A 286,303-nucleotide genomic window follows, 5' to 3' on the forward strand; every position below is an offset into this window, starting at 1 on the left:
TTGGAAGCAGTTAATCAAATACCTCAGCCAGTTTTAATTATCAATGGTCAGAAAATACCTTTCTAATGTAACCGTGAACAACACAAGACCATATTAGTAACACAGGAATACACAGCTCTTTGTCACATAGTAATTTTAAGTGTCTAAGCAGCTTAATTTGCGTTGTTTTGCATGTTGAGTCAAGCTTCATTGCTGACATTTTAACTGCAATGTTAGGCATGGAAACATAGGGGCCCTACATTGCTAAATTTGGTTCTTTGTATCAGCAAGATATGCAAACCAGCACAATTACGTTTGAGAGTTTTAGATAGAGATGTTTAAATTACACAATAGTAATGTTGTGTCTCCTTTGAAGTATTTACGTTGATGCCTTGCCTCCATATGACCAATGAACTTCGACACAAAAAGTAAATTCTGGAATACACCACATTTATCATAGTCAATAACCAAAAAGTTCACAATGGGAAGACAAGCCTTTAATAAAGTAGTCAATTTGTATGACATTATTCAACACTTCAAACACAGTTGCCTTAGTTGTGAGGGCAATCTGGCTGCATCTGTCACCCCACTGATGCCAGGGTTGATTCAGTTGGCTGGGCGGCTGTCCCCTTCCTCCCTCACCCCTCCACGTGCTTCCCTCCCGAAGCGTCATGCTCTGTGGAAGAGGACGACCTTCCCCTCTTCCTCCTCCTCCTCCGCCCAGGAGAGGGCCAGTCTTCGGTCAAGGGCTCCCCTGCTAGAACCTCCAAACAACCTCTCAAGGCCCCTTTGTAGGAGAACGGAGGGTAGTCAAGCTTCTAAGACTCCAGACACATCCACAGGAGAGGCTGCATGTGGAAGTCTGCATTTCTAAAAATAAAGAAACAAAACAACAAACACAGTTGCCTTTTTATGCAAACACACTACTTGTACACGTGTTGGCGATGATTTTTATGTGAATGGGTTTCTACCTCTGCTGTCACTCATCATACAGACATTACTACATTTTATACATAACTTTTTTTGGATAATGTGTCATTTATGTACGTCCTAAGCAGTTAAGATTTTCTTCTGATATGTCTGTGGTGATTTTTTATAAAATGATTAATATTTTTATTTGCCTACACTAACATATACAAAACCATCAAAATGGAGAAATTAACATCCATATACTTGCCTATTTAAAATGTAGAGGTTTTACAAATCTCAGTCTTTAAGACAATTATTTCAGAATCTTGGATATGTACTACTTAGATTCTATTTTATACTCTGCTGTTGGACAATGGGAATCGTTGTGTTGTACAAACCTTCTATCAGCCTATATTTTTAGTAACACTAGCAGCACAAGATTTAGTAAGATCTTCCAAATGTTCAGTACTGTGAAGGGTTTGAGGTTTTACCTGACTTGTGAGCTAAAAACTTAGCTTGCCATAGTTTCAGGAATTCTGGCAGAAGACATGCGATTCCCGGGTCAGAGACGAAGGTGTTCACACTCCCAGGCAGCCTGAGCTTCATTCTGCTTTGGTCCCGTTTCCTCCCAGGCTCACGGCGGGCAACACGGAGACGCTGCACAGGCAGTGGGTGTGCATCAGTGCTGAGAACCCTGCACATCATCTTTATTTTACTGGACAGTAAACAGACCTGCCACTGGCCTGCTGGGAGACACAAACTCTATTTTCCAAGGCTCTTTGCTATGTAGCATCTTCGAAAGGACAGTCTGGAGTAAAGGTTTTTACTGTCCTGTTCACAACATGAGCAGAAACATAGGAGACCCACGGAGAATTGTCTCCTAATATCTAACAGTGCACTCTTCCCCTTCCCTGGCAATTCTGTAATTTAATTTGAATGATTCTATGAGTACCATTTCCTTTCCAGTTCTTACTTTTGTCTGGGGTATCGTTAAAGTACTCCAGAGGAATCCCACACTCTCATAACCACTGCTCCAGTCCACATGTGTGTCCGGCAATAAGGAAGCTGAGGTAGGAAGAGGTTAAGTGGTTTGTCCGGGTCACAGCTATTTAAGTGTCAATTCCAGGTAATGGAATTACAAATCAACGCAGCACTTGACGCAGCCAATATATCCTTTTCTGTAATCTAGAAATAGATTGTTCAAAGTGTGTCAGGGCAAAGACCTTGCCAGGGTACCTTAACTGGGGTTCCCCATAAGCAATCTCTGAGACAAGGATTGGGGTGCAAGAAGCTTATTTGGGAAGGGCCCCCGGAAACATCATTAAGGGGTAGGGGAGTGGGACAAGAGAAGGAAAGATCTGTTCTGAAGCAGGTTACTCCAGTGAACACCTGAAGCTCAATCGCACAGGAAGCTCCGGGGCCAGTGCAGAACCAGTTACCCCACAAGAGGGGTAAGGGAGTTGGGGTGTCACCCAAGCCCCGTCAGTCACGGGTGGAAGGGACTCTGCGAGGTGTAATGTCGCAGCACCTGTGCCCTGCCCAGCACCTGGTAGAACCCGCACTATGGCTGCGGGTGCCGATGTGGCGGACGGGCGGGGGCAGGGAAATGACGCGTTCCAAGGGGACAACCCTGGCACCAGCCGCGTCTGCTCGCGGGGCGTCGCCCACCTTTGGGATGAATATGTACTTGAGTGAAGCCTCTCTGCCTTTGGGGAACGGTCTTCGAACCCAATGGGGATACTTGTGGTGAGGGCTCCGGAGGCCGCAGTGAAATGGTGATTAGGAGAAGGGATGAGAGAACACAGAGGTACTGGCTGGTGAGGAGGGAAGCCTGCCTGAATAGGATTTAAAATATTGGCAAAGACGATAGCAAGACAGAGAAGAAGAGAAGCCAGCATAGCAAGGACTCCGGAACTGCAGGCGGGCAGTTCTGATTAAGGAAACTGGTCAAGGACAGGGGGCTGTGAACTGGGGGCGGGGGCGGGGGGGGGCGGGGGGGGCGGGGTAGAGGTTACAGACGCTCTCCTTGGCCCGTCCATGGAGTGTCAGCTGATCTAGAAATGTCTCTTTCTCTTTCTCACAGCTTAGCACAGTGCCTCCCACATTTTGAGTAAGGGGATGCCTTTTTACATAAACATAGTTTCTTTCAAATATCTTCACATTGGTGTAGCAGTTTAACTGTCTTCTGATTAGAAAACCACATGACTAAAAGCACCGAGGAATTCAGTAACACTGCAGAATGGATCTGTACTTTGATCACTGTGAGAAATCATAGCTTATGCACGTGTGCGGTGGAAAGGGTGCATGGTTTGCTCAGACACAGGCTGGGAGCATGCCCTGCTTCGGGGACCCGCCACCCCGCCACAATGACTCCGGCTGGAGATGAGCCATGGTCTGAAAAATGATTGACCGGGGGAACCTAACAGGTCTGCCATGACACGGCTTTAGACATGGGCCCAGCAAACACACCACACGAGGCCTCATGAGGTGAACCTCCTGGGAAGTCTGGCTCCTGAATTCCTTCCCATCAGTCACGATTAGTTGTGCCCCAACCTGCCTTCGTGTAGAGCAAGCATGTCAAACTCAAAGGCTAACACGGGCCAAGTAAACAAGGTGTAAGTGTATGTGGGCCACAAAAAACCAAAAGCTTCAATTTTCATAGAAACGTAGGTTTATTTCAATAGAGACATGCTGAATACAAAGGGTTGAGATAAATGCGTAATCAGTAATATAAAATAATAGAACATTTTAATAAAAATTAATATATTCTTTGAACATTAACTTACCAGACTGAATAAATGCACAAATTAATAAGCATAATGCAAATAAATCTATTTTTTTGTTCTCTGAAAGTGAAATATTTCCTGTTGTGCACACCAAACATGTCAGTACAAGACTAATTACGTGGCCATCTGCTGCTAAAATATTCGCTGCGAGTATTAGTGGAGAGAAATGGTGTGCCTGTGTGTGAGGTGCATAAGGGAAATGAATGCAACAGGATTATAGTAATCAGTCATTAGCGAACGTTGTAGTTCATTATTAATAATTAGAGGCCTGGTGCACAAAATTCATGCAAGGGGTATGTGTGTGTGTATGTGTGTCCCTCAGCCCAGCCTGCACCATCTCCAATCCAGGATTGGGCCTAAACGGGAAGTCGGACATCCCTTTCACAATCCAGGACTGCTGGCTTCCAACCGCTTGCCTGCCTGTCTGATTGCCCCTAACTGCTTCTGCCTGCCAGCCTGATCACCCTCTAACCCAGTGATGGCGAACCTATGACACCCATGTCAGAGGTGACACGCGAACTCATTTTTTTGGTTGATTTTTCTTTGTTAAATGGCATTTAAATATATAAAATAAATATCAAAAATATAAGTCTTTGTTTTACCATGGTTGCAAATATCAAAAAATTTCTATATGTGACATGGCACCAGAGTTAAGTTAGGGTTTTTCAAAATGCTGACACGCCGAGCTCAAAAGGTTCGCCATCACTGCCCTAACCACTCCCCTGCCAGCCCAATTGCCCCTAACTGCTCCCCTGCTGGCCTGATTGCCCCAAACTGCCCTCTCCTGCCAACCTGGTAACCCCCAACTGCCCACCCTGCAGGCCTGATTGCCCCTACTGCTCTCCCCTGCAGGCCTGATTGCCCCTAACTGCCCTCCCTGCAGGCCTGGGTCCCCCAAACTGTCCTCCCCTGCAGGCCTGATCACCCCCAATTGTCCACCCCTGCAGGCCTGGGTCCCCCCCCAACTGCCCTCCCCTGCAGGCCTGATCGCCCCCAACTGCCCTCCCCTGCAGGCCTGATTGCCCCCAACTGCCCTCCCCAGCAGGCCTGGGTCCCCCTAAACTGTCCTCCCCTGCAGGCCTGGGTCCCCCCCAACTGTCCTCCCCTGCAGGCCTGGGTCCCCCCAATTGTCCTCCCCTGCAGGCCTGATCACCCACAACTGTCCTCCCCTGCAGGTCTGACGGCCATCTTGTGTCCACATGGAGGCGGCCATCTTGTGTGTTGGAGTGATGGTCAATTTGCATATCACTCTTTTATTAGATAGGATTGTGTATAATAGGGTATTATAAAAATTAAGTTACGAAATTTTTATTAAAATGTTTCTTACATACTGTTATATTGGCTGGGCCACAAAAATATTCATTGTGGGCTGCATGCGGCCCATGGGCCACGAGTTTGACATGCTTGGTGTAGAACAATAGTGAACAGCTTGATAGAAAGGAACTGGGTGCAAAAAAAGCAAAGTCCTTTGTATCCAAAGGTGCATTCTTTTCAGGAAAACACCCCTCCCCCTTACTCCACCAACCCCGTAACTTTTATTTTCAAGTATGCAATCCAAGCCTGCCAGGAGTGCACCTGGGATGCTCAGTGGTTTCTCTGATGTCAAAAATCCTTGCTTTGCCCTGGCCAGTGTGGCTCAGTGGTTGAGCATTGACCTATGAACCAGGGGGTCCCCAGCAGGGCACATGCCAGGTTGCAGACTTGATCCCCAGTAAGAGGCATGCAGGAGGCAGCTGATCAATGATTCTCTCTCATCACTGATGTTTCTCTCTCCCTTCCTCTCCAAAATCAATAAAATATATATATATATATTTTAAAAATCCTTGCTTTGTCAAACCAGGTGTGTGTGTGTGTGTGTGTGTGTGTGCACGCGTGCGCGCTTTTTTTTTAAAATCCTCACCCAAGGATATGTTTTTATTGCTTTTTAGAGAGAAAGGAAGAAGGGAGAGATAAAAAGAAACATTGATGTGAGAAACATCGATCAGTTACCTCCTGTATGTGCCCAGACTGAGGATAGAATCCACAACTTGGGTACATGCCCTGACCGGGAATCCAACCCCAGATTTGGTATATGGGGCGATCCTCCAATCCACTGAGCAACTTGGGCAGGGTTGTGTTTGCATTCTTTTTAATAACTGATTGGTACATGACTATCTTAATTTGGGTTCATAGATAAGGATTTGAGTGCAAGTAATTTACTTGGTATGTGTTATGGATCAAATGGCCCACCCCGAGTTCACAAAGTCCTACCCCCAGTATGGCTGTATTTGGAGATAGGGCCTTTAAAGGGGATAATTAAGGTTAAATGAAGTCCTAGGGTGGGGCCCTAACTCAACACGACTGGTGTCCTCATAAGAAGAGGAAGAGAGAGCAGGGGTGTGCACATGGGGGAAAGGCCATTGAGGACACAGCCGGAGGGTGGCCATCTGCGAGGGGAGAGGCCTCAAGAGAAGCCGTCCCTGTGGGCACCTTGATCTTGGACTTCTAGTCTCCAAAACGGAGAGGAAATTGGTTCTGTTGTTTGAGCCCCATCTGTGGTGTGTTGCTATGGCAGCCCTAACATGCTCAGGCAGCCGGTGTTCCCAGAAGCACCAGGGAAGAACAGGATGTGAGGTGGGAAGGGAAGGAAAGTGACCAGGGGGTCACTGCCGTGTGGACCTGGGGCTCAAGCCTGCAGAGACCTCCGTGCAGGGCCTGCTCAGACTGTCCCAGCCAGAGTTGGGAGCTGGGGCTCTATCCACAGATGCACCTCCCTGTTGGTTGGGTTGTTGGGGGGTGTTAATGCCCTACCTTCTGCTCTCCCCCCACATGACAGCCAGGCCCACTCCATGGCCTGGGAGGAAGAAGGGGACCACCCAGAGCAGCTGCAGGCGGCCCTGAGGGAGGACATGGATGGGGCAATGACTGCATCTGCCACAATAATTTGGATTAAACAATAATATCTACTTTTAGGTTACTTTGGCGCTTATTAAACTAGTAGAGGGTTCCAGTGGTTCTCAACCTTCCTAATGCCACGACCCTTTAATACAGCTCCTCATGTGGCGGTGACCCCCAACCATAAAATTATTTTCGTTGCTACTTCATAACTGTAATTTTGTTACTGTTATGAGTCGTCATGTAATTATCTGATATGCAGGATGTATTCTCATTGTTACAAATCGAACATAATTAAAGCATAGTGATTAATCACAAAAACAATATGTAATTATATATGTGTTTTCTGATGGTCTTCGGCGACCCCTGTGAAAGGGTCGTTCGACCCCCAAAGGGGTCGCGACCCACAGGTTGAGAACCGCTGGTCTAAGGCAAGTCCCACCGGGAGCATGCGTGTGCCGCTCACATCAGGTTTAAATGGTGCTTCAGGACAGCTTGGGAGGAAGTGACGAAGGCCAGCCTCGCCTTAGGTGAGGTCTGATGCAGAGGGGAGGGCTTGGAGGGGACCTGAGGGCCTGCTGGGGGCCAGCATCACCTGGGCTTTCCCTGGTGGAGCTCCAGCTGGTGCCATCAGCTCATGTAAACATCTCCCACGGCCTCCTGCTAAAGTCTCAGAAAACCACCCTCACTGCCAGTTCCATGTGCCCTTCCTCAGGAAATTCGAGGAGTGATAGGAGCTTAGCCTGTACGTTTGATAGCCAACAGGACTGCTGCTTCCCATGGTTGAGGGAGAGGCAATGCCTCTTCATTTCAGTTGAGGCCCAGGTTGCTTCTGGACCAACTGGGACGAGAAAAAGGTCAGGAAAACGTGGGCACTTTTGTCTGTGGCACCGAGAGCGGTGGCGTCGGGGAGGCGTTGTGGGGCCGACACCCAGGAGGCCTCTTCTTACGTGTCTATATTTCCATCCTTCCATGTTTCACCCTTCCAGGTCTTCCACTCCAACACTGGCACCATTTCCCAAGTAATTTATCTTTTGAAATCCACATCAGGACATCCGAGAGAGCTGCTGATGGGTCGTGTGGAGGCAGAGCGGGGAGCCAAGACTCACACTGGGCCAGGGGTGAGAGAACACAGCGTGCCCTCCCGCTCTGTCACCTCCAATTCCCGGCAGTCACTGCAGCGGTCAGTGTTCCTCCGCTGACAACACCGATCCCTCTCTCCCTGCAGGTCCTACTGTGGCCATCACCCATCACACCCACCTCAACACTGTGGCCTCCAGAGCTGCAGGCTGCCCCGTCCGCTGGATGCCACTGCCTGACCAGTCTTCCAAAAACACATGGTCAACATTCATGTTTTCACTGGTAAATATAACACAATACAAAAAACCACATGAAGCAAATGAATGTTTAATGCACGATTATAAAGCAAACACTATTGTAATCACAGTCCTCACTGGCACCCTAAAACCTACCACGTGCCCCCTCCCAAAGGCCATCTCCTCCCCTGGCGTTCTCTCTTTTCTTTCTTTTTTTAGCATACAAGCATGCGTCCCTAGCACTTCTTGTTTTTAATGTATTTGGGGTCTTTTAACTCACAGGCTGACAGCCCACCTGCCTGTTTTCCTCAACAATGTGGATGAAAGGAGGAGACCTTTGCCTGCAGAGCCCCACAGTATGGATTTCGCTGATTGCATTCCTGATATGGTGGGACGCGTCCTCTGCCTGCTCTATTCCTGGAATCTGGTGGTTGGATGTAACATATCTTTTTACTCATGTCATGTCCTTGCTCAGGTGCCGGAGGCCGGTCCATCCTTGCTGCTTGACGCAGTCGCTGCAGGAAAGAGGCATCTGCACAGCATGTGTTTCAGTGGACCTGGCGTATGTAGCATACTGTTTTTAATATGTTTGCTCCCTTTAGCGCCATGTGTTTTAACCAAGGTCACCTCTCCGAGAAAGGTTGTTTCCCCAGGTGGGGATCTTTCCCTGAGGTTAGGGAGGGGATACAACCCCTTAATTAAGTGCCAGGCGGGTAATTAAGCTACATAATCTTTACTCCCTGGAATGGAGATGAGAAACACCTTAACCCTTGTAATAGAAATTGACAGGATTAAAATCGGCTGGTATAAATACGGATGTAATAAGACAATAAATGTCAGATCCTCATCAGTTCCTGACCAGAACTCCGACCAGAACTTTGGCTGGAGATCCTGGCTATAGGTCCTGACTAGGCTGCTGACCAACTGAAGGCTGTCTTCGTGTCATTCCTTCTTCGCCGACTCTGTCCACACCTCTGGGGACCCCTGGACCTGCTGGGATTGGACCCCAGCACTCAGGAAACCATGGGTTTCCCTAAACTCCTTCACCTGGCTCTCGGGTGGAGCGTGGACTCCTGAATGTGGGTGGCTTTGCCTAAGCTGGTGGCTACCAGGTGGTGCTTGTTGGGGAAAGGGACCCAGGAAATTCAGGCAGGAAGGAGTCTTCACTCCCATGTGTATGGAGTGCTTGTCCCTCCCCGTGTTCTCTTTTCCAGCGGCTCCTGAGGGGAGAATCGCCTCCCTCCCCTCTTGCTTCAGCAGGTGGCATCCCCATCCTGCCCCAAGCGCCATGAACCCGCCCCAGGCTCACTCCTCTCTGAACTCCTACAGGATGTAAAGTCACCTCCAAAGTAACGTTCCAGAATGATGCCCCTGCCCCCCAGACCCTGTGATCAGATTACTTTACCAGCTAAGAGACTTTGCAGAGGTGATTAAGGGTACGGACCCGGAGATGGGGAGTGATCCTGGATGCTCCCTGTGGACCCACTGTAATCACACGAGTTCTTGAGAGAGGATCGCTTTCCTGGCCAGAGGGAGAGAGACTCTACAGTGCAAGGAGGGTCAGAAAGATGCATGATTGCTGCCTGGAAGATGGAGGCAGGGACCCTGAGCCACGGAATGTGGGCAGCCTGGAGGAGCGGGGAAAGCAAGTGGATTGTCCCCTGTCAAAGCCTTGCTTTTTAGCCCAATGCGCCTATGTTGGACTTTGGGCTCACAGAACTGTAGGTAATAAGTCTGTGTTGTTCAAGCCCCTGATTTTTAGTAATTTGTTGTGCCAGCTATAGGAAACTAAGACTGCATCCAGCTTGGCTCTGAGGCTCCCCTCAGCCTGAGTCCATGTGGGTAAAGGTGTGAGTCATGTCTTCCTCACCTAATGCTCCATGGCCCCGGTCCATGCAGATGCCAGAAGTGCCTAATAAAAACAGAGTGAAGTGGGGGACGACCAGGAACTCTGTTAAGAAATCGACAGGAAAGTGATTTAATGACAAATTAAAACATATGCAATGTATTCATCACAGGCACCTGTGAACCAATACTTGTATGCGAGATCCCAACCACCTGTTAGCTTCGTGACCTTAGGCAAGTTTGTGAAGCTTGTTAAGCCTCTTCTGTTTTCTTACCTATAAAATGGGGTCATCATGCCTCCCTCATCGGGTTGTGAGGTCAGATAATGAGCTTGCCAAGTGGTAAGAACACAATGAATGAGTAACTATAGCATTAGTAATAACTTACAACATTATTAGCTAACTGTACAGGACTTGCATTTTAAAAAAAAAAACATTTTTAAATAGTTTTTTTTAAATCCCATACAATGCAATCTGAAAAACCTTTAGTAACTGCCCACTTTTTCTGAGGTACTCTGGGGAATCCAAATCAATCATTCTTCCTCATAATCAATCTGTCATCTTTAAATTTCATATGGACATAAATGACTACAAACCAAGGCATGTGGGCTGAGCGCCCCGGCAGAGGCGTGGGAAGTGAGAGGAACTCAAGGAAGCGAGCTTAGGAGCCCTGGGTGGAGGTGCTGTTGGCAAGGGAGGGCGCCCACTCTCCCAGGCAGTGAGCTGCACAGGTTACTTCTCAAACACAGCCACGTCCAGTGTAAAAGTTCCACCCAATTCACAGGCTGCAGCGCTGCTCCCAGCAGCCACCAGGAACAGCAAGTGAAAAAGGCAGCACCTCACAGCACAGCATTTCTGAAACATACTGCCTCATTAACTTCTTCCTGCCGAGTGAGGAGTGTTCACAGGGAAGCATTCTGCTTTCACCTCTGGCTGACAACTGCTCACACTTCAGAAGGCTTCCCTGTGAAACACTGGAGAACGTGGACTTTAAGCAATTAGAACACCATTAACTGGAAGCTCCTGACTCAGTACTCTACTTTTTGGGGGGAAAAAAGAAAAGAAAAAACAGGAGCAAATGCAGGAAAACACATGCTTTAATTAACGTAAAAAATACTTGTAGCGCGTGGCTCTGACGTAGTGCAGATTCTATCCAATCTTCTCCAGGGCACGTGTTCAGAAGGATGACCCAGGCATTATGGGTGCATTTTGTATGGTGGAATATCAGCTGGCAATATACATATATATTTTTAAATGTGAACTTATGCTCTTGCTAAAAGGGTTTTCTGGTTAATCTTTAACCAAAATGAAAATTTAATTTAGTAGGACAGCTCCTCCCCAAGGCATCCTGATTAACTGAGGGTTTATTGTATGTAACAGAAATGTGATTTCCAGTTAAAGGCAGACTTCAAAATAAAAGCTTGAGTAAAATCCTCTTCGTTTGTCTAAAGTTATGAAGCTGCCTTAGAATTTTCCCATCTAAAATCAATTCTGCCCTGCTACCAATAATCAAAACCAATGTAAAGTGTGATCATTTTTGTATTTTTTCAAGTTTTGATTACGATGTATACGATCGCTGCAGTAAGTGATCCTGACCAAGCCCAGGTGAAGACGGGCAGTGTCTGAGCACACCTGCTTTCCTCTTCACCCTTTATTGCATCCGGCTTTATGGTGTTGGCGTATGTTTAAACTTTACCTCTGTGTTTGTGGTTTAAAACAACTGAACCCTGTCAGCCATGGAGAGATGGATTTCATGGGTTCTAGCCTGTTCTTTTCGAATCTCAAGAGGTAATGAGATGGTCTTTGGGTAAGAACTCATTATGCCGCCATAAGACTCATGTTTCTGTCCTTATCCACATTATGCTGCTGTAGGTAAAATGCCATACTGACACCTGCAAGTCCACCACTATTTGGTGTGGAATCCTCATCGTGTGCTCACAAAGACCTCTTTTGGGGCCTCTCCATGGATGCTCGCAGCCCTACGCTCCCCTTGGCAGCTCAGAAAGGTGTGGAGTTTGGGGCCATCATTAGATTTATGAAGTGCCTGGTCTGGGCTGGGTCTGCAGGCAAAGGAACTGGAGCTGCAGAGAAATGTCAGGCTTGGACCCTGCCCCCAGGGCGTGTCTGTCATGCACAGGTGGATGGCTCAGTTAAGGAGCAATAGGCTCCTTACTCTGATGAAATCTGTAGAGCACCAATAGCTACCTTGCACGGTGTCACCTGCGGGCAGGAGCTGTGCTTGCTCGGTTCTATACTCCTGGAGAGCATTCTCCCTGGGTTGGGGGAGAATGCAAGTTGGCAATAAATATTCCTTAAATTTAACTGCACGTACAAAACCAGACCCTTCTAAAACCATGAACCCCACTTCTACATTTCTGATATTGGCACCGTTGTCTTTGCAGCTACCCACATCCAAACCATGAGGTTATAGTTGATGCCCATTCTCCTTTGCCCTCCACATCCAATCAGTTGTCAATTCCTTGTGAGCCTTTTATCTCAATTTCTCCTAAACCAGTGGTTCCCAACCTGTGGGTCGTGACCCCTTTGGGGGTCGAACGACCCTTTCACAGGGGTCGCCTAACACCATCGGAAAACATATATAATTACATATTGTTTTTGTGATTAATCACTATGCTTTAATTATGTTCAATTTGTAACAATGAAAATACATCCTGCATATCAGATATTTACATTATGATTCATAACAGTAGCAAAATTACAGTTATGAAGTAGCAACGAAAATAATTTTATGGTTGGGGGTCACCACAACATGAGGAACTGTATTAAAGGGTTGTGGCATTAGGAAGGTTGAGAACCACTGTTTCCACTCTAGTTTGGGTTACTACCTAAGTCAGTGGTTCTCAACCTTGGCTGCACATTAGAATCACCTGGGAATCTTTTTAAAATCCTGATTTCTGGGCCTCATCATTAGTAAGAAAGAAACAGAATTTCCAGAGGATGAGGCCCAGAAATCAGGATTTTAAAAAGATTCCCAGGTGATTCTAATGTGCAGCCAACGTTGAGAACCACTGACCTAAGTGATGCAAGCTTCCAATGGCTCTTTCTCCCCCCTGGCTTTCTTTGGTGCGTGCACACAGTAAGCTCTCCTGCTGCCAAGCCCAGAAGTATCTCCTCAGGATCCTCTCCCAGCATCCTCTGCTCCATTTAGGCAAGTGGAGCATTCCCTATGTCCATGGAGTCCTCTCACATCCCCCTCTCTGTCCTCCTTAGGGTTCTAAGATCTCTCCACTGGGAACTTCCTCCTGTCTGTCTCCACATTTTAAAACCCCATAGTCTGTAGTATTCAGAGTTTGGGTGGCAAGAAGAGAAAAGTGTGTCTGGCTGCCTTAAGCAGAAAGAACAGAAATGTACTGGCAGGATATCAAGCAGCCTGCTGGGGTCTGGAAAAGCTGGGAAGGGCGGGGGAACCAAGCCTGGTAAGGGTCTCCGAAGGAAAGTTCTGGACCCTTCCAGCCAGAGCAAACTGAGTCTCGCCTACCCTCCTCTTCTCCACTCTCTCCAGTTTCCACGTCCTGAGAGGGAAGGTTCTATTGGCCAACCCCAGGCCGTTCCCTCTCAAGGGACTTCTGAGAAAGGAGGGGTGGAGGACTCTGCCTGCTGCCAAGGTCAGGCAGGGGTCCCCCTAAACCGGGAGGGGCAGCCATGTTATGGTAACTTCCCACTGTCCTCTCTCAAGGTCCATTTCTAATGCCACCACCTAAACCTAAGCCCCTTCTGATTCTCAGAACATGTTTTGTTCGGTACCTTTCATAGTTAGCTTTATGTTATAGTTATTTGTGGACTGCTCTGTTCCTTCCTCCAAGATTAAAAACTAATTTATCTTTATTTCTCCTGACTTGATTCTTAAGCCTTCCAAATAGAAATACACTCAGTATGTTTAATTGAATGGAGGGTTAAGGTGGAAGGTCATGTGACAGCTGATGCATTTACCATGTGCCAAACCATGATCCCATTTATTTTTCACAACTCTGCACTTTGCTGTCCGAGGCCCAGGAGGCTGTGTGCCTGCAGCCACAGGCTTGCCAGCAGCTGTGGGCCTCCTCAGGGGGACTCACAGCGCCCTTGACCTCACCTGGTGTTTTCCATGAGTCCAAGGAGAGGAGAGGGGGCTCGAATGGAACTGTGAAGGAAGAGGAGGGGACAGGAGGCGGAAACGAGTGCGACTACAAGTAAGTGGGGCACAGCGGGAGAGCAGAGTGACTGGAGCTTGGAGCTTATGTGGGGGCAGGGGAGACAGAGAGACAGCGCAGGGTGCAGGGCTGAGTTCCAGAGGCCTTTGGAAGATAATCTTAGGATTTAATGCTGATGTGATTTTGGGGGAACGGTGTATGCTTTTTGTCCTTTCAATACTTTATTATTGAAGACATTTTAATGGTAAAACCAACATGGACATACTAATGGAATAGAATGAACATACATTTTTATTTTTTGAAATACATTTATTGATTTCAGAGAGGAAGGGAGAGGTAGAGAGAGATAGAAACATCAATGATGAAAGGGAATCACTGGTTGGCTGCCTCCTGCATGCCCCCTACTGGGGATCGAGCCCACAACCTGGGTATATACCCTTGACCGGAATCGAACCTGGGACCCCTCAGTCTGCAGGCCGACACTCTATCCACTGAGCCAAACCGGCTAAGGAAAGAAACATACATTTTTAGATCAAACATCATCTTCACCTGGACCCTGTGAACGGGACCTTATTTGGAAAAGGGGTCTCTGTGGATGTTACAAGGCCCCCTGGGGAGAGATCGTTCTGGGTTTGGGGGTGCCCTAAATGCAGCGTGTCCTTATCAGAGAGAGAAAGGAGCGCACACACAGGGGATCAGGCCCTGTGAAGACAGAGGTAGAGATGGGGGTGATGCTGATACACGCCAAGGAGTCCCTGGAGCCACCAGGAGCTGGAGGAGGCTGGAAGGGTGGTCCCCTAGAGCCACGGTCGGCAAACCGCGGCTCGCGAGCCACATGAGGCTCTTTGGCCCCTTGAGTGTGGCTCTTCCACAAAATACCACGTGTGGGCGTGCACATACAGTGGGACTGAAACTTTGTGGCTCATGCACAGACATTGGTATTTTGTGGAAGAGCCACACTGAAGGGGCCAAAGAGCTGCATGTGGCTTGCGAGCCATGGTTTGCCAAACCGCAGTTTGCCAATCACTGCCTAGAGCAGGGGTGGGCAACCCCTGGCACGTGTGCCAAACATGGCATGCCAGTAACTTTTGCTGGCACGCGAAACCCTCTCTCTTATAATCTTCTATTTACAATTTTTTTCTTAATATCGACTTTTTAATTTTTCAGATAAATTCAGTGTAGGTGCACCTTAGATAAATAATTTTACATAACAAGTTATCTTAAAGACCATAGACATGGATTGACGAGAGAGGGGGAGAGCAATTTCTATGCCTCTGCCTTAACTCTCCCTGCCTTCCTAGATCCGACCAGTGTTTTGGTTTCATCCACATACGCTTGTGAATCTTTGTTCTCAGTGACGAATTTTGTTAAGTCTCGTAATAGGAGTAGCCTGAGGGATGAAAGTAGTAGCTCATGCATATCTCTGAAGGTCACGAAATATAAACCTGATGTAAAATCTCTGTCATCAGTGATGCAGCAGCAAAAGTCCCACTGATAATATCAAACGGAGTCATAAAGTTTTCTGTCGGACTATCAGTTTACATGTATACATTAAAAATAAATGTATTTTTCATCATCATATACTGTGTTTTTGTCGCTCAAATGAATTTTATTATTTCTTCAAGGTTCTTCACATACTTATACCTTAAGAGATATCAAGTAGGCGTAACATGTTCTCAAAAAATTAGGGTTGGCATGCAGAAGAATTCTGAGTCAGAGATTTTGCTGGTTTTGGCACGCACTCACAAAAAGGTTGCCCACCCCTGGCCTAGAGCCTTTGGAGAGAGCGTGGGCCTGCTGGCACTGAGCTCAGACCTTGCAGCCGCTGGCCTCCAGAACGCATGTCTGTTTTAAGTCCCTCGGGTGGAGGTGACTTGGTAAGGTGGCCCCAGGAAATGAATATAGGCCTCTTAGGGCCCAGTTCCTCACCTTCCTGAAGCGCTGCTCAAGCCTTCTGCTGTCAGACACTCTGCAGGAACTGTGTGGGCGACCGGGAGGCACAGAAGTCCTTAAATGGGAGGTACAAGCTAGAAGCAGTTTTTAGAAAGTTCAGGATGATGCTGATATCCAGTATGAATTTGAGGGATGGAAGGAAGTGAGTAAGCTGACCAGGTGGAAGGCAGTGGGTACCAGAGTTTGGAGTCGAGTATGTGAGGTTCTGATTCCAGCACCTTCACTTACTGTTTCAGTTTTTTTTTTTCATGTGCAAAATGAGAGCAATACTATTGTGTGTGAGTTACAGATAATATATGTAAAACACTCAAGAGAGGTACATTATAAGCAATTACATGAAAACTAGGGTGTGGCATTGGAGATGGAAAAGAGGCGCAAAGAGATGTTTACTGACCACTGAGTCAGAATCATAGAGATTTAGGTTGGGAGGGGCCAGGTCATCTAGAGCCCTGTCCTCACCGCACTGGGGGGAGCTTGGAGCACGGGAGGAAGAAGGTGAGTGTAACGAGGTTTCTCCCAGGAGCCGAGCTGCCTGGTGGACTCTTGCCCAAGCCTGAGACGCTGGGAGGAGGAACTAGTTTGGGAAGGAGATTAAGTTGCATTCTGAATGCGGTGAGTTTGAAGAGAAGTTGAGCCAGGCAGAGGGACAGCAGGTAAGCTGGGAGCTCTCCAAGGCTACTGACCAGGGAGGTAATAACTGAACACCCAGACTAGAAGCAGACAGAGTGTGATGAACTCTCTTAAAAAAAAAGAAAGATCAGAATGAAGACAAAGGACAGTCTGCTTTGGGATGTTGCTGCTCGAGGTTGGGAGGACAACACGCCTTACAAAAGACAGAGACAGGCGGGTCAGAAAGGCCGGTAAGTGGGAGAATGACCAAGTTTCAGGAAATACAGAAATGCCGCGTGCTTCAGAAAACGACGTAGGACAAAGATTGAGAAAGAGACATTGGGTTTTAGATAGAAAATGTCTTTGGAGACTTTACAGAGAATCAGAGAAGGAAAAGGAGTTCAAGAACAACGAGTCAATGAAAGTTTACAAAGCAGACAAGTTAGAAACTGGGGCCAGGTTGTTACACCTATTTTGAATGAACTAATTTAAAATTTGGGCCAAACCAGTGACTATACTCTGCTTTCCTTCTCAGCAGGAAAGGTTTTCACAAAAGGATGGAGCTTCTTTCCCGAGGTCAGGCAGAGAAGGAGGTGGCCCCCTCCCTGACCTTAGACCCATCCCCGCTCGGCACAATGCGCCTCCTTCCAGCTAGTGACCCTAGTGCTCCCTCCTGCCAGGGAGGTGCCCGGGACTTACCTAGGACCAGGTCAACACTGTCTCCCTCTGAAAGGTGTCAGGTAGGTAAGAAGCACCTGTGCAGGCTCCACAGCCGAAGAAGCAGATGGTGCAGCACCGGGCTGCGACTTCGCAGTCCTACTGGCTCTAGCTACCCTCCTGTGGTACTTCCTTTTGGGAACCAGGCAGTGATGCCAGCGATGCTGTGATGTCACCCGGGAGGTTATTATTGCCTTAATAATAACGAGGAGCCAGGAACCCAAAAAAGAACCTCATTCACATGCACCCAGGCTCCTCCTCCAGGAAACCAGAGCCATCTGAATGGCAGGATGTCCTTCTGGGAAGCCATGTGGGAAGGCGACTGGAGAAGGGACATCTGGAGGCACACGGCTGTGAGAGGGGCTGTGCCTTTCCCCTTCCTCTCGGGGTGAATATGCCAAGTTTGTTTACAGCTCGGGGACCCGGCCAGCCCCGCTACTAGGGACGGCAGTGGCGACACCTCCTCGCAGGACCCTGACCCTGGTGCTGCTGGAGCCAGACGGGACCTCGGGAGGCCGGAGGCTGGGTCTCTCCCCCTCTGCACAAGTGCTTCCGACGAGGCCCTAACGAAGTGTCTGGTTGGGAAAGTAAACAGAGAGAAGACAAATAAACAAAGATGCCCACAGGCAATTACAGGGAGGAAGTCATCTTCGGGTGGAAGTCGCTCCGCTGATGGACAGCAGGCCTGCTTTGCTCAGCGCCCCGGGAACACTTCCGGGAGGGGGGCACCCAACAACTTGGAGTTTGGCGAGGAGAGACCCCGACTGACGGACGGGAGGGGGTGGGGTGGGGACGGGGGCGGGAAGACCACCGCCGGCTGCCGGGGCCGTGCTTTCTTTCCTCTCCCGCCCCTCACCCCGCCCCCTCCCCCGCGCAAGTCGCTCCAGGAACAGGGACCCTCCCTCCCCAGGCTCGGCCCCGCGCTGACCCCGCGGCCGCGCGCCCCGCGCGCCCGGAGCGCAGGCCCGTCCTGGCGCCCGGAGCCGCCTGCGCGCCCCCAGGTGGGTCTGGGCCGCCCCCGGCGCGCGGCCGCCGGCCCGGGGCGGGGTCTCGGCGGCGGGAGGAGCGGCGGCAGGAGGAGGAGGAGCTCGGAGGGGCGGGCGCCGCGCGGGGGAGGGGTCGCCGCCGCCGCCGCCGCCACCGCCGCCGCCGGGATCGTCAGGCCGGAGCCGCGGGCCGAGCGGGCGGCGGGAGGCTCGGCGGCGGAGGCTCGCGGCGCCCGGGCCGGCGGGGTCCGGCCGGGCCAGCAGCGTCCGCCGAGCGGCGGGAAGAGGGAGCGGCGCAGACAAAGAGCGGCGCCTGGGCGGGCGCGGCCGCCACCCGGGACCCGCGCCGCTGCCCTCCGGCCTCGGTGCGCGGAGAGGTAAGCGCGGCCGGCGGCCGGCGGGCGGGGGCCGCAAACTTGGGCCGCTCGGCGGAGTTGGAGCGCGGCCGGCTGGCGGGCGGGCGGGGCGGGGCGCGCCCGGCGGGCCTGGGGGACCGATCCCCCCGCGCCCCTCCGTGCCCTCGGCTCCGTCGCGGCCTGGCCCCGGGGCCGCGGGCTGCCGGCACCTCCCGACTCCGCACCTTCCCCCCGCGGCCCGCGGCCCACCCTCCGGGGGGCGGGGGCGCCGCCAAGAGCGAGGATGGGGGCCGGGGCCTGGGCGGCGGGTTCCCGGGACCGGGGACCCCCGGGCGCGCGGGCAGCGCCGGGCCTGCGGGCTGGCGGCGGCCCGGAGCCGGGGGCCTGGCCGGGACCGTGCAGGGGCCGGGGGCGCGGGGCGCGTGTCCTCTGGAAGAACAGCCGGCGCTGCGGGCCCAGCGCGGGGACGGGGAGGCCGAGCGCGGCCCGGGGAACTTGCGGCGCCGGTGGGGGGGAGGGGGCGGGGGGAGGGGGCTGCTGCCCAGCGCGAAGGGGCTCGGGCGCTGCGCTCTGCCCCCGATGCGCAGGCTCAGCCCAGAACAAAGTTTCTCATTGAGCCCTGCCCTCGCGCTTTATCCTGGGCCATCTCACCTCCGAGTGGGTCTGGGCGAAACTGGTGACTTTTAAGACATTCACTGCAACTCCCGGGTGAGAGCAGCTCGCGTGACTTTGGGGGGGAGGGGGTTAATTTGCAAAACGCTTGGATTTGTAGACAAAAAGCGATCGCATTGGAACGTCTGCGAGGGATGCCGGGGGTCACTGGCGGGTGAACATCAGGTGTCTGACTTCGTTGTAACACCTGCAGGGACAAAGCGGGAGCCTGTGCGGAGTCGGCGCCTGTCTCTTTAAGACACTTCAGCGGGCAGCTCCCCCTGATTTGGCTTGTTTATTTTGCTAACAGGTTGGGGTGAGCGGGAGTGCCGGGCGGAGGAGCCTAACCCCTGGTGCAGGTGTTGACCCAAAAGGAAACGACCGAGGGCGGCCCGTGGGCGTGGCTGGTCCAGGGCGCCAAGGTCGCCCAGGTAGGGGAGGCCCTTCCTGGTCCAGGGCCACCCTGGCTCCTCCCCTGCTTCTCAGAAGGGATGTTGGCACAAAGGGGAGTAACTTGGGGTGTCCTCATAGCGCGGCATTTGGTGTCCTTATCAAATCTTAAAATGACTGAAAACAAAATTCGCCCCGGTTGCTGTAACTTATCACAACAGATCTAAACTTGACTCCTGAACACGCCCTGTGTTCCTGGTGAGCTGGTAAGTTAGTAACAAGGCAGGCACCTGTGGCCGAGTGTGAAGAGAAGGGCAGGCAGCGGGCATGTGGGGGAGAGGGACTTGCTGCGGAGACTGGGCGGGAGGTGCAGTTTTTAGGTTTTTGGACCGGATTTCCCAGGAACAGGTGCTGGTGAAGGAGTGGCTACCAGGGGAAGTCCCGCCTCACAGTTCCTCTCCGGGAGGTTGCTTAGGTGTAGTTGTGATGGAAGAAAGTGGGGGGATGCGAGTGGTCTTCTGGCTGCAGCTTGAGGCCGAAGTGGAGAACTTTAAGCTGTGAGCTTCTGGAGGCGCCGCCGGGCCCCCAGCTCTCAGCTGCCACGTCCACACTCTCCAGGACTGAGCGTGGAGCAGAGGAGAATTGGTGGCCCGTCGCCACCCTGAGAGCTGACTGCTGCAGCACACCTGCTGCTCCCTGCGGAGGAACTGGGCGGGGCTGGTCTGAGGTGCAGTCCGGGTAGCTGTGCTCAGTGCTCAGGCTTTGAGCTCTGCTTTATTACATGCTACACCCTTACATTCTCTCCATCCTGCTCCCTGGGCCCCCCGCCACATTCCCAGCCTCTGTCAGGTGCCTTGGGGGATTACCAGGGTTTTCCAGAAAACACACCGTATTTGAGAAATGTGCTAACATCCACATTAAATACACCAGAAGCCTGCATGTGCGCAAACTGGATAACCTTTTAAAATATCCTAAAGACTCCCTGACGCCCGGAATGGCCTGCACCCCTGGCGAGGTGAGCTGCCCCGGGACACACCTGCTCTGAGCTGCCCAGACAACCGTGCAGTGTGCGCTGGGGGACGGGGCTGTGGACACCATCTCTGCCTTAAGAAGTGAGGCTGACTGGTTGAAAAGCTGGGGATTGCCTGCTGGGACTGGGAGGGCAGTGGGCAATGTTTGGGGAAATTGGTAAGCTAACTTTTTTTCACAAATGAACTGGAAACTCCCCAGAACTTACCCGAGAGGCTTAGGAAATTAGTTTTCCCATGGGGAGGGATTGCAAATGGGGCTTCCAAATTGTTTCTCTTTCCTTACATGAGTGATTTCAAGGGGTTTTCAAAGGGCCGAAGCTAAAAATGATGTCATGCAGCATGTCGTTGAGTGCTCAAGTTAAGGCATCTTAAAAGGAGGTCAAGACAGGCTTTGAACGGGTTATCAAAAGTATGCAGCTGAAGTAAAAATAGTTTCTTATTTCTTTAGGCCACTTTAGTAACACAGTTTAAAGAATTGGATTGGCTCGGCCCTTATGGCTCAGTGGTTGGTCGTTGACCCATGCACGAAGAGGTCTCGGGTTCGATTCCTGGGCAGGGCACATGCCCTGGTTGCGGGTTTAACCCCCAGAAGTGAGTGTGTAGGAGGCAGCTGATAATTGTTTCTCATGGCTGTTTCTATCTCTCCCTTCCTCTCTTTCTAAAAATCAATAAAAATGTTTTTAAAAAAGTAGATTTTTTTCTTTTCCTGCATTTCACTTTGAGCAGATCCTGAAGTATGTATATTTATGAAAGTATAATCAACATTAGCAAGTTCTACCCTCCCCCAACACACAAACACTCCTCCGGCACAGTCTGCCCTAAGGTTTCTTTGGGGTTGAGCCTTACACACATGGATTTCCAACAAATGCAGGTTGAACCGATGAAGAGTAAATTCTGAGCCTGTTGAGTTCATAGGGCTCACCCCACCGAGAAGGAGTAACACGCAGTTTCCAAAACCCTTGACTCTACTCAGAACCTCTCTGACGTGGTGCAAGTTTCTGTCCCCCAGATAGCCAGGCGGTGGGAGAACTTGATCTGGTGGCCTCTCTATTTGGTAAATCCTCTGTCCAATGAGTCACTTATAGTCCTTAAGCTAAATTTAAAACAACAACAACAGGCAACTGAACAAAAGGAAAACAGAAAGCAAACCCAACTGTGTAACCAGGTGGCGGGTTTGCTAAATACTTTTCAGTAGGTGGTCTGTCTGTCCGAGCCAGCGTGGACTGAGACTCGGCCAAGCGTTGCTACCCGGGCCTGGCACCTTACTTCATTCTACCATTTGTGTTTTTAATGTTTTTAAGAAAAGAAGCTTCAAGTGCACTCAGAATTTAAGTATTGCAATTTACTTTAGAGATTGTTTTGGAAAATGGGATGGTTTTGTTGGTCAGTGGTTAGTGAAAGTCTAAAATGCCATAGATAAAAGTTAAAGGCACTAATGCTTGTATGGTAATTTGTAGTTTGCAAATTGCTTTTTTTCACATACGCCACCATATTTAATATTTGAAGTAACGTGGTAGCATGGGCTCCAGCTCCAACCTGCCAGCTGGTTACACAGGGACACGAACTCAGGGGCAGTGCCAAGGATGGCGGATCTTGATCGCGGGTGTAAGTCCTTTCCTTTGCGCCCAGATAAGGCGCACCACAGCGGTGTGACAGTGGTTCTGAGGCTGCGGACCTGCTGGCGGGCACTGATGGAGCCCAGCGGTGTGGACCTCCCGCAGTTGCCAGTTGGAGATGTGAGCAGATGTTGCTGGCAGCTGGTTCTGCATGTGAGTTGACAGTGAAAATGAGCTGTTTCAGGGGAGCCGACAGGAGCAGTTTCAGAACTTTTGTCCCTGCTTCCTCCTGGTCAGTGAGCGTGTTGGTGGGCTGGGGCGCCCTCACGGAACACCATACATGGGAGGAAATGGTCACAGTTCTGGAGGCTGCAGAGTCCAAGATCAGGGTGCTGGCGGGTTCGGTTCTTGGTGAGTCTATTCCTGGCTTGTACATGGCGTCTTCTTGCTGTGTCCTCACAGGCACTTTCTTCCGCAGTGTTGCGCCTCTTCCTCTTATAGGGACACCAGTCCTCTAGGACGAGAGCCCCACCTTGACTGTACTCCTTTGAAGGCCTGTCTCCAAATACAGTTACATTGGGGGTTAGGGTCTCAACATTTGAATATTGGGGGGACAGTCAGTTCATAACAATGTATAACTTTGTGCTCAAAAACAAGGCTGCTTATTTTAGGAAGTCCTATTGCTTCCTTTACCCAGGTCTGACTCTGCGTATTTCAGGGCACCTGCTGGGGGTGGTGACGGAGCAGTGGGGGTGAGGATGGAATGGCAGCTCCCTGCTAGTCAGAGAACCTCAATGTAGGGAGGGTGCCCTGGCACTGGCTTCCGCACGCTGGTCAGGTTTTAAGTAGCATGATGGAGAGAGAACAACGTTGGCTTAATTCTGTTTGTGTATGTTGCCCTCCATGTGTGTGGGTTCATCCGCAGGCACTTCTTTTGGATTAGGGCAGTGGTCGGCAAACTGGCTTGGCAAACTGCGGCTCGCTAGCCACATGCGGCTCTATGGCCCCTTGAGTGTGGCTCTTCCACAAAATACCGACTTCTGTGCATGGGCCACGAAGTTTCAATCGCACTGTACATGCACGCCCGCGTGTGGTATTTTGTATTTTGTGGAAGAGCCACACTCAAGGGGCCAAAGAGCCGCATGTGGCTCGTGAGCCGCAGTTTGCCGACCACGGGATTAGGGTCATGATAAAACATCAAATCTCTAGAAAGTGTGGGCTTTTGTATGGAGGTGAAGTGTGTCCTGGTCCTGAATGAAGAGAGCAGAGTGAGGGAGGGCTGGTGCGGCCTCGGGCAGAGCGGCCGCTCTGGCCCGCTGGGCTTGGCCTGCAGTCTGCCCAGGGAGCAGGTGGTTCTGCGGTGGGCGTGCGGGACGTGCCGGGGAAGGAGCACCCTGAGCAGTGCTTGAATGTCACCGAGGATGGCATAGGCCTGGAATGCGGTGTGACGGCCGCTCTCGGCCCCACTCTGCATGTTCACTCATGACTCAGGCGTCAGTCACACGAATTATCCAACTTGTTACTGATCATGTCCACCTAAAAGTCTGATGTCACATCTTCTCACTTGCCTGTCTTCTCAGTTAATGTCCCATTGTCGACTCAACTCAGTCAGCCTTGAATTCTCCCTCACCTCCCACATCTACATCGCGTTGATTTTGCCTCCGGAAGATCTCTTACGTGATGTGTCAGCCTGCTCTTGCTGATCCATTCTGCTCACCGCACCAGTCTGGCCGTCGTCCACAGTGGTGGCTCTCCATGCCCGTAGATCAGTGTCCCGAGCCCTCAGCCTCTGAATATACACTGAGCTGCTGCAGTCAGCGCGGCCATGCACCAAACAACAGTTTGCTAACTGTGATAACAAAATGCCAAAGTTTATAGTCAGTTTATTTTGGAAGATTCCTGTACATTGGGGCTGATTCAGCAGTTTTTACCTGACACATCCGCAGCTCTGCCCCTCGGTGCTGTGACCTCCTGCCCGCCCCCCTCCACCCCGCCTGGGAGGGGCGCGGAGTGCAGAGCGCGCTGTGTGTGCTGGTTCAGTGGAGGGTCCCTGCCAGGGCCTTCGCACTGCTTGTCTTCACGAGCAGTGTGAGCCACAAATGTGACTCAGGTGCAATTCTAAATGTTCTAGGACCCACATTAAAAATGTAAAAAGAAGCAAAATCGACCTTCACAATATATTTTATTTTACCCAATAGCTCTAAAATATTTTTATTTCTACATGTAATCATGTAGAATATTATTAGTGGGATAATTCACGATGTTCACTTGTGTGGGGTTTTGAAACGGCGTGTGTTCTGCATTTACTGCACACCACCTTCCCTCTGCTCACACTGGGGCAGGGAGCCAGGTGAGCTAGTGCTGCTACCCTGGCAATTGCAGGTCTGTACATTTTACGTGATTTAAGCTTCATTTATTCTGTATTTTCCAAAGTTGAGGTAGTTCAACAGGCATAGTGCAACAACTGAGTGGGCCAGGTGTAATGATGTGGTTGTGAAGAATGATGTAATATTTCACACACTCGACAGTCTTAGAGTACTAAAATCAGATTTGGGTATATATGATGAAAATACTTTGTACATTTGAGAAATATTTTAAAATGTGTTCTGAATTCTAGAGGTCAAAATACCAATGTAAAATAACTCTTTTGGGTGTTGGTATTCAATATATTTCTGAAATATGTTAAGTACTTAGTTTATAAGTACAGAAGCTACAGTCGTATTTTCTTTAGTGATCATTAACTTTTCCCCGAACACACGCTCATAGCACACATTGTAAATACTGCTCTAAGCATTGTACACAGAGTAGTAACTCATTGAATCCTCTCAAATATTTAGTGTGGTTGCTTTCTGTGTTTATCTCTGCTGATCAGGATCTGGAAGAGACATAGCAGGTTACTTGCCTAAGTCACATAGCCAGAAGGTGACGTAGCCGATCTGTAACGCAGACCATCTGACTGCTGCGTCCCCTTTCACCACTAGCTAGCCACTGTCTCCTCACTGGGCTGTGTGTGAAAACACCTAAACAGAGCCATGAACTCTCATTGTGGTGCAGGACTTGAGAGATGTGGATGGGAACCCCTGCCGGCAGCCCCGTGTGGAGGAAGCCTGACCTCTGGAGGACAGGAGGGATGGGAAGCTGCCAGGCCCTGGCGGGCTGCGTGGACGGTCACAGAGGAGATCGTGGGCACCATCAGCCGCGGGCTGCTCTCTCCCAGCCCCTCCCTCCTGCCTGCCCTCAGCAGTGGTCCTCACAGGGGCGAGCTTGCCAGCCCTGCCGTGGGTATCGGCACCCTGGAGGCCTCTGTACCCCCAGGGTGCGATGCAGAGGTCTGGAGTGGGGCCTGGGACTTTGTTTCTGTGACAGTTGTCAGGTGATCTGTGTGGGGTGGGCACCGCCCATGGAGAACTGCTGCTGAGCGATTTGCATGATGGCAGCGAGCGAAGAGGCTTTCTGGTTTGTAGTAACAGCATTTAATTTGGGAATGGCCTGTGCAGGCGCCGTCACTTGATCTGTGTGCTGTGCCCCTTCATGAAGGCCCTGTGATGGCCCTCCACCACCACCGGGGCCCGAGGGAGCAGGAGCGTGTGTGGTAGACCCTCTGGGAGGCCGTTTGTGGCTGCAGCTAGTTTTTCCTTTATGATTGACTGTTAGTAAAGTGAAGGTGGTGCGTGTGGAAAACCTGGGGGCCAGCACACTGGCCCTTTTCCTGTCCTCCTCCCACGTCTGGAATGGCCTGGCAAACATGGCTCTCCGGTCACGAGAGAGGCCGGCAGGTCTCGCCTGGACTTGGGGAGATTGCTGTTCAAGGTTCCCAGGGGCCCTGGACCCGTGGCTGCCGATCCAGGCGGGTTTTGCCTGGCCCTTCCCCTCTGTGCTTGGGAGATAGATCCCTGTGGCCATCGCAGCCGTGGGCACCTTCCCCCACCCAGAGCAAATGGACCAGGACACAAGGAGAGCTGCGTCTGCTGGCGGCCCGGGTCTCAGGGACCGCGGTTTTCTGACGGGCTGCCATGTGGGCGGCTTCTCTCAGTGGACAGGCTTAGAGTTGCAGCTGCTTGTCGTGTGGCCACGTGCGGATGCTCCAGGAGGGGCAGCAGCAAAGATTTATTTACGTCAACAAGCGTTATAATTCCCCCAGCAAAGGTGGGGCAGCCTGCTAGTGAGAAGCGTGAGAAGACGGCGAGGTCCTAGTGAAATGCCTACAAAGGCGCCAGTGGCCGCCAATGGCCACATTGATTTTTCTTCAAGGATGTGCTGCCGTTTAATATCTGATGAATGTCGGCTGAGTATTTAAGGATGTCTGCAAGTCAACAAATGTTTGAGTGATGTCACCTATGGGGCTGGCTGTGGAAGAGGAACTCCGTCCTCTCCCAGTGTGTTCATCTGCAGGCTGTCACCTTGGAAGCTGTATCCCGTCCCCCAGGCTGTGCTCCGGGGCGTCGGGCTGGGATAAACAGTCTCTCTCGTCGCTCTGTGTGGTGGGTGCGGTTGGGGACACGAGTATTTGTAAGAGCAAGAAGTACCCGGGCTCAGGCAGTTACTTTAGACACAGCTTCAGGAAATGTGATACAGGTGAATAGTGAATTTTCATCAACCTTTTTTTTAGGAAACGTATTTAGGAGCAGAATCTGGCAAGACAGATATAAAAACAGTTGTCTTTGGGGTCTCCCCTCTGGGTTTCACGTTTGCATGTGGCTCACTCACTGTGCTCCCCCACCCCTGTTCTCCGTCTCTTCATTATCTGCACACACATGGCTTTCCCTGCATGCATGTCAGCCCTTGCCTTCTCTGGACCTCCCTAGCTTGTATTTAGTTCTCCTTTCTTGATTGAACCATCTGTCTTACTTAAGTCCCATCTCGTAGTTTCCTTAGTAGGTCTGTTTTACATGGTCCAGTAGGTATGACCCAGTGGCGACTATAAAGAAACTGTGCCATTGTTCTCGACGGGAGGGGTGAGGGGATATGGACACTCTGCTGTTGGCGCGCGCCTGGATGGGCCATCGTAGCAGGTGCAGGCCCATGTGTTTAAGACGTTGCTGCTGAAGCCTGATCGTGCCGTGGGCCTACAGCACGCTGCTGGTCGGGAAGGCTGGGTCCACCTTCCAAAAGGGAAAAGCAGATTCTCTTTCCCTCAGTGTCTCAGGCGGTGAGGGTGACGTCGCGGGGAGAAAATGTTTTTAGCATACTGCTCGCTAATACATGCGCATTCCCATTTATTTTTGGATCTTGCTAGCTGTTAGGCTTGGATTAAGGAATAAAATTAATTCTCCTTTACAAATACAAGAATACCTTTTTAAATGTTAACATGTTTAAAAACTTCATTGAGATTTGAACCTCCACTTCTGTATATAGATGAGTGGTTCTCAACCGGGGGCAGTTTTGCCCTTATGGACACTTAGCAGTGTGTGCAGACGGTTTCTGATGGCCGTGGCGGGATGCCCCGGGCTCCCGGGGGGCAGGCCGCCCCACAGTGCACAGGACTGCCCACAATAGGCCGTTGCCTGGCCCCAGATGGCACTGCTTTAGCCCCCCGATGTACTCGATGCTGCTCTGCTCAGAGTAAGCGTTTAAGTTAGTGGTGCTTGTGTGCTCCCACACACGGCCCTTTTGGAGATGATTTTTGTTCCCGTTTTTATAAACATGGAAAATAAAACCCATTTAGAGAGCTAAACCCTATTTACTTAGCGTCTCTGCAGTTGAATATGTAGGGGAGACACTAACATAACTGACTTAACCATGGTTGATCTGGAATACTGTTAGTGATAAGGAATGTTACACATTTTTTATTTTCTGCTTCCTATTTGGATGATATAAGCATGTAATGTTGATTTGTAGGGAACATTTGGCTATCTGGCGGAACCATCCTAAGAACCCATTTCCCTTAGAATGTCCATTTACAACATGGGTGGGGACATCTGGGTCCAGGGCTGTGTAAGGCCTGCAAGATCATGTTAATTAAATGTTTGACCAAATATGCAGGCTGATTTTTAAGCTGATGATTTCCTATGGCCCACGAGTGACGTATAAATATCCAAATGGCCCTTGGCAGAAAAAGGTTCCCACTCCTGGTTTACAAGGAAGTAAGGGGGTCCTTTATCAATTGCTTTTAATAAGTAATTGATTTTCAGAGCTTAGTCTAATCAAAGGCCTCTGTTTACTTAGCATAGAGACTTTACAATTGGCGATTGTCTATAGAAAACATTGTTATGATTAAAGTTCAGTGGTCAAGGCTCAGCCTGATTATCATGGAGGTGGTCACATCTGTTACCTTTCAGTGTGTTTCCTTCTTCGTATAGTTCTAAGAAGGAAGCTCCTCAGAGGAGAGAGAACAAAAATACCACAAATTAGACTCTTGCCAGGGAAAAGGGGAAGGAAAATGGTAATTTGGCTGCTAGTTTCACTCCCAGCGTCTAGGTTAGCGGAGCTGCTTATTAGAACGGGAGGCTGCGTCCGCACTTCTCTGTAAGCCGGTGCTCACTGGTGAGGTCCCGCTGCCTGCACGTGAGGGTGAGGTCCCGCTGCCTGCACGTGAGGGTGAGGTCCAGTGGCCTGCACGTGCGGATGGGGTCCGCGGCCTGCACGTGAGGGTGAGGTCCAGTGGCCTGCACGTGAGGATGGGGTCCAGCATCCTGCACGTGAGGGCTCTGCTCAGCATGCCTGCTTCCCCAGGTGGGTCAGCCAGGTCCTGCTCAGTGCCCTTCCTGTTTACTCGGTCCTTCCCATCTCTCTTCCACTAGGACAAACTCAAATTGACACTCTGTAAGTTTTGAACTAATCTTGGGGGAGATAGTTTTAAAAGTACAGTCACTTTTGTTTTTCTCAAGCCTGCCATCCTCCAGTGGACTGAGAGAGACCTTGAAAAATCAGTGGTTACTCTCTGGACAGACTAACATTGTGAAGCGATGGCTGTGAAGCAGTGCATACCAGAGGTACTTCTTTCTGTCATCTGTGCCTGCGTGCACCCACCGCCTCGGTGGCGGAGGTGCATGCGGTCCCCCAGCCCTTGCGGAGTGAACAGTGTGGGTCACAGGGACCGGACAGGACTGGCCCACGGGCGGCGGGGGGGGGGGGGGGGGGGGGGAGGGCGGGCAGGGGGTGGGGGCCGTGTGTGGTGGGGAGAGGCCTCAGGCCACGCTGTGCCACACGTCAGGCCTGGCATGTGTGTGAGATGCCCAGCCCTGGAGCTGCAGACCCTGGATTTCTTATTAAAATCTCCTTCCTCCTGGCTGGTTTGGCTCAATGGATAGAGCATTGGCCTGTAGACTGAAGGGTCCCAGGTTCGATTCTGGTCAAGGGCACGTGTCTGGGTTGCAGGCTCATTCCAAGTAGGGGTGTGCAGGAGGCAACTGATCAATGATTCTCGCTCATCATTGATGTTTCTATCTCTCTCTCCCTCTCCCTTCCTCTCTGAAGTCAATAAATAAATATATTAAAAAAATAAATAAAATGCCAAAACCGGTTTGGCTCAGTGGATAGAGCGTCGGCCTGCGGACTGAAAGGTCCCAGGTTCGATTCCAGTCAAGGGCATGTACCTGGGTTGTGGGCACATCCCCAGTGGGAGATGTGCAGGAGGCAGCTGGTTGGTGTTTCTCTCTCATCGATGTTTCTAACTCTCTCTCTCTCTCTCTCCCTTCCTCTCTGTAAAAAAATCAATAAAATATATATAAAAAAATAATAAATAAATAAAATCTCCTTCCTCAAAAGGAAGTGTTCGTCTTTGCTGCAGTAACTTCCTGACTTTTTAATAATAGGAGGTGGGTTGAAACAGGCTCGTTCTAATGGCATCAGCAGCTGCTCTGAATTTGAGTTTCCAACATCTTGTATCAGGTGAAGAGTGGACAGGTAGGCTCTCCTTTTCACCTGCTGCTCATTTGGCTCAAGTTGCACAGTTAATTTTTCTCTTCTCTTGACTTCCATTTTGTCTTCTGTGAAACAAAGGCTGTTTTTTTAAATGGGGCAAAGAAGTATTTTTATTAATAAAATCCTATATAATAAAAGGCTAATATACAAATTGGCTGAACGGCAGCACAACCAGCCGCTATGATGCACACTGACCACCAGGGGGCAGACACTCAAGGCAGGAGCTGCCCCCTAGTGGTCAGTGGTCTCACGGCTGGCGAGTGCAGCAGCAGTGGCGGGACCCTCTCCCGCCTCCAGGGCAGCGCTAAGGATGTCCGACTGCCCGCTTCAGTTGGACATCCCCTGAGGGCTCCCGGACTGCGAGAGGGCGCAGGCTGGGCTGAGGGACCCCCGAGTGCATGAATTTTGTGCACCGGACCTCTAGTAAAAATATACAACCCGAAAGTAAGGCATTATAGTCATGAACATTAAAAAGGGCGTCGTTCTAATGTTTTAAAAGACCTGTGGTTGCTCTGCCACTGTTTAAACCTGAACTGTGCCACTCTTCCTTAACTTTGGGGTGCCAGCCACTGAGAGCCACTGTGCCAGGTGCTGTGGAGATACCACCAAAGACCTACTCGGGGAGCTTGTAATCCAGTGTGGAGACAGATTTTACAGGTCCACAGTCAACTCTGATCTCGACTAAGCAGGGTACAAAATGACTTTCGCTTCCCTGTGTGGGGTCCTGTAGGAGACACAGGGAAGCGTGTGCCCAGCCCCCAAGGCCAAGTAAAACTTAGTTCAGGAATCCTAAAGGAGGGCGGTATTTTCTTCAGGAGCGTTAGAAGCTGTTCAGTGTCCAGGCAGCCCTGGAAAGAGTGGTATGCCCGCCGAGCAGAAATGGTCCGTTTGCCCGTTGCCAACCTCTTTGGCCACGCGGGCCAGTGCCCTGTTCTCTTCCTGGGCGAGGGCCATGCTGTCCGTTTGCTTAGGACGAGCACTTGATTTTGGAGTCAACTGGTCCATAATTTTAAGGTAATGTAAACTCTTACTTTAGTTGTTTATTTGCTTAAAAAATTAGTAATACTCCTTGTTGGTGCTCTTAATGGAACTATGGCTTAAGTAGATACCAATACTTCTTTATTCCCCCTTTTACATTGATAATGGCATAAGTGTGTTGTGCCTTTACATTTTAATCTAAAAATGCTTTATTTTGTTAAATGACTACTTTGCCTGGATTAGTAACAAATATTGTAAATCAATCCTGTCCAGACGTTTTATAGTTCTATTTTTTATCCTACTGATCATCTAGTTTGAAGTATTTCCTTTCGTTTCCATTGGAACTTGCACTATTTCTTAACTTTATTGTAAATGTTCCGTTTTGTACATTTTTAATGCAGTGTTTTGAATTGTTAACTTCTGCTTCATTGAGTACCCAGATCACTGTGCATTATGACAGCAAATTGGTCCAAAACTATGTTCAGTTCAGCTCTGCGTAGTGCGCGTGGATGGCCGACGCTGGCGCTCAGGCAGTTAGATCGCAGTGAGCGACTTGCCCTCCACCTCACACTGCCCTCCACTTCATCGCCTTTGCCTTTGCTGACGTGGATTAGTGTGAAATAGTTTTAGTGATATGCTGTAATTAAATTGTGATACACAGTCATTACTGCTTAGTGTTCAAATTAACTTAACTTGAAAATAATGAGAATTGAATATGAGTTTTGTGATGCAGTTTTAAGGTTGATTGGAATTTATTGATCCCTGGCTCTCAGGGATCTGGCAGGAAAGAATTTAATGTGGGTTAAGGAAGCTTGTGTGGGGTCTCATTCAGGGGAACACGAGTTCCTTCCTATTGATAAGCTCACGGATGTTTATTGTTTTATGTGTGAAATACACACAATGTGTTCTCTGAAGAACAGCAAAAACTGTTCTGTGTCAACCATGTAACCTTACTCTGTTGTGTTAAGCGAATCAATAAGTGTTTATCGCCTTTTGTTGAATAGTTTTTACTTACTTTTCCGAAGTACAGTTCTTAAATGTGGAAAGTCATCCATGTTAGACTTTGCATATAAGTATTTATGTATAGTACATACATATTTTGAAGAAACTTTTAATTTTAGAATAGTTTTAGATTTATAGCCAAATTTCAGCGTAAGTATTGAGAGGCCTCATCCCCCCAGCGCTCAGTTCACCCATCGTTGGCATGTACATTGCAGTGGTACACTGGGCACAGCGCAGTATTGTTAACTACGGTCCTTGCTTCATTTGACTTTTCTTCATTTTTGTCTGATGTCTTTTACTTCCCGGGACCCACTCCAGGACACCACATTACACTAGTCGTCCCGTGGCTCCTCTTGGCCGGGGCAGTCTCAGGCTTCCCTGTGTGGATGACCTTTACAGTTTCGAGGAATGCCAGCCAGGCATCCTGTGGAATGTTCCTGTGGAGATTTGTCTGATGTTTTCCTCATGATTAGACTGGGGTCATGGGTTTGGGAGGACCACAGCGGTGAAGTGTTATTTCCTTGCATCATGTCAGGGGTGCCTGCTGTCAACATGACATCACTCTTGTGACCTTGACCACTTGGCTGCGACCTTGACATCTGGCTGAAGCCGTGCTTGTGAGTCTCCTCCACCATGAAGTTGGCTGAGTTTTCCTTTGTCTATACTGTAGCCCAAGCATGTCAAACCCAAAGGCTAACCCGGGCCAAATACACAAGGTTGAAGTTTATGTGGGCCGCAAAAAAACAGAAGCTTCCATTTTCATAGAAACGTAGGTTTATTTCGATTTAGACATGCTGAATACAAAGGGCTGAAATAAATGAGTAATTGTGAACATAAAATAATAGAACATTTTAATAAAAATTAATATTTTTTTTCTTGAACACTAACTTACCAGACACTGAATAACAGGCACAAATTAATAAGCGTAATGCAAATTTTTCTTGTTCTCCGAAAGTGAAATACTTCCTGTGGCACACACCAAACAAGTCAGTCCAAGACTAATGACGTGGAAATCGGCTGCTAAAAATATTCACTGCTAGTATTAGTGGAGAGAAATGGTGCACCTGCGCATAAAGCGCATGAAGGAAATGAATGCAACACGACTGTAGTGATCAGTCATTATCAAACGTTGTAGTTCGTTATTAATTATGTGTAACAGGATATTGTGAAAATTAAGTTACGAAATTTTTATTAAAATGTTTCTTACATACTGTTATGTTGGCTGGGCTGCAAAAATATTCGTTATGGGAGAAACCAAGATGGCGGCATAGGTAAACACCGGAGATTGCTGCCTCGCACAACCACTTCAAAAATACAACTAAAAGACGGAACGGACATCACCCAGAACCACAGGAAGGCTGGCTGAGTGGAAATTCTACAACTAGAAGGAAAGAGAAAAGCATACCGAGAGTCAGAGGAGGTGCGGTGCGGAAGTAAAATACTAAGGTACAGAGGCGCAGGCGGAGCGGGCTGGCGGCTGAGGGTGTGGTTGTCTTTTTCAATCAGGAGGGAGTCTCAGGCTCTGAGCTCCAGTTCCGGGCGAGTCTCTGGGGACCTAGACTCATACGGGAGAAGCGGGACTGTCTGGCATCAGTAGCAACCCGAGGGCAGCTTTCTCTCCGAGGGGCTTGCAGCGATTGCTGGGACACTGAGAAGCGGGGCCGCTGGAGGTAGGACTGAGAGCAGCCATAACTGCTCGCTCCGCCCGCCCTGTTGATCCCCTGGGACCCGCCCCACCCAAGCCTTGCACGGAGGCATTTGCTGGATAGCCTCAGGCAGAGGCTAGATTAGCACCTCCCTAGAGCTCCAGGACAGAAGTTCTCCCACTGCAGATACAGCTGATTCTCACAGCCAATTGGCCTGGAGGTCAACCCCTCCCAGTGTTACTTACAACAATCAAGGCTTAACTACAATAAGACTGTGCACAAAGACCACAAGGGGGAGCACCAAGAGTGTCCTCCTCAGGTAATTGGGGAGGCTGAACCACTGGGCTCTAGAGGACACTTAGCACAGAAAACCACTTTATCAACACACGGAAGCATAAAAAATGCGGAGACAAAGAAACAGGACACAAATGACAGAAATGGAGGAAAGCAAACTGCTGGATATAGAGTTCAAAACCACACTTTTAAGGTGTTTCAAGAACTGTCTAGAAGCCGCCGATAAATTTAGTAAGACCCTCGAAAAGACTGGTGAGACCGCCGATAAATGTAGTGAGATCCTCAAGAAATCTAGTGAGACCCTCGATGTTGTGATAAAGGACCAACTAGAAATTAAGCATACACTGACTGAAATAAAGAATATTATACAGACTCCCAACAGCAGACCAGAGGATTGCAAGAATCAAGTTAAAGATTTGAAATACGAAGAAGCAAAAAACACCCAACCGGAAAAGCAAAATGAAAAAAGAATCCAAAAATATGAAGATAGTGTAAGGAGCCTCTGGGGCAGCTTCAAGCGTACCAACATCCGAATTATAGGGGTGCCAGAAGAAGAGAGAAAGCAAGATATTAAAAACCTATTTGAAGAAATAATGACAGAAAACTTCCCCTACCTGGTGAAAGAAATAGACTTCCAAGTCCAGGAAGCACAGAGAATCCCAAACAAAAGGAATCCAAAGAGGACCACACCAAGACACATCATCATTAAAATGCCAAGAGCAAAAGACAAAGAGAATCTTAAAAGCAGCAAGAGAAAAACAGTCAGTTACCTACAAGGGAGTACCCATACGACTGTCAGCTGATTTCTCAACAGAAACTTTGCAGGCCAGAAGGGAGTGGCAAGAAATATTCAAAGTGATGAATGCCAAGAACCTACAACCAAGATTACTTTATCCAGCAAAGCTATCATTCAGAATTGAAGGTCAGATAAAGAGCTTCACAGATAAGAAAAAGCTAAAGGAGTTCATCACCACCAAACCAGTATTATATGAAATGCTGAAAGGTATCCTTTAAGAAGAGGAAGAAGAAGAAAAAGGTAAAGATACAAATTATGAACAACAAATACACATCTATCAACAAGTGAATCTAAAAATCAAGTGAATAAATAATCTGATGAACAGAATGAACTGGTGATTATAATGGAATCAGGGCCATAGAAAGGGAATGGACTGACTATTCTTGGGGGGGAAAGGGGTGAGGGGGATGTGGGAAGAGACTGGACAAAAATCGCGCACCTATGAATGAGGACAGTGGGTGGGGAGTGAGGGCGGAGGGTGGGGTGGGAACTGGGTGGAGGGGAGTTATGGGGGGAAAAAAGAGGAACAAATGTAATAATCTGAACAATAAAGACTTAAAAAAAATATTCGTTATGGGCCAAATGTGGCCCGCGGACCGTGAGTTTGACATGCTTGGTGTATCCTTTAGGAGGAAGTCCCTAAAGAGGGAGGGGTTATGTTTTGCTTTCTCAAGGAGGTTGAATATAGTTCACATTAGTTACAGGCACCCCCTTATTGGCAGGGCATGAATTCCAAGACCCCCCAGTAGGTGCCCGAAACCCCAGACCGTACTGAACCCTACGTGTACCATGTTTTTTCATATGTATACAAAGCTATGATAAGGTTTCATTTATAAATTAGACACAGTAAGATATTAACAAGAATTAGTAAGCATACAATAGACCAGTTATGACAATCACTATAATAAAAGTTATGTGACTGTGGTTTCTCTCTAAAGTATCTCATTGCACTGAACTCGCCTTTTCACTTGAGGAAGCACTTCACAGCTTCTCTGTGGCACGTCCGAATTGTGGCATCACTACTCTGTGCCTTGGGGCCGTTAAGTAACCTGAGGGTGACATGAGCACAGGCACTGTGATGTGATGCCAGAGGGTCTGAAGCCCAGACGGCTAATCCGTGACTAACAGGTGGGGAGCATCTATGGTGTGGAGACACTGAAGAAATTCATTTCTTATCTGGATGGAGCGGGAGGGTGGGAGACTTCCTCACACTACTCCGGGCAGCTAGCAATTCAACCCTTTGCGGTCCAATGTTATTTTTGGAATTCAAACAGTCTGGTCCAAATTAATTGACGGGATTGAATGTTGAACTTTTTAATGTTCTTATTGCTAGACGTTGGACCTGTTCCTAGCCCCTGGTCTGTCGAGTCAGCCTCAGGTTGGACCAAAAAGGGTTAAAACTCAGGAATGGTTTATTTCTGGAGTTTTCCAATACATGCTTTCTGACCGTAGCTGATGGCGTGGAACTGAAATTGTGCAAGGTGGCACGGTGGGTAAGGGGGCTGTGATAAGGGGCAGGTATTTGGGATTCCACGGGGGAGGCTCACCTGCTCTCCGCATGGAGGGAGGTTTCCAGCGCAGTCACCGGTCACTGGTCACCACCGGAGGCTTTGCGGCCCTGCCCTGGGAACTGCCCCGGGGGGTGGGGGGGGGGAGGGGCCGGGGGAGGGGGGAGAAGCTAGGAGCCAGAGAACAGGGCAGGAGCAGGGCAGTGTTTCCAGGGTGTGGTCTGGGGTACTAATTAGGAGCGAAGATGCCTGGGGTCTGCTTTGAACCTACTGACTGGTCTTCTAGGAAGATGGCTTGGAATTCTTCCTGTGGAGCAAGTAGCCCAGGTGATTCTGATGCTTTTCAAGGTTGAGAACCACCTGCCTGAGTTCCGTTTGAACCCTTCAGTGGTTCTCAACCTTCTGGCCCTTTAAATATAGTTCCTCATGTTGTGACCCAACCATAAAATTATTGTTGTTGCTACTTCATAACTGTAATGTTGCTACTGTTATGAATCGTAATGTAAATATCTGATATGCAGGATGGTCTTAGGCGACCCTGTGAAAGGGTCGTTCGACCGCCAAAGGGGGCGCGAACCACCGGTTGAGAACCACTGCTTCAGGCTATTTCCTCCTGAGTGTGTAGACTCTCAGTGCGCCACCCTCAGAGGGGACTAGCGAGGCCACGGCTGTGGACCCTGCTGTGTAAAGCTCAGTCTGGGCCAGATGCCAGGCGTGTCAGAAAATGGTTCTGGCACATGTGCGTGTGAGAGAGCCAGTGGATGTGGGACAGTCCTGTGGGCAAATGTGGGCAAGTGGAAACCACCAGCAGGTCTATTTCAGGCTGCCCCATGCCTCCTGCTTTGAAAGGCCCTGGCAGCTCCCCGCTCCCCCCCAGAGGTGGGGGGCAGTGGCCTGAGGTGCTGTCTCCAGCTGGAGGAGGTCTGAGCCCAGAAGGTGACAGCCTGCAGGGTGGCAGCCCAGCGAAGGGGCACTTGCTCTGTAGACACAGGGTGAGTCTGTGGTCCTGGGCGAGCTCTGGGGCCCTGCGGGCCTGCCCAGGTGCTGTGACGCAGCCCCAGGGGTGCCTGCGAGTGGAGGTCTGGCTGGAGGGAGCTGGCTGGGAGCCGGCTTGGGGAGGGTTGGAGGGCCGCTGCTCTCCAGGGGCTGACGGTTCCAGGGACTCTTCCCAGAGGGAGATGAGCCCTTGACCTTTCTCTTGGGTATAGAAAGGGTCAGAGTTAAGGTTAGGCCTATTTCACTTCCCAATTTATACTCTCCCCACAATAATGGTATGATTTGAGGTAGGGGGTGGGGAGACTACTTACTGTTCCACCCTCCCCAAAGCTCCACGGGTTGGAGAGATTCAGTATATTCTTGGCATGAGTGTAATTGGCATTAGTGCATTTTGTTTATTAAAACTGACTGCATTACAAACACCTGCAGGGACTTTTTGGACACTGTTGCCTTTAAATCCATGGCTCTGTGTTAAAGTATAGATTGTGGTTTCTATTTTGACCTTAAGATTTTTGATAATTATTTTATTAAGTCTTGTCTTTTCCCTAAATGTTTGCGTTGACTGGAGAGTCGTTGGGTTTTGATGGCTTTGTGTAGAAGAGCGCTTTGCGTGGAGCTGGAAACTGGCCCCTGCGGACAGTAGGTTTGCAGCGCTCTGGATCGGCCAGTCAGGTTTGCTTGCAGCAGGTCAGTGGTACAGCTTTCCTGCAAGGTGGGGGGCTTGGGCAGGGGGATCCCTGGAGCTCTCGTCCAGCTGTCAGCTTGGAGGAGGCCTTGCCCCAGAAACAGCGAGCCGCAGGCGAGCGCCGGGCCGGAGTGGGGGTGTGGCCCGAGCGGCCCTCACGCAGCAGGGCCTGCTGTTCACAGCCAAGGGAGTCCCTGCTGCAGCCCCGGGTCTGGATCGCACATGGCGTTCTGAGCGATTCCCCAGACTCATGGTCAGCCCAGGGCCCTGCTCCGAGTGATGGATTTCAGGGGTCTGTGAACTTGGGGTGGCAAACCTTGCGGTTTTATTTCCCTGAAATTTAGTATTTCCTCCTGTGGTGAATGTAGGCAGCACACCCGTGACAGGCATAGTCATCGGGGAGGGGACTGTGATTTCCCATCTCATCACCGTGATGGCAGATATGCTGAAATCTGAACAACTTATCATCCTTTCCTTGAAATTATGGTCGTTATTAGACCTTTGGCTGCAGCCTCTTGTTTGGTGTGCTCACAGTACAGGGGGGCATCCTGGCAGCAGAGGGCAGGCCTGCGGGGCCTGGGTGCTGTCCTAGTTGACGGGAAGGCTGTGGGGCTGGGCCTGGGGCACACAGTCCACGTGGGCGACACAGGAAAGCCATTCAGTGTTGCTGCCTAACAGGACTCTCCGCCAGTGCAGTGATGGCAGAACATCCCCAAGTGGGTACAACAAAATTCGTTCTCCTAAAGAAAACTCTAAAAGGATCTTATCTAAATTGGATAAAAAGCCCAATCATTGTGGAAAAATAGATCTTCAGTTCATTAGCTAAAAAGACTCCTATAAACTGTTCTGATATTTGTGATTATTTTATAGTAAAACCAGCGCTGTGGTTGGGTTAGGGCAGTGATGGCGAACCTATGACACGTGTGTCAGAGGTGACACGCGAACTCATTTTTTTGGTTGATTTTTCTTTGTTAAATGGCATTTAAATATCTAAAATAAATATCAAAAATATAAGTCTTTGTTTTACTATGGTTGCAAATATCAAAAAATTTCTATATGTGACACGGCACCAGAGTTAAGTTAGGGTTTTTCAAAATGCTGACACGCCGAGCTCAAAAGGTTCGCCATCACTGGGTTAGGGTGTGTGTTTGGTACTCGGGAGTTTATAATGACTTCGGTATCAAAAAAATGCCAGTGCCTTCTAAAGGTCTCTCACGTTAAAGAGTTGACTTTTTGGTTTTAGGGGGCGTTATGGCCAAATGGTCCCTGGAGATTTTGACCCCCTATTGAACAGAAATATGTTATAAAATAAAAAGTAAGGTGGGAAGAGAATGGGCACAGGCCTTGCTCGCACGGCGCTCCTGCACATGGAATGGTAAGTGCCGTTGGAAGCGCCCTCGGACGGGACGGTGGCTGGTGTGGGGCAGCACTGCTGGCGCCCACGTGGCAGGAATGTTCGCGGCTGTTCGGAGAGCACTTGCCGTCCCACAGGCCTTGTCTAATGAGGTCTTCCCTGCACCCTGCAGGCTGCCCTGTCCCCTGCCAGGAGAGGAGCGGTTTAGAGAAGCTGAATGGGTTATCCACGCGCTGGGCGGGCAGCCTCTGTTTGGAGGGCTGTCAGTAGGTCGGTGTGTTCTCTTTGCACGCGGTGCAGTGACCCTTGGGGTCGCTGGCTTTGCATGTTCACTGTGCAGGGGAGTGCACAGCGGACTCCCACATCCCTGATGATGTCAGCGTGAACTCGGGTGGCGTGCCTCCTGTGCGGCTGCCCGTGCACGGCAAGGACTGCGGCCCCGGAGCCCGCAGCCTGCCTCTGCTTCTCCATCTGTCCCTTCTGTTTGGGGCGCGCAGGGAGCAGAATGACCCCCGTCCTTGCTTGGTTCTCCCCAGGCTGGCAGCGCTGCCAGGCGAAGAGACCTGGAAGTGCAACACGCCTGCCGTTTGAGGCCCAGCTCTCCGAGACCCGTCTTTCCTAGCGCGGCCTGTGTAATTATTTTTGGTGGAGTTTGTTTTAATGATGAAGACAATGTACTGATCAACTCTTAAAGACAGTGTTAAAAGGGAAGATGCTTCCTGCAGCCTTATCAGCCTAAAAGAGAAATCGGTGTCTGTAATTTAGTCCTTGTATTTGTAGCCATCTGTATAAGTTTATATTCTCTTTAATAGGAGGAAGTTCTCACTTTGTCAGTAGTCTTTACAGTGTCTTCTCGTTGCATGGCATCTCTGGTCCTGTCTGTTACAGGAGCATCGCTGACTTGTCGTTTACGTGTTTGCTCCAGGGGATGCAGTGCCTGTGCGCAGGCCTTGCCCTCGAGTGAGCTCCTCCAGGAGGGCTGCACGTGGGCGCCTGGCCCTCCCCATGGTTCTGGGTACGTGCTGCCATCATGCCTTCTCCAGGTGGCACCAGTTTCCAGCAGCTGCACTGCTCTGCTAGTCAGAGTCGGAGGGCCCCTCCACAAGGCGTTTTGTGTCGGATTCTGAAGGCCCTTGTCTCGCGGTGATTGTACAACAGCGTCACTGCTACTGTAACAACAGGTTGACTGGAATTTGTGCACACTGAGGGCCAGGTCCCTGACAAAGGGCTTGAGTGTGGAGCACACTGACTCGAGGGCCCCCCCCACCCCCCCCACCCCCCCCCCCCACCCCCCGCGGGCCTGTGGGACTGACAGCGCTGTCCTCAGCCGTTCCCTCGGAGGGGAGTGCAGTTTTGTTAATAACAGCTGCTTGTTTGGCGCTGTGTTTGGACATAGAGGGAGTGATGGAACTGGATTCCTCCTTTTGGTCACTGGCCAAGTGAGCCAGAGGTCGTGGGCCTACTACTCTTTGAACTGGTAATCTGATCTCTAAAGGCATTTTCAGAAAGAGCTGCAAATATTGTTAGTAAATTTGCCACGGCTGTAGCAGGTAGAAGGCCTCCCAGAGGTGCGTTCAGAGCGGTGTGAGTGTAGGTTTCTGTCCAGCCAGGTGTATCGCTCTGTGGTTGAGTAACCAGTTCGGAGCCCGGGTGAGCTGTACCCAAACTCTGGACCCACCGAAACTGAGATGGGAAACCTGAGTCATTTTAAGCTGCTGAGTTTGTGGTGATTGGCTGCCAAGCGGTCCGTGGCTTAATCCGGTGGGCAAGTTGAACCTGTTCCTTCTGCTCCTTGGTTAGATTGCTTGCTGCCACGCAGAACTCCCTGGAATTACAAACCTACCTTGTTATTAGGTTTTTATGACATTTCTTCTGTTTGGCTCAGATATAGTAGAAATCTCTTTATAGCAGCGGTCGCCAACCTTTTGGACCTCACCGACCACCAGTGGTCCACGAACCACCGGTTGGTGACCGCTGCTTTATGGTATGTCCTTAAAAAATATTTTCAAAGAAAATGAAAAACATTTTTGGGTGAAGAGATTAAGCAAAAAAAAAAAAAAAAAAAAAAAAGCCCTGGCTGGTGTGGTTCAGTTGGTTGGGCGGCCTCCTCTGCCTCAGGAAGTCGCCGGTTCGATTCCAGGTCAAGAGCACATGCTCAGGCTGCAGGCTGGATACCCTGTGTGTGTGTGTGTGTGTGTGTGTGTGGTGGTGGGGGGGGGGGGCAGGGTGGGAGGGTGCAGTAGGCAGCCCATGGGTATTGGGCTCTCATATTGATGTTTCTCTCTCCCTCTCCCTTCCTGTCTCTCTAAAAATCAATAAACTACTCTTTAAAAAAATCACACACAAGAAAACTCATAGACACAGCCAACAGTATTGTTATTACCAGAGGAAAAGATGGGTGCAGGGAGGAAAAGGAAAGAAAGAAAATGAAAGAATGAAGGCGGGGTAGAGGGGCTAAGTGGGCAGGTGAGCATGGTAAGCCCAGGGAGTAGCAGAGAAGCAGGGACTGAGGGCCTCTCCGAGGGGAGCTGTCTGCATGTGGACGGACTCCTGGGAGCCTGGAGGTGGGAGGAGCCGATCTCTCTCTCTTACTCATTGAGGTGTAAGCTCCCTTTGTGTTTATGCACAGGGCCCCCTGAGGGTGGTCCCTGCAGGGCCACCTGCCAGTTAAATCCCCATCTCCTTTCCTTGGACTTCCCTCCACCTGGTGGGCGAGCAGGGTTCCCCCTACCCCCCCCCCCCCCCCCCCCCCGCCTACCCTCAAACCATTGCCATCTGTACTGAGCACTGTTAGATTTATGAGTTAATATTTTAAAAAGTTTTCAAATGAGTTTAATAACTTGGCGGAGTGCCTTGCTCCATTTTCCTGCTGCCTGTGGTGTCGTTCAAAATGGGGAGTGAGAGGAGGGGACATTTGCCAGGGATGTGACCCTGCGTGCCAGGCTGCCCTGTCAGGTCCACGCGCCTCAGTGCCAGGGTCGAGTTACCCTCCCACTGGCGAGACCCCGAGGCCTAGACCCCTTCCTGTGTTTCACCTCATGTTCCCACTTCGTGTTCCCTTGATATGTATGTTTAATTTTGTTTTTGTCACATGCATCGTCTGTGTTGAACCAAATGTAATTTGCTGTCAATACCTTTAGTGGCAAAACCTAAATGGCCTACTTGTGACGTGCAGTCAGTTTGACTTTCCAGCAGCCTGGTTTCGGTAATAGCCTCATTAGTATTTTGCGAGTGGTATCCTTTATAAATGTCACATTTGATGCACTGATGATGATGGATAGAATCATTTATTTAACAATATCTGTTTCTCTCCGTGGTTTTGTTAAAAAACCAGATTCAACTGTGTGATATTTATTTTAAAGATCTTACTGGTTTTATTCAGCGATTCATCAATCAGTCAGCACCTCGTAGTGGACAGAAAGGACCTCCAAGGAGCCGTGCAAAAGGAGAGACTTGGGCAGAAAGGAGTGGAGAGGAGGTCATTCTGGCAAAAAGTGGGCTGATTATGACAAGGTCGCTTTCCTTCGGGGATGCAGGGATCCACCAGGCAGATGTCCTCCCTGGTGCTGGTCAGGGGACTCCTGATGGACCGGTTTAAGAGTCCACTTCTGGGCGAGGCTGAAACTGCAAGTCTCAGTGTGATGACGTGGGCTTAGCACAAGTGACTCCATGTAGGGCCTGTTGTCTGTGTGTGTTACAGCAGGGGTGGGGAACAGCTGGCCGGGGGGCTGTATAAGGACCGAGAAATCACGTGGTCTGGCCCTGCCAAGGCATTAGGGGTGAGTTAATTAAGTGTTTGACCAAATACAGCAGGTTAATTTTTAAGTTGATAATTTTTATAGCCCTCAAATGATGTTATAAATATCCAATGGCTCTTGGCAGAAAAAGGTTCCCCACCCGTTTTACAGGGTAGCCCTGGGTTGACAAACTACAGCCTACAGGCCAAACCCGGCTCCCAGCCTGCTGTGAGTACGTTTATTAGAACCCAGCCAGGCTTGCTCATTTACATATGATCTGTGGTTGCCCTCATGCTCCAAGGGAAGCGTGAGTCATTGGAACAGAGGCTGTATGGCTCAAAAAGCCCGAAATACTTACCTGGCCGTTTTCCAGAAAACGTTGGCCAACCCTGCTGCGCAGGAAGGAATGGGAGTGAAGCCGGAAGCTGCCCCACGGGAGTCCTTGCTCGGCCACTGGATTGGCTGGAGGCTGGCGCCCTTGCTGGGACAGCAGGAGGAGGGTGCTCACCGGAGGGCTTGTGAGGGTGAAACTGCCAGGTACTGGGCGGCTCCCAGCATGTCAGCTCCATGTAATAAATAGTAATTCCTTCTCTCCTTTATTACTCACCCCTCGCCCCGTCCTCAGGTAGTTAGTTGCTTGCTTTCTGCATGTGAAAAGTTAGGATGAAAAGTAGGTTTTAGTCTCCTAAATATTTAGAAATCAGTGTATTTAAAATAGTGCCATTCAGTAGAAGTAGAACGTAAGTCACAAGTGTGAGCTAAATATATAACTTTGAATTTCCTAGTAATCACATTAAAAAGTAGAAAGAAATAGATGAAAATAGTTGTAGTAATGTAGTTTATTTAGCCCCATGTCATTTCAACTTACAATCAACCAAAAACATTACTAGTGAGAGACTGGATTTTCAAATTTTCCCTTTTGTTCTTTTGCATAAGTCTCTGGACAGTGTGTGTTTGCCCCTTGTGGTAGGACACAGCTGGGCTCACCCACCTCTGCTTCTCCGACGCCCACTGGGAGCCTGTAAGTCCATTCAGTCCTGACACGGCTCCTGGGAATGGCACACACCCATCGGTGAAGGGCTCAGCCCACACGAATGTCTTTAACTTTGACGCCAGTCCCAAGTCCTGGCCTGCCTGCACTCTGACTGGCTGGCTATACATTGGGGGTGTCCAGCACCCCTTCCTCAGTTTCATAGTTTGCTGGAATGGCACTTTACACTCTATCAGTGGTTTATTACAGCGGAGATCCATAGGACAAGGGAGTGGAGAGAGGGGTGCAGAGCCTGGGCACCCTCCCGGGCATGTCAGCCAGCACATCAGCCTGAAGCTCTGTGTGGTTCCAGAGTTTTTATAAGCAGGTCTCCAGCTCCCTCCTTCCAGCATGTCAGCTCCATGTAATAAATATTAATTCCTTCTCCCCTTTATTACTCATCCCTCGCCCCTGTCCTCAAGTAGTTGCTTGCTTTCTGCATGTGAAAAGTTGAGATGAAAAGTAGGTTTTAAGGGGGGGGGGGGCAAAAGTGTCCACCCTCTAACCACGTGGTTGGTCTTTCCATGTCCAGCCCCGATCCTGCGCTGTCCTAGGGCCAACCCGGAGTCACTTCATTAGCATACACTTGGGTGTAATCAGAAGGGGCGGGTTCTAACCCACCGCCCCTATCACTCAGCAAATTCCGAGCAGCTCTATTCCAGGAACTGGGGACTAAGACCAGATATATGTTATTAAACCACATCAGGACAGCCCTAGATGGCGTCCCCGCCCTTGGCCTCCCAGCTGGCTGGCCCTATTGAAGGACACTCCTGCTCTGTGAAACAGCTGATGCATTCCTAGGTCACATTCTTTCCTGCCCTCTGCTCGCTAATCATGACTCTCGCTGTGCTGGTAACTCCCCAGCTCTTAGTTCTCAGGAAGCAACTGCAGGAAAAATATAGTAACATTTCTCAGAAAGCTTAGATACCAGCTGTCCAAAAGTAGCACAAAATTGTGACTCCTTATAACGCCTTACAGAAGAACAGCTCAACTGCAGGCGATAGGCATCTATGGCTGCAGGTTTCTAAGAAGGAGTGGGATGTGTGGATGAAGCCGCAGGCGCGGGGTAAATTCCGCCTGGCCGGGAAGGCCCGGAGCCAGGCTGTGCCCTCACTGCCAGCTCTCCACCATGTGCGTCAAGGCACTGCCCATAAGACTGATTTCGGAGGAAAACCTGAGAAAAATGAGGTTTCTTGTTCCTCGTGTGGACTTTGATCTCCCTTCCTTGCATGATCTTTCTGTAATTCTTAATGTTTACTTTTTAGCTTTTTCTTGTAATTTTACTTCAGGAGTCTAGAACCAGAGCCCTGGGTTCAGGTCCTGGCTCTCCCCATCCCCACCCCAGCCCCCAGACTGTGAGTTGGGCCGGGTAGCTTACCTCTCAGGGTCTCAGTTGCCTTCAATGGGAAGGGGGTTGCTATGAAGATTAAAATGAGTAAAAAACATGGAGAACGGTCCCTGGTACATGACATTATAGAAGTACCTTTGCATTTTTTTAAAAATATATTTTATTAATTTTTTACAGAGAGAAAGGGAGAGAGATAGAGAGTTAGAAACATCGATGAGAGAGAAACATCGATCAGCTGCCTCCTGCACACTCCCCACTGGGGATGTGCCTGCAACCCAGGTACATGCCCTTGACCGGAATCGAACCTGGGACCCTTCAGTCCGCAGGCCGACGCTCTATCCACTGAGCCAAACTGGTTTCGGCACCTTTGCATTTTTTAAATCACATGATGAAAAGCAATAATAATAAAGAAAGGGTATAGTATAAGAATGAGAGGGAATGGTCCAGGAGCTGTGTGGGTGGGGTGCGGTGGCCAAAGGAATTTCTAAGAATCACAGTTTTTAAAAATGTGATCTTTTGGACATGGCTTAATCAAAATTCTTTAAACTTCAAGGGCTGTCTGATGTTAAAAACCTTTTTTTTAAAGAACAGTTTATTGATTTTGAGAGAGACAGAAAGGGAAAGGGAGCAAGAGAGAAAAATATCAATGTGAGAGAGAAACATTGATCAGCTGCCTCCTGCATGCTCCTACAAGGGATTGAGCCCACAACCCAGGCATGTGCCCTGACCTGGAATCGAACCAGCAACCTGTAGGTGCATGGGATGACACCAAACCTACTGAGCCACACCAGCCAGGGCGAAGATCTTTTTAAAGGGTAGTGTTCGTATCTGGCTTGTATCTTTCTGAGGCATATGCATCAGTGGTAAAAGAGTGTTTTTCTGCGGCTAGGAAGTGCTGAAACTGATTGTCAGGTGTGTGTGTGTGTGTGACCACAGTGGTCGCATGTAAAGTAGTTTCCTTTGAATAGAAGGCTGTATAGAGTACCGATCACTTCTAACGGGTGTCGGTGTGCTCCAGAAGCATAGGCCATGACTTGTGAAATGCCGAGGTCACAGTTCGGAGTGGGAGCCGTCTGTGGGGTCTCACCAGGCTACGTCGCCTCCTATAGTCTGGTATTTAGTAGAGTTATTTTTCATTAGTTCACATTCAAACATCTTTTTTTAACAGGTCAAGAAAAGGATTTTTGAAAATATTTTTTAGCTTTTTAATATTTCATATTCAAGGCGGTCATTTTGGGGAAGTAAGCAATATTGCATTAAATATTGCTTATAGTCTAAGACCATGGTCACAAACAGCGGCTCGCGAGCCACATGCGGCACTTTGGCCCCTTGAGTGTGGCTCTTCCACAAAACACCACGTGCGGGCGCGAGTACAGTGCGATTGAAACTTCGTGGCCCATGTGCAGAAGTCGGTTTTCGGCCTGGGCGGGGCTATTTTGAAGAAGTATTGTTGATATTTGGCTCTGTTGACTAATGAGTTTGCTGACCACTGGTCTAAGACATTCAGTTTTCAATGTTGGCAATTCTGATGTTAATGTCACCATTCCTATCCTCTTTGGTAGTTATCATTCTGACTTCATAGTAAGAAACCCGAAACTAAGTGACATTTTGGCCACATATTTCAAGAGATGTTTCTCATTCCTTGCCGTCACACAGCTTCGGTGAAAACTCTGAAACAGCGGCCGCCTTAGCTCCGGTTGCTATGACAAAACACCGGGGGCTGGGGCTTAAACGACAGATACTTACTTCTCATAGTTCCGGAGGCTGGGAAGTCCCAGGTCCAGGCGCCTGCTGACGCATCCCCTTCCCCGTGAGGGCCCTGCTCAGGGTGGAGACAGCGGTCATCCCGAGGCCCCTCCTACAGCAGAGGGAGGCGGGTCTGGCCTCCTCCTCTCAGGGGGCATGTGTCCCATCCGGGGCTGCGCTGCCTGACCTCAGCCTGACCTTCATGACCCCCTGGAGGCCTTGCTTCCAGCAGCATGCCCTGGGGACAGGGGCGGCCCACGGACCTGGGGGCACACTCGTTCCGTCAGTGAGGGAAGCTGTGGAGACTTGCTTTGACTTCCCAGCCCTTCCTCGGAGAAAGCACATGCTGGGTCTAGCACTGCTGGCCGCTCTTTCTATCTTAGGCGTTTCTGTTTGGAGTACAAACCCTTCTGGTGTGCAGGCCTCTTTTCCTTTGTCAGGCCTCCCATCGCTCAGAGCTCTACTTCCCTTACAGCCCTTCTCAGAGCTTCCTCAGGCCCACTCTCTCCCTGCCCGGTAGGGTGAGGCCTAATTTCCTTCCTCTCCCTCCAACCACCCTTCGAAAGTGAGCCTTGTAGGCGTTGCAGCAGCGCTTCGGCTCAAAGTCTCCGGGAGCTGCAGCATGCACGCGCCCTGTGTGCCACCCTGGCCGCAGCCTTGGGAGTGGGGTGGGGGTGGGGGTGGGGTGGAGGAAGTGGTGAATGCTGCTTTTTCTTATCGGTATCTTCCTAACAGCCTCTCTGAGCCTCTTGGGAGCTCTTGACCTCTCTGGCCCTGAGTTTGAGAACCATGGATTTAGACTCTTGGCTTTAACGCTCTCAGGGCCCAGCTCAAACACTCTGCCTGCTTACTCAGCCCCCGAGAACACCTTCCAGCCCGGGAATGAATGGAACTAGACGTCCTGCCTGACCTGCCTGTGTTTCGGTGAGGGTGATGCCCAGGAAAGTAGCACCTTCCCGTCTCCCCAGTGACTGCGGCCTCGTCCTGGTTCTCACCTGAGCCTCTGTCCACCTTCTGTTCGCCCTTTAGGTAGTGGTCCAGGTCAGCTTCTTCCAGCGACTGCATCTTGGGCCTGGAGCCTGCACCCCTGCCCCGCCCCCCACATTGGACTCGCAGGTACGCTGAGTGGGCCGGCATTGTAGAGGACACAGGAGGAAAACAGCACAGCTCTGGGCACTGACTTCCAGGAGCTGGAGGATTCTGACTTCCTACTAGTTTTCCCTGAGCTCTTCCTTCTGGAATCAGCATCTTCCCCCCTCCCACTTCCATAGCCGGGGCCCCTCCCGGCACCTCCTGCGCCCGCCCACTCTGGTTCTGGTTCGGCAGGTGGGTTTCTCTGTCCCCCGGCCGCTGCACTGGGCCTGGCACTGCCCTGGCAGACCTGCCTTGCTGCTCGGGGCATGCCAGCTCCACCCTGCCTCGCTCAGGTCACTTCCTGTTTCCCGTGCTCTGCTCTGCGGTGACCACCCACAGGATGTGTGTGGCCTGAGCAGGTAACTCCCAGTTCAGTAGAAAGACTCCTGTGGTGCCACACACTCAGAATCTCCCCTCTCCTGCCCCAGCCTGTAGCGCCCCAGTACCCCGCCCCGGGCTGGGGCCTGTGAGCAGCAGGAAGATGTTCTTCACAGTCCTCCAGGCTGGAAGTCAGGTCGGTGTCGGCTGGGCCAGGAGAGGGTCCGCCTGCATCCGTCCTCAGGTGGCGGTCAGGCCCCTTGTGTCCTCGCATGGTGGAAAGGTGTGGGAGCTGTGTGGGGTCCCTCTTATGAGAGCACCGATCCCACCAGGAGGGTTCCTCCCTCGAGACTGATCACCCTCACGGCCCCATCCACCTCCTAGACCACCCCCTTGGGGGTTAGGAATTTGGGAGGACACAGCCTGCAGACAGCAGCGGGCCCCTGGCGTGCTAGGGCTCACACAGCTGTGGCTTCTCCGTGCTCTGCTTTCCTGGGAAGGTCTGAAGCACAGGCACCCCTCCAGCAGGTGTCAGCTCCTACCTGCCAAGGCTGCCTCAGGCCCGGCCATCCTGCGGGGATGCGGCTTCCGGGAGGGCGGCCTGGTGCATCCTGGTTTTGCGTGGTGTCGCCCTGTGGGAGTGCAGGAAGCACCTGTGTAACTGGCTCAGTTGGAGGGGCGGGGGACGGGTGGACAGAGTGCCTCCACTGGGGCGCGCACTGCTGGAAGTCCGGGATGCCGCGCCAGGTGACCTGCGGCCCACACAGCCGCTCAGGGCCTCTGCCCTGTGTCGGTGGCTGACTCGCTCTCAGCGCTTTCTGTTTGAACAGAAACAAAATCGACGTCTCGGTCAGAACTGGTGTCCGCCTGTGAGGTGTGCAGCGGCATTTTGTGTCTGGGTGTGAGTTCCCGGATTGGTGCATTGGGGCCTGGAGCCCAGCTCCTGTCTGGTAGGGCCGGTGTCCAGGGCCGGTCTGGTCAGCTGTGCCCAGGGGTAGTGACCCAATTACAGATCTGACTGCCTTGGGGGAGGGGGCGGGTCTCAAGTTGTCTGGGGCCTCCGGGCGTCCCAGAAATCTGTGTCCACAGCGGAGCTGCTTAGCTCACACTTGCTTAGCAGCTCCCGTGCGGTGTCCGTGGGAGGTGTGAGTCATCCACGGAGTTCATCTGAGGCAGTGCTGCGTGTGAGTTACATGTTTGTCCAATGAAATCAGGCGTCAGAAGCTCCATGTGCTGTATAATTGGAAAAAATGCTTTACAGAATCGTCACCAGCTCGATTGATTTACACATTAAGTCATGCCATGTCGTCTGAATACCTGGTGATCTGATTTCGGCTTACTTTTATTTTGTAAAAAGTTAGCAATAAATAACATCCATTGGGGGCGGTGTACGTGTCAGTCCTATGAAGGTCATTTGCACGGTGTGTGGACGCTTCTGAAGGAATTGGGGGAGGGGCTCTGAGCATCTGACGGGAGCGCCCCTGCCTGGCTGGGCGGGGCTTCTTCCTGGAATTTGGATTCTAGATGTTTGGGAGGAGAGCTCTCAAGTGAAGGGTGCTGTTCTGAGCTGTGGCGCGTGCTGGCTGCAGTGGGAGCCCGGCCAGCTCATTCTCCGTGCCCCGCCCCCTCCCGCTGTCAGCCCACCAGGTTACTGTAAAGCAAACTCCAGATAAGTACCATTTCTCAATGTTACTTTTTACCAGAGTGTAATTTTTAAATTTAACTTCACATTGGTTTGTTTAAACTTATTTTTCCTCCCACATGCTCCCTTTTCTCTGTTGTCATTGCAGCACCTTTCTGTGCTATTTCTCATCTCCCTTGGGATTTAAGCATTACGGATTACGTAGGAGTTTATGGTTTGCCTTAAATCGCTGTAGGCTGGGGTGCTGTCTGCCATACTGCCTTTCAAGGGAAAAATAATCAGCTAAGACCCTTCTGAAAATTGGTTGTGTGTTTCTTCGACCTCAGTGCCTGGTTTGCGTAACAGCTCCTCCCCACGTGTGAGTTGTAGGATCCACCCTTAGTCACTTGGATTCTTTTAGTGTGATTTTTCCTTTGAACACTAATCATGTTCATAATCGCCTTGTCTGCAAATGAGCGTCTTGGAATCGCTGGTTTTGTGGTTACAAAACCAAATAAAATAAAACAGTATTAAGCATGATTGCGGGCCATCCGCTGCTCGGGGAGTTGACGACTCCCACGGAGGAGTAATTTGAAGCAAACAGTCCCTTCGTGTTTTGGTTTGGCTGTTTGGCATAGCTCCAGGCCCCTCACTGCAGGCCACCCTGGGGAGCAGCGGGTGTGAGAAGGCCCTACCCAGGTGTGCTCGGCCGCCGATGTCACCTGCAGCGCTTACTTCCCGTTCATGTCTTGGGTGGGTGGGAGACCCCCAGCTTTTGCTCCAGCTACGACAGTGACACAGCCAGATTTTCTGTAACAAACTCAGGTTCCTGCCTTTCATCCCTGTTTCCATAAGCATTCCAAATATCTGGAAATTTCAGTATCATCTGGAAGCATCCAAAGCAAGTTTGGGGGAGGGGCTCAGGACCCTCGTCTCTGAGCCTCTGGCTGGAGCGCCCTGTCTGGCTGAGCGGGGCTCTTCCTGGGCCTGGCTGCCCGCTGCCTCCCTGCCCACAAGGTGGCTGTGCTGCGGGAGCCCGGGGCTGCCCCCTGGCTCAGCAACAGCCTTCATGGCATTTGGAACACGGCCAGAGGAAGGAACTTTCGGGTTTTCTTCTGGGTTTGGCTGCTGAGTGGCTGGTGTGGGCTGGCTTGCTGGTCCTCCTCCAGCCGCCCAGTCATCCCAGCGGGTGATGTCAGCTCTGTCCAGCTCCAGGGACCCTCAGCAATCAGATCACAGGTGACAGGTGGTGAGGAGCGATGGCCCTCTGTTTATTTCTGTGTTGACTCGCTTGGGAGTCACCGCTGCTGGCCTCTGCTTGCCCAGCCTGTGGGGTGGCTCCTGCCCCCTCCTCCAGGGCCTCTCTGCTAGGAAAATAGGAACTTCCTTGCTATTTCAGACCGGCAGGCTCCAGGTGGTTGCCCAGTGTGAGAAGGGCCGCAGGAGCCGCAGGGAGAAGACGTGTCATCCAAAGGTCGGGAGCTGAGAAAGCTGCTGCTGCCTGGTCTGGGAAGCAGTTCCCCGAGTCCCTGGCAGGCGCTCCCCTGCTGCCCCTGCCGGAAGCCTGAGCCCAGGGTCCTGCCTGCTCAGTGGCAGCTGGAGCCGGCGGCCATGGCTGCAGCAGCATCTGCCTGGCCATGAGCCACTCTGGGGTGGGCGAGGCTTTGCCCTTTCTCCTGCCTTTTAATGTTGCCCCAGGGCCTCTTTGGCAGGACTAACAAAGAATCCAGCTGGTGAGGGCCCAGAAAACATAGCTTCCTGGTTTCCGGCCCCAGTGGCACAGAAGGAGTGTGACTGGATGGCAGTGGTTCTGACGCCTGCAGGCCGCATCTGGCACAGGGACTCACAGGAGTGTGGGGAGTAGAATGAACCAGTGCCGCCTGGCATGTGGTGGGTCAGTAGAAATGGACCATGGCAGGGAGCGTGCTCATCATGTACGCACTGGCTAGGTTTGGGAAACAGTGAAAAGGTGAGCATGACCGGCAACGCCGCTGGAAATGGGTAGCGGCCGTCCCGTGCGGCTGCCTGGAGAAAACCGTGAGCCTGCGCCTGTCAGTGCATTCACATCAGCTGCTGTGAGGACGCAGAGGGGCAGTTTCTGGGGAGGGGAAGCTGCAGGTGGAGGGGCAGAGCGGCCCTTCGAAGCCCCGGCACAGACTGCCCACTGCTGTCAGCAGGAAGCCGCCACGTGCGTTTTGAATGAACGTGCTGTGCCCTCCTCCGTAGCTCGCTGTTGAAGAGAAGATCGGCTTTGGGGTAGTGGCTGACAAGATTCAAGCACCAGCAGATGGGCTTCGCCGATCCATTCGCCTCTGCTTCTCTTCCAGCAGCTGGAAGCCTTCTTGTTCGCGGCCTGGACTTGATGCCTCCCCAGCTCCCTCCTTTGCATCTGTCCCTCTCCCGTCTCCTCCAGTTGTGCCTGGAGGGGCTGCCAGGTGGCAGGTGACAGCAGCCCTCCTGAGCTCCCTGCAGCCAGAGTTGTCCCAGGAAAAGGTGTCTTACGAAGGGATGTGTGCAGGCCGGTGGGACTGGGCCCAGGGCTCAGCAGGTGTGGGGGACTTGGGAAGCCCCCTGCCCTCAGCTCGGCCACTCTGCAGACTGGCCGTCCCTCTCAGCACCCGAGGCAGGAGGCGGCCTCCACTGCCGGCAGGAGTGTGGCCACCGGCAGGCGTGTGCGTCCTCAGAGGCTCTCTGTGCTCTGCCTGGGGGAGGCCCTCCTTGCCCCAGGTGGTCAGATGCCACTTTGAGCCAATCAGTGCCCCCCACCCCCCTTATGGGGAGGAGGTGGTGTTCTGACCATGTGCCTGGGGCTGGAGAAGGGCAGCCGAGGGCAGAGGGGAGGCCGGTGGCCCAGCCTTCGAGGGATGGGGGGCACAGCAAGCGTCCACGCAGTCCTGCCAGTGCCGTGCCCGCTGCCGCAGGTGCATGTCTGCTGGGTCCCTTTGCGTCTCCTGACACTGTGGGTGGAATGCCCTAACTGCTGGTTATGTGTCTAAAGTGGGATCATGGTTATTTTAAAAAGCTTTACAGATACGCTCTAAGACCACATTTCTTTAAACTCAGGAGTTTAGTTTTGTTAGATTATTAAAATTTTAGAAATGATTGAGCATAATTTTATTAGGAATGTTTAGTACAATATGCTTATTAGAATCACTCTGAAAGGACAAAAAAGACCAACACTCAGGGCTCTCATTTATTTTTCGATTTGATTTGACTTTTTTATTTTTTGATTTAAGTATAGTTGGTGTAAGACATTTATTTCAGGTGTACAATGCAGTGATTTGATATCTGTACACCTCACGGTGTGCTCCCAATTCTAGTAACCACCTGCCACTGTGCCCTGCCTGTGATCACACTATTACTGACTGTCTCCGTTCACCTTCTCATCCATTCCCCCTCCCCTCCGCAGCCATCAGTTTGATCTCTCTTTTAAAAAAATCTTTCTGCATTAATTTAACTAGAGGGGATGCTTTAAGTCAGCTGCCTTTTAATCATTACGCTGTCCTTTGTCAGAGTGCATGGCAGCATCCCCTTCACCTTCTGCTGAGCGGGAGGTGGCACGTCACAGCGAGCATGGTGTCCTGGGACCGACGCAGCCCTGGGTCCAGCAGAGGCTCTCTGTGCTCGTGCTCTGTGTGTCCTGACCGGCCCCCGTGGAGTGGGGCACAGGTGGAGGAAGGGAGGAAAGGACTCTCACTTTATTCCACTAATAATGCAGCTTTTGAATTGGGCCTCTTGACTAGTCCATGATTTAAAACACACTCAGACCCCGGCTGGGTGGTTCAGTGGGTTGAGCATCATCCCCTGTACCTGGAGGTCGCTGGTTAGATTCCCAGGCAGAGCACAGGCCTGGGTTGCTGGCTCGATCCCCAGTGGGGAGCCTGCAGGAGACACCTGATCGATGTAACCCTCTCTCATCAATGTTTCGCTCTCCCTCTCCCTGCTTCTCTAAAATCAGTAACAAAGAACATTTAGACACACGTACACACACACACTCACTACGACCACATGCATGTGGAGTTCTGTTCTATGGGGTGGGCTTAGTTTTCCTAGCTGTGCAAAAAGATGGACTGATGTGACCAGACCCCTTCGCCTGCTGCTGACATATGCTGTATATGCACCTGGACTTTACAACTGACCGGATTCTCTGGATTTACATGGTTACTATTCCTCCATTATTTTATTCAGCTGGACTCTGCATAACCCCCCTTCTCCCATTTATTTAGTTTTGCCTTTTCCTTGTGATAGGGCACGATTTTAACTAAGCACAGTTTGCATGCACTAGAAATGAGGCAGATCTATAATAATAAAAGTGTAATATGCTAATTAGACTGGACAGCTGGATGACCTTCTGGACGAAGCCGAGGCTGCGAGGGCCAAGCCCCTTGCACGAATTTCGTGCATTGGGCCTCTAGTATTTTATAATAGAAAAAAAATTTCTGATTGCAAAATTAACCAAAAATAATATTTAATTTAAAGTATTTGAAAAAATTTAAAGTGAAAATTTCAGTAATAAACCTTTGGTTCTCAGCATCTAGATTAAGTTGGGGCCTGATGGTCATTATTCAGATACCTATGGCCACATTTCCATAATACGGTTTTCATATCTGTAAATTTATCTCAAGGATTCATCCAGCCACCCTTATTTTTATTGATATCTGGGTTAAAAGTCTAATGTTCATACTCAAGCCCTGCTTCTACATCATGTCCCAAGGGTATGGACTAAGGCGACCAGGTTTTTCTATCCACACCAGGATGCCCTGAGTTTGAAAGGGGAGCTGTGGTCACTTCGCGGAGCCTGCAGCCACAGTCCAGTGTGTGCTGCTGCCGCAGGAGTGGCCTCGCCTCTCCGCCGGCCGCCTGGATCACCTCTGGCTCACCTGCCTGCATCCTGTCTTCCTGCTCCCGACTTCTCTCCGTCCCATCAGCCTCTTTTATCGTGACAGGAGTTGATTTTCCAAATCATAGATCTGTTTCAGTTCTTTCTCTAAAAACGTGTGGGTCCCCATTTCATGGAGGATAAAGTCTGAGCTCCTCCGTAGTATAAAAAGGCCTTAAAAAACTGACTTTTGCCCTAACCGGTTTGGCTCAGTGGATAGAGTGTCGGCCTGCGGACTGAGCGGCTCCCACTCTGTTTCTCCAGCTGGAGCCCGAGTCTGTGAGGCCAAGGGCTCTGGTGGCGTAGCTGGCGCACTGTTCGCTGAAGGAATGGGCATGTGTGAGTATATACTACTCCCGTTTACTTGTTAGTGTGAATGCCTTTAACTGAGATTAAACACATACAGCCGCCCGTCCATACACTCCGGGGGCTGGGGCAGCGCGGCCAGAACTGAGCATCCCCAGCCCCAGAGTAGAGGAGAGCCCCTCTGGGAGCCGACAGCTGTGTGGAGAGCGGCTGCACACCCCAGGTGTCCCCCTTTCACCCACAGCTCCTGGTGGGACCTGCCAGAGGTGGGAGTGACCTGGGGCATGTACAGCGTGGGCGCGCAGCCAGCGCAGCCACCATCGCGCCAGTGGTCACAGGCCAGTCAGCCCTGCAGGGGAGCAGGTACAGCTCCCTGCCCACCCCCCAGGGCACACACCACAGCCCATCCGCCTGGGGAAAGCGGGCAGCATGGCGAGGTCAGGGCGGGAGAGTGCAGGGGGCGCAGCACTGTCAGGCTGGGCGCACAGCTCAGCCTCTGCGCAGTCCGTCCGTCCACCCGCAGGCGAGTCCCTGCCTGGAGGTTGTCTGGTGGATCCTCTGAGCGGACTGGCCTGCGATGGACCTGCTTCACAAGAGGAAGGAACGGCAGCCGGGAGCCTGACGCGGTGGGTTCAGGAGGGGGCGCTGGGAACCAGGGCCTGTGTAGCCAGCACTCCTCACGCAAGACTTGGTGTAGGAGTTGAACCGACTTTAGTCATTAAGCAGGAAGTGCTCAGCACACAGAACAGTTCTTCCCGCGTCCTCAGAGGGCCTTCAGCCCAGCCAGCCCCGGAAGTGGAGGGTGTGGCAGGAGTTTGAAGGGGGGGTTGTGCTGGAGGAAAGGGGAGAAGGCGGGTGGCAGCCCCCCATCTATGGGAGGCTGGGGGCTGTGCCTGTGAAACTGCCAGTCCTCCTTCGGCCTGGCTTTGCCGTCTGCCGACGACCGGACCAGAAGATCCTCCTGCTACTCAGGATGTTCAGAAGCGGTGAGAGCAGCTGAGAGAGACCACTCGTGAGCGGCTCCCACTCTGGGAGGAACCACAGGCCGCTTCTCCAGCCAAAGGCTAACCCGCCGCCTGTGGTCTCCACGCTGGCCGTGTCTTTATAAACCAGTGGTCGCAGGCGCGCTGTGGCCACCCTCCCTCCCCTTCCCTGGCTCTTCTTTTCCATGGAAAGGAGAGGGAGGAGGGGACAGAATTCAGACCTGGAAAATCAGGTCCTTGGCCCAGAGCCCCTCCCTCAGCTTCGAGGACCCCGCAGGCATCACCCTCCTCACCCCCTCCTCCCCCCCCCCCCCACTTCCCACACTCAGACCTCGCTTTCCCATCAGGAAAGTGGGTCGCTGACAGGATGAAATGCAATAGTTTAAGCATCAAGTCTCAAAGCAGTGCCTGGCATGGCTGAGCACGGACACTGGTGGTGTCCTTATTCGTGAGAAGGTGTGGGCTCCGCTGCTGTGAGCTCTTGTAAATGACGCTTACACCAGGAAAGGAGGGAACGGGGCAACCACCAGACGTGTTTTGAAAGAAGATTATGTAATATTGAGGCATGGGGTGGCTGGACTCGAGGGATAAGAGCCGTGTGAAATGGACTTGTGTGCTCTAGCCTGGCAGGTGGGAGGGCTGGCCTGGCGAGTCTGTGTTAAGGTGCTACCTAGATGTTAACTGTGCTGCAGGTTGATTTGAGTTGCTTATGATACAGTTTAGGCACAGCGGTTCTCAACCTTCCTAACGCCGCGACCCTTTAATACAGTTCCTCATGTTGTGGTGACCTCCAACCATAAAATTATTTTCGTTGCTACTTCATAACTGTAATTTTGCTACTGTTATGAATCATAATGTAAATATCTGATATGCAGGATGTGTTTTCATTGTTCGCGACCCACAGGTTGAGAACCGCTGGAAAGGCAGCGTGAGTGATTAAATGGGGGCCATGTTCGGTTCTGCCACGTAGCTCACTTGCAACATGCTTTTTATTTAGGGTGAACATAGCGCGATGCGGGGTGACCAGCTGGCCTTCCTGGCTGGTGTGCACTTTGCACACCCGAGCGGCATGTGTTAGGACGTGGTGGCTCCACAGTGGGTGGACGTACAGGAAGGCAACTGTGAGTGGAGAATGATGGCCTGCTTTCCCACCTGGCTCCTTTGAGGGTTGTCAAATGCATCGGCGCCAAGAAACCCAAAACATCTCCCAATCACGGTCCTACGTAAATGTGTTTGGGTGACATTTTCTCTAGTAAAAAATGAAAAGTGAAAACGCCAGCTCCTTGGTGAAGTGACACCCAGGTGGCCTGCTCCCTGAGCCCGGGATGCGGTGTCCCGCAGAGGTGGTTCCGGGAACGAGGAGGTTTCTTTCCGGAAAGTAGGAGTCCTTTTCTCCCTTTACATCAGAGCCTGTAACCACCAGAAGTATAAACGTATTTGGGATTTGCAGGATAAAATGAAAACCCTCTTTCCCTGCAGAAGGTCAGGGCATCCTTGCAGTTACCTCGACGCCCTTCAGCTCGGCTCTGGTCCCGCCTGTGGCTCGCGCTGAAATTCTTCGTGTGGCTTTTGGCAGTGATGCCGTCCATCTTTATTCCGGAACGTGTTTACTCTGTTACTTTTAGTAGACATTTGCCGTCCTTTTCCCAGCCCATTGGCAGACGCAGTGAGAAGCATTTCCACTGCTGATAGAGCTTGCGGTGAGGGTTGGGAGGGATGAATTTGCTTACATGGCAAGCTGTTTGCAACAACCTGTTTTGTCTTTAGACCCGACCTTGTAGAAGCATGTGCTTTCTCAAGGATGCTTACCCTGCTGATTGTATCTAGAGGCTAATTTTAGTTCAAGAGGTTGTGACAATAAAAGCCTAAGAAGGCAGGCGAACAGGGCTGTTTGCTCCTATAGCCAAGCAGTCCCTTAGCCTCTCTTTCACAGAAACGTGTGTCAGAGCAATCACTCATCCATCGCCCAGGGTCTGCACTCTGCCCCAGCACGCTCGGTCAGGGCGAGCCTGCTCCTCTGCGATGAGAAACACACCCACACCCCGACTCAGGGCGCTGGCCTTTTGGAGGACAGAATGGACCTGAGACTCCCCGCCAGGGGCAAATCCAGTTTGGGATGAAGTTCTTCCTAGATTGGTTCTGCTTGAACCTGGATGCAAAGGTAAGGGCGTTGGCTGTGTAAAATGTTCTCAGGCAACTCGATACACACACACACACACACGCACACGCACACGCACACGCACACAAATTGAAAAATAGGCAGAGGACGCAGATAGATGCTTCTCCAAAGGGGACCTACAGATGGCCAGTAGAATGTCAGATCATGTTCATCATCACTAGTAGTCGGAGAAATTCAGATGAAAACCACAGGGACGTATCACCTCACACCTGTCAGAATGGCTACCATCAACAAATCAACAAATGACAAGTGCTGGCGAGGATGTGGAGAAAAAGTAACCCTCGTGCACTGCTGGTGGGAATGCAGACTGGTGCAGCCACTGTGGAAGACAGTATGGAGGGTCCTTAAAAAATTAAAAATGGAAGTGCTGTATAAGGCAGCAATTCCCAAAACACCAACCCGAAAGAATATATGCAGCCCTATAGTCATGCAGTGTTATTTACAGTGTTATTTACAAGATCTGGAAGCAGCTATGGTACATTTACACAATGGAATACTACTTGGCTGTAAAAAAAGAAGGAAAACTTACCATTTGCTACAGTGAAAAATTCAATCAGAGAAAGACAAATACCATACGATCTCATTTATATGTGGAATCTAAAGAACAAAATAAATGAGCAAACAAAATAGATACAGAGTCATAGAGAACAGACTGTTGTCAGAGGGGTGGGGGTTTAGGGGTTTGGTGAAAAAGGTGAAGGGGTTAAGAAGTTCAAGTTGGTAGTTACAAAATCGTCATGGGGATGTAAAGTAAGCATAGGGCATACTGGGCTGGGTAAAAATAGGTTTATAGGTTGTGGTCATATGTACACTTGAAATTAGGTCTCTAATAATGTTTTTCTTTGAGAAAAATTAACCTAGCCTGGCGGTGTAGCTCAGTGGTTGAGTGTTGACCCATGAACCAGGAGGTCACAGTTCCATTCCCGGTCACGGCACATGCCTGGGTTGTGGGCTGAACCCCAGTAGGGGTCGTGCAGGAGGCAGTCCAATGATTCTCTCTCATCATTGATCTCTCTCTCTCTCATCAATAAAAACATATTTCAAAAAAATTAACCTATTTCTTTGTATCCAAATAAGAGTTTTTTGCAATTGAAGAAATATTTACCTGATATTTTCGTGTTTTTTTCTGATGAAAGTGATTCCCTTGCTAGGTAACAGCCTAATGTGGGCGATAAAATGTGTCTGAGAAACACATTGTCCAGCTTTGCTGCCGATCACGCTCTTGTGTGAGGATCTAGCCCTCTGGCTCCCGTTCTCGAATTTGCGCTTGCTCCTCTGCTAACTCCGAGGGCTCTTTTGCTACCTCCTCCTGCTACCCCCCCCCCCCCCCCCCCCAGTTTCAGCCGCAGGAGTCTGGGGTGGGCCCTATAATTTGCATGTCTAAGATGTTCCCAGATGCTGCTGCAGATCGGGGCCTGTGGAGAATCAGTGCCCTGCCGGGATAGCAAAGAGCAGCAGCTCACTACGTTTCCACAAACGGCCCTGCGCCTGCCTTCACTCACTGCTCGGGGAGCACCTCCCCGCCGCCCGCCCGCCCCCCCCGCCCCGCCCCGCCAGGCAGTGCCTGTGGTCAGGGAGCAGGCCATGAGCAGACCGGCTTCTCCTCAAAGCACCCCAAGTTTTACTGCTTCTGCTGGTAGAATTGATTGAAACGTTGATTTGAGAGATAAAAATACAGCAAAGTTATTTTTTCTTCATCGGATCCCATAAATAGATCTGCACATTAAACATAAAATGAGCCGTTAAGGAGCGGTGCTCCTGCCAGTAGAATTTGTTGAGGTTACTGTTGCAGGTGCTCTCATCTCACTGGCTGCGCTTGCACAATTGCTTGCCACCTGTTTTAGGAGCACTTGCACTGCTGACCCACAGTGGTAACCCACGCTGGGCTCTGGCTTCCCGGGACCGAGGCTGGCCTGTGTCCAGGCACAGGAGACAGGCAAGGTTGTCTGCCTGCCACTGTGCTGGTAAGTGGGTCCCTGGGCAGGCAATCTGGGAGTCTGGTCGCCCCCTCTGTCCCCTTCTTGCCACTCCGCCCACCCAAGGGGAGACGTGGCTGGAGCCATTTGCCGGCCCTTTGTGGAGTGTGCCGGGTGCTGCCGCCTGGTGTCTTACCACTCGGTGGGTGTCAGAGACAGAGGACGGCCGGAGCGCTGCTCAGCACTGCTGCTCGGAGCCCATATATTCTTCCAAATTCTTCCTGACTACGCCAGAGTAGGTTCCTTCTTGAACCCTACTCACTACACTCACTGTTGGGTCCGAGCCCCTCTGCCAGGGCTAGACCTTCTTGGACGCCGGGTCTCAGATGGAGAAGCCATGAGAGGTTGGGGGTGTAGAAGAATAAGTCTTTACTGAGGAAGCCAGTGGCCATAAGCCATTAGACAAAACAGCTCTTCACAGTACAATCCATACCGGCATCCGTACACCAGCTGGTGAATACATATCCTTCCCACATAGTAGCATTCACCTCTGTACCCACAACTGTTACCTGAGCAGCTGCCCGCTGCCTAGACCTATAGCTTTACATAGCAATAGTGCCTGAGCTCTCCCTTGCCGGGGTCCAGCCCCAGCAGGTCCAGGGGTTCCCAAAGGTGTGGACGGAGTCGGTGAAGAATGAAGGTCACAGAGACAGCGTTCAGATGATCAGCATGGCCAGGTTCTCTCTTTATTCTCCTGTTACTTCTGTATTTATACCATTTGATCCTATACGCATGCTTCTATAGTTACATCATCATATGTTTTGGATCCTTTGACTTTTACAGTTCCTTGTTTTATGTTTATAGTTTCTTATCTGACCTTTGGTAAAAAATCTTATCTCTATCTAGCTCTCTGTTGATTTTAATCTTGTCTAGGTTAGTATCTGTGTTCCATTATAAGGGCTAGTTTGTTGTCTTTATTCCAAGGTCATTATCCTATTGCTATAAGGAGTTTTTCCTATTCTATGGCCTAAGTAAGGATTATGTAGTTTAATCGTGATTGTTCGTAGTTAAGGTGATTAAAACTACCCGCTTGGCACTTAGTTAAGGGGTTTTACTGATTTATTCCCTTCCCTAGCCCTGTTAGTCCCTAACTCCAGGGAAACATTCCCACCTGGGGAAACAGCCTTTCTCGGGGAGGTGGCTCTGGTTATAACACATAGTGCTAAAAAGGGGGAGCAAACATATTACGAACAGTATGCCATATATGCCAGGTCCCTTGAAACATATGATGTGCCGATGTTTCTTCCCTGCAGCGACTGTGTCAAGCAGCAAGGGTGGACCGGCTTCCAGCACTCCCTCAGAGCTATAGCCTCAGCAGCTTCTCCCGTCTCCGCTGCCCAGCACCCTGGCTGGTCTCTGTAGCCTCACATAGTAACTACTCTGAGCTTCACTCTCAGCACCCTGGCTGGGTACCATGGCAGCTATATCTGAGCCCTGTGAGCTCTTAGTCTACATCGTAGCAATACCAGCTCTCCGCTCCGTCTGACCTCTCAACCTTTCCCCTGCCCACTGACCAGTTAACAACATGTTATTACTACTTAGACAGAAGAGGCCTCTAGCCAACAACGACATCAGTCACTTGGCTCTAGAAGGACACAGTGACCGTGAGGTTGTGCTTGTGTCCTTGCACCTGCGTAGTCCCTGGACATGCCCATTAGGATTCCCATGTTCAGAGTGGCCTTGGCCATCTGGCATGCTATCAACAAGGCCTCCACACTGAGTGGCCTTGACTCTCCGGGGACTCTGGCTTGGTTCCCACCATGGGCATCTCACTGCCCGCCAACCTCTCCTCACTGTCAGGCGCAGGTGCTCAGCACATGGTCGGAGGCTGGAGCCCGGCCGTGGCCTCCGCTCTCAGCACACCTGGGGTCGGGGAGGGAAGGTAGGTAGGTGGAGCTTGTCTTCCGTGGGCTCAGCCTCGTTCTTTCAGGCTGCTTACTCTCCAGGTGGCCTCGTCGCCAGGCGTGTGCACAGGCCAGCCCGGTAGAGCGCTGGTCCTGTTGCTTTGACCTGAGTTCCGCCTGGGGGCCAGAGGCCTGCCATCCTCCCTTTCACACCAACTCAGTTTCAAACCATTAGAACCACTTTGTTGTCATTAGAAATTGACAAGAATTGGACCACACACTTGGGTCTGTGGCCTCCAGCTCAGGAGACTCCGGAGAACCCCCTGAGTAAGGTGCATAACTGACAGCTTCCTGCCTGTGTGAGCCCCTGACACCAGCCTGGGACTCCACCATTCGACACCTCCATTGGCACTTGTTAAATGAAGGGTATAGAGCAGATCTCTAATTCCTCCCTTCAGGATTGTGTTGATTTCATCTGAAGAAGCCATGCTAGTATAAAATTGGTCCTTTTTCATCTCTCCTCCCACTTAGCCTCCTGTGCTACCTTCCTTCCTCCTCATGGGGAGGAAGAGAGAACTGGCCCTCTTAGCTCTGAGTTTCAGGACAGCTGTGCTGTGGGGCTGGCAGGGGCAGGAGGGTGAATGGGACCCGTGCTTCACCGTAACAACGAAGAGTTCATTTCCTCCCCGTCCTCGCCAGCCAGCGCATCCAGCAGTTTTGCCTTCGCTTCCTGTCCACGGATGGCCTCGGTCTCTCCGCGTGTCCGCGCAGCCTATCGCGTGTGTATGTGTCGCTTGGTGTGACTGGGTTAGACTTCCCTGGAGAAAGGAGCACTGCCCACGTGTGCACACGTCCTGGTGGCCTGCGCTCGGAGGGCGCGGTTGGTCCCTGAAAACGACACTGCTGCTGTTGGGAGTGGTCTTGATAGGACACTAACGGTTTAAGTATCTGCCCTTTTTTAACATCTGAATAAATTCTCAAGATTTTATTGAATGAACTGTTTATTCTTGTGTGTGTATGTGTGTTGTGTGTGTTGGTGTGTGTGTATGAGGGTTGGTTCAAACTTCCAAAACACTTGGAGGTTTTCTTTGGAACTATGTTCATCTAAATGCCCACACTCTCCAGCAGCTGAATTTTGAAGCAAATCCCAGATATCACTTCCTTTCATCTGTAAATATTTCAGTAACAATAACTCCGGGATATTATCAAACATGCACCAGTGTGTACATTTCCCACCTATCTCAGAAACCTTACTCAACATTGGGTTGTGAAACCTAGAACCAAAGGCGGTTCAGGCACTGCAGTTGGAGGACCTATTTGTTTCTCCGCCCTCTTATTTCTTTATTTTTCTTCCATTGTTTCTTTATTATTTTAGTTATTTATTTCATTATTTCTTTTTAAAGTCGCAGACTGGTTTGTTGGGGTGACCTGGTCTCTGTCCCCGGGGTTTCCCACAGCTGAAGCTCGCTAACCAGACCCCGTTGACCAGCTTTTCTGTCTCCGCGTGTCCTGCACATTCCCGTCAGATCGCAGCCGATTCCGGTTTGATTTCCTGGCAGGACTCTCCGTGGGCTGCGGAAGCTCCCAGCAGGACACGGGAGCCAGCAACCTTGCCGATTGCTGGCTGCAAAGTGGTGACATCGGCCCTCTCCTTCCCCCACACTCAGCCACGCGAGGAGCGTGCCCAGCCCTTATGCTGAGGTACATTACACAGGCAAGTCTCGGCCTTTATTTGGCAGCTTTCAGAATAAAGAGTTCTGATTCCTCAGCGTTCTCCACAAGCCTCCAGGGAGGCATTTGTGTGTAGTGAAGTGATGAGCTAATGATTTAAGGTATTGCTGAAGGAGTTTCATGCAGCTGACATCCTTGTTGCTGTTCAGGTGGCCGCTGTAGCCATTACCACCCCCTGCACGCGCCTGAGATCCGCACCATCGCCACGGAAGGCTGGAGCCTCGGCGCCTCAGGCTTCTCCAGCCACAGGTCCCCGTTTCTCCAGAGACCATGGTCCGTCCTGTGGTCCCTGCAGTAGGAAATGGAATTGGGGACTTTGGTTTGGGAGTTAGGGACCTCGTTATTCCTGGTTGGTCATTGTGTCTGGGCCTTTGTTTTGATTAGATTTTAACATGATCTGCTAAAGGCCCCGTGCACGAAATTCGTGCACTGGAGGTTGGGGGTCCCTCAGCCTGTGCCCTCTCACAGTCCAGGACCCCTCCCTCCTTACTGCCCACCTGCTCGCTGCTCCTTACCGCTCAGCTCTCTGCTCCTTAGTGCTGCTGAGGAGGCAGGAGAGCCTGACTTCTGGCTAAGCAGCACTCCCCGCTGTGGGAACGTACTGATCACCAGGGGGCAGCTCCTGCGTTGAGCGTCTGCCCCCTGGTGGTCAGTGCGCATCATAGCGACTGGTCATTCTCCGCCTTAACGGCCACTTAGGCTTTTATTATGTAGATTGTAAATCCACACTGATATTTATAATTCAAAATTACAAGATCGTTTGCTTCTTTGATTATATATTTGTATCTCTTTTCACTTATGCTGAAAAGTTTTTGTCCCTAGGAACATGAACATAATTATTTGCTTGATTATCCTAGTTTATCTATACAACACATATATAAATATTTAGAATAACTCTACCAATAGTATCACCAACAATTTCACTGCTGAAAATAGCTGAAGATGTTTCGTTCTTAAGGTTTTCCCCACTAGGGAAATACAGTCAAATTGCTGTGTTTCGAAGTCTTTCGGAACGATACCACTCTATTTATGCCACGAGCTCAGTACATCATTTAGTTAATATGCTTTCATTCTGGTTTTGCTTTTTTGAGACTTTAAAAAATTAACACGGGTTTATCATTATGTAAACCGTGGACGTGGTTCCAGAGCCAAATGTCCGTAGAGAAATCTCATTCGGTATTTTTGTCTTCTTCTCTCCCCACCCCCTTTCAGTCACTGTTTAAGAGTATTTTCTTATCCCTCCTTTTACTTATTGCTTTTTAATGCAAGCAAATACAGATGTCCCTATGCACTTATTTTTAACATTTCTCATTTTAAAAAAATAAACAATAGCACACTTTACACACGTTTTCCAAACTAGAATTTAAAGGTTGTCTCCTAATTATATGGATATTGTAACCTAAGTAAGCATGACACTGAGTTACACTGAATGTGCTCATTTATTCAGTTATTTTTGGAAGGGGTAATTATAGCAACTGCCACCTAAACATTTTAATTATATTCCAAAATAGAGAATACATTAATATTCCTGTCTTGTTTTTGCTGTTAAAAAAAAAGAAAAAAAAACTTGGTCTGTTCAATGTGCAAGTATTTTAGTTCCGTAGTTCTCAATGGGGCGCTTTCACCCCGCAGGGGATGCTTGGCGATGTCTGGAGATATTTTTGATCCCACAACCCAAGGGAGGGTGGGTGGCTGCTGAGTTCCTCCAGAGCATGGGACAGCCCACAACAGAGTCACGGTCCCAGGCGTCAGTACTGTATGTCACTCGGTTCCAACCAGGCCTTGGAGAGGCTGGTCATCTCTTCCCTCCCGCTCCCCTCCTTTCTTCCCTCCATCCCTCCTCTCTCCCTTTCTCTCTCTTCTTTTTCAGTAAAACTAGACATTTACATCTAGGACATTGATGATATGTGCTGTACCAGGCTTGTGTGAAGAGAAAAATAATTCCGCACTTGAAAGCTCTGCTCTGGTTTTACTCTGGTAACAATTACATGTGCAGCCAAGTGTTTGGGGATGGGAGCATTGTTACAGGTCTCAGGAAACAGGATCGCTTGTTAGGTGCGTGCACACCGACCCGATGGTTTAAAGCAGCGGTTCTCAACCTGTGGGTCGCTACCCCTTTGGCGGTCGAACAACCCTTTCACAGGGTTCGCCTAAGACCATCCTGCATATCAGATATTTACATTACGATTCATAACAGTAGCAACATTACAGTTATGAAGTAGCAACAAAAATAATTTTATGGTTGGGTCACAACATGAGGAACTGTATTTAAAGGGCCAGAAGGTTGAGAACCACTGGTTTAAAACGATGGAAGTTGAATTTTGATGTGTTGGAGGCAGGATGGCCCCATGGCCTCATGGTTAATTTGGCATATACCCATCTGTGAAAGACTGTTACTCAAAGGCCTATGTGTGTGGAGGCGACCTGTGGGAAGATGGGCAGCTAGGCTGCTCTTATGAAGTTATTTGGTCATTGTTGACATCCAAGGTAACTCCAGGCCTCGCCTTACTTTTTATTTCTGTACTTTCCGTGGCTTCCCTTTAGTATCTGATGAAATACTCATTTCACTGCATGTTGGTTTTACTGTGATGTGGACGAGTGGGGCCACCTGACGGGGTCTCGGCAACGCGCACTGATCATTGGTGGAGCGGTGCCTGGGAATTGGCACGGGGCACAGAGAGCCTGGCGGTCCTTGGCGCAAGCTTGATGACTTGATCCTAGTTTTCCTTTTGCCTTTGGTATGAAGAGGACCCAGAGGAGTTCCTAACCTCGCTGCTCTATTTTGTTTTCTTTTATTTTCCCTTGCATTTCCCCACATTTCCATCAAGTGAATTAAATGAGTTGGAAAAAACGGGTCAGCACTTCCGGCACCAGTAGCAGTACACACTGGGCTCCGTGGAATGAGCCCTACGTAATTAGATCGTTACGGACATCCGCTGTGACAGGCCCTGCTCTGCCGCCCTCTGAGGATTGTGTGATAGGAGGAGTTTTATTAAACATTTTACGTCTGAGTTTCATATATTTGGGGTTGGTTTGGTGCCATTAGTGGGAGTGGGAGTGTGTGGTGATGGCTACAAGGGTGGTCTCTCAGAAATAGATTTAGTCACCAGAGTCCCTTTTTATGGCTGTACGGCATAAAAACTTACTCTCCTCTCCAGGCCTGTGACTCACACCTTATACCACCCACCCTTTCTTTCAGCATCTTCTCCTGCGCCCCCAAGGAAAAAGTTGATGTTGAACATGCCTTTTTCACTCACCAGAGGCACAGCCTTTGAAAATGCCCCTATTTCAGCCTTTATACTTTTAATTTTTTTATTGATTTCAGAGAGGGAGAGAGAGAAACATCAGTGATGAGAGAGAATCACTGATTAGCTGCCTCCTGCACGCCCCCTACTGGGGATCAAGCCCACCACCTGGGCATGTGCCCTGACCTGGAATCAAACTATGACCTCGTGGTTCATAGGCCGATGCTCAACCACTGAACCACACCAGCTGGGCCCTGGGTCATTTTTTATTCTGCACAGAAATAAAACACAGTTTGTGCTATTTCTGGGTGGCGGTGTTAAGTCAGGGCTCTCAGGGCCACCCTTGGAGCAGTTGCGAGGTGCAGTGGGCAAGGGCAACACTGTGCCCATGCCTTTCTCTGCAGGAAAAGTCACAACCCATTGGGCAAGTGGGTGTTCCTACTGCGCACGCGTGAGGGGACCTTCCTGGGACAGCACAACTCAGGGGCTAAGAGGATGGGGAGCAGCCCGGCCTCGTGCTGTGGGGCTCTGTCAGGCCCATTGGGGAGGCAGGCGGGAAGGACGTGAGGAGTCAGTGGACTTGCTGCCCCAGAGGGACAGTGATTCCCGCAGAGTGAGGCCGTGGACCAGACCCCGGCTTACCCAGTAGCTTGTGAACACCGTGCCCACGTGGGCCATCAGCTGCCCGGTGCAGGGACAGATGCTTCTGAAAAGAACCAGCTCGTAAAAACTCAGCGATTTGGTGTGGATGCCATTGATTTGTGGTTTCCTAAGTCTGTGAAGCGGACTGGTGCCCACTGCACATGTTTAGGCAGCTGAATCACTCTAAATCAGGTGGGACTGGAGGGTGACGAACTGTAGTCATCTGATGCGGTTCGTTTCCTAGGAGAACAAAACTGTAACTCCATTTTCATTAATTTACAGTTGTGTTCCATCTACTTCAGAGCCAATATTAAATTACCCCCTACCTCCAGAAGATGTGCTTGAACATAAGTATTGGAAGGATTAATATTCTGAGTTACGGTTAGCTTGTTTTAAGATTTGTTTTCACCTATTATCATTTGAAACATTTTTTTGTTGTTGTTTGAAAGTGATGCGTAGTTTTTTGTTGTGGTGGTTTTTTTTTTGGTTTTTTTTTGTTTTTTTTTTTAAGGAAGATGAATTAGCCATTAAGAGAGGCCCTTCTCCTGGGGGAGGCGCCCCGAAGGCCTCGCCAGAGGGTTCTGTAACATCCATGTCCTAGGTCCCTCGGATCCTTTTGTTTTCTTCTTATTTTCTCCCTTTTCTTATAATTGCTGGTGAATTTTATGGCCTGTCCATTATACCATCTCAGTTTAATAAAAAGTAACTGTGGAGTTGGTGGATTGACTTAGAGAGAAGAAAAGAAGGGTAACATGCTTTTATCTTTATACGAGGGGCCCGGGGCACGAAATTCTTTACCTGGGGGGGTGGTCCCTCAGCCCAGCCTGCCCCCTCTCACATAGTGGGAGCCCTCAGGGGATGTCCTACTGACGGCTTAGGCCTACCCCCTGCTCCCCTTAAGGAGCGGGCCTAAGCCGCAGTCTGGCCTCCCTTTGTGGGAGGTGACCTGGCTGATCAGGGAAAGGCACCAGCCCCATCACCCCGCTGCTGCAGCCACTGCCAGTCACTGCAGCCAGCAAGGTTTTTTCATCAACACGGACTCCAGTCCCTTCACCATGAAAAAATGACAATTTTCTTTAGGCATTTTCAAGATGTGTCTTTCATAGGATATGACATTTCTTTATTATTTTTTTCTATCCTCACCTGAGGATATGTTTCCATTGATTTTTAGAGAATGTGGAAGAGAAAGGGAAAGACAGAGAGAAACATCAAAGTGAGAGGAACACTTTGATTGGTTGCCTCCTGCATGAGCCCTGACCTGGGCCCTGGCCAGGGAGGAGCCTGCAACCTAGGTACATGCTCTTGGTCAGAATTGAACCCAGACCCTGTGGTTGGCAGGCCAAGGCATTATCCACTGAGCCAAACCGGCTAGGGCAGGATATGACATTTCTTAGCCCCTCCAGCAGCAGACCTTCGGTTTTTTCTCCAGGAGTGAGGTGGAAAAACCCTACATCACCTTCTTGGATTCTTATTACCCAATTTACTAAGAATATTTCCAGTGCCACACATGGAGCTTAGCCAATGAGTGGTCAGAAAAGGTGTTTCCTCTGTAGTTCACACCGATCCCCAGCTTGGCCCCTGCCCAGGCCTAAGGCCTCTGGTGGGGCATTAGGCCTGGGCTGGGGAACCCCAGCCCTTGCAATCGCCGGCGCCGCCCCTGTCCAGGCCTCAGGCCTCTGGCGGGGCATTAGGCCTGGGCCGGGGAACCCCAGCCCTTGCAATCGCCGGCTCCGCCCCTGTCCAGGCCTCAGGCCTCTGGCGGGGCATTAGGCCTGGGCCGGGGAACCCCAGCCCTTGCAATCGCCGGCTCCGCCCCTGTCCAGGCCTTAGGCTTCTGGCCGGGGTGATCGCCGGCTCCGCCTCCCCGGGTGGCGTCTGGCGCTGCCGCCCCGCCTCCCCGGTCCCCGATCTGCGGCCCCACCTGCCGTATGCAAATTTAACAGTCATCTTTGTTGGGCTAATTTGCATACTCTTCTGATCAGCTGGTGGGTGTAGCGAAGGTACGGTCACTTAGCATCTTTGTCTTTTATTAGTGTAGATTGTCAGGTATGAAGAGTGAGGTTAGTGGTCTGTGTGGCTTGGATTAAAACACATTTTACAGATTGTTGAGATGAAGAAGCCTGTGGTGAACCCACCCAGGTTATGGAGAATTAAGCTCATGCAGGTCATGCGTCTCCGTGATGATCAACTGCGGGTGTGTATGTGGAGGCACAAAGAGGGAGTTCAGTTTCTTCATAGATCAGATTGGATTTGGTCTGCAGTGTTCTCACCCGATTTTTCTGAGTTCTCTATATGTCTTTGAAAATTTTTCTACTTAGAGCTTAGAGACTTTCTCCTGTTTCACACGTGCATAGCACTTCAGCATAGGAGGTAATTTATTTAGCTGTGTACCTCGATGGACGTTTAGGCTCTCTTCATTTTGATGTTCTACCAACTGCCCTCCCTAGAGCTGTGCAGTTTTGCAGTTTGTGGGAGAGGACCTGCTACCTCCCCACCTCCCCAAACTGCTATTTTATCACACTTACACATTTTTTGGTAATTTTTAAAATTTTCACTTTTGAAATCACTTTTGGCTCACGAAATGTTGCAAAAATAGTACAAAGGATTCCTCTGCACCCTTCATCTACCTTCCTTAGACGGTCACATCTTACAGCACCACAGTGACCTGAGGGAAGTTAACACTCACATGCTGTCACCACACTTCAGGTCTGTGACAGTCTGCTGGGTGGAAGGTAATAGCTTAGTGTGATTTTAGTTTACATCTATTTTATTATGAGTGAATCCAGCAGGTTTATGTATGTTTGAAAGGCAGGTATTTTCCTTTGCTCGTTGCTTTGATTTGCTGCTCTTCTGTGAGTTTCAAGGAGCTCGCACTGTCTCAGGAGGAGAGGAGCCCTTTGTGTTAGGAATTACAAATATTTTTCCCTAACTTGTAACTTGTCTTTCTGATTTGCCTGGGGTAGATTTTACCATGTAAAAAAGTTTTTATATTTTTAAAAAAGTTCTTCCTTTAAGGTTATAAAGGCTATATTTTATATATCCTTCTATACTCTATTGTTCAACCATAAATCATAGATGCACTTGGGTCGATCCAATTGTAGGATGTGAGGCGTGGCTCCAACTTTCTTCAGATGGTACCAACATGTGCTATTGCCATTTATCAAGAACTCTTATGTTTTCACCCTGGCCTGTGTGGCCCAGTGGGTTGAAGCGTTTCCGGTGCATCGAAAGGCTGCAGGTTTGAATCCAGGTCAGGGCACATACTAGGTTGTGGGTTTGGTCCCCATTCGGCACACGTACAGGAGGCAACCAGTTGCTGTTTTTCTCTCTCTCTTCCAAATCAGTAAGCTTGTCCTGGCTGAGGATTAAAAGAAGAAGAAGTCTTATCTCCCCCATTGACTTGAACCAGCGTCTTTAGTGTGGACTAGATTCCCAGATGATTAGGGTCTGTGTTCCATTTCCTCCTGTTTCATTCCTCCAGCCCATTGTATGTCACATCAGACTTGAACAGATAAGTTCTTTGAAAGGTTCCTATTATTTTAAAGTAAATGAAACAAAATAGCAATATTATATCCAAGTCTTTTATAAAGCTAACTAGAGGCCCGGTGCACGAAATTCGTGCACTGGGGGGTGGGGGTTCCCTCAGCCCAGCCTGCCCCTCTCACAGTCCAGGAGCCCTCAGTGGATGTCCTACTGATGGCCACAGTCAGGCAGCACAGGCTCGAAGCAGTTGCCGTGTGTGTGTGTGTGTGTGTGTGTGTGTGTCCCCACTGGGGGTCTACCCCCAGCCACATTGGAGGCTCAGAGCAGGCACTGTGTGTGTGTGTGTTTGTGTGTGTGTCTGCTGGGGGCCTGCCCCCAGCCACACCATGGAGGCTTGGAGCAGGAGCCCCTCTGTGTTGATCTCTCAGGCTCCTGGCCTCCACTGCATGTTGTACTCTCCCTTGAGCTATGGCCAGGATGGGGGTGCTGCTTGCAAGCCGGGCTTTCCTGCTCCCGGATCCCCATGGCGACCGGGGAGCAGGCCCAGCTGAGGGCTGCCCACAGGCTGGGCTTTCCTATTCCTGGATCAGGCCCAGCTTTCCTGCTCCCTGATCAGGCACAGCTGGGGGCTGCCTACAGGCCGCACTTTTCTACTTACCGATGGCCGGATCACCACAGCCACCCAGGGCCCGGCGGCACTTTTCCTGCTCTCCAATAGTCATAGGGTCCCGGCTGGGGGTGGGGCTTAGCAGTGCGGGGCTTAGGTGGCACGGGGGTCCCGGCTGGGGGCTCAGGTGGCACATAGGGGTCCCGGCTGGGGGCGGTGCTTATGCCCCGCTGCCCAGGGCTGCACATGGGGCCCGTTTGGCAGCTCCTGCTGTCCTGCCCTGCCTGTAGTATAGGATAGAGGCCTGGTGCACGGGTGGGGGCCGGCTCGTTTGCCCTGAAGGGTGTCCCGGATCAGGGTGGAGGTCCCGCTTGGGTGCCTAGCCAGCCTGGACGATGGGCTGATGGCTGTTTTTAGGCTGCCGCACCCCCTTCAGGGTGGGGGTCCCCACTGGGGTGCCTGGCCAGCCTGGATGACAGGCTGATGGCTGTTTGCAGCTGGTCAAACCCCCTTCAGGGTGGGGGTCCCCACTGGGGTTCCTGGCCAGTCTGGATGAGGGGCTGAGGGCCGTTTTCAGGCTGGCAGGTGACTGAAGCTCCCAGCCTCTCCTTTTTTTTTTTTTTTTATTCTGGGATTTATTTACTTTCTATGGCTGTCACTGGAGCTGAGAGCCGGCTTTAGCTCTGAGGCTGACTCCAGCTTGAGGCCTTGGCTGCTAAAAGCAGATATCTGGGCTTTGTTTAGCTTCTATAATTGAAACTCTGTTGCCATCACTGCCGCTCTAAGCTCTGAGCCCGCTGCCTGCTGAAAGCAGGTATCTGGAGCTTGTTTAGCTTCTATAATTGCAACATTGTTGCATCTGGAGCTCAGAGCTGGGCTGCCCCAGGCCGGGAACCTTGGCTTCCTCCGTCACTGGAGCAAGCAAGCCTCCTGTTCGCTTCAGCTGCCTGGCTGTCAGCTGCCATCTTGGTTGGCAGTTAATTTGCATATCCTGCTGTTTAGCCAGTGGGAAGCATTCGGGGTATGGTCAATTTGCATGTTTCTCTTTTATTAGATAGGATTACCGTGCTTACGTAAAGTGTGTCCCAAAATTCACGCAAGAAGTAATTTTGATAGAAAACACAGGTTTATAATTAAAAATTGTAAATTTTTTATTGATTCATAAAGTATACAGTATAGGGTTATGTATGGAATAGCATATTGGGTAAATGGCCTCCACGGCTTTGCTGGCACATACTCACTCTTTTGTTTAAATTTTCCATGACCGTTTTGCATAAATGTGGCTGAATTTCGATGAGGCTCATTTTCATCTTGATGGCTTGGTTAATCAACAAAATTCTTGCATTTTGAGTTCAGAAAATCCACGAGTGATTGTTGAGAAACAAATGCATCCACAACATGTCACTGTTTGGTGCAGATTTTGGGCTGGAGGCATCCTCGGATCATTCTTCTTCGAAAATGTGGCTGCTCAGGCAATAACAAAAGAGACCCTCTATAAGTAAATGAGACCATAGAGGCCCATCGGTCACTGAGCGTCCCAGCATGGGGTGGAAGGCAGACGGTCCCTCCATCGCAAGTCCAAACGTGGGTGAAATATATCCTTTGCAAAAGATCATTTTGAAGATGCTTATCTGTGCTCCTCTCCCTCCCCCCATCTTTGCCAGCTGTGTTCTTGGATGCAGGAGGCAGGTTAAGGATGCCCGGTGGGAAATTTGATTGAAAATAGTGACAACATTTTTTTTTCATAGGGGAGAGGGGACTCACAGTGTGGGAAGTATGTAAGAATGCCCTGCAGTGTTCTCTTTGGTAACTTGGCTTCCGGTCTGGAGGAAACCTGTGTGTTCAGCAGCGCTGTCTGCGTTCACGTGACCTGGGGAAGCTGTGTCAGCAGCGCTTGACGGATCACTGCCAGCTCCCCCTCAGCACTGCTCCTGGGGAGGGTCAGCGCAGCTGCTCAGCCAGCCATGCTGTGCAGCCTGGACAGGTTGGTCTCTGGTGAGGGGCAGCGTGCACAGGGTGAAGGCCAAGGGCTCCCAAGACAGAGGCCCCACTTCTCACAGCACCTGTGCACTCAGCCCACCTGTGTGTGGTCCCCAACTTCTCTGCTCTGAACGGGGATAATGAAGCTCCTCCTGGTGCTAGGCCTGAAAGTGACAGAGCAGGAGAGGTACGTCCCTGGTCTGTGGCACCGTCAGTGTGGAGTGAACCCTGGCCATTCTGTTGGTCTGTTTCTTTCCTCTGGAGTGCATGACCCTCGGAGGCCCGCGCTTCCTGGGCTGGCGTGCCGAAGGTGAAGGAAGCTGGGCTGTAATTACTCTAAGGTTAAATAAGAGAGTGGCACACACGTGTGTGAATAGCACACGGGAGGCTGAGCCCGGGCCAGGGGAGGTTGGCCTCAGTGTTCTCAGGTCTAAGACAACAATGTCCTGTCCGGGTTTGGTCTATTTGAGAGACATGGACCGCGTGTGGTGTCGCTGTCAGCGATGGCCAGTTGCGGGAGCAGGACTGATAAACTTTTATGTATGTCAGCTCTTTGTTTTGTCAAAAACAATAATCTTCAAAATAGAACACGTAGAACAAATGTCCACAAGAAGGAACCGAAGCTGAAATGGAGGCAGTTGGTAGGCGAGCACCTTGCCACTTGCCATCCAAAGCCGCGCGCCTTCAGCGGGGGTGAGCCTCTCCGGGCGATGGCGGCTGCCCGTGGGTCTCCAGAAGCTTGGAGACCGGCACATGGAGAGAAAACAGAATCAGAAAAGACTCTCAAACAGATTACTAAGCGGAGATGGCAGCTGGGGCATCGAGCTGTCAGCATCTCCTTCAGTGCAGTGCGGCTGGGTTTCAGCAGAGGTGGGGCCGCTTCTAAATGTGTCCCTCAAGTCTCTGGTGGCCTCTGACCCTGGGCATGCTGGGAAGCTCTGGGCCATTGCTCCTTGGGATGCGTCCTGGTCACCCGCTCTCACTGTGCCGTGTGGGACCCGCCTACCCCCCTATCATTGACGGCTCACTGCCTGCCTCCGCTCGTCCCATGTCATCTTGTACACCATGGCACCTGGATGGGGGACAGTTTTGTCTGTTTACACAAAAACAGGGAACAACATTAACTGAAAGAGAATGAGGGGCCTGGTAAGCAGAAACCTTTGTCCTTTGCCTGCACTTGCGGAGTAGAGAGGGTGAGTGGCCCGGGACGCACAGGAAGGGTAGCTGAGTGCCGGTGCCAGGTGGATGGGGGCACATTCTGCCCTCCACCTCGCTGTCCTCTCATCTCGCCCGTGGCCTCTCGCGTGCGCGGTGGTGAGAGCCGATGGTCCTTGGTCTTGCCTGGGAGGCTGGGTGTGTGGGCGCAGGATGGCTCTCAGTCACTCCCCCTTTATAATGAGGGGTGGTTGAGGGGAAAGTTGTGTTTTCTTGGAGCACCTATTACGTTCTTGGCACTTTGCGGGGTGCTTTTTATGTTGTTCAGCTTTTTACGCTGTTTGTGGTGTTTATATATAGCACGTCTGCAAGAGAATCCTCTCCTTACCCTCCATTTTGTAGGTGAGAATAGCGTTAGAGGTGGGAGCCATCTGTCTGGAAGACAGCCAGTGAGAGGGGAAGCTGGCCTTCCACACTGCTCAGGGGCAGGCCCTCCCGCCTCGGGCGCGCTGTGGGGTTGGGGGCTGGTGGAGGGCTGCACCCACAGAGCGGGAGCCACTTTGATCCTCCCTGAGGAAGATCTGGGGTGCGGCTGCCCTTGGCCATGACTTGCCCAGCAGCCTGGATGAAGACATGGAAGCCTACGTGTTGCAGCGACGAGTGGGTGGAGTGGTAGCGGTCACCTGGGAGTGAATCAGACCTTGGAACTCTTGAGAAGCAGAGCGATGGACTGAAGCAGCCTGGAGAAGGGGGGCTGGCCGGGCCGGGCCAGGCCCTCCGTGTGCACTCAGAAATCCCCTGCCCCATGTCGCAGGAGAGGCCGGGCCTGCTATGCAGGCGCGATGCCGCCTGAAAGGTTTAACGTGTGTTTAGCATCAGCGCTTCCATTTTCTGCAGACACATCCCTGTCTGATTACGCGTGTCACACACAGAGGTAATGGAGGGTGATCCATAGCATCTGGAATTCCCGTTTTGGGCTCTAAATACCCACTTGTCTGTGTTGTCTGCTTTGTGGGGGCAAAGCACATCCTTGTCTGTTGCGTGTCAGCAGCCAGCACAGTGCCTGTAGGGGTTCAGGATGTACCTGTTGGATATCTAGACGGAGAACAGAGTCAGGCTGGCGAGGTGGGGGAAATCTTGTCATGTTTCAGGTAAGGAGGGTTTTGCTTGGAGACATTGCTGTTTCTCTGTTAGAAGTTAGTCACGGGAACGAGGTTAGACGGTTGTATTTCAACAAAAAGTGTTTTTTATCTAAAACTGTTATGCCACTGTATAGACTCAGTTTGCTTTGTCTTTAAATTCTAAGACAAATCTTAGCTATATTGGAGAGCATGCATCTGTTTTAGACGTCACTGAAAAAGGTTAGTTGATTTTTTTATGGGTAAGTTTTCTTGTAGCAAATGAGCAGCCGCGCTGTGTCATCTCATGTTTGACCTGGACCCGCCCTGAGCTCCTTGGGAAGGACAGCACCGGCTGCGCCTCACGTGGGTGCCCACAGCGGATGTGCCACATGTTTTCATCACATATGCAGGACTTCAGTTCATTCTGCAAACAAGGTGACTTACATGCTCTCTGAGGAAACAGCCTCTGAGGTGAGAAGCACCTTCACATCACATGGGGAGTAAAGTAGAGTGAGGACTGGCCTCAGTTTAAAGCAGAGTCCTGCGTCCTTTCTGTCACACGCCGAGGAGCAGCGACGCTGGCCCAGCTCCTCCGCAGCCCTGTGCGGAGCAGGAGGGGCCTGGATGGGCTTTCACCACGTTCCTGTCGTCCCTGCGCAGTATGGTCCCTGCGCTGGCGCTGGAGGCTCGCGGTGGAGTCCGGCCTGGTCCTGGGCCTCTCCGGGGGGGATCGGCTGGGCCTGCCGTGCCAGGGGCCTGGTTGTGCACCGAGCACCTGGGGCTTTTGGGACCTACTCATTGCAGAGTGTGCTCTCTCTGGGCTGGCGAGCAAGATGGTGAATTCAGAGAAGCCTTCAACCTCTTCCCGACTCTGTTAATCTGCCCACACACTGCACGGTGGAGTGACGTGGAGCGTTTCATGTGTGTAAGTGAGCGGACCAGAGCTTGTCTTTGACACGTCCACCGGGTGAGGATTAGCTGAGAAGACCTGGCTGGACAAGGAAGTGGGCGTGGCTCTCCGCCAGATGGGCATTGAAGTGTGTGTGCGTGTGTGCGTGTGCGTGCACGCCCGCCGTGCGGCTGTGTGTGTGCCCAGTTAAAAGGCGGGGCGTGTTGGTGTTCATGCTCTTGTCTGGCTTTGGCTTTGGGAGTGCTTACACAGCTAATCTGGCATTTATGATTACTTCCATTTTGAGCCCAGCAGGAGGCTCTTCGGGGATATTCACAGAGAAATGGCTTAATTGGATTTCCACCCAGCACAGTGTTTGAATGGCATTAGGGATGGCATTCACTGGGCTGCTGCCACAGGAAGTCCTATAGATGTTTTTGAGCTTCAAGACTTAGAAGTGCTCTTTGACTCCGTCCCTCTCATTGGCTCATTGCTAATTTATTCAACAAAGGAAATACTCAGGGAGAAAAACTCGGCAGTAAAATTAAGAAATGTGGTTTGTAAGCGGAGCCTCATTTGGTTTCTCATGGTTACAGTGTTGTCTGTGCTTAAGGCTCCGTATGGATACTGGGGTCTGGCGCGGGCATGTCATGTGAGGGATTCTTGGGGTGTCTTGGGTTAAAACTAGGGAAGAGGATTCTGGGCCCCATGGCACCGGCTGTGGCCGGCTTTGGACAGTTGCAGCCGATATTACGCTCATGATGACAGAAGGAGTTTTCTGATGGCGGCCGTCTCATCGGCCCGTCCTCCAGGGCCGCCGTGCAAGCCCCACACGCCAGCATTGGAGTCCCTCCCCGGAGGCTGTTCCCAGGTCTCCAGGCAATGGAGAGGTGACAGCTGTGAAAGCACGAGTGCTACAGGGGTGAGGGCATTCCTGAGAGCTCCGCAGAGGGCATGTGGGTGCCCTCCCGAACGACAGACTGGAACTGGCTGAGGACGGCCGTGGAAGTGGGAGTCGGAAGGCACCGTGAGCAGGGGGCTCAGAACTGTGAAGGACCTGGCGTTTGTGGGCGACACCCTTGGGCCGCTTTAGGAATACTCAAAAGTAGCCAAATGGCTTTAAAAACCGTGACATTAAACGTTCTATTCAATTGGAATAACCATAAATTTGTTCTCTATAAGTTAAATTTTTATAACTATTAGCCTTTCTAATGGAGAAATTGAATTTATTCAACTCCCTTTTCATTCCTCGTTTTGTGGAATGCGTGTGTGTGATGCTATAAAATGTATGTGACCATCACCTACTGAAAAGGGGAGAGCCATGGCTCAGTGGGTTGGAGCATCATCCCTACACCAAAACGTTGCAGGTTCAGTTCCTGGTCAGGGCGCAAACCTAGGTTTTGAGCTCGATCCCCAGTCAGGGTGCATACAGGAGACAGCCATCGATGTTTCTCCCTCTCCATCTCCAAAATCAAAGAAACATGTCCTTGGGTGAAGATTTAAAAAAAAAGGGGGGGGGGAGGGTAGACAAATCAAGTTGGTTTAGCACCCATCAGAAGCAAAATAGGATAATATGCAGTGAGATTTCTTTTTAGTTTCTTAGAAGCCAGTGCATTCTGTAGGAGGCTTCCGTTACCAGTAATTTACAAAATTAAAATGAACAGCAAACATTCTTCCCACAAAATCTTTCTCACGCCTCTCCACAGCTTGACTGCTCTCTGTGCTCCCTCCGCTTCTCAAACGCTGAAAGTCATGGGCCAGTCCCAGTCCCGTGTAACGCATTACCTTCAGCAAATGGCTGCAAACCTTGCATCCCCCAGCCTCCTGGGGAGTTTCATCCTGGCTTTTTTTCTAATATATTTCTTTATTGATTTCAGAGAGAAAGGGAGGAGGGGAGAGAGAGAAACACCAATGATGAGAATCATTGATTGGCTGCCTCCAGCCGGTCCCCTACTGGGGATTGAACCCGCAACCCAGGCGTGTGCCCTTGGCCGGAATCGAACCTGGGACCCTTCAGTCCGCAGGCCAATGGTCCATCCACTGAGCCAAACCAGCCAGGGCAATCCTGGCTTCTTAATGGACAGTGACGTGAGCCGGAACTGAGGTGGGTTCCGAGCCACCTCCAAGTCCCTGGAGAACTCAAATATGTGCCCATCTGTCCATCCGTGTCCCTGCTCACTTGGGGACAAGGCTTAGTCCCAGGCCTGGCCGATGGGTGCAGCGCTCTCTGGAAGATTCCATCCGCAGGCTCAGCGGACTCAGTGCCCTTCTCCTAAGTTACTGTGTGGCTCTCAGTAACAGCTGTGGCGCCTGAGGGGCAGGGGAGGGGCAGGGAAGGGGTAGGGGAGGGGCAGGGGGAAGCAAGGTTGCGTATAGGATTAATTTTGCTGCGGGAAAATCTTTAGTTTATAAAACAACAGGAGTATTCTTTGTAGGAAAAAGTACAACTCTTTATAGAAAAATATAGGAACATTTGTTTAGTACCATACAACTACTGTCTGCATATAGTCAGTGTCAGGTGGCGTCGTTTTTCTAGCAGGTGGTTTGGAGCATGGAACGCTAGCTTCCCAGGGGGTGGAAACCTGCCCACCTGGAACCCCCTCTCGGCGCTCACCTGCCCACGAAACGGTTACGTTTTTGTAAACCTTTTAAAAAGCAGAACATTCTCACAGCACATTTTTTTCTGTTACATCCCCTCAGGCAAGGAAAACAAAAGAAAAAATGGGGCAAATAGGGCTATTAGTGAAAGAACAGGAAGGGTAATTTTTGGATTAGAATGTGATTTCCTGGAGGAAAGAGAAAGGGAGGTTTTTTTAAAAAATCGTGTAGATGGCCTCTTCTCTATATGGGGTAGGGAGATCGCCTACGTGACGGATTACCTACTGGTGCTTGAGCAGAAAATTCCAGACAGCTTAGTTAAAATTATATTTCTGGGAGAAGTGGAAACCAATTGACATTTAAAAAAAAATGTTTTTATTGATTTCAGAGAGGAAAGGAGAGGAAGAGAGAGAAACATCAATGATGAGAGAGAATCATCTATTGGTTGCCTCCCACAGGCCCAACACTGGGGATGGAGCCCGAAACCCACGAGTGCCCTGACCAGGAATCCAGTCATGACCTCCTGGTTCATAGGTTGACGTTTAACCTCTGAGCCACACCGGCAGGGCTGTTTATTTTGTTTTTTTAACAGATGTATTGTCCTGCTTGTTTAAACACAATTTACAATTTTTATGACCTAATAATCCCTTTATTTGGAAAACAACATTTATATGTCTGGTGCTTTGATCACAGGACAAAGTTTAAAAATGGGGCGTGCTTTGCAAATGTCAGAGTTCTGCTTTGGGTGGTCATTTCATCTTCCACTTTCATGTTTTTCTTGTGAAAGGTCCCGGGTTCCACGCCTCGGTCTAAGCCAGTGATGGCGAACCTATTGAGCTTGGCGTGTCAGCATTTTGAAAAACCCTAACTTAACTCTGGTGCTGTGTCACATATAGAAATTTTTTGATATTTGCAACCATAGTAAAACAAAGACTTATATTTTTAATATTTATTTTTTATATTTAAATGCCATTTAACAAAGAAAAATCAACCAAAAAAAGAGTTTGTGTGTCAGCTCTGACACGCGTGTCATAGGTTCGCCATCACTGGTAGGCTGAGGCTTGCCCCACAGCTGGTGCACTTTGTTGTCGTCAGCGTTTACGTAGACCAGGCGGGGCTGGAAATGAGTGGTTGTGATTGGCCATTCAGTAATTGTATGCTAATTAACGTGCAGCTTGAACTGTTTCGAAAATGCTGGAGGATTCAAAACGCTCTGTCAAGCTTTGAGAGTGAAAAGGTTTTGAGAAAACTCAGGCCAATATATGTGTGGGTAAAATAGCACAGTTAGAAAAAGTCACCATCAGTATAATATGTGTGGGCTTCGTTTGCTTCGGAAAAGCCCCCCACCCCCAAGTTAAGACTCTACTTTCAGGGATCATTTCTATAGTTTGTCACTAGAGAAGTTTCTCTGAACGTGTAGAGCACCCGAAACCATGAGGAGGGGGCGCAGCGTCCTCTCCTGAGCCTGAAGCCGGCTTTTGGTGTTGCTTTTGCAGGTGCTACCAGCCATTGATGATCACTCTTCTCTTCCACTGGGAGAGGATGTAGTCTGAGTGGTTTGTGTTAAAAATAAAAAATACAAAGAAAACAAATGGAATTATATTAAACTAAGGAGTTTTTGTACAATAAAGGAAATCCACCCACTGAATGGAGAACATATTTGCCAGTGACACATCTGATAAGGAGTTAATCAGAATTTATAAAGGACCCATAAAACTCAACACCAAAAAACAATCCAATTAAGAAATGAGCAAAGGAGCTGAACACACACTTCTGTAAAGAGGACATACAGATGGCCAATAGACATATGAAAAGATGTTCAAAGTCACTAATCGTCAGAGACATCAAAACCACCATGAGATACAACCACACACCTGTCAGAATGGCTACCATCAATACATCAACAAACAAGTGCAGGCTCGAATGTGGAGAAAAGGGAACCCTTGTGCACTGCTGGTGGGAATGCAGACTGGTGCAGCCACTGTGGAAAGCAATATGGAATTTCCTCCAAAAAATCCACTTCTAAGAAACCTGAAACACTAATTCGAAAGAATATATGCACCCCTATGTTTGTTGCAGCATTACTTACAATAGTCAAGATCTGGAAGCAGCCCAAGTGCCCATCAGTAGACAAGTGGATAAAAAGCTGTGGAACATTCACACCATGGAATACTACGCAGCTGTAAAAAAGAAGCATCTCTTGCCCTTGGAGACAGCATGGTTGGATCTGGAGATTATTATGCGAAGCAAAATTGGCCAGAGAAAGACAAACACCACATTATGTCACTTATATGTGGAATCTAATGAACAAAATAAGCTAACAAAATGGAAACAGATTCACAGATACAGAGAACAGACTGACAGCTGTCAGAGGGAGGGTATAGGGGGCTGGGTGAAAAAGATGAAAGGATTAAGCAAAAAAAACCCCTCAAGACAGACAATAGTATGGTGATTGCCAGAGGGAAAGGGTGTGTGTTATCTATGATGAAGAACCTGTGTGAGCATTTGTCTGCTAGGACTGCCATAACCACATTCCACAGACCCGGTGCCTGACGACAGAAACTTTTTCTCACAGTTCTGGGGGTGGAAGTCCCAGATGGAGGTGTTGGCAGATTTGGTTTCTCTCGATGCTTCTCTCCTCTTGTTGCCTCTTCACATGGCTGTCCCTCTGCTTGTGGGCCCTAGGATCTCTCCCTGTTCTTATTAAGGACCCCGTCAGATTGGCTTAGCAACTAACTGCCTCGTTGTGGCAGAATCTCTAAATACGGGTACATTCTGAAGTGCTGGGGTTGGGCATTTAACATTTGAATTTTGGGGGGACATAATTCAGACTGTAACCCATGGGACACGCACAGCTGCAGGATGTAAGAAGAGCTATATGTTGCTAAAGGAACCGAGAAGGCAAAGTAAAGTGTTCAAGGGACCCTGGAGGCATCTGGGAATTCTCAGAGGCGGGTTTTGAACAGCCTCTTCGAAGGGGTAGGATTTCTTCCACCCTCTGAACACGGGGTGGGCTGTGCAGGGAGGAGAGAGGGTTTAAAGGGAGTTCCCAGAGCCCAGCTGCTGAAGAAGGGTGGGCTCTCCAGGCTGGGGCCCGAGCAGCCACGTCAGTGGAGACCTGAGCTGCAGAGGACAGGGAGGGACCCTCTCGAGGGCTGCGGTGGGGGAGGGGGCACCCCTGTGCCAGGCCGCCTGCGCACAACACCGTGCAGTGGAGACACGCAGGAAAGACAGTGGAGTTTAATCGCTCTCTGTCTTTATTACTAAAGTGAAACATGTAACGATGCCACAGAAAAGATTAAAGTTAAAAGTAAAATCATAATGCTCACCCCTGATTCCCCCCCACCCCCCCCACCAGTTTATTAGTGGTAACCACTGTTCACAGCAGCTTGTGCCTGGCCTTCCTGCCTGCTTTTCAAGGTTCTATTAAAAAAAGAAAAGAAAAGGAAGAAATGTGAGAGGGAGAGGCCAGTGAGAGAGGAGGCAGGAAAACCGGGCTTGCTCGCCGCTCTGCTGTGGGCCTGGGCCTTTCTTGCAGCTCCAGCTCCCTCATTCGTTCAGTCCTTCGTCCCCCAAGGTGAGGGCAGTACCACACGGCCCACCGCAGGCAGGTGGGAAAATTAAGGTGGTGTGTGCGTCCCAGCACAGCACTGCCCCTGCCTGACTGAGGCTGAAGCTGGCTCCCACTGGCAGGTGCCCGTCAGGGGAAGTGGCAGCGATCTGCCTGAGTCTCAAGGCTGAGTCACCGTTAGTGGGGAGCTTTGTGGGAGAACGCTCGGCTGGACTTTGAAATCAGATGAGTGTGGGTTCAGGTCCTGCCTGTGGGGCGTCTGGTGCTTTGGCTCCTGAGCTGAACAAGCAGGTGTGTGGCCCAGGGTGGCCGTGAGGATGGGCAAGGCTGCGGCAGGGGTGGGCAGCAGTGCCTGCTCCACGGGCACCGGGACGCGCTCTTTCCCTGCCTGGTACGCGGCTTCCGTGGTCAGGAGGAGGAGAGGCGATCCCCTGAGCTCGCAGACACGCGCCGTGCGAGCATCCCAGTCATCTGCGATCTGCGCAAAGCTGCCAGCTCTAAAGTAGTTGGAGCGCATTGCCCAGCAGTGTCTGCCCGAAGGCCCACAGCTTTGTGCCATCAGCACAGTGGGACACCTGCCCTCTTAGCAGCCCTTCATGCTCCATCTTTAATGCCTTCCTGGAGCAATGCCTCCCTGGAGCAAAGCGTATTGGTGATGGCTGTCAGCCTGGGTCTGGGGCAGGCGGCTGGGAGGAAACGGCCAGCCCTGCCACGTGCTCGGGTCCCGATGCAGGCACTGGGAATGCGGAGGGCAGGGGAGGTCCGGAGTCCGCAGCCGCCCTGGGGCGAAGTAGGCGCTGCAGCTCAACGCCCAGAAGGATGAGTGAAAGCCCTGGTGTGGCTCGGGCATCTTAAAGCACACTTGAGAAGAAGAATATCTCCGTGTTGCAGAGAACTTAGATTATCCCGTGCATTTTGTGGTGGTAAAGTTTTGTATTATGAAGGGTCCAACTTAATGTAGAAAAAGAACATCTGGTGTGTGTTCATGTCTCCTCTCCCTCCTCCTCTTTGGGGTCTAAAGGGAGGTGCACGTGGGGAAGTCCTGTTCCAGGCAACGTCGCCCGTGTCGCCTTGCCGCCTGCCCGCAGCGGCCGTGTGGAGCGGCGTGCACTCTTGGATGAGGGTCTTCCTTCCTCCTGATGAAGTGCCTGTGCCAGGCGGTGCTCGTCTGGGGTTGCTCTTGGCACCATGTTGGCTTTTCCTATGGGTTAGGTCTCACCTTGTCCTGAAGGCCTGGTTTGGAGAGCTCGCGCTTCGAGTAAGCTAATAGCCCACCTTGTACAGAGGCGGTGGCAGACTCCCTTAAACCCGAGGGGGAAAGGTTTTGATCACTGTTTTTTCTTAAAGTCATGCTTATTAGTGTGTTGACAGTTTGCCAGTGAAAGGCTTTTCTCACGGAAAACACCGCAGCCTTCGTTTTTTACACGTGAGTCCCAGGTGGCCATCCGCTCCTTCACATGAACTTGAAGGGTGTCCCTTTGATCGATGCTCCTCTGTGGCTTCGGTCCAGCTCTTCCTGTTTCCGGCCTGGCCCACACACAGGCGGTGTGCTGTTGATGTGGGGGATGTGGTGTTTTGAGGCCTGCGTTCCTAGCTCTACAGCCTATTAGGGAACACCTGTAGCCCCCCGAGAACTTCACTCATGGTTAAGAGGGGTGTGAGTAACTGTCCTGTCAGGGTATTGGGAGAGTTGAATGCAGCGCTCCTGAGAGCACGGTGCGTGCAAAAGGAGGCCCCATGGGGACAACCCAGACAGCACACCAACTGCCCAGCCTTGGGCCACGGGGATCTGACATCAGGCAAATTTACTTTTCAATTAAAAATTTCAAATACAACTTATGTCTGAAAGAACCACTGAACACACCAATATGGAGGGAGGTCGTGTTGATGGGCTTGGCTGCTTACCGGGTGGTTTTCTTTATTTTTTTATTTTTATTTTTTTTAAAATATATTTTATTGATTTTTTACAGAGAGGAAGGGAGAGGGATAGAGAGTTAGAAACATGGATCGCTGCCTCCTGCACACTCCCTACTAGGGATGTGCCCGAAACCAAGGTACATGCCCTTGACCGGAATCGAACCTGGGACCCTTCAGTCCACAGGCCGACGCTCTATTCACTGAGCCAAACCGGTTAGGGTTGGTGGTTTTCTTTAGTAAGTGGCTTATGTAAGGTCAGAAGTGAGAAATAAGAACCCGTGTTCCAGGTGTCAGGCCAGACATGAAAATTCCCATTTCGAAAGAACCTGTCATTTTATTGTAAACACTTAGCAGAGAGAAGGGTGTGATCAACCTGGTATACATTTAAAAAAAAAATCTTTATTGTTGGAAGTATTACATATGTCCCCTCTTTTCCCCCTTGACCCCTTCTAGCCCACCCCCGCCCCCTGCCCTAGGCCTTCACCACCCTGTTGTCTGTGTCCATGGGTTATGCATATATGCATACAAGTTCTTTGGTTGACCACTTCCCACCACCTACCCTCCCCCGCCTTCCCTCTGAGATTCTTCAGGCTGTTCCATGCTTCCATGTCCCTGGATCCACTCCATTCATGTCTATTGTGTTTACTAGATGCCACATATGAGTGAGATCATGTGATACTTGTCTTTCTCTCACTGTTTTATTTCACTTAGCATATAATCACCAGGTCCATCCATGCTGTCTCAAAGAGTAAGAGATCCTTTTTTTTTTTTTTTTTTTTTTACTGCTGCATAGTATCCCATGGTGTAAATGTACCACCGCTTTTTTATCTACTCATCTACTGATGGGCACAATGGGCTGTTTCCAGTTCTTGTGCTGCTATGATAGATTCCTAGAAGTGGGATCACTGGGTCAAATGGCAGTTCCATATTGAATTTTTTGAGGAAACTTCATACTGTTTTCTATAATGGCTGCACCAATCTGCATTCCCACCAGCAGTGTACTAGGGTTCTCTTTTCTCCACATCTTCGCCAATAATTGCCATTTGTTGATGATAGACAGACATTCTGACAGGTGTGAGGTGATACTTCGTCATTTTAATTTGCATCTGTGTGTCCACTTTGGAGAAGTGTCTATTTAGGTCCTTTGCACATTTTTTAAAAATATATTTTTATTGATTTCAGAGAGGAAGGGAGAGAGAGAGTTAGAAACATCAGTGATGAGAGGAAATCATTGATTGGCTGCCTCCTGCACCCCCCCACCCCCCACAGGGGATCAAGCCCACAACCCGGGCATGTTCCCTTGACTGGAATCAAACCCGAGACCCTTCAGTCCATAGACTGACACTCTATCCACTGAGCCAAACCAGCTAGGGCCTTTGCCCATTTTTTAATTGGATTGTTTGTTTTCTTTTTGTTAAGTTGTGTAAGTTCCTTATATATTTTGGATATTAACCCCCAGCTTTATTTCATTTCTTTTTTTCCCCAGCTTTTTTTTGGTTTCCATTTGCATGGAAAAAATTTGTTTCCATCCCTTCATTCTCATCCTGTGTGAGACTTTTTTTCTGAGGTGGGTCTCTTGTAGATAGCATATAGATGGGTCATGTTTTTGTATCCATTCAGCCACCCTATGCCTTTTGATTGGAGTATTTAATCCATTTACATTAAAGTTTATTATTAAGAGGTATTTATTTATTGCCATTTTAATTATGTATGCCTAGGTTTCACTCTCCATTTCTTCTCATTATATCATTGCCTTCAGCATTTCTTGCAATGCTGGCTTGGTGGTGATAAACTCCTCCCCCTCCCCCCTTTTTTTATTTTTTTGGTCTGGGAAGCTCTTTATTTCACCATCTTGAATGAGAGCCTTGCTGGATATAGTAACCTTGGTTTCATATCCTTGCTATTCATTACCTTGAGTGCTTCATGCTTTTGCCTTTAGAGTTTCTGATGAGATATCAGTTGACAGCCTTATGGGAGCTCCTTTATAGGTAACAAATTGCTTTTCTCTTGCTGCCTTTAAGGTTCTCTCTTTGTCTTTCATTTTTGGCATTTTAATTATGATGTGACTGAGCATGGGCCTTTTTGGGTTTTTCTTGATTGAGTCTCTGTACCTCCTGAACTTGTGTGACTTTTTCCTTCACCAGGTTAGGAAAGTTTTCTGCCATTATTTCTTCAAACACGTTCTCTATCCCTTACTCCCTTTCTTCCCCATTCTAGTGCACCTATTATGTGAATATTGTTTTTTTTTTTAATATATTTTTATTGATTTCAGAGAGTGAGAGGGAGAAAGAGATAGGAACTTCAATTATGAGAATCATTGATCAGCTGCCTCCTGCAGCTGGGGATTGAGCCTGCAACCCAGGAATGTGCCCTTGACCGGAATCAAACCCAGGACCTTTCAGTCTGCTGGCCAACACTCTATCCACTGAGCCAAACCAACTAGGACTGTCCTCTTGTTTTCTAATTCTTTTTTTTTTTTTTTTTTGGTTCTCTGATTGGATGATTTTTCTTCCCTAATTCACTGACCCTATCCTCAGCTTCTCCTAATCTGCTGTGTATTCTTTCCAATGTTTTATTTGTGTTATGTCATTCTTTATTTCCGACTGTTCTTTTTCATAGTTACTATATCTTTTCTCATGCTGTTGAGCATCTTTGCTATCATTATTCTGAACTCTATTATCACATAATTTTATCTCTATTTTATTTATCTCTTCTTCTGGAGAATTCTCTTGTTCTTTCATTTGGGGCTTTTTTTTTTTTGGCTCCTCATATTTTGGCTGCCTGTTTGGGTTTGTGACTGTGTATTAGGTAGATGTTAGACCTTCCAATCTCTAGTGCAGAACAGTGTCAAACACTGTTTCTGACTAATTAGATCAGGCAAATACTCAAAGCCTCCAGAGACCTGCCTCTGCCCGAAGACTGATTGGTTTAGTCTTCAGTAGTCCTCAGGCAATCATCCACGGGTGTGGCAAGAGGTTTTCCAACAGGATGGGGTCTTTGCTTTTACCTGGAGGCTAATTGTTATTCTCAATCTCTTAATGGGCCTCAGAAAGCCACACCATGGAGTAAGGGGTTTTCCAATAGGGTGGGTGAACTGTCTTCTCCCCCAGGCAAAAACTGCCTGGATTGCAAAGGCCTGCCTGAGAAAGCGGACCTCTGCAGCATGAGGGAATAACTTAGCACAGGAAACCAGGGTGTCTGCCTTCTGAGCTCTAACCTCAGAGCCCCCGATCCTGGCTTCTGCTCACACAGCTCCAGTCTACTCTGCCCTCCCTCTGCTGGAGCCCCAGGGGAGTGGCTGCACACTAAATTTTGTGTTGGCCCTTTAAGAGGGTGCCTGCTTTTCCAGCCCTCTCTCCCTGGCAGAGTGCTTTTCACAGCCAGATATGTGGGCACCTTTCTCAGTTCTGGTGCTTTTTGCTGGGGCGGGGCAGGGGGGCTCGCTTGGAGATTAGACCCCAGAGTTCTCAGTGGCACCCCCCCACAGCTGAGATATCTCTACAGAACTTCAGCTGCTGCCTGTGGGCGCCCGCCAGCCCTTTCGTGCCTCCGCCCCACCTACCAGCCTCTAGTGGTCTTCTCTTTCCATCCTTGGTTATCAGGGTTCTCTCTAGTTGATTATTTGGGGTGGTTTTTTTGTTTATTTGTTTGTTTTATGTATTTTTAGTTGTAATTTTAATTTGGTCCTGGATGGGTGTCTATGTAGCATCCACTTATTCTGTCGCCATTTTCAATCTCCATTTCCATCCTGGTATACATTTAATGTCTTGCCCAAATCTAGTCTTCCCATTGTGTTTGGTTATCACCTTTTCCTTGCATTTAATCATATTTTTAAATAAAAAGCATGTACCCTCTAAAATAATGCTAGAGAATATGTAAAATAGGATGAAGTTTTTAATAAAAGTTTATGATCTTGCCTTTGTAACATTTTTTTATGATAGCCCTACTCGGATTATCTTTTGCTACTTGACTAAAATAGAACTCGATTTTTCTGTGGGGTGTTTAACACTTTGGGCCATAATCAAGCCAGGGATGAATTAATGGCTCTCTGAGGGAACTGTCAAGACAGATCCCCTCTGGGTGTGAAATGTAATTAACAATGGCAGTGAACTCAGTGGGAGCGCCGCAGACCTTCAGGGACCTGGAAAATGCCAGGCAAGGACTGAAAGTAGTTCCCCCAGTGGAGGGAAGGTGAGGGGAGAGCAGACTGCCCAGCAGGAGGGAGAGGCTGCAGTGCCCCGGCTTCTCGCCACAAGGCCCTGGTATTTCTGGGTATGTTATTCTCAGATTTCCTGCAGGGATGATTTTAGCACCAGGCTGTGGGCCCGTAGCTGGCCTCTCAATAAATGGCCAGGACAAGAGACTCCAAGACAGGATCGCATCTAAGTAATGTCAGTGCTCTCTGCAGTGGCCGTCTCAGCGCCCAGACTGGCTTCCTTCCCAGGGGGCAGCCTTCCTTTTGTTATGGCAGGCTCCGCAGGTCTGGGTGGGGAGCGGTGGGTAGGGAGTCTGAATACACTTGGGACCTAGGTCCCTGTTTTATGGCCTGCTGTCCCCACTCTCTCCATCCCTTGCCTCCCTGACCGTGGCCTCCATCTGATTGGCGGCTAGAAGGTGGGGAGGTGGGAGCAGTTTGTTTGGGTAGAGGTCATTAGGTACAAGGCAACTTTCTTCTGGGGTTTATTAAAAATATTTGTTTCAGGTAAATAAGCAGTTATTTCTCAAGCAGTTACTTAAAGTCAAACAAGCAAGCGTCCTAATATGTGATTTTGTTTCTTTTCAGATTGCCTCTGCTCCTTTACTACAAGAGATTTCCCAGAGCAGAGCTCTATGGAAGTGTGAGTTGGGTGTGGGAGCCTGGAGAATTCCCGCCGCTCCGTCCTGCACAGGTGTGATCTGCTGGAGTCACCGCCAGGGGTTCTGGCGTGGCCAATCATCTCGTAGCTGAGGCCAAGGGTAAGTCTGCAGCTTCCTGCTTTAAAATGGGGAGAAGAGGCTGCTTTCGCCTGAAATACTTGCTTGGCACAGTAGGTTGGACATTTATAAAATGGCAGGAAGTGTAGCCCTGATTTGTTGAGACACCTAATATTTCCGTTTTCAAGGGACTTGGTTGAAAAGTTACAGTCACTAGCCCTGCTGTAGGGTGTGACGCGCTGAGGAGCTGGAGGCATAGCATAGGCACCGCGCCCCGTGAAACGCCCTGCGCTCAGCTCTCCGGCCCAACAGGTGGCTCTCGAGGCTGCAGGTCGGGCCTCCTGCGCTGCTGGGAGCCCTGAGACGAGGGGGCGCTGCCGCCGGGACGCTCAGTCCAGCAGAGGATTCACTCTGCTCTGATGCTGAGAAGACAAGTCTGCATCAGAAGTTGCCAATAGATAAAAGGTTTTGAGGAACGTTTACCTGTTTTTACGAGAATGTACTTGTGTGTGTTAAACTGAAACCATGTCTGTAGTGTAGGCAGGTGGGTTCTGAGATCCAGGGGCCCTGTAATAGCAGATACTAGAAAAAGTTATACCCATATAACAAAGCATTGCTTAGCCCTGGCATCGTTTGGGATGTTTGACTTAGGACGTAAGAAATGCTGGGCAGTAGTCTGGCCGACCTGGCTCCGTCTCTGGCTGTGTGAGCAGGTGCAATTGCACCTCCAGACCAGTGCCTCACAGCTGGATCAGTGCCTCACAGCTGGGAGCAGTGCCTCACAGCTGGATCAGTGCCTCACAGCTGGATCAGTGCCTCACAGCTGGGAGCAGTGCCTCACAGCTGGATCAGTGCCTCACAGCTGGGAGCAGTGCCTCACAGCTGGATCAGTGCCTCACAGCTAGGAGCAGTGCCTCACAGCTGGGGCCAGTGCCTCACAGCTAGGGCCAGTGCCTCACAGCTGGGGCCAGTGCCTCACAGCTGGATCAGTGCCTCACAGCTGGGAGCAGTGCCTCACAGCTGGGAGCAGTGCCTCACAGCTGGATCAGTGCCTCACAGCTGGGAGCAGTGCCTCACAGCTGGATCAGTGCCTCACAGCTGGATCAGTGCCTCACAGCTGGGAGCAGTGCCTCACAGCTGGGAGCAGTGCCTCACAGCTGGGGCCAGTGCCTCACAGCTGGATCAGTGCCTCACAGCTGGGGCCAGTGCCTCACAGCTGGATCAGTGCCTCACAGCTGGGGCCAGTGCCTCACAGCTGGGAGCAGTGCCTCACAGCTGGGGCCAGTGCCTCACAGCTGGGAGCAGTGCCTCACAGCTAGGAGCAGTGCCTCACAGCTGGGAGCAGTGCCTCACAGCTGGATCAGTGCCTCATAGCTGGGGCCAGTGCCTCACAGCTGGATCAGTGCCTCACAGCTGGGAGCAGTGCCTCACAGCTGGGGCCAGTGCCTCACAGCTGGGGCCAGTGCCTCACAGCTGGGAGCAGTGCCTCACAGCTGGGGCCAGTGCCTCACAGCTGGATCAGTGCCTCACAGCTGGGGCCAGTGCCTCACAGCTGGGGCCAGTGCCTCACAGCTGGATCAGTGCCTCACAGCTGGGAGCAGTGCCTCACAGCTGGGGCCAGTGCCTCACAGCTGGATCAGTGCCTCACAGCTGGGAGCAGTGCCTCACAGCTGGGAGCAGTGCCTCACAGCTGGGGCCAGTGCCTCACAGCTGGGACCAGTGCCTCACAGCTGGATCAGTGCCTCACAGCTGGGAGCAGTGCCTCACAGCTGGGAGCAGTGCCTCACAGCTGGGGCCAGTGCCACACAGCTGGATCAGTGCCTCACAGCTGGGAGCAGTGCCTCACAGCTGGATCAGTGCCTCACAGCTGGGAGCAGTGCCTCACAGCTGGGGCCAGGGCCTCACAGCCGGGGCCAGGGCCTCACAGCTGGGGGACAGCACCCAGTTTATTAGCTTCCCTACAGAACCTTGTTTTGCTGCTTTTATTCATAAATTGTTTTAAACTACTCTTGAAATCTGTAACTTTGTACTATAAAATCTCTTGGTGTGACTTCTGTAAATTTATTTAGTTTAGTATACATTAGAGTTTTCTCTCATTTGGTCTAAAACTACTACCAGAATTTTGTAAATGGGTTTTTTTCTCCTTGACCACTTTCTTTTTCAGGGGCATGGGAGTGATTCTTAATTTAACTTGTGTTCCCCGCTGCTGTGTGCTAACCAGAACGGCCCGGAATTAATATGCAGTGTTTCTTAAAGGGAGGGTTCAGTGCCTGACTGCCGTCGCCTCACTAACCTGTGTGACTTCTTCTGGAGAAAATGACCCCTTGTCCTGTTTATTTAGGGTGTTGCTCGTCATGATTTCTAGTCGAGACCCTGGTTTGGGTTGGAGAGCCGGGAGCTCCGTTTGTACAGCCTGATTCCAAGCCCCGTCTCTCTCCCTGCGCCTGCACTTGAAGCTGTGCCAACCCTGCCCACCCGGGTGCCGCTGGCTCTGACTAGCTTTACACCCCCTGCCCTGCATTGCTAGGGAGCTCCCAGCTACCTCTTCCAGGCCTCATGGGAGACCAACCCCACTCTGCTGATTCATGCCCCATCCTGGGCGATTTCCATGACCTTAAAAACAGCAACAAAAACTCCTAGGTACGGGGACTCCGTTTTTCTAATAGTCATTGCGGTGGAACCTGTAATGCAGCTCATATTTCATGGCAAAATAAGCTAGAAATTAAGTGCAAATCCTCAAATCTGACCACCAGAATTCATTAGTAATTCATCACTAACAAACTGACACTAACTACTTCTTTAGCAAGTTCTTGACATCAGTGACATTAACGGACAGTAAGCTATTGTCAGGCCCTGCCCAGTGTGGCCCAGTTGGCTGGAGCGCTGTCCCGTGCACCGAAAGGTCTCGGGTTCCATTCCTGGTCAGGGCACATACCCAGGTTGTGGGTTGGTCCCTGGATAGGATGTGTGTGGTAAGCAACTGATCGACATCAATGTTTCTCTCTCTCTCTCTCAAATAAATTTTAAAAACATCTCCTCGGGGGAGGATTAAAAATCTATTTTAAGAAAAGGTTATTTTCAGGGTCCTCTCTCAGAAAGTAGTGAGGCAGGGGGAGTCGCAGACTCACCGCGGCGGCATGTTCTGCACAGACACCCGCCAGAGTCTACTACGCTTCTGCAGACGAGAGGTGGCCTGGATGATTGATTATTAGTGAGAGCTGGACGTAGATCATCATGAAGATATTCCTACAAAAATATTTATACAGACCTGTAAAATGTTAAAGATTTGTTATTTTACAAGTTCACGAGATCCACACCAAAACCCTGATTTACTTTAATGTTAAAAATTACTTTTGTTGTTTAGAAAAATGTTCAGTGGGAAATCATGAGCTATATCCATTCACATAATAAATATTTGCTGTGAGCACCGCCTGGATTCTAGGCTGTTTTTCTCGCAGTGACTATTTTAGCACTGTGCTTTCACAGCCACAGAAATAGAGAATTCCTTTTTAGACACTGGCTGTCATGGCTTCGTGGGGGTGGCAGGACCCAGGCAGCTCCCTGCAGCTCCGCGTCGCCCCGTGGTAGTTGATGCTCGTACAGCGAGTCTTTGGTACCCAAGGGGCATGGGAGTGATTCTTAATTTAACTTACGTTCCCTGCTGACCCTCGGAGAAGAGGCCGGGCAGCCAGCAGATGCTGCGTTTGAAGGGAATGTTCAGGAACGAGGTGGGTGGGCAGAGGTGTGATGGGTCAGCACAGGCAGCTGGTGGGCCAGCAGCAGGGGCTGGGACCAGGCAAAAACTGTTTGGCCAGTGGTCTCTGAAGAGCTAGCAGGAAAGTGACCGCTGGGTCAGCTCTATCACTTGCCACGTCTTGGGAAGCATGGAAGCAGCGCTGGCCTGGTAAGTGCTAATGGGACGTCGGCCGGCGCACCTCCAGGCATTGGGTACTCTGGTCTGTGCTGTCCCAGCGAGACCTACGCCGGAGGCAGTTTGAGGGGGTGGTGTCCAGGCTGCATCCCAGAGGGTCCTGATTGGGGTCCCCGAGCCCCTGCTTTCCTGCCCCAAATTCTCACCTTCTCCAGGAGCCTCCTCCGCTTTGAGGTGAGGGAGCCAAGCCTTCTGAGCCCCGGCCCTGGCCGTGCCCACTCTGGGAGGGGAGAGCACGGGAAGACATGTGCAAACCCCCCTGTTCTACTGGGTGTCAGCGTGCGTCTGCACGAGAGTCTTCCCACCCGTGCTTGGGAAGGGACCGTGATTCTCTGGTGGCTGGCGCTTCCTGGGCAGGGGCATCGGATGCCATGCTGATGATGTTCGATCGTTTGAAAACCTTTTGGACGCTTTTACAGGAGAGAGCCTAATGGGTAGGAGGATGTTGGTGGTGTCGGGGAGGACAGATGGTAGCTTAGGTGACAAGCCTCGTGCTAAGTGAGGTAAGTAAACAAGACCTGGACTTCACACACTGCCAGTGGCTGATAAGCATATCCGGAGAGGAAATGCTGGCAGTGCGGCCACATGTGCCTGTTTTTAAGCTCTGTGCCGTGTATTTGACAATGAGATGGTAAGCTATCTAATGCACATCGTGGTGGTGTGGTCTGCGCACATTGTGAGGAACTCCCACAGCTGGTTAGTGAACACGCCGCCACCTAGCAGCGTGTCCTTCGGTTTGGAGGGCATTGGCGGGCATTGGCGGGCATTGGCGGGCATTGGCGGTTCCTCTCAGCGAGGCCGGGTGCAGTGCAGGGCTAACACGCAGCCACTGTGCTGCTGGGTCAGGACTTCTTCGTCTGCCCGGAAAGTCTCCCTCCTCGCCGCTCCCCGTTTTCCTGCGCCCCAGCCCTGGGAACCACTCCAGCACTGTGTTTCTATGACTGCGACGTTTTTTTAGATTTTGCATATAAGTGACGCCACCCAGTACTTGTCTTTCTCTGTCTGGCTCATTTCCGTAGCGTAGTGCCTCACGGGCCATCCTGTTGTAGAAAATGGCAGGATGTCCTTCTTCCTGGTGGCTGGGTGATATTCCAGAGTGTGTGTGTGTGTGTGTGTGTGTGTGTGCGCATGCGTGCACATATTTCCTGTCTTTTACACAGATGCATATTTTTCCTTCATCCATGTAGACCAGCGGTTCTCAACCTGTGGGTCGAGACCCCTTTGGGGGTCGAACGACCCTTTCACAGGGGTCGCCTAAGACCATCAGAAAACATATAATTACGTATTGTTTTTGTGATTAATCACTATGCTTTAATTATGTTCAGTTTGTAACAATGAAAATACATCCTGCATATCAGATATTTACGTTAAGATTCATAACAGTAGCAACATTACAGTTATGAAGTAGCAATGAAAATCATTTTATGGTTGGGGGTCACCACAACATAAGGAACTGTATTAAAGGGTCGTGGCATTAGGAAGGTTGAGAACCACTGTTCTAGAGTGTCATGGCTTCAGGTCTTACGTTCAAGTCTGGAATCCTTTTTGAGTTCGTTATACTTCCCACAGCACCTTTGTACGAGCGAAGCTTCATAAAATTGCGGGAGACATTTCCCATGTAGTCCATGAACTCGTCATTTTCTGATGGCTGACGGGGAGATAGTGCGGAGCCAGCGTGCTTCTCTCACCCTCGCCAATGCCAACGCGCCCAGAAGGTGGCTTCCTGGGAAATGGAGAAGCAAATTAAAGACAGAAAAAGCAAATTCCTGACCAGCCATCTCCCCACATATACACCTTTTCCTCGACAGATTGTAGAAGCTAAATTCACAACATTCCAGTCATTTCTCCACTATTCTGAATTGTACCTTAACGTTTACAAAGCAGTTTTCATAAATTCTCTCTGAAAACAGGCGATGAGACCCCACCCCTTTTCATGAAAGGAGAGGGTATGTGGCTTTACCTGCCACACGGGCCCGCCCTGGACAGCGCCCGGCCCAGCCTGCGCGCTGCTGCGGGCGCTGGCCTGGCGCGCTCTCTGTTTCTCCGAGTCCCCGAGCAGGAGCAGCGGCAGGTGATGTGGAGGTGACAGGACAGTGCTGGAAACAGACCCGTGGAGCTTCCTAGAGGGCACCGCTGCAGTTCCCAAATTAGGGCAAGTAAAGTGCCTTGTCTTGACCTCCCTCCTCCAAAACAGCAAAAAGTGTATTTCTGCTTCGCACCAGTGTTGCAGGGTGGGGATGTGGGCTTCTAGCAACTGAGACCGTGAACAGGGCAGTCTTTCTGAGGTGGTGGACATGTTTGTTATCTTGTTTTGGTGATGATGTCAAGGTGAGTGACTAGATCCAAACCTGTCAAATTATACACTAAATATGTGTAACTTTGTATGTATTAAGTAGAACTCAGGAAAGGTGAAAACATTACATTGCTGTGGCAGCAGGAGAACCTACAAGCATGTGTGGAAACACTGAAGGGTGTGTGTGGAATCACCGCTGTGGGCGTAGCAGTGGCCTGGATGCTGGGGCAGGGTGCTGGGGGTCCCTGACCTCTTGCCTCCACCGTCTCCTGTCACCATGTGCTTCAGTGTAGACAGCAGGTAAGGGTCTTGTGTTTTAGATTCCTGCCTGTCAGATAGATTTTCCTGTCGACTTTTATGATACTCTAGTGTCCCAGTGTACAAAATTTGTGCACTTGGGGGCAGGAGGTATCTTAGCCCAACCTGTGCCCTCTCGCAGTCTGAGAGCTCTTGGGGGATGTCTGACTGTCAGTTGGACATCCTTAGTGCTGCTGCAGAGGCGGGAGAGGCTCCCGCCACCACCGCTGCGCTCACCAGCCATGAGTACGGCTTCTGGCTGAGCGGTGCTCCCCCTGTGGGAATGCACTGACCACCAGGGGGCAGCTCCTGCATTGAGCGTCTGCCCCCTGGTGATCTGTGTGCGTCATAGCAACTGGTCGTTCCACTGTTGGGCCAAAACAGGCTCTCCAACATCCCCCAAGGGGTTCGGGATTGCAGGAGGGTGCAGGCCAGGCTGAGGGACCCCACTGGTGCACAATTGGGGTTGGGGAGGGATGCCTGAGGTTGGCCAGCCAGAGAAGGATCGTGGGAGGGCTCCAGGGCATGTCCGGCCCATCTTGCTCAGTCCGTTCAGTTCCTATTGGTCAGATCCCAGCAGCAAGCTAACCTACCGGTGGGACCATCTGCCCCCTGGTGCTCAGTGCATGTCATAGCGAGAGGTTGAGCGGACTTAGCATATCAGTAGCATATTACGCTTTGATTGGTTGAATGGGCGACTGGACAGCCGGACACTTAGCATATTTTATTATATAGCAGTGGTTCTCAACCTGTGGGTCGCGACCCCTTTGGGGGTCAAACAACCCTTTCACAGGGGTCGCCTAAGACCATCGGAAAACATATAATTACATATTGTTTTTGTGATTAATCACTATGCTTTAATTATGTTCAACTTATAACAATGAAAATACATCCTGCATATCAGATATTTACATTACGATTCATAACAGTAGTAACATTACAGTTATGAAATAGCAACTAAAATTTTATGGTTGGGAGTCACCACAACATGAGGAACTATATTAAAGGGTCGCGGCATTAGGAAGGTTGAGAACCACTGTTATATAGGATTGTAAATGTTTCCTTTGGAAACAATACTGCTCCAAGCTGTTAAAATGGCTATGAAAACATTACAAATAAATGAGACCATCAAAGATCGCAGGTTAAGGGGAATGGCTTTTGAGTCTCTGTTAATAAGCAAGATGTTAACAAAAGCAGGTTTTGAAAGGAAACGAGTCCCCTCTGTGCTTGCTGAGGAGGGGCTGTGCCTGCCAGCCGGGTCCAGGACCCCGGGCAGCTTGCTGGGAAGACACTGGCCTTCTCGGCCTCTCAGAGTCGAACTTGACCAGCAAGAACGTTGACAAATGGATTGGTTGGATTTCGGCTTGATCACTCTCTGGAAGAAGTAAGGGGGACCCAAATTATTTAATCTCGGTGGTGGTTCCCTGACCTTGGCGCTCCAGCCTCCCGTGTGGTGTGGAGGCCTACTCTGGCCACAGTGCTCAGGCCATGTGCGGCCAGGGGAACCCGGGGCCAGAGGGCACGCCCAGCCGGCCAGCCCCGCCCACTGCGGGAAGCAGAACACTTTGTCCGCTTCCATAGGACCCTGCTTTCTGCTGTCCCCCCGCCCCCAGCACTCATGGGGAATGAATGAGAAATGCATTAGATCTGAGACCCCTGCCCCCAAAGATTAGAGGGACGTTCATGCTAAGCGCAGAGGAGCCAGGGAGAACCGCTGATGCACAGAGCCTGAGGCAGGGTCACCTTCCCTGGGTCTGTGGAGCCTCTTTGTGGGAGAAGCTAAATGCCAGCCATCCTCAAATGACCACATCCCATAACCCGAAAGCTCACGTTAAAGACAGTTTGTAAAGAATCGGCCATATTTTCCTGGTGGTTAGATCCCCGGCCTCTTCAGCCTGTGCCTGGAGCAGAGGTCTCTGGAGAAAGTGTCGTGCGTGTGTGTGTGTGTGTGTGTGTGTGTGTACGCACATGTGCACAGTGGAGGCCTTAGTTTTGTGACTGTGACGTGGAAGGACTAGTGAGTGCTGGGTCTGTGGTCTTGGGATTCTCAGGGCAGCTTGGCGCCCCAACCCCAGCTGTTACACCCACAATATTCCCTGGGAAATGGTTCAGGAGCGCAGGAGACCCACTGGCCCCTCCTTCTCCCCTAATTGCAGGAAACACCGGACCTCATCTGCCCCCTGGGTCTCAGCTCCAGGAAGGGGAGCCAGCACTTTTCCCAGGCAACAAGCTGCCGACGCTGCTATTTTTTATTATTTATTTTTATTGATTTAAGAGAGGAAGGGAGAGGAAGAGAGAGATAGAAGCATCAGTGATGACAGGGAATCATTGATTGGCTGCCTCCAGCACGCCCCCTACTGGGGACCGAGCCTGCAACCCAGGCATGTGCCCCTGACCGGAATCGAACCTGGGACCCTGCCGTCCACAGGCTGACGGTCTGTCCACTGAGCCAAACTGGCTAGGGCATGATGCTGCTAGTTTTTGTCGGCTGAGTGGGGCCAGGCATGGAGAGAGCTGGGAATGTGGTTAGGTGCTTATGCCAGAGTGGAGAGGATGCACCAGGGCCCTGCCTCAGTCTTCACTTTCCAGAGCAAGCATGCCGGCCTCAGGGTTCTACAGGTCGGCGCCTGCGCGCCTGCTGCGCACGGACACCTGGGCAGGGCAGATGCCTGGCCGTTGGCGCAGAGCTCCCCAAGGTGCAGAGGTGCCGGAGCCGGTGGGCCCACCGTGCACATGTTTCCATCAGCACTGGTCCCGAATCTGGCTCCTTATAATCGTGCAGGGACACCGGGCCCAGGCCCCAGCTCCAGGGATTAGACTTGGGGAAGCCTGTGCGTCTGTGCTTATTTTTAAAACTTCTCCAGTCATTCTGATCAGGGAACTGCTAACGTGGACCCTGGAGTCGCTATCCCCTCCCAGTTGGTCCGGGAGGGCTGGTCCAGGGCTGAGCGCACAGGGGAGGGGAGCCGGAGGGAAGGGACTTCGACCATGCAGGGTCCTGTCTCCTCCACGCGCCTCACCCGCCTTTGTGCCGAGTCTACCCCTCTGCTGGGGCCACGTTGAAATGCGTGTTTTCCTGAGGAGCTGCTGGGAGCATAGGCCCCGCCTGTCCCGCCCGGAGTGGCTGAGGGGCCTGGACAGCTGAGCTTCATCGCCTGCCGTTCTCCGTGTGAGGATTTCTGTAGATTCACACTCACTGCAGTGCTTATTGGCAGTTATGATTTTTGATCTTATGGTGAGTTAACCCTCAAGGAAACTGGTCCTCGGCACCGAAGTTTAACAAACTACCAGGAGGAAACAGGAAGCAGCTTCGCACCGTGTGCTGAGGACAAACCAGGGGTGAAAGTGCGGGGCCTGCCTCCCACGCCTGCTTTCTGCTCTGCAGCGTCCAGCGCGGCGAGGGCGGAGGCCTGGAAACGGAGGCGCAGGCGCAGGAGAGCAGTCACAGGGCAGAGTCTCCGTTGTTTTGTGTGAGGGGAGATCATTTCTCTTCCCGTGGGGACTTCTTACAGAGCCCTGACTTCTGCCCAGCAGAGCCGGATTCTGGGTCACCTGCAGAGCACAAAAGGGGTGTGAAGTAGTTACAACTTTGCAAAAGGCCACACACACACGAAGTCAGTCCTGCTCTGTCCTTATGTCACCCCCTGAAGACACTTCCTGGGGTTGCATTCCAGAGCCAGACCTCTAGCCCTCAGGTGGCGGCCCTTGTGTCTTAGGCCCAGGTGGTCAGGATTGGAGCTCCTGGCACTGCAGTGTCCCCCGGATCTTCTGAGTAAGGAACGGATTGCACTGCAGCCGTTAGGACCACAGCTGGTGCCAGGATGCTGTGTCCCTTGAATGCCAGCCCTGTGGGGCACAGTTCTGTCCCCTTGGGTATGTTGCTTGCAACTCGAATGTCGATTGTGGGGAGGCCTGTCGCTTTGACTGTCTTAGGAATGGAAAACGTAGAGGCTTCTGTATAGAATACCTGATCATTCAGGGTTTTTTAAAAAAATATATATTTTATTGATTTTTTTACAGAGAGGAAGGAAGAGGGATAGAGAGTTAGAAACATCGATGAGAGAGAAACATCGATCAGTTGCCTCCTGCACACCCCCTACTAGGGATGTGCCCACAACCCAGGTACATGCCCTTGACCGGAATTGAACCTGGGACCCTTCAGTCCGCAGGCCGACGCTCTATCCACTGAGCCAAATCGGTTATGGCCCACTCAGGTTTTTTTAATGCAAAAAATGTAACCAATAGACCATACATTTCTTATTCTGAAATTAGAGCCAGATTCCAAATGGATTCTGGTAAAGGGCTCTGACTCCTTTGTATCAGCGAGGCCCCTGGGTGTGGGCCATGGTAGACGTATTCCCGCGGCACCTCTCATTCCAACACCAGATGCCTGCCTGGTAGGTGTCCTTTCCCCTGAGCGGCTTCTCCACATCCTCCACCAGACCGGCACACCTGAGACACATTTTACATATGCACATATGTTCACAGTATGTTGGCAGTAAAAGGATGGAAACATGCATTGTGGGAACATGGGTCATAACGAAAGAACCAGGAATGGCCACATTAACGTCAGACACAGTGCAGTGCAGGGCGAGGAGCACGAGCAGGTGCGAGGAGGCCAGCCAGGCGCTTCTCACGTGTGCCGTCCCGTGTCCTGGCGTGACTGACTGAGACCGGGCGTGTCTTTGGCGACCCTGACAGCTTGGGGAGGACTTGTCCAATGTCCCACAGCCGGGATTACCTGGTGTTTTTCTCCTCATTAGTCCAGAGCCGCGATGTTAAACTCTCTTCATCTCATGGCTCACGTAAACTAGTGACTAAAATTCTGCGGCACGCCAAAAATGTCGTTTTTGCTGATCTGACAAGAAAATAGGTATAACTGTGATTCATTCACGCTGGAGGGCTATTGTTGTGTTGGCTGCTGTCATTTGTTTATTGGGCAACCTCTGGGAATAGGTCACCAGTTGAAAATCACTGCGCTGGAGTTAGGGGATTTGGGGGGGAGATTAGAGAGGTAAAGTGCTGTTCTTATCACATCACGTCCGGGGCGCATCACGTCCGGGGAGCATCGGCCATCTGGCGTGTCCATGTGTCGTTGACCTTGCTCACCTGGCGGGGGCGGTGTTTGCCAGGTTCCTCCACACTGAAGTCACTCTCCTGCCCACACTGCCCTCCTGAGACGGAAGTCCTAGGCACAGCCACACTTGGGGGGCAGGGAAGGAGGGAGGTACACTCCACCCTAAGAGGGGAGTCTGCATAATTTACTTAGAATTCTCCTGGGGAAATCTGTCCCTTCTCTCCCATGCATTTATTTACACAATCATTCATTTCCTTTCTTTTTAAAATTAGTGTCATCACATGCATGCATACGTCTAGAGATTTTTCGCTGGTGTGTCTAGGGTTTTATGAAAATGGACCCAGGTGGATGCAGTCCTTGGCTTTCTGCTATCCACACGGTCGGGAGTCCTCTGTCCTTCAGGAAGCTGCCTCATTCCACTGCTGTGCAGTGCTGGGCGAGCAGCTGCAGACCCCCTGTGCCTCCTCCTGTTGACTGGCACTTCATTCTCTTCTGTAACTGGCATAGCAGCGCTGTCGCGAGCACTGGGCAGGTCCCCTGACTCACGGGTGCCGGTTCTCTCCTGCCAGGAACTGGAGCGAGTTGCTACCTCGTACAGCGCGCCGGTGGCCCCCTTCGCAGCGTAGCTCCAAACTGTCTTCCCGTTCTCTCTGCAGCGGACCGGAGCTGCCCTCTGCACCAGGCCTCCTGACCTTCAGCGTCTTTTCACTCTCCCGTCCAGTGCGGAAGGGCAGCTCCCTGTGCCTGTGCCTGCGGCCCGGCTGCTCTGTCCACCGCGGGTGCTGCCTCTGCAGGGGCGCTGTCTTTCGCCTGCTTTTCAGTTGAGCGGTGGGTCTCTCTTCCTGACTGTAAGGCTTTTACGGATTCTGGACACCAGTTCTCCATCGTTGCACGTGCTGCATACAGCGGGCTCTTTGCAAGTGTGTGTCGTGCTTTGCTCTGTGGAAATGGCACCTCCTACCTGAGGACCCAGGCGGCGCGCAGTGCTGGGCCATCGCGTTGGGGCTCAGCTTCCACGGTGAGGAGCTCGTCTTCCGGTGGCTCCGCCCGAGGCCATGTCCACGGGGTGATAGTCAGTGTTCAGCAGCCTCTCGTCCTTAAAGAAGGACGAAAAGATCAACACAGTGTTTAACGCTGGGATTTTGTTGACAGAGCTAAGTTATTTTTGCCAGGAATACAGTCTCGTCTTAGACTGTGCTTCTCAGTAGTTTAATGAGCTTTGCTAAACGTATCTTCCATTTTCTGTTGCTGTGCTAGTCAGTTGCTAGAAAGATTCGCTCGTCATTGATCTGCATTTCATGAACATTTATGTATACTCATGTGTTTTCACCCTTTTACTCAAAGTAGCTCAGCAGCATGAAATTTAAATTTTTAATTGGAACTCCCTCTGGCTTCAGAGAGCCCTTAGTCTGTGGAATAGCAATGCCTGGAGCACAAGGTGAGGTTGGCTTATGAAGCCTCTGACATGTGAATCCAGCTGCACGTGACGGCTTTAGTACTGGACCTCGGACACCAGACGGGGCTTGTGGCGGAGGCCCAGTGGCTGCGGTGAGACATGTGTGGCCTGGTGGCTGCCGTGGGACATGCGTGGGCCTGGTGGCTGCGGTGGGGCATGCACGGGCCTCAGGGGCCCGGGTGGGGTGTGTGTGGGGCCCAGTGGCTGCGGTGGGACATGCGTGGCCCAGTGGCTGCCGTGGGACATGCGTGGCCCAGTGGCTGCCGTGGGACATGCGTGGCCCAGTGGCTGCCGTGGGACATGTGTGGCCCGGTGGCTGCCGTGGGACATGCACGAGCCTCAGGGGCCCAGGTGGGGTGTGCGGGCCCAGTGGCTGCGGTGGGTGTGCGTGGGCCACTTGCCCACTCGCTCCTGCACTGACTGGCTGCACACATCACCGACTGGAGCCCTAAGTGCTCTGTTGGGAGGAGAGCGAGGCCTGTCCTCAAGGAATTACGTGGAGAGAGAAATGGACGAACAGCCAGTTAACATATGTGTGAAGTACTGGCCAATGTGGTGGGAGAAAGAAAGAGCAAGGCTGGAGGCGGGCAGCAGCCATGGCAGACCCGGGTACAGGGGGTAGGGGCTGGGCAGAGAGTCGGATGTAGTCACGGATGGGCTATGAGGAGGAGGAGGAGCGAGGGAGGTGACATCTGAACAGAGGCCTGAACACAGTGAGGAAGCAAGGAGCCGAGGTTGTCTGGGGAGAGATGTCATGTTCACAGCAGGCAATTGGGTGACACAGCAGTGATGCCATGCTCACAGCAGCTGATTGGGTGACACAGCAGTGATGCCATGCTCACAGCAGGCAATCAGGTGACATGGCAGTGACGTCATGCCCACAGCAGTGATGTCATGCCCACAGCAAGGCCCTGCTGGGATGCAGTGACTGTGGCACTTGCCCCTTACTCTCCTGTCTCTGAACCCGGAACCTCCATCTTAGGAGGGAAGCCATCAGACAAGTCCCAGCTAAAGGGCAGTCTGCGAGTCCCTGCCAGCAGTGCTCAGGACTGAAGGGTCCTCGGCACAAGGGAGGTCATGGCCAAGAGGAGCCGCTGGAGACTTGAGGACTGAGCTGACGTGGGGTCCTGAGTGGGTCCTGGATTAAAGGGGGGTGGTAGGTAGAAAACTAAGGACTCTGGGTAAACTATGGACTCTGGTTAATGAAATATCGCTGTTGGCTTAGTGACTGTAACAAGTGTGTCATCCTGATGTAAGATGTTAAGGGAAACAAACAGTTCTAAGAAACAAAATTTATTGTAAGAAATAACACATACGCTAGATACCTTGATTTCCTCATGCTGTTTTCTTGAGTGATCGGGGGTATTTCCTTAAGAGAAGTATACGCTCGTAGTCTATGTTAGTGTCTATTTTTCCAAAAGCGCTTGTAGAGGTATCTGCGGAGATTAAACCTGTGCCCTCGCTGTCCCAGGGTCCCTGCTGAGCACGGGGCGAGGGCCCCATCCCCAGGGCCAGCACCGAGGGTTTCCATCAACTAGGAAAACCGAAAGCATCGGGTGCTGGGGGCGTGGGCATACGCCATGCAGACCTGCAGAACGGACGCGGTCTGGGCAGCTTAGTCACATCTGACGATTATGAGGCCCAGGTCATGCGGAATGTGTTTTGGAGTCACTGTGCTTCTCATTTCACCCTTGTATGTTTCAGAATTAGGCAGCGATCGTGAATAATAGGAGGTAAGGGCAAAGGTCAGCTATTGATTAATGTAGCTGAACTCATTAGTAAGACTTGAGGGAGCTCATGACATTTATATTTTATATGTTTATGAAATAGATGCTTGAGTTATAAAAATTACAACTTCTTTTCTGGTTGTGGAAAAATATGCCTAATAAACCCCTGGCAGTGGGCTGGCTGTCCGTGTGCTTTGTGAGCCGCGGTGCACCTTGTCTGAGGGCAGGTTTCACCAGGGATCAGTGCTCATTTTCTTTTTTTAAAAATATATTTTTATTGATTTCAGAGAGGAAGGGAGAGGGAGAGAGAGATAGAAACATCAGTGATGAGAATCATTAATCGGCTGCCTCCCCGCACGCCCCCCACTGGGGATCAAGTCTGCGACCCGGGCATGTGCGCTTGACCAGAATGGAACCCAGGGCCCTTCAGTCCTATCCACGGAGCCAAACCAGCTAGGGCAATGCTCATTTTTGGAGATGGGTAATTTTTTCTTTTTTTAAGTCCAGCCTTATTGAAGTAGACTTGATCACTAACATTGTAAGGTGTTTAAAGCAGCGGTTCTCAACCTGTGGGTCGCGACCCCTTTGGCGGTTGAACGACCCTTTCACAGGGGTTGCCTAGGACCATCCTGCATATCAGATATTTACATGACGATTCATCACAGTAGCTACGTTACAGTTATGAAGTAGCAACGAAAATAATTTTATGGTTGGGTCACAACATGAGGAACTGTATTTAAAGGGCCAGAAGGTTGAGAATCATGGGAAAGGGTACATTGTGGTGGTTTGATATATGTGCACATTGTGAAGGATTCCCCGCTAGTTAATTGACACATCCATCCCCTCACTTATTCATCTCTTTTTCTGGTGAGAACATGTAAGTTCTCCTCGTAGCCAGTTTCAGTTACAGAAGACCGTGTTATCAACCACAGAGCCAGCGTATTTACCCTGGGTCCTCGGGTCTTACCGCTGAACGGGTCCCTTCTACCAGCCTCTCCCTGCATCCCCCACCCCATAGCCTCGGCGACCACTTTCTACTGTTTCTATGAATGTGACTTTTGGGGTGTTGGTCTGGTCACTTCATTCCTGTGGTGTGTTGCAGCTTGGCCTAAGACGGTGGTTGGCAAACTTGCGGCTCGGCAAACTGCAGCTCACGAGCCACATGCAGCTCTTTGGCCCCTTGAGTGTGGCGGTATTTTGTGGAAGACCCACACTCAAGGGACCAAAGAGCCTCGCGTGTGGCTCGCGAGCCACGGTTTGCCGACCACGGGCCCAAGACAGTGTCAATTCTAATTCCATTGTAGTTATTTGAATTTTATTTGTTTCACCATTAATATTGTGTAATAAAAATGGCTTATTAAACTGACGGTGATTCTCCAAAATGATGGTACTCAGGTACCCCTTGCCTCCACAGCCGCCTCCCAGTGTGAGGAATGTCTAGGGTGCCCGTGAGGACACAGGACGGGTAAAGGTTAGCGGCATGGGTGCTCTCATGGCTGGAGAGTAAATGATGAGTGAAAAATAGCACTTCCCAGACCGTAGCTTAAGCAACAGAGTCCTGGCTCTACTCCGTAAGGTGCCCTAGGCGCGCACAGTGGTGCAGACCTGCGGGCCAGTCCTTGGATCACGGGTTGTGCCGGGCACCTCACTGAGCACCACTGGGTACAGTGGGGTGCTGGGTGGCTCACTCTCGAGAACCGGTTGGTAAACTCTCGCTTTAAGGTATTTTTCTTAATGTACTTGAATGAGGGTTGGTACCTGACTCTGGCCATGAGGATGAAAACATAATAGGCACCCACTTTTAAAAAGGATTGCAAAGCACTGTGGGCAGAGCAGTCAGACAGCGCCCCGCCGTCCCCGCCCCCGTTTCCACCCCCCTGCGCCGAGCTGGCTCCGGGCCTCTCCCTGGCGGGAGGGGAGCATTTACAGAACCAGGTCACCTCGGTGGCACAGGGAACCTCCACAAACTCAGACCTAGAGGCTTTACAGGCCACAGTTTCCCCGTTACCCAGTGAAGTTAGAAAACAAATCATAAAAAGACACTCTCTGGAGTAACCCACGGAGTGAGGTCGGGGCTTAGCCAACCCGCTCTGTGCCACACAGCCCCCCCGTGCCACACAGCCCCCCTTACCACGCAACCCCCCGTGCCACGTAGCCCCCCCGTGCCACGCAGCCCCCCCGTACCACACAGCCCCCCGTGCCACGCAGCCCCCCTTACCACACAGCCCCCCTGTGCCACGCAGCCCCCTTACCATGCAGCCCCCCTTACCACGCAGCCCCCCATGCCATGCAGCCCCCCTTACCACACAGCCCCCCGTGCCATGAAGCCCCCCGTGCCACGCAGCCCCCCTTACCACACAGCCTCCCTGTGCCATGCAGCCCCCCTTACCACACAGCCCCCCTGTGCCACGCAGCCCCCTTACCACGCAGCCCCCCTGTGCCACACAGCCCCCCTTACCACACAGCCCCCCTGTACCACGCAGCCCCCCTTACCATGCAGCCCCCCATACTACGCAGCCCCCCGTGCCACACAGCACCCCTGTGCCATGCAGCGCCCACGCAGGAGTGGCGGCAGGAAGGTGGATCCACCCGTGGCAGGATGGGGGCCTGCTCCCCAGCAGCCTGGGTTTTGGAATCAGGACACTCACCTGTCAGTGAGTCTAGCCTTGCTTTCCCCCGTCCCCTAATGAAATATTTAAACACCAGCAAGGCCCTTCCCACTCATCCCTGGAGAACAGGAGCCCCTGCTGTTGCTCTTAGGAGTTTCACTGACCAGTTTATCAAAATGGAATTGGAGCTCAGGTCTTGTCTGTCAGCATCGACGTCGCCCTGGGGTGTCTCTGTTAGCCATGCCGCGCATCCTGCTCCTGCGGAACGCTGCCGGCGGTGGAGGGAGCAGGTGAGGCCCAGCTTCATGATGAGACGGTTCTGGAGTTTGGATCCTAGCTCAGGCCCTTTCTCGCTTTGTGGATTGGAGCAGTGATTTCATATCTCATTGCCCAGGCTCCGCTTTGTTCAGTGTATCTGTGGGTAGATTCTATTTCGAAGGTTTGCTGTGAATCACTGGTGAGCTAACGTGACGACTGCTGTCTCTCGGGTGCTGGGGATGCTGGTCTCCCATCCGCATCGTGTACCCCGGGTACCGCCGGCAGTGTGGCTGGCCCGCCCTCTGTGGAGAAGACGGGTGCTGAGCCAGTGCTCAGGGCTGCACGGGTGAACCTGGGTGCACAGGGAAGTGGAAAGACAGCTTAATGAGCTTCCTCGGAGCTGGAACAGCCGCGGGGCTCCAGCCCGTGTCCTGCTTACATGGTGCGAGTGGTGGCATGCCTGGGAAAAGCCACCACAGGATGCCACAGGTTCCTGCCAACGCCTGTCACCCTCCTGGGCATCTGGCACGTCTTTTATCTACAACACAACTTGAAACTTTAATAAAGAGTTTATACGGTATTTTAGTTGCTTCTGAGTCTGCTTCGTTGAGGCCTCCTACTGCAAATGCACTATTTTTAAATATTTGCAAATAAACAACAAGAGGGGGAGCCTTGTAATGAATGAGGAAGCGCTCCTAGGAAGTATTCCTTTTCTGGGCTGGCCATGGTGTCATCCCTCACTCATTGGTTTCCTGTGGCCGCCACAGCAACTTGCCACAAACTCAGGGTCTCTGAGGAGCTGCGCCTTCGCCTCGGGCTTGCGTCACGGCAAGCACACACCTGGCCCATCCGTCCGGGGCACCAGGAACCTGCTGCCCAGAGGACTGTGCAGTGTGGGGGGAGCCTAGTGAATCCTGACTGAATGAGGAAGGGTTCCTGGGACACAGCCCACCTGCATGGCAAAGTGCCCTGCAGCGCGGGTGTCGGTAAGGACCCTGGGACACAGCCCACCTGCATGGCACAGTTGCTGCAGCGCGCGGGTGTCAGTAATGACCGTGGCTCCCACCCTGCGCCCTCTGTGCTGCTGTGTGCACAGCTTCCTCCTGGCTCCTGCGTGAGGGCTGTCACTGCCCCTGTTATGGAAGAGGCAGCAGGGCCAAGGCCGAATGCAGGACTCTGGTGGGTCCGGCGGGTCGGGTGACACTGAGCCCCACCCTCTGAGATACTGTGTCGTCGCGTCTCCTGAGCACCTGGGAGGCTGGGCAGGGACTGGTATTCCGCTTCCCAGAAGAAGCTGGAGTCCAGGGTGGACACACGGGTCAACTGAGTGTTGAGTCCCAGATTCTTGACTCAGGTCCTCTCTTTGCCACTATGGCCGAGTGGTTCAGCTTGACCCCGAGGCCTTTGTGGAAATGCCTGTGACCGTGTCTGGATGTTGTGGGAACACAGGCTGTCACGAGGAGCAGGGAACCCAGCGGGATGCAGTTCACAGGATCATGTTTAGGAAGAAAATCGGGCCTAGAAACAGTTCCCCAGGTCTCGGGGGGACCTGCACGCTTGCCCCAGAGGGGCCTTCCCCGGCCTGCCCAGCCCTGTTGGCAACGAGAAGAAGGACTCAGTGTTGGCCGGGATGCAGGGCTGGTGTGGGGCGAGGTGGGGGTGCTTTACTGCACATTGAAATGGCTTTAATGAGGAAACATCCAGAAATACATCCTGTTTACTCTTTAAGTTACTCCCAGGAGTCTGTATCCATTCTGCTTAGTGATCCCACCTGGTTCCTGCCTACGCCTTGGCAGCCCTTCAGCAGCCCCTGCTTCGTGGCCCCTGCATTTATTTGCCCCCTTCCCACCGGGCGCTCTTCTTTCCCACGTGCCCGGGCCCCTGAGGGCAGCGGCCTGGCATTGGCAGCAGGAGCCTTGGGGCAGCTGTCCTGGGCCACAGCTCTGCTCCTGAGAACAGTGATGCGTCCTGGTTGGCCAAGGAGGGCGCGCCTCCAACCAGTCTCCTGACAGAACTCTTTCGATGAGGGTTTGGGGGAAGTGTGGAACTAGGTATTAGTTGAGTTTCAGAAGCGGAAGTGTGTGGATTGGTTGACCTTCAACCATGTCCTCATGATTGCTCCAATGGGGTGCTGTGATTGGTTGACAGTCAGCAGAGCTGGAGCAAGTGGTATTTGGTGGAACTGATGGGGTAAGAGAGCTGTTGATGGTAGCTTTCTGCAGTGCTGAGTGAGCACTTGATCGGCCGGCTGCAGTGGAGTGAGCTGGCTGTTGATCGGCCGGTTTCAGTGCAGTGAGCTGGCTGTTGATTGGGCGGCCCCTGAAGCTTTTACTTTGACTGGAAGCTGTCACAAGTCCACTAGAATAGGGTTAAACCCACTGCTATAGCTAAGGAGCACCAGCCGTTGCCTAGGAACTTTGTGCTTTCACTGACCTAGAAGCCTAGGTTTCCTGGTTTGGAATAAGTCTATCAAATCACAGGCCACACATTGGACCCTCACCCACCCACTCACCCACCCAGAGTGGGCACAGGAGCCCAGGTTTGGGAGCCGATGGACCTGGGCTCCAGCCCTGACTCTCATTTAACAAGTCACTCAGTCTCTGTGACCCTGTCTCCTGAAGGGCACCCCCACCCTCCGAAATGGGGAGTTGTGTTGACTGAGTGACTGAGTGAGTTCGTGTGTGTCAGGCTCCGGCTTACGCTCACATTTACTTTCGTAAACCGGACATTTGAGGGGTCATTCTGGCCCCGGGTCTGGCGACCAGGCATGCAGCCCGTGACTCAGGTCCCTGCTCCGGCCGTCAGGGTTATGGGTTGTAACATCTGAGCACAGGCCTCGCTCCTGGAGGTGCTGCTCGTTGCTCTGGGGGAGCCCAGGCACCCGCATTCTTCAAGCTCCCCTGTGGTGTCCCCAGTGCGCTGCAATGGCCACGCCGGCCAGCTCCGCACCCAAAGTCTTGCAGGAGATGAACACGTTGCTTTGATTGGTCTTAAGCGCTGTGCTTTTCTTGTTAAAAACTCTTCTGAAAATTGTGGAGTTAAGAAAAAAACGGATTTAAATGGGATATTCTCTGAGTCCCATTCCTATTATTGCTCTCATTATCATTAAAAGACAAAAACAAACAAAACTACCTTATGACTTTCAAAATCTAAGCCAACAGGAAACCGGGTCATGATGGAAACAGTGGTGGGCTTGGGCTCTGGAAGCAGGTCGGAGTTGTCTGCCTAAAGGAAACGAGCGTGGTGTGAGCTCCGTCCTGTTGGTTGGCGTACATTATGCATACGTTTTATTAAACACTAGAGGCCCGGTGCACTGGGGGGGGGGGGGGGGAGAGTGGGGGACAGTGTCCCTCAGCCCAGCCTGCACCCTCTCGCAGTCCAGGAGTCCTCAGGGGATGTCTGGCTGACGGCTTAGGCCCCTAAGCCCTCAGTCAGACATCCTTAGCGCTGCCGTGGAGGCGGGAGAGGCTACCGCCACTGCACTCGCTGCTGAGCCCAGCTTCTGGCTGAGCAGCACTCGCCCTGTGGGAGCGCACTGACCATGGGGGCAGCTCCTGCATTGAGCGTCTGCCCGCTGGCGGTCATTGCGCATCATAGCAACCGGTTGCTCCACTGTTCGGTCGATTTGCATATTAGCCTTATATTACATAGGATTGCCTCCTTCCCAAAAGGTTTATTATCTCTAAGTTTTGAACTTTATTTATAACAGAGGAGACCGTGCATTCCTTGTAAACTTCTACAGTATCTGGTAGAAAGCGTCGTGTTATCTAACATCATCTTCATGCCTCCAAGGCACCAAAGTGCACAGGTTGCCTCCCTATAACATAACGGGAACTCCTTTTCGTCAGAGAGGAACAGGGTGTTAGTTAGTGGCCTTCCCACTATTCCTTTCTTTCTAGTTTTGAAGGGAACTCTAGTCCAGTGATGGCGAACCTGTGACACTCATTTTTTTGGTTGATTTTTCTTTGTTAAATGGCATTTAAATATATAAAATAAATATCAAAAATATAAGTCTTTGTTTTACTATGGTTGCAAATATCAAAAAATTTCTATATGTGACACGGCACCAGAGTTAGGTTAGGGTTTTTCAAAATGCTGACACGCCAAGCTCAAAAGGTTCACCATCACTGCTCTAGTCAGTTGAAGGACTGCATATTGAATTTTCTTGCTGAAAAACGACTGGCCCACGTTGTACCTGAGAAGGGTGGCGCTGCTGAAGCAGTTGATGCTTACACTCATCTTAGTCATGCAGGTGTCCCTTTGCTCTTCCTACTTCCAGGATGGACTTCACTTTGTATTCGTGGCTGTTAATTCACCTTTTACTTTGGAATCGTGTGTACACAGCTCACCCTCGGTGTTGCGCATTTTACGGGACTTAGAGTACCGTGTGAGTTGTTTCCCTGAGCCAGGTCTCTGTGCTCAGCCAGTCCCCACCCCGCCCGCCTGCAGTTGGAATTGTTGAGGGAAAAGTTAGTCATGGCACTTGTAAAGCACCGCAGGGCGTACTATGCAGGGGCTACTGCATGGGAGTTTGGCAGGTGGGGGTGGGAGGACTGAGCTCAACTCCCGACCCAGGAAGGAGAAGGGGAGCCTGCAGCCTGGAGCAGGTGGGAGAGGGGCGTGCACAGCCCGGGGGAACGGAAAGGGCACCTGGCTGGACGGACCAGCGGGGCTCTTCCTGAAGGCGGCCGGGTGGTCAGGCTGAAGCTGGCTGAGGGGGCGGATTCTGGCTAAACCCGCGTAGGCTGATTCTTGTTAAAACTGAGCAACGCAAGGATGCATCTGGAAGTACGAGCCGCGGCTGGTTGGGGAAGGGGATCCAGAGGAGCCTGGCTGAGTTTGGTAAAAGGAGCCTCTGTGGGGGAGACCTGGTGTAGCCTCCCGGGTGGTTTCTTTCACTTAGTAACACCGTCGAAGGCTTCTCCACGTGTTTCCAGGGCTCGGTAGCAAGTTTCTTTTTATCGCTGAGTATTATTCTGTTAGCTGGATGGACCACTGTTTACTCATCAGTTCATCACTGAAGGAGACCTTGATTGCTTCCAAATATTGGCGATTATGAACACAGCTGCTATAGACATCCATGTGCAGGTTTCAAGAATAATTTCATGTTTATAAAAAAGTCGCAAAGGTAGTGCAAAGCATTCCTGTGTACCTGTCCCCTTCCGCCAGCTCTCCTGGTATTAACATCTTCTGTACCCACGGCACACCTGGCCACAGCACACCTGGCCATGGCACACCTGGCCATGGCACACCTGGCAGAGCTAAGCAAGTGGCATTGGCACACCCCCGGTAACTGGACTTTATCTGAATGTCTCCAGGGTTTCCCTCCTTTTCTTTTCTGTTTCAGGATCCGGTGCAGGAACCACGGTGCACTAATACCACGTTTATTTTCATTTTAGTTTATAGGAAGAGCTCGAGTGTGTGTTTTATTAAGTATGTTCATAAAATTCAGCATATACTAAGGCAGGGGACGTAAGCATCAGGTATGCAGAGCTGGTGCTTAATCAGATGAACACATTAGTTATGGAATCGTTGCTTAGAACATTTTGGGGATCTGTTTTTGTCTTTGGCAAAGCGTGCAGGAGTCCCAGGGTCCCAAGTCAAGGTCTGGTTTTAAGGCTGCTGGATCCAGACAGAATCCCGAAGCTATGGAAGGAAGGCCGTGTTAGGGTTGAGTGCCGATGCTGGGGAAGTGTCCGGTTGGTCTCTGACGCACTGTTCTGCCGCAGGGGGACCACATGAAAGATGACAGAGGAGGTCATCGTGATCGCCAAGTGGGACTACACGGCCCAGCAGGACCAGGAGCTGGACATCAAGAAGAACGAGCGCCTGTGGCTGCTGGACGACTCCAAGACGTGGTGGCGGGTGCGCAACGCCGCCAACAGGACGGGCTACGTGCCGTCCAACTACGTGGAGAGGAAGAACAGCCTGAAGAAGGGCTCCCTGGTCAAGAACCTGAAGGACACGCTGGGTGAGTGCTCGTGGCCCGGGACCCAGGTTAGAGCGAGGAAGCCCGGTGGGTGCTCTTTGAGGAGAGTGTTCATCATTTGTGTTTAAAAAAAAAAAAAGTTTGTTTTAAATGTTGACATCATTCTAGTTGTCTTTTTTTTAATCTCTGAGAAAGAAGAGACCGGATGGAGAGGTAGCACGTTTGTCATTTCCGTGAGATTCCTGAGTGTGGAGTCGGGTGTAAGCTGCACCCCCTGCTCCTCTCCGGCTCCCACCTGTGGGCGGGCCTGGAGGGCAGTCCCTCCCCCGGAAGTGCCCGCTCTGCTGTCGCCGCACAGATCTCCTCCCTGACGAGCCTGTCCATCCGCGCTGTGCATAGGGGAGGAGCGGGGAGGAGCACCTTGGACACGGGTGACTTTCACCCACAGTCCTGGGCAGTTTAGCTCAGTCGGCAACGGCGCGAGCACCACTGTGATGTCCCAGGCCATCGGGGTCACCCAGGTGGGGACTGCTGGGGCTCAGCTCTGGTGGCGTCGGCCAGCTTTCTCCCCGCATCCTTTCTCTTCTCCAGGTCGGAGATGGGAGGGACCACCTTGAATCACCTGAAGTGAAGGGACCAGCCTTGCCTTTGTATTTTGTATGCGTATCAGGCTTGCTTGCAGTGGTTATTGCTTCAGATTATGTGCAAAAGTATCTTTGAGGGCCTTTCTGAGACTGAACTGACCTGCCCTTAGACAGAGTGATCATTGCCTCCTCCCGTGATCCCAGGTGGCTGTGTCTGAGGCTGCTGGTCATCGCTGGAGCGTGTGCTGTTGAAATAAGTCAGTATTACCACCGTGCTATGTTTACTTGAGTTTTTCCTTTTTATCTCTAACAAGAGCATATTTTTTTCATTTAGGGGAGAGAGTGACAGGTGGGAAAACTGAGCAATATACACAGAATGCAGTGGGTATTGCAAAATATTTGTCTTTATTTTATGCAATCTTGAAAAGTCTCATTCTTCAAAACCGTGCAAAGCCTGCATTAATGGGCAGTGTTTTGTGCTGTGGATTAGGTTATGCCCAGGCCTGGAGCGAGAAGCGGAACGCGGGCCTGTGTGGGTCACACCAGCTCGCTAGCTGTCTGAGATTCTGAGGCTGATAGAGAAACCCCTTTTTTCTTGAGCAATCTGATTCTCTCCCACTAAACTGACAGCCCTTTGTCTTTGTTCTCCAAGCAAGGCACTGGAAAAAAACATTGTTGTCCTATGCTTATAACTCTTAATTAAAGAAATGTAGGCTGCATGAATAGGTGAAAACTTTAAAAGTGCCTGAGCTTAATTTTATTTATTTTTTCCAATTTCAGCTTTTCACCTACCAAAGGGCCTTTAAAATTTTTTTTTTTGGATCTACTAAACATTGTAGACTTGTTTTGTCTTCCTTCTTATCCATTTTAAAAATATATATATTCTCAAGATTCTAGTGCAGAGCTAGGCCGGCGTGGCTCAGTGGTTGAGCATCAACCTATGAACCAGGAGCTCACAGTTTGATTCCCCATCAGGGCACATGCCTGGGTGGCGGGCTTGATCCCCATTAGGGGGTGTGCAGGAGGCAGCGATCAGTGATTATCTCTCATCATTGATGTTTCTATCTCTCCCTCCCTCTTCCTCTCTGAAATCAATAAAATATATTAAACTTAAAAAAGAAAGAAAGAAAAAGATTCTAGCGCAGAATGAAATGCCCAGAAATGGAACGAAATGCCAGGAAGTAAAATAAGGCAAAGCAAGCCTTCTGAATTATCTAGAAACTCCCTTGAATCCTTGTTATTTTTTCCTTCAGTTTGTAGAAGACAGAGCTTCAAATGGAAACTAGTAACCACAGCTTTTGCCCAGTGTTTAGTTTTTCACGAGCCGTGATCAGAGCTGTGACCAGTGCAGCGAGCTAGTGTGCTGCGGAGGAGGCCGGCACCCCAGCCAGCCCTGGGGCTGGGGCTGGGGCTGGGGCTGGGCCCGCGGCCCCACCCCGACAGATGGCCACCCAGCTCTGCTGGAACACTGCTTCTAAGTCATCCAGTTCCATTTTTGGAGAACACAGATTGTTAGAAAGCTCTTCCTTAAATAGATTCAGAGCTTGCTTTTTGCTTTCTCCTGGGGCTCATCAGCCCTTGAGAGCTGCGCCGAGTGGGAGTGCCCTTCTGTGGAGGGAGAGCTCTCGGCAGGCTGTCCGCACAGGCACACGTGGCCTTGGACGCGTTGGTCCCCAGCAGAATATATTGTGAAAATACACGTGACATTGTGTCTGCAGCACCCGTACCTGTTAGCACCAGGTGACACGCAGAGTCTGAGGTCGCTGTTTCCACCCCGCAGAGCACGGCTCCCCTTGTCGTTTGTCTTTCTGTTTGGATGGATCCATCATGCTCTCAGAACCCTGCTTTTGTTGGGCAAAGATCTGTTGCCTCGCATGAGTTTTTCCCTGCCCTTAAGCAGTATCAGAGAGCAAGGGGCACCCCGATATTTCCCTGCTCTTAAGCAGTATGAGAGAGCAGGAGGCACCCCGATATTTCCCTGCCCTCGAGCAGTATCAGAGAGCAGGAAGCACCCCGACATTTGCCTGCCCTTGAGCAGTATGAGAGAGCAAGGGGCACCCCGACATTCCCCTGCCCTTGAGCAGTATGAGAGAGCAAGGGGCACCCCGACATTTCCCTGCCCTCGAGCAGTATCAGAGAGCTGGAGGCACCCCGATGTTTCCCTGCCCTCGAGCAATATCAGGGAGCAGGAGGCACCCCGACATTTGCCTGCCCTCGAGCAGTATCAGGGAGCAAGGGGCACCCCAACATTTCCCTGCCCTTGAGCAGTATCAGGGAGCAGGAGACACCCCGACATTTCCCTGCCCTTGAGCAGTATCAGGGAGCAGGAGGCACCCCGACATTTGCCTGCCCTCGAGCAGTATCAGAGAGCAGGAGGCACCCCGACATTTCCCTGCCCTCGAGCAGTATGAGAGAGCAAGGGGCACCCCGACATTTCCCTGCCCTCGAGCAGTATGAGAGAGCTGGAGGCACCCCGACATTTCCCTGCCCTTGAGCAGTATCAGGGAGCAAGGGGCACCCCGACATTTCCCTGCCCTCAACCAGTATCAGGGAGCAGGAGGCACCCCGACATTTCCCTGCCCTCGAGCAGTATCAGGGAGCAAGGGCACGCCGACATTTCCCTGCCCTTGAGCAGTATCAGGGAGCAGGAGGCACCCCGACATTTCCCTGCCCTCAACCAGTATTAGGGAGCAGGAGGCACCCCGACAAGAATCTCTGTGGCAGAGAGAGACCTCCTTTGTCTTCACAGCCGGACGGGACATGGCACTGAAGGGGGCAGCCCCTTCTGCCTCCCAGGGGTGTCTTTGCTAGAAGAGATGGGAGCCTAAATGCCCATGGCCGCCTGCTTCCTGGCTGTCTCCGGGTGCTGTCAGTGACTGCGCTCAGCTCGATGGTGCAGTCAGAGACTACCTCCTCTGTGTGTTAGACGGGGCGAGGACGACGTCAGAAACGACACTGCATTGCTGAGTTTCCGGTAGCTCCTCGTGGCGGCGTCACATTGGTAGTTTTCCCTGCTGTGGAAACCTGCCTGCCTCCGAAACCCAGGCTGAGTCCCTGGCAGATGCCTGGCTTGGAACAATAGCGCCGGACTGGCCAGCAGTCACGGTGCCATAACTGCGGTTTATGTCTGTAATTGCCGGTCACTAACTCTGTCCAGGTCTCGCCTCCTTGCCTGTCCCCACCAGGTGTGTGGAAGCTGGTAGGAAATTAACGTCATCCCGTGTCATGCTGGTAAGAGAGGCTTTGAGCAAGCAGCACCTTTGACAAGAAGATCTGTTAGGGAAGGGTGACCTTTCTTCCTTTTCTTTTAATAATTTTTAATCAAATAAAACAATCTGAGCTCTTGTTTGCACACAGGTAAGGCTTTCACGTACTCTGGGTCTCCTCTCATACCCACCTTAGGTCACCAACAGTCAGAGCTTCTCCGTGGGTAACGGTGGCTGGTGTGCGGAGGGCCCGGCTGCAGCTCTCAGCTTGAGTGCGGAGCCTGGTTTATACAGTCAGGGCCCGACATTTCACAGCGCTGCGCTGCGTCCTCAGGTGTGAGGAAGGGCCCGGAGGTCTTTTCATAGCCGTTCTTCAGGCTAATGGAGAGCAGTTTTTGTATCACTTCATGGTAACAGCTGGAACCCACAACCCCAAAGGTTAACTCTTCCCCGTGGCTCAGCCCAGGTGCTGACCCGGTTACACAGAACGGCACATTCCACCTGTCGCCTCTGCTCCCAGGCGCACAGCCCAGCCGGTGCTAAGCACGTCCTTAGGCTTCGGAGCCGGAGGGAGGGAGCCGCCCGGTTTGCTGCTGGAGCACTTGTCCCGTGTGACACACCTAAGGCAGTGAGAACCCCGCAGGGGTGAGGACCCCCTCTGTGGCTCCGAGCCAGACTCCTCACCGCTGACCACTGTCACCCGGCCCTTGCCCTGCACTGGCTTGAGCTAAAGCCTCTGGATGAGGAAGGGTGGTCCCGTGGGGACATTCACACGGCTCCGGAGGCCCGTGGATGCTAGGATGGACTTCGGAGGGGCTGAGTGGCTTCCCCAGGACGCACTGCTAGTCACGGGGAGGAGAAGAGATGGGGCTTCCACTGAAATAGAGGCTTTCACTACCCGGTGGATGTCAGGGTTCAGTGGCTGGGCATCGGCGAGGACTCTGGCAGCAACGGGCACTGAGGATGTTAGAGGACATTTTAGTGATAACAAGTTTTCTATTTTAGAGCTGAAGCACTTACCAGTAAAACTTAAATGGGGTCCTGAGTGACACGGTGGTAACCACCAGGCCACATTAGTTTCCTGATTTCGGTGGCTGTGCTGTGGTCCTTGCTGTGGAAATACACATCGTATTCACATGATGGGATGCCGCGCCGGCACTTCCTGGCATGGCCGAGGGAAAGTAGTGCTGCTCTCGCAGTGTTTCGTTCATTAAACCCACGGGCCAGCGTCAGGGTGGCGTGGAGCCTCGCCGGATGTCGCGTGGCTCGTGGGGCACGTGTCTGCGTGGCCACAGTGTTGCAGGGCCTTAAACGTGGCCTAAGCCTCTCGGAGCCCAGGGGCTCCCTGAGGATCTGCCACAATCGGACCTTAAACATGAGGATAACACCCCGTGTAAACGTGTCCAGCTGGTTCTCCTTCGAATGGTTTCCCCAGGGCTGGACCGAGAACATCTGCCATCACCTGCAGGTCTCTCCCTATTGCCAGCTCGCCCGCGAGGAAACCCCTGCTGTGGGACCAGCCGGACAGCGTGGAGCCGGTTCAGTCTACGAGTTCTGTTATCGGGCGACAGGGAGAGCGGGGTCGGGTCAGAGCAGCGTCCTGGGCTCGCAGCCTCCGGTTGGACGGGTGCAGGATCGGGGGTCTTTGCTGAGATTACGCGTGTCCTCAGCTGTAACCAGTGCTGCAGCCTGTGCCTTGGCAGCCCCCGAATTTCAGTTGTGCCCTCCTCACTCTGTCCCTTGGAAACCCCTTCTAAGCCACGTCGTTCCCCCCTGAGTGGCCTTGGCAAGCAATAACCAGAGGCTGTGAAATAGGGGTGCAGACATTCTGGGGGGTCAGCACGGCGTAACGGTGTGTTTGGGTCAGAGCGGGAAGCCTGGCCGGCGCTGCTTCCTCTGGCGGGACATAAGAAAGCAGGTGGTCTAGCCCTGACTTTCTGAGGCTTGTCTGGGAAAGGACGCAGGCTCCATACGCAGACTCCTGCGAAGTGGCACTGCCCTGCTGTTCCCCTGGGAACGGGCTGCCCCGCGTGCAGTTCAGGCCTCTCCGGTCTCCCAGGAAGCTGCGCAGCACGGCGGCGGGGCCACCCACGTTCAGATCCAGGCGTTGCCGCTTACCAGGCGAGTGGCTTTGGCAGCTGTTGAGAGCTGAGCCTCTGTGAAGCGGTTAAGGGACACTTGTCCCGTGAGATTGGTGAGCCTCGAATGCGGTCATCACGTAAAGACTACTTGGGCTGAGTCGAGACTTGATGAGGAGGTGGAGCTTTAATTGCAGGAGGAGAACACACATGAGACCCTGAAGGACATGGAGTCCGCTGACTGGCATGCAGGGGGACGTTGGGGAGTCCTGAGTGACTGGGTGCACCATACGGGGAAGGCCCTGACCACGAGACCTGATGGCATTTGAAAAAAGAGCCCCCCCCAAAGGCTTCCCCCTGGTGGGGAGAGGAGCCCACCTTCAGGGTGGATGGCAGGTTTCCGATCCTGCTGGTCGGGAGGGGCCTGGAGGGCGCCAGTTGGCCAGCAGGAGGCTGGGGACAGAGCTCAGAGCCACTGAGGGGTGACCGAGTAGGGCCTGAGCCCAGCAGTGGGAATGGCAAGTGACAGATCAGAGGGATTTTGAAGGAAAAACCCAGGATCTGTGTTGACTGGGAATGGGACGGCTGGAAGGATTAGTCACAAGTGACTCAAGGGTTTTTCAACATTTTTTTTTAATTGATTGATTTGAGAGAGGGAGGGAGAGAGACAGAGACATGGACATGTTGTTCCACTGGCTTCTGCATTCATTGGTTGCTTCTTGTATGTGTCTTGACTGGGCATCGAGCCCACAGCCTTGGCGTATCGGGATGGTGCTCTAAGCAAGTGAAGCCTGAATGAGTGACCAGCAGGATGACTGAGATTGAAGGAAGCAGGCCGAGACACCGGGCCCTGAGCACAGACCTGCTTGAGTTGGAGGTGAGGGCAGGCCATTGAGTGGATGAATCCCAACTTCAGGAGACACAACATTTAGATTGTTGTCGTAATGTACTTCCTATGTTTAAGTGGCTTCTTGGCTTTTGGGCGTCTATACAAATGATTTTCCTGAGACCTGCCGTATAGACCCTACACTCAGAGCAGCTATGGTGGGCCCAGCCAGGCTTTCAGTCTTTGTTTTGTCCCAGGGGTCCCCACCCACTGTGGAGAGCTGTCACCATGGCCCTCCCTGGCAGGAAGCCCCGAGGCCCTGAGCCAGCCAGAGCCCAGGCTCCCAGGCTCCCCAGCCCACGTTCCCTGTAGAAGTGTGGCCCACACACCCTGAAGCCAAATGAAAGCTAACACAGCAGAAAAATTCAAATCGAGACTCCCGAACTGATTGTATATGCATTTTTCCAGCGTGACCAGTAATAACGATTTCTCTCTGATTTTGCCAGATACTGTGCTGGGTGCCACATACATTTTTGTTTAATCTTCACAATAATCCTAAGAGGAACATAATCACTTTTCATGTGGAAAAAAGTTGAGACTCAGAGTTCAGTGCTGTGCCCAGGAGCACGCAGGAAGTGGCGGTGGGATTCCGACCGACCAGCCTGCCTGGCTGCAGCCTGCTGCCGGTCCTGTGGGGCCTAGGCTCCGCTCGCCTGGGGTGGGGGTGGCGCTGCTGGGCATTGATTCCATGAACCAGTCAGCCTGGCGTCCACACCTGCAGCCGGTTGGGTTTTCACACTTGCTGTGGCCCCTCCAATGCCAGGGCCAGCTCCTCCGCTGAGCATTGCTCTCCCTGCCCCCAGGAAGTCACTAATGACGTCCTGGTTCCTTCCGATTCAGGTGAGTGGGAGCCATTCATTAAATGACGCAGAAGCTGCAAGTCCCGGGCGCATACCTCCTTTCTCGTAAATTGATTTTTACTTTGGCGCTGCTTTTGTCTGCAGCGAACACACACTGTGGCTGCTGCACGCAATGTTGTAGTCATCTTTGTTACGCAGGGTTTCTTTGTACGACACAGGTTTCTGCACGCAGCTTTCTCAGAATCGCTATCTCTGAAGTGCCTGCATCCTAGTCAGTCCTGCATTTTAGACGGGCATACTTGTTTTTTTTAAAAAGGGGGAAGATTAAAAAAAATCACCTATGATCCCATCACTCAGAATGCTTCTGTGTCTATAAGTCATTGTGTCTGTCTGCTCATTGTCTATACACATATATAATCAAAATCGCATTGCACGGGCAGGTGGCTCCCTGCTGTTATCAGTACCAGCTGCCCCAGGGCAGGTGGTCCAGAAAAGACCAGCCTTTCGGCAGGTGCCCAGCCCGACGTGCCAGGGAGGAGATGGAGTGAGCACGCTTGCACACGCTGCCTGGCTTGCCAGATGCTCACGTGTTCTATGCATTTTATAGGCCATGTAAGAGGAGATACAAATATTTAGGGTGCATCTGTCTTAGAAGAAGTTTGTTTTCCTGGGGTGAATGTTCTTCAAGAATAGAAAACTACTGTTAATCTTCCTGCAAGTCGCTTAAGCAAACTTTGTAAACTGAGTCACTCTCTAAGCAACCAGTTTTTCGTGTCAAAAAAGAATAGAAGGCCACACCACTCCTCAATGACAGTTTGTATGTAACGTGTAAGAAGAGTAAGATATCTCAATGTGATTTCTTTGTCTATTTTTGCCTAACAAATATATGAAAAGGACCTTGGCAATTTCTAACCCTCATTAGGGTGTTATAACTGTTAATTAAAAAACTGGATTTCCTTATAAAAATTGAGACAGTTTTACTTTGAACTAAGAAAGATATGTGGCTACTAGTCACAGTTTTTCTAGCCCACATTTCAGCTCTGTGCTTGATACATTTAAAAGCAGGGCTTCATTATTTGATCTCATTTTCATTTAAACTTTCAGCTTCAACAAATGATCTCTTCCACGTTAAGACGGACTCTGCGGTCTCAGAGTTGCATTACCTCTTGTTCCCTGTTGTATGACCCACTGTTGTGTGGATGTGCATTGCATATCAGGTGATGATTTAGGATTCTGTCCTGTGAGCTCATTCACAGGAGAAACGCCCTCCCAATGTATTGCCCACCTAATATGGAGACTTTTACAGTAACTAGTGCCAACCACCAAAGTGAACGTGGATTTGTTTTTGTATATCATAAGTGTCCAAGTATTTAGAACCAAAAATGTAAAACAGCTAGCCACAGATTAGTGGGAGGATAATTAGAAAAGAGACAGAGTGTTAAAGAGAATACTAATGGGAGAAAAGCCAGGAGGGACTGGGAAATGGTGAGGGTCTGTGCCCCAGAAGGTGAAGGGAAGGATGGTGCAGGCTTATGTGGCTTCGTGAAACCACGTTGCTCTGTCCCTGGGCTGTGTGGTCCCCCTCGTGTCCTGGGGAAGGGCAGGGACCTCAGGTAACGTATTTCCCAGCACCTGGCATCTTGGTTGCTTCTTATTAAAATTATCGTAAAGAGCATAGAAAACACCCTTTCCTGATGAGAGAGTTACTCAGAGCCTTCAGTTTTTTGTTTTTTTGTTGTTCAATTTTCATTTTCATTTTAAACTTTTTGGCAAGAACCACCGCAGCAGGCAGTGTCACGGTTTCCTTTGGCATCAGAGCGGGTTTGAATATGCCTTGGTTCCCGGGGATCGCTGACCGTCCAGAGGCCCGTGGTCAGTCACTCGCGGAGAGCCTTGTTTTAGAACACAGGAACATGGACTCAGAGTGCCCAGAGACTCAAGTGAAACCCTCCTACCAGTGCAGGTGCTCACTGCGTTTCCCCACATGGCAGTCTCTTTTTCAGACCGTCCATATGTCCCGAATGTTGCTTTTCTCTATTGCACTTTCCTGTGTGCCCCCTGGGGAACCACATGGGGAGCATGGGGGGGGGGGCGTCCTGGCATGTGCTGCGTTGCTTGCTGCAAGGCTGGCACTGCTCCTGGTGCCTCCCCCCTGAGCCGCTGCCCATGCACCCTGCGCTGCACGGTGAGCAGCTGCCAGCTGCTGCGGACCACGGACAGCCGCTCCTTGGTGGGCTCAGCCAGGTGGGCGGGTGTTGCTCTGCACATCAGCCTACGTTTCCTCCAGTCCTCTTGTCTAGAAGTCAGGCCCCATAACCAGCCCCTTCCGCTGCCAGTGCTTTCTCCCGCCATAGCTCACCACTGCCCTCTCTGCTCCTGGGCGCAGGGTCGGTGAACACCCCGGGTCTCAGAGCCGGAGCTGCCTCCGGGCAGCTCTTTGCAACATTTTAAGGCCGTGGCTGCCTGTTTCCTCGTGGAAGCAGGCCATCCTGCAGCGGCTGTGTGCAGGGTCTCATTTGATTTCGCATGTTTGGTGGTGTTTTTTGCATTTTTTGTTTTTTAAGGAGTAAAGCAGTTGATTGTCTAAGTTGAAACTTTTGCAGGTGGGTGTTTAGAAGGAGAGCATGAATTAGTAGTGAAACGAGCTGTTCTTATGCCACTAATTTAAGTTGACTCAGTCTATAATGTTTAATCTAAGAGCTAAGAAAAGCAGTGTAGTGACACAACATGGCTGTGAGGCTCCAGAAGGGCCACGTGTGTTCTTCCGTGGGTTTTTTCATAGCCTCGCATGTTCCGTTCAGTGGGAAGGTGACGTGCAGCTGAGAGCTGGGCTGTGTGTAGACTTCAGATGCTGGGAAGGGCCCTGGAGACAGCCTGGCCCAGAGCTTTCCTCGGAAAGTCAGGCAGGTTGAGTGACTTGTCCCGGGTTGCAAGGACTCTTCACAGCTGAGGCAGGTCCCGGCTGGCACGTCCACAAAGCCACAGATGTACGGCCAAGAGCTGCAGGCAGGAGCCCAGTTCCCTCCGCGCCCTCCCCCGGACGCAGGCAGGAGGGAGCCCGCCACTCCGCAGGCCCTGCGTCTCAGTGACCAGTGTTGCCTGTCGGCAGCATGTGGCCTCCCAGCCTTGCTGCCTGCTCTGACCTGGAAATGGGCTCTCTCTCTCTCCCTGTGTGAAGGCCCACTTTGCGTTATGGAGCATCCTCTCTGAGCCTGTCCGTGCCTCAGCCCGAAGAGCAGGAGGGAGTGAGACCTGCCCAGGCACATTTTCGGGAATATAGCTAAGTGGCACCTCTGTTGAGAAAGCACCACCTGTCTTGTCTCCATTGGTCCTGCCTTTGTCCTCAAGCGGGAAGGAAAACAGTTAGATGTAATCATGGCAATAAACACAATGCAGCTGCCATTTGGGCTCTTGCTGTCCTTGGAACCGAGGAGTAGAGGCGTTGTCGACTGGCTGCGGTCTGACGCTGCTGGCACAGAGGCTGGGCGGGGAGTGTGTTCTGAGGAGGTGGGCGGGAGCCTGGTGCCATTGTCTTTGCCCACCCCCGGCCACCTGCATGAATATGCTGCCCGTTCTTTGTTTATTTGGCATGTTTGTTTTACTTGGGTGTGGTCTGGGAAAGATGCACTAAACTTGCCAGTGGGCTGACACGTCAGGTAATATTGCAGAATGTCATATACTGCCATGTCTCGTACACCCTTTTGCATATTAAAAAATGCTTGTGCTGATGGATCCGGTATAAGTGTTGAGAAGTATTAAATATGTATTGTTAATTAAAATTTAAAAAAATTCTTTTCATTGGCATCTGTTGCCATTTGACTTTCACATTTGACAGAGAGTTCTGTACTTCTGAACCATGCTGTTCAGACTTAAATATTGTCATGTTATTTGCCGTCTGCTCACAGATGAACGGGCTTTCTTAATGAGCAAGGATGGAGACTCCAGTCCGGAGGCCTGGACACGGGACCTGTGTGTGGGGGGCCAATGGCCCTGACCCTGTCCCCCTGAGCTGGTCCTCCAACATCTGCCCACTGGAGGGGGTGCTAGGGATGGGGACTAGCTCCTTTGTCCCCCCTTCAGCTGGCAGCCCCTCCCCAGTCATTGTGAGTTTGCCTCAGGGATAGCAGCTCCTTCCAAATTAGGAGTCGCCTTCCTCCCTCCCTCCCTGTACTTGGGACAACACCTGAGGTGTACATTCCTAGGAACAATGGAAGTCCGTCTCCTCCATTCATTCCAGTTTGGGGGCGAGCAGAGAGGGGGTTCATCAGGAACCAGTGTACCTTGGGCCCCTCAGACACAGCCCAGCTAGAGCTGGGCCTTCCACCCTGGCCACTGGCCTTATGGGTGCCAGTGTCCGGCCCACTGTGGGGTCTCACAGTTCTGGTGAAGGGTGGAAGGAAGAAAGAGTCGTAGGGGGGCTTGGTGTGTACTTGGGGGGTGCTGGGTGCAACATCAGTCCATCGGTCTGCTCCTAAGTAGTCTTGTCACAGTCCTGGCAACACAGGCGGGTGCCCCCGGAGAGGTCAGTCTGGAAGGATGGAGGAGTGTGTGTGACATGGTGGTGAGACAGGAAGTGGAGTGTATTTCCCGAGCAAGCAGTTATTGAATGCCAGGCCCTGAGGCCACAAAGGGACTAAGATGGGCTTTCTCAGGGGGGTACAGCGAGTGGGTGCTGAGTAGAGGTGGGTGGTGCTGTTGAGGCTGCGGGTGGGGAAGGCTGAGAGTCCCCTGATGAGCCGGGGTGTCCCACGGGCCAGATGCCTGCGACCCGGTCAGGGGCGTGCAGACGGACTCAGCTTCTGGAAAAGATGGTTTTCACTTTTAAAGTTATATTTAAGCCGCTGGAGGAAGGTTTCCAGGCCCAGCTTCATGCTCAGCTTCCCTTGTTCCCACCACAACCTGGCTGTCTTCCCTCTTGTTGTCAGGACCTTACAGAGTGGGTGGGGCTGCTGGGGCACCCAACGGCAGCACCCATAAGGCTGGGGCACCCAACAGTAACACCCATAAGGCTGGGGCACCCAACGGCAGCACCCATAAGGCTGGGGCACCCAACGGTAACACCCATAAGGCTGGGGCACCCAACGGCAGCACCCATAGGCTGGGGTGCCCAACGGCAGCACCCATAGGCTGGGGTGCCCAACGGCAGCACCCATAGGGCTGGGGCACCCAACAGTAACACCCATAAGGCTGGGGCACCCAACGGCAGCACCCATAGGCTGGGGCACCCATAGGGCTGGGATTTTTGTGAATGAACTTGGTGCCCAGAGAGGGACATGGAAGACCCAGAGAGCGGTCCTGGGCTGCGTTTAGTCCTTTATCTGGGAAGAGGTTAGGAACTCAGTATTTCTTCTTGAAGCATCCCAGTTCCTAGCGGTGAGTCCATGGTGTCAGGTACGACGCTCGGAAGAGAGTTGGGCTGACGAGCTCTTCGCTTTGCCTGACGCAGTCCTGCCGGCTGCGAGGGGACCTGTCTTGGCTGCTGCCTGCCCTGCCCTCCAGCCCCATGTCCCACTCCAGGGGTGGCCCACGGCCTCCTTCACACCTCGCTTCTCTTCTGCACACACTTCCTCCCTTCTCAGCAGTTAGCAACCTGAGCCCTGTATGACGGAAGGAGTAGGTGCTGACTGCAGCAGCTGAGTGCTGGTGTGGGGCTCGAGTCTGTTTTGACCTGGACCTGGCCTTGTCTGAGATCGTTCATACTGATGAGCCTGTCCCAGTCTCTGAGGTGCCCTGCAGTGTCTCTGACACCACGCCTAAGACTGCCCACAGGGAAGTCTTCTGGGCCCTCCCAAGTCACATCTGGGCCGTCAGAAAACTGAGGTTAGATGTGCTCGTTGCTGAGGCCTGATGTCGGTGCCATCCAGTGTCACAGGTTTCTCATTATGGTTCCTGTGGGGGCACATATGTTAAACCCAAGATTCTGTGGGTGTAAGAAACGCCTGCATCTGCCCAGCAGCTGGTTAGTCATGGCAAGTGGTGATCCTGTCCCTCCACCAGCACCCACCTCACTCCCACACCCAAACCGGGCTGCTCGCCAAGCCCGGGAAACCCTCGATTTTGCAGGCCTCGGTTTAACGGACTTCTGGTCTAACAGACCACATTCCTAGTCTGTATGTCATATGTGAAAATTAACACCCTGTTAATCTTTAAATGCTTTTAACCAAGATTTGCTTATAGTTAAATTAACAGGTTATATTTTTTTGTTATTGACTCACTCTTATTTTTAACAAATTTTAGTGAATAGGCCATATGTTGGAAAAAGTACTGTAGTAATTTCGCTGACATAAATAAATATTACATATCTATAACTATAGTCTATATATTTAAACCCAAGGGTCACCGCTCACAGACAGTGTTCGGGAATGATTAGCAGGTGATCACACTGCATCGTGCGTGGTAAGGGGTGCTGTTGTCATGGGGTGTGACTTCTGCAGCAGTTTTACCGCACTGGCCTGTGTTCCCCGTGCGCTAGGCCATGCCCAGCCTGTGCATTTGTTTATTCGAGGTGACTGGTGAACACACACATTTACTAGGCCTATTCAGTGTAAACTTAAAATTGCTGTGATACATATAGGAAACTTTCTGTGAGATGGAACTTTTCCTACTTAATTTTAATCACACAGACCTGTCTACGTAAGTCAATGTAGGTAAACTAACCGATTTGTCATTTTTTTTAACATACACATTCGGAAAACCTACTTCATGACATAACGGCCTTTTGACTTTCACGGACACCCCCTCGCCTGAATCAGTCCGTTATGTCGAGGAGTTACGGTGTTACTGCGCTCTTTTCAGCTTACCCAAATGCAGTGTTCCCCCGGCTTAACCACGGTTTTGCCTCCGCAGTTTCAGTTATCTGGGGTCAACTGCATTCTGGAAATATTTAAAGGAAAGTTCCAGAAATCAACAATGTATAAGTTTTAAATTGCATGCTCTTCTAAATAGTGTGATGAAGTCCCGTGCTGTCCAGGGATAGGAACCATCCACCTGTATTCGTGCCACCCACCCCGTGTGGCACTCAGTAGCCGCCCGGTTATCAGGTCGACTGTCTGGGTGTCCCGGTGCTTGTGTTCATGTCCCTTTATTTCACCTTGTGCGGCCCAGAGCCATTCACAGAACTTCCATTACGCATGTTGTTAAAATTGGTCTAGCATGTTACTGTTGTTAATCTCTCACTGCGCCTAATTGATAAGTTAATCACAGGCACGTATGTATGGGAAACAAGCAATATAGACAGGGTTCAGTACTCCTGTGGTCTCAGGGGCATCTTGGAACATGTCCCCTCAGATAAGAGTGGGATAAAGTTTGGCATATTTAAGGGCTGGAATGGGAGTGAAGTGAGAGTTGGGGGAGAGTCATGTTTTTTTGTGTTTTTCTAGAGCTCTTAAGTGAAGTAACAGAAGGTAGATACAGCAAAAAAGAAGGAAGAGGCGGAGAAAATTTACAGAGGATTTATCTCGCAGCACTGGGAAGCATGGTGGGACTGAGGGACTCAACGCATGTCATCTAGAGTCTGTCTTTTTCTCCCTGGGCCTCATGCCTGCCCTCTCCTTCATGCTCCACACTGTGGGCGCCCCGGACGGTGTCCCCCACTGCGCACCGGCCCTGAGGAGCCCGGCCTCCCCCGTGGCCGCGTGGGTGGAGCCCTGCAGAAGCCATGGGACGGGAGTTTGGTGAAGAAGAGAAGGCTGCTGAGCAGATAAAACAACAGAGAACCGCTGAGCGGTTCTTTTTTTAATTAAATGTATTAGGGTGACTTGGTTAATGGGATCATGTAGGTTTCAAGTATAGATTTCTAGGTTACAAGATCTGTATATTGCACTGTGTGCCCACCACCCAAAGTCAAATTATCCTCTGTCACCATATGTCTAGCTTACTCCACCCCCCATCCTCCACCGCCTTCCCTCTGGCAACTTCTCACTGCTGTTTGTGCCACGAGTTTCAGTTTTATATCCCACATATGAGTGAAATCATATGGTTCTTGACTTTTTCTGCCTGACTTATTTCACTTAGCATAATGTTCTCAAGGTCCATCATGTTGTCACAAATGGCAATATTTCATCCTTTCTTACGGCTGAGTAGTATTCCATTGTGTATACCAGTAGGTACCACATCTTCTGCATCCATGTCTTGGCCACCATGAGTAGTGCTGCACTGAACATAGTGGTGTATATATAACTTTGAAAACATGATTTCGAGGTTTTCAGGTACATACCCACGAGTGGGATCGCTGGGTCCCATGGTAACTCTGTTCTTAATTTTTTGAGGAATCGCCAAATTGCCTTCCATAGTTTACATTCCCACCAGCACTGAATGAGGGTTCCCCCTCCAACAGCTGTTAGTGCTTGTCCTGTTGATAGTGGCCACTCTAACAGGTGTGAGAGTATCTCATTGTAGTTGTGATTTGCATTTCCCTAACAGCTAGTGAAGCTGAATGCATTGATCTTAAATGGTCATCCTTTAAAAAATCTTAAGTTTAGTAAACTTGAGGTTTTCCTCCTTATATGTTGAAATATTTTTATCATAAATGTTAGAACTGGGTGTTCTCTGAATCTTACCAGCATATCTAGTTTTTACTAAATATAAATTATATGCACATATGATCATATGAAAAGCTATTAGAAGCCAGACATTATCCTAACTCTGATATGAAAACTTATTTCAGTTACTTGGTACCTTAATCAAATTTTGTCAGATCTTCTTAGCATTTAATAACAAAAGCCTTTTGTAATTTTTAGTTGACTTTAATAATAGGACCTAACTCACATGGGGGAACCCCCACAAATTAATAACCTCTATTCTTTACTTAGTATAAATGGCTTTTCAAGTACAAGAAAGCTTTCTGGTTAAAGGTGGTTCATGTTACAGATCTGATTAGTAACAAAAATAAAATGTTTTTGCCTAGAGCTCCTAAAACTTGGATGCTGTCTATGGTAGAGAGTTTTTATGAGTTAATTTGAGCCAAATTGATAGCAATTGTTGGAAAGCAAAATCTTAATGGATTGAGAAAATGCTCCCGAGAAGGCAGTTTTGCAGCTTATTTTATACACGAGAGGCCCGATGCACGAAATTCGTGCAAGGGGCTTGCCCCTCGCAGCCCCGGCTTCATTTGGCAGGTCATCCGGCCGGTTATTCTGTTGTTCAGTCTAATTAGCATGTTAGCTCTTTATTATATAGGATTAGAGTCAAAGACGGAGGTGTAAGGGGGGTACATGCAATCCACTGATGGCAGATTAAGGGGGCAGGGGAAAGCAAAGCAGGGAGACTTCTGGGATTGGATAAAGAGTAAAACAGAGAGACACATCCTTTTGCATTGGTGGGTGCAGGATAGTTAACATTTATTTCACATACAGATTGTACTCGGGACAAAATAACAATGGGGGTTCAGTAGTCTCCTGCTCTGTGGGTGTGTCCTGAGGGGTCTGGACAGAGGGGTGACTGACATTCCAAAGGCATGTTATCTGAGATGCAGAAAGACAATGAGCAGGCTCAGTCACGGTAAAGATTGACCTTTGTCAAGGGAACTACGGTCGGCGGACATGACTACCCACCATGGTCTGCTTTTAGTTAGGAAGTGTTAACTTCACACCATCCCATGTGGTTACTCTCGGTCTCTGAGTCTGTCAGGCTGCCACACAGGCCTCCTCTGAACCTGCCAGGTTTAACACGTGGCCCCCTTTTCGTGCACAGTACATTATGTCTAAGTGAGTTGGCTTGAGTATATTTCTGAATGATCAAACTTGTCTGACTTTATCTTAAGTCTGCAGACTATGCTGGAAGGTGACAGAGCATATTTTACAGTCGTCTGTTTACCATTCCTTGGTCTTAAAAGGAGCACATGAGAGATTTTGACTTTAAAATCACTACCATTAACATGGATAACACAGTCAAACTTTTGTTAGAACTCAGTCTTTCACGCATGTAATTTTATTCAGGAGCTAGAGGCCTGGTGTACGAATTCGTGCATGGGTGGGGTCCAGCCAGCCCGCCCTAATTGGGGCCGATCAGGTCGGCCAGGGGGAGAGACCGTGGGCAGTTGGAGGGCCGGCCCCGCCCCTGATCAGGGTTGGGGGCCGATTGGGGGCGGGGCTGACCAAGGGGAGGGGCTGCAGGTGGTTGACCAGCCGGCCCCACCCCCTGGTCGAACTCCCAATCACGGGGACAATTTGCATATTAGCTTTTTATTATATAGGATGTTAAAGCTGCTTATTGTTGTCAGTGAAAAGGTAACTCAAGGGTCAGAGATTCAGTAGTTTGGTGCCACACAGACCTGCCTCGGAGATGTTGCGGGGCTGGTTCCAGACCCCTGCAATAAAACGAGCGATGCAATAACGTGAGTAGTCTGCGTCTTTTAGGGTCTTGCCTCCAGTTTGTAAAAAATGCAACCTCTCTGAAGTGCAGTAAAGCACAGCAGGATAAAAGGAGGTGTGCCTGTAGTGTTAAATCCAACTCAGCTGTTAGTCATTTAAAATTATTATTGCTCACAGAGTAAGAAGTAGCATTCCTGTTGGTGCACACGTTATTTATTATTATTATATGCAAATAAAGTTCATTGCACACATTGTGGCTGGTCTCTAATGTGACAGTGATGGAGGGAGCTCCATCAAAGAGCTTATTATGTCCTCGTGGGCCGCAAGCCTAGTGCAGGCAGCCCATCCTCAGGTCGCGCCCTCGCTGCCCAGCCTGGCTGCGACCGGCCTGGGGACTGGGATCTGGCCTCTCAGAGACCTTCACCCACTCCTCTGTGGAGCGCACTGCACGGCACCTCCTGGCCAGCACGCCTGGCATTGGAGCTGCTGGGGGGCATGTTGGGGTGAGGGGGTTTGGGGTCTTCTGCCCACCGGTCTCGGGCAGCACACACAGGACCCCAGGCCACTCCCCACAGCAGCAGCCTGAAGCAGCTGAGCAGTATAAGATTTCTTCTAGATCTTAAATGCCACAATTTTATGATAGTAGATTTGAGGGAACGGGAATGTTTGCAGAGCCTAACCAGTGTAGAAGCTAAAATCTTGGTCACTCCTGAGCTCATGCCACATGAGACAGTGTCTTACTTCTCTTTTTAAACATGATTTCCATTCCTTCTTTGTTCTTTCTTCGTGCAAAGCTGTTGCAGTTTATGCATACGGAGAAGCTGTGGAGGAGAGCATCGCTCTGCAGAGAGCGGTGCGCCGTCGCCAGGGCGGCGGGCGGCAGGCAGGAAGGCCTGTGGATGCTCGCATTCTAGTTGTCCTCACTCATGAAATGACCTGCCTACGCCCCTGCAGCAGTAGCTCCCTGTGCAGGTGGATTTATGATAAACTCTAGGACTAAAGAAAAAAGCATGTCATTTGAAGCCCCAAATCTTGCTAAAACCCGCTACTGCTCCCCGTGCTCAGGAAGTCCAGCGCGGTCTGTGCTGCCACTGCGAGTGCTTGACTGGAGCCGCCTGGGCCCTGCATGGGTTGGGCTCCCGGGCCTGAGAGAGAGGAGAGGGTGGGGGAAGGGTGCGGCCAGGCCATGCGGGCCCACTCCTGGGAGTTCTTCCCTGCACGGCCCAGGTGCACAGGAAGTCATGGGTGGGCCAAGTGGGCAGGCCCCAAGGGGAAGTGCTGGAAAGTATGTCCTTCCGAAATCTGTGCGGAGGGTGTGAGCACAAGCTGCTCATTGAGGGCTTCTGGGCGGCCAGGTTTGCTTACTCCTGTTCACTTACAGTGATAAAGGGGGCCTGAGACTTTGCAAAGTTTGTGTGAGGATTTGCCTCTCCTTTTGGGAAAATACATAAAATTTTAAGAGAAAAAAATTCACCTGGTCCTTGTAAAAGACACATTGGAATTCCAGTCATTTTTCTTAAAATGAGAAGTGGTGTGACTTTCGTTAAAGGAAAAGAAACGGAGAAGATATGTAGTGGAAGTACACACATGGGGAGTGGGGACAGCAGGCTGCCCTGAAAGGGAACAGATTTTCCTTCAAATTAGAGATGCTGCTTGGAGCCCAGGCATGGTGGGGTCATCTAGGGCTCGGGCTGATGGGCACACATGTGTCCTCTCCTCCTCGGACACACAGCAGCACTGCTGCCTCTGCTCGCACGCATGTGGTCGGTTCTACATTGAGACATGGCGATGGTCACATGGCTTCATGGTTACTCGTGATCCCCTCAACCTCAGCCCCACCTCCGCCTGGAGACACAGGGCCATTTTCACGGCCTAGAATCAGAGGAAGGGCTCCTTGCTGTTTGGGAGGGCCAGGGCCGTTGGCAGAGTGGACTCTCAGCGCCTCAATTCAGAGTTCCATCCCGCGTTCATTGCCCATAGAGCCTGCTGCACATCAGCCTCTGACTGAGCTGTGTGCTTGGCCGTTTCTATTGGGAGCCGGTCAGAGCCCCCACTGCTGTGTGTGTTGGACCAGTTCCCAGACCCCCTTTCGCACCTTTCTCCATCTGCAGAAATGGGGGGAGGCGCACTTTGCACAGGAGTGTTGTGAGGGTTTGGGTCGTGGGGGTGTCAGTAGGTCGGCTTCCTCCCTGTGCCGACACCTGTCTCTTGAATGTCACTGCAGCAGCAGCTACACATGACACTGCCCCGTGGAACGAGGGTTCCCAGGTCCCCAACCCCTGACAGGCACATGTTCTATTTTGGTGGCTCTCGGCGCGGGTAGGGCCACGGCCACGGGCACTCAGAAAGGACTGCAGTCCTCTTCTGGTATAATACAGCTCTGAGAAAAAAGGCAAAGCCCAGCTCAGTTAATAAGAGGCACGCTTTTTATCGTTCCTAGAGCGCTTCCTGTGCTCGGTGCATATAATCCAAATTCAGGTACCTGATGTCGGCCGTTACATCCCCAAAAATCCACGTCAGCATCCTCATCCCCAGGAAGTCGGCTGTGACTGTATTTGGGGCAGGGCTCTGAAGAGGTAATTAAGTTAAAATGAGGTCTTTGTGGTGGGCCCTGATCCAATGCGACTGGTGCCCTGGTGAGAAGAGGAAATCAGAAAGCACACACACACACACGCACATACACACCTGGTAAGAAGAGGAAATCAGAAAACACACACACGCACATACACACACACGCACATACACACCTGGTAAGAAGAGGAAATCAGAAAACACACACACGCACGCACATGCACACACACACGCAAGGAAGGCCATGTGAAGACACACAGGGCAGCCATCTCAAGCCCAGGAGGGAGGCCTCAGAGGGAACCAGCCCTCATCTTCTCCTTCTGGCCTCAGAGGTATGAGGAAGTCCGTTTCTGCTGCCCCAGCCCCGGTCTGGTTTGGTTGTGGCAGCCGCAGCAGCTGGGCCAGTGCCATCATTGCCCACATTGATGGGTCAGGAAACTAAGACACAGACGCAGTCACTTGCCCCAGAGCACGCAGCTCGGATTCCCCAGACTGTGTGCTCGGTCACTGCTGTAACCGCCCCCCAGGCCCACCCAGCGTGGTCTCAGGGACTCTTAGATCACGTTAGAGCAAAACAGGGTTGTTTTCCATGATCTGGCTGCTACGTGGAACGTTCCAGTCTTGGTGGAGAAAATAAAACTCCTCATGGGCAGAGAGGGAGGCTGCCTCATTTATCTCGCTCTCCCAGAACCTAAGGGTGGCCAGCAGACAAGGTAGCATGTTCATCACACATCGCTCACGTGTCTTCAGCAGCGTGTTACGCTGAGCTCTGTGTCTGCTCTGTGATCTTGACGCCTTTATGTCCTGGTGAATAGGCTAACGCTTGATCTTCCATAGTATTTTTTTCATGTGGCTTTTGTTATAAGTTTGCAAAGGCCCATTAAAAAGTTACATTTACATGTGATTTCTTGAAATGTTTGTTACCAGAAACTGGACTCTGCCCGGTGGTTTTGGCTTCAGGGTGGGGAGCACTTTCTGAGGTTCGTAGGGTCGAGCCTTTGAGGGAAGTTCCCCCGTGAACCGCTGCCTCGGGTCGGGGAGTTGGGGGTCACCACACTCTCGGGTCTGGGTGAACCTTCCGAGGTTAGAAATCACATAAAGGATCCGTTCTAAGATTTGGACGCTCACATTTTGATGTGAGTGAGTTAACTCAGGTAGAAATCACTTTTTAACTTGGTGTAATGCCCTGGCTTACTTGCTCTTGCGTTTCCCACGCACTCGTGTGTACTCACCGTGGCACAGCGGGGACCAGTGGGCGCTGTTAGCTCCAGGAGCTGATGTGTTCCCCTGAAAGCCACTCCCCATCGGTGTGCCGCCACCTCACCGGCCGGCCGCGTGCCTTTCAGTCTCCTTGCTCCGCTGTGACGCCAAACTGGGCACGTGTCTCGGGCGGCAGAATCCTAGGCCCGGGCGGGTCCGCTCTGGAAGGCAGCGCCCAGCTGCCCGCATGGCGGGTGGTCACTGCAGTGTTCTCTTCCTCCTGGTCCTGCTGCTCAGCCCGGAGCAGAAGCACGGCCAGTGCGTGGGATCGTTCTGTCTTTACTCCAGTTTAAGGAGTAAAAGGAGAGAGAGGTACAAGCTACCCAGTGAAGTGCTTTAGTGTCATTTGGACAATAAAACAAAATAAAAGTCTGCAATGGCGTCAGTTTCCATACCCTCAGAATCTGCACGTGACTCCCGTGGTGGAGGTGTGCCGCCCTCTGTCTGGAAGGCGGAGGAGCATGGCCAGCCCCCTGGCCCCGGGGCACTCAGCCCTCAGCCCTGGCCGCGCTGCCCTCCCCCAGGCTCCCGGCTCCAGAAGGCTCAGAATCCTACGCATTTGGGGCGGGGGGGGGGGGGGGGGGGGGCAGAGGGGGGGAGCGGCATGGGGAGGGTGAAGCGTTTTTGCCTTATGGCTTTTCAAATAGTTTCTCCTGCTCTGGAAAAAATCAGTTTCACACTACAACCCTCACTCACTCACATGTATAACAGAAGCAACAATACTGTATTTGATGCACTGTTAGGTTTTGTATTTTATTCCCCTAAGAAAAAAGCAATACATACATACAGGCTGGTCACAACCCACTAAATGGATTTTGTGATCCACTCGTGGGATTTTAGTCACAATAAGAAAAATGCTGCTTTCATCACAGCCTGTTGTGGGAAATGAGCCTTGTTTTGAAAGAAAAGAATTGCCAGATGAGAAGGAAGGAGAAGGGTACAGGTTTCTGCCCAGGGGCAGCCCTGGGAGGGCACGGGTGCCAGGAGTGGCAGAGAGGGCGCATGGCTGAGGGGAGGCGGCGGAGCGCACGGCTGGTGCGAGCTCTGCTTGCTGAGACCTGACCCTCCTAGAACTGGTCTTTTGAGTTCATTCGCCCAACTTCCTGCCCAGCACAAGGCTGTGAGGATGTCTTGTCTGTGCCTTTATGCCTTCTTTTTCTGAGTGGCACAGGAATTCTCTAGTTGTTTCAAAAGGAAACTAACTTTCTACTATTTTGTTGTCTTTTGGGCTGCTGTTACCTAGCATTTTTTTAAGAGTAAAGGAAAGAGGTCAGTTTTAGCAGTTCTCGGTTTGTAGTCTTGGCAAGTGCTCATTGCAGCCATCAACATGTGACTTTGCTGATAGTGAGCCTGATATTTGCTGATATTGATTCTGGAAAGGAAGGGAAAGGGAGAGAGAGAAACATTGGTGAGAGAGAATCATAGATTGGCTGTCACCTGCATGCCCCCTACTGGGGATCAGCTCCAACCCGAGCAGGTGCCCTGACCGGGAGTCCAACCGGTGACCTGGTCATGGGTCCACGTTCAACCACTGAGGCACACTGGTGGGGCGGATTTCCCCCCTGAGTGTTATGGGCAGGGAGGTGGCAGCAGGATGCCCAGCAGCGCCCGCTGCAGGCGTCGGTGCCCACTGAGCCCCTGTTGTGTCTCCACAGGCCTGGGCAAGACCAAAAGGAAGACGAGCGCAAGGGACGCGTCCCCAACGCCCAGCACGGATGCCGAGTACCCTGCCAATGGGGGCGCCGACCGCATCTACGACCTCAACATCCCGGCCTTCGTCAAGTTCGCCTACGTGGCCGAGAGGGAGGACGAGCTGTCCCTGGTGAAGGGGTCACGTGTCACCGTCATGGAGAAGTGCAGCGATGGCTGGTGGCGTGGCAGCTACAACGGGCAGATTGGCTGGTTCCCCTCCAACTATGTCCTGGAGGAGGTGGACGAGGCGGCCGCGGAGTCCCCCAGTTTCCCGAGCCTGCGGCGGGGCGCGCCCGTGAGCAATGGCCAGGGAGCGCGGGTTCTGCACGTGGTCCAGACGCTATACCCCTTCAGCTCGGTCACCGAGGAGGAGCTCAACTTCGAGAAGGGAGAGACCATGGAGGTGATCGAGAAGCCGGAGAACGACCCCGAGTGGTGGAAGTGCAAAAACGCCCGGGGGCAGGTCGGCCTTGTCCCCAAAAACTATGTGGTGGTCCTCAGCGACGGGCCTGTCCTGCCCCCGTCTCACGTCCCTCAGATCAGCTACCCGGGGCCCGCGGGCAGCGGACGCTTCGCTGGCAGAGAGTGGTACTACGGGAACGTGACCCGCCACCAGGCCGAGTGCGCCCTCAACGAGCGGGGCCGTGAGGGTGACTTCCTCATCAGGGACAGCGAGTCCTCGGTAAGTGACCTGGGGCGTGAGGTCCGCCCGGCGCCGGGAGGTTCCAGGAGAAACAGTAAATGGGTGTGTATGTGTGTGCATGTGTGTGCATGTATGGCGATGTGTATACAGTGCATAGTGTGGCAGCTGAGCACCGTTCCTTTGCAGATTGTGTGAACAGACCAGAATTAGCAAGAGCATCCTGGGGCTCTTACTAAGACAGGTGAGTAGGACTGGTCAGTGTCCCTGTGTGAGGTGCGGCTCCATGCACCCAAGACCGCGGTGAGTGTAGGGCCTCACTCCACGATCGCACTTATTCCCGGAGACACACTCACAGATACAAGGGTGAGAAAGTTTTTGCTTCGTGAAGGCTGTTCGTCCTCTTTACCAAGTTTCCCCTTCTGTTCTGAGGACCTAAACATCATGTTCTCTCTGGTTCCCATTGTTAGCGACCCCCGTCTGCCCTGTGGTCAACTCTGTCTCCACTCTGGGTCCCAGATGTGTCAGCTGCTCTCAGCCGGACGGCACTGGTTTCTGACGCAGCCTTTGCTGGTTGGGTTTTCTGTGTAAACCATGTGCATCGTATCCTCCTGAGGTCACCTTTGCCGCAGGCACCACCACCCAGTTCACTGAGCAGTTTTGGAAGCATTTGTGAACAGGGCCGGAAGGAAAAAGGTGGTTCTAGAGCAGTGGTTCTCAACCTTCTGGCCCTTTAAATACAGTTCTTCATGTTGTGACCCAACCATAAAATTATTTTCGTTGCTACTTCATAACTGTAATGTTGCTGCTGTTATGAATCGTAATGGAAATATCTGATATGCAGGATGGTCTTAGGCGACCCCTGTGAAAGGGTCGTTCGACTGCCAAAGGGGTCTCGACCCACAGGTTGAGAACCGCTATTCTAGAGTGAGATGAGTTAGTGTGTGAGGTGCAGGGTCTGCAGCAGGGGCAGTGCCAGCAGTCAGCAAATTTGGGGTCTGTGTTTGGGGGATGTGTCTGAGCCTCTGTGGAGGAACTGGGCCAGGATCATGCGTGTGCGTGCACGTGTGTGAGCGTTAGGGAAATACTCAACTGGTTTTGTAAGCCTCTTTGCAAAAACACCTTCCATATGGTTAGATACCTCTGTCCCCCAAAAAACAAAAATAAGAGTTCTATGGATAGAGTTCATTGTGATTACATTGCATTGGTTCTGGCAGGCTTCCGTTTAGTTTTTTCAATGCAAACTATACAACTAGTAAGTGTGTGCTATGTGCTGTAATTGTCCTCTGAAAAGCTTGATGCCACAGTAAGTGAGTGCATAGTCAAGACTCGGGTGCTTGATCCGTGAGGAATTAAGGCCACAGACATGTTTATCCCCTTCAGAGACTCTCGAGGCAGCCATGGTGTGTTCCTCTCTGAGGCAGCAGAGCCCATAGTGGTGTGAGTCAGCGCCGTTGTGGTGTTGGCAGCTTGTGGAGTTAGTGGCCTCCCTGATGTGCCGGCCTGATCGCTAACTGCATCTGAAATCTGAACTCTGAGCTTTCCTTATCCAGCTGTCAGAGTTCATCATCCCTGGCAGGACATCACATTGCATGGTTCGCCTGTGACGTAAGCTCTGTGCTCAGCTTCCTTAGATCTGTGTGCGGCAGAAGAATGACAGGGCAGCACGTTTAACTCTTCTGAGCAGAAGTTCAGAAGAAGCCCTGGAGAAGCAATTACAATGTAAAGCGATGGATCCAGAGCCCCTGGTCTTGACTTAGAACACCTGGGTGTGAAGAGACATCTTAGAGCCAGGCTGAAGCAGCCCCCCAGTGTGGGGACACCAGCCCAGTCATGGTGGCTCCTGTCGGGACTGGGGCAAGAGAGTCCTCGGGAAGAGGAGTGAGAACAGCGGCCTGCAGGTGGCTGGCCTTCGGGGGTCTGCTGCTCTGCGTGGACGCTGCGTGCAGGTGGCGTCTGAAGGAAGTTCTTCTGGTTGGGAGGCCCTTGCCTTGTGCGGGTCCATCTGAGAACTGGCCGATGCGATGCCTTGTTTGTCTCATGTTACTACAGACTAGGCCAGTGGTCGGCAAACTCGTTAGTCAACAGAGCCAAATATCAACAGTACGACGATTGAAATTTCTTTTGAGAGCCAAATTTTTTAAACTTAAACTATATAGGTAGGTACACTGTTATTAACTTAATTAGGGTACTCCTAAGGCTTAGGAAGAGCCACACTCAAGGGGCCAAAAAGCCGCATGTGGCTCGAGAGCCACGGGACTAGGCTGACTGCTCCATAATGGAAACGTTGTTTACATTTGATTTTAACGTTCCTAGGAGGGCTTTCGAATAGTGTGCCTGGGCCTCCAGTTCTAGGGCTGTGGGAGCAGACAGCCCCTCGTGGGACCAGCACTGGCTCTGCACCCACGGCCCGCCGGTCTGGAGATGCCGTGTGGCCTGATTGGGTGCAGGCTGCCTGCCCCATGGGTGTTGCTGTCGTGCACCTGTCTGTGCCAAAGGGCTGCTGCCAGGCTGTGAGGCGTGTGCTGCTTTGTTCTGACAGCAGCAGTAGGCCAATCGGCTGCTTTTCTCCTTCACAGCCTGTCACCTGCGGCTTGTGGAACTGCCCGGATGGACAAGTGGACAAATCTTTGCTTATTCCTGTCCCTCCATCCGCTGCCCCTGCCTCTTGCTGGAGTCCCGCATCCTCCTTCCTCTCCCCGGTCCGTTTCCCTGCTCACTTGCATGTCTCAAGGGAGAGCCTGGCTCTCAGTCTCCACCAGGCCAGCTGAGGGCCTGGGCCAGAGGCCAGCACGCACCTCGCACCTCGCAGGGCGGACAGGGTTCGTCCTCAGCATTTCTCAGGGCTCGGAGGCATCTTCGCCTGCGGGCCTTTTCCTTTCTGCAGCCTTGGGGCCTGGAGCCTTCCTCGGAGACCACACAGGACGCCCGGCCTGGGTGAGCTGAGCAGCTGTCTTAGAGCGCATCTTCAGGATGCGTCCTTTCTACAGGCCGCCTGATGGTTCCAGTGTCAGCAAGCTAGACTCTTGCTTGTCGGGATTTTGCATTTAAAAATATGTAATACATTTCAGTTTTGAAAGATAAAAATATACCCAACTCTGAGTCCAAGGAAATACGTGCTTTTGGGGGGAGAAGTGCATATTTTGGGAAAACAAACAAGAACATTGCCACACCCGCAGCCCCCAGTGTCAGTGACGTGGGCTGTTCCGCGGGTATCTGTTAGACACGGTTCATCAGTGAACGCGCGAACCAGCCACAACATGAGGAACTGTATTAAAGGCTTGCGGCATTAGGAAGGTTGAGAACCACTGTTTTAGCTAACACATAAAAAGATGTTTTTTTTAAAATGTTTTTTATTATGGCAAATATATATATAACAAAATTTACCATTTTGACCATTTTTAAGTGTAGGTTTAGTGGCATTGAGTGCATTCACATTGTTCTACAACTATCCCTACCATTCATCTCTAGAACTTTTTCATCTTGTCTAATTGAAGCTCGACACCCATTAAATACTAACTCCCTATTTCTCCCTCCCCTGGCCCCTGGCAGCTTTTTGCTTTCTGTCGCTAGGAGTTTGACTACCCTAAGTACCCACGGGGGATCATACAGTACTTGTCCTTTTGTGTGTAGCCTGATTTCATGTACCGTCCTCAAGGTTCATTCCTGCTGTAGCACGTGTCAGAGTTCTTCCTTTGGAGGCTGACTGGTATCCCTTCATGATGTGTATGGACCACATTTTGTGTATCCATTCACCCTGCCATGGGCATGGGTTGCTCCCACCTTCTGGCTCTGCTGTGTAACGCTGCTCTGAACACGGCGTACAAATGCCAGCTCAGTCCCTGCCTGCAGGGCTTTTGGGTGTAGATCAGGGTGGAGGTGCTGGATCAGATGGTAATTCATTGTTTAGTTTTTTTAATTCATCTGTTTTCCACAGTGGCTCTGACATTTGCATTCCCACCAGCAATGCACAAGGGCTCCAGTCCCTTCACATTCACACCAACAGTTTTTGCTTTCCAGTTTTGTTTTGTTTTTAATAATCATAACCAGAGTATAACGTGGGCATTTTTACTGTGTGCTTCAATTTATTAACATGGCAGAAATGAGAACGTTATAAAGATGGGGAACAGATGGTGGTTTCTAGGGATAAGGGGGCCGGGGTGGGTGTGACTGTCCGTGCCGGGGGAAAGGAGTTCTGTGTGGTGAGGAGCGGTTGCTGTGGTTTTGATTTGCATCAGCACGTAATTTTTTCATCTCAGCTTCCCCTTTTGCTTGTTTGGGGTGTTTCTGTGACCCTTAGCTTGGCCTCGGGAGCGTGCAGGAGCAGCAGAGAGTGATGCATTCGTGTTCCGCCCACAGGGCTTGTAGCACAGAAAGCAGGGGTAGTAGCAGCGTGGAATAGTGTGCACACTGGCCTGCTCGCTGCCTTCTCACCAGTGTTTCGCCTTTGGAAGGTCCCACTGTCACGGCCATTGGAAATGAGCAGAATCAAGCAAAGGTCATTCCGCAAACGAGGGGGAGAACACCATGTAAAATGTTTTCAGCCTCCGTGGCCTTAATTCTCCAAGTGTGGTTCTTAGACCAGCAGCAGCCACGTCACCAGAGAACTTGCTAGAAATAGAGATTATCGGGCCCCGCCCAGACCCGCTACCTGCGTCCCCTGGGTAGAGCCCGCAACCTCCACCTGCACGAGCCCTCAGGTAACTCCGACGCTCGTGTCTGGGCACCACTGACCGTGGCAGGTGACATCGGTCAAGCCTCTTTGGACAGCGCTGTGCATATGTAACATTCGGAATTGAATATCATTTATTGATCAGCCAAGTAGGCATGATGTGGTGAAGAGACAAAGAATGATAAGGACAGTATTCTGAAACGCTGCCCTCTGAGGTATTTAAATGTAAGAAATACATTTTGGAGGCCGGGAGGGGCGAGCACTCACACATGCTGACTTGAACATGAACAGTAAACACTATTGTTTCAAGATACGGTCCGTGGGACTTGGAGGGCTGTTCTGCGGCCGATGGTTGATTTTTCTTCCCTTGTGCAAAGAAGTTTACTTCAGACACTAATGAGACCGATCACACTTGATCATGTTGTGTGTGGGTTGGTGTGAGCCTATGGAGTAAATATTTCAGAGACACAGTTACAGGAGAACAGAAACTGTTGGTGAAAAGATCATCTGAAGCGAAAACAAAGAGAGTAGTATCAGTTGGCAGCTAGTGGCATAAGTATAAACTGTGAGTCTGTTTTGATGAGGGAAGGCAGTATTGGACAACTAGAGAGGGTGACTAACAGGAATGAAATTCCAAAGCGGCTTTTCTGAGCTGAGGGCAGAGATGATCAGGGGGGTACCGTGGGCCGCTAACCCGTTGGTTCGCAAATGAACTGCTTCTCTGGACAAAGGAGTGCCTTCCTTAAAGAAGTCACAGACACAGGAAAATAGCTATTTACCAACTGAAAGGAGAGGATGGCACTGCCTTGGCTAAGGGGAGTGTTAAATGCTACGTGTGTGAGTTGCTGATCGAAGAGCAGCGGGACCAGAAATGGGTCCAGAGTTCACCTGGGCAGCTTGGTGCACCACACCAAGGGCATTTCTCTCATCTCCCCACGGATTCTAAAGGAAAAGATACATAGAAGTTGTAAGGTTGTTTAAGAAGCAGGACTGCCTCCCCTGTGACTTCTCCACAGCCATGTGCTTAGAGGACAGGCATAGTAATACGTATGCTCTCTGGGTGGTGGAGGAGAAATGAAGGAGATTACCTGCTGCTCTCAGTATGGTTTGCTTTTCTGGAAGTACTTACTCGTGAGGTGAAACTTCAAAGCAGTGAGCTGTAAGAATTGCCTGAAGAAATGGATAGTGGTCAAATTGTGAGTCCATAGTAGGTGCATTTATTGACACCTCCTCTGCTCCTATGTGGGGATGTGGAGTGAAATCAGGTTCTTGTACTTACAGGGATTACACTCAAATACGGGACCTAAAACCTAAACAAAAATAATGACAATATAATAAATAAAATCTTGGTTTTTCTACCTATTTACTGTCTTCATATTCCACTTGGAAAATGACTTCCTAAGAAGGGTGGAATGAATGGCTTTACTAACTGATAATCCGTCAGAACCTCTGGGTCAAAAACTGTGAGAATAGAAATCATTCCTAGGAGGAATAGTCAGCGAGAAGACAGTAACAGGAAGTGATCTGATGTTAGAATATTTGAAAAGTTAGCACAGTATTCAGCAAAGAGAAATTATACCGATTAAGTGTAGTGTTTAGAGAAGGAAAAGGTAGGAAAACTTGGACAATGAGAGGAAGCACAAAGATTAGAATCGAAGTGGGGAATAGAAAGTGGATGTTTCAAATCTGAAAAGAAGGCACAGGACTGACTCTAGTTAGATTCTAGTCCAGCTAAGGAAAGTTTTAGCCAAGTGTGGTACCTGTGATGGCTCAGACGATGTCCACAACTTCTTTGATGCCTGTCCTTCAAAGCAGGGGGCCTGCTCGCCTCCCTTCAGCAGGGGCTGGACTTGCTGACTCACCGCCGTGGTTAGAGGTGATGGAGTCATGGCAGGTGACTTTCAGGACTGGGCCACAAACGGCACGTGGCATCACTCCCTTGGATCACCCAATATGGTGTGGGGGGGAGGTGCTGCCACGTGCGAAGAAGCAAGCAGCCCCACAGAGAGGCCAGGCGTGACCACGCCTGACGCCGATCCTCTTTCCCCAGTGGAGCCCGCAGATGACCGCAGCCTCAGCCAGTGTCTTCACTGCTGCTCCCCGTGGGGATGTGGAGTTAAATCAGGAGCTGGAAGGTTCTCGTTCAAGGTTTACGGCAAAGTCCCGAGCCACAGAAACTGCACTTGCCAATGTTGCTGTTTAAGCCACTGAGTTTGGGGGTGATTTGTCACACAGCAAAAGACAAACAGCACAGAACCCCAGATAGAAAGCAGGGCTCCGACAGGAGAGGCGACAGAGGGGAGTGAACATTGAAGTTCAAGAAACCTTGCTTTCCCACTTGTTGTTTAAAGAGAAATCCTATTGCTAATGTTTATTTCCTCAAAGATACGAGGGTCGCATGGAATGGGTCTGTACAACCTCCCAGGCATTCCTTTGCCAGTTGGTTCAGCAACCACCTAGAGTGCACCTACTATGCGCCAGGCCCCGCTTTCTCCAGCATATACAGAAATGAGCGCTGGCTGGTATCCATGTGTCCCTCTCGCATCGATGTTTCTCACTCTCTCTCCCCCCTCCCACTTCCCTCCTCTCCCCTCTCTTTTAAAAATAAAAATCAATGGAAAAAAATCCTGGGGTAAGGATTTTTTTTAAAAGAATGTATGAAAGTGAGATAGGAATGAGCCTCGGGAAGCTTGGAGCCTAATAGGAGAGATGGGTCTAAACGGGTGCTGAGGACGCGTGATCACAAATGAAGAAAAAGGCGCCTTTCTGCAGAGGGTGGAGACCTTGCCCAGTTAGTTTAGGAAAATCCCTGTTTTCTAGGAATTTTAATGGAAAGAAACCTTTTTAAAAATTGATGATATACTGTTTGCTGTCTTTATAGTTTCATAAAAGGAACTTAGTATTCCCCAAGGATGTTGTTCTCCTGCCTGTCCCAGTGTCAGACATGACCTGTTCCACAGTGTGAAGACAGGAGCAGGCAACTGAGGAGAAGTTTGCACCAGGTCTCAGAGCCATTAAACTAAGGAGCCAGGCTGTGGCCCAGGCAGCCTGTTGCAGAGGCTGTTGCAACCAGCGTGCTGCCTCACGGTCCTGGAGCTATAGACACCCGAGGGGGCGGGCACGGCCTGTCCAGGGTCACATGACCACTCCCCACCTGGCAATGTGGGCTCATACTTCTGCCAAAACAGCAGAATAGCTGGACAACACATTGAAACAAGCAGAAAGCAACACCAAAGTAGCCTTCCGGTAGACTGCAGTGATGGGGGACAACAATTTAGGAAGTACTAGTTTAACGCAGGTGAAGAAGGTCAAGAAATAGGGCCCAGGTCAGGGTCAAGAACAGGACGTTTCCTCCTGGCCCTCAGGAAGCTGCGGCCACACCCACATCAGCCCCCTGGTGGCACCACCTTCCACAAGTGAGAGCTGCGGCCTTTAATGTTATGGTAACCATTTCTGTGCTGCTGGAGCCCGCCCCTGGGCAGTGCATGTCAGTGCTGCCTGTTTGAGGTTCTGTGGGAGTGAGATACTGATACGGTTCTTCTTTCACTCGCTTCCGTGGGCCCACGCTCTGGCGGATGTAGCTCTTGGACAAGCAGTAGCTCCTGCGTCTGTCCCACCAGCCCAAGGAGCTCCCCATCCCGCCCGCTCCCCTCAGGAGCATGTGCACGGTGGCCTCGGTGAGGGCACTTGCCAGTCTTCTGCCTGTGCCCAGGGTGGACAGCCCATGGTCACTGCCCTGTAGGGCCCGTGTCTTCAGATCAGTAGCACCCCAAAACCAGAGCCTATGTGAAGGAATGCTGAGCTGGCGCCCTTTCTCAGCAGATACTCAAGCAAGAACGTGTTTTGATTTACAGTCCTGAGTCTTAATATCAGTACACCACCACTTGTGAGGTGACTGCGCAGGGCCCAAAACACCCGGTGCCCCCAGTCTGCTTCAGAAAGCCAGGCCCGGCGGAGCCACGGCAGCCACGGGCAAGGCTGTGGAGCTGCCCTCTCAGAATGGCCCACCTTGCGCTCTGTCCCTGGAAGCAGAGTGGCTTGTCAGGTCCTGGACCGGCTCAATTTGGAGGGAAGAGACCGGAACATTCTCCAGCAGTGTCCAGCTGTCCCCACAGGCACCCCCACAGTGTCCGGCTGTCCCCACAGGCACTCCCTGCTATGTCTGCTGTCCCCACAGGCACCCCCACAGTGTCTGGCTGTCCCCGCAGGCACCCCCACAGTGTCTGCTGTCCTCGCAGGCACCCCCACAGTGTCTGCTGTCCCCACAGGCACTCCCACAGTGTCTGCTGTCCCCGCAGGCACCCCCACAGTGTCTGCTGTCCCCACAGGCACCCCCACAGTGTCCGGCTGTCCCCACAGGCACCCCCACAGTGTCTGCTGTCCCCACAGGCACCCCCACAGTGTCCGGCTATCCCCACAGGCACCCCCTGCTATGTCTGCTGCAGGGCCGAGAATCAGAAATGCGTCTGCAGCCGCAGGGAGGTGGCCATGGAACGCCCTCCTTCGGGCGTACAGAGCCCATGAGTGACATTCACACCTTTCCTCCGGCTCCGACCCTGGGAAACACAGGTGGTTGGCCCCAATTTCATTTCTGTTCTGCAGCTGTGTCAGCAGCCCCTGGAGGGCTCAGTAACACCAGGTGAGCCCTAGCCAGTTTGGCTCAGTGGATAGAGCATCGCCTGGTGGACTGAAGGGCCATTGGTTCAGCTCCGGTCAAAGGCAGGTACCTCGGTTGCAGGCTCCATTCCCGCCCCATAGGTGCAAGTACAAGAGGCAACTCTATCACTGTGTCTGTCTCACATGGATGTTTCTCTCTCTGTCTCTCCCCCTCCCTTCCACTCTGTCTAAAAATCAGTGGAAACATACCCTCAGGTGAGGATTAACAAAAAAGAAAAAAACAGAGGTTGCTGGAGGTTAAAACACAGATGGCCGCACCCCACCCAGAGTCTCTGGTTCCCTGGTCTGGGAAGCGGGGAGGCCAGTTGCCAGGTGCTGCTGACAGTGCTCCCCAGGCGTGTTCGTCGGCAGGCCACGTGGAGCTGTTTGGTGGAAATGTGGAGCCGGGCATTTGAGTGCAGAGGCGGGGAGTCTGCTGGGGCTGAACTGGGAATTCTGTATGTTCAGCACGCCCGCCTGACATGAACCTGGCGGTTCTCTGTCCTTCACTGCTGTGGCATGCAGTGCCCGCGGTGTAAAGCTAAGGAGCTTAAATTAAAAACAAACTTCCCTGTCCAGAAAGCCACCCGTTGACCATTTGGTAAGTAAAGTCAGGCCTACATATTCTCACTCTGACTCGCTCACATCATACTCGGCACGGTAACGCCGTGGCTGTGAATGGATTAAAGTATCAATGAAACTAGCTCAGCACCTGCTGGTGCCAGACTGTGAAGTGAGATTGCCCTCCATTTTGCTTTAAGAAGGCAGAAACTTCTGGCTCAGAGGGGGCGTATTATAAAATAATAGGAGCTTGAACCTGCACATTGTTGTAGGAACACTGGAGCCCTGGGAGCAGTCGTAGCTGTACATGCTGCCTACCGCGCCGTGTGAGCGCTTCTCCTAGTCTGAACGCTGGGGACGAAAGCAGGGAGGGCCGTCTGTCCTGCTCCGAGAGCCACACAGCGGCTCGGACGGCAGTGCGAGGACAGTGAGGCGCTTCCTCCGGCTGGTGGCTCGAGCCTGTGAAAATAATCAGGATTTGGGAACTGTGTGCTCGCATGATTGCTTAGAACGCCGCTTTGTGCTTTCGAATATCATGTCGAAAGGGCTGGTCGGCAGGGTCATCTGTGACGTCAGCGTTCCTGCTGACTCATTCCTAAGAGTCTGAATTGGCAATATAGTTTTCAAGGTCTGTGTTCTCCTCTCACTCCCTGCCGCCCCGCGCCCCCCACCTTCCCTGGCCATGACCCTGCAGATAAGGTACGGCCTTGCGGAGACCAGCCTTCCTGTCTCCTGAGCTCCATCCCCCGCCTACCCTCAGGGCTTGTCCCGTTGGGTCTGTCTCAGGCAGAGCGAGCCACAAGCTGTAAATACAGTGTCACTGATTCTCCTGTGCTAAGGGGCGTGGCTGGTGGGTGTCAGCGCCCGGCCCAGGCTGAGCTCTCTGAGACCCCATTTCCTTGAGTTGTCATTCGTTTGTTCATATGGGTTAGCTCTTGCTCTGCAAGATTCTCACACTGTTAATCAGACGTTTGTAAACTCGGCCTAACAAACCATGGCAGGTGCTGGTGAGCGCTGCCCTGTGGTGGAGGCCCGGCAGGGGCTGGCTGTGTCCTCAGCACCCGTGAGGCCTGGGTGTCCAGGAGCTGAGACCTGGTCTAGAGATTCAGGGAGGGGCACGATGAAGGGGTGGGCGTGGGTGTGGGCTGGGCCTGCCTCGGCCTGAGGTGCGCTCGCCGCAGGCCCGGGAAGAGCCTGTCTTGTTGGGAGTGAGGAGGCATCCTCAGCCTTGCAGGAGCTGAGGCTTGCAGGCGCGGTTGACCAAGGATGGGGTAGGGGCTCAAAGAACTACAGGAACAGGAGGGGAAATGGGACTGGGGATGGCGCATGTTTCTCTCATTGATTGGATCGCATGTGGGCAGGGCCAGGTGACACGGCCGCAGGGGGGCGGTTAGAGGGGGGCAGCTGGGTTTTCTTCTGAGGCCATTGAGGGAGGCCAGCATCCCTTCACTTCTCCCTCCGCCATGCTGGCCACGATGCCTCCGAAGAGGCTGGCCCTTCCCTCCCTCTCTTTGCCGATGCCCAGTTGCACACTCCCCCAGCACCCACCCGCACACAGCGCGGCTCCCCCAGTTTCCTCAGGAGCCTTTCCTGACCCCACACTCGTGTTTAAGTTAGCCTGGCCTGCCTCGGTTCTCTCCTTCCTCTTCGTAGAGCCCACCACAGTTTGCAACTAGACACATAACGGCCTTTTTACTTCTATTTATCTGTCTCCCTACTGGACAGTCAGCACACGTACTGTGCATGGCACACACGCATACACAGCGCCAGTACAGGCACAGACACACAGTACACACACGTGTACACAATACCACGGCACGGCCTGTCGGCTATGTAGTTAGTACCCAATAAATAATTGTTCTTTATTGAACTAATCAATAATTTTTTCCCTAAAGAACATTCTTAATATCTTGTGCATATTTTTCAATAAATGAGATAAAAGACTAATTTTAATACAAATAATGATGTCTTTCTAAAATATATTCAATTGTAAGTGTGGTGCTGACATGTCACAAATTTAAACATCTCTCACTAAAATCTGTGCTTGAACCATTGTACAGCCCCTCTGGGATTTTATGATCCGTGTTTAAAATGCAACCAGAATTTTCCACTGCTCTTAAAGTTTTTCTTTTTAAATAGCTTAGAATTCGAGCTTTTTTTGTTGTTGTTTTTGTTAGTCCTCACCAAAGGATTTTTTTTCCCCATTGATTTTTAGAGATAGTGAAAGGTAGGGCGAGAGACAGAGAGAGAAACATTGATTGGTTACCTCCTGCACACGTCCCAACCGGGGCCAGGGACTGAACTGCAACCCAGGGACATGCCCTTGACTGGAAATCGAACCCAAGACCCTTTGGTGCGAGGGCCAGTGTTCTAACCACGGACCTCAACCAGCTGGGGCAGATTAGAACATGTTTGATGGTTGAATGTCTAATAGTGGTAGAAGCCAGGAGAAGAAAATCTTTTAGCTGCTGTCTATGTACAAGCCCCTTTTTTAAAATTCCCAGTTTATAAAAAGTAGCTTGGGAGATGAAAAGGTCAGTGGGTCCCCTCAGCAGCTGGCAGCGTGCATTCCGTAACAGAGCTCCAGCTTGAAATAACTGAAATACATCCAGCAGCGGAACTGTGGGAAGCAAACTTTCACTTTTCTCCTCTTCAGAACCCCAGAGCCTTGGACGGCCGCTGGGTCCTCCCAGACAGCAGGTGCCGTTCCTTTCACTCCTGCAGTCAGAGACCAGAGCAGAGAGCTGGCTGCTGCGCTGTGTGCGGGTGGGGTTTGGATAAGTGTGATTTGGGCGGTAATTCCCAGGTAGTGGGGCACAACCAGCAGCTGAGGGTCTGGGAGAGAAGCCCTCCCCTCCCAGGCCCGGCCAGGCTAACGCGTGTCTCTCTCCTCCCCAGCCCAGTGACTTCTCCGTGTCTCTCAAAGCGTCAGGGAAGAACAAACATTTCAAGGTGCAGCTCGTGGACAGCGTCTACTGCATCGGGCAGCGGCGGTTCCACACCATGGACGAGCTGGTGGAGCACTACAAAAAGGCCCCCATCTTCACCAGCGAGCGAGGGGAGAAGCTCTACCTCGTGCGGGCGCTCCAGTGACGCCTGCCCGGGCCCTGCCGCCTCCAGCCTCGGTGCCGCCCTCACTTCCCCGAGCCGAGAGGTGGCCCCCGAGAAGACGTGGCTTCCTCTGCCCGGCTGACCTGTCCAGGCCGTACCTGCCTCCTGTTGGCCACCCAGGCCCTCGCTCCATGTCCCAGGCCATCGCTCCTGGCCAGTGTAGAGAAGGGAGGGGGCGGGGTTGTTCTCTCTATTTCTGCTCCGTTGGAAACAGCCTCAGTCTGTTCAACCTGTTCATGCCGTCAGCACCGCGATGAGAAGACGCGGTGCAGCGGGAACGCACGGAAGCTGCCCGGGATGGAGTGACCCACAGCGCACTCCCGGGGCCTCCGCGAGCGCTGGGCTCTGATCCCGGCAGCGCAGGCGGAGGCCCGGCCCCCAGCAGCCCCTGCTCAGCCCTTAGCCCTCACCTGGCGCCCCGGCTCTCCGGGAGTGGACCGTCTGCTGGGAGCAATCCCAGAGCCACCAGGGAGGCCGCAGCGAGAAGCTGCCCAGTGCCTTTGGGGCTGTGCTTGCAATAAGAAAGGGTTTCCGGAAGGTCCGTCTGCAGGAGGGACGGCAGCTGGAAAGAGACGTTTGGGGACTACCCCCCGGTGTGCCATCCACATAGTGCTTTCCTCTCGCCTTTGGCTTGTTTAAGTTCACGGTTTTTAATTCTCAAAGTGATAGTATCTGTAGCCATTTGTTGACACTAAAACAGATGATTAAGGAAAACAGCTGATTTTTTGGGAAGGGAAGCTACCAACACTTTACACACACACAATATATACATATATATATTTTATATATATATAATTTGCTTTACAGGGTTTTTCAGGGTGTACAAAGGAATATGTAATTGGTAGGAAAAGACACACAGAATGTTTGTTTTCTTTTTTCTTTACATTTGAACTTCTTTATAGTTTAAATATACTATCTTGAGATGGCACATTCCTACAGTCAAAGAAGGGGTCTTGAGACCTCCTCAACTTGCATACTCAGTTTTTTGGATATTGTAATAAAAAAGTATTACAACGAGACTGTGTGTGTGTCTTGGGGAACCGACTCTGTCACCGGAGGCTCCGCAGAATCTGCTGAGCCCTGAAGGGAGCAGTCTGAGGAGTCGCACGCGGTCGTCACAGCGGGGTTTCCTTCTCTCTGCCTCATCTCTCTGTAGTGAAATAATACGTTACCTCGTGAAACTCCCAGAGAAACCAGTCGTCAGCTGGGCCCCACCTCAGCTTCCCCCTGCACTCGCCTTTCTCTGCTCACTCGGGAGGCGGGTGCTGCCATCACCCCCATTATACAGATGGGGAAGGAAGGCACCACGTCGCTGCACCAGGGACGTGGCTGGTACATGGTGGGCAGGGCTGCAAACCCAGAGGTGTCCGCGCCCTTCCCACCAGCCTCGGGCGTCCAGGAGAAACGAGGCATCCCATGAGCGTCTGCACGTGGTCTGTCATCCCTGTCCCTTGAGAGTCAGTTGTGCCTTTCTGTTGCTGTTGACATAAATTAGAAATTTGATAATAAATTGGAAGTTTGGTGTCTGGTGCCCTTGGCTGGGGCCACACAGTATAGAAGAGTAGACATCCAGCCGAATGAGGCAGATGATGACTCAGCACGCTGCTTCACCGCTGTCTCCAGCAAGGAGCCACTCCTCCGACCCCTCCCGGTCTCGCTGTTGGCATCACATTCTGTCCTCACGCTAGAATCCCTCTAGGCCAGCGGTTCTCAACCGCTGTGCTGAGGGCACCGATGTGTCCCAGGAGTTTTTAAGACATGCAGTGCCTGCCTATTTAGTCAGAGGACTGACCTCTTTCCCCTAGAATCTAGAGCAGTGATGGCGAACCTTTTGAGCTCGGCGTGTCAGCATTTTGAAAAACCCTAACTTAACTCTGGTGCCGTGTCACATATAGAAATTTTTTGATATTTGCAACCATAGTAAAACAAAGACTTATATTTTTGATATTTATTTTATATATTTAAATGCCATTTAACAAAGAAAAATCAATCAAAAATTGAGTTCGCGTGTCACCTCTGACACGGGTGTCATAGGTTCGCCATCACTGATCTAGGGCCTAGATTGTCAGGTTAAAAAATGACAACAATAGTGTGAATGCCCTGTCTTGAACTATAAATGTATAGGTCATGTCATAGAATTGCATCTTATCGGTCACATCGCATTAATAAGGTTGCATCTGCTTGGTTAATTCTTGGCACCAGGAATCCTTATGTACAAGTTAGGGACTTGATTTTTTTGAAAAGTCACTTTGGAGCAAAAAAGGTAGGTAATTTTTCCTCCTTGGCAGGACCTTGTCGGTGCCGCCTCCTCCCGCTCCCTCGGGGCAGCCAGACCAGGTCCCTTCAGACGCTCTGCTCCTGGCCTTGCGGACTCAGAGCCAAACCACCCCCTGGTGCAGCCATCAGGCTCTCCCGCATTTAAAGAGGTGCTGCTCCGAGACACTCGGGCGACCGCATGACCCCTTGGTCACCCGGCCTCACAACGCACACCCCTTCCGTTCTTCCCTGGGGAGCGAAGATGCACGTCACACCCTAAAGCGAGTCCTGGAGGAGAAGCATCTTTGGGGTGGGGCGGGACACATCCCTGCTCCTGGGGCGGGAGGTCCTTGCATCTCTCAGCCTGAGCTGGCAGCACTGGCCGTTAAGTATTGGGCAAACGTTGAGTAAGGCCACCATCGTCCAGAAAACCTTTCCCCATCTTAAATCTGGCAATGTGAGGTCGGGGCGCCAGCACAGTCTGGTTCGGGTGGGGCCCTCCTTCATGGTCCGACCTGGTGGGGAGAGCCAGCCAGCTCCCCGGCCTTCCTCAGGGCACTGGTCCCATTTGTGGGGCTTCCCCCGTTACCTCCCAAAGCCCGCCTCCTCATCCCATCACACTGGTACTAAACTGCCGCATGCGAACTTGGGTGCAAGCACTCAGTGCCTAAGACCCTGTGCTCAGCAGGCGGTATCGCTGTGAGGGAGCCGCTGTTGTTCTAAAGAAGCGACTCATGCAGACCCAGGGCGTTGTAGTTCCAGCCACGAGCAACTGCCCTCCACACAACTCGCCCTCCACGCAGCTCGCCCTCCAGCCGGCAGAGGTGCAGGGCCGACACCTGCCTGCTAACTGCTCCCTGAAGAGTCTCTTGTGGGCGCTTGGGGCCTGCGCTGGGGGTGCCACTCTGGGCTACTTAACTTTTGGGGGAACCCCCTGCCCCCACCGCCTTGTGCATGCTCTCATGTGACTGACATTTTCTACAGCAGGTCCTTTCTTTGGGTCATGCAAAGAGACATACCCGGTATTGGATGCCTGAAATGATCTATTTTTTAAAAACAGTCATTTGCCTTAACCTCCATTTGGGTGTCGCCTGCCGCAGCCACCAGCCACACAAGCTGCCTGGGAGGACTCGGCCTGTCCGTCTTGCGGGTCCTGTTGCTGGGCAGGAAGTTGTCACTGGAGGCGGATGAGCCCAGCTGGTACGAAAGGGAACTTTGACAGCTGCTACAAGGCGTGGCCTCCCACCCAGGGGTGGGCATTGGGCCAGCTCTTCGGTGCGGGGACCAAGTTGTGCAGCAAAGTTGGGAACCAGAGGCCCAGAGCTTGTACTCGAGCTCCCACTGATGGGTGAGGGCGAGAACAGAGGCCGAGGCCCTACCTTCATGGCCATCGAAGCCGTCGACCTGCAGTCTGCCCCTGGCCAGCCTGGGACCTCCACCGCGTTCTGAAATGAAATGGCCTCAGAACAGTGAGAGCTGCACTTCTTGCACAGGGTGATGCGACATTATTACACATTTAAATCAGCTGAACTGCTGTGCATGCTGATGCTGAGAGCCTTTTACAGCTTTTAAACGACCTTAATGAAAGGGGGAAATATATTAATACGCTAAATGCTTATCTAATAAGCCTAGTAATCTGACTCTGCAGACCACATCCTCTCTTAGGACCACAGAGACACCGTATGCAAACGATTTCAACCCGGAACTCCATGGAGTCACCGGTACCATTCAGACGCAGTATCGCTTTCTGTAAGGAGAAAGGTTTCTGCTGTGGACTTTGCTTGGTTTCCTGGTGGTTTTAGAAGATAATTTTATCTTTGGTTACTATTCTCATCAAAAATGCCCATTAGGAACATGATTGTCAAATTCAAAAATGAAGTCAGTTACCACAGAACAGAATCCTGATCAAGATCATCAAAAGTTCTTAACTTTCTCAGTTAAGCCTCCCCTGACTGTGCTGATCCCACAGCACCTATCACAGCATCCAACATCCTGGGTAATTTACTTCCTATGCCTATTATCAACTACTTGTACCCTGCCCCGCCCCCCCCCCACCCCCACCCTCCCCCCCCCCCCCCCCCCCCCCCGCACACACACAAACAGCCAGGCTTCTAAGTTCTACAAAGGTCTGGGGACTGGTTTTGTTACTGCTATAACCCAAACAGAACCCAAGCAGTGTGTGCAGCATAGCAGGTACTCGGTAGGTATTTAATAGCGCCGAGTGAATCCACCTGAGAGAAATGAGTGCCCGCGCTGAGCCCTTTTATATCTGAAAGCGCCCTTGTATTGCCCTTGGAGAATGTTTGCTTGGCTGAATGAGGTTCACGCATCACTTTTTTTTCTTTCTTAATCCTGGATCCAGTTCCATCTTTGTGGACTTTAGTCAGCCCAGTGCTGCTCCCATCCACACCCCATCCTCGTCCTCCCTTCTCAGCACCACCAAAGCTCCCCCAGCCCTGCACCACCTTCATCCTGCATGAGGTCTTCTCCATCCCCAATACATCGTTCCCTACTCTCAGCCACCAGGAATTTAGTCTATTTGCTTACTGCATTCTGCTCTACTAAATAGTAATTTTTGTTGTTGTTAGTCCTCACCCAAGGATATTTTTTCCAGTGCTTTCTTAGAGTGGAAGGGAGGGAGGGCAGGAGAGAGAGAGAGAGAGAGAGAGAGGCATCGATGCAAGAGAGATACATTGATTGGTTGCCTCCCACAGTTGCCCCAACGGGGCAGGGAGTGAGCCCAGAGCCCACGTGTGTGACCTTGACCAGGAGTTGAACCCGTGACCCTTTGGTGCACAGGCCGATGCTCTAGCCACTGAGCATACCGGCGAGGGCCTAAATAGTAACTGTTTAAAAATGAGATTAGTATAAGTTTAATACCAAATGAGATTTGGACAGAATGAGAAGAAAAATTACAAGCTAATCTCACTCATTAACATACTAGAGGCCTGGTGCACAGATTCGGGCTTAGGTGGGGTCCTTAGTCCTGGCCTGCAGGGATCGAGCCAAAACTGGCTTTCTGATTTCCCTTGAGGGGTCTAGGATTGGGAGAGGGTGGTTCTCAGGTGATGCACCCCAGAATCGGACTTTCTCCTCTTTGGTTCCAGGTGCGGCACCCGAGAACCACAGCTGCCAAGTCCCTGCAGCTTGTCAGCTCCTGCATTGAGCATCTGCCCCCTGGTGGTCAGTGTGCATCATAGCTACTGGTTGGAATTTCTGCCCTGGTGGTCATTGCATGTCATAGCTACCGGTTGGATGGTTGGACGGTCACTTAGGCTTTTATATATACTAGAGGCCCGGTGCACAAAAATTTGTGCACTGGCGGGTGGGGGGGGGGGGGTGGAATGTCCCTCAGCCCTACTTGTGCCTTCTCACAGTCTGGGATCCCTCAGGAGAAAACAACCTGCTGGCTTAGGCCCGCTCCCAGGTGACAGAGGGCAGGCCCAATCCCTAGGTGCAGGCCCTGGTTGGGCTCAGAGCAGGGCCAATTGGGGAATTGGGGCGCCACCCCCTGTCATGCACAGAGCAGGGCAGATTGGGAGGTTGCGATGCCACCCCCAGTCATGCTCAGGGTAGGGCCAATTGGGGGGTTGGAGCACCGCCCCCTGTCACGCACAGAGCAGGGCCCATTAGGGGGGTTGGGGCTCTGTACCCTGTCATGTACAGAGCAGGGCCCATCAGGGGGTTGGGGAGCTCCCCCCTGTCACGCACCAAGCAGGGCCAATCAGGGGGTTGGGGAGCTCCCCCCTGTCACGCACAGAGTACGGCTGATAGGGGAGTTGGGGCACCAACCCCTGTCACCCACAGAGCAGGGCCAATCAGGGGGTTGGGGAGCTCCCCCCTATCAGGCACAGAGCAGGGCCGATCAGGGGTTAGGGCGCCTTCCCCTGTCAGGAACAGAGCAGGGCGGATAGGGAGGTTGTGGCCCCGCCCCCTGTCACACATAGAGCCGCAGGGTGATCAGGGGGTTTGGGTGCTGCCCCCTGTCACGCTGCTCCAGGGGCCAGGAGGCCTCGCAGGTCCGCTGATCCCGAGTTCTGGAGGCCTCGCAGCTCTGCTAATCCTGGTGCTGGGAGGCATATTACCCTTTTACTATATAGGATAGGGGCCTTGTGCACGGGTGGGGGCTGGCTGGTTTGCCCTGAAGGGTGTCCCAGATCAGGATGGGGGTCCCGCTTGGGTGCCTGGCCAGCCTGGATGAGGGGATGATGGCTGTTTGCAGCTGGTCACACCCCCTTCAGGGTGGGGATCCCCACTGGGGTGCCTGGCCAGTCTGGGTGAGGGGCTGAGTGCCGTTTTCAGGCTGGCGGGTAACTGAAGCTCCCAACCTCTCCTTTTTTCTTTTTTCTTTTTATTCTGGGATTTATTTACCTTCTATAGCTGTCACTGGAACTGAGAGCCGGCTTTAGCTCTGAGGCCGGCTCCAGCTTGAGGCCTCGGCTGCTGAAAGCAGGGATCTGGGTTTGTTTGGGTTCTATAATTGTAACACTGTTTCGGTCCTGCTTGCTCCAGCTCTGACAGCTGAAAGCAGGTTTCTGGAGTTTTGTTTAGCTTCTATATTTGCAACAATGTTTCTTAGAGAGCAAGCTCAGCGGCCCGCAAGGCAGGCGGGGAACCTTGGCTTCCTCCGTCACTGGAGCAAGCAAGCCTCCTGTTCACTTCAGCTGCCTGGCAGCCGGCCGCCATCTTGGATGGCAGTTAATTTGCATATAGCCCTGATTAGCCAATGGAAAGGGTAACGAAGTTACAGTTAATTACCATGTTTCTCTTTTATTAGATAGGATACTAGAGGCCCGGTGCACAAAAATTTGTGCACTGGGTGGGGGGGGGGGTCCCTCAGCCCAGCCTATGGCCTCTTGCAGTCTGGGACCCCTCAGAGGATGTCCACCTGCTGGCTTAGACCCGCTCCCTGGGGGATTGGGCCTAAGATGGCAATCAGACATCTCTCTCACAGCCTGGCAGCCCTCGAGGGATGTCCACTTGCCAGGGGGGAGCAGACCTAAGCTGCAGTCGGACATCCTTAGCACTGCTGAGGAGGCAGGAGAGGCTCCCACCACCACCGCTGTACTGGCAGCCATCAGCCTGGCTTGTGGCTGAGCAGAGCTCCTTCCATGTAAGAGCACCCTGACCACCAGAACGCAGCTCCTGCATTGAGCCTCTGCCCCCCTGGTGGTCAGTGTGTGTCATAGTGACCAGTCACTCCCAGTTCTTCTGCTGTTAGGGTCAGTTTGCATATTACCCTTTTACTATATAGGATAGAGGCCTGGTGCATGGGTGGGGTCTGGCTGGTTTGCCCTGAAGGGTGTCCCGGATCAGGGTGGGGTTCCCGCTTGGGTGCCTGGCCAGCCTGGGTGAGGGGCTGATGGCTGTTAAAAGCTGGTCACACCCCCTTCAGGGTGGGGGTCCCCACTGGGGTGCCTGGCCAGTCTGGGTGAGGGGCTGAGTGCTATTTTCAGGCTGGCGGGCAACTGAAGCTCCCAACCTCTCCTTTTTTTCTTTTTTCTTTTTATTCCTGGATTTATTTACCTTCTATGGCTGTCACAGGAACTGAGAGCCAGCTTTAGCTCTGAGGCTCAGCTCCAGCTCTGAGACCTCGGCTGCTGAAAGCAGGTATCTGGGTTTGTTTGGCTTCTATAATTGAAACACTGTTGCAACTCCAGCTTTGCGGCCTGGCTGGCTGAAAGCAGGTTTCTGGGGTTTGTTTAGCTTCTATAATTGCAACATTGTTTCTTAGAGTGCAGCTCAGAGGCTGGCAGCGGCAGGTGGGGAACCTTGGCTTCCTCCATCACTGGAGCAAGCAAACCTCATGTTCGCTTCAGCTGCCTGGCTGCCGGACACCATCTTGGTTGGCAGTTAGTTTGCATATTGCCCTGATTAGCCAATGGGAAGTGTAGCGAAGTTACGGTTAATTACCATGTTTGTCTATTATTAGATAGGATAGAGAGATAGATAGATATTCAAAAAGAGCAAAACATATACAGCAATAGAACTAAAGGGTGACTTTAACTGCACTGCCCTCACAATATTTCTTCCCTCCATCATCTCTTCCCTCCACTTCCATCTCATCACTTACTTGTGAGGAAGGCTCCTCAGCTCCCTCCTGTCCACCAGAGATGAGGAAAGCTGAGCACTGGGTCCCTAACATGCTCTGACTTCCCTTCGCACGCCAGTTCCTCCACATCTTATCAGGACTCTCGTCGCCATTCCACAGACAGGCCTAATGGGCACAGGCTTCCTGCATCAGCTCACTCCTTCAGCAGTTCTGTTCCTCTGCCCGCCCAGCCCTGTGCCCAGCCCCATGCCCAGCTCCCTTGTCACATGGCTCCTCCCCGGGACCTGCAGCACTGCTGTGGCACCAGGACCTGCCTGGTCATTGCTGGCCGACTTCTCTGGTGTCTACCTGTGCCTGCTCTCCCATCAGACTATCAACCACTCTGGGCTGTATCATCTGAAATTGCCTTTATTCCATGGAAATATGGAACATTAGCAATTTCATAAATTACAACCTAGAAACTTGTCTCAGAGTTCGTAAGACTGTGCTCCCCGTATCCAGTAGCTGCTTAATGAATATTTGTTGATTTGAATAAAAAAGAGAGCCTATGAAATCGAAATGTAAGACACTGAGAAGGGAGCATTGACGTGATCAAAGGTTGGCTATAAAGGATATCTTCTTGGTCCCAGCGGCACTTTAATTTTCCCGGTTCACACACACAAGCACAGCGTTGGAGGGGACAGGCCTGGATCTCTCGAGTCTGTCCCTGGCAGAGACCACAGGTCGTCTGAAAGGAGCCAGGGTCTTATTCGGGAGAGCTGTGGTTTCTTCTGTCTAATAAGCTACCACAGAACTTCTGGAAAATCCCTCAAAGTGGACACCACATGTGATCTGTGACCTTTTTAAAAAAATTGTGGCAAAACACACATAATAAAAGTTATCGTGATCCTTTTTAATTGTACAGTTAAGTGGCATTAAGCACATTCACATGGTTGTGCTACCATCACCAACATCCATCTCCAGTATCATCTTACAAAACGGAAACTCTGTCCCCTAAACAACTCCCATTCTCCCCTCCCCCTCCTCCGCCATCCACTTTCTGTCTCCATGAATTCGGCTACGCTAGGTACACTGGTTGACTTACCAATGTGCTCATTCTATTTCTAAACCCAGCATTTAGCACTTCTTTTTAATTAGTTTGATTAATATCTAGTTTCACTTTAAGTGGATTAAGTAACCCCCATTAAGAATTTTAATTTACATTTATATGTCGATTAATTCAATTTCCTTATTTAAGAACTTAAGTTATCTAATTAACAAACAAACCTTTCCAAGTATTTAATCCCTGGAAATCTAATAAATTAAAGTTATAACTATGGTGAGTCCTGAGCCCTCTCAAAGGTTCTGGTGTTGTTATGCATTTAGTAAGATTACAACCTAAATTCAAAAGTCTCAACCCAGTTATGCATTTTAAATTTACACACCAACTTCACATAAATATTATAAGTTCACTTATAAGCTCACTATGCACAGGGATTCTTATCTAAAAAATATTGGTGCTATAGCTTAATTCTCTTAAACATCCTATATTTAATTCCAAATCTTCCCGGGATTAAGGAATACTTATCTACAAAAGAAATCATCGTCACCCCAATAGTGCTGCTTCGGGGTTTGCCTTCTCAGCTGGGATTTCGATGATCAGAGTCCCAGCCCCGACTTTGGGTCCTTGCGGAGGCAGGCGGCTCTGAGCCCTGCCTGTGGTCACGCTGCCCCCTTCCGGTGGGTGCTCCCCAGCCCACACCCCTTCGCCAGGGACCCATTGCAGTCTCACCCTCCGGACCTCGGCAGCCGCTTCCACGTGATCGGATGCACCTACTCTGCACAGGGGCCATCTATGCAGGATTCTTTCTACGTTTGTCCCCTTGCCATGGCCGCGACTCTAAAAATCTACGTCTGGCACCCCGCTGAATCCCTCCGCTGAATCCCTCCCGGTGTGGTCCCGTGCTGGGGTCATTCCAAGGACAGGGTGAGGCCATCAGCTGAGAGGGACAGCCTGGGAGGGCCGAGGGGGTGGGGTTGGAGGAGGAAGTGCCCTGCAGTGGCCTTCCAAGCACCAGGGGGCCCCCACCCCCACCCCCCAGATGGTGAGCACTAGTGACTGGGCCTCCGGCAGGCACGCCCGGAGCCTGCTCTCCACCGTTCTATGTAACAAGAGGCAGTTTTGTTTGTTCTGGGCTGACAGCTGCTCTAGCACCTGTTTATTCCAGCTTACATGTTGTCCTAAGAATGTAATTGCACTCACATCGCTTCTCAAGTATCGTTTGGAGTCCACTCGGTTCATCGCAGGCTTACGCAAGAATTCCAATCAGCCACCTGTTCTCAAAGGAAAAGCATGGGCCGAACTCAAAAGGTTAAGATCGGTGAATTAATGCCCATTAGATGTTGGCAGCTAAAATAGCATGTCCAAAGGCTTGTGCATCTTTTTTTAGAATTCTCAACTTTAACTTATTTTTAAAAACTTTCTAAACATTTGTTTGCTTACTTAAATTATCAATTGCCAGACCAAATGACATGAGATAAAATGCCCCCTACTGTAGTTATAAGATACGCCACGGCATCCACATAGAGTAAAGGAGAACATAGCGAGGAATGAAGAAAGCGAGAAATCTGGCATCTGCGATGTGGGAGGTCCAGGTGGCATTGAAAGGTTAAGTGAACGCCGTGGAGGAACAGTGGACTGTGGCTGGAGTGGACTGAGGAATTGCGCATCTGAGGGGCACAGTCAGTGTTCACAGAGAGGAGAAATCTCACTGAGGACTGAAGAGCGGAAAGTCAAGAAACTGGATTCGTCCGGATGGCCCTGGACAATTCCTCCCTGTAAAGAAAATGTGCCGCGGAGGCTTGTACTTATATCGGTGGTCAAAACCCAGTGCTCTTTCCCCCGGGAAGGTGCAAAAGCTCATTCCTGGGACATCTGAGCCGGAAGGGGCCTCAGGCGTCACCTGTGCACCTCACTGACATTACCCGCAGCGGAACTGAGGCTTAGCGCATCTGTGGGAACAACACAGGAAGAGCCCCTTTGAACTGATCACGGGGGCTGGCCATCTCTCGAACGGGGTGTGCCACGGCAAGGAGTGCTTGAGTTCTGAAGACTAATCCTCCTGACTTTGGGAAAAGGCAGGTGGCAGCCTCGCCTGCCCACTTCCATGCTGGCTCCTCCGGGGCCAGGTGACTTTCCTTCTGTGAGCGTGGGATGTCTCAGGGTTCCCTGTGCACCTCCAAAGGCCTCACAGGAGGTAGCAGTCTGCTGGCGGCCACCTGAGCTGCAGCACCAAGATCATGGGGTCTGAGCCTGGGCTGGGCGCCTCCCTCATTGCTGCTGGGAGTGACAGGTGACGTATCACCCGCCAGGGGAGAGCACGGTGTGTTCTGAGGTGGGAGGAGAGGCAGGTGCGTGCTGGTCCAAGAGCAAGAGACACACAGGCCATCACTGTTGGGCAAGAGGAGACAGTAGGCTTCCCGGTAAGTATTCTCGTCTTTCACAATGAAGCGTAACAGTGTTCTTTCTCACCTTTCGGCTCTGACCACTGAAGGTCAATTTGAAGGTGAACTTGAAAACAAGCACTTTCTTTAGAATACTACGTATTTGTGACCACTCTTGAATGTTATCTTGAATATTCTTAGTCCTCACCTGCGTGGGTGGCCAGTGAGGCTGCTGCTCCCGCACAGGTCACCACCAGGAGCGTCCACGCATTAAACGTGGGCCAGGCCTTCTCAGTCTCTCGGGCGAACTCTCCCCTCAGCGCAGGGGCGGGAGTCTCCCTGCTGTCGCTATCAATCTGCGACACAGGCGGCCCCAGGCTTCCTCAGGACCAAGAGACCGCAGCCCCGACTCCTGTAGGGCCAACACACACCCACTCCCAGCTTCAGGCCTGCAGCTCCCTCAACAGAGCCTGGCTCTGAGGTCAGGGGACCAAGCGCCAGCCCAGAGAGGGCGCCCCCAGAAGGCAGGGCGTGGCGGCAGCTGCTCCCCCTCATCGCCGAGCCTCCCTTCCTGACTCCCAGAGCCGAGGAGATTCTGGAACTCGTCTTCGTCTCTCCACTCCGCTCCTTCCTCGGGGGATAAGTGTCCTGACCGCTCCCCCTGCCCCAGCCTCAGCCCACACTGTCCCACACAGCCCTGCATCCAGGAGGCCGGCTTCCAAACATACTAGTAGCTGGTCCCTTCTGCTCTTTTGGAACCTTGCCAATCAGCCTCAACAGGTCCCCTTGAAACTGGGCGGCCTTTGTGACCGTCCTGACCAATAAGACAGACACTACATGATTTGGAAGATGAGGTCATGACAGGCCATGCAGCTCCCACCTGCTCTCTGTCTTGAGGTGCTCACCTGGCACAACCACGGTGCTGTGAGGAGGCCGGGCCCTGGGAGGCCCGTGGGGAAAGGAGTCGAGGATCCTGGGCCTCAGCTCTGGCTGGGCTCCCGGCCGACAACCAGCCCCTGTGAGGGAGTCCTGGTTCTTGGAAGCAGACCTGCCTGCCTGTAGTCAGCCACTCGCTGATCCTACGTGGAGCAGGGATGAGCCTTCCCTGATGAGCTCTTGGTCAAACATGAATCTGTCGAACTGCAGATTCGTGAGCAAAATACATGATTGTGATGGTTTTAGGCCACTGTTTGGGGTGGTTTGACATGCGGTGATGGAGACAGCACTGGGGGCCCAGCACTGTCAGCTTCACCTCCCAATGGCAGGTCCCTCCTCTCAGCTCCCTCCTCCTCAGTGGCCAGTCCTCTGCTTAGTCTGACACCTGCTGTGCCCTCTCATGCCTCCTCACCTTTGGCCCTGCTCTTCCCTCTGCCTTTCCACCCCCAGTTGCCACCGCCCACCACCTGACTCTGGGTTTTCTTGAAGACTCAGATCTGGCCCCTCCCTGCTACAGGACCCCAGGGGACCTGTGCTCCTCTCCTTCGTGGCCTTCCCACAGCCTTGCCCTCCCTGCTCTCCTGTCAGACCTGAGCTTCTCCTGCGGTGTCTTACTTGTCTCTGTGACCTTGAAGATTAACGCAGGGTCTGCTATAGAATGTGAGTGTGTGTTCCCCACATTCCTATGCTGAAGCCTAGTCCCCAACATGATGGTCTTAGAAGGTGGGGCCTTTGGGTAGTGACAAGGTCAGGAGAGCAGAGCCCTCGTGAATGGGGTTAGTGCCTCATAAGAGAGACCTCTCCACCTCCCTTTCCCCACCCACCGCGAGGACTGAGCGAGAGGACAGCCACCGTGAGCCAGGAAGAGAGCCCTCGCCAAACACGGAGCCTGCCAGCACCTGGGTCCGGGGCTTCCCAGCCCTCAGAGCTGTGAGAAACAATAAAAACCTGAGGGTAGGTTAGGGCAGAACCTTGGCTCTCGTGGGGCCAGTAGCTCAGTGTCCCTTGGAGAGACGTTTAAACCCACTTTCCAGCATTTCCCACACTTCTTGACTGTGGGTGTGCTGTCTCTAGGCCAGGGGTGGGCAACCCCTGGCATGTGTGCCAAACAAGGCACACCAGTAACTTTTGCTGGCACTCGAAACCCTCTCTTATAATCTTCCATTTACAATTGTGAATCTTTGTTCTCAGTGATGAATTTTGTTAAGTCTCATAATAGGAGTAGCCTGACAGATGAAAGTAGTAGCTCGTGCATATCTCTGAGGTCACGAAATATAAACCTGATGTAAAATCTCTGTCATCAGTGATGCAGCAGCAAAAGTCCCACTGATAATATCAAACGGAGTCATAAAGTTTTCTGTCGGACTATCAGTGTACATGTATACATTAAAAATAAATGTATTTTTCATCATCATATACTGTGTTTTTGTCACTCGAATGAATTTCATTATTTCTTCAAGGTTCTTCACATACGTACACCTTAAGAGATATCAAGTAGGCGTAACATGTTCTCAAAAAATTAGGGTTGGCACGCAGAAGAATTTTGAGTCAGAGACTTTGCTGGTTTTGGCACGCACTCACAAAAAGGTTGCCCACCCCTGCTCTAGGCCATACTTAGACACAGCATGAAGAGGCACCAGGTTACTCAAGGAAACTGAGAGCTTCCGTCTGTCTGAGGACAGAGTCATGTGATGACAATAGAAAAAAGGTAAATGAATTAAAATTGTTCACTTGGTTAAAAATCACTGCAGTGTCCTGAGGCCTTGCTAACCTCTCTGGGACTTCAGACTTCCAAGGCGCACTGCCTGCAAACCCACTTAACAGGCAGGCGATTCCACGGGGTTTGATAAGCTTTCCTTTCATCACTTTCCAACACCCACACTGTGCTTCCTTGGCCACAGCCAGGCTCTCTGTGCCCCGGGCCCCTTCCTGCAGGAGACATTTGCACAAAGACCTCTCTCATAGCTGCTTCTCTCTGTCCCTAGAGGTCCCTGGGCTCAGTCCCTCGGTTGGAACCCAAGCCACAGCCAAATGCAGTGTCACAATCGGGCTATTGTCTGAGCTGTAAGTCACTGGGAGGGCAGCAGGGGCCCAGGGCTGACTCACCAGCTACACCTGCCCAGGCCTCAGGGCTCCGGGGCAGGCGGCACTTCCTGCTCGCCGTGGGTCTCGCTCCAGGTCCCTGCCCCCTGAGTAGGAAGGCATCTCTTCGGCTCCTGCTGGCCTCACTGCATTTCTCCGGGCCTCGCCTTCCCTGTAGTGTGCAAAGGCCCAGAGCCCCGGCCCTAGACATCGTAGCTTCAAACCTGCTGCTGTTCTTGAGCTGGCCATGACCAGAGCTGGCCACAGAGCTGGGGGCCCACAGCCCATGCAGCGTTTGTGGTTGGGGCTGAGCTGCTGCCTCTGGGGTCCAGTCCTCACCACAGCGATGAGCTCCTTCAGCCTGTCAGGCACCCCCAGGCTGCACTCTGGCGAGGTTAAGAGGCCATGAGCCGGGTAGCAGCCTGTCGTATCCAGACCCGTACAGCAACGCTGGGGTCCTAAGGGGAGCCTCGGATGACAGACACAGAACAGGCCCTGTGGATGGGGTTCGGGCTTGGGTTCGGGTTCGGGATCTAGCACTTTTAAAGGTTGAAAATGGGTGCGAATGCAGGTGGTGTCTGAGAGGGGAGATAGTGCAAAGGGGGGCCCGTGCTCACCGTCACAGGTTGCTGGGATGGAGCAACGTGCCAGGTCCCACCATCCAGGGGCACGTTCCAGAAGGCGGGCGGCAGGCTGGAGAGGACGCCCCTGAGGGAACAGGGCAGCTGGTGTGAGCCTGGCGCTCCGGGTGCTGCCCGGCTGCATATGGCTGTTAAGCACCGGAAACGTGGGGAGTCCGAATGAAGGCGTGCGCAAGTGTAAACACATACCAGATGGTGAGCACCCCGACAAAGTGAAATATCTCATTCATAAGGTTTCATGTGGACAACATGTTGAGATGATAATCTATTGCATATATTGTGTTAAACAAAATACATTATTAGAATTAGCCAGATCAAGGCCCCTTTCTTTTCAACCTCATTTTTCTTCTTCTTCTTCTTCTTCTTCTTCTTCTTCTTCTTCTTCTTCTTCTTCTTCTTCTTCTTCTTCTTCTTCTTCTTCTTCTCCTCCTCCTCCTCCTCCTCCTCCTCCTCCTCCTCCTCCTCCTCCTTCTTCCTCTTCTTCTTCTTCTTGTTTTGCTAATCCTCACCCAAGGATATTTTCCCATTGATTTTTTTTTCAGAGAGAGTAGAAGGGAGAGAGGGAGAGAGAGGGGGGAGAACATCGATGTGAGAGAAACACATCAATTGATTGCCTCCCACATGGTCCCAACCAGGGCCCAACCAAGGTACATGCCCTTGACTGGAATTGAACCCAGGACCCTTCAGTCCATGATCCAATGCTCTATCCACTGAGTCAAACCAGCTAGGGCTTTTTCCCACTTTTTAAAACAAAATCTAACATGACATCAATGGGGTGCCTTTTATTTTTATGGGCCGGCGCTGCTGCGCTGTTTACTTGCCTGAATTGCCAGGTTTTCCCAGCTGGGTCCCCTGATCTCTTTCCATCCGGTACCTCTAACTGCTGCACATACTGCTCTCAGAATATAATGCATCTGTACCAACAATAGGATGCTACAAAACAGGACCAGTGAGAACAAAACGAGCTCTCCGAAATTAAAAATGAGATGGCCCTATTCATAGATTTATTAGAAGGCTTGGGCAATAATTGTGAGCAAAATCTTCTAAAAATGAAGAGAAGAGATAAGAAAGACAAGAACTAACAATGAACTGCTAGGAATTTCCACCCCAAGAGAAGGGGAGAAAGTGCTGGGAAGAATGATCAAAAGCATTGGGAGAGGGGCAAGGAGAGCAGGCGCAAATGTCTGGAACTGAAAGACTGAGAACAGACAGCCACCGGCCCGGGAGAACGTCCTGCATGCTGCGGACAGAGGGACAGCGGCTGCACTGCGGATCAGCAAGGAAGAGGCAGACCACGCAGCCATGGTCGTGGTTCCTGGCCCAACTTCATATCCCAGGAAAACAACCCCGCGGGATTAAAGGCACGATGCGAAAAGCAGAGCTCTTAGAGGATGTCGGGAACAATGCTTTTAAGGATTTGAAATGGGAAAACATTAATAGGACTCAAAAAGTATACACTCTGAAGTAAATAATAGACAAATGAACTCCATTAAAAATCAGAACTTCCATTTCTCCAAAGACACGAAACAGACTATAAAGACAAGTTAGGAATTGGAAGAAAAAAATTTCAGCACTTTTTTGACAATAATAACTTTAAAAAGGAAAGGAGAAATATTCAATACAATAAGGGCAAAATGTGGAAACATCAACGTCCACGAAGAAGGATGAGACCCACCTTTCGATTCCGTGTGGCACCCATCAGTCAGACCTGCCAGCGGCCTGAGTCAGTGTGTACTGCTGATGGGAATGCAAGTGGACACAGCTTCCTTGGGGACAACGCAACAAAGCTAATCAAGTTGAATGTGAGCATGTCGTGTGGCTAAAGAATTCCACAGCTAGACTGATATCAGGAAATTCCATAGATACACAGATAAATAGGTAGATATATACACACACATTCCCATAATTTATAATTCCATAAAAATATCTTCCATTCATAACGATGGAATTTTCTGATATATACTATATGTATAACACACACACACACACACTGGCTGGCTGGCTGAACGGTTGGACCGTCATTTAGGCTTTTATATATGTAGATAACAAAAACTGCAAACAACCAAATGTCCATTGGCAATACACTGGCTAAATAAATTGTAGTGCATTCATACAAAAGATTAGGATGCATCTCTAATAATCAATGCTTATAGTCTTAAAAATCCACTATAAAACTATTCAAAATGCCTAAAAACTTATATGCACAGTTAAACATATTTATAAAGCAAACACCCACATGGCTGCCACCCAGGTCAACAAATAGAGCATTGGGACAGTCCCAAAGCCCTGCCCTCCCTCTTCCCCACTCACAGCCCTCCCTCCCGCCAGAGAACCACTGTTCAGACTTGCAAGTAATGCTACTTTCCACTCTCGTTATAGTTTTCCCACCTGTGTATAGTTGGCTCAGCCTTTTTAAAACATTATATAAATAAAATTATACTGTATTATTTGCTGACACTCTATCCACTGAGGCAAACCGGCCAGGGTTCCACATTATATTAATAACTGGTGGCCTGGTGCATGGATTTGTGTACATTGAAAGGAAATTAATTAGAAGAAATATTTTAATATCGTTATTCACCATTTCTCTATAATAGAAATGTCAGAGATGAAAGAAAATTAGTAAAATAAATATGAAAATAATATATACATGTATTAATAAATAAACAATAACATGATATAACAACAACAAAGACATGATATAAAAACAACAAAAAACATGATATAAAAACAACACTGATGCCCTGACTGGTTTGGCTCAGTGGATAGAGCATCGGCCTGAGGACTAAAGGGTCCCAGGTTTGATTCTGGTCAAGGGCATGTACCTTGGCTGCAGGCACATCCCCAGTGGGGGGTATGCAGAAGGAAGCTGATTGATGTTTCTCTCTCATTGATGTTTCTAGCTCTCTATCCCTCCCCCTTACCCTCTGTAAAAAATCAATTAAAAATATATTTAAAGAAAAAAAAGAACAACATTGATAAAAACAATGACTGATACAGTGATTAAACTTATTCTAATAGCTCCCTGTACACCATATTAAGAGTAAAAACATTTTCAGAGTGCTTGACTAATTTCCCCTGTGATGAAGTACTTAGAACTCTAACTTTAATGTCACACGTTCTTCGAACTTGATAGAAAGCAACATATAACTGACCATGTGCGAAAACGGGTTCAGGTAGGAATATTCCTACTCTGTCTAGAATTTGTCCTTGTGATTATTAATGGTCATCACAAATGCTGGCATCAAGGGAAACTCTCTTCAAATTAATTTAAATGAGAGGCAGTGTCAGACCGGGAAAAATCCATTCTTGGAATCAGCAACCTCTCCTTACGAAGATCCTGTTAATACTTCAGCTTTGATTATGTTAGATCACAATCTTTTGTGCCAATAGTTGGTCTTCAGACATATTCTGTTGACTACGCTTTCTTTCAGCTTCAGAATGTCAACAAAAACAAACAAATTCACGATCAACAATGACAGATCGACACACAGGTGTGATTGGTGCCAGCGAGAGCTTTATATGTATCGTGCATGCAAGTCAATGTTTATTTTATTTTTTTTTTATTAAATCTTTATTGTTCAGATTATTACATTTGTTCCTCTTTTTTCCCCCCATAACTCCCCTCCTTCCAGCTCCCACCCCACCCTCCACCCTCACTCCCCACCCACTGAGTTCATCCATAGGTGCATGATTTTTGTCCAGTCACTTCCCGCATCTCCCACACCCCTTTTCCCCCAAGAATAGTCAGTCCATTCCCTTTCTATGTCCCTGATTCATTATAGTCACCAGTTCATTCTGTACATCAGGTTATTTATTCACTTGATTCTTAGATTCATTTGTTGATAGATGCATATTTGTTGTTCATAATTTGTATCTTTACCTTTTTCTTCTTCCTCCTCTTCTTAAAGGATACCTTTCAGCATTTCATATAATACTGGTTTGGCGGTGATGAACTCCTTTAGTTTTTCCTTATCTGTGAAGCTCTTTATCTGACCTTCAATTCTGAATGATAGCTTTGCTGGATAAAGTAATCTTGGTTGTAGGTTCTTGGTATTCAGCACTTTGAATATTTCTTGCCATTCCCTTCTGGCCTGCAAAGTTTCTGTTGAGAAATCAGCTGACAGTCGTATGGGTATTCCCTTGTAGGTAATTGAGCCTCTTTCTCTTGCTGCTTTTAAGATTCTCTCTTTGTCTTTTGCTCTTGGCATTTTAATGATGATGTGTCTTGGTGTGGTCCTCTTTGGATTCCTTTTGTTTGGGGTTCTCTGCGCTTCTTGGACCTGTAAGTCCATTTCTTTCTCCAGGTGGGGGAAGTTTTCTGCCATTATTTCTTGAAATAGGTTTTCAATATCTTGCTGTCTCTCATCTTCTGGCACTCCAATGACTCTGATATTAGTCTGCTTAAAGCTGTCCCAGAGGCTCCTTACACTATCTTCACACTTTCGGATTCTTTTTTCATTTTGCTTTTCCAATTGGGTGTTTTTTGTCGAATCTTTGGTTTGATTCTTGTGCTCCTCTGGTCTGCTATTGGGTATAATATTCTTTATTTCAGTCCGTGTATGCTTACTTTCTAATTTTTTTATTGTAGCATCGAGGGTCTCATTAGTTTTCGTGAGGCTCTGCACAAATTTATGGCAAGCCCTCAAAATTGCGATTCTTAGCTCCATGTCCTCCATTTCTGTCATGTTTTTTTGTCTCCGCATCTTTTATGCTTTCTTGGTGCACCCCCTTGTGGTCTCTGTGCGCAGTCTTGTTCTAGCCAAGCCTTAATTGTTGTAGTTAACACTAGAGGGATTTGACCACCAGGCCGACTGGCTGTGGAAATCAGCTGTGGGAAAACTTCAGTCCTCAGGGGAGGTGCTAGTCCAGCCCTTGCCTGAGGCGATCGGCAAATGGCTGTGCGCAGGGTTTGGGCGGGGCGGGCTCAACAGGGCGGGGGGAGGGAGCAGCTATGGCCGCTCTCAGTCCGTCCCTAGGGGCTCTGCCTCTCTGTCCCAGCAATCGCTGCAAACCTCGGAGGGGCCGTAGCCAGACAGTCCCGCTTCTCCCGTTTGAGTCTGGGTCCCTAGAGACTCGCCCGGATCTGTAGCCCCGAGTCTGAGACTCGCTCCTGATTGAAAACGACAATCGCGTCCTCAGCCGCCAGCCCGCTTTGCGCGCGCACCCTCACCACCGCACCGCCGTACCTTTAAATTTTCCACACTGCGCCTCCGCTGAGCGTCGGAATGCTGTTGTTTTTGCTTCTAGTTGAAGAGACTCTCCTCAGCCAGCCTTCCCGTGGTTCTGGTTGATGTCCGCTCCGACTTTTAGTTGTATTTTTGAAGTGGTTGTCCACGGCGGCAGTCTCCGGTGTTTACCTATGCCGCCATCTTCGATTCTCTCTCAATGTTTATTTTTAAATTGCCAGTGCCCGTCATATGTACCGGCTGGCTGGTTGGACGGACGGATGGTTGGTCACTTAGCCTTTTATATATATAAACTAGTAGCCTGGTGCATGAAATTCGTGCACTGGGGTAGGGGGGGAGAAGGGGCCCCTCAGTCTGACCTTCACCCTCTCCAATCTGAGACCCCTCAGGGAATGTCCAACTACCTGTTTGTGCCCACACTTTTAACAGATAACAGCTCCATTGTTTCTTTCTTATGCTTAAAACCATTGGAATTAGTAGGTATTCAAAGTGTGTATACATTTTGGGGGGACACCCTGTATATCTCTAGTCAGTGGTGAAAGAAACCAACAGCAGATTTGGAACCCCCAGACAGGGAACCTTGCTCATTCCCCACATGTCTCCCCACTTCACTTTCCACCTTCGTGGGCAGCAGGAGAATCAACATTTTCTCTCATTAATTCGGAAAAGCACGTCCTGTCACCTGTTGCCTGGCAGGAGTGCGCTAGGCCCCAAGCAAGCAAGGCTCAGTCAGGGCAGCCTTCTCTCATGGGTGCTGGCACCCAAAGTGCACATCCCTCCTCTACAGTCGCCCCAACTATCCCACTGTTTCACTGAGAGGACGAAATTCCTCTCCGCCTCTGGGTTCTTGATCTTGAACGCTGACCGAAGGCACCTCAGAGAGGGCCGCCCGTGCCCACAGGTGTGTCTGTTTGCACCTGCTCCTGCCTCAGCACCTGCATTAACCCCCCAGAGGTGATCTCATACCTGCACTGGCCTCCATGGGAACAGGGCATCACCACTCCGCCCTCTCACTGTCATCTCACAGGCGCCCACTCTCAGCACCCAGAACACCCAGACACTCTCCAAAGGACGTGAGCACATCAGAGGGGGTGTGTGCACATCCTGTGGGGGTGTTAGGCATGCCGGGTTGATGGAAGTGCGGTGGAGAGGCGGGGGGAACTTGTGCACGCCTTGGTTTGCAACTGTTGCAGGCGTGGGAGGATGACAGTGTGCTGGGGGATGTTTGCACGCCAGGGGGGTATGTGCACACCGGAGGCCTCTGGCTTTGCAGATCCGCAAACCCCCGTGGTGCGGCCAGGAGGACGTCAGTCTGGCCTGCCACGGTGGCTGTCCCTGCGATCCTGCACCTTCTGGGCCAGGAGGCGGATCTTGCGCAGCCACTCCTGGGCGCTGATGGCTGCCTCCCTGCCGTGAATGGTCACAGATCCGAGTCCCGGTATCATGCACAGCCTCAAGCACTGCCCCCCGCCCAGCAGGGTCACAGATCCGTGTCTTGGTCCCGTGGACAGCCTCAAGCACTGACCCCCACCCGGCAGGGTCACAGATCCGGGTCCCGGACTGCAGACAGCCTCCCACGGTGCCCCCCGCCTGGCAGGGTCACAGATCTGGGTCCCGGGACAGCGGACAGCCTCAAGCACTGCCCCCCGCCTGGCAGGGTCACAGATCCGGGTCCCGGACTGCAGACAGCCTCCCACGGTGCCCCCCGCCTGGCAGGGTCACAGATCCAGGTCCTGGGACCGCAGACAGCCTCAAGCACTGCCCCCCCACCTGGCAGGGTCACAGATCCGGGTCCCGGGACAGCGGACAGCCTCAAGCACTGCCCCCCCACCTGGCAGGGTCACAGATCCGGGTCCCGGGACAGCGGACAGCCTCAAGCACTGCCCCCCCACCTGGCAGGGTCACAGATCCAGGTCCCAGACCGCAGACAGCCTTGCCTGCTGCCCCCTGCCTTCAGTATGCAAATTAGCCGCCATCTTGTTGCTTCAGGGTGGGGGTCCCCACTGGAGTGCTTGGCCAGTCTGGGTGAGGGGCTGAGGGCTGTTTTCAGGCTGGCGGGCGACTGAAGCTCCAAACCTCTCCTTTTTTTGTTTTTCTTTTTTTTATTCTGGCATTTATTTACCTTCTATGCCTGTCACTGGACCTGAGAGCCGGCTTTCTCTCTGAGGCTCGGCTGCTGAAAGCAGGTTTCTGGCCTTTGTTTACCTTCTGTATTTGAAACAATGTTGCGGTCCGGCTGGCTGAAGCCTGGCTGACTGAAAGGAGGTTTCTGGGGTTTTATTTAGCTTCTGTATTTGTTACAATGTTTCAAACTGCAAGCTCAGAGGCCGGCAAGGCTGGCGGGGAAGCTTGGCTTCCTCCGTCACTGAAGCAAGCAAGCCTCATGTTCGCTTCCAGCTTCCTGGCTGCCGGCCACCATCTTGCTTGGCAGTTAATTTGCATATCTCCCTGATTAGCCAATGGGAAGGGTAGCAGCCGTACGGCTAATTACCATGTTTCTCTTTTATTAGGATAACACCCGTGTGTGTGTGTGTGTGTGTGTGTTTGTGTGTGTGTGTTTGTGTGTGTGTGTGTGCGTGTGTGCACTCCCATTTCATTTTTATTACCAGGAAGTAATTCTATTAACATGTAAAGTGCATTTATTCACTCTACACTTAGCCTTTGCTGATTACTGGAAATGAATAAAGTAGTTTATTATCTAAATTTTAATGTGCCTCCTTAAAAAGTTGTCTGGTTAAAAAGAATAAAATAGCCCTAGCTAGTTTGGCTCAGTGGATAGAGCATTGGCCTGTGGACTGAAGGGTCCCAGGTTTGACTCCAGTCAAAGGCGCATGCCCAGGTTTCGGGCTCAATCCCCAGTAGAAGGCAGGAGGAGGCAGCTGATTAATGATTCTCTCTCATCATTGATGTTTGTTTCTATCTCTCTCTCCCTCTCCCTTTCTCTCTGAAATCAATAAAAATATATTAAAAAATAAAATAAAGAAAGCTGAAGGAAGAACAAAACTGTAAAAAGTAAGGAACACCCCATCAATTTATTGCAGGTCTAATTTCAGTCCAGGCAGTAAAAATGGCATCATAAGTGAATTTGTTTCCAAGCCTCTTGACTGTGCAGAACCCGTGGTCTGGGTTCTGCTTTAGGAACATCAGAACGCCCCAGAGGCTTGTAGAGTGAGGAGTCCTGGGCCCCACCCCCAGAATTCCAGACCTGTAGGGCTGGCAGGTCTGAGAAATTGCATTTCTAAGAGCTCAAATTTTGAGAGCTACTGCCGTAGACGCTTCTTGTGCAGAAATTGGTAGGTGTTCTGAACTTGAAACAGCAAATCAAAAGAGCAAATCACACTTTTTGTGTCACAAAATCACTTTAAAGACTCCTTACCCACAAGCTGGCTTGGGTCTGGAAGTGTGCTCGTCTGTGTGATAGTGAAACGTCGCTAGAGCCAGCCCAGATTTGACTGGGGCAACTCGACAGCCGATTGCACTCAGTTTCTCAGGCTGCCACAGTGTCTCTGAGGGTAACACATGCAAAACATGAGTGTTCACTCTTGAGATATCAGTAATACTGTTTTCCAGCTCAATGTATTATAGGAAAGGTCACTGGGGCGGGGATGGGGGGATCTTTATTTATAAATCTGAATTGGGAGGTTTTAGCAAAATGTATCTCCAATCATCCATATTACACACACACATTGGAATGTTTTTGGCATTCTTCCCAATTGAAAACACGACTGCTCAAAACACAGTCAGGTAGAATTATGGAACTCTTTCTGAACGTGAAAGAAGTTTGTCAGCACACGCTGAGCTGGAGTTGAGAGCTGTACTTGTGTGCGTTATCTCTGTCCTCAGGGAGTGCTGCCTACGTGTTAGTGGCTCATTCGTTTATTCTTTCATTTGTTCATCAAACACATATTTATCGAGAGCCCACTGTGCTAGGCCTTGAGATACATCAGAGGGAAAAACAGTAAAATTCTCTGCCTTCATGGAGCTTATATACACGTGTGTGTGTGTGTGTGTGTGTGTGTGTGGACAATAAGTCATAAACATAACAAATGAGTAAATCACCGATTTTATTACAGAGTGATAAATGCTATAAAAATAAAATGAAGAAAGGCAACGCGGGGAGTGGTGATTGTGGTGTTGGGTGTGTCTTTTTACTTTTTAAAATTTTATTTTTCGGTGACAGTTGGCACACGATATTGAATTAGTGTCAGGTGTACAGCATCATGGTCAGAGATTTTACAAAGCAATCACCCTGATCAGCCCCAGACCCCCCTGACCATGCAGAGTTATTACAATGTTATTGCCTCTGTTCCGTGTGCTGCACTTCACGACCCCGAGACGATTTGTCAGTGCCAATCTGCTTCTCATGGCTGCTTAATCTTAAATAACATGGTCAGGGTGATTCTCCTTGCCAAGGCGACATTTTAGCAAAAGCTTCAGGAAGGACCTGGCTGCATAGATGTTTGGGTAACAAATGTTTCAGGCAGAGAACAGCTCATAAACGCCCCTGACGTGGAAACATGCCTGATAGCTTTGAACAGGTGCGTGCGTGAGAACACGAACCCAGCGTGTGTGGAGCTGCGCGAGCAGGGCCGAGAGTAGAGCAGAGCGGGCGCCCCTGAGGGCGGGACCTGCTGGTGCGGTGCAGGCCATGGCACTCACCGGGAATTGGGCGGTGCTGGGCAGGGGCCAGGCATGGCTGGACTTCGTTGTTCTCATAACAGCTTTATTGAGTGACAGTCGATGTGCCACAGGTGTACATATTAAGTGTACAATTTGATGCTGAGCGTCTGCCCCTTGGTGCCCTGTGCCCAGGTAACCACTGGCCTCTTCCCGTCGCTGACGATGAGCTTGCATTTTCTAGAATCACAGTGTGCCCTGCCCTTTGCCTGGCCCTCACTGACTCTGTGACGCACCCACAGAGCACCCCTGCTCTGCTGAGTAGGGCTCCCTCGTACACATGCCTGTCGGGGGCAGCGGAGCTGTTCCAGCTTCTAGCTGTCACAAATCAGTCTGCTGTAGACACCTGTGTCCCAGCCTTTGCGTGAATAGATGCCGCCTTCCTCCTGGGTAAATGCCTGGAGTGAGAAGGCTGGAGCGTATGATAAGTGTGTGGTAGTTGTTAAGAATCAGTGAGTTTAAACTGTTGTGCAAAGTGGCTGTAGCGCCCAGGCCCGCCACCGGGCAGGAGCGCTCTGGCTGCTCACGCGCCCCTGAGCCCCTGGAAGGCCAGTCTTCCGGCTGCAGAGGTGCCGCTAGGTGCGGGCGGAGCTCACGGTGGCTTTAAGGTGACTTTCCCTGATGACTAACAATGTTGAACATCTTTTCACATGCTTGCCACTTAAGTATCTCCTTTGGTAAAGCATCTAAATCTTTTGCCCATTTTTAAAACTGGGTTGTTTCTTATCAAATTGTTTATTCTGATAGAGTCTTTTACTCTGATCTGACTGGTAAATATTTTCTCTCAGACTTTGGCTTGTCTTTTTATTAACAGTGTCATTCAAAGAGCAAAGATTAACTTTTTCTTTTATGGATCAAGAGCTAAGAACTCTAGTTCCTAATCAAAAGTTACGAAGATTGTCTTTTATGCTTTTTTCTCTAAGTTTTATTGTCATACACCAAAGACTCTGATCCATTTGGGGTTGATTTTTGTATATGGTATAAGTTACGAATAAAAACATGATTTTTTTATAGGACCACTGGGTTATATGCCTGTCTTTTCTTCACTGATTGTCTTTGCACCTTTGTCAAAATTAAATTGTCTATAATATGTGTGGGTCTATTTCTAGACTCAATTCTGATTGTCAGTTTTATGCCAGGAACACAGTGCCTTCATTATGGTAGCTTCACAATAATTGTTGAAATCGGGTAGAGTGAACCCTTCAACTTTGTTCAAAGTTGTTTTACCTGTTCTGCGTCCCTCGCATTTCCATACAGATCTTAGAATCAGCTTATTAATCTCTACACCAAAGGCCTGCTTGGGTTTTCACTTGGGCTGTTTTGAATCTGTGGGCCGGTTGGGAGGAGTGAGCTCTCCGCCTGTGAATAAGGTATCAATCTCCATTAATTTCAATCTACTTTCCTTAGGTTTTACAGTTTTGGAAATGCAGATCTTTCACGTCTTTTGTCGGATTCATCCATCCCTAAATATCTAATACATTTGATGTGACATTAAATGATACTGAATTTAATTTAGGATTATTTATTGCTAGTATGTAGCTAAATAATTGATTTTTGTATCTTGATTTTATATGCTGCAACTTTGCTAAAGTTATTAATTCTAACAGCCTCTTTTAGATTCCATCAGATTTTCCACAGGCAGTCGTGTTGCCTGGGAACAGAAAGGGGTTGGAGTTGCAGAAGCGGAGGGCTGGGCCCTCCACAGCAGCTGCTGCTAGAGGTCACGCCAGGGCTCCACCTCCACCTCCCTCCACCGCCTCCCAGTGGCCATACAGGGGAAGGCAGCTGGCAGGGGCACCAGGCCTCCTGTGGTTCAGAGAAGACAGATAAAGGGCAAAGGAGGGACATGAAAGCAAAGCGGTCAAGATTCAGCATAAATATCAAGATGCCAGGGATTTGAGGAGGCATCAATGGGGGAGGCTGGGCGGGCAACTGGAGGTCGAAGAGAGGCCAGGCTAACGGGGCCCTGAAGCGGATGGAGAAGGTTCAGGGAGAGCCAAGCACTGCTGAGAGGCCTTAGCCAGCTCTGCCCAAGGGCAGAAATCACGGCCTCGGAGAGCTCCTGAGAGTTCTTCCCATGACTTCAGCCAACGGAGACTTCACTCAGCCCTCTTGGTCTCCAGCCGTAGACTCCAGAGGAAATCTCTGATTGGCTCAGATCAGGGAGCTGCTTATTCCTGGAACAATCAACTGCCTTTGGGGGCAGGGATGCGCTTAGAAAATGGTCCTTTGTGTTGAGGGGAGGTGGGAGGAAGGCACTTCACAGGAGAGCAGGGACTGTTCCAAGGAAAGTGTTTATTTTTTTATTTTTTATTTTTTTTTTAGAAATTTTAAATCTTTTTTATTTTTAATAAATATTTATTGTTCAGATTATTACAGTTGTCTCTTTCCCCCCCCCCCCCCCCATAGCTCCCCTCCACCCGGTTCCCATCCCACCCCTCCCCTTACCCTCCCCTCTGTCCTCGTCCATTGGTGTATGATTTTTGTCCAGTCTCTTCCCACACCTCCCACACCCCCTTCCTCCCGAGAATTGTCAGTCCACTCCCTTTCTATGCCCCTGATTATATTCTATTCACCACTTTATTCTGTTCATCAGATTTTTTATTCACTTTAAACAAAAAAGCTCTGGGGTTGGAATTGGTCAACAGGTAGCTGGTTCCCAGCCAATAGAACCGGGCTGCTTGAGCCCTGGGGGAGATAAAAATGGACAGGATGGGGGTCCAGTTATTGCTTGGGAAACTGACCACGCTGAGGGTCGGTTCACCCAGCGGCCTCCCCGCGCACTTCCGGTTCGGTGTGCCTTCCAACACTGCAGGGGCGGCAGGTGAGTTCCCCCGAGTCCCCCGCCACCAGGACTCCAGACGGCTCTCAGGTCCGCCTCCTGAGGCAAGTGGAAGATTTCCTTTGGAGCCAGTCAAGTGGCCGGCAAAGTGGAGCCTGAGAGGTCCCCTGTGGGGTGAGCAGAGGTGAGTGGTCCTGAGGCCGGAGGTGTGGGCTGTCTGGATTCCGCAGGCCCCTCCCGAGTTGTCATGGGTGTGACCTGGTGCTGCTGGATGCCTTTGAGGGCCAGTTAGCAGCCTGTGATAAGCCCCTTTCTGCTTCAACTAGTCCCAGTGGATTCTCTTTGTGGCTGAGCCCGATAAATACCTGCGGGGACTGTCGCTCAGAAAACTAAGCGGAAGGCGGTGTCTGGTGGCGGTCAGCCCAAGCCTGGGGCGCCGGCAGCAGAGGCGCCTCCCTGCCCCGGTCTGGCTCAGTCCTAGGCTGTGGGGACAGGACGGGCTGGATGGGGCAGCTCGGAGCCCCAAGAGCTGGGCCAGGAGGGAAGCAATGCTAGGAATCCATCGAGGCCTGCTATTGGCTGGGTGTGAGCAGTGCATTCTCTTACCAGGCCTGGCAGGAATCCACCCCCCCCCCCTTTGCAGAATGAGGCAGTAGGTGATAGATTTAGAATGATAGGTGTTAAAGAAATTTAATCCAAGCAAGTGAATTCAAACACCTAAGCAGCTTTATTGAACACTCCTGAACAGGGCGGCATCCCCCCTGGTAACTAGGACAGCGTTCCGAGGAGCCGTGCCGCGTGGAAGGCCTCGCTGTGGGCTGAGCACCGCTGACCCCGCGCTGGGCCTGCTGTTTCTCCTGCCGGGGAACCCACGTCTTAAGCGTTGTGACCAGCTCCTCCCCCACAGGCACCGTGTCCGTCAGCTGTGCTCAGAATGGTGCTGCGTAGGAGCCAGGAAAGGGGCCCTGACCCGAATACATTTACTCACAACCGGAGCTGCCCCGCACTCACTCCCCGTCAAGCACATGAGCATGGAGCCACCACAGGATGTGAGAATCACAGCGGGGCCCCCAAGAAGCCGCCACTACTTTTGTGACTCGGGGGAGAGCAGCAGCCAAATCTTACAAAGGCTGGGAGTCATTTTCCCACGTGCCCGACAAACGTAAGAGTCGTCTCCTAAGGACCAAGTTCACACGGACGAGTGGCGTGCTTTGCCAGGGCAGGCTGTGAGTTGTGTCATTGCAGCAGGCCGTGGTGTGCATCGCCTCAAACATTGGTCTTATACCCGGATGTGGAAATCGCTAGACCCATGCGGGATGCACTTACTTCCAGCAACTACTCATTTTCCTTCCAATGCATTTCTGTGATGGAAACGCAAAAGTGACTTCAAGAAGGAAAACCGGGACCAGGAACCTGGCCATTTTCCTGGGAGCTGAATTGCTCTGTGTTTCCTGACCTGTGATATGCGGTGGTCAGCTGTGCTCGCACTGCGGTGGCCCCGCGCGGAGCGGGAGGCCCCACGCCTGCCCTGGCCCCGCATGGAAGGGGCATGGAGGAGGCCAGAGCGGCCGGAGAGCAGGGGCCAGGGGCACTGCCAGTCCCAGGACAGTGAGGACTCAGAAGGCAGGAGTGCCGTCCTGAAGGCAGCCAGCCCCATGGTCCAGCGCCAATAGGACCAACCTTTAATCCAGTTGCCATGAAGACTGAAAAGGAAAAAAGAGAGAATGAATTCAACCAAAGGAGGCCAGGGCTTCTCTAGAAAAACAACAATAAATCTGCAGTGTCATGCGTATGTGCAGACCCAGCAGGAGCCCGCCTTTCTGGCCCGCACGCAGCCCCACACCGCGCAGCACAGCCCTGTTCGCTCCATTGTTAAGTGACGATGGAACCAAGAGGACTGAGTCAGTAAGAGGCTGGGACGGAAGGCCAGCCGGCAGGTGGCACTGGCTGTGTGTAAAGTGGGCCAGGTGTGGGCAGCGGATGACAGAGGCTGAAAGCTCAGTGTAGCCTGGACTGAGTGTCGGGAGGGATCCCAGAACTGGAGGTGGGAGGGGGAGAGCGCCGAGATGGGCTAGAACGGCAGCCGGTGCTGGCAGATGGATGGCAGAAATGAGGGTCCTGGCCTCCTCCCAGCCGTGCCTCAGCTGGCCAGCCGCTCACTGCAACAGCCCGGAGGCAGGCTGGGGCCCAGATCCGAACGGATATAAGTGATTGTCGAGCCAGGGCCTTCATCCAACACTTTGCAAATCTTAAAGTGGCCTGTTTGAGGCTGATTGGATTTTCTCCCCGAGTTGAATGAATTAGGCATTGATAGAAGGCTCTGCCTCTCAGTGCACACATTATATACGTCCATTCTGAGGTCTCCTGGGGTCATGTACTTCAGAGGGGAATTAGTTCTGAGACCTGGAGGAGAGAATGTCAAAACCAGGCCGAGAAAAGTGGTCTCACCTGGATGAATACTAGCAGATTACTTCTATTATATCAAGTGCCATTTTGCCAAATGCCCTTGAACAAAATACTCTAGAAATGAGTAGAAGCAGCTCCAGATTTCTCTCAGGCCCCACAGTGCTGTGCCTTGTGCCCTGGCATTTCTTCTAGAGAGGGAGGGACCTGGGGTGGTGTGAGGGGGCAAAGGAGGAAGGGACCTGGGGTGGTGTGAGGGGGGAGGGGAGGGAGAGAGGGACCTGGGGTGGTGTGAGGGGGGAGGGAGGGACCTGGGGTGGTGTGAGGGGGGAGGGAGGGACCTGGGGTGGTGTGAGGGGGGAGGGAGGGACCTGGGGTGGTGTGAGGGGGCAGGGGAGGGAGGGAGGGACCTGGGGTGGTGTGAGGGGGCAGGGGAGGGAGGGAGGGACCTGGGGTGGTGTGAGGGGGCAGGGGAGGGAGGGAGGGACCTGGGGTGGTGTGAGGGGGCAGGGGAGGGAGGGAGGGACCTGGGGTGGTGTGAGGGGGGAGGGAGGGACCTGGGGTGGTGTGAGGGGGCAGGGGAGGGAGGGACTTGGGGTGGTGTGAGGGGGCAGGGGAGGGAGGGACCTGGGGTGGTGTGAGGGGACAGGGGAGGGAGGGAGGGACCTGGGGTGGTGTGAGGGGGGAGGGAGGGACCTGGGGTGGTGTGAGGGGGCAAAGGAGGAAGGGACCTGGGGTGGTGTGAGGGGGGAGGGGAGGGAGAGAGGGACCTGGGGTGGTGTGAGGGGGGAGGGAGGGACCTGGGGTGGTGTGAGGGGGGAGGGAGGGACCTGGGGTGGTGTGAGGGGGCAAAGGAGGAAGGGACCTGGGGTGGTGTGAGGGGGGAGGGGAGGGAGAGAGGGACCTGGGGTGGTGTGAGGGGGGAGGGAGGGACCTGGGGTGGTGTGAGGGGGGAGGGAGGGACCTGGGGTGGTGTGAGGGGGGAGGGAGGGACCTGGGGTGGTGTGAGGGGGCAGGGGAGGGAGGGAGGGACCTGGGGTGGTGTGAGGGGGCAGGGGAGGGAGGGAGGGACCTGGGGTGGTGTGAGGGGGCAGGGGAGGGAGGGAGGGACCTGGGGTGGTGTGAGGGGGCAGGGGAGGGAGGGAGGGACCTGGGGTGGTGTGAGGGGGGAGGGAGGGACCTGGGGTGGTGTGAGGGGGCAGGGGAGGGAGGGACTTGGGGTGGTGTGAGGGGGCAGGGGAGGGAGGGACCTGGGGTGGTGTGAGGGGACAGGGGAGGGAGGGAGGGACCTGGGGTGGTGTGAGGGGGGAGGGAGGGACCTGGGGTGGTGTGAGGGCAGGGGAGGGGGATGGCCTGGAGTGGTAGAGCCCATACAGCCTTTCTGGGTGCACATTTAGTCAATGCTCAAAAAAGGCGTGAGGGATTTGTCCCCAGTAAACTTACTAAAAGTCACATGAAGCATCTGGCTCTCAAGAAGTCACCATGCCTATCCTATAGAATAAAAGTCTAATATGCAAAGTGTTCGACCAAGTTCAACCAGTCACTATGATGTGCACTGACCACCAGGGGGCAGCAGGGAACATGGCAGGTGTTGGTGACGTGGTGCTGGCAGCGGGCAGCAGTAGAGGCACTGCCAGCCCCGATGGACCCAATGAGAGCAGGACCGTGGTGGGATGGTGGAGCAGGTGAGCAGGAGGTGCCAGGCCAAGGTAGGTGCGAGCAGGGGCCGATCTCCCCACCTATCACCCTGCAGATGGCAACCAGTGGCAGTGGTGGGGGAGGGGGGGCTGCCGCCCGCTCCCAGGCTCTGAGGGAGTTGTTAGAGGCCCAGCTCCAACCAATCGCCCTACAGAGGGCGACCAGTGGCTGGCAGTCCCTGATCACCTGATTGGAGCTGGGCCTCAGGCTGAGACAGGGAACTGGGGGTGGGTGATGGCGACCAACCTCCCGTGGTGCCCGGGCAGGGGGCTGCGACCTCTTGCCAGCTACCTAGGGTGCCTGGGATGGAGGTGCGGTGAGAGTGTGGGTGTCTGCGGAGCTTGCTGTCACTTCCCCTGCTACCCTCCCCCTGGACACCAGGGCTCGCGTGCCAGGCAAGCCTCCACACTCAGATGCCTGGCACCCGTGAGGAGCCTGCTCCACACCTGCACGGCCTCTTCCAGGTGAGCCAGTCTGCGAAGCCAGCTGGGAGAGAGCATGCTGCCTGCCTGGCTTCTGTGCGGCACCGCTGGGCGGCCCAGAGGTCCACGCTGCGCCCTGGACTGTGGTGTCTGGCCATGCTCACTGCATCTCTGTGTGAGGACTCTGGCGCTGTGACTCAGGTGGAGGGGGGCATGTCGGGGCTCAGGGGCTCAGGTGCTGCCCAGAGCCCAGGGGTCAGCTGGGACCTGCCTTTCTATGCCAGATGCTGGTGCTTTGATCACTGGCCAGGCCTAGGGACCACACCTGTGCAAGAATTCATGCACTGGGCCTCTAGTTAATGTATAAAGGCTCTGAGAACTCCTGCACAGGAAAAGCAAAGGGATCGGTGGAGCGTGCACCGAGCTCCCTGACCTGCTCTGCACCTCGCACCACAGAGAACCCTGGCAGCAGCTGGAGGGGAACCCGGGGCCTGATGGTGGGGAGGCCTCGGACGAAGTGCCTCCAGGCCCTTCAAGAAGTCCATTCCCCAAGGACGTTCCTGGTGACAGTGACGTCTGTTTGGTTGCCTCTGACGCTGACACCCACGAGGGCCCAGGGTCAGAGTGGGGGCCCAAGGACAATCTGGAAGCCCTCTCGCCCCTCCATGGGTCTCAGATGAAGCAAGACTGTGCCAGGGAATCTTGCTTTCCTTCAAGATGGTGTTGGTTTAGTAGAAAATAATTCCAGCCACACATACAATTTTACATTTCCTAACAGCAACATATAATTGAAATAAATTGTAATAATGTATTTTATTTAACTCAATATATGCAAATATTTTTATTTCAACATGTATCCAACATACAAATGTAGATGTTTTTCTTTTTTTAAATGGTGTTTGAAATCCAGTGTGTATTTGATGCTTAACACATCTCAGCTCAGACCACCACATTTCCAGTGCTCAGCAGCCGCGTGGCCGTGGCAGCCGATGGGACAGCTGTCGAAGGGACAGCCAGCTGCAGACGGGCAAGCTGCAGCCTCATTCCAGAGAAGCCGGCACCCAGGCCGCCCTGCCACATGGAAGCGCCTGGATTCAGTTCTGACTCCTCCTCAGTGATGGTTAATTCGCGGTCAGTCTGATTGGGCTGAGTGTAACCGTGACAGGCGATCCCCGTCTGCTGAAGCAAACGTAATGGCGTTTTCCGTGTGATGCAGGAAGCAGAGCATGCCTCAACCTTCTCAGAATTGGACAGACCAGAGTTGAAGTCCTATTGCGGGGGGAGGGGGTGCATGTGAGTGTGACAGACCCGCTCATCCACTCCTCAGATATGGATCAGGGGCCCCATCCCGAGCGACTCAGGGCTGAGGGGAGAGGCCCGCACTGGGATTCTCCTGGGACCCACGCCTCCTGCACACCCTCCATGGGAGGGCCTGGAACGCCCCACAGTCAGTCACCTGCTCAGGTGAGAGCTGTCAAAGGCACGGGCTGGGCAGGAGGCCATTTGGGGGGTCAGCTCAGAGCAGGTCCAGAGTGAGCCCAACCCCACCCCGAGGAGTGTGGGCTCGCCTCCGCCCCAGCCTCCCTCCTGCCTCGGTTGCTCTGCCATAGCTGTTGGCTGCGTGGAGCACTAGCCCACAGAGGCCAGTGTGCCTGCTTCCTGGGGGTACGGCCTAGCGCGCTTCTAGGCGGAGAGCAGAAATTCTGCTGCTTCGGGGTGTGGGGTCACCCAGCCATGTTCCCCTTTTCCTGCCCACAATTTCCTGCCTTTTTTTTTTACCAAGATGCCCATTCCCTGCCTATTGCTGCGAGACCCCAGTTGCTGATCATTTAAGATTCTGGTTTTCCTTCTGAAGCATGAGGGAGAGTGCCTGCCACCTCCCAGAGTTGTTTGGAGAGAAACTGCCAACAGCAGGAAGACGTTCCTGACAGTGTGGGCCTGGGAGGGGGTGGGGCTGGAAAGGGGGGCCTGGCCCTGAGCCTCGCACAGGCCCTCCTGCTCTGTGAGTTTGGAAGAAAGCACCCTGGATGGACTTAGAGCCTTCACCTTGGCCCGCAAGACGTCCAAGCAGCCAGGAGAGGCCCAGCCGGGAGCCAGCAGTTCTGAGCTCCGGGGCAGCCTAACTTCAATGGCGTGCTGCCCAAGGCAGACCCATCACTATGTTCACAGTCACACGGGGGGCCCCCAGCCACCCCTCAGTGGTGGGGGCCAGCTCTGCCCCTGGCCGGCCCGGACTCGGCCTGCCCCCGGTCTCAGCCCTGCCTGGGTCATTTTGCTACATCCTCTTGCTTTTGTTGTTTTTTTAGCAAGACTTCCAAAAGGACGGCAGGACACCCCCTGCTGTCCCACAGGCAAAAGTCTAAACTTAATACCAGAAGCACTTAATTTACTGGAAATGATCACAGATGAGCTGAGCGGTGCTGGGACTGTGGGAAGGGGTGCTCCTGGCGGGTGCGGCACGAATAGCTACGTGGGCCTCGGAGAGGGAGCAGGTGAGGCCTGGAGTGGGGGCAGGCGGAGCAGAGGGAATGCCCCCTCCACCGTGCTGTCTCACCTCCTCATCTGATCTCAGACTTCCAACATGAAGGCGTGTGATTTCTGTGGGGAGACTGGTTTTTAAAACACAGTCTCCAGCATTTTAGGATTTCCTTTCTCATGGAAACATGGGGGTGGGGGGTTGGCCTCCCTTCAGCGAGCACTGATTGGCGCTGCACACGGTCAGGCCTGGTCCACGGGGAGCTCGAGACTTCACTTTGGGTGTGCAGTTCTCCCGGGGCCCTCTGTGCCCTCACCTCGAGGAGAGAGGTTCCTGTCTCCGGGGAGAGACTTGCTGTGCGAAGGGGTGGCCACAGACCAAGAGACCCCGCCGCCTGCTAAACTGCAGGCGGGACAAAACCCCGAGACGTCCCCCAGGCAAAGGGCTGGACGATGCAGCCACTGGGCGCTTTGTCCCGAAGAGTCACTTCCCTCTGTCCCGGGAGTACGTTCTTGAAGAGCATGTGGCCAAAAGGGCGTCTGGGATCGCCCCTTCTGAGAGAGAAGGGAGAAAACCCCAGGCAGGGCCGCGCTGGCAGCTTCTGTCCCGCCGCCTCCTTCCCGCTGCCTCTGCAGCTCCTGGGAATGTCACTGAAAAGCCACGCCAAGGTCACGGACCCTTAACCACAACTGCGGGAACCAGGCTGTGGATTCTGAGGGCTGATAATGAAATACGGGGCACAGAGCTGTCGGTACAAGACAACCCAGATGCCAGCACCCCGGGCCGGTGTCAGTGGGCGAGGGTTCAGAGGCTGTGGGACAGGCCAGGATCTGCCCACACACTGAGGCTCAAAGGCAGATGAGGAGGCCCGGGCACTCTTAGCGCTGAGCTGGGGGCTCCGTGCACCCCGTCCTCCAGCTGCCGGGGGTGCCCTGCCTCACTGGGAAGCTGGAGGTGGCACAGCAGGCACAAAGGACAGACGGGGTTACTTGGTGGCAACAAAAGCACCAAAGCCATTGAGGATGCCTTGGGTTTGGAGACATGCTGAGGAGGGGGAAGCTGCCTGAGAAGGAGTGAAGGTGGGAGTGAGGGGAGTAGTGGGGGGTTCCCCCTCGCTGCTCTGGGATACCTGCCAGGTGCTGCATTCCAGGCTCAGTGCCGGCGCTCAGGGTCCGTGCAGGGTGTCCCAGCCCCTCCTCTGAAGCCACACTCCAGGCCCGGAGGGGCTGGGACTCAGGTCTGCCCTCCGATCCGGGAATTCTAACAGGTGCAGCTCTTGACCCCGAGTCACAGCATGTTATGAAGTTCAAGTCCTCTTTGGTCCACGAGGTGGAGGAGGCAGACATGGAGAAAGGGGTGAGTGCAGCGTCACTGCAGGAAGCACAGGGGCTGTGGCTGGTGACCTTGGGTTTGGCTAGAGGCTGAGACTAGCAAGAGGCAAAAAAGCAAGAGGCAGCGCCTGTGCCTCCAAGTCCCCTCAGCTGTGGGCAAAACGGCCAGACAGACAAGCTCGGGGACCCTCCCGGTTTAATCAGCGCAGGAACGATGGACCCAGGATGCTAAGGAAGAGTTAGGGACCCCGGGTAATTTTCAGAAATGTTCAGCCCGTCCTACAAAGGCATCCGCATCCCACATGGGCTCCGCACCCGGGCCTACTCCTCACCTCCCGGCTCTGCCAAAGGCTGGCCTCTCCTGCACGGAGAGCAGAGGGGTGGGTGGGAGGTGCTGTGAGAACCTCCAAGAACCTTTGCAGATGTAACTGGGCATTTGGGAAGCTTCACAGCTGAAACGGACGTGGGGCAATCACCTGGCCATCACCCGCCTTGAGGACAGGCTGAGAGCTGGTCCCGGGCAAGGGTCATTGTGGAGGCGCTGCCAGGCCTGGCTGCCCTGGCACCAGCCTGTGCTTCGTGGCAAACTTGTTGCTGCAGGAAGGGATGCGAGTCTTGGATCTGTGACCAAGCTGTGCATCTAGGCTACACAGTGAAGGAGCGCTTTCCCAAAGAGGCGGTTTCTCTGGTGACTCCCGAGAAATTAAGCCGCTGGGCGGGAAAGGCTCTCCACTGGACTCCTCTGAGAGGATGAAGATCTTTTGGAGACTCGGAGAAAGGGCAGAATACCTCCAAACAATGCTGTATTGAAATGAGGCTGGGTTAGAAATGCAAAACGCTGGGAGGCTGCTCAGAAACCATAGGGCAGTCAGGCAGCTGCTGAAGGAGTGAGTGCAGCCACTGTGGTATTTCCCATGCCCTGGGCCCCTGGCTCCCTCCTTACAGGCATACACTCGGAGCAGGTTCCACTCCAGATCGGCTCCCACATCTCTCTCACCCAACAGCGCAAACTGTGAGAGTGCTCAGGAAACGGCAGTTAGAGGGGTTAACTCTTGGTAGCACATCTGCTCCTCTCAACCAAAGTGTTCCTTATATTAGAAAAAACTTTCTCCCTCCCCCACCAACATAAAGCTAAGCTCTGGGAGATATAATTCGCACTTGTCAACATTTTCCAAATGACATTGAAAGCTGCCCTAGCCTGTGCCGAGGCCCCTCGCTGGAAGCCTGGCAGCCGGTTCTGGTCTTCTGAAGTAGCCCACACCATCCCCCAATCCCCCCCCCCCCCCCCCTCAGCGAGGACACAGCGCTCCACCTGGCCGCAGGCCCCGAGGGCACCTGGAGCCAAGGGGGAGAAACCCAACCACCATCCTCGCCTGGGCGACTGTCAGTCCCTGTCAGCACGCGCAGGTGCCTGGGCTTGTTTTCCCCCCGGACCACAGATGGAAGATTCAGAACAGAGGGCCCAGCTAGAGGCTGCCTTTCACGGAAGTTCAGCTACCAGAGACCTAGGAAGGGATGGTGCATGATGTTCACTTCTGGGTGCAACCACGCACCTGCGCCTTGAAATGGGTCTCCTGTTCAGATGTCCCACCCAATATACACACTCACACAGGCTCAGGCACACTCACACACGTGCACATACACAGGCTCATGCACACTCACACACGTGCACACACAGGCTCAGGCACACTCACACACATGCACACACACCGGCTCATGCACACTCACACACGTGCACACACAGGCTCAGGCACACTCACACACATGCACACACAGGTTCAGGCACACTCACATATGCACACACACAGGCTCAGGCGCACTGACACAGTTGGTGTAGGTGGCCCCTGCTAGTTAGCGGTCAGTGGGAGTTGAGGATCGCCCCACCCCCTCCTCTCCGTGGGTGGATGGCTGCTGAGAGAGCACATGAGCGCCGGCTTCTGAACGTCCCCATTAGCAAGCAGCAGGCAGGGCAGCTCTTCATGTCAGTTCAGGGAACTCCAGGGCTCTGTCCTTCGGGTACTTGGGCAGGTCTCTTGCATGGAAGGTTTCCTGAAGGCAGATGTGGTGGTATTTCAAGGGTAAAACCATCTCAGCTACTGATCAGAGCAGGCAACAGAATCCTCCATTAAACAGCTGAGCTACAACAACAGGAGTCGAGGGCTCCCCTATTTCTGAATTCGTGCACCAGTGGGGTCCCTCAGCCTGGCCTGCAGGACTGGGCCAAAACCAGCTCTCCAACACCCCCTGAGGGGTCCGGGATTGTGAGAGGGTGCAGGTCAGGCCAAAGGACCCCACCAGTGCACAATCAGGGTCAGGGAGGGATGCGGGAGGTTGGCCAGCAGGAGAGGGTCCGCAGGAGGGCTCTAGGATGTGTCTGCCTGTCTTGCTCAGTCCTGATGGGCCAGACCCCAGCAGCAAGCTAACCTACTTGGAGCATCTGCCCCTTGGTGGTCAGTGCACATCATAGCGAGTGGTTGAGCAGCCTTAGCATATCATTAGCATATTAAGCTTTGATTGATTGAACGGCCAACTGAACAACCAGACACTTAACATATTAGGCTTTTATTACATAGGATGAGAGAGCTGGAGTTGGTGGAACCAAAGCATCCATCCCCAGGCTCCAGACTGCATTCCCTCACATCTCTCACCGCACAGCCTAACATGCTGGTGCAGAGAGAGCGAGTGGGGACAGGCTGTCAAGTGCTTCCTTCGAACACGTCCTGAATCAGCTACCCCCACGTCTCCGCCAGCCGTCTCTCCCCAGGACCATGCAGGAGCCTCCCACCTACCTCTCCCCACCCCCGCCGGGCACTGTCTCTCAGGAAGTCAGAGCGACAAGTGCAAATTAAATAAGGTGTCTCCCCTGCTCAAAATCCTCCCGAGACTTGTCACACTTAAATAAAAGCCAAAATGTTTTCTGGGCTGAAAAACTGCCCCCACCCCATGGCTCTGTCCCTGGCCGCTTCCTCTAACCTCATGCCCACGGCTCCTCCCTCCTTCCTCGCCCTCCCACTCAGTGTCTGGCGGCTGTTCTTGAACCTCTTCACTCCACACCCACACGGGACAGTAGCCACTCATTGGATGCCCTGTCCCTCGGTGCCTGGGGGATGGCACCTCGGAGAAGCCTACGTGGCAGCCTACGTGGCAGTCTACGTGAAACGGCGCCCCCTGCAGGTGAGCCCCGGCTTGACTTTTGTCCGGCCTGAAACTGCAGTGTGTCCATTTGTGCTTCTCTTCTCCCTTAGAAGGCAGCCCCCGAGGCAGGGCTTGTCTGATTTCCCTGCAGCTCGTCTCCAGGGCCCGGGGAGTGTCTGGCAAGTGGGAAAGTTCAGCAAAACTTCTTCAAACAAATAAATAAACGAATGTGCTCAGTCCCAGAACCTGTTGCAAGTGACCAACGTCAGTGTACAACTTTCAAATGACTCCTTCTACATGGCCCTACCTTCAGCTGTGAGGGCTTCGCATCCCCATCTGTACCCGTGTCTCCAGGCAGGCCTCTGGGAGAATTAAAGGGTTGCGGGACCACAGTTTTCTTACTTTTGGACAATAGGCTGAAAGCCAAAACAAAGTGACTTAGGTTGTTTCTGAGCAAAGACTTGGTTTCCGGTTCCCGCACTTCCAGAACTCGCTCTGCTGTGGAGACCACGCTTCTGGCCGCAGGGCAGGCGTGAGCCGGGGGAGCCCTGCCAGCGGGGCCCTGAGTGAGGCAGGGAGGGCTCCCCACAGCCCACTCCAGATGTGCACTCAAGGGAAAAGCAAACGTGTCTTGTGTTAAGCCACTGAGCTTTAGGGCTCAGGTTTAGGCTGATTGTCACCTCATCCAACCTAACTAATACTCACTCGATGCTGACGAGGCAGGTGATGGGAGCAGGAAGCGGTCAGGTTCACAGTGCTCAGTGCGGGCTGCCCGCGGCAGCAGAGACGACAGTAAGCTCTGATGGCAGAGCACGGTGGTGTGAGAACTGCCTTTACTGAGAATATCGGCTTGGGGCGTGGATAGGGAGTCAAATAAAATCGTCAAGAAAAGTCACCCAGCGGATTAGCCCAAGGAGGGTGTAACCTGGACGCCTGAGTCCAGGTCAAGGACAATGAACACCAAGCCAGCTACCCTTCTATCGTTTTCCCGTTGCCCTGGCTTCTGTGATTGAATACAGCCAGAGGCCAAGGCCACCAATGTGTGATGGCTACTTTGGCAGCAACACCTGCACCAGGTGGGGACAGGCTCTCGGGACTGAAGTGTCTTCCTGCATTGGCTGTGGCAACATTTACAAAAGCACCCGGACTATGGGGACGCCCTCCGCGTGTCACAGAGTGACTGCCACTGGGAAGAGCATCATCAGCCCTAGAGCCCCCTGCAGTTTAGCTGTCCTCCGCTGTTGTGTCCCCACCCCGCTCGATCCGCTAGCAGCCATAAACAGGAGAATTGGATGGAATCGGGGATCAGGACCCCAGGCTGAGGCCGATTGAGAAGAGAGACACCGTCCTCCATGAATGTGGATCCAGGCAACAATCCCCATCAGATGCTAAAGCGCTTCGAGGAAGGACTGATGGCCGCCTTCAGATTGGGTGGAGCAGGCTGCTCAACGAACATCCCAAAAGGGGGGCAGCCTCTTCATGGGGTGCAGCCGGGAAACAGCACCACCATGAAGAAGTGTCAGAAGAGTTGACTCTGAATCTCCTCAAGCCCAAAGCACGACCTGCCAGCTGCTGGAACACGGGAGGAGGGGGGCAATGTTAGAAGCCAGGAGGCTGCCGTCAGCAGGATCCTGAATATAGGCCATTTGCATTACTAGGATGAGTCACCAACAACACCTGCCAGTGACCTGCTCTTGCCACCACCTCCATTCCTCACCAGGGAGGGGCTGGGGAGCTGTCTAAGTCTTGCCCTCACTAGGGACACCAGTGCCCACACAGGGCCCTGCCGAGTTGTGTGGCCATGCCGCGTTCATTCCAAGGCCCTGCGTGAACACCCTCCATGGGCCAGACTCACGTGGGGAGCCTGAGGCGCTCCTGGGAGGGAGGTACCAAGAAGATGCCTGCCCTCAAAGCTGGAGGCTGGCTGGTGAGGAAGGCAGGAAACCTGAGCTGGTTCAAGGAGCAAGGCAGTGTGGTGAAGGGAAGAGGGCCAGTCTGCAACCAGCAGGGACACGCAGAAATGCTCTGGGTCCAGGCTGTGTTTTATTTAAGGGTTTCTGTGAGCAGGTTTTCTGTATACCGGTTTCCAATCGTGTTTGTGTGCAGACTGGAAAAGCCTGCACTCCCCGCTACATTGGTGCGTCAGTGTAAGTACCTCCAAGGTTTACTTCTCCCCTCACCATTCCCCACAGATAGGCCCGGTACCTGTGTTTCCTGATGTCGCTTTCATCTTGTCACCAATAACCTTGATCATCACCGTACGGACACTCGCTTCCCAGGGCCCAGCTTCCCCCAGTCACGTCTCGGTGAACAAGGTCACTTGGATCTGTGAGGAGAACAAACCCTGGGAAGGGCTTTCTCAGAGGGGAACGCACCACCTGAGTCGTTCAGAAAGATCAGCCACACAGGGAAGGCCCTCGTTTCTCCTCCCGCCTCTGTCCCCAACACTTTCTGCTACAGCCAGAGCTGCAGCCTCCTCCCGCGCCAGGACCGCCTATTTTAGCCCGAGGTGTGGTGGGCAACGCGCACAGGAACGTGGGGAGTGAAGGAGCAAGCCTCGCCCACGCTGTCCCAGTCGGTCCGGGTTTGAGGGAGACGCCCTGCACAGTGAGCACTGCGCCTGGCTTCCAGGCCAGCAGCTGGAGGGGCCTTGCTGTTTGCTTTTGAAGGAATCCATGTGCTCACCTCCAGTGGCCGGGCAAGCAATGGAACCAAAATGGCATCTGACACTAATGACCCTGGCACAGAGGGGTCATTTTAAATCTCTCCCTCTGGTGGGACAAAGCAAGGCTTACTTAGCAATAGTCAGGGAACTGACTTGCTAGTCAATGACCGTTCTGAGGACTAGGTTCTATGGAAGGAGCTTGAGGCAAAGTGACACTTTCCCCTGAGTAGGGCGTTGGGAGCCCCTTCTCCACGCTGCTGTGAGGCCTGTCCCGCGGTGCCCAGAGGAGCACAGCCGAGGGCACAGGCCTTGCACTTGTTCTCACGCATGCTCCGCCGCTGGATCCTGGCAGGTCCCTGTGGAGGCTTCACCCCCAGTGCTCTGTGAGCACCTCTGGCCACCAGGCATTGCCTCCTCTGGGACGCTGAGTCGTGCTTGGCTAGTTCTCACAGCTGGATTTGGGAGGTTACATTATGGCCCCAGTTCTTCAGCCCTCTCCGTACCCAGATCTTCGCCATGTGAATTTACAGCTCCTTAAGAGGTAGCACATATTCCCCTCCGTGGCCATGTGACTTGCTTTAGTCAGTAATTGTTAGTTATAGTAATAGTTAGAAGTGGCGGAGCGCCCATTTGGATCCCAGGTTCCAGCAAGCCTTGCTGCTTCCACTTGCTGGCTGGGCCTCTGCCTGGGTGTGGGAAGAGATTCCCTTAGACAGCTGCTGTCCCGGCAGCAGTCTCAGAGCCAACACAGAGCAGATTTGTGCCCAAACCTCACTGAGAAGCCACCCCCAACTGGACCCAGGCCTAGGAGCAGGCGAGCCCAGCCAAGCCCAGCTTGATCAGCCAAGCCCTAGCCAACCGTGAGATTCATGAGCTGAGCTGGGCCTCTGTCTCTGCCACTGGTGTGTGGCCTTTTGCTGTGTTGCGTTACCATGGTCACAGTGATCTGGGGCACAGGCTGGTGTCTGACAGGCCAGAGGGTGGCAGACTTGTGTGTCGCTAAGAGATCAGAGATTACATGTTTAAACAGCTCCAGTCCAGTAACAAGGCATCTAAGTTATTGGGGGGAAAAGATGCCTCAGAGACCAGAGGTCATCGCGAAGGAGGAGCTGGCTCTCCGCCCTCACGGAGGCCTCCGTCTGTTTAGTACCAAACACATGGCTCTGGGAGGAGGCCCTCTTGTCCCACCCAGTGGTGGCTGCGATAGGAAGTAGTGCTAAGCTGGACAGGCATGGGAGGAAAGTTTGGATAAAAATAAATGTGGTGGGAAGTGACCAGATCAATACAGTAAATTGTTGAAAAGCACGTTGTTCCTTCAGTTACCCATCTGACAAGCGTGAACTGAAAGCCCCCTGTGCCAGGCACTGCTGGGCCCTGGCCATGGGCGGGAACGAAAGCCAGCTGACTCGGGCAGGGCCTTGCAGGAGAGTCCCACCGTTTTCCGACAGTGGGGCCCCTTTATCTTCATGCACATGGCTAATCAGTCTATGTCCAGAAAAACACCCGGCACCCAAATGTAATGGGAACAGTTCATAAAACGGCGAAAGCCTGGTTCAAATATGAAGTGAGCTTCACCAGTAGAAAATGCAGCTTTACTTTTTCTAAAAATAAATTTAAATGTTAAAAGTTATATTTAAGTCCGATGCTTCCCAATGGTCAGAGCATTGGCCCTCACACCGAAGGGTCATGGGTTTGATTCCAGGTCAAGGGCACATGTGGGAGGCAACTAATTGATGTGTTTCTCTCACATCAATGTTCCTCTCTCTCTCCTCTTCCTTCCACTCTTTCTTTTAAAAAAATCAATGAAAAAAATATCCTTGGGTGAGGATTCACAACAACAACAAATTACATTTAAACTTGTGTATCTATTTGTACATCCATATTCACAACAGCATTATTCTCAGCAGCCAGAAGGAGGACACAGCCAACGCCCATTGGGGATGGATGGGTAAACAAAATGGAATATCATTCAACCTAAAAGAGGAAGAAAATTCTGACACAAGATACAACATAGGTGAACTGGAAGATGATGTGCTAACTGAAATAAGCTAGACACAGAAGAAAGGCAGCATATGATTACATTTATGTGAGGAAACGAGACTGGTCACATTTACAGAGACAGGAAGTAGAATGGTGGTTGCCAGGGCTGGGAGGGGAGGCATGGGAACCACTCAGCGGTACAGAGTTTTAGTTCGGGAGAATGGGAAGTTCTGGAGGTGGAGTCAGTGATGTTTGCACAGTAATGTGTATGTTCTTAGCACCTCGGTACTGTACACGTCAAATAATTCTGTGCATGTCTTACCACAATTTAAATAGATGTATTTAGACATGTAAAGGCAAATAACAGATAAACATGCTTTAAAATGAATTTTAAACATTTAAACATTACCCATTGATAAATTTTAAAAGTATCTGTGCAGTGGGTGGAAACCTTGATGTTCCACCAATTTTCTTCAAACAATTCAGTTATCTCTGAAACCAAAAATGTTAAATTCATGAAAACACTGCCTAATAGTACAGGCACAATGGGCTGAAGGTGGTTGTGAAGAGGGAGAAGTGAAGACGGAGTCTGGGTCACAGGCGCAGTGTGATGGGAGGACATGCCCTCCCTCGCCCTGGGGGCCTCACCCGCAGACGGAGGGCCGGCCCCAGAACAGGACTCTGCTCCTCCCTGGCCAACGAGTGAGGTCAGCTCGGTCCTTCCTTTGCTGACACCGCAAAGCCCAGCTTTGCTGCGCTGTCACGGCCAGGCCTGGCTCCCAGCAGCAGGCCTCCCTGCAGGGCAGGCATCTGCGATGTGGGCCTCAGGACTGGGCTCCTTTGGCTCTGGTGCCATCCCTTTGGGCTTCACACTGAGCTGCTGCTCGAGTTCCCTGGACTCAGCCACGTCTGCCCCTCCACCCACAAAGGCCAGTGTTGGAAGAGGAAGGGCACACTTAGCCATGCTAATGAGCACCTGCTTCATGGAGGCCACGGCTGGGTGAGGACGCCATGATAAAGCATGCCCGGTTGTCTTTCCTGTCATGGAAAAAAGATGAATGTTTGACACTAAAAGAGGACCGCTTGACATCTCAGTGCGAAAGGCAGCAAGCCCTGCTGGCTGTGAGCCACTCCGTGCCCCACGGGAGGCAGCCGAGGGGTGTCCAGAGGGGTGGCTGGGACAGGCCCCTGGGAAGGCTCGCACCCTGTGCTCCAGGCCTGTGAGGGGAGAGCTGGGTTGTGCACATTCCTGGTGCCTCAGAAACGTCAGAGGCTCAAAGGAAGATGTTTCAGGGGAAAAGCAAAGCTTTGTGTGGTTAAAGGGTTCATAAGGGACAACCTGAAAACAGCTTCAAGTATGTGTATGTATGTGATATATGTGTATATATGTATGTGTGCATATATATATCTTAAGATACTAGTATATCTATCAAGTGTCTCTACTTCAGACTTGGCGTCATCCACTTTTGTTTTGGAGCAGGTTTTCTGAACTATCGCTCAGTGTGTGGTGGGACGGGGGGAGGGTCACACTGACAGTAACAGTACAAGTGTCTGGCGTTACAATAGCAGTGTCAGCTCAGTGGCCAAGCAGGTGACACCAGCCCATGCTGATGTGGGATTAGCGTGCAGGACGCTTATTAGAGGCTGCAGGGCGGTCGACACCTGTAGGAGGAAGGGGACAGAAGCCCAATTACCCCCGGAGCTCTGAGCAGGACAGCCCCTCCTTGGGAGGGCAGGCTGGGCCACACGGTGACACTCTCCGGATCAGTCGCTGGACACGGCTGCATTCGGGAAGGTGCGACCGTGGGCGAGGAGCTGTCCTCACAAGGCAGCCCCCAGAGGCCGACAGTCCCCAGCAGCTGACAGAGTGAGCCTCATGCCACTGCGTCTCCCATGGGCTTGGAAGGAAGGGCGGGAGTGAGAGGAAGGGGCAGGGAGCGGAAGGAGAACGGAAGGAAGGAAAGAAGGAAGTGAGGGAGGGCAGAAGGATGGCGGTGGTGGCTGCATTAGGACGCATTACAACCAGGTCACTTTAATCTTACTGAGAGTCAACTTCATCATTTGCAAAGATCAACCTAACTGTTTTATAGAGCATCGTGAGGATCCGACATACCCAGAGGCCTTTGCTGCACTTCACAAAACCGTGCAAGAAGTGTGTGACGCTCTCATACAGCGCCCCGAGGCCCAGTCCCGCCACGCTGCCCAGCCTGTCCGTCTCCAGGCCCAGGTGGTCACACAGACTTCTGGGCCGTCTCCAGAGAGTCTGCGGCAGTAGGTCCGGGCGGAGCCTGAGGACCGAGTTCTGGATAGAGAATTAATGAGTGCATCTGCTTGTATATATCCTATTGGGCCTGGTTCTCCCGAAAGCCCACCCAATGCACATCTCAATACAGTCCCCGGGTTGCACCAAACAGCAGGCCGAACGGAGCGCGAGGAGCGTGCGCTGCTGGCCCGTCAGGAGGCACAGGCAGCAGTGGGGGCGGCTGGAGGAGGATGTGAGAGCCAGGCTAGCTCTGATCTCAGGGGATCTCAGCTTTATCAACCGAGGCACGATCTCAGGCCACATACGCAGCTGGTTGCCAACTCTGGAGTGATGTCATCAGAGAAACCCCAGCCTTTGCCTCCGCCGGTCCCTCCTCTGATGTCTGCTCTTGCTTTCACCCCAAGCTTCCCCTCTCTGACCTCCTCTCCTCAAGTCTCCCGCTCCCTTCTTTATTCCCTTGCCTTTTCGTTACAATTAGCCTCATTTTGAGTCTTTCACGGTCAAAATGCCTCTTCGACCCAACAGGGTCCCTGGCCATATTGTTCTTAGCTGAAAGCCTGACACCCTGCCTGGTGTCAGTTACCGTGCCCGTCCTGTAACCCAGTGCGTTGCTACGGAGCTAAACAAAGTTACCGTGCCCGTCCTGTAACCCAGTGCGTTGCTACGGAGCTAAACAAACGTTCCTGGTCCCAGAACTAAGGAGGTCAGGCAGCTGGTGCTCAGCTGATTGGAGGCTCCTAGCCCCGCCCCCAGGCTCCAGGGCAATGGGGTGTCTGGTAACTTTAGAGGAGCCCTCTTTCGGAATCAACAGAATGCTAGTCTGGGTAGCATCTGGGTGGCACTTGAAGCAGTTTAGAGATAAGGAGCCTCTATGGACTTGAGAAGACACTGCTTACGTCGCAGCCTCTGTGGAGCCGGCTTTTGGCTTTGATACAGCAGGGCTTTCAGTGTTTCCATAGAAGGGGAGCTTACGGAGTGTTCGTCTAAGTGGAGGAGGAAGGGCTCGCGGCACCCATCCACCCCGTGGGGAGCTCAACAGTCTACCGGGGGATGGCAGATTCTAACAGTTGTTACTGGTTTTCTAAACAAAGCCAGCCTTAGGATGAAGGCACGCTGGTTGAAGAGAAACGTCTCTTTAGGGATACCGGGACTCTTCAGGGTAGTCTCTATCATTTATGGTCGGAATTCCTTTGCCCTGGTGAGTTGTGTGCAGCAGCTTTTGCTTTCTGAATTGGTCTCCTGCCATCCAGAGGATGCTCAGCGTCCTGACAGGTACTTCACCCGTGGAAATGAGTCATCAAAGTGGAATTCTGGCTTACCCATTGGGCTCATGCAAGCTTCCGCTGCGGGAGGTGGCCTCCCCAGCACCTCACACCAGAGACAGAACTCAATGTGACCGACCCAGGAAAGGGCCGTAGCCCCTGGGGCTCTCTGAGTTACCCCCTAACACTGCCCAGGAGCCACTCGTTGGAGGCCCTGCCCATTTGTTCCAGCACAGCACCCGGCAAAGAGCAGGCAGCTCAGACATATTTGTGAAAAGTAAGAGATGAAAGAAATAGGAGGAAAAGAGGAGAAAAGGACAGAACCAGAAAGACAAAAGGAAAGAAGGAGGGAAAGAAAGAGATGAACGAGGGCAGAGAGACAGACAAACTCAGAACCCAAGGAAGCAGGAAAGAATCCTCGTTTCTGAATATCAGCTCGGTGAAGGTCTGGTGTGACAGGGGAGTAACCGCCCCACCATTCTTGTGACTGTCTGTGAATGCTGACTCAATTGAGTAGAATAACTTTAGCCTCCTGCCTCATCCCCAGTTCACTGTCCACCTCAGTTGGCGTCATGCCCATCACCCACTGAAAAGCTCAGGTCAAGTCCACCACCAGCCCATGCCCCTCTGACTCCTCACTGCGTCCAGGGCACTGACCACTCCCTCCACTGCCAACTCCCCACCCTTGGGCTCCCAAGACAGCACACATCCTCGTTTTCCTCCCGCATCCTCACCCCTCCTTAGTCTCCTTGGCTGAAGCCAAGTCCATCACTCTGCTCTATCAGCTCTCCCTGGGAGAGATCAGTCCATTATCCTGGGTTATACGCCATGCATGGTCATCATTGCCAAGTCTGTGTCTCCATCCAGACCTCTCTCCTGAGCTCCAGGCTTGGATTTCCAGCTTCCAGCTTGACATGGCACTTGTCGCCTCCCCCATCTTCCCAGAGCTGTTGGTCTGTCATATTTCAGACCATGGCGCCCATCTTCCTGGCTCTTCTATAATGCAGATGCCATCTTCCCTTCTGCTTTTCTCACCTCCTGTTAGTTCAACCTTCAAAATCACTCTTCTCTCTGCTTACGTCTATTCCTCTCCTTTACCACCACCTTGGGTAGGACCTCATTTCCACCTGGGCTTTTACAATAACCTCATTCGTTTTCCTCTCATTTGCCTTTCAATCTGCTCTCCCTACAGTGAGCATACAGGTGTTCTTTCTAAAGTGGAAGTTAAAGCACCATGCCCAGCTGGAGCCCAGGAGCCCACTCTGCTCTTAGCGTGAACTCCCTGCATTGGCCTCTGAAGGTCCTGCTCCTCCCGCCTCCTTACTTGGCTCCTGCTTAACCTATGACTCTGCTCCTCTGTCAGCTGCCTCTTCTGACTCTCCTTCCTGTCCCCCCCCACCCCCCCGCCAAGCCCTTTTCTACTTCTGGGTGCTGCCCTCGTACCCCCTTTACTCCCCTCTCCCAACTCCTGTTATTCCAGTGACTGATGTGTCTCTATCCTTAGGGTCTTGGTAATACCAGCTTCCCTGACCCACTCCTGTTTGAAACGGACTCAGCACCCCTATTTTCTCTATCTTGTCACCTCACTTAGCTGCTTCACGGTCACTCAGCACATTCTAGAAGTGTGCTGTCTGTGTATGTGCCTGCGCCCCACCCCTCACCCCTCACCCCTCCAGGATGAAAACACCAGGAGGCAGGAGAGGGTGCATCTCACTCTTGGCTGCAGCCCCCACCCAGCAGGGTGCCTGGTCCCACGTGACTGAAAGCCCAGGGGAATATCACTTCTAAGGATACTTCATGAATTGCTCACTCCGTGCCAACCTCTATGCTGGTCCCTTTTGTATATAGTAGCCCTTCAAATCACCCCAAAGTAGGGCTTTCTACCCCCATTTTAGAGTTGTGGAAATCGAGGCTGGGAGGTCAGGGACTTGCCTCTAGTCACCCAGCTGTTTGGGGGCAGAGCCTGTGTTCAGCCCAGGTCTGCTGGTTCTGTACACCCTTTGCCACCGGTGAGAATTCTGACAGAAACACTGAAACTGCTCCAGTTCCCTCACTGTGTAAAGGCAGCTAAAGGCTAGGACAAGGCCCTCGCTTAGAGACACTCTTTAACTGCCTCTCCCAGAGACATGGTTTCAGATTATTCCCACTGGTCCCAGGATCCTGGGGCAGCTCACAAAGTGCCCAAGGGCAAATCCTGTTCCTGGCCGCACGCTGCCCCTCCGAGGAGCCAACACCGAGGGCAGCAGAGCGCGGGTCTGGATGACACCTGGCAGCCAGCACCGAGAGGGACCTACTCCCACTCCCCGGGCCCACTCCTCAGATGGGAGCAGTTGGATGCCAGCGGACAAGAGCGGTCCCTGTGTGGCCAGGCCTACCTCCAGGCCCTTCCACCAGTGAGGCTTATATGCTTGAGGCCTGAAAGAATAAACACGGAGCAAGAATGAGTCCCTGCCGCCACAAGCTGAGCAGAACTGGGAGGGACAGATTCTCTGCCCCTGGTGCAGATAGGCTGGGGGTGGGGGGCAGGGCAGCAGGACCTGGTGCTGCTCCTTCGAGGTCAGGCGGGCCCAGCAGCCTCCTCCTCGCCCAGAGCCAGGTGAGCGGAGGCGCAGCCCTCAGCGCTCACAGCGCCAGGGGCCAAGCAGCCTGGGCCCACCGTCTTAGGGATGAAACATCGGGTCTGTCAGCTGGAGATCCAAATGGGGGCTCCTTCGGGTCACGAGTCCTTGTGGAGTGCCCCACCCTGCCAGCCCTTTGCATTAACAATAGGCTTTACAAACCGTGGTGCCATAGACCACACAGAGCTGTGCGCTTGTGGCCGGGGCACAGCTCGGAGGTTCCAGCACAGCAGTGTTTATCCAGATGAAGACCAGGTTACCGGTGCTTCCAGACCCTGCTTCCGGTCCTCTCCCCCGCTCCCCCCCCGCGCCCCCCCCCCCCCCCCCCCCGCAGCTCCTCCCTGCCCTCCGACACCACAGGCTCAGTGCACCTGTGTTGCACTGTATGTGAATGTGACCGTGCCGTGTGCACTCCAGCTTCTTGCCTCCCGTAGCTTATGAGAGCATCATTCACGTTGTGGGGACAGCGCAGAGCACCTGCTCTCTCTCGTGAGGCTGAGCAGCCCTGGGGTGCAGGCCGCAACTGTGCATTCGCGATTCCGTTTTAAGGTGCTTCTGATTTGTGTCATTTTCTAGGCAGGATAGAAACACAATTTAGTTACTGCGGCCACCTCTTTAAAGATAGGCGTTCTCCATAAATTCCATTTCCTCCAACTACTACTTAGGAATGATCTGTCCCTCCTCCATTATTTCATCCAGATGCATCTGAAGAGCAATGTGGGCTGTGACTGGCCTTCACCTTAGCACCTCTGTAGAGGTGCTGGGCCAAGTGCCCAGAAAAGGCATGTCTGCCACTGACAAGACCTCCAGGGAGTGTCATGGTGAGCCCTGCTCCTCCCAAAGCTACTCTGGGAATCAAGTCAGATAAGGAAGATGTTGCGACACGGCTAACACGGTATGATCACTTCATAAAGAAGACACTTGTGTATGACATCACGGCAAAAACAAGACAAAATGAAGCAACAAAGACCCCCATTAGAGCAGTGAGCTTGTGGGGAAATTCATTTCCTTCTTTTTACATTTAAAAAAGAGTCCGTATAGTCTATACAGCACATGCATGAGTTTTAATAAGAAATATGCTGTTCAGGTCAAACACTGTTTGTAGAAGAACACTGAACTCCAGAAATGACCAAACGAAGGGAAGGTAGTACCCATCGCTCCATTGATAGATCGTTTTAAAAATAGAAAGCTCTGTGCTGTAATCAACTTGGCAACACGAGAACAGAAAGGCCTTGCTGAGAGATTAAAAGCACAAGAAAATGCTTCACAGTTCAGACTGCCAGGAGATGAAGGGAGTCCACAGTCCTCATGCTGCTTTTCTTAAACAAGCGCTGGTTGTAGGGCACAAAGGCTGTGTCTGAGGAGTGCCCCCCGCCCTCCGTGTGGTCTAAGTAGACACCTGTTTCTCATCATGATGAGAAGGGGGAAATGAGGCCTCCCATGGAAAGCAAAGAGTCAGCGAGACTCAAGCTTGGATTGCAGGCAAGTGCACCTAACAACAGGTGGAAGCCACGGCCCCCACTTTTGGTAGATAAGACAACCCAGAGCAAAAGAATAGCCCCCCATCTAGGGCTTGACAAAGCCAAGTTTCCATTGTCTGTTTCTTGTAAAATCCAAATGGAATCTGCAAAGAGAGGCTTTTATTAGACTTTTTGGGGGGTGGGGGGGTGGTATGCTTTGGCACTTGAGGCCAGTTTTAAACCAGGAAGCTCTTTATTTCTACAGGTTCATTTTATATAATAACCCATAGTTTAAATAGTGTGGCTTACAGAACAGCAGCACCTACACCACCTGGGACCTTGTCTATCTATATAAAAAGCCAGAGTTGTAACACCCGTCACGACATAACGACCCAATGACCAGTCACTATAACACCCACTGCGGCCAGTGAACCCGGCCTGATCTGGGCTGGATCGTCCCCAACACCCCGGTCAGGGCGTGGCCAGCTGGCCAACTGCCTTGGCTGGCAGAAATTTGGGGTTGGGGACCTTGGAGTTGCTCGGTCTCAGTCTGGGGCAGCTGCACAGGCAAAGCTCTCCTTTGGTGGAAGTGGACTGGGCTCAGAGCGCTGGAGTCAGGGATGGGGTAGGGAGGCTTTCCTGGTGGCCACAGCAGTCCCCACGGGCCACGCACAGCACCTGGGCATCTGGTTCCGGTCGGAACAGCGGCAGGAATAGGGGCCTCGGGGTGCAGGGGGCAGTGGCACACAGGAACTAGGAGGTTCGAGGCCATACGTGGGCTCTTACCCTGCCTGCTGGGCCCAGCAGCACCAGCAGGTGGGCCATGATGTGCAGCGAGGCGAGGCACTGGGTCGCAGACGGGAGGGGAAGCAAGCCAGGAGAGCAAGGCTCCACACCAGACAGAGCCCCGAGCGGCATGGGTGGGGCCACAGCTGGAAACCCTAGTGGGGTGGGCAAGGCTGCAGCCCTGTGCCTTTTCGGCCTTGGCCTTGGGATTCAGAGGTCAGCCCCACTTTAAGAGAGAGGACGTGGCAGAAAGTGGCAAGGCCACAGGAGGGATAGGAAATGTTGTGGCCATCTTTGGGAAACACAGCTGCCATGGTCTTCAGTAACTATGAACAGATAATCTTTGGTCTCCATTCTACAGAAGTGGAAGCTGAGACTCAAAGAAGGGAGCTTTCCGCAACACCTCACCCAGTTCTCAGACCTGACCCTGTTTTCTTTGAAAGTAGGGGATCCAAAAGGTTTTTAGAGCTTTGCTATTTTAGGCAGGAAAGACTTTAGCACAGGGAATTGGTGCTTGGGAAATCATCAGGAAGCTGGAGGAGTGGGTACTAGGCTGGGCCCCCAGAAAAGATGCCCTGCCCAGGGGAGGAGCTGCCCCTTCAGCCACAACTGAATTCTAGGACACTCTGGCACAGCTGTGACCCGGGGATCAGGAAACTGCTGCCCCTGCAAGTGCCCTCCAGCTCCCACAAGACAGGTCACTGGGCACTGCCTCTGCCACAACTGCCTGTGCCCAGCCTGGATTCCACTGCAGAAAACCTCCACATCTCTGCAAACATGATCACCAGCAGCAAACAGCCCAAACTGCAGGAAGATGCTGCTGCCCCACTTCTGCCTTCAAAATATTTCGCAAGCGCATCCAATCGGCAGAAATGAATTCATATCCAGGAACCTAGCTGCAAAGGAGTTTGGGCAATTTCAGACTTTCATCTAGGAGTGAGATCTTGCCAATGTACCTCATGTGCCTGGTATTGATAAAAATGGGGCCCAGCTGGTGGGGCTCAGTGGTTGAGCATCCATCTATGAACTAGGAGTCCCCTAGTTCCTGGTCAAATTTCGGGCTTGATCGTCAGTAGGGGTGTGCAGGAGGCAGCTGATCAATGATTCCCATCATTGATGTTTCTATCTATCTCTCCTTCTCCCTCCCTCTGCAATCAATAATTTTTTTTAAAATGGGGTCATACTATATATATGTGTCATAATGAGTTTTTCACTTCATAGATCACGAATGTCTTTCCTGTTAAAACCATACTTAGAGAACATTAATTATTTATCATTCATTTGAATTGATCTCAGAGAGAAGAGAAGGGAGAGAGGAAAATTGTTCCATTGTTTCCTGCACTCACTGGACTGGGTATTGAATCTGCAACCTGGGCATGTGCCCTGAGTGGCAATCGATCCATCACTTTCTGGTGTATGGGATGATGCTATGCTGGTACCCTGACCCCAAATTCCAGCCTCCAGAACTGTGAGAAAAATACATTTCTGTTGTTTAAGCCACACAAATTTATGATATTTCGTTATGGCTATCTGAGCTGACTAAACTATACTAATAAAAGGGTTATATGCTAATTAAGTTAGCATATGGGTTGACCGGACATCTTCTGGTTGTCCTTCCAGACAAAGCCACAGTGGCGGGGGCTGAGGCAGATGTGGTTAGGGCCAATCAGGGGAGCAGTTAGGGGTGATCAGGCCTGCAGGGGAGAGCAGTTAGGGATGATCAGGCAGGCAGGCAGAGTGGTTAGGGGCGATCAGGCAGGCAGGCAAGCAGGTGAGTGGTTAGGAGCCAGCAGTCCTGGATTGCAAGAAGGATGTCCAACTGCCAGTTTAGGCGTGATCCCACAGGGGTCCCAGATTGGAAAAGGTGCAGGCCTGGTTGATGGATCCCCCCCACCATGCATGAATTTAGTGTACTGGGCCTCTAGTTAGAAATATATAATCTTGGGCCTCTACCTCCTGAGTTAAACTCGTAGTTTAATAAGATTGCCAGGCAATGTGCATTAAAATTTTAGAAGTCCTTCTCAATAAAGAAATGTTGGAAAATACATGCAGTTAAGAGAGCAGTGTGGGTAGTCTGCGTTGTGTCTGCCCCCACACATGAATTCCCTCTTACACAGCCCTCAGCCTGCAGCTATCTGTAGCTTGGTCCTTCATTTCATCTCATCATAAGCATCTTTCTATGATCTCACATCCTTTGTCATAAACTGGTCATGGTCACACAGTAGTGACTGTACTCTAGTGAACTCAATTACTTCTGGTTGGACACTTGAGTGATTTTAAAAAAATAGTTTTTATCCTCAAGATTTTGTCACATAACAAAACAAAATATGAAGCTTGGAACGGGATCACTTGGCCCTTTCTCTTCTTATCTCCTCCCAGTTCAAAATGCTTGCATCTCTCAGTCACCAGCATCCTTCCCTCAGAGCCTCAGCACAGTCCTCGGTGGCTCTACCAGCAGTTCTCAACCTGTGGGTAGCGACCCCTTTGGCGGTCGAACGACCCTTTCACACGGGTCACCTAAGACCATCCTGCATATCAGATATTTACATTATGATTCATAACAGTAGCAACATTACAGTTATGAAGTAGCAACAAAAATAATTTTATGGTTGGGTCACAACATGAGGAACTGTATTTAAAGGGCCAGAAGGTTGAGAACCACTGCTAGGCTTTCTGCGGAAAGTGGCTGATCCTGCCCCCCTCCCCCCTTAACCACTATCCCTGGGCACAGAGGCCCTGCTCTCTGCTCTGTGCTCCTCTGCGGACTTCTTACCGAATGGCTGCAGTTTTAGGAATGTTCACCATGTCTGTGAGCGCTATCGGCACAGAAAAGCAATTAAAAATTTTTATAATTAATAATAAATATTTTCGTGCCTAGCAGTTAACATATTTAGGGTCCCTCACCCCCTGGGAGAGATTCTCAGAAAAGAATCCAAAAGTAAATCTTTCTTTTTTATAATAAGACAATTATATTTTTATTTTAAAAGTTTAAAAAATTATGTGACTGCCCTGGCCAGTTAGGCTCAGTGGATAGAGCATTCGTTGGCCCTCAGACGGAAGGGTCCTGGGTTCGATTCTGCTCAGGGGCACATTCCTTGGTTGCAGGCTCCATCCCCGGCCCTGGTCGGGTGCATGTGGAGGAAACCAATTGATGTGTCTCTCTCACATTGATGTTTCTCTCTCTCCCTCACACTCTCTCTAAAAATCAATGGAAAAATATCCTTGAGTGAGGATTAAGAACAACAAAAAAATGTGGTAAATTTGCATAAAACACACACAAGTACATGTAAAAACTGGTGGAATCTGAGCGCGGGAGTAACCAAGTCAGTGGCATTGCACTGTCAGCTTTCTGGGCTTTGATCACTGAGCCCTGGGTGTAGAAGACGCAGCTGCGGAGGGAGCTGGGGGGAGGGGACACAGGATCTCTTCACATGATTTTTTCAACTTTCTCTGAGTCTGTAATTAATTCAAAGGAAAAAATAAGAAAAAAAAATATGAGAGAAGAAAAAGAAGCCACATGGATCCCATCACTCAAGCACAAGCTCTGTTGACATTGAGCACATTTCTCTCCAGTCTTCTGTGCAGGTTAACAACAGCCATGCGGAATGAGGCCGGTCTCAGAGGCCCTTGGAGCTGGGCTGCACCTGGGGAGCCACAGCTTTGAGGAGACACCACGGTAACCGGCAGGAAGCAGTGGGCCTGAGGCCCGGGGAGGCTTTTCCGGGTGCAGTGGGTGAGAAGGACCGCCCTAAAGAACATACATTGTTCATCACCCTTTAAGCTTTCCTTCCCCTAGAGCCCTTTCCCTGCTTTCAGGCAGTAGTTTCACCTCTGTCTTAACCATGTGCCAACCCCAGTTCTTAACAAGATGGCTATGAGGAACCTGTGGGAAAGCAGGCTTTTTGGACAATGGTTGTAATTTGCTTTCAGGGGGCGGGCACAGAAGGGAAAAAGAATTGCCCTGGCTAAGCCCTTGGCGGCGTTTGCAGAAAGGACACCAAGAAAATGATGAAGGCGGCTGCAGTTCATTAATGACCCGATTCCTGATGGGAAACACTGGACTAACTAGCGCCAAGAGCACCTGAACTCCCCTCCAATCCCATGCCTTGTGCACTCACACCTGGCAACCCTCATCTCCATGACAACCAAAGAAACTTCTTTAAAGCTCAACCCAAGTGGCACCTCTTATGAGAAACACAATCAGTAAGCCTCTGGGCACCCGGGCGTGCCCTTTGCTCCGTGCCCCCGTGTATCTGACCTGCCCGTTATGTTCTGTCGTGAACCTGTGTGCACCCTTCCCCCACCGGGCTGTGAATCCGAGATGTTGGGTGTGGGCCATTCTTCTTTGTTAGACATGCTCTGCAGTATCCTACGCATTTAGTAGGTTTTCAACAAGTGTTTGTTGATGGAAGGGAGGGCAGGAGGAGGGAGGAGGAAGAGAGGGCGAGGTAGACAATGAAAGTGGCTCCGGGATGTCATTTGTGTGAAAGCGGCTTAAGCCACATGCTTTTTCAGAATGCCCACAGCTCTCCTGTGGATGTTACTAATCGTTGCTTCCTTCTCCCTCTAAGCCTGTGTCAACATGGTGGGCCTGTCCCCAAACAAGGAGACTTCTGTTGTAGCATCTGGTGGCCCAGCCTTAGGTCAGCGGTAGGAACTGCCATCCTCAGTTGGGCCTGCTCATGGGCAGGGGAAGGACCCACCAAATCACACGCTCACAGGAGGGAGGCTCTGCTCCTGGGGCCTTCGAGAGGCTGCGCGTAGAATGAAGTGTGGGACAGGGCTCAGGCCCATCTGCCTTCGGCCATCTCCGTGACCTGGGACCCAGCCCTGCAGGGACAGGTCGTTTCTGCATGTGGAGGTGAGACAGGTGCAGGTCTTTCTGCCCTCAACTCCAAGTCAGGGTGTCTCATCAGGCAGGTAGGGATCGGAGTCCCAGAAGTGTGATCATGAAGGAGTGAGGGTGCTTTGTCCTGCTGGGATGTCAGGGCTGGAGGCAGGCCGAGCCACATTTCCGCAGGCCGGCCTTGGCTGGCCATGGCGCATTAGGACTAGGGGAAGGTGATCTTTCTGGCCTATTTTTCACCAGGCCTGCCCACAGGCACTCCCTCCTGAATGGCTGGAAGTGAGTGCTGGCCATGGCCTGATACTGGGATGGCCTGGGGAACGTAAGGAAATGCTGAGGTCTGGCTTCCACCTGAGAAAGTCCCGCTGAGCCCTTCTCAGCAGGGCCGGCCCACTTACCAGGCCCAGTTGGCACAGTGTGTAGGGCCCACCACACTCCTAGGGCCACAGAGTGTTTTAATTTCATTTAAAATCAGAAAAAGAAAATCAACTTTGAGGTCAAAGAAAAGGTTTTCATATGTAATATTAACGTATGTTTTTATACCAACACAGTCATAAAACATCCTTTTCAGTATATTTGTACAGAGGAGGGGGCCCAGGGAAGTCAAAATCTGCCCAGGGCAGGGGTGCCTCTGTGGCTTCAGTTTTCCAAGCTTCCCGGGTCACTCTACTGCACAGCCAGAATGAAAAACCAATAGTTGAAAGGGGACCACTGGCCTCCCCGAAACCTCCCAGAAATACTTTTCAAATGTTGCCGGTACCAGAGATGAACAGGCCACGCAAAGGCACATTTCTGTGCACGAAGAGAGGAAGGAGAGATGCTATGGGTGGGATCACAGGGAGGGAGTGTCTCCGGGCACTGGGTCGCTGGGAGGGTTGGGAAGGGGGCTGCCGATGGAGTTGGGCCGAAGAGGCCACCTGGATAGCCAATGGGCCTCCCACCTGTACAGGCTCATCTGTACTTGAGCTCATTTGACTTCAGGGCAGCCCCGGCAGGACATACATCACAACAGGGGCTGTTCCAGGAAACTGCCACCAGGGCCGGACCACCCACCAGGGCAGGCTGTCTGGTAGTCTTGGTAATTTTGCTGACTTCAGGCCCTGAATTCTAGCTAAAGCAAAAGCTAGTTTTCAGTGGTATCTGGGAGGAGCAGGGAGTGTTGCCAGCTTCAAGCCCTCCAGTGAACACTGCCTCTATTTTTAGAATTAGAAGGTGAGAGCAGGGCATCCACCTCTAACCATCAGGTAGACCACAGCGCCACCTGTTGGCTTCCTGAGGACAACTTTGTGGTTCTCTGGGAGGGGGAGGGGGGAGGGGGCTGAGAGTGTAGGGCCATGGCCCCTTCTCTCTCACTGCCCCCAATACAAGAGAAAGATAAGGAAAGGGAAGGCAGCTCTCCGGAGTGAAGATCAGCGATCGTGGTCCTCAATCTGGGATGACTAACTAGTTTGCATTTGCCAGCGTGGAAACTTTCACAGTGGAATGGAGAGAAAAACCAACACTTGGCTTTTGTTTTGTTTTGTTTTGCTTAAGGAATGAGCAATAAACACTAAGAAATCAGTGCACAGTGTAATGATATTCCGAAGATCTGAGACCTATTTAAAACAAAACAAACAAACAAACAAACAAAAAACTCCACAAACGTGTATTTGGGTAAATCTTTGTCAAGAGAGGGGAATACATCACAGTGTTTTAGAAGGAAACAAAGGTAGTGTTTTAGCCAGTAATGATGTTACTTCCTCAAGCTCTAGAACAGTGGTCTCCATTTTAATTTGAGCACAATTTTATCATTAAGGATGCCTGAGCACATGGCCCCATTATATGTATATTTACGTAGAAAGTATATACATTACTTCTGCATCCAAGCCTTATACACACTGTAGAACCTGCCAACACAGAAATGAAAAACTGCGATAAAAACACATGAACGTTGATGTTCTGATGCTCTTTCCCAGGCCCCCGGGGAGAGTCTGCCACTTTACCCGGGTGAACCCCGGGCTCAGAAACCACGGCTCCCAAGGTACAAACAGAGTGAGTTGGAAGGATCTGCTGAGAGGGGCCGCAGCAGGCTCTCTCACATCTATGCTAGTAACGAGGGAATCACAGATGCACATTTAACAAGATGTTGCTCGAAAAAGGGCACTTCTGGTTCCTTGTCCGGCATGTAAGGAGCTTAGAAATCATCACTCTATCTTAACAACAAGTAAAAAGCTGAGTAAACCAAAAAATCCACAACTTTTCTTAGATTTATCCAGTGAAATCAGGGGGCAAACTGCTGGCCCCAAAGAGAAGAGACCCACAGGCAGGTACAGAGTCACAGCACACCGGAGCAGAAACCCACAAGCAGAAATCTCACTGGGAACCAGGGCTGGGCTGCAAAACCTGAACCGTAATTGATAACCTCCTGGAGGCTCAGTGTGGACAAGCCTGAGAGATAAAAGGTCAAGGGGGCCTTTCATGGTATCTTCAATTGGTTTAAAAAGGTATAACCAGTTAGGGCAGTGTAACTTTTGTGAGTGTTACCTCCTGGAGCTCTACCAGGTTCTCAGTGAAGATCAGCAAGGGGAGAGGAAAAGGTGCTATGTGAGAGCGCTCTGTTCTCCCTACAAGGCCTGCCCTCAGGGGAAACCAGTTGGCCAGAGCCTCACCTGCTAGGGAAGGGAAACACCCAACTCCAGCCCCCTCTGGCCACCCTGTGCCCCTGAGAGAGAGCAGGGGGCTGAGGATCACGTGTGAAGTTCCCAGCTGAGGGCTCACCAAGGACTGCACCTCCCCTCACCCTGCACCTTCACGTCAGTGAAGGCCTGTTTACAGCAGTCCCTTACACCCAGGGCACCATGTCTGCCTGTCAATAAAAAATTACAATGCCTACCTAAAGCCCAAAACACCGTTTGAAGGGACTGAACAAGCAATCAGAACCAGAATCAGACATGGCAGGGATGTTGGAATTATCACATTGGGAATTTTTAAAAATGATGATGAATGTACTAAGGACTTTAATAGAAAAAAACAGACAGTGCAGAAGTATAGATGGATAATGTAAGCAGAGATCTCCAAGAAAGAATAAAAAAGAAGTGCTAGAGCCCAGCCGGCATGGCTCAGTTGTTGATTGTTGATCTATGAACCCGGAGTTCACGGTTTGATTCCTGGTCAGAGCATATGCCCAGGGTTTCGGGCTCGATCCCCAGTGTGGGTCGTGAAGGGGGAAGCTGATCAACGATTCTCTCGCATCATTGATGTTTCTATCTCTCTTCCCTCCTTTGAAATCAATAAATATATATATAAAAGAAATGCTAAGGTCAAAAACATTGGAACGGAAATGAATGCTTTCAGTAGGTTCCATAGTAGAGTAGACAAGGCTGAGGAAAGAATCTCTAAGCTTAAAGATCTGACAATGGAACTTCCTGACACTAAAGAGCAAAGAGAAAGCCTGGAAAAGGCAGACTAGAATAGCCCGTAATTGGGAGACAACTACAAAAGTGTAACATACATGTAGTGGGAATACAAGAAGGAAAAAGAGAGAGAAAGGAACAGAAGAAATATTTGAAACAATAAGACTGAGAATTTCTCCAGTGAACAAACCACCAAAGCTCAGAAAATACCAAGGTGCCCCCAAAACTACACCTACGCATGTCATATTCAACAAAAATCAAAGGCCAAGAAGAAAATTGTGAAAAAATCCATAGACAAAACCACCTTACCTCTGGAGGGTGAGGAGAATTATGTTCAATTTCTCTTGAACCAGACACCCAGGGAGGCAAGAGGAGAATAAAGTGAAATATTTAGTGTTGAGGGAAAAAACAACCCCACCAACCTAGAATCCAATACCCTGTGAAACTACCTTTCAAAATGGAGGCAGAAATAAATACTTCCTCAGACAAACAAGAATCGGTGCAGCGTGTTGCCAGGAGAACTTACCAGGAGTGAGGCTTCTCGGCTAACCATTGGAAGGATGTAATGTTAGTTCCAAAACAGTTTCAAGTGTCTCTCTGAAGTTTACATCACCTTCACTGGTCATAATTTTTTAAGCCACACATGAAAGGAAGTGGGTAACTTCTACACAAAAACTGGAAGTGAATTAGCTGGAGGTGCTTCCCTTTTATTTAGACCCAGAATTAAAGAAGAGAGAAAATTGGCATTGATTTGTTGGATGACCACCATGAGCCAAGAACTGTGCCATTCATTTCATGTGCCCGAACCGATTGGACAATGCTGAGTAGTTGCCGTATTATCTCCGTGATACAACTAGGAAATGACAGTGACCCAGCAGGTGGTAAAGCCAGGATTTGAATCCAGAGGAAGGCACTGTGGTCTACCAAGAAGCAATTTAGCTGAAGCTATTTTCACAGAAAAAAAACATGTCAATAGGTGTCATGGCAGGCTAAGCCTTGGCATGACAAACCCTGAGCCAGGATGAACCCTCGGAGCACAAGGGAAATAAAAATCCTCCTTGCACATTGCTATGGACCCAATGTTTGTGTTCTCCTCACTCCCAAATTCATATGTCAACACCTAATCCCTCATATGCTGGTATTTGTAGGTGAGGCCCTTGAGGAGGTGAATAGGTGATGAGGGTGGAGCCCTGGTGAAGGGGATTAATGCCCCATAAAAGAGGCCCTGGAGAAAATGGCCATCTGTCTTGGTGTGGTCCCTCTGGGCTGCTGTAACTAAATACCATGAGATGGTGGCTTATCAACAACAGAAATGTATTGCTCACAGCTCCGGAGGCTGGAAGTCTGAGGTCAGGGTGACAGCAAGGTCAGGGGAGGGCCCTCTTCCAGCTGCAGGCTTCTTGTGTCCTCACGTGGCAGGAGGGGTGAGGGAGCTCTGGGGATCTCTTCTAACAGCAGTATTTCCATTCGTGGGGGCTCCTCCTCATGACCTAACCATCACCCCAAGGTCCCACCTCCTAATACCATCACATTGAGCATGGGGATCCCAACCTGTGAATTCTGAGGGACACAAACATTCAGACCAGAGCACCACTGTGAGCCAGGAAGAGGGATCTCACAAGACACCGATTTTGCCAGTACATTGATCTTGAACTTCCCAGCCTCCAGTTTTTATTAGTGACCCATTCCATGTATGTTTGCTATAGCAGCCCAGACAGACTAAGGCATTCACTCTGCCATTCCCTGAATCAGAGGGGAGCCTGGCCACGACACTGTGATTCACAGGAGGCAGCAAATCGGACCCTCTGTCCCCTCCCTCCCAGGACAGGCAGTCCCACACAGCAGTAGTTTATCGGTAGAGATCTGAGACAACCAGCCCTCATCCTGCCCCTGCCGAAGCCCAGGAGGAGCCCCTGGGCAGGCAAGGGGAGGGGGCCTGGGTGCGTTCCGGGTTTATTCTGAGAACAGGTGTTTTCTTCTGGAGGAAACAAAACTGAGGGAGTTAGAAGATGGGAGGTTAAAACTCCACTTGTGCTCTTGCTTGACACAGCACCCCCTTGAGCTCTGAGAGGAGACTCACACTAGCACCCCCACATTCCAATAAATGTCTTCTCTCCAGGGTCAGGTCTGGTGCCATCAACCTTTTCTAGTCCGGAGAGAAGAACCAGACTTGAAAGTAGAAATCTTTTCGCAGCTTATTTCAGTGAGCGAACCTGAGCTGAAATGATGTGCAGCTGTTTCTGGTTTCCACTGGTCTCATCGAGTGTGGATTGTAGGATTGCATTAAACAATAACTTACACGCCCTGACTGGTTTGGCTCAGTGGATAGAGCATCAGGCTGTGGACTGAAAGGTCCCAGGTTTGATTCCAGTCAAGGGCATGTACCTTGGTTGCAAGCTATCCCCAGTAGGGGGTGTGCAGGAGGCAGCTGATCGATGTTTCTCTCTCATCGATGTTTCTAACTCTCTATCCTTCTCCCTTCCTCTCTGTAAAAAATCAATAAAATATATTTTAAAAAAATAACGTACACATACACTTCCCCAAGAGAGGTATGATGAAGACGGTGAGTTTACAAGGCAATACTGCAATGCAATTCTGACACTAACCAACCAAAGTGAGCACACATGCCACAAGCCTAAGGACACCATCCCCAAAAGACTCCCCTCACTCAGACACCAACCACAAGTTCCAGGGTTCCCAGGTACCCACGCTTCTGACCAATTGGTGACAAATCCAGAGGGTTCCCACAACCTCCTCAGGTTCAATAATTCGCAGAATTTAGGAACGCACTATACCTCCAGTTATAGTTTAATATAAAGGATACGAATCAAGACCAGGGAAAAGAATAGGCCCATAAGGCAAAGTCTGGGAGGCCCAAACTCAGAGCTTTGATGTCCTCCAGTGAGAGTAAGCTGCACCGCACTCCTGGCGTGCTGATGCTTGGTTACCCACCCAGAAGCTTAACACAGCTTTGATGTCCAGAGTTTTATTGTGGTCTCACTACGTAGGCGTGGATGATTAAGTCACTGATCACATGACGGACCCCCTCTCCAGCCCCTCTTCCCTCCCTTGGGCTGATATCACCTGGTTCAAAGCCTCAACCCTCTAATCGCATGGCTGGTCTTCACGCACATCCGTGCTGGGCCATCTTGTTAATATGAACTCAGGTGTAGTCCCAGGGGCGCTCCATGATAATGAAGACCCTACTATCACTTGGGAAATTCCAGTGGCTTAGAAACTCCCTCCTGGGACAAAGACCACATATATCATTTATTAAATAACAAGGAGAGTTGCCTTAGACATTAAGAGAGACCTGACTTTCAGGCCCTGCTTCATATTAGTGAAAACTGGATAAATGCTGGCATTTGCCTTCTAGATATAAATTAGATGGGTTAGTGAATAACCAGTTGAGTCTCTGAAGCAAGTTGTCAGTCTTTTGTTTAAATCCATCATTTATTCATTTACTTATTAAGCAAATACATAAAAAGCTACTAAGTGTCAAGCATGGTTTAAACTGCCAAGTTTCCATGATGCTAGTGGGTAGACATTCCCCAGGAGTGAACACCTCTGAATCGTGGAGAAAAAAGCATCATTCCTGAAGTTCTGGGAATTAGTTAGGGGCAGGGTGAAAAGTAGGGTGGGGAGGTGGCTGACATTATCAATGTCCTCAATCTGTGCATGAGCCAGGAGAGCAGTGATTGCAATTGGAGGGTCGATCTTTAAGTCATTCCTTGACTCCTCACATAAACCCATAGGGTAGATGTCCTAATTGATGGGCGAGACAAGTAAAGAGGTTGAGCTCCATGTGACGATGAATGTGCCCGAACCGGTGAGAGAAGGGCTGGCATTGAGCCTCAGGCTTCCTGACCCCAAATCCTGCCACCTCTCCTTCCACTACATCAAACCTAACATCACTCTCCCTTAGGATGGCCCCTCAGGAGGGCCACTCTCCTGAGTTTTGGCTTTAGGATGTTCTGGGACTTAAAGGGCACCATCTCTTTTAAGGAAAGAGATTTCTGTTGAATCTTGGGCAGCAGTTGAGTCACATTAAAGGAACGTGACAGCCACCTTCTCCTAAAAACTGTCTTTTCTCAAACGAACTGGGAGTATTTCTTTGCCTGTTTTCTCCCTTTTCCATTTGGGAAAACAGACACAAGCATCTTTTTTCTCTGCCTCTACTTTCCCACATAAGAACGTTAACAGCCAGCCACAGTATTAGTTATCATTGCTGTATATCAGATCGCCTCCCGTGCTGAGCAGCTTAATGCAACAAACATTTATTATCTCACACGTTGAGAGAGTCAGTCATCCATGTGCCCTAATTGGGAAGTTTTGTTTTTTGGAACCTCTCATGAGGTTCAGTAAAGGTGTTGGCTGGGGCTGCAGTGGTCTGAAGGCTCGACAGGGGCTGGATGACTCACACACTCACTCAGGATGCTCACAACAGCCATGGCAGCTAGCTCTCCCCAGGGTGATGGAATGGAGGGGGTGGCGGGGGAGTTTACAACCACATCAGAAGCTTCAATATCTTTTATAGCCAAGTCTTAGAAGTAATATACCGGAATTTCTGTTGTATTTTCCTGTTCACACAGACTAACCCTGTTCCCACAGATACAATGTGGGAAGGGACTGCCAGGAGGCATAAATCACGGGGGGACAGCTTAGAGATTGAGTATCAAAGTCCCCAACTCCCATCACCAATGATTCGTGTTCCCCCCATATGTTAAATATACTCACTCTCTCCTAAGATCCATGCCCTGCTGCCTCTGCTAACTATTATCTCATTATAATATCAGCTCAAAGTCCAGGTGTCATTATCAAAATCAGGCCCAGGTGCAGAAGCAGCTTGTCCCTCACACACCCAACCTTGGTAGAAACAGGTAGAGAGCAGCTGTGTAGACATTCCTGTGTCAAAAGAGGAGAAGTGGGAGCACAAAGGAGCCACTGGCCCGTAGTAATTCTGAAATTCCACTGCAAATGTGGCAGTTCCTGGATGAGGACTCAGCCCCACACCTGCCCAGCAAAAGCACCAGAGCTCTTGGTTCTTTCCTGAGTCACCTTCCTTTTTCATGACAGGTTACACATGATACTTAACATGGATGGCTTCCTCGGCCTCCTCTGCTTCTAGAAGTTAGGGGGACCACAGGCCGTTCAATTTGAACTGTCTGTGTCAGTGTAAGCTGGCGATATTTCTGGAGATATAATTATCTTCAAAGTATCTGGTCTCACATGAATCTAATTGGGGTTTACTCTATTAGATAAAAGCCATGCATATAAATCTCTTCAATGTAATCCCTCTCTATCTGGGACTTCTGCTGAGGAATAGTCGTTTTAAGCTTCAGAATTCTATGGTGTGGTTGAGAGGGTCTGTGAAGCATACCATTAATATTTAGGGGGTCTTTTCCTTTTTGACTGGATGGTACTCTGCGGCACTGTCTTTGATATTCCTGAAGTCTTAACAAAGGCTTTCACAGTCACGTACATGTTTTCATCTCTGGACTATGCTGTTCTAAAAGTGTCCTGTATTTGATCTTTGCTCAGAAGCTATTTCTTTCTTTTTAAAATATTTTTATTGATTTCAGAGAGGAAGGGAGAGCAATAGAGAGGTAGAAACATCAATGATGAGAGAGAATCATTGGTTGGCTGCCTCCCGCATGCCCCCTACTGGGGTGGAGAATGAAGCCTGCAACCTGGGCCTGTGCCCTTGGCTGGAATCGAACCTGGGACACTTTAGTCCTCAGGCCGACGCTCTATCCACTGAGCCAAACCAGCTAGGGCAGAAGCTATTGCTTAATTTCAGCATCATTGCCATCTGGAAAGGTTGGGAATCTTCAAAAGCAGCAAATAGTGGCTCCTTTCTCCTCAATGTGTGTATCTTCTCTCATTGTCACTGTAAGCAGCAAGGAGGAAACAGGTAGTACCTTCAACTCTGTCTGAAGATCTCCCTGTTTACAACACCCTGTTCGTTACACTTTCTGCCACCACATAACACGGACCCCCTTTCCTCCGGCATCTGATAAGACTTTTCCTTTAAGCCTCCCCAGCAGCCTCAAATTCAAATTCTGCTAATATTGTGTTCAAGGCAATTTAAGATTTCATTCATGTTTTCTGTAGAGTCCTCCCACCATTTCCCACTACAATGTGACACTCTCATATTTGAGGTATAGGGCAGCATTCTACTCTCAGTTACCCAAATCTGAGTTAGCTATTTATCGTTGGGCAGCCTCAAAACATAGTAGCTGAAGATAAATGTTTATCATGTTACAAAATGTCTAGGAGTCAGGACCTGGCGTGCTCAGCCAGACGGCAGATGGGTCTGGCTCAAGCTCTCTCACGAGGTTGCAGTCAAGCCATGAGCAGGGCTGCAGTCATCTGAACACTTGAGTGGAGCTGGAGGACAATGTGGCTTTGGGCAGGAGCTTCCGTTCCTCACTCCATGGCCTTTTCATGATATGCCAGTTGGCTTTGTCTAGGGCAGTGGTCGGCACTCATTAGTCAACAGAGCCAAATATCAGCAGTACAACGATCGAAATTTCTTTTGAGAGCCAAATTTTTTAAACTTAAACTATATAGGTAGGCACATTGTTATTAACTTAATTAGGGTACTGTTAAGGCTTAGGAAGAGCCACACTCAAGGGGCCAAAGAGCCACATGTGGCTCGCGAGCCGCAGTTTGCCGACCGCTGGTCTAGAGAAAGTGTTTCCTGAGAGAGGGACAGAGTGATGAAGACAGAAGCTGCACCGTTTTCTGTAGCTATCTCTGAAGTGACCTGCCATCACTCTGCCATATTCTAGTGGTCACACAGGCCACCCGGGACAGCGTGGGAGGTGGCCACCCCAGGGAACTGTGAGAGGCAGAGGTCATGGGGGCCGGTGACAAGGCTGGTCACTGCTGTCACCTGCCCTCGCTGCACTCCACGGCCGCGACCCCAGCAGTTTCTCCAGCCTGCTCAAAGCTCGCCACAGACCCACTGCTAGCATCAAAGGGCTGCCTGCTCCCTCCTGCAGCTCCGTGCATGTGACCTTCATGTGACGAGTCACCTTCTAAGTAGAGCCATAGCTGTTTTCTCTGCCTCAGTGGAGACAGGCCACGCTCTGAGACATGCACAGAGGAGGAGAGCTTCTCTGAGCAGGGACAGAGGCACCCTCCAAGCGGCAGGCCGCCTGTGCTTCCGAGTTTAACTGGTGCTGCTGGTTATTCTCGGGAGGAAACAAGTGACGGTGGCACCACTGCATGCACGGTCCAGTTCTGGGTACGACGTCCTGGGTGCAAGTGCTGCCCGGAGCACAGACCGACGACTCCTGCAAGGTCCCGGCCAAGGCACAAGAGCCCAGGGCCTGGGCTCAGCGTGAAGCCTCCGCTGAGGAACAAGGCTTTCTTCCTGAGCTTGGCCGGCGGGGAGACTGCAACTGCACCTCCTTTTCCAGGGAAACAGCAGGGAAGGAGCCTGGGCTGCTCTCTGGGCTCAGACAGGCAGGAGGTCCCAGCCTCGTACGGGGAGCCAGGCCTCCTGAAGGGCACCCGTGGGCGTGCGGATTCTTTGAGCCCAAGTGCACTGGGGGAATGAGAGGGCTGGGGCAGCCTTTGAAATGGTTGTGTGTTTTTTATATTTCTGATTTCTTAAACCAGGGAAGTATTAAATGGCTGTAAAAGAATTTAAATATTACACAGAAATACATATATGTATATTTTTATGTATTAAATATAGTATAAACCCTTCCAGGAATTAGAGTAATACATTATATATAATATATAATATGTATATGATATGTATGTATAACATGTGTATGTAACATATGATTTAAATATATTCTTTAGCACATATTTATTTGCCCTGCACACTGGATATAACAGTGGGGGAGGGACCAGACATTATGGTATTTACATTCTTACATAGAGAGAAAAACAAGCTCAATAAATGATTACATAGTATATTAGAAGTGGTTAAGGGTTCTGGAGGCATCAAAGTAGGAAGGCTTATAAGGGGAACCGGGTGGGCAGTTACAGTTTTATATAGAATGGTTAGAAAAGGCATCATTAAAGGGTGAAGGAGGTGAAGGGGCAAAACATGTGAATATCCAAGGCAACAAATCACTCCAGGCAGCAGGAACAGCACGTGTAAAGGTCCTGGGGCCCATGGATGGTGTCATAAGGAGGAATCCACTGTGTGATGGGAGCAGGGGCAGCAAGTTAGGACTGAGGCTCCAGGGCTGCTTCTGCCATAAACTCTCTGGACAAATTCCTTCTCAGAGCAGTTTCCCCAAGTGAGAGCTGGAGTTGCGAGTAGGCAGCAACGTTTAGAGGGAACAGACGTACTCGAGAACCTGCTACACCATAGCCGAACGCCCCCCTTTGCCTCCGTAATTGCTTCCTCAGAAGTCGTTTCCTTGAGTGTGAATGCAATGGGACTTGAGGTGCCTCCCTCTCCCCGATGTGCAGTGTGGGCAGCGTGCCCTGCACGGCTGGGTACATGTCAGGAACCTGGTAAACAGCCATTTCCCTGCCAACCCTAACCCTTAGCCAAGGCCTTGGATCCTTTCAGAATCGAGAATGACACGCTTTGAGAGGAGAACTTGCTGCACATACCGTATTACAGGCATCCCTGGCTGGGGCTGGGGCTTGGTCTGGGGCAGGGGCTGGGGCTGGGGCTGGGGTTGGGCGGTGCCATCGTCACAGACGCTCTTGCAGGTCACATCCTGGCAGTCAGGTACTGCAGGGTGGGAAGTCTGCGGCACTCCCATTGAAAGTGGCTACCCCAGTCTTTTAGGGTTTGGTTTGATTTTCCCAGAGTTGACAGGGCGGGAGCCCTACAGAAAGGCTGGTCTAATAGACAGGGGCCTCCCAGGGAGCCAGGGGGTGTCTGGGCCCAGTGGTGGCCTATTCTTTCCAAGGGTCCATGGCTCCAAGCTGTGTGACCCCTGCCCTCCCTCCCTGGGAGGAGATAAGAGGAATTCAGCTTCACTGAGCCTGGTTCTTCGTGATATATGGTGTTTCCAGACAAAAGCCCAATGCATAACTCATCTATACCTGTTGGTCAAGAGCAATTTCCCAGGGTGAGGGGTGGCGTCTGGTGACTGCATCAACAAACACTGTGGCCCGGTCTCTCCGGCAGCTGGATTTGCTTCTGCTTTTTAGTCACATAGCAAAGAAGGAGCCTTGTCAGCGGGCCAGCAAACAGGCTTTTTAGCTTGGTAAATAATTCACCAATGGAGCAACAGGTGGGAAATCTGTATTCTGCCTGGCTTCCGTGCCTTGGCTACTATGTGTGTGGAGGCTTTGAACTCTCCAGGCAGGAGAGTGTGCTGGGGGTGGGGGTAAAGAGGGGGGGTGGTGGTGGAAGGGCAGCAGTGTCTTATTCCCTCCCTGTCAGGCACCAGTTCCACCCCTCACCACTTCTGCCTTCCCACTGCCCTGGGCTCAGTCTCTCATACTGCCTGCCTTCTCCCTCACCAGCAGGACGCCTGCCACCTCCCTCACCAGCAGGACGCCTGCCACCTCCCACACCAGCAGGACGCCTGCCACCTCCCACACCAGCAGGACGCCTGCCACCTCCCACACCAGCAGGACGCCTGCCACCTCCCTCACCAGCAGGACGCCTGCCTTCTCCCTCACCAGCAGGACGCCTGCCACCTCCCTCACCAGCAGGACGCCTGCCACCTCCCACACCAGCAGGACGCCTGCCACCTCCCACACCAGCAGGACATCTGCCACCTCCCACACCAGAAGGGCGCCTGCCACCTCCCACACCAGCAGGACGCCTGCCACCTCCCACACCAGCAGGACATCTGCCACCTCCCACACCAGCAGGACATCTGCCACCTCCCACACCAGCAGGACATCTGCCACCTCCCACACCAGCAGGACATCTGCCACCTCCCACACCAGCAGGACATCTGCCACCTCCCACACCAGCAGGACATCTGCCACCTCCCACACCAGCAGGACACCTGCCACCTCCCACACCAGCAGGACGCCTGCCACCTCCCACACCAGAAGGGCGCCTGCCACCTCCCACACCAGCAGGACATCTGCCACCTCCCACACCAGCAGGACATCTGCCACCTCCCACACCAGCAGGACGCCTGCCACCTCCCACACCAGCAGGGCGCCTGCCACCTCCCACACCAGCAGGACGCCTGCCACCTCCCTCACCAGGAGGGCGCCTGCCACCTCCCTCACCAGAGGGCGGCACAGGACGATGTAAGTGGGGACTGAGTGTCCCGCCAGGAGGCAGTGGGATGCCCAGCCGCCCGCGCCCTCCTGTCCCAGCCGCCGCCTGTCTCGCCCACATCTCCCCTCCCTCCCCTCCCAAGTCCCTGAGGCCGGACCCGTGTTGACCACATTTCCGCGCCCTGTGTCCCCAGTTGTACAGACGTCCTGCAGGTGTGGGCTGGTCCTACCCTCCCACGGACTCAGGCCTCTCTCCCATCCTTCTCCTCGGCCTGGCCCGGATCCCGGGGAGCGTGGGGTTCACAGGCAGCTCCCCAAAAGGAGCCCCTGCGTGGAGCCCTGGGAAAGAACGCAGCCCTTCTCCCGCGCCAGGGCCTTAGGCTGGGCAGTGAGCACGGACCCTCCCGCAGCTTCGGAAATGTAACAGCAACTAGTCATTTGTTTACACAAAAGCATTTCTCTCAGCGTGTGGTGAGGGTCTCCCCCAGGCTCAGCACCGGATGGAAGATGAGTAGCTGCTCCGGCCCAGGGCCCTATGGTCCAGCCCGAGGGGAGATGGGGGGGCACAGGCCGCGGGGTGGCGGGGCTGAGACCCCGAAGTCGGTGCTGTGGGCAGGCAGGGTCCTCCTTCGCAGTCAGAGGAGGGCTTGGGAAGGACTTTCTGAAACAGAAGCAGGAACTAGATGGGAGGAGGGGTGGGACTGTGGAAGGCACCCCAGAGTTCAAGGGTGCCTGTGGTGCTAGGAGCCGCCACGGAGAGGGACAGAGGCCCGTGAGCGAGGACCCGCCACCGCGCGGGAGCCTGGTCTGCCGCATGGCAGGAACCCTGAGCCCCAGCGTCTCTGGGCACAGCTGGGGAAGGGGCGGCTCTTCTTCCTGTCAGTCTCTGCCCCTTCTCTCTCCTCTCCGCTCTTCTGAGAGGCCCCTCGTGTGCTGAGAGCGTTGCTGGCGGTGCTCCCACCCCACGTGCGGCTGGTGAGGAACCTGGGGCCACTGTGTCCCCTTCACGAGCAGGTTTCCTAGTCCTGAGCTGTCACATGAGAGAACCGCCCTGAACTCACACTGCGGTCCTTAGAGCCACGCAGCTCAATGGGTTACATCTACTCAGAGTTTACCTTTTCCCAGGGCAAAGCCTTTGAGCTGAAAATGACTCTCCCCAGGTGAAACTTCAGGAGAATGTGGCAAGCACCTTCTCCAAGTAAACCATCAACACGAGGATCACTTCTGTCAACGCACAGCCCAGGACCTCCTGGGAGGTTTTTATAATAAAACAATGCCTGGGCTGTCCTTTGGTTACTACAATCTACTTCCTTCTACCAGGAATAGGCACAGAGAGGTGTTTGCTTTGTTTGTGGCCTCTGGCTAATGGTAGCAGCTGTCCCAAGAGGAACACGGCCAGCGCCCAGGCGCAGGACATGCTCGGGGTCTCAGTGTGGGGACAACAGAGAAGACAGGACAGAGCCTCCTTTCTCCGAGAGCCGGCCACCTTGTGAGGACGACACTCAGGTTTTGGCTGAAGACGGAGCCAGGGTCCCTGCAGAAGACCAGCGAGGGCTCAGGTACAAAGGGAAGCACCGGTCCGAGGACACTGTCTCCCGTTATTACAGATAAACGCGGAAACAGCGACTGACGGAGACAAGGTCCCTGGGTGGGGCCCAGCGGAGCCAGCGGCCTGCTCGGGCGCCAGGCGCTGTGGTGCGTCTGTGAGCGGCTGGGCCTCCACAGCTGGGCCTCTGTGGTCGGCTGCGGAGCAGGTGGGCCGGTCAGGAGCTCAGGAAGGGATGGCGCGGCGACAGTACCGGTCAGCGTGCTGAGGGGAAGCATGGGAGCCTGTTCCACTCGCACTGAAGTTTTCGGTCAACGCAATCTGGGAACTGCATAAAGCAACCCAGAACCAATGTTTCCCCAATCACTTTTTAAAAAAGAGTTCTTTGCAGATCTTTTGCCCTAAGAGTAAGCTCCACTAAGCGTGTGTGCTTGGAGTACTGCCTTCAGGTTGAGCTAAATCTTTTCTTCTGTGTACTTACGTCCCCAATCTGATATGTGGTGTCATCATGTATTGGTGTTCATCCAGGTTTAGAGTGCTTTAAATTTCTTTATTTAATTTTACTTCTGAATATGTAAAATGGTTACATAATTCCGAGGTCAGAACCATATAATAAGCACTACTCATTCCTATCCTTACCCCTACATCCTGCTCCCATCTAACTCCTCATTTCCTTGGTTTCTGATTTAATCTGCCTATGATTCTTTTTGAAAAATACATAACTATTTGCTTATTTTCTTTTCACTTACACACAAAGTATAGCATATGATTTACACTTTGTATCTTGCTTTTTTCACTTAATACACTTTCAGAATTATTTCACGTTGGTGGGGAGAGCTCGGCGGCGTTCACCTCCTGTGGCTGCACCGCCTTCCCAGCAGATGTGCCCGGCTTAGTCCCTCCCTCAGTCTTTTACGGGAGGACTTTAGGTCGTTAGCAATGTTTTGCTCTTCTAAATAACAGCACGATGAAAAACCATGGACCTCTGTGGTTTTCTATTGGTAGAGGTGTTTATTTTTTCAGCCTAAATTCCTAGAAGTGGAAGTGCTAGGTCAAAAAGTAAATGTGTGTGTGATTCTGGGAGATCTGGCCAAATTCTCCTTCACAGTGACTGCACCATTTGTCCTTGGAGTATGTCAGAGCGGTGGTCTCACTGCCTGTGCTTGTGCATGTCAATCTGTCAGATGGAAAATGGCAACTCAGGATGTACCCATTTGCATATCTCTTATTATGAGTGAAGGTTTCTTCCATATGTCTAAGGGTCTTGTGTCTTTTTCTATGAATTGATTATTCATGTCTTTTGCTAATATTACTATAGGGTGGAGGGAGAGTTATTTATTTTTATGAGCTCTTTATATTATGGAGATTAGTCTTTTATTTGTGGTGAATGTTGCAAATATTTTCTCATTTCCCATTTCTCATTTGTCCTTTGACTTTGCTTATAATATTTTTATGTAGTCAAATTCATCACCATGTAATGAAGGAATTTGTCTTTCACTTTTCAAGTATTTAGATGTTTCATCGACTTCCAGCTTATCCTGTTGTATGGTGTGAAGTATGGATCAAGATTTTTTTTTTCAAATAGCTATTCAGTATGCTAGCAGCATATATTTAAAAGGCCTATCTTTCCTCCAATGATTTGGGATGCCACATTTATCATACCTTGAATTTCCAAGTTTACTTTGGTAAATTTCTAGACTTTCTATTCTGTTCCATTGGTTTACCCATTCGTGTACCCTGCTGCTTTAGTTATAGTGGCTTTAAGCTACATTGAGGTATCTGGTAAGGCTCGTCCCTTGTGGGGGTGTGTTTGTTGTTTCTGGTGGCTGGGAGATGCCACTGGCATTGAGGACCGGTGATGCTAGATATCGTGCAAAGCAAAGGGTGGTCCCGTGCCACGATAAAGCACTGGCGTCTGCACAACTGCTGATGGCCACCTGGTATCACAGGGATGAAAACCTGCTTCTAACCAGTTACATCTTGAACCTCACTTTGATTCACAGATACGCACAAAGCATTTTTGCATGTTTTTTATGTACACCCTATTTTCCAGACTTTAAAACACTTTTATCAAGCATCATCAGGATTCCAGGAAAGTGATGTTCCTACTGGCAATGGCCGTGAAGTGTCTGAGTCACTGACATGACACCTGAGGCAGGTATGTCACGTTGTGCGGGTAGCGGCCACCCCAGGAGAATCTACCTCATTATGCCTTTTAGTGTAGTTAATGTGCAAATATTTACTATGAAAATACATGTTATTTTTATTATAAGTTATTTTCCTTTTATGTCTTTTTTACTATAATTAGTGAATATGTTGATTTCTTAAAATCATGTATATAGTTTGTATATAATCTATAAATGTCCTTTTGGGGTACTTTGTAAATTGGTTGCTAGAGAGAGAGAGGGTTGGTGTCTGATAGGGTTGGGAATGAAGCCTAGACTGAATTCGTCGTGTTTAGCCATCAGCCAATGCACAGCACGGCCACAGCAGGGCCCGCAGGAGGGTTTGGGTGTGTTTTGCAAACCCGTCTGTGGTGCTGGAAAAACATCTTGCTCATCTGATGTTGGCACAATGGTTCCCTTTTTGGTACTAGGAACAATGTCTTTTTCAGAAAATAATAAAAGACATAGGAGATGAGGGAAAAATTCATAACCCAATTCTAGTTCCCTCCCCAGGAGCTTTTCCACATTGTGAGTATATGTATGTGGTGTGTGTGTGTGTGTGTGTGTGTGTAAAATGCTATATAGAATATGGTTCCAATGTTGTTCACTGAGCACCTAGTCTAGAAACTAGATAGCCTATACTAGATACCAAAAACATAGCGCCTGCCCTCAAGCGCCTCAAAAGAGACAAAACATCAGCCCTGCCGACACCTTGATCTTGGGCTTCTAGCCACTGGAACTCTGAGAAAATAAATGTCTGTTGGTTAAGCCCTAGAAAACAAATATAGTTATCTATATCTACATATATAAAAGCCTAAGTGACTGTTACGACATAACGACCGGAACAACTGGTTGCTATGATGCGCACTGACCACCAGGGGGCAGACGCTCAACACAGGAACTGTCCCTTGGTGGTCAGTGCTCTCCCACAGCAGGAGCGCCCCTCAGCCAGAAGCTGGGCTCACGGCTGGTGAGCACAACGGTGGTGGTGGGAGCCTCTCCTGCCTCCACAGCAGTGCTAAGGAGCAGTGAGCCAAGTGGTAAGGAGTGAGCAGGTGGGCGGGTACGAGTGAGGGGTCCCGGATTGCAAGAAGGTGCAGGCCGGGCTGAGGGACCCCCCTCCATGCATGAATTTCATGCATTGGGCCTCTAGTTTTTTAATAAACAAAAGTTCTTAATGTAATATAATTGAGCCTATCAATTTGTTCCTTTATACCTTCTATGTCATATTTAAGAATTTGTCCCTTCCCCTGAGTTCAAGATATTCTTACTCTGTTAAGAGTACAGGCAAAGTTCCTGTGTGAGTCTCCTACTGTTGCTGGAACAAATTACCACAAATATAATAACTTAAAGCAGCAAGAGTTTACGACCCTGCCATTCCGGAAGTCAGGCGTCTGCAAGGGTCTCACTGAACGAAAAGCAAGGTGTTGGCGGCCTCGCGCCACCTGCGTTCCCTGGCGGGCGCCTCCCTCACCCTCAGAGCCCTAGGGCTGGCCTCCCCTCCCACTTATAAGGACCCTCGTGATTATGTTGGGCCTACCCACACAGCCAGAATGATCCCTGCAGCTCAAGGTCAGCTAATTAGCAAATTAATTCCATCTGCAACCCTAACCAGAGAATCGAAGGCATTCACAGGTTCTGGGATTAGGACGTGTCGTCTCTCGTGCCCACATGTTGCCCGCCCTTGTCCTGGCTAAGTTCCCTGCTCCTTTCTTGCCACCACCTCAGAGGAGCCAGCAAACTTGTCCACATTAAAGGCAGGGGTTCTCACGAGAGCCCAGAACTTGTCTTGGGAAGGTTAACCCTGATTAGCCCAGAGGTCCCTCGATACTTAGCAGGCAGCCTTGGGAGATGGATGGCGCTGGGAATGGGGTTCCCAGACCCCTCAGCCGGAACCCTGTCGCAGCAGCAGCAGCAGCTGCCCTTTCTCTGCTCGCCCCTGTGCGGAATGATGACAAAGCAAATTTCTCTCACCGGAAAGTCACTTCCCCTTTCCCCAGCTCGGGTCACTCACGCTATGGCTGTGAGCCAGGCCGGGCCGCCCCAGGAGCACCTCGCAGAGGCCTCACCCTGCGGAGCAGAAAGGCCCTCAGTGAGTTCCCGGGCCTGGCGTCGCTCATCCTGCGCTTTATTAGCTCTTCTTCCCTGAAGCTGTGTGTCTATTTCTAGGCGTATAGTTGCCCTTCCTTGGTCTCTTGCCTTTGGGATGTGACTGGGGCTGGGGAGAGGAGACTCTGCAGACAGAGGTCTTTGTTACTGTTCAGTTTCTCTCTCACCCCCCGCCCCCCCCTCCCCCGCCTCTGGCTAGGAGCCAGATCTAAGTAATTTTAAAGCCTCCTGTAACTCTGGGATAAACCTCCACTCACTGCTTCGAGTCTTGTGCCATTGCACACACTGAGCCTGTGCCCAGGCAGCAGGGAAAAACACTTTCTTGTTTCAGAGACGTCACCTCTTTTTCCTGCGAAGTCCACCCTGGAGCAGAGCTCAGCGGGGGCCTGGGGGGGACAGGACTGGACAGTACGTGTGACACTCCTTTTACCCACGAATCCTGCCTCCTGCCCGGTCACGCCAAGAGGCCAAGCGCTGCCTGGTCATCTGGAAAGCAGGCTCCAGGTGCTGCCTCTTACTCGGGGTGGAGGCAATGTCTGCTGTGAGCACATCTGCACCATGAGGAGAGCCCTGCTGGGAAGGGTGGGGGTCGAGCGTGATGAGGCTGTGGTTGGTTAAAAATAAAGATATTAAAAAATAGAAAGAAAGAAAGAAAGAAAGAAAGAAAGAAAGAAAGAAAGAAAGAAAGAAAGAAAGAAAGAAGGAAGGAAGGAAGGAAGGAAATAAATAAATAAATAAATTACTCTGTGACTCCCAGGGGCAGATCGGAATCTTGGGGGGTGGGGGGCAGGGGGCGGGGTGGGAGGATACATACATTTACACAAAATGTTATCGTTTTACATTTCTCAAATATAAAATGATAACATTGTGTATAAATTTGAGAAAATGGAAAAGCACCTATTTGAAACTTTAAATAATATTCAGGGAAAACATGAGATCTTTTAGGTTTGGACAGAGGGAAGTAGGGTGATAGGTTTTTACGAAATTGCTCTAAAATAATGAGGGAAACGTCCTTGTGAGGCCAGAAAATGAGCCATGACCCTGAGTTCCCTGAGGTCCTTGCCCCGAGTCCCTGCCACCGCTCTCTGAGTCCAGATGAGGCTGCCAACACCTTTCGCAGCATCTCCAGCCTCAGACTCCACTCGGGGTCTCATGTGGTTCCATCCGATTGCTCAGCTGAGACACTTGCCCGAGCCCAGCCACAGAGAGGATGGCACAGTGAATATACGGAGAGGATGGTATAGTGAATGACACAGGGAGGATGGCACAGTGAATATACGGAGAGGATGGTATAGTGAATGACACAGGGAGGATGGCACAGTGAATATACGGAGAGGATGGTATAGTGAATGACACAGGGAGGATGGCGCAGTGAATATACGGAGAGGATGGTATAGTGAATGACACAGGGAGGATGGCATAGCAGCGGTTCTCAACCTCTGGGTCGCAACCCCTTTGGCGGTCGAACGACCCTTTCACAGGGGTCGCCTAAGACCATCCTGCATATCAGATATTTACATTACGATTAATAACAGTAGCAACATTACAGTTATGAAGTAGCAACGAAAATAATTTTATGGTTGGGTCACAACATGAGGAACTGTATTTAAAGGGCCAGAACAGGGGTCCTCAAACTACGGCCCGAGGGTCACATGCGGCCCGCTGAAAACATTTATCCGGCCCACCGGGTGTTTTTGCTGCCGCTGTGTGCATAGGAATTTGTTCATACTTTTTTTTAAAACTATAGTCCGGCCCTCCAATGGTCTGAGGGACAGTGAACTGGCCCCCTGTTTAAAAAGTTTGAGGACCCCTGGGCCAGAAGGTTGAGAACCACTGAATAGTGACTAACACAGAGGATGGCATAGTGAATAACACAGAGGATGGCATAGTGAATCACACAGAGGATGGCACAGTGAATCACACAGAGGATGGCATAGTGAATCACACAGAGGATGGCATAGTGAATAACACAGAGGATGGCATAGTGAATCACACAGAGGATGGCATAGTGAATAACACAGAGGATGGCATAGTGAATAACACGGAGGATGCCACAGTGAATCACACAGAGGATGGCATAGTGAATATACACAGAGGATGGCACAGTGAATAACACAGAGGATGGCATAGTGAATAACACAGAGGATGGCATAGTGAATAACACGGAGGATGCCACAGTGAATCACACAGAGGATGGCATAGTGAATATGCACAGAGGATGGCATAGTGAATAACACAGAGGATGGCACAGTGAATCACACAGAGGATGGCACAGTGAATAACACAGAGGATGGCATAGTGACTAACACAGAGCATGGCACAGTGAATAACACAGAGGATGGCATAGTGACTAACACAGAGGATGGCACAGTGAATAACACAGAGGATGGCATAGTGAATCACACAGAGGATGGCATAGTGAATCACACAGAGGATGGCATAGTGGATAACGATGTAAGAAAGATCATAGAAATGAAGTCCGAGGGAAAGTGAGGGAGAAGGACATTGAAAACAGGCAGGATAGGGAAAGGAAACAAAAATGACATTAGCTTGCTTTCTGAATTGGCCAACGCCTGACCATGGCGTGTGTGTGTGTGTGTGTGTGTGTGTGCGGTCAGGAACATCACTGACTCAGAGTGATGCTCTTAACTTAGTGAAAATCCTCAGTGTTCAGGGACAGCTCCCAACCTCTGATCATGAAGAGATGCTTTTCAGTTTGGCTCCACAATTTGAAACAATGTGTCCAGACATTACCTGGGGGTCCTGTCTGCCCTTGACATCCCGCCTATGTCTGTCACCTGGAGCCCTCAGTTACAGGACCGGGTAAGCCAGTGCCTTCGGCAGGCTCTTGTTAATCTCCAGGGAACTGAAGTCATTCTCGAGCCTCAAAAATGTCTTAAAAGCCTCGACTTCCTTCATTCCTTTGTCTTTACCCAACTCCACCAGTTTTCTCCTAAAATTTAAAAACTCACTCCCACCAGGAGTTCCACAGTTCAGGAGGCCTGCGGAAGATCAGAGGCGAAGGACGCTCCCTCCTGCTTCATTGCACCCTCACCTCCCAGCCCCCGCCCCCCACGCTTGCGTTGAGCCTTCTCCCATGCATGACTCCTGTGCCAGGCATCCCTCTCTCACCCGGCTGCGGCTGCGTTGGAGAAGGAGGCTCACGCTCCATTCCGAAAGCACTCCTCAAAGCCCCGCTTTCAAACACGGGGTTACACTTCTGACAGCATTCAGAGGAATTCTGGTGAATAAGTTTTCTTTACCAGAGTATAAATTTAGCTTATTCGTCCTTTCCTTTTCAAGTAAAGTCTTTACTTTAGAATGAGATTTAGATCAAGTTGCAAAGCTAATGCAGAATCGCTGTCCCTCACACCCTGTCCCCTATTGCTAACGCCCTACAGAGCTGTGGTGCACCAACAATGATACATCATTACTGTTACCTAAGTCCACACTTTAACCAGATTTCCTTCGTTTTTCCCCAATGTCCTTTTTCTGTCCCAAGATCCCATCCAAGACTCCATGTCACACAACTGTTATGTTTTCTTAGGCACCTCTAGAATATTATAGTTTCTCAGATGTTCTTTGTTGTTAAGGAGCTGTCTCAAGGTGGTACAGTGAAGATATCCAAAGACCGAAAAATGATGCAGGCAACCCCATAGGTTATCAGTTTATTGTGCGGTAACTTACTTACAGGGATAGAGTTGGAGCGGAAGAGGATCCCACAGCTAACCTCCGCTGGTAGACAGCTGTTACAGTTTATTTTATAGTCCAGCTAAAGTGCCGATTGTCAAGGCAAAGGGACAAAATACAGCATGAGCCAGGGGCATACCTCCTGATGGTCCTATGATGGAGAATTGCTATTGATGCCATCACCTCGTTTGGTATTTATCTCGGTTGCTGTGCTATTCTGGCCACTACTGAAGGCGTTCTTTATGGTTACATGTGTAAGCTTACAGGGCACAGCGAATCATTCATTTCGAGGCTTTGGTGCTGGCAGAGACTACTTGGGTCAGAGTCCACAGCATGAAACCTTGAATAGGAAAAAAAAAACACAAAACGGTGGTGGGGGTACAAAAATGGAGTCCGTCTTATTTACATTAACATCTTGTCAACAGATGGTCATTGGCGCCAACTCAATGCCAACTTCGGGTACAGCGAAGCTCGGCTGTGAAAACAGCATGGGGGGCAGCCCTGGGGGTCAGGTAGCCCTGAGCCAGGTCCCTCTCCTGACCTGCTCTGTTCTGACCACACAGCTTCAATGCCTCAGCTCAGCCAAAAAGACAGTCTTCAGTCTCTGCTGGGAAGGGAAAATGTGCTCCCAGAGCCAGAGGGGAGGTGATTTATACAGACAGATGTTCCTGCCCCTGGTCCCTGATTGGTCTGTTCTCATGAAGACTCCAAATCCTCAAAGGTTGATTGGTCCAAAGGCTCTGTCCTCATTGGACCAAATAGAGCCACTCTGGTTGGTTGAAGCTGCACAGCTCTGATTGGATGGGGAAAGCCTCAGTTCTATTGGTTGAAATAGGATTCCAGGAAACCTTTGTAAGCGCTGGCTCAGATGGCAGAACACAGTGCAGGCAGGTGAGTCAGTGCAGAGGTAGGTACAGTGCAGGTGGTTCCCCCTGAAGTGCAGTTTGTGGAGAAATGGCTACTACTCTCCGGGTTTCTTTGCTGTTGGCTTTTATTTTTTATTGTGTGTGTGTGTGTGTGTGTGTGTGTGTGTGTGTGTGTTTATCCTCACCTGAGAATATGTTTTTATTGATTTTTACTTTTTGAGAAAGAGGAAGGAAGAGAGAGAAGCATTGCTGTGAGAGAGAAACATCAATTAGCTGCCTCCTGTATGTGCCCTGACTGGGGACTGAACCTGAAACCTAGGTGGGTGCCCTGACTGGAAATCGAACCCACAATCTTTTGGTGTATGGGAGGATGCTCCAGCCAACTGAGCTACCCAGCCAGGGCTGCTAGATTTTGTTTTTAAAAATTTGAGCCCAGATAGCCACCAGGAATCCTTCTTAGTAGGTGTCTTCTTTCTTGGGGTTCACAATCTATACATGAGCTTTTCAGTTTTGAGAACTTTATACTAATAGAAGGTCTCTCAGTTTTGGTTTGGCTGGTGTTTTTCTCATAATGAGAGTGGGATTGTGGAATTGGTGAAGAAAGACCACAGGTGAAGTGTCTTCCTTGTCACATCAGGTCGAAGGTACCTGATCATCATGATTTGTCACTGATGAAGTTGACCACGATCCCCTGGCTGAAGCAGTCTGTCAGGCTTCTGCACTGTGAAGTTACTCTCCCCACCCCCACATGCCTTTTTCCATCTGTGCCCTTTGAAAGGAAGTCACTAAACACCCCCCCCTGCGCCCCCACTGGCCCTGAGGGTGGGAGCTATGCGCCATCTTCTTGAGAGGAGTAGGATCTACATAATTATTTGGAATTCTGCATGGATTTGTCTAACCCACCCCCATTTATTTCTTTAATCATTGTTAAGTACAGGTACATGGGTATCATTTTATAGTTTTGGTTATAATCCAATAGTACATAACTTTGTTGCCCAAATTGTTCTAGCTTTGGCCATTGGGAGTTCTTTCCGTTGTTCCTGTGTCTTTTTGCCATAACCTCATCATGTTTTGTAAACTCTTCTTTATTTTCTGACACTACAAGATGTTCCAGGTCACTTCCAGGTATATTCCCTGTCTCATCTTAGACTCAGTCATTTCTCCAAGGAGCCCTAGTTCCTTTTATTGAAGAACTAGAGGCCCGGTGCATGAAAATTCATGCACTGGAGGAAGGGTCCCTCAGCCCGGCCTGCCCCCTCTCACAGTCCAGGAGCCCTCAGGTGCAGAAGGTGACACTCCATCACATCTCTGCTGCTGCCACTGCCAGCAGCACAAGCTTCGGCCCTCCCTGGTTATCTGAGCCTTAGACGGCCCTGGGCGGCTGGGCAGCCACCATCTGAGACTTTCCTGCACCTTGGGCCGGCCCTGGGCAGCTGGGGGGCTTAGGGGACTGGGCGCCGCCATTATGCGGCTGTGGGCACTGCCATCTTTGAGGGCATGGCAGTCAATTAGCATATTACCTCTTTATTAGATAGGACTAGAGTCCCAGTGCACACAATTCATTCATGGGGCAGGGTGTGTGTGTCCCTCAGCTCAGCCTGCACCCTCTCCAATCTGGGACCCCTCGATCCCGGTGGGATTGGGCCTAAACAGGCAGTTGGATATTCCTCTCACAATCCAGGACTGCTGGCTCCCAACCACTAACCTGCCTGCCTGCCTGATTACCCTTAACCGCTTCTGCCTGCCAGCCTGCTCACCCCCTACCCACTCCCCTGCCAGCTTGATCAATACCTAACTGCTCCCCTGCCAGCCCAATTGTCCCTAACTGCCCTCCCCTGCCAACCCAATTGCCCCTAACTGCCTTCCCCTGCAGGCCTGATCCCCCTGCAACTGTCCTTCCCTGCAGGCCTGGTCTCCCCAACTGCCCTCCTCTGCCGGCCTGGTCACTCCTAACTGCCCTCCCTTTCAGGCCTGGTCCCTCCCAACTGCTCTCCCCTGCTTGCCTGATTGCCCACAACTGCCCTCCCCTGCTTGCCTGATTGCCCACAACTGCCCTCCCCTGCAGGCCATCTTTGACTACATGGGGGCAGCCATCTTGTGTTGGAGTGATGGTCAGTTTGCATATTACCTCTTTATTAGATAGGATGGCATTAGAAACCAAGATCTGAGCAATACATGTATTCACTACAACTTGAATATCATTGGTCCTAGACTCTCTCAGCAGACAGAGCTTGGAAACATGAGTGTGCACATATCCATAACTATTTCTATATTTATCATCTGTGTCTATATGCAGTGAAACACGAGTTTATACTGATGTCTCATAGCGACCCACCTCCCGATTCCTTCTAGGCTTGCTTATTGGTAAAATCCCAGCCCAGCACTGAGGAGCTGGCGCCCACCACCCACCATCTTTTGCTAATCCTGTTAATCCCTGTGCACCTGCACAGCAGTGTTGGACTTGTTCATCCCTCCACCTGTAAGAAACAGCTTCATCAGCTAAAGTTCAAGCACACGTGTGCAGTGTCTTGTCTTCAGTCTTACAGACGCCACTCATTCCCAGTTCCTCAGGGAGCACCTGTCCTCCCACCTCGCTCAGTGCGCGTGGCATGCGTCGGTACACAGCTGCATTCTTTTGTCAGTCTGCATCCATCCTGGAACCCTGACCTCCTAACTGATTTTTAATTGGCCCACATTAAGGTTTATTCTTTGTGCTATAAGAGTCCATGGGTTTTTGCAAACATAATGTCATATCCCCACCACTACAGTGTCATACAAAACTGTCTCAGTCCTACAAAACCTCTATGTGCTTCTTCTGATTCAAACGCCCTCCTCTCCAAGTCCCTGGCAACAACTGACCTGTTTCCCATCTTTATAGTTCTCCTTTATCGGAATGTCATATCAACGGAATCCTGGTGTGTATACAGCCTTTCCAAGCGGCATTTCTCACGCAGCATAACGCACTCATATGTAGGACAATGCAACGTCGATCCGTGTTGGTGAGTGGATTGATAGTTTATTTCTTTGTAATCTCTGAATTGTATTCCATTGTCTGGATGGACCACAGTGTCTTTATCCATCCACCTACTGAAGGGCATCTTTCTTGGGCTTCACAGTCTATACATGAGCTTGCGCCCAGGTTTTGCCGATTATGAGGAAAGCTGCTACGGACATTTATATGCAGGTTTCTGAGTGCACATGCATTTTCAAATCAGGAGGTAAATACCTAAGACTGTAATTTCTGGATTGTATAGTAAGATCGTATGGCTTAGCCTCATAGAAACTGTCAGCTTGTCTTCTGAAGTGGCTGCGCCATCTGCGTTCCCACCAGAGTGAAGGAGAGCTCCTGCTGCTCCGCCTCCTTGCCAGAAACGGCTACTGTCACTTTTTTGGATTGTAGCCATCTAAGAGTGGGTCCTGGTATCTCACCCACATTCCATTTGTTTCAGTCCATGTTGGAGCATGGCCCCTTCGGAGCATGGCCCCTTCAGAGCCTGGGGCAATTATTCACCGGCTCTGGGTTTTACATTGCGTTTGAATGACCCCAGCCAGGCCAAAGGGCTTCGGAAGGCAGCAGCACGGGCTCCTCAGCTGTCCCTGAGCCTGTGGGATTGTTAGATGTAGACAGAAGCATGGGGTCTGAATAGAGATTAGGGAAAATAGAGTGACCAGAGACTAGAGTAGAATGGAGTCCTGGTCAAGGTAAAAATGAGTTTTAAAGACCCATTAAAATATTTACAATTAAGAAAAATATAGTTAAAGAGGCAAGTATCTGTTACCCTAGGAAACGATGTGGAGAGTGGCATTTTCATGGTGTACAGTACCGCTTGTTCTTGGCCTGTGCCAACGTCACCCTCACCTCACCCGCTAATGACAAGCCTGTAACTGCCAGGTGCGCAGCTTATCTCGTTCTCCCACCAGCCCCTGTGGGCCAGGATGGCGCGGCGACACCCCCGTGGGTGAACAGCTGGCTCCGGCCGCTTTCGTGCGCACTGTGCCTGGTTCTCAGCGATGCCGGATGAGCTCTCCAGATGCTGCAGCGAGTGCTTCCTGTTCCCAGGGTCTCAGCCTCACAGGGCCTCCCTTCTTCCTCGCGTCCAGGCACAGGGCTGTGTGCACAGCTGCTCATCTCAGAACGAGAGAGTGTTCTGTGCCAGGAAATGAAGACAAAGAGCAAAGTCCCTGCCTGTTTCTCTTGCCTGCCCCTCTCCTTCGCCCCTTTTTCACTACCCACACCTCCTCCCTCCTTTTCCTACTTTATTGTCACTAAATCTTTGGGAGTCTGGAGTCAGTACCGGAATCACATTCTGCAGAATCACACCAAGTCCACAGATCTCTGGGAGACACCATTGTACCCTCTGCTGATCTCAACTCTCCTCCTTCTCTGGTGTGCGCCATGGATTTACTTTCAAAACCAGAAATGCTTTTCTGTTCTAAAGTGACCAGTTTTTAAAATTTACCTAAAATGATATGAGTGAACATCCAAATACCATGTATAAAAGAAGCCAGATATCAAAAATATGTATGATTCTATTTTATTTGAAGTTCAAGAACAGGCAAAGCAAACTTATAGTGTGTAAGTCTTAAAAGTAGCTAAGTTTGGGGAATGTTAATAAGAAAGGGTATAGAGGAGCATTCTGGATGCAGGAAATATTCCGTATCTCTTGATGAGGGTGTGTGCGTGCGAGTGCGTGTGTGTGTGTGTGTGTGTGTGTGTGTGGTGTGTGTGTGTGTGTGGTGTGTGGTGTGTGTGTGTGTGTGTGTGTGTGTGGTGTGTGTGTGGGAGGGGAGGGTGTGTGTGTGGTGTGTGGTGTGTGTGTGTGTGTGTGTGTGGTGTGTGTGTGTGTGGTGTGTGTGTGTGTGGTGTGTGTGTGTGTGGTGTGTGGTGTGTGTGTGTGTGTGGTGTGTGTGTGGTGTGTGTGTGTGGTGTGTGGTGTGGTGTGTGTGTGTGGTGTGGTGTGTGTGTGTGTGTGTGTGTGGTGTGTGTGTGTGTGTGTGTGTGGTGTGTGTGTGTGTGTGTGGTGTGTGTGTGTGGTGTGTGGTGTGTGTGTGGTGTGTGGTGTGTGTGTGTGGTGTGTGGTGTGTGTGTGTGTGTGGTGTGTGTGTGGTGTGTGCGGTGTGTGTGTGTGTGTGTGTGTGGTGTGTGTGTGTGTGTGTGGTGTGTGTGTGTGTGTGTGTGGTGTGTGTGGTGTGTGGGTGTGTGTGGGAGGGGAGGGTGTGTGTGTGTGTGTGTGTGTGTGTGGTGTGGTGTGTGTGGTGTGTGTGTGGTGTGTGTGGTGTGTGTGTGTGTGTGTGGTGTGTGTGTGTGTGTGTGTGTGGTGTGTGTGTTTGAATGGACTGAATGTTCATGGCCCTCCCAAACTCATAAGTTGAAACCTTAGCCCTATATGACGCTGTGTGGAGAGGGGGCCTGGCAGTGATTCCGTCAGAACGAGCCTCCCACATGGAAGTGGAGCCCGGAAACAAGAGCCCGAGGCGGCTTCCTGTGCCTGCGCGGTCTCAGGCGGACTCAGCCAGAAGCTGCCTCTCAGCAGATGCCACGGCCCCTCGCACTTTGATCGTGGACGTCTCAGCCTCCAGACTGTGAGAAGTCAGTGTTTGTCCCTTAAGCCACTCAGTCTATGACATCTTCGGTGTAGCAGTGCAGACTGACAGTCATTACGCTGTACGCTTTATAATGTTGTATTTATACACATTACAATTCACTAAAGTGTAGGAAAAGTCCCTGAAACAGAGGGACTAAACTGTGAACACTGAGCGCCAACTATTGCTCAAACCCCAGAACCGTCCGTTTAGCAGAAACCACAGAGGCTGAGTGTGAGCCTGTAGACACAGCCAGTCAGGGGAGCTTCCATGGAGAGTCACAGGACATGCCAGCTATTTGACTACGGGCTGGAAAATTTTCCCTAAATAGGCAGTTTTCTTTATTTTAAAGATATTCTGTCACTGTAAGAGGCCAGTCACAACACAACATTTGGGGCCCATTGACTATGAGGTAAAGGTAAGATAAGGTGAACCCTAATTCTAGAGTCTGTGGGTGGTCACACCCACCTCAGGATCTCTGCCAGAAAAAGGGGGGCGGGCTGTGTGGGGGCGTTCTCAGTCCCGATCCTGTCAGCCCACAGCGCTGTCTCCAACGACCCGGTCACACATGCGGCTGCCGCTTTCTTCCTCATAGAGGCAGAGTGCACATCTGTCTCCCGTTGGGCCCAGCCTCCCTAGGTTTGAGTGCTCCCACCCCTTTTGCGTTTCTGTGAAGCTCATTCACTCCGTCATCCTCCCCATGTTATTGACTATGCCATCCTCTGTGTTATTCACTGTGCCATCTTCTCTGTATATTCACTATGCCATCCTCCCCGTGTTAGTCACTATGCCATCCTCCCTGTGTTAGTCACTATGCCATCCTCTGTGTTAGTCACTATGCCATCCTCTGTGTTAGTCACTATGTCTGTGTTATTCACTATGCCATCCTCTGTGTTATTCACTGTGCCATCCTCTGTGTTATTCACTGTGCCATCCTCTGTGTTATTCACTATGCCATCCTCTGTGTTATTCACTATGTCTGTGTTATTCCCTATGCCATCCTCTGTGTTAGTCACTATGCCATCCTCTATGTTATTCACTGTGCCATCCTCTGTGTTATTCACTATGCCATCCTCTGTGTTAGTCCTATGCCATCCTCTGTGTTATTCACTGTGCCATCCTCTGTGTTATTCACTATGCCATCCTCTCCGTATATTCATTGTGCCATGGAATCCGTGTCCCAACAAGCCTCCAGGAGGCTCTCGCGCTCACTCAACTTTGCGAACCACTGATCTAGGGACTCCCAATTCTCCGCAAGGCCAAGCTGTGGGCTGTGGGTCGGGCACTCTGAAAGGCTCCCAAATCTGATTGCACACCATCTGGGAACTTAAAAGGACAACCCCTGCCTGCGCCGCATTCCCCAGGTGTTCTGATTTCTACTTTGCTTTTTGAAAAGCTCCCGAGTGGGGAGCGTTTCCCAGACCATGCAGTGCTGGTAAGAGAGGAGCGTTTCCCAGACCGGTAAGAGAGGAGCGTTTCCGCGGCCGGCCGGCGTTTGTCTGTTTCTTTGTTTTCACTGAACCCTGCTCATAGGACAGTTCGGATACAGACACTCACCTGTGCTGAAGAGAGGGTGAAGGTGCAGACGAGGGGAATCTGGGGAGAGGCTGAGGAAAGAGGGGGAGCCGGAGGAGGTGGCAGCGAATTGAGTGCTGAGACCCCCCTGGGCCCAGGACTGGGGCAGCCATTCCTCCAGAGGGTGGAATTCCTCCCCCCAGCCCCCCAGGCAAGGAGCACAGCCACACCCAGATTCCACCCTGTATGAGATAAAGGATTAAAACAAGCTGATTAGTCCCTGGGAGTTACCAGGGTCTGGCCTATAGAGGGATTTTCAGTCCCACCAACAACACAGAGCAGGGTAAGGATTAAAAAAGGATAGAGAAGCTGTATAGCCTCAGAGGCCAACCCAAAAACACTGCCACCCAGAGGCTGAGCCACAAACTGACTCTTAGGGGAATACAAATTAAGGCAGAATGGATCACAAATACGGCCTGCTTTAAAATCAGGACTGTGATTTACAACACGGAGGAACAGTGTAATGCAGGCAAATTCAACACTCTCCTAAATACCTGGCAGGACTAAGGCGAACCAGGCTGAAGAGTAGAAGAACCGAAAGACCATCACTACTGCAAATTTTTTCTTTTTCTTTTTCTTTTTAATTTTTTCACCTTTTTACTAAGAAACCAATTTTTTTTTCTCTTTTTCTTCTTTTTCCATCACCTGATTTTACCCTTTCAATTACCACATTTTTATTTTTAACCAGTATTATTACTGCTACCATTTTACCATTTTTTAAAGTGCCATTTTATTTTCTCTTTATTTTCTTTTGGGATTAGTGTTCTCCATTCTATTTTCATCGTTCCTTTAGCATTAATTTTCCCTATCTCAATTTCACCTCTTTGCTAAAACCCTCTTCCTTACTTTTCCCCTTTTGGTGTCCTGTTTCTCTTACCCTATTCCTGCTCCAGACTTTCCCAATTCCCTCTTTTTACCCCCTGTCTAATTCCACCCTACTTATATATCCTATTTCCAATCTACTGCTCCAAATCCTTATACACCTATTCTTTATCCTTCTTCACTTTCCAAACATTTTTTTCTCTCTTATCTTTCTATTGTTTTCTTGATTGTTGAATATATTGGGCTTTTTTTGTTTGTTTGTTTTGTTCTGTGTTTTTTCTTCTTTTTTAGGACTGGTTGTGAGGTTGTTTTTCTTTTTCCTTTTCTTTTTTTTTTTTTTTTTTTTTTTCCTGCTGGTTTTTCCCTTCCCTCCCCCACCCCACCCCGGTTATTTTTGTGCTTCTGTTTTCCCTTACCCCTCTGGATATTATTGGTGGTTTGTAGTTTGCATTCATCTCCAGGGATCTGTTGCTGGAATTTGTTGAGATTAGTGGCAGTTCTATTGGAGTTTGCTCCTCATACCAATAGTCTCTTCCCCGCTTCTACTTCATTCTCTTTTTTCGCTCTCTTTTTTTCCCCCCTCTTTTTTCCCAATTCTATTTTTGCACTCCTTTTTTGTTTGTTTTTTTTCTTATTTTTCTTTTCTGTTCTCTCTTTTATCTTCTTCTCTTCTTTCTCCCTTATCCCCTAATTCTCTTAATTCGGGTGGTCACCTTTATTTGGGGTTATTAATATTGTGAATATACTTGTGTTCAGTGCCTGGTACGTTGTGCCTTGCTCTGTTGTATTTTGTGCCTTTAAATCAATGCAGCAGATCCAAGCAACAGCAGCCCCCTGATCACCGCAGCCTCCTGATCACCACAGCCTCCTGATCACCACACCCTCTGTCTGTGGAACAGCAGCTGTACGTGAAGCCTCCCCCCACCAGCCAGAAGAGCCATCACAGCTGTGAACAACATCCACCAGAGGAGCTGCTGCCAACTGGAAAGCAGCTGCTACCGCAACCGTCTGAGCAGCAACCACAACCCAAGGAGCCCCTGCCACCCAGGGAGCAGCCACTGAACATCTCAACATCTACATATGTCAGCGAGATCAAACATGGGTAGGCAAAGAAACCCCCAAAGGAAAGAAAAGGAGGACTCGCCAGAAAAGCAGCTAAGTGAGACAGAGATATGCAACATGACGGAAAAAGAATTCAGAATAAGGTTCCTAGAGTACATGCACCAGATGTTCAAGAAGCAAGAAGAAACAGATGAAAAACTCAACTATTTATGCAAGAAGCTAGAAGAAACAGATGAAAAAATCAACAACTTAAGTAAGTCCCAAGAAGAAATGAAGAGTGACATAGCTTCAATAAAAAACTCCATTGAAAGTATCAACAGTAGACTGGGAGAAGCAGAGGACCGAATTAGTGAATTAGAAGACAAGGAAGCAAAACACACTCAAACTGTACGGCAAATGGAGAAAAAAATTAAAAGACAGGAGGAGAGCCTAAGGGAGCTTTGGGACAACATGAAACGAAACAACATACAAATAATAGGGGTGCCAGAACAACAGAAAGATGAACATGGATTAGAAAACCTATTCGAAGAAATAATATCAGAAAACTTCCCTGAGGTGGGGAAGAAAAAAGTCACACAAGCCCAGAGAGTCCCAAACAAGGTGAACCCGAAAAGACCCACACCAAGACACATCATAATTACCATGGCAAATGTTCAGGATAAAGAGAGAATCTTACAGGCTGCAAGAGAGAGACGGAAAGTAACATACAAGGGATCTCCCATTAGATTATCAAATGATTTCTCAACAGAAACACATCAGGCCAGAAAAGAATGGACGGAAATCTACAAAGTGATGCAAAGCAAAGGACTGAATCCAAGAATACTCTATCCAGCAAGGCTATCATTCAAAATTGAAGGGGAAATAAGAAGCTTCACAGACAAAAAAGGGCTAAGGGAGTTTATCACCACCAAGCCAGCCATGCAAGAAATGCTAAAGGGACTGGTGTAAAAAGAAGAAATATCAAGCTCAGAAAGAAAACAGCCACACACACACACACACAAAAAGAAATGGCTACAAACAAGTACCTTTCAATAATAACTTTAAATGTAAATGGACTAAATGCTCCAACCAAAAGACATCGAGTGGCTGAATGGATAAAAAAACATGACCCATACATCTGCTGTCTACAAGAGACCCACCTCATTAGAAGGGACTCACACAGACTGAAAGTGAAGGGATGGAAAAATATCTTTCACGCAAATGGAAAGGAAAAGAAAGCTGGGGTAGCAATACTTATATCTGACAAAATACATCTCAAAGTGAAGGCCATAACCAGAGATAAGGAAGGCCACTTCATAATACTAAAGGGATCAATACAACAAGAAGATATAACCCTGGTAAACATATATGCACCCAATGCAGGAGCACCCACATACATAAGAAAACTTCTGGAAGATATCAGGGGAGAGATCGACAACAATACAATCATAGTAGGGGACTTTAATACACCACTGACATCACTGGATAAATCCGCTAGACAAAAACTGAGCAAAGAAACAGCAATCCTAAATGACTCACTAGATCAGATGGACTTAATTGACATCTTCAGAACACTTCACCCCACAGCTGCGGAATATACATTCCTCTCAGGTGCTCATGGGACATATTCAAAAATAGACCACATATTGGGTCACAAGCAAAGTCTCCACAAATTCAAGAAGATTGAAATCATAAAAAGCTTCTTCGCAGACCACGATGGCATAATGTTAGAAATAAACTACAATAAAAACAACCCAAAATACTCAAACACTTGGAAGCTGAATAGCATGTTATTAAATATTGATTGGGTTACCAATGACATCAAAGAAGAAATTAAAAACTTCCTGGACACTAATGACAATGAAAACACAACAATCCAAAACCTCTGGGACACAATGAAAGCAGTCCTGAGAGGAAAGTTTATAGCTCTACAGGCCTATCTCAACAAATAAGAAAAAATGGTAGTCAATCATCTAACTCTACAACTCAAAGAATTAGAAAGAGAGCAACAAGAAAACCCCAGAGTGAGCAGAAGGAAGGAGATAATAAAGATTAGAGCAGAAATCAATGAAATAGAGACCAAAAAAACAATACAGAAAATCAATGAAACCAAGAGCTGGTTCTTTGAAAGGATAAACAAGATTGACAAACCCCTAGCCAGGCTCACCAAGAAGCAAAGAGAGAGGTCCCAAATAAACCAAATCAGAAATGATAGAGGCGAAATAACAACAGACCCCACAGAAATACAAATGATTGTTAAACAATACTACGGGCAACTCTACTCCAACAAACTAGATAACCTGGAGGAAATGGACAAATTCCTAGAAAAATACAACATTCCAAAACTCAATCAGGAAGAATCTAAAAACCTCAATAGGCCAATAACTATGGAAGAAATTGCAGCAGTCATCAGAAAGCTTCCAGCAAACAAAAGCCCAGGGCCAGACGGCTTCACAGGGGAGTTCTACCAAACATTCAAGGAAGAACTAAAACCTACCCTCCTCAGACTACTACAAAAAATTCAAGAGGAAGGAACGCTTCCAAGCTCATTCTATGAAGCCAGCATCACCCTAATACCAAAACCAGGTAAAGACATCACAATGAAAGAGAATTACAGGCCAATATCCCTCATGAACATAGATGCCAAAATCCTCAACAAAATCTTAGCAAATCGGATCCAGCAGTACATCAGAAGGATCATACACCATGACCAAGTAGGATTTATCCCAGAGATGCAAGGATGGTACAACATCCGTAAATCAATAAATGTGATACATCACATAAACAAATTGAAAGAAAAAAACCACATGGTCATATCAATTGATGCAGAAAAAGCATTCGACAAAATCCAACACCCATTTTTGATAAAAACTCTCAGAAAGGTGGGAATAGAAGGATCATACCTCAACATAATAAAAGCCATATATGACAGGCCCACAGCCAACATCATACTCAATGGACAAAAACTAACACCATTTCCCCTAAGAACAGGAACAAGACAGGGATGCCCACTCTCACCACTCCTGTTCAACATAGTCCTGGAAGTATTAGCCATTGCAATTAGGCATGAAGAAGAAATAAAAGGCATCCAAATTGGAAAAGAGGAAGTAAAACTGTCCTTATTTGCAGATGACATGATATTATACATACAAAACCCTAGAGACTCCATCAAAAAGCTACTAGACTTAATACATGAATTTGGCAATGTAGCAGGATACAAAATTAACCCCAAGAAATCTGAGGCATTTCTATACACCAATAGTGAACTTTCAGAAAGGGAGATCAGAAAAACAATCCCATTTACCATCGCACCAAAAAAATTAAGATACCTAGGAATAAACTTAACTAAAGAGGTTAAAGACCTCTACTCAGAAAACTACATGAGGTTGAAAAAAGAGATAGAGGAAGACATAAACAGATGGAAGAACATACCATGTTCTTGGATTGGTAGAATCAACATCATTAAAATGTCCATACTACCCAAAGCAATCTATACATTCAACGCACTTCCCATTAAAATACCAATGGCCTTCTTCAAAGATCTAGAACGAACTCTCCAAAAATTCATCTGGAATAAAAAAAGACCCCGAATAGCTGCAACGATCCTGAGAAAGAACAAAGTAGGTGGGATCTCAATGCCAGATATCAAGCTGTATTACAAAGCCACTGTTCTCAAAACTGCCTGGTACTGGCACAAGAACAGACATATAGATCAGTGGAATAGAATAGAGAGTCCAGAAATTAGCCCGAACCAATATGCTCAATTAATTTTTGACAAAGGAGGCATGAACATACAATGGAGCCAAGATAGTCTCTTCAATAAATGGTGTTGGGAAAATTGGACAGACATATGCAAGAAAATGAAACTAGAGCACCAACTTACACCATACACAAGAATAAACTCAAAATGGATAAAGGACTTAAATGTACGACAGGAAACCATAAAAATTCTAGAAGAATACAAGGGCAACAAAATCTCAGACTTATGCCAAAACAATTTCTTCACTGATACAGCTCCTAGGGCAGTTGAAACTAAAGAGAAACTGAACAAATGGGACTACAGCAAAATAAAAAGCTTCTGCACAGCAAAAGAAACCATCAACAAAACAACAAGAAAACCCACCTCTTGGGAAAACATATTTGCCAACGTCATATCTGATAAGGGCTTAATCTCCAAAATTTATAGGGAACTCATACAACTTAACAAAAAGAAGATAAACAATCCAATCAAAAAATGGGCAAAGGATCTAAATAGACACCTTTCAAAAGAGGACATTCAGAAAGCCAAGAGGCATATGAAAACATGCTCAAAGTCACTAATCATCCGAGAGATGCAAATCAAAACAACAATGAGGTACCATCTCACACCTGTCAGAATGGCCATCATCAACAAATCAACAAACGACAAGTGCTGGAGAGGATGTGGAGAAAAAGGAACACTTGTGCACTGCTGGTGGGAATGCAGACTGGTGCAGCCACTATGGAAGGCAGTATGGAGGTTCCTCAAAAAATTGGAAATGGAACTCCCATTTGACCCTGTGATACCACTACTAGGAATATATCCCAAGAAACCAGAAACACCTATCAGAAAGGATATATGTAACCAGATGTTCATAGCAGCACAATTCACCATAGCTAAGATCTGGAAACAGCCTAAGTGCCCATCAGTAGATGAATGGATTCGAAAACTGTGGTACATCTACACGATGGAATACTATGCTGCTGTTAAAAAGAAGGAACTCCTACCATTTGCAACATCATGGATGGAACTGGAGAGCATTATGCTAAGTGAAATAAGCCAGTCAATGAAGGAAAAATACCACATGATCTCACTCATTCATGGATAATAAAGACCATTACAAACTTTTGAACAATAATAGATAGAGGCAGAGCTGCCTCAAACGGATTGTCAAACTGCAGTGGGAAGGCCAGAGAGAGTTGGGGGGCAGGAGGGAGGGGAGTAAGAGATCAACCGAAGGACTTGTATGCATGCATATAAGCATAACTAATGGACATAAGACACTGGGGGGTAAGGGAGGGTAGGGGTTTGTCAAGGGCGGGGGGGAAAAAAGGACACTTATGTAATACCCTTTGTAATACTTTAAGCGAAAAAAAAAAAAAAAAAAAGAAAAGCTCCCGAGTGATTGTAAGGTGCAGCGGTGCTGAGAACCCAGACCCGGATCCAGCCCAGGCCTTGTCTTACCGTCCTCCTAAGGACCCAGGCTCAAACTGGAGCTGACAAGAGCGAGCGCCAGAATCCCTGGGAGGGCTCGTACCCACCTCGGACCTCTGACCCGGCAGGTCTGGGACTCCGTCTGCATTTCTGCATTTCTGACAAATACCCACTGGATGCTGCTGCTGCTGCTGGCCTGGGACCACACTGAGAACACTGGTCTAAGGATCAGACTTGAGGGGTCCCACCCTCCATCCCCTGTCTTCCACAGGGGGGCGTGTGAGGAGCATCAGGTTGGAGGGCTTGGAACACAGGCTGCCCCTCCCATCCAGGCACAGCTCCTCTGGCTTCCAGCCTCCTGGCACGTACACTCACACACACACACACACACACACACACACACACACACTCACTCATACACACATGCACACGCATATACACACGCACACATACATACACACATACACACACATACACATACACACACATACACATACACACACATACACATACACACGTGGTCCAAGAATAATGGTCCCCGAAGGTGTCCATGTCCTGATCTCTGGCTCCTGTGAATGTTCTCTTATTTTTAAAAGAGACTTTGTAGATGTGATGAAGTAGGGATTTGAGTCGGGGAGAGGTTGCTGGAATAGAAGGACTGCCGCAGGCCAAGGGATTCGAGAAATGCAGCCCTGGAAGCTGTGAGCAGCAGGGAATGGGTTCTCTCTCGGCCCCCAGAGCACATGGCCCTGCTGACACTTCCATTTTGATCATGAAACTGATTCCTGACTTCTGGCTGGCGAGCTGTAGGAGAATAAATGTGTGTTGAATTAAGCCACCAAGTTTGTGGAAACTTGTTACAGAAGCCATGGGAAACTCTCTCTCTCTCTCTCTTTCTCTCCTCCTCCCTTCTCCTCCCTCTCCCTCTCCCCCTCTCGCTCCCCCTCTCCCTCTCTCTCTGCTTTTTCCTCTCTCTCTGTCCTTCTTTTTCCCTTCCCCCCTCTCTCTGCTTCTCTCTCTCCTCCCCACCCCCCACCTCTCTCAGGCACACACAGCAAAAGGAGTAGGAAGCCCTGAGAGGAGTCAAAATTATGTATGAAGTTTTTCAATAACTCGCTTTCTCTCCACAACCCAGTAAGGAAGGAAGGTAGTAGCATTCCCACTTCACAGCTGAGGAAAGAGCCCGGCCACCGGCCATCACTGTGGCATAGTCCACAGGAAATCCAGGGCTCACACGCACCTGCAGACACCACGTCCAGGGCCCTGGCCACATTCTGCAGCTCTCCCTCTGCTGGCCAAGCTCGTCCCCCAACTCAATCTCCTTCTCTGAGAAAAATGACTTACTTTCTGCTTGTCCCCTGCGAGGAATTCTTACCAGTGATGCCCTCTCTGAGCTGCTGTTCCTCACTCCACGCGCTGGCAAGAATGAAACCACTGCACCAGAGAGTGCCAGGACCTCTGGCCACTCGCATCACCATCCCAGGGTCCAGGCTCTGCCGGCAGCCACCTCTCCCCAGTGAGCCCTGAGCATGTTTCTGGGGACATTTAGGAAAGGAGTTGGGATGGAAGCAGAATGCTAACCAACAACTGCCTTTCAGAAGATTTCACTGTTCAAGCCTGTGGAGCCCGAGGGTTTTAACACGTCCCCCACCGGCCATCGCTTGTCCCCACTCCCCAGTTCAAGGAGCGCTGTGGGTAGAGAGGGTGGCCTGACCTGGAGCAAGAAGGCCATGTCTGCGGCCTGCACCGTGGACCGGACCGGCTGCTGACAGAACAATGGGTGCTCCTCTGTCTGTGTCAGACGAAGGGTGTGGAGAACATTCCTGTGGCTTCAGGGGCTGGATCAGCACCTGCTGCGAAGGTGGAGGTCGGGGACCCCATTGCTTCCATCAGGCTCCGACCACAGGAAACTCTCACCCCAGCAGACACGCACGTGACATGGACGTCACAGCCATCCTTCATGAGATCCCCCAACTACCCCATGAGGCTCTCATGCTGCAGATGAGGGAGCAGAGGCACAGAGTCTTCAGGAAACTTGCCCAAGGTCACGCATCAGGGAATGCGGGGCCGGGACTTGCACCAAGTGTCTGGCCTGCGCTCTGATCTCCCCAACACTCTGCTTTCCTGGGACACCTTTCCTCTCGCGCCTCCCCACTCATGGTCCCTGTCCCCCGCCCCCACCACCCCCAGAGCTGAGAAAGGAAATGCAGTCTCTGCCTCTCACTGCCCACTCCCAGCCCCACTGATGCTGGGCCCCCAGCCCCTCCCTCCATGTGGTCAGGGTGAGGGATGCTGGGCTCACGTCATCAGGGCAACACCTCCAGCGCCCCCTCCTCCCACTATGGGTGCTGCCATATTTGTCATGGAGTGACAGTTAATTTGCATATTATTATTTTATTAGATAGGATTATTGAGTGTCTGGATTTTGTTGTCTTCCTTTAAAGAGTATTGAGTTCTATTGTGGCAAGCAAATAACTTACCTGCAAGTAATTTTAATACAAGAATCATTAGAATACATTCTCTAGTTTAAGGTTGACAAGGTCTGGGGTTGGCTCTTTTTAGCATTGTTACTGTGGGTCCAGAGTGACCTATATACTAGGGCTTAGTTTAGCCCTACTATGTGTTGTGACTATCTGGGGTCCCCGTTGAGTGCCTCGAGCACTCAATGATTTCTCTCCATTTTGGCTGATCAGAGCACAAATGTCTTCAAGCCCTGTGAAAAGTTTGAGTGTTTAAGGCTTATAACTCCCAGGTAGCTCCCCACACAGACCCATGGAGGCTCACCTTCCATGTGCATACTTAGCATTCACCAAAAGATCCTAGGGGAGCCTTATACAGAGTTTTTGAGCTTTTTCATTCTGTAGCTCCCTCCTTTCCAGTACTCTTCTCTGGAAATTCTAACCACTTCATTGTAACAAAACTTAGGTCCTTCCTTCTTGTTCTACAGTTTGAAAAATGCCTTCAAGCAGAAGACCAGGGTGATGGTAGGGGTCCCTCATTAACTTCCTTTCTGTTGGGGATAACAGTTATATTCTGGCTATAATGTCTGGAAACAATTGTCTCCCATATTGTGTCTAGTTTTCTAGTTATTTACAGCAGAAGAGTAAGTCTAGTACAAGTTACTTCATCATTCTTGGAAGTGAAGGTGCCTATAGCATCTTCTAATGTAAAGGGCATGGTTTGAGCAGCCTCTGGAGCAGTCTTCACAATCCCATACCCAAAGACAGAGAGCTATTTGGAGTGGAACCCTGTGCAACGCACTGTGACTGGCCCATGGGACATTAAACACTTGTGACTAATGTGATGTGCCAACACATAAATGTGCAAGATAATGTCTTTGGGCATTTTAAGTGCTTTAAACTCCTTTAAACACTTATGGGATAAGCTTCTCTATGTAACAGATAGAATCCACTTCCTACCACTTTGCTATAGATTTAATTTCCATCCCATACAAAGTGATTTCATTAAGGTTTTTGTTGTTGTTGTTTTGGTGTGTGTGTGTGTGTGTGTGTGTGTGTGTGTGTGTATGCGCACTTGTCGATAATGGGATTTTAACTGTGTGGCAGTGTGGTCCAGTTTCTAAACTAAATCCCTATAATAACAAATATTTGTCTAAAGCCTGCCACTCCACCCTCTCCACGTTTGGGCTTTTGCCTACGGCAGCGAAGGGGAACATGTCTGCAACACCGTTTGGGTTTGCTCATTACTGCGGCAGCGATGACATGCACCTTCCACCCAGCGCTTATTTACCGATTGCACTGCTCCCACATTTTCCTCCTCTTGACTTCCTGCTTTGGTTGGTTTTTGCTTGTTTGGTTGGCTGGTTTTTGGTTTTGTCATTTGGCTCCCAATACTTGCTTGTCTTAGTGTGCATTCTCTAGTTTGGCAAGGTCTGGGGTTGGCTGTATTTATTTATTCACTGCTCTTCATCACAGGTCCTTTTGTCCCAGCTCCATCTCACCAGAGCTAGTCACGGAGAGAAGCATATGTGGTGTCCTTCCACCCACCCATTAAAACTTTCCTCTTCCAATACGTTACTGTTTGCTGAGCCCTGAATACCAGAACCAGCTCCCCATTCAGTCCTGGAGTTCAGCCCTCCCAACACAGCTTCCACCGAGGCTTGGACAATGTACTTTCCATCCAACTTTCCCACCTCCTCACCAGCAGAGCTGAACTGTTCTCCATGCCAGTTATTCCAATTTCACCTTATAAAGCCAGACTGATCATAAAGGGTAATGACCGAGAGTGGCTTAGTACTTGGCCTCCAGCCTGGTTACTCAGGACAGGGAGGGTCAATGAGCAAGAAACAGGAGAAAGGACACCCCGGGGAGTTTCAGGCACAAGGGAGGCGAGGTGTTAAGAGTCATTGGAGACTGCTCCTCACCAGAGCTCTCCGTTCTCTTCTTCATCTGTGCCTCTCTCATCCTGACACCAAATTCAAAGAACAATGAAATCCACACAGTTTAACAAAAGACAAGTAACTTCTACAAATGAGTGTGGTAGCTTTAACAGTACATTTGAAAGCTCAAAATAGTAGTCCTGGAAGTAGCTGTTTTATCATTCTGAAGATGTTGCCATCCTTGTTTGATATGGATTTGACTATACCATTTAACAAGCTTCAAATTCCTCATTTCCATAGGCAGGACCAACGGGTGTGGGGTTTAACTGTAAAGCATAGCCTGGATAGCTTTAGTAATTGATGTTTAAATAATTGTCTAACTATTTGAAAGTCTATGCATTTGGGGAAATGGAAAGGCTTCCTCCTGTTGGCAGTAATAATTGGATGTGAAGCCCCAGAGTCTAAATGATTAGTTCTTTAATGGGCTTTTCCCATTTTTCCCCATTTTTCCCATTTTCAGAAATTTTGATGAAAAAACAAAAGCTGAACCAGGAAAAATTATTTGTATCTGAGCATTGTAAAATTGATTAGTTTCACTCAAACCCACAGTCAGTGGTATTTAATTGTAACCCTTTCCATCAAAATGTTTTCATTAATCTTGAAAACTAAATATTTAGTTGATTTAGATATTAGACTTCCACAGCACTACAGCAGATTCTTTTTAAACAGCAAATTTTGGCCAATGTACTTTTCTCTAAAATTCCACCAAAGATATTCATTTTAAATCTTCTTCAATACCAAGGTAAGGAGTACTAATTGAGCTGGTTGGGGTTGTGAGGGAACATTTATCCCCTGGATTAAAAAAAAAAAAAAGATTCTTGCAGAATATCTGAATTCTTAAGGTCCTTTTTCATGCTGTGCAAAATATGGCTTGATTCATATAAAAAGCAACTAATAAAAGAAACCACGTGCTCTGTATAATCAACATGAGGTGCTTATACATGAGACCTCAGAGGCAGAACTGCTCATTACCTTCACATCCAACCTTGAACTTGACAGCCAGGTCTGGGTGTGCGTGAGGAGTGGGAGGAAGTTGCTGGAAAGACACCCCCTGATGGGTACAAAGTACATTAATGTTAAAATTATGTGAAGGCCCCAGCCTTCCAATGAAGAGCCGTGTTGCTTCTTATTAATGGAAATGGATTCTCTTACTTTTCCTGTCAGATTCCAGCATTGCTGGCTGTTGGCTACACGGGGTATCTGACCCTCCCAGGCCCCAGCCTCTGGGGTAGAAGACAGGAAGTGCAAAACGGTTTGGGACCAAGTGCAAAAATATGCCCTGAAGTCTAAACAGAGACTGCTCTGTGGGATGCCTCTATTGTTTCCATGCTTTGCAGGCTGGGTATTAAGTCAGGAGTCGCTTGTCTCTGTGGACATTTTGGTGTATCCAGCTGCTTCTGGTCTTAAGGACAGTCCTGTTGGATGAGTTAAAGCAAGTCCGTGGATTTATTGGAAATGTGTGGCCACCTACGGGCTCAGGAAGGTCTTGGACTCAACAGAGGCCCCTGACACATCTCGAGGGTGCCCATCTCTCATCCCCGTTTTTCCTCTACAACATTCTCCTTCCTTCTGTGGACTCCTTTCTCCACGTGACGCCGGCACCAACAGTTCCTTCGACCACAGTTAGCGATGCTGCCCCTGACACAGGTCCAAGTGCCCAGGACAGGGACTTAGATTAGCTGTCCATTTCTGGGTCAACCAATCGAGACCTGGAGAGCAGATCACCTAAGAGGGGGACATGTGTTTGGAAGAGGGGAAGGGCATTCTTGACAGAAGCAGATCAAAAGAAAAATACTGGTGGGTGAGGGCCGGCCAACCAGATGACTCCTCATATCACTTGGCATGATGGGTATTTGTCCTAGACGAGGCCATGAGTCCAATTCTGGCTGGTCACAGATTTTCTATGGTCCTTTACCCAATATCATTCTGATGTGGTCATCTTTTCGTGGCTTAAAACAAAAGAAAGCAAACCATGTTCTAACCCATCTACAGCTTTCCCCCATCATGGAAAGAGAAACAGTATGTTGTGGCCTTGGATATGTGGTTTCCCACCACCCTTCAAAGAAAGAATAGTAAAATGTATAATTAAACTAACAGTGTGTTTGTTGAGGACAGGGGGTGTGTCCTGCTCACCGTGGATTTTCTGCTTGTGTTAGAGCGGTGCCTTGCACGCGTAGGCGTTCTATTAATGCTTTCTGACTTCAATTTTTAGAAAATGGTTCTACCATATTGAGAGCAGGAAATCAACAAACAACTGCTGTGGACTGTGGTCTGTGGTAGAATTGTGAACAAGTGGTTACAAGCTGGAATAAAGATGGGCTTAAAGTACCACTGGAAAATAATGGCCTGGAGGTCACTGTGCGGAGGGACCAGAGCACCTGCGATGGGCCAGGGCGGCAGCACCTCCTGTGGGGCTGGCTGCTCCCGGCAAGACCTCCGTGCGGTCGGGGCTGCGCGTGCCCGGGGACTGGGCGTCAGGAGGAGGCCGGGATGGCTTTGTGGGTGACTTGTTACGTGACTCTTGGAATTTTATTGCGTTCCTTTGGTTTGAAGTTCTCACAGCATTACATTAAACTGCACAATATCACAAAAAAGGATTTGAAAACAAAGGAAGGTTGCTACAAAGCCACAAGGTTCCTCTTGCACTAATGTGCTGGGAACGCCAAGTGCCTGTCACGTGGGTTGTGTAGTTTTACGCATTAAAAAAATACCTCATCGGTACTGAAACAGGGGCCTCTGCACTTTGCTAAAAGCCGCCCTGGGATTTCCCTGCCGTGCCCATGCCTGCCCTGCTCCAGGGCCTTCCCTTACTCCACGCAGCCCCAGGGCCCCTCGCTCGTTCCCCTGACACATTCCTCCCCTGCTTTTCTTCCCTCCTTCTCTCCACGGTCTTCTCAGCTCTTCTGCTGCCTCTCCTCCCTGCCTGCCTCTGGGTGTCTGCTTCCCAGCACCCCGTCTCACGGTGTCACCGGGGGCCCTGAGCTGCGGCCTTGCTGAGCTCCGTGGAGGAGCTGAGATTGGGGAAGGGTGCTGCTCAGGCTTCCTACCTGCACACAAACCACGCAAACCCAGAGGTGCCAGCAGGGACAGCTCACCACGGGGTTTCACACTTTTCATGAGCTGGCGGCTCAGCTGGGCGCTTTGCTGCTGGCCTCCCGAGTCGGTCTCAGAGCTCCATTCATTGCGACACGTGGCTGGGGCAGAAGCACCCACAAGGCCTCCCTCCAATGGGCCTCTCTGGCGAGGCAGCCGACCCATTCCACGGAAGCTGACTTTCTGTCTTTGGCCTGGGCTGGGAGGTCCCCAAATGTCACTTCCACTGCGTTCTTTTTTAATCCTCACCTGAGGACAGGTTTTACTGATTTTAGAGAGAGGAGGAGGGAGAGAGAGAGAGAGAGAGAGAGAGAGAGAGAGAGAGAGATGTATGAGAGAAACATCGATTGGTTATCTCCTGTACATGTCCCCACCAGGGATCAAACCCTCAACCTGGGTATGTGCCCTGACCAGGAGTCGAACCAGCAACCTTTCGGTGTATGGGATGAAGATCCAACCAACTGAGCCACACCGATCAGGGCCCCTGTGTTCTATTAATAGCATTTGGCAAACTTTTCTACAATGGACTGCTAGCAAATATTTTAGCTTTGAGGGCCATCCCGTCTCTGTCACAGCTACTCGGTTCTGCCTTGTGGCGTGAAAGTGGCATAGACAATACACACAAAAAGGAGCTGGCTGAGTCCCATTGAAACTTTATTTAGAGGAGCCCGCAGTGGGTCGGTGTGACCTGCGGCCACAGTTTGCCCACCTCTGCTATTGGTCACAACAATCTCAAGGCCAGCCCAGCTGTAAGAGGAGGAACTGCACATGCAACAGGAAGGAGAGGACCCGGCGGTGGTCACTGGGAGACTGGGAGGCCAGCCGGCTCGGCTGGGCCCAGGGTCCTGTGGGCTGGCTGGTGACGGGTAGGGTGGTCGGTGGAGTCCAGCGTGATGACGAGGGATCAGTGTGTGCTTACCAGCTTGCTCACTCCTGAAGACAGGGCTGGGAAGGAAGACAGCCAGCTTTGGGCCTCCTTGGTAGCTTAGCTCTGAGTAAGGAAAGGGCACTGCCACAGAGCCAGCGAGTCTGAAAGCTATAGAGAGCGCCCTCCACTGGCCCTCATGCTCTGCTGGTGACGGTGACATACTTTTTCTTTCTAAAGTGATAAAAACCAGAAGAGTAAAGCACAGGTCTTTTCCTCAGGTATTCCCTTTGTGGGTTTGTATTAATATGCCAATATTATTGGGACTAATCCTGTTGAAGGGGAAGAGGAAGAAAGGGAGTAGAAAAATAGGGATGGCAAAAGTGATCTTCCCCAGGCACTCTGGGGCAGGAGTCGGGGTGTGAACCTGGGGGGTGGGTATGGGAGACGGTGAGTCCATGGAATAATGTGGTGCTTGTGTTTCTGTCCAGTGGGTGTGGTATGGACAGCAGCAAAGAAATAAGGCTTGACTTCATAGGGAACAGAGGTGGGTGGGTGGTGACGGGACATTCCTGGAGGGTGGGAGGTGCTTGCTTAACAGGGGGCTCAGGGACTCTGTTACCAGGGCTCTCAATTCGGTCTGAGATGAAACCAGGGCCCTCTTGCAGGCGATGTCGGTATCCTCAGAGGAAAGTGTTGGGAGGTGAGCTGGGAACCCGAAGGTGCGCTGGGAATGCAGAGAATGGGGAAGAAAGGAATTCACCCTGAGAGGACAGCACAGATACGGCCTCCTGGGACCATTAGGACAAACACGGCACAGGAAGAGGGCAGCTATACAATTACAGAGCTAAGAAGCGTCTGTTGGGCTCATGGATTGGGTGGAGAGAGTTAGGCTCACCCAGAAAGTACTGTGAGAGAAGAGAGAATGGGCCCAACGAGGGAAGAACTTTCCAGCAATTGGAAAGGTTTCAAAGGGAAACGGCTTCTCCATGAAGTGGTGAATCCCTCAGATCACAAGTGCTCAGCCACTGGTTGGTAGGTTACTGACGTCAAGTTCATTCACTTCCCTTCCAGGAGTGGCGCTCTGCTGAGATGGCCTCTCCGCTCAACTGTGAGCCCCCGAAGGCAGGAACTTACGGTTTCTGTGTCCCCAGAGCCTACACACGTCGCTATTCACTAGTCATATGTGGCGATGAACAGGTGGCATCACACAGCCTCGTGAGCACTGTGAAGGTTAAAGCATGTAGCTAAACACACTGACCGTATGACCCAGCCGTGGCCCACCAGGGATTTACAGAAGAGAAATGAAAGCACGTCCAGGTGACCGGGGGCAGCCCTCGGTGCCCCGTGGTGCCTGTACCACAGGGAAGTGGGTACGATGCTTACAGGTGGTATTGCCATGGCTGTTCTTTTCCCCTCAATGAATGGTGCCTAATTTATTGTTAGTATATTTTCAAAAATATTCTTATTTAAACAGAGTGTCTTGGGAATACAGCACCTTCACACAAGGTGTAACTCTGCTGCTGACGTGGGGCTGGGAGCGACATGGGGCTGGGGAGTTTGCACCACATTTCTCTCTGAGCTTACAGGGCAATCCTGAGGTTCTAGGCTCAGTAATTAACAACATAAATAGATAACATAATGAAACAACACCATAAAGATAAAAGGAAATAACGATAACAGTGATGACGCCCCCCTGGGGAGCTCTGGGACTGCGATGAGGTGTGTCCTCAGCAGTGACTCCCACCACTCGGCCGGTGCAGAGGACTGGGGAGCTGTCAACAACTCCGCCTGATCTGCTGGAGCAGTGGCTCCCCAAGGCCTCTCTGGCACTGCGCTGGGTTCGAGACGCCTATCAAAGCTGCAGGGACACCTGAGTCACCCCCAGCAAGAAACACAACAGGTGCTGGCAGCGCCTGCAGTGCCTTGGCCTCCACTTGGTCCCTCTGTGCAGGCGGCAGCTTGGCCCGTCCTGGGTCAGGAGGGCGAGGCCTGGTGCACGGCAGGCCCCAAGCGGGCCTCCAGCTTCGGTCCAGGCGCCCCAAGGCTGCTGTCCGCCGCCCTGGAGCTACAGACTCCCGCCTTGGCATCCACATTTTGTGTCCAGATGGTTGAGTTTTACATTGAGAAGCCACGTGCTCCTCTGCCCGCAAGGAGGGGATTTGGCAAAAGTGCGTGGGGCGCTGATGCGCACAGCTATGCGCCCTGCACCTGAGGCCGCGGCTCTGTCTCTGGGTCTCCTCAGCTGTCAGCATCTTTTCAGTTAAAACGCTACAAATTCAAGGTGTGAAGAGATGGGCAACTGGCCTCATTCCACATATTAATCCGTCCTAATAAGATCACCTCTTCCCACCAGAGGTCCCTTAGGGATATGAAGACGTTTACCAGAGACGCCTTGCTGTCTCCGGGCCACCTGGCTGGGGGTTCACACTCATCCTCACGCAGGGGCCGGTAGACCAGGGAGTCCGACACGTCCCCTCAGGGGCCGGGCTGCCGCGAGTCTGGCACCTCTCGGGCTCCCTCTCACAGAGCCTGCAGGGAGCTCCGCTGTGCATAATGAGGACTTTGTGCTCCTCAATATTTTTTTAGACCGAAAGGAAACTTTCATGCTTTTCCTGCCTTTGGCTTCAGTTTGTTATTTGAAATGGCAAAAGTTCTTACAGTTCAACATGGAAATTTGCTTAATAAACAGGAACAGATTCTTGAGGAACCGCCACTGAGCATGGAAATTAACACTGTGGGTGCCAGTCCTTAGGCGTAGACAGTTGCTATGGCTGGCATTTAACGGGGTCGCTATTACCTTCTGTATTATTGTTACTGGGCTGCTGCCACGAGCCATTGCTATGTGTAACGTATACTTTTCTAATATCAAACATAAAATTAAAAAAATAACACAGAGACATTCAAAATTATTTCATTTATACAAGATCTGTGTAGCCACAGACTCACTTTTAGGTGACTCACATTGACTCATTCCTCAAATATTTGAGTGTTCCCTTCTATGGGAAATTTTTAAAAGGAACAAACACATTGAGGAACTCAAAGCTTAAAAATTTAATGGAGCTCTCGCTGGTTTGGCTCAGGCGATAGAACATTGGACTGCAGACTGGAAAGTCCCAGGTTCGATTCCAGTCAAGGGCACATGCTCAGGTTGCAGGCTCGATCCCCAGTGGGGGGCATGCAGGAGGCAGCCGATCAATGATACTCTTTCATTATTGATGTTTCTATCTCTCTCTCCCTCTCCCTCCCCAACAAAAAATATATTTTAAAAAATTGAATGGAGAAGAGAGAAATAAGGTACACAGAGAAGTCCAAGGTAGAATGGAGGAAACATAAAGGTGAGGAATTCCAAAGAAAACACATTTCTAGCCCAAAAGGGGGAAGCAGAAAAGGCCTCTTGGAAGAGGCAGTGTCTGAGCTTGGCCTTGAAAGGTGGGAAGGATTAAGGCAGCCACACCTTCTTGATGTTCTCCCGTTGAGAAATGGGATTTTTGTACTTCCTTGCAGATGCCATGGCTTCTGTGCCTGCTCCAACCAATAAAAGACATTGGCTTGTGTCCATTTCCAGGAGAAGAGCTTAAGTCACTGGCAGCTTCCTCTTGGCTTTTGGAGCAGCTGATCTTCGAACACTCCTTCTGGGAGCCCTGAGCCTCCCTGTAGGACCTACCCTGAGACCTCATGCTGGAGAGGCCCCATGTCAGCTCTTCAGTGGACAATCTCAGCTGGACCCAGACTTTCCAATTACCCCCACTAAGGTGCCAGACATGTGAGCAGAGCTCTCTGGGACTGTCCAGTGCAGCCCATCCCAGCTGAGTCGGCTGAGTGAGTGCCATCAACACTGTGCAAGGCAGCAGAACCACCCGGCTGAGCCCTGCCCGGATTGGTAAGTGGGGTTTGCTAGCAGAGGTGAGGCCCAGTGGCATCCCAGGGGAATGTTGTGTGCAAAGCCATGAAGCAGTGAAGGTGCTGAGAATGCACTCTCAAGAATTGAGTTTGGGTGAAATTGGGCGACCTGCAGAAAGTACAAAGGAAAAATAACTGTTGTACATATTTTAAGACTAAACAAAGAATCTGAAGGTCATATGTATGTTATAGATTCTGTAGTTAATGGGTGCCACTAGGACTCTGTATATATTTTTTTTATTATGGAAATCTGTAAAGATACACAGAGGACAGGATAATGACCCATCACAATTGGGGGCTCAGGAAATGTATATGTAGTTTCCTAGCAAAAGAATGATCAATATTTGCTAGTTTTTTCCTGATATATTTCAATCCAAAGCATATCATTTTACCCATAACTGTTCCAGAGTGTAGATCTGACAGACAAGAGCTTAACAAAGTAACTGTAAAACCACTTTCACACCTAAAAAAATCAGCTGTCTTACTAGCAACCCCATTCCATGATCAGTTTCTCCTACTGTCTTATTCTCCGTTCAGTTCAGCATCAGCCTGGGTCCCTAGCGCTTTTGGTTGGTTTGGCTTTAGGCCTCTTGTCATCAGTGGTGGTTCTGCATCAGGCCCTCTCTCCTGTGCTCCTTGTCCTGCAGAGCTGCCCCCATTAGGCTCCTGGCACCCTCAGCCCTTGCCAGGTGATGTCACTTAGCATGCTCTTCTAGTGCCACGTTTCCTGTGAAGAAAGAGAGGTGGGGACACCAGGTCAGGGCAATGTTTGCGAAGGTGAATCTGATCATGTATAATAATGAGGTGGTGGATTGAAACCTCATCCAAAGTGAGGGGTCCTGCTCACCTGGCCTAGGGTGGGCGGGGGAGAGGGGGGAGGAGGAGCACACAGGTGTCAGAGCACTAGGAATAGAGAGGTCAGAAGGGGTGCTGGTGATGAAAACCACTCTTGATATTTATTGGGTGCTTACTGCATATGAGGCTCTGTGCCTGTGACCTCTGGCCTCAGCATGCTAAATATGTCCCCATCTTACAGAACGAGGCCTAGAGAGGACGTGGACTTACGTGCATGGTTAGCACATGACACATTCCTGGAGCTGTGTTCTCAGCGACTACGCCAAAGGCAGAGGAAGCCCCTGCAGCTTCTGTGGTAGTTGGGGCGGGGGGGGGGGGGGGGTGGATGCTGGGGTGAGAAGGCCAGGCAAAGACTGAGGGCAGCGGGTGAGTGTGGATGGCCGGCTGTGTGAGCTCAGTGTCTCAGACAGCACCCTGAGCCCTGCTCGCATGAGCATCCCCTAGAATCCTCCTTCTAAAACATGCAGACTCCTGGCCCTCCCCAAGGCTGACCAGGTCAGAGTCCCAGCGAGTGTGGCCCAGGAATGGGTTTTACCCAGCGCCTAGGGGTTTTTAGATGAAGTTTGAGAAACACTGGCAGATAGAAGGGCCAACGTTAGCAGAGGGAGAAAGGAGAGCCATGCACTTCACAAATGTAACTGACTGGGAACAAAGGGCTTGTCACAGTGCCCAGGTGTCCGTAGTGTTTTATAAGTAAACTAGAGGCCCGGTGCACAAAAATTTGTGCACTGGGGGTGGGGGGGTGGGTCCCCCAGCCCGGCCTGTGCCCTCGCGCAGTCTGGGACCCCTCGGAATATAACGACCTGCTGGCTTAGGCCTGCTCCCAGGTGGCAGAGGGCAGGCCCAATCCCTAAGTGCAGCCCCTGGTCAGGCTCAGAGAAGGGCCGATTGGGGAGTTGGGGCGCCACCCCGTCATGCACAGAGCAGGGAGGATTGGGAGGTTGCGATGCCACCCTCAGTCACGCTCAGGGTACAGCCAATTGGGGGGTTGGGGCACCGCCCCCTGTCACACTCAAGGCAGGGTCGATGGGGAGGTTGCAGCGCCACCCCCTGTCATGCACAGAGCAGGGCCGATCAGGGGGTTGGGGCGCTGCCCCCTGTCACACACAGAGCAGGGCCCATCAGGGAGGTTGGGGCTCCGTACCCTGTCACACACAGAGCAGGGCCCATCAGGGGGTTGGGGAGCTCCCCCCTGTCATGCAGCCCATCAGGGGGTTGGGGCGCTGCCCCCTGTCACTCACAGAGCAGGGCCAATCAGGGGGTTGGGGAGTTCCCCCCGTCACACACAGAGCAGGGTCGATTAGGGGGTTGGGGAGCTCCCCCCTGTCACTCACAGAGTAGGGCCAATAGAGGAACTGGAGCACCGCCCCCTGTCACACACAGAGCAGGGCGGATCAGGGGGTTGGGGTGCTGCACCCTGTCACACTCAGGGCAGGGCCAATGGGGAGGTTATGGCTCTACCCTGTCACACACAGAGCAAGGCCCGTGGAGGGGGGTTGGGGCGCCACCCTCTATCTCCCACAGAGCAGGGCCGATCAGGGGGTTGGGGCGCCGCCACTGTCACACTCAGGGCAGGGCCGATGGAGAGGTTATGGCTCTACCCTGTCATACACAGAGCAGGGCCCGTGGGGAGGGGGGGGTTGGGGCACCGCACCCTGTCACACACAGAGCAGGGCCGATCAGGGGGTTGGTGTGCCACACCCTGTCACACACAGAGCCGCAGGGTGATCAGGGGGTTGGGGAGCTCCCCCCTATCAGGCACAGAGCAGGGCTGATCAGGGGGTTGGGGCACCTTCCCCTGTCACAAACAGAGCAGGGCGGATAGGGAGGTTGTGGCCCACCCCCTGTCACACACGGAGCAGCAGGGCGATCAGGGGGTTTGGGCGCTGCCCCCTGTCACGCTGATCCTGTGCCAGGAGGCTTCGCGGCTCCGCTGATCCCTGTGCTGGGAGGCATATTACCCTTTTACTATATAGGATAGAGGCCTGGGGTCTGGCTGATTTGCCCTAAAGGGCGTCCTGGATCAGGGTGGGGGTCCCCACTGGGGTGCCTGGCCAGCCTGGATGAGGGGATGATGGCTGTTTGCAGCTGGTCACACACCCTTCAGGGTGGGGGTCCCCACTGGGGTGCCTGGCCAGTCTGGGTGAGGGGCTGAGGGCTGCCTTAAGGCTGGTGATTAACTGAAGCTCCCAACTGCTCCTTTTTTTCTTTTTCTTTTTTTATTTTGGGCCAGCTTTAGCTCTGGCTCTAGCTCTGAGGCTTCTGCTGGTTTGTTTGCATTCTATAATCGAAACAATGTATAACCTCAGCTCTGAGATCCCAGCTGTTTGTTTAGCTTCTATATTTGTTAGAATGTTTCAAACTGCCAGCTCAGAGGCCGGCAAGGCAGGCGGGGAACGTTGGAGTCTGCAGCAAGCAAGCCTCATGTTCGCTTCCAGCTGCCTGGCTGCTGGCAGCCATCTTGGCTGACAGCTAATTTGCATATACTCACTGATTAGCCAATGAAAAGGGTAGCAGTCGTACGCCAATTACCATGTTTCTCTTTTATTAGTGTAGATGCTGGTGAGCAAATAAACCAATGGAAGGAACTTTCGCAGACTGTGAAGGCTAAGCAAGTGGCTCCTGCCACATCCCACTCCCTGCTAATTAAGACCTGGGGCTCACATCACACCCTCATACTAAAGGGGGCAGCAGTGGCCACTGGGGCTCCGCTATGTTTGCGTGGGAGAGAGGCAGGGAAGTCCCTCTGAGCAGGACCCAAGTCAAACCAGGGGCCCGTCATGAGTGGAAATGGCTGGGAGACAAATGACAGGTAGTGCGTGTGCTCTGTGCATGTTATTGGTGGTGTGTAAGGCAGACAAGAATACTGGAGCCGAAAACATTCCACTCTGGAATAATGTCCAGGCAAAGGGCGTCCAGTGAGCTTTTTGAGAAATAGCTATGGATCGAACAAACTGAATTGGTAAGTCGGCCCAGCCATAAATCTTATGCTTTAAACATATATATTTTTATTGATTTCAGAGAGGAAGGGAGAGGGAGAGAGAGATAGAAACATCAATGATGAGAATCATCAAATGGCTGCCTCTTGCACACCCCACACTGGGGATCAAGCCCGCAAGCTATGCATGTGCCCTGACGGGGAATCGAACCGTGACCTCCTGGTTCATAGGTCGACACTCAACCACTGAGCCACGCCAGCCAGGCAATCTTACACTTTTTAACCCTTCTTTTTTATTAATTAGTGTCTTCCTATTGGTAACCATAATCTTTATTTTATGAGGGTGTCTTTTAAGTAAATGAAAATAAAATACCAATAAAACATTTTTAAAAGAGAGTTCTGTCAACGACACTATTATGTTACAGTGCATAGGGGGTGGGAGGGCCTGGGAGGGGACAGGGACTCCTGGAATGTGGATAATGCTGTTTCCTGATCATTATGCCGTGTGTTTGATCTCCACGTTTTTCTGTATGATATTTCAGTAAAAACCGTGTGTGATGAAGCTGTGTCTCTTATTGGTCCTGCTGTAAGGTGTGAGATGTGTCACTTAACCCAGAACCTTTCTTGTTTTGCAAGTAAACATCGAAGCTCCTGTGCTTACCAATAGACTTAGCTTCAAAATGAGGACTTAGCCTCGCTCGGTGCACTGTCCCGGCCATGCCTGCCTGTCACTGTTCTTCCTGTGAAAGATGCTGTCCCCCCCATTCCTCCAACCCCCTTCCCCCCCCCCCCCCCCAGGATCCGCTGGAGCAGCTTGGAGCTGGGGAGGGGGGGAGGATGAGCTCACCTCCAGCCCTCCGTGGGGAGAAGAAGCCGGGCTGGTCCTCACGAAAGGTTCTGATTGGCAATTCTTTTAAAATAATTTTCTGCAGGCCCTTGATTTGTCTTACCAATTCACTCATGAAGCAGTAATCAAAGCGTTTTTATATGGCCCATTAAAAACTAGGATTCAATATTACTTTGTCTTCAAATCCTGTATGAGCTGATCAAAGAGAGGTATAAAGCCCCCTCCCCGCCCCCGTTGGGCTCTGAATTAACAAAAACTAACATTGCCGCTGCATTTTCAAGGGTGTCTGGGGGGATGGGCAGAGGGCATACTCTGTGGGGCTGCTCCCAACGATGGAAGAAGAAAACCAAGCAGGGAGGAGGCTGCTGTCCCCTGGCTCCACGAACTCAATTCCGATCAGATTCTGGTTAAGAGACACGGTTTTAAATGTTATATGAGAAGCAAGTTCTGGTGGGGACTTGACTCAAAGGAGGGTGGTCTTCACAGGACAGATAAGAGATTATAATTCACATTTTCACTGCATGTTCTACACCAACCCAAACGGAATTTCAACCTTCTGTTTGCTTTGATTTTCTTCCTAATAATGGATTTCTTGTCCTTGGGCAAAAGTACGTACATTGCGTTCTCTGGTTGGGTTTTGTTTGTTTTTTTGTTTGTTTGTTTTTTCTTAATCTGACCCCTACCCCAGAGTTTCTCCAACGGCTTATAAGATTCTCCCCACAATCATTTGATGTGTAGCCTTATCTTTCTGTTTCTCTCTGGAAACCAGTGCAGCCAAGTTCTTGCGGTTCTGTCAGACCCACTTCCCACCTTTCCTTCACCCGCCACCATATGTCCTTTCTAGCTCAGTAGTAACACACTCTTCCCGGCCGCCTGCAAGGAGGCCAGTTACCTGGTGGACATGAGCACGTAGCCCTGGAAGGTGCGGAAAGCCAGCGAGAGCAAAATGAAGAGACCATCACCTGAGTTCAGGGCAGATCCTAGAGCAGCGGTCGCCAGCCTTTCAGACCTCAGGGACCATGGGTTGGCGACCGCTGTCCTAGAGGGAAGGCCCCTACAGGTAATTTCAACATTGCCGCCTTCATGTGGGCAGGCCTCGGGGGCGAGGTAGTGAGGCCCAGGTCAGCTGGGGCAAGTGTGCCTCGTTTCCTTCACCCCTGGGTCCCTGCAGCTTCTATCTGCGCAGGCCCGGCTGGCCTTCCTGTAGTGTCCCTGTGCGTGGGTCACCGAGCACACAGTGGGCACTTCTTCTGCGGACACCTACAGCTCACCGGGCCTGGATTCTGAAAGGCCTTCTATTCCAGCGGCCGGGGGTGCGATGTTTTCCTGGATGGCAGCTCTGGACTCAGACTGTGGAGTCTTTCAAAGTATCCCAAACACAGCGCTGCCAAAGGCTTCTTTACGTGCAGCTTGGGAATTAAGGAAATTCCAGAGGCCTTTTTCTAAGCCAACAGTGTGGAGTGAGCAGCCAGCACAGCAGCCAGCGGCCAGGCTGGGGCGAGAGGGACAGAGGGGAGAGGGGGACCCGGGAGGGGAGAGGGGGACCAGGGAGGGGAGAGGAGGACCTGGGCCGGAGTCCGAAATCCACCTCCCATCCTTCCCGGGGATCCTTGCCCATCCCCCTGCGCCCTGCCAGGTCCTCTGTGGTGCCTGCATCCTGAACATCCTGGCTAGAGAGCCGGGCTCAGAGCTGCTGCTCAGCCTGCTGCCTGCTGGCACCGCGCCGCCATCAGGTCCCTCCCCACAAGGAAGCAGGTCGCGCCCGCCCTCCCGGCCCCAGCTCTCCGGCCAGTCCTCCCGCAGCCAGCCCAGCGCTTCCCTCCTGCCTGCGGGTGCAGCATGGCCTCCTCCTTAGTGCGGCCCGCCATCCTGGCCACCACCGCGCTGGCGCTGTTCCTGCTGCTGTGCCTGGGCCCAAGTAAGTGGGGCGATGCCAGGGCGCAGGGGAGGGAGACGGCGCGGAGTGGGGGCATAGGCACCCATTTTGAGTCTGAGCGAGGGCGAGAGGGTGATGGGGGGGTCGGGCTTTGCACTCCCACAGTTGCAAGTGGTGGCTTGGGCAGGCCAGCAGAGTACCAGGGTCAAGGGCAGAGCCTCAGACCTGTGATGACCACGGGGGACAAGGAGGGCGAGCTGTCCTGGGAGGGACAAGCAGTGTTACAGGATGAAGGCGATGGGAAGGGTCCCTGGAAGCTTGAGTCAATGGGACGGTGCGTCCTCTCCTCCAGACTGAGCTGGCCTCACCTCGCATGCAGGGGACGGGCTCTCAAAGGAGAACTGCTTTGCCCTTCCTGCTTCATGGAGCCCTCGGCGAATGGGTTGAGAATTCCCAATGAAATGCTCCCTATAAAATGTGCACTTGCACACATACTCCCCGAATGGAGCAATCTGGTGGGTGTGCAGACATCTGGACCCTGGGGGGCCGCAGACCACACCCTAAGAAAGGCCGTCTGAAATAGGATGCGTTGTCCAGACACCCTGCCTTCCCTGTGCCCCTGTGGCTCACTGGTGGCCTCCTGCCTGCAGGAGGGCCTCTGCCGCTCACAGCTGAGCGAGGCAGGCGCAGTGAGCAGTGAGCGTCTCTTGCTAAGGGGCTGGAAGGTGTGGGCCACTTGCCTAAGACCCGAGACTGGTGCTTTTCCCAGTGCAGAGCAGCTGGGCACTGTGTGCTGGAAAGGGAAGGCCCTGGGTGGCTCACTTCTGCATTTCACTCACTCAGAGCAGGTGAGGAAACCAAGTTCCCGGGGCGGGGAGGGCGGGAGGAGGCGTACAGTCCAGAAGGTTGGAGCTGGGGGCCTGTTCAAGTGGGGAGGGCGACTGCAGCTCCACATGGCACCCTCGGGGGAGGCAGACCAATAATTCCCTTTACATCATTGATCTGCCTCGTGCCCTTTGTTCCTCCGGTTTTAAGAAGCACATCCCAGCAAAGAGGGTGAGCACTGGCTGTAAGCCGTTCATTCCTCCCCAGGGCTTGTATTTTACTTCATCACACCAACAACACAGTGAGCGGAGTCCGTGAACACTACAGCAACATCACTGAGCTGCAATGGGAACTTTCTTATGACATAAAATGGAAATCTTTGTATCTGTGTAGAGTCCCCTAGGTGGCTCTTTGTGTCACTTAAAAACATTTAATAGAAAAAAATGATCATCGCCACTCTTGATCAATTAGTGAATTGACCAAAGGGACAACTTGCAATTCTGAACCTGCTGGGAGGTCAATGCCAGGTCACTAGGTTTCATAAATGCAGAAGTGCCAATTATCACAGCCTAGAACTAAGAACTGAGAGTGTTGGGGTAAAAAAACAAAACATCTATACACAGGAAATAATCATGGTCATTCACTTGTTCTTTGTTTTTTTCTTCAAACGAAGTTAGTGTGGGGTCCGATCATACGGTGCGTAGTAATTGGCACAGTGGCGACACTGACAATTCATAACTCAGCGATAGCCCACGCTTCTCAGCTGCATTGCTGAGGAGTGGGGAGACTTCGAGTCTGGAGCAGTGGTGACACATTTGCTGTGAGAAATTGCAGCCTCCTGGCAAATGCTTAAGCCTCGTGTCTACTTCAATATCAGACCGCATTTCATTCGTTAATTGCTCAGCGCATTTACAGACGGCAAGCATCGGAGGGACTTAATTCCGCATGAGTTGTTGGAGATTGACAAATGCTAAGATAGTAATGGATGCTAATGTCACTGCCCAGGAACACACCTGTCTGCTTTAGGAAATGCTTTCATTCATTTCTTCATTTAAAAGTAGCGAATGAAGAAGGGTGACTTCATTTAAAAGTCATCCGTCTATGGCAGCCTCCTCAAGTGCTCATCTGTGCTTATTTCTGCTCAGCAACTCGTGATGTGACCTCGACCAGTGTTGCATGGCTGTTCGGCTGTTGGGAACCTTGCTTCATGTCCTAATTTACGGCCCCAAGGCCCCTCAGAGCCATAGCTTTCCTCCCAGTTCTATTTCTCTAGGACGGTGAAACATCTACATTTTTTGTACTGTTTCTCATGTAACACATGTTTGCCCTCATCCTCTCTCCTCTGACAACTCGGGGTTTCTGTGCTCTTCTGAAAGTCACCTATTCTGAGTAGAGGGCTGGAGCGATCAGAGTAGGGACAGAACAGACGGGACAACTGCTTCCTTTCTGCAGATGCTACCCACTTACTAACGCAGCCAACCGTTGCAATTGCTTCTTAAACAGTCAGTCACTGTAGACCTACGCGCACATAGACAGTGAAAGCCACTGGGTCCTTCCATAGGCTGCTGCGCATTGGCTACTGCCTGAGCCCGCTGCCCGCAGACCCCGCCTCCTCTGGAAGCTGCGAGGGCAACACCACCTGCACCTCCAGGCCTTCAGTGCGGTCTCTAGAGATTCTTCCGAACCAGCTCCCCCGCTGGCACACCTACTCTAGAGGCAGTTGGGTATCACTGAGTTCAAATGCCTGGAGGGACTAATAGGAGTGGCTGTTTGGGGACCAGGGGTGTCGAGTAACTTGGGCCCAGAGGTGTTCAAATTCAAATTTTGTAAACATTGGGCATGCCAGTAGAACACACCTGCAGGAAAAGCGCAGCTGTGGGCAGCCGGTGGGTGACCTTCCCCACAAAGGGGTTTCCCCCTCACCTACGGAGTAAATTCTTTAAGCAGGGCTTGGCCCTTCGTCTCATTTGGGTCCCAGACACTTCTGAGAGTCTGGAAAAGCTATGGCTTCTTTTCCCAGAAAACTGTACCCTTGCAGATAGAAGCACGGCCTTGGGGCCCGTCCATGGAGAGGGAGGCTACGTACCTGCCCAGAGAGGGAGGCTACGTACCCACCTCCAGGCCTGTCTCCATCCTGGGACCAAACTAGCTCCTTACACCTGAAGGCACTCGGCTCCCTCCTTTGAGGCTGGCTTCCCCAGGGGCTGTTTCCCTTCAGAGGCCAAACCGTCTACTTACCTGTGCACTTAGGGATCAGAGGCGCTGACGTGTCCCCACACGTGGAGGGTGTCTGTCAGGCCAGACATGTTGTTTTCCATTGAAATGATTGGGCTGATCAGAAACATGTTTACAGGCGAATGAAAGTCAGAGCAAATGATGCAAGTAGTGCCTGATTCCGAGGTGATCAGGACAAGCTATGAAACTGGGCGGGATTGTGAGAGAGCAAAGGCATGGGCGTGTGGCAGCTTAGCTCCCATTTCTGCTGCCTGTCCTCTGACGGCCCTTCTCTGCATCGTCTCCTCTTCTTGTGAGGACACGGTCTCAGGGTGTAGAGCCAACCCTAGATTCAGTGTGATAGCACCTCGAGAGCTCTACTCATGTCTGCAAACACCCTATTTCCAGATGAGCTCAATTCAGAGGGTTCAGGTGCCGGTGAATTTGGGGTAGGGGACACTTCCACCCACTGTACCATGAAGAGGTAAAGTCTGCAGGAAGGGACCTACGACAGGTGGCAGGCCCTCATAATAAGACGTAATGGCTGAAAGAACAAGGTCACTTTTCCAGGGACTAGCTCGTGTCACAATGCCCTTGGCCAGCCATGGCCATTGCCTCTAGTCTGGGCCATGGGCAGCTGAACTGCTTTTTCTGCACAACAGGGAACACCACGAGCCTAAAACAGTCATACAATCAAGTTGCCAAATCAAGATGGGTGCAGTAGCGGGTTTTTCCAACTGATTTTTGCATTTGAGGAGTTAAAGAGTATGGTGCCACGCTGAACCTTACCTCTGTTTCCATTCCTTCAGGCGCCACAGGTGGAAATACACTCAAGCTGATGCTTCAGAAGCGGGAAGGTAAATACAACCCATGTGGGTAAAGGTTGCATTCTCCGCGGGATTAAACGTGCTCACCTGAGTGTCATGTCTGGGCACTCAGAAGTGTTTGGTCCTTAAGAGGTTAGCAGGCCCGAAGAGCTTGTCCCGGGGGCGTGTGGTGTGATACTTTATTAGCTAAGTATTTTTGCCAGGAGCTGGTTGAAGGCTGTTTTTCTGAAAGCTGTCAGTGTGGACTCAGAAGGAAAAGAGACCGTGCTGCAGTGTGAACTGCTGCTATTTCTGTTGGGACCCTGGACCCGTCAGAGCACATTGTAGAGCCCAGCAAAGCTCAGCTGGTGGATGCGTACATATTGTACAGTCCAGTTAGCTACTGGCAGGAGGCTCAAACCAAAAGCTTCTTCTTACTCGCACCTGGTGAGAAGCACTGCTGAGCGAATGTGGACAGCAGCCAAGTGCAACAGAGCATCCCGGGCCCCGCCGCTGCCGCCATCGCCATCAGGCGGCCATCGGGCCAGTGCCGCGGTCTTGTGAAGGCCAGCTTCTCTTGGACTTTTCATTTCACCTATAAAACTAACTGCCCCTTAGAAATTAAGAAGTGTGACCACATTTCTGATGTGAATATTTAATCACTTATTCCTTTTCAAAAATATATATTTTTATTGATTTCAGAGAGGAAGGGAGAGGGAGAGAGAGACAGAAACATCAATGATGAGAGAGAATCATTGATTGGCTGCCTCCTGCACGCCCTCTAATGGGGATCGAGCTCGCAACCTGGACATGTACCCTGACCGGGAATTGAACCAGGACCCTTGAGTCCACAGGCCAACGTTCTATCCACTGAGCCAAACGGGCTAGGACCACTTGTTCGTTTTTAAAATTTATCTTTATTGTTGAAAGTATTACAGATGTCCCCCTTCCTCTCCTCCATTGACCCCCTCCATCTCGCCCCTGTCCCCTCCCCAGGCCTTCACCATATTATTGCCTGTGCCCATGGGCTATGCATATACGCATACAAGGTCTTTGTTAATCTCTTCCTGCACCCCCCCCCCCCACCCCCCCGCCTTCCCTCTGAAATACGTCAGTCTGTTTCATGCTTCCATGTCTCTGGATCCACTCAGTTCATCAGTTTATTTTGTTCATTAGATTCCACATATGAATGAGATCATGTGATACTTGTCTTTCTCTGACTGGCTTATTTCACTTAGCATAATACTCTCCAGGCCTCTCCATGCTGTCTCAAAGGGTAAGAGCTCCTTCTTTTTTTACTGCTGCATGGTAGCCCATGGTGTAAATGTACCACAGCTTTTTTATCCACTCATCTACTGATGGGCACTAGCACTGCTTCCAGATCTTGGCTATTGGAAATAACTTCTTCTTGTCTCTCTGAGTTAGTGGGGACTCTAGAAGGTTCAAGTCGCCTCCAGCACTCACCCTCAGGGATCCCCTCTCAGGATCGGGGCTCCTGGGCATCTTTCCCAACATTCCCAGCCGCTCCGGTGGCCCGGGGTCTCTCTAGTGTTGGAGACGCCTCAGAGAGCTTCCTCCCCAGGCTGGACACCCAGCCCTGTCCCCAAGGACAACCTGGTGGCAGGTCTCACAGGGCCAACCCACAGAGGTGGGGCTGGAGAGGAAACTGCCAGAATGGCCACAAGTCCTGGGTGTAGATCCTCAACTTTTATTCATTGCAAACCAAGACATACACATGCAGCGCCTGCTGCGTACAAAACAGTGTGACAGGCCCCGAGGGAAAAGACGAACGAGAGTGAAAAACACCCCCTGGTGTTTATCCACGTGACAAGGAACACAGAGGGCACCCACTCCCGTTCCCCTTGCAGCCCTCATGCCGGCCCGGGGACGCGGGCGCTCAGGCCCGCTGTGTGGGAGGGACAGGCCCAACTGGACAGCAGGGCAGACCCGTGCAGGGCTCCCCCACACACCTGCCGAGGTGGTGCCTTCTAAACAGCCGAGGCCCCGCAATAAGACGGGAGGAAGCATGGCCCAGCTGGCACCAAGACCCTCCCAACTCAGCCGGCTGCCAGGAGGCCCGAGGTGGTGCCCAGGGTGGCACTGTGTATCCTAGCAATCTGCCGTGAGCACCAGCCAGACCACGAGGCCCCTCAGGCTCATCACTCAGTCCTTTCCACTCCGCAGTGTCCTAGGCGAGCCCGGTGCTCGCTGGTCTGCATGCACAGTGCGTATGCGCCAGACACCCCGCGTCTCCCCAGTGCCTGGTCCCAGCCTGGTGAGAGGCTGCAGAGAGTGAGCGGCCTTTCATCCCCACCCCAGGCCTGAGAAGGTGGCGGCCAGCCCACGCCCTGTTACGTGGTTGTTCCCAAACAGGAGCGCGTACTAACCCCACATACGCGGGAAGCTGAGCCAGCACCGTCTTCCCCGGGGGCACTGATGGGGGGTATAATAGTGATCCCCCCAATAAGAAAAGAAGTCATCTCTCCACATTGGGGCGGGTCTCACTCATTTCAGCGTCTGCTCCAAAGAAAGCCGACCTGGCTGTGGACGAGAGCAAAGCTAAAAGCTTCCTGGGCAGCCTGAAGCGCCAGCGACGGCAGCTGTGGGACCGGACCCGGCCGGAGGTCCAGCAGTGGTACCAGCAGTTCCTCTACATGGGCTTCGACGAGGCGGTGGGTATCCGCTCCTGCGGGGCCTGGCTTCCTGCAGGGCAGGGGTGGGGGTGGGGGCAGTGGTGAGGGTGGGGATGGGGGTGTAATAGCTGGGGGAGACAGGGCACAGAAATTTAGGCTCCATTATTCACTCCAGAAGTACACCCCCCGACCCTCCCCACCCGCCCGCCAACACCATCCAGGCATCGGTTACAGGTTACGTGACCATGGCTATGAGGACAGCAGCTGGAATTTTCCATCACTGTGGGTCCAAGTGGGAAGACAAATTCCAGAGAAGACACCGCCCAACCTGGCTGGAACTTAGATTCAGCAAGAGTAGGATTTTCCTGGGGCAGTTTTAACGGCTTTGCCTGGGTGTCCTTAAAATAGCTCACAACCGCCCCAAAACATGTTCAGCTTTACCTCAAAAAAATGTCAGAGACACCCGGATCAATGGGGAAACCCATGAGGACAATGGAAGGGGATGCAACTTTCCTTTAAAGAGAGAGGGGTCTGCAAATGTTTTGGGGAGAATTTGTCAGTGCATTAGCAGGAAAAGATGGTTCAGTTCACGTGCCCAGGTAGAGAGAGTGGACACATTCCCCAAGTTACAGAAAAACACGTTCATAATCAAGCACTCCCAGCTGGGGCCAGGGCCAGGTAAGACCACGGGTGGAGGTGGGGGACTGCCATGCAGAGCTCTGTAGTGGCGGCCAGGGCTGTGCGGGGCTAGTGCGGAGAGCTCTCAGCTCACCACCCAGGCCAGGGAGCACTCAGCCTACCACCCAGGCCAGGGAGCACTCAGCCCGCCACCCAGGCCAGGGAGCACTCAGCCCGCCACCCAGGCCAGGGAGCACTCAGCCCACCACCCAGGCCAGGGAGCACTCAGCCTACCACCCAGGCCAGGGAGCACTCAGCCCACCACCCAAGCCAGGGAGCACTCAGCCCACCACCCAGGCCAGGGAGCACTCAGCCTACCACCCAGGCCAGGGAGCACTCAGCCCGCCACCCAGGCCAGGGAGCACTCAGCCCACCACCCCGGCCAGAGAGCAGAGGGAAGGCAGCATCTCCAACAGGGCAGATGGAAGTGTTTTTCCAAACGGACTCAGGATTCATATTGTGAATCAAGGGTGTATACAAAATACTGCAATAGGTGAAAACAAATTAAACACTTTAGAGACATCAGTTTTTAAATTAAATTTATTAGGAAACAAAACTAAAATAAACAAATGGGACTACATCAAACTAAAATGCTTCTGCACAGCAAAAGAAACCATCAACAAAATAAAAGGCAACCAACTCGATGGTAGAATATATTTGCAAGCAATAACTCTGATATGTGGCTAATATCCAAAATGTATAGAGAACTCATATAATCCAAGAACAATAAAACAAACAATCTGACTGTAAAATCAGCCGGGCACCTAAAGAGACCATTTTTAATGGCTGCATAAAATGCAAGCCTGTAGCCATACCATAATTTCTTTCTCATTCCCAACCATTGGACATATCAGTTGTTCCCCAATTATCTTTTTGATACTCAAATATAATTTTTTGTTGTGCAAATAGCTAAACACTTATAGCTAAACTCTGTGCCAGGAATTAGTCTGGTTCTTGTGTGAATTAACTACTTAACATTCACAACAACCTAAAAAGCCGGTGCTGTTATTGGCAGCTTAGTGTGAGTTTGTTTCTCACTTAGTATTGCAGTCTGCGCAGGGCAGTTACTGGGCAAAGACAGAATTATATTCAAGGGTCGTAAGGACTGCCAAACGGCATGTTCCTGTAAGTCATGTACGAGGGGACCAGTTTTCTCACACCTGCAGCAGCATCTGTTAGTCTCACTGAAAACTTCAAATGTTTTACTTATTTGATAGATGAAAAGGCTATATCATCTTCCAGCACTTGGCATTTCCTTGATGACCAGTATTTGCAGTTCATAAAAATGGGTTTTAAGAATTCAACATGGGGGAATGGCTAAAATAATGTCTGATGACAAAATCACAATAAAGGAGGATCCTATAAGATTCTAATAACAAGACTAGAGGCACAGCAATGCTCCAACACGGACTCATTCTCAGCGAGGTGGTAACCATGGAAGAGAAACCACCACAGAGAAAGCCCGGGGTGAGATGTGGCCAGGGTTGTGTGTCCTTAAACCCGCTCTCCGTCATGTTCTTTCTTCTTCGCCAGAAATTTGAAGATGATGTCACCTATTGGCTAAACAGAAACCGGAACGGACACGACTACTATGATTACCACCACCGTCACTACGATGAAGATGCCGCCATTGGTCCCCGGAGCCCCGACAGCTTTCGGCACGGAGCCAGCGTCAATTACGACGACTACTAACCATGGTCCCTCCTGACCGGTGCCAGGAGGGTCCCTCTCCTCTTCCTAACCTGGCACAGGCGGCCTCTGCTGTGCTTTGTTTGAGTTGCTCTTTTCTGCCCACTTTCTGTGACCAGAAAGGAAGAGTTCAAACAAGGAGTATACATGCCTTTTTATATAGCTTATGCAAGTGCCTAAACGTGCATTTATATAAAAAACAGCAATAAAAGCATTTTGTTTGTTAAAAAGATAAGTCTCAGAATGCATTTGGATGACACTTAAGCTGGCCGCAGTTTCACCACCGGATGTTTGCAAAGTTGAGCGTCATCTGAGAGGCCCCTCTCTGTTCTCCCAGTGGAACCTTCCAAGGACTGACCGCCCCCAGGCACCCTGGGACTCAGCAGGGGTCTTCCTTTTGTTAAAATTCAGGCCACATTGAGTGCAGGATATGAATCCAGCAAGAAAGTTTAGTTGAGCATTATTTCCAGTTACAGGACTGGGCGTTCTGGGTTCCAGTCCCCGCGCCAGAGCTGCACCTGTTCAGTGTCACCGTCCATGAAATGAAAAGTGAGAGGGAAAGCCCTGAAGTCTGGTGGATTGCAGAGCCTCCCTATCTTTAAAAAATTAAACCCTGCCCAATGACTTCAAGGAAGATTTAAGAGTATACTTCTCACTGAGAAGAAGTGGTGTCAGGGAGGGGAGAGGGGATGAGGAAGGTGGGAAGGAGATGGGAGGCCTGTGAAGGCCACGGGGCATTACTGGGAGGAAGTGTCTGGTCACAGCCTCCGGGTCTGCAGAGCTGTGGTGTGGGGGTGGGGCACGGGTGAGAGGGTCCACTCAGAATGGCTCTTATACTTCTGTGGGTTGCAGACCCCGCTGACTGTGTAATGCAGCGATTTTCAGCCTTTTTCATCTCATGGCACCCCTAAACTAATTATTAAAATTCTGCTGCACACCAAAAAATATTTTTTGTTGCTCTGACAAAAAAAAAAGTATAATTTTTATTCATTCACGCCAAAAGGCTATTGTTGTGTTGGCTGATGGCTGTTGTCACTTTTTTTTTTTTTTTTTTTTCACAATCTAAGGGAAAAGAGGTCAAGGCCCCTAACTAAATAGTCAGGTATTGCATGTTTTAAAAAGTCTTGTGGCACACCTTTTGACAATCTGAAACTAGCTGTCCCAATGGAAGCTTGTTTGTTCTTCCTCAGAAAAATGATACATAATTTTGCATATAGTCTCTGAAACACATCCCCGTAGGGAATCATGGGTAACAAAACCCCTGGGCTAGTAGGAAGCACTGGCTCAGGAGAGCAGTGTTTGCGGACAATAAAAACAACTGCACATCGGAAATTTCATTTCTTCCTCTGGAATCCTTACAACTTTTAAAAATTAATGGCAGGATGCACATAATATAAAATCTGCCATTTTAATCATTTTCAGGGGATAGTTCGGCAGCACTTAGAGTTACAGTTTGTGCACCATCACCATCATCCATTTCCAGAAATTTCCATCTTCCCAAACTGAAACTGTCTCATTAAATACTACTTCCCTCCCTGCTCCCCTCGCCCCTGGAACCCGCCATTCTACTTTCCGTCTTTATGAATTTGACTATTCTAGGTGCCTCATACAAGTGGACTCTGTAGGGATGTAAAAAAGGCCTTTCTTTTTCTTTGCTGTGGCCTTTCACAATTTATGAGAAGCACCTGGTAATTAAACCCCAAGATTGTTAGCTCCTCTGGTTCAAACAGGTTCTCTGTTCATATTGCAAAACAAGATAAGCTACTCTCAAGGCTACATTCTTGCATATCCTCCTCCCTGCTGTTTTTAGATCTCAGGGATAGTTAATACAATGTTCCCTTCCTCCCACCCCCTTCAAATAGGCCTCTTTTGAACTCTTCATAACTTTTGCTCTAAGCATGTTTTACAGGCTTGGGGGGAAATACTGATAAGACACCTCCCTAGGACATCTGCCCAGACTGTCTCCTGAAGAAGTAACAAACTACAATCCCCCTGATGGCTGCTCAATTTCAGACCCCGCATCCCCCTCCCTTCCTTGTCACCTAGGAACAGCAGCCACAGATTTAAAGGGGGAGCTGCTTTTGTTCTTTGCCCTTGTATTGATTATCAATGCCCTGGCCCTTTCCCTTCAGGGAAAGTAAAATAAACTTTCTCTCTGCATCCATCTCTTCTTTTAGTTGTGAATTCTTGCACTGTTTGCATTACTGGCCAAAACCCTAACAGAATCATACAGTGTTTGTCCTTTTGTGACTGGTTTATTTCACCTAGCATAATGTCCTCAAGGTTCATTCGTGTTGTATCTGGTGACAGGATTTCCTTCCTTTTTAGGGCTGAATAATGTTCAGTTGCTGTATGGGCCACAGCAACTGAACATTATTCAGCCCTAAAAAGGATGTTTATCCATCCATCTGTTGATGGACACTTGGATTGCTTTCACCTTTTAGCTCTTGTGAATAAAACTGCTATGAAAGTGATGTGAAACTATCTCTGTGTGTTCTTGCTTTCAATCTTTTGGGTATATGCTCAGAAGAGGAATTATTGTTCATAAGGTAATTGTTTAATTTTTTTGAGGAACCTCTACACATGTTTTCCACAGCGGCTGCACTTTTTTATATTCTCATCCTTAAAACCTCTGCTTCTTTTTGGCCACTACTAGGCTGGCTCAAGCCTCCAGGCAATGTTAAAAAGGAGGGAGAAGGGACGATGGAGAGGATATCTGCTTCATTCCTAATCTTAAAGGGAGTGCTTCCCATGGCTCACTGTAAACTGTGTTTGCTGGATATTTTTGTAGATGTCTCTACAAAAGTTCACTTAAGGAAATTTCTATTCTTTTAAAACTATGCTAATAAATTTTTAATGTCATATATGAATGTTGAATTTTATATTCTTTATCTTTACAATAATATAACTTTTCCTTCTTAATCTGTAATTAATATGGTAAATTTTATTAATATAATTCTAATATTAATCTACTGAATGCCTGGAATACACCTAACTTGATCATAATTTTTCCATTCATTGTTGGTTCTGGTTGGGTAGTATTCATTCAGAATTTCTGCATCCATGTTAATGAGTGTGTTTTTTTTCCATTCTCTGTGTAAGAATGGAATCATCTGTTTTCCAAATGATTAGCAGTATTCAGATAAAGCCATTTGAGTGTGGTGCTTTCTTCATGACAAACGGTCTGACTATTTATTGCATTTCTTTTACAGTTAAAGCATTGCTTTAATTTTGTCTTTCTCCTTGATCTGTTTTTGAAAAGTTCTATTTTTCTACATCATCATTCATTTTTCAATGTTTTGAAGTGTGAGAATTGTTCTTAATATCCTCGTATATGTTTTTCTCTGTAGCATCTGTGGTAAAGTTCTTTTTTGTTCCATTTTATTTTTTTAAAAAAATGAATTTTATCTTTTCCATCATGCAGTTTTTGCTTTGCTGATGTCTTCTTTATGTGTTTCTCTATTTCCTGAATTTCTGTTCTTTTAATTTCCTTGCCTCTGCATCTATGGGTCTTTAATATTAGCTCTTAGTTCCATTTTGAGCCTTAGAGTATTTAATACTCTTAAGTACCCTTCCAAGGATCACATCCCAAAAGTTGGATGTGATAAAAGATTCTAATTTCAATTATAATTTCTCCTTTGACCCATGAGTTGATTATACGTATTATTAAATTTCAAGTGAAATGAATTTTTTAAATTATCTTATTGGCTTTGTTTTCTAGCTTCATTGCATTTTAGATAAAGACAATGTGGTCAGTCAGATCCAAATCCTTTGAGTATACACCGAGGTCGGCCAGCTTCATGTCCATGTGGGTGTTGCCTTGGTCAGTGTTCCATGTGCACTTGAAAGAAATATGTCGTTTCCAGACATCAGATGTAGTCAAGTCCATCAGCTCAAGTTCCATAGTTACACTTCTCTCATTTTCTATTTTCTATCTTTTGAGGGATCCGTTTGATCTGATTAGCGTGTGATCTATTGGTAAGTGTTAAAAGCTGGTGGATTTCACAAGTTTTTCCTTTAATCCTGTCAGCCTGGCTTTATATGCTATAGGAAAATTCAGTAGATACACATAAATTTAGAATCGATATGTCTTCCCAGTGAATGGAATCATTTATCATTATGCAACAAATTTCCTTATTTCTATAATGCTTTTTGCCTGGATTCTCCTGACATGCCTTCTTTTGGTTACTACTTTTTTTTTTTTTTTTTATTTAATCTTTATTGTTCAGATTGTTACATTTGTTCCTCTTTTTTCCCCCCATAACTCCCCTCCTTCCAGCTCCCACCCCACCCTCCACCCTCACTCCCCACCCACTGAGTTCATCCATAGGTGCATGATTTTTGTCCAGTCTCTTCCCGAATCTCCCATTCCCCTTTCCCCCCCCAAGAATAGTCAGTCCATTCCCTTTCTATGTCCCTGATTCATTATAGTCACCAGTTCATTCTGTACATCAGGTTATTTATTCACTTGATTCTTAGATTCATTTGTTGATAGATGCATATTTGTTGTTCATAATTTGTATCTTTACCTTTTTCTTCTTCTTCCTCTTCTTAAAGGATACCTTTCAGCATTTCATATAATACTGGTTTGGCGGTGATGAACTCCTTTAGTTTTTCCTTATCTGTGAAGCTCTTTATCTGACCTTCAATTCTGAATGATAGCTTTGCTGGATAAAGTAATCTTGGTTGTAGGTTCTTGGTATTCAGCACTTTGAATATTTCTTGCCATTCCCTTCTGGCCTGCAAAGTTTCTGTTGAGAAATCAGCTGACAGTCATATGGGTATTCCCTTGTAGGTAATTGAGCCTCTTTCTCTTGCTGCTTTTAAGATTTTCTCTTTGTCTTTTGCTCTTGGCATTTTAATGATGATGTGTCTTGGTGTGGTCCTCTTTGGATTCCTTTTGTTTGGGGTTCTCTGCGCTTCTTGGACCTGTAAGTCCATTTCTTTCTCCAGGTGGGGGAAGTTTTCTGCCATTATTTCTTGAAATAGGTTTTCAATATCTTGCTGTCTCTCATCTTCTGGGACTCCAATGACTCTGATATTAGTCCGCTTAAAGCTGTCCCAGAGGCTCCTTACACTATCTTCACACTTTCGGATTCTTTTTTCATTATGCTTTTCCAATTGGGTGTTTTTTGTCGAATCTTTGGTTTGATTCTTGAGCTCCTCTGGTCTGCTATTGGGTATAATATTCTTTATTTCAGTCCGTGTATGCTTACTTTCTAATTTCTTTATCGTAGCATCGAGGGTCTCATTAGTTTTCGTGAGGCTCTGCACGAATTTATGGCAAGCCCTCAAAATTGCGATTCTTAGCTCCATATCCTCCATTTCTGTCATGTTTTTTTGTCTCCGCATCTTTTATGCTTTCTTGGTGCACCCCCTGTGGTCTCTGTGCGCAGTCTTGTTCTAGCGAAGCCTTAATTGTTGTAGTTAACACTAGAGGGATTTGACCATCAGGCCGACTGGCGGTGGAAATCAGCTGTGGGAAAACTTCAGTCCTCAGGGGAGGTGCTAGTCCAGCCCTTGCCTGAGGCGGTCGGCAAATGGTTGTGCGCGGGGGGGGGGGGGGGGGGGTTTGGGCGGGGCGGGCTCAACAGGGCGGGGGGGAGGGAGCAGCTATGGCCGCTCTCAGTCCGTCCCCAGGGGCTCTGCCTCTCTGTCCCAGCAATCGCTGCAAACCTCGGAGGAGCCGTAGCCAGACAGTCCCGCTTCTCCCGTTTGAGTCTGGGTCCCTAGAGACTCGCCCGGATCTGTAGCCCAGAGTCTGAGATTCGCTCCTGATTGAAAACGACAATCGTGCCCTCAGCCGCCAGCCCGCTTTGCGCTCGCACCCTCACCACCGCACCGCCGTACCTTTAAATTTTCCACACTGCGCCTCCGCTGAGAGTCGGAATGCTGTTGTTTTTGCTTCTAGTTGAAGAGACTCTCCTCAGCCAGCCTTCCCGTGGTTCTGGTTGATGTCCGCTCCGACTTTTAGTTGTATTTTTGAAGTGGTTGTCCACGGCGGCAGTCTCCGGTGTTTACCTATGCAGCCATCTTCGATTCTCCTGGTTACTACTTGCCTGGTCTATCTTTTCCATAATTTGGCTTTTATCTTTCTATGTGTTTGTTTCTTCAATTACAGTGAACAGCATTATTATATTAGTTTTAGGTGTACCACCTAGTGATTAAACATTACATAACTTAGTGAATGATCATCCTGATAAATCTCACACTCATCTACACCATACATAGTTATTACAACATTATTGATTATATTCCCTAAGCTGTAGTTTATATTACATTCCCATAACTATTCTGTAACAATGTATTGGTACTTCTTAATCCCTCACCTTTTTCACCCAATCCCCCACCCCCCTCCTATCTGGCAACAGTCAAAATGTTCTCTATCTATGGATCTATTTCTGCCCTGCTTGTTCATTTTGGTTTTTTAGATTCAACTAGAGAGAACTAATTTATAGAGAGCTTTCTTTTGTGCTTTTAAGATTCTCTCTTTGTCTTTAACATTTTTGATATGTATTTATTACCATTTTGTTGTTCATATATTTTTCTTCTCTTTTTTTCTTCTTAACATTTCATATAATAATGGTTTGGTGGTGATGAACTCCTTTAGCTTTTTCTTCTGAGAATCTCTTTATAGGTCCTTTGATTATAAATGATAGCTTTGTTGGATAGAGTAATCTTGGTTGTAGGTCCTTGCTTTTCATCACTTTGAATATGTCTTGCCATTCTCTTCCAGCCTGCAAAGTTTCTGTTGAGAAATCAGCTGACAGTCTTATGAGAGCTTCCTTTAGGTAACTAACTGCTTTTCTTTTGTGCTTTTAAGATTCTCTCTCTGTCTTTAACGTTTTGGGTTTTACTTATGATGAGTCTTGGTGAGGGACTCTTCGAGCTCATCTTGTTTGGGACTCTCTGCACTTCTGGACTTGTATGTCTATTTCCTTCACCAGGTTAAAGAAATTTTCTTACATTATTTTTTCAAATAGGTTTTCAATTTCTTGCTCTCTCTCTTCTTCCTCCCATACCCCCATGACATGAATGTTGGTAAGCTTGAAGTTGTCCCAGAGGCTCCTTGCACTATCCTCATTTTTTAAATTCTTTTTTTTCTTTCTGTTGCTATGATTGGGTGTTTTTGGCTTCCTTATCTTTCCAATCTCTGATTTAATCCTCTGCTTCATCTACTCCACTGTTGATTCCCTATAATGTATTCTTCATTTCAGTTAGGATATTCTTCATTTCTGACTGGTTCTTTTTTATGTTTTCTAGTTCTGTTTTTATGTTTCCTATCTCTTTGTTGAAATTATCTCTAAGCTCATCTTACTCATCTCCTAAGTTCATTGAGCAGCCTTATAACCACTGTTTTAAACTCTATATCTAGTTGATTGCTTGTCTCCGTTTTGTTTAATTATTTTTCTGGAGTTTTGTTCTGTTCTTTCATTTTGGACATGTTTCATTGTCTCCTCATTTTGGCTGTGTCTCTGTGTTTGTTTCTATGAATTAGGTACAGCTGCTACGTCTCCTGGACTTGGTAGAGTGTCTCTATGTAGTAGATGTCTGTAAGGTCCAGTGGCACAGCCTCCCCTATCACCCAAGTTGGGCACTCAAGGTGCACCACCTCATGTGAGCTGTGTCCACCCTCCTGTTATAGTTGAACCTTGATGGTTGTTGGCACATCAATGGGAAGGATTTACCCACCAGGCCAATCAGCTGAAAGGACTGGCTGTTACCACCATGGAGGATCAGCTGTGCAGGGGCCCACAGAACAGGACTTACTGCAATGTGGCTCTGGTGCCTGCTGAGTCTGCCCCTTGAGTGTATCACTTGTGGAGGTGGTTGGCTGGTAGTGCTTTGACAGTCTGAAACTGTCCACTTGGTACGTTGGCTCTAAGACCTTTCAGTCGGGACAGGCCAAGGTCCTCCACCACCTGTGTCCTGCCTGGGGCCACCCAGCATGAACTACAAAGCAATGTACAGATGTCTGCTACTTGTGCTGGACTTGGAGGTGCTCAGGTGAGGCCAATCTGTGAACCAAGACTGGCTGCTGCTAATGCTGGGCCTGGGGCCACTTAGCAAGAGGACTAGGGCATACTGAGGCCAGGTGCTTCTTGTTTGAGAAATTTTAGGAAAATATGAAGCATGAAACAAGAGAGGCCATTCATATGGAAAAGCCACTGGAAACAGCTTGGGTGGTTCCACAAGTTGGGTGGAGCAGGGTCTCAGGGACTCACCAGGATGGGGTGATCAGTGTGAGCCAGATTTATGGAAACTCAGGTATGGTATCCACCTGCAGGCTCTGAGGGCTGAAGGCTCATCAAAGGCAAAATAGCCTCTGCCAGCACTTGTGTCTGGGAGAAAGCTGCTCATCCCCATCTTGCCCTGATGCTAGAGAATTCAGTTCCTCTACCTATGTCCCTGGTTCCTTCCAAGCTGCTGCCCCAGTGCTGAAGCTCTGAGGGAGTGAGTCCTAGTAAGTTCATGTGCCAGCTCTTTAAGAGGAACTACCTGGGACTCCAGCAGTCTCCATCTCATTCAGCATCTATCCCTGCTGGTTTTTACAGCCAGAAATTAAAGGGACTTCTCTTTCTGGCACTGCAACCCTGGACTGGGGATCCTGGTGTGGGGCTGGGATCTCTTGCTCCTCAGAGGGTACCTCTGCAGCCAAGATATCCCTTCCAATTTTTATCTGCCACACATGGGTATGGGACTAGCCCATTCCACATATCTGCCCCTACTACCTGTCTCAATGTGGGCTCTTCTCCAATTCCCTAGTTGTAGGACTTCTGTTCAGCTAGATTTTAGGTGGTTCTGAATGATGGTTGTTCTGTAGGTTAGTAGTTATTTTGATATAGTTGCGGGAAGAGGAGAGTACCATGTTTACCTATGTGCCATCTTGACCCAACTCTTCTCTGTGTTCTTTAGGTGTGTCTTTTGTAGAATACACAGCTAAAATTTGTTGTGCTTGTTTTCAAAATATAGTATGACTGCTCTGGCCAGTTGGCTCAGTTGGTTAGAGCATCACCCTGTACACCAAAAGGTTGTGGGTTTGATTCTCAGTCAGGGCACATAGTTAGATTGAGGGTTCCATCCCTAGTTGGGGGCACATACAGGAGGCAACTGATTGATGTTTCTCTCACATATATGTTTCTCTCCCTCTCTCTCTCTCTCTCTCTCTCTCTCTTCCTTTCTCTCTAAAATCAATAAAAACATATCATCAGCTCATTAGCATTCTGTCATAGTGGCCAGCAGGACCGGAGTGAGGGAGACAAAGTGAATGAGTGGAGGGTGAGTGTACGGACATGCGTGTGAGTGTCAGTGTGTGTGTGTGTGTGTGTGTGTGTGTGTGTGCGCGAGTGTGGAGGGGGGAGGGGTACTGGGGGCTACAATCTGATCACACAAGGGAGTCTTGAGGGTAGGCAGTTTAGTCTCGCCTGGCCAAAGAACCACTGCTATCTCCATAGCCACTCCCTGGGTGCAGCTCTAGCTTGGAGACCACACCATCTTGAAGGGTTTACAAGGTCCTCCTTGGGAGGAGGCTGTGGGGAACGGCACCAGCTAGGCACCCAGCCTCTCTGCCACCTGACTCACTGCAGCCAGGACCCAAACCCAAGCACAAAACCAGTATTACAGGAAATTGTGAAGGGTATTCTTTAAGAAGAAGGAGAGGGAGAAGGAGAGGGAGAATGGGAAGGGGAAGGGGAAGGGGAAGGGGAAGGGGGAAGGGGAAGGGGAAGGGGGAAGGGGAAGGGGAAGGGGAAGGGGAAGGGGAAGGGGAAGGGGGAAGGGGAAGGGGGAAGGGGAAGGGGAAGGGGTAAGGGGAAGGGGAAGGGGGAAGGGGAAGGGGAAGGGGAAGGGGAAAAGGAGGGTAAGGGAAGGAGAAGGGGAAGAAAAAGGAAATATAAACAATAAAATGGCAACAAATATATATCTATCAACAATTGAATCTAAAAATCAAAATAAAGGAACAAGAAAACTAATGAATAAAATAAACTGGTGAATAAAACAGAATCAGAGGCATGGAAGCATGGAACAGACTGATGAATCTCAGAGGGAAGGGGGGAGGGGAGGCTGGAAGAGATTAACCAAAGATCTTACCTATGGATACAGACAGTATGATGGTGAAGTCATGGGGTGGGGCGGGAACTGGGTGGAGGGGGACAAATATCACATGATCTCACTTATTTGTGCAATCTAATGAACAAAATTGACTGACCAACAAAACAAGACCCAAAGCATGAAGGCATAGAACAGATTGACATACTTAGATGTGGGGGCAGGGGACAAGGAGAGAGAAACCAAAGAAATTATATACTTATATGTACAGCCCATGGACATGGACAATAGGGTGGGCAGGGGGAGTAGGGGCTGTACAGAGGGGTGTTAAGGGGGGAAAATGGGAGATGTCTGTAATACTGTCAACTGTAAAAAAATAAAAAAAACACATCCTTGGGTGAGGATTGAAAAAATACACACACACACACACAAACACACACTTGTCAGATTTACTTGTGACAACTTTTACCAGTTGGGGTAAAATGTGTGGAAACCTTACCTCCTTTCACCCTCCATCATTTATAATACAGTTGTCTTATTATATTTCCTTTACATTGAAAATCATGAGTGTTTTAATGTTTGCCTCAACCATCAAATATAATTTAGAAAACTTAAGAAAAACCAATTACATTTGCTCATATTTTTGCTCTTTCCATGTTCCTTCTTCCTTCCTGACCTTCCGAGTTTATATCTCTTACAGATTCTTTTTGTCTAGAGAGTTTTACTTTACTCACTCTTTTCGGATAGGTCTTCTGGTGAAAACTTCTCATAATTTTCCTTCATAGGAGAATGACTTGATTTTCTCTCCATTTCAGAAGGGTACTTTCACTGCATATAGAATTCCTTTCAATCTCTGAAAAATGTGCCAGAGTTCTGGCCTCCATGGTTTCTGATGAGAAGCTTGTTGCCATTCTCATTGCTTTGCCCCTAAAGGAAATGTTTCGTTTCCCTCTTGCTGCTTTAGAGACTTTTTGCCCTTTGCTTTAGTTTTCAGTGTGACTATGCTGTGCCTTGGTATGGTTTTCTTTGGGTTTACCTACTTGGTGTTCACTTAGCCTTTTGAATCTGGTTTATGTTGTTTTGTCAAATTTAGAAAATTGTTGCCCCTTTTCTTATATTTTTTTCAGCTCCACTCGGGACTCTCTCCTCACTCAGGACTCCAATGACATGACAGATTTTTTAAATTTTTTGCTATAGTTCCACCTATCGCTAAAGTTTTCATTTTCTTTTTCAGTCTATGTTCTCTCTGTTGATTAAGCTGGGTAATTTCTATTGCTTTATCTTCAAGTTCATGGATTCTTTCTTTTGTCCTCTCCACTCTTGTTAAATTCATCCACAGTGCTTTTTATTTTGGTGCACATCAGAATTTCTGGGTGCTGGCTTCTCCGGCTCCAAGTCTGGGATATCTTATATGAGTTTGCTAGAGCTGCCATAACAAAATACTAGAGACTATTTTGCCTAAATAACTGAAATTTATTGTCTCATAGTTCCAGAGGCTAAAAGACCAAGGTCTAGGTGTCGATAGGTGAGGCCTCTCTCTGTGGCTTGCAGATGGCTACCTTTTACCAGTAGCTGTATCCTTACATGGTTTTTGCTCTTCACATCCACATGAATGTTGTCTAAATTTCCTCCTTATAAGTCAGATTGTACTAAGACCTACTCTAAATACCTCATTTTAAACTTTAATAACCTCTTTTTTTCCCATTCCAATTTTTTTCAATTACAACTTACATTCAATATTATTTTGTATTAGTTTCAGGTGTACAGCATGGTAGTTAGATAATCATATACTTTACAATGGATTCCCCGATATTCGTAGTACCCAACTGGCACCATACATAGTTACTACAATATTATCGACTATATTTCCTATACTGTACTTTTCATCCCATGACTACTTTGTAACTACAAATCTGTACTTCTCAATCCCTTCTCTTTCTTCACCCAGCCTCCCACACCTCTCCCCTCTGTCAACCATCAGTCCGTTCTGTGTTTATGACTATTCCTGTTTTGTTTGCTTATATTGATCTTTAGATTCTACATATAAGTGAAGTCATATGGTATTAGTCTTTCTCTGACTGACGTACTTCACTTAGTATAATACCCATGGTAGGATTCCATACTTCTTATTTGGGCTGAGTAATATTCCATTGTATATATGTACCACTGCTTTTTTTATCCATTCACCTACTGATGGACACTTGAGGTGCTCCCTTATCTTGGCTATTATAAATGTCTCAATGAACATAGGGGTGCACATTTTCTTTTGAATTAGGGTTTTGGATTTCTTCTGATATATTTACAGAAATGGAATCACTGTCATAATGCAGTT

At 50.7% G+C, this 286,303-nt stretch overlaps 2 protein-coding genes and 1 pseudogene across 2 annotated transcripts; all 3 read left to right on the forward strand.

Annotated features, from left to right (window-relative positions):
• Positions 1-18,287: 18,287 nt before the first annotated feature.
• On the forward strand, positions 18,288-151,805 carry NCK2 (NCK adaptor protein 2). Its single transcript, XM_070429849.1, has 5 exons — positions 18,288-18,501; positions 90,054-90,226; positions 113,562-113,803; positions 137,112-137,830; positions 150,576-151,805. Exons 3-5 carry the CDS (start codon positions 113,578-113,580, stop codon positions 150,768-150,770), a joined length of 1,140 nt encoding a protein of 379 aa, XP_070285950.1. The 5' UTR covers positions 18,288-18,501; positions 90,054-90,226; positions 113,562-113,577; the 3' UTR covers positions 150,771-151,805.
• On the forward strand, positions 81,139-81,340 carry LOC139020275 (small nucleolar RNA U3; annotated as a pseudogene).
• Positions 151,806-265,042: 113,237 nt separating the features above from the next.
• ECRG4 (ECRG4 augurin precursor) lies at positions 265,043-274,191 on the forward strand. The gene is made up of 4 exons (XM_070428542.1): positions 265,043-265,121; positions 268,928-268,975; positions 271,439-271,596; positions 273,769-274,191. Exons 1-4 carry the CDS (start codon positions 265,043-265,045, stop codon positions 273,925-273,927), a joined length of 444 nt encoding a protein of 147 aa, XP_070284643.1. The 3' UTR covers positions 273,928-274,191.
• The last annotated feature ends 12,112 nt before the right edge of the window (positions 274,192-286,303 follow it).

This window comes from Myotis yumanensis, unplaced genomic scaffold (genome assembly GCF_028538775.1).
Source record: "Myotis yumanensis isolate MYYU_CA2020_CCGP unplaced genomic scaffold, mMyoYum1.0.hap1 SCAF_11, whole genome shotgun sequence".
Lineage (NCBI taxonomy): Eukaryota > Metazoa > Chordata > Mammalia > Chiroptera > Vespertilionidae > Myotis > Myotis yumanensis.

Bases quoted from the DNA above. Each gene is read 5' to 3' on its own strand.
- NCK2 (XM_070429849.1), top strand. From the start codon at position 113,578: ATGACAGAGGAGGTCATCGTGATCGCCAAGTGGGACTACACGGCCCAG. The intron at 113,804-137,111 runs GTGAGTGCTCGT...GTGTCTCCACAG, and splicing joins GAACCTGAAGGACACGCTGG to GCCTGGGCAAGACCAAAAGG. The intron at 137,831-150,575 runs GTAAGTGACCTG...TCTCCTCCCCAG, and splicing joins TCAGGGACAGCGAGTCCTCG to CCCAGTGACTTCTCCGTGTC.
- ECRG4 (XM_070428542.1), top strand. From the start codon at position 265,043: ATGGCCTCCTCCTTAGTGCGGCCCGCCATCCTGGCCACCACCGCGCTG. The intron at 265,122-268,927 runs GTAAGTGGGGCG...CCATTCCTTCAG, and splicing joins GCTGCTGTGCCTGGGCCCAA to GCGCCACAGGTGGAAATACA. The intron at 268,976-271,438 runs GTAAATACAACC...CACTCATTTCAG, and splicing joins GATGCTTCAGAAGCGGGAAG to CGTCTGCTCCAAAGAAAGCC.